Source organism: Callithrix jacchus, chromosome 1 (assembly GCF_049354715.1).
Source record: "Callithrix jacchus isolate 240 chromosome 1, calJac240_pri, whole genome shotgun sequence".
Classification (NCBI taxonomy): Eukaryota; Metazoa; Chordata; class Mammalia; order Primates; family Cebidae; genus Callithrix; species Callithrix jacchus.
Window position 1 is genome coordinate 29,321,543 of NC_133502.1, and position 258,169 is coordinate 29,579,711.

The 258,169-nt window shown below is 52.7% G+C and overlaps 4 protein-coding genes and 1 pseudogene across 18 annotated transcripts; 3 read left to right on the plus strand and 2 right to left on the minus strand.

The window, feature by feature from the left end:
* Positions 1-41,938: 41,938 nt before the first annotated feature.
* On the minus strand, positions 41,939-66,274 carry C1H13orf46 (chromosome 1 C13orf46 homolog). 6 transcript variants are annotated; one of them, XR_013522268.1, is made up of 10 exons: positions 66,022-66,274; positions 62,032-62,083; positions 60,490-60,652; positions 60,366-60,413; positions 59,245-59,292; positions 57,250-57,317; positions 50,815-50,894; positions 46,347-46,442; positions 44,133-45,981; positions 41,939-44,023 (listed from the first exon to the last, which is right to left on the minus strand). XR_013522268.1 is itself a non-coding variant. In XM_078337921.1 (8 exons), the coding sequence occupies exons 1-7, from the start codon at positions 66,209-66,211 to the stop codon at positions 50,828-50,830; spliced, it is 636 nt and encodes a 211-aa protein (XP_078194047.1). In that variant the 5' UTR covers positions 66,212-66,274; the 3' UTR covers positions 46,319-46,442; positions 50,815-50,827. The 6 variants fall into 6 exon arrangements, 5 of the variants coding, with proteins under 5 accessions (XP_078194047.1, XP_035150879.1, XP_035150865.1 ...); XM_078337921.1 differs by lacking the exons at positions 41,939-44,023; positions 44,133-45,981 and having other exon boundaries at positions 46,319-46,442; XM_035294988.3 differs by lacking the exons at positions 41,939-44,023; positions 44,133-45,981; positions 46,347-46,442 and adding an exon at positions 50,470-50,714 and having other exon boundaries at positions 60,535-60,652.
* LOC118152791 (uncharacterized) lies at positions 66,239-71,140 on the plus strand. The gene is made up of 6 exons (XM_078345058.1): positions 66,239-66,263; positions 66,331-66,398; positions 66,524-66,791; positions 67,111-67,268; positions 67,574-67,895; positions 68,933-71,140. Exons 1-6 carry the CDS (start codon positions 66,239-66,241, stop codon positions 69,115-69,117), a joined length of 1,026 nt encoding a protein of 341 aa, XP_078201184.1. The 3' UTR covers positions 69,118-71,140.
* On the minus strand, positions 69,553-188,414 carry RASA3 (RAS p21 protein activator 3). Of its 10 annotated transcripts, none has more exons than XM_078337683.1 (25): positions 188,250-188,414; positions 163,559-163,807; positions 155,367-155,484; positions 133,458-133,561; positions 122,588-122,682; positions 113,240-113,316; positions 111,715-111,795; positions 111,257-111,329; positions 108,966-109,042; positions 104,893-104,997; positions 103,136-103,292; positions 102,476-102,624; positions 101,628-101,742; positions 100,702-100,776; positions 99,344-99,467; positions 97,941-98,047; positions 96,170-96,247; positions 94,317-94,394; positions 93,360-93,433; positions 89,605-89,711; positions 88,534-88,616; positions 85,044-85,252; positions 81,351-81,454; positions 73,003-73,186; positions 69,553-71,140 (listed from the first exon to the last, which is right to left on the minus strand). In XM_078337683.1, the coding sequence occupies exons 3-25, from the start codon at positions 155,441-155,443 to the stop codon at positions 71,065-71,067; spliced, it is 2,409 nt and encodes an 802-aa protein (XP_078193809.1). In that variant the 5' UTR covers positions 155,444-155,484; positions 163,559-163,807; positions 188,250-188,414; the 3' UTR covers positions 69,553-71,064. The 10 variants fall into 10 exon arrangements, with proteins under 10 accessions (XP_078193809.1, XP_054108011.1, XP_035150824.1 ...); XM_054252036.2 differs by having other exon boundaries at positions 101,628-101,775; XM_035294933.3 differs by lacking the exon at positions 163,559-163,807.
* A 19,304-nt stretch (positions 188,415-207,718) lies between these two features.
* Positions 207,719-223,706, plus strand: LOC144578608 (ADP/ATP translocase 2-like; annotated as a pseudogene).
* Positions 223,707-224,382: 676 nt separating this feature from the next.
* CFAP97D2 (CFAP97 domain containing 2) lies at positions 224,383-246,892 on the plus strand. Its single transcript, XM_035295027.3, has 4 exons — positions 224,383-224,524; positions 233,593-233,673; positions 236,169-236,287; positions 245,970-246,892. Exons 1-4 carry the CDS (start codon positions 224,435-224,437, stop codon positions 246,058-246,060), a joined length of 381 nt encoding a protein of 126 aa, XP_035150918.1. The 5' UTR covers positions 224,383-224,434; the 3' UTR covers positions 246,061-246,892.
* Positions 246,893-258,169: the final 11,277 nt, after the last annotated feature.

Consider the following 258,169-nt stretch of genomic DNA (forward strand, 5'->3'; position numbering starts at 1 on the left):
CAAGCCCGGTTGCCACAGTGACTGCAGCCTAGAAGTGCGTGAAGAAGACAGTGAGGGAGCCGGGCAGCCTAGAGGGGTGGGTCCCAAAGTCTCACTGGCTGATGTCCCCACCCAAACCTCACCTTGAGCTGTAGCTCCCATAATCCCCACATGTTGTGGGAGGGACCCAGTGGGAGGTAAGTGAATTATAGGGGCAGGTTTCTCCTGTGTGTTCTCATGATAGTGAGTAAGTCTCACCAGATCCGATGGTTTTATAAAGATCAGTTCCCCTGCACGTGCTCTCTCGCCTGCCACCATGTAAGATGTGTCTTTTCTCCTCCCTCACCTTCTGCCATGATTGTGAGGCCTCCCCAGCCGTGTGAAGCTGTGAGTCCATTAAACCTGTTTTCCCTTATAAATTACCCAGTCTCAGGTGTGTCTTTATTAGCGGCGTGAGAATGGACTAACACACTGGCAAATACCGAGGACGACTGTGGCGGTTGTTTTAACAAGAAGGATGGCAGTCCCTGACTACTCAGCACACGGGGCTGGATGCTGCAGTGCACGTGGGCGCAGAGGCCTCACTCAGTCTCACAGAGACCCCACAAGGCCGGGGTCGCTGCCTCAAGCTACAAATAAGGAAGCCGAGGCTTGAGGAGAATCAGTGACCTGAGGAGATCATGTGATTAGTAAGCAATCAGGACTGGTTTGCAACCCAGACAGAACTTTCTAGCCCTCATCAGCAACACGGAAGTGAGTAACTCAAAGGTGAATTCCCAAAAGTTCCTGACTCACGTGCATCTTGGCATTGATTTCACATGCAGCAAGTCTTGCTCAAAGCAATGTTAAAAGGCTTCATCACCCCATCCCATCCCCAGGCACCTGCTTGTCAGGTTTTAAGGTGATACAGAACGAGGAAAGGACCGTGAAAATACTGAGAAATATGAGGGGATAGCTAACTATTTTGGAATCCATCCCTAGGCTTTTGGAATGAGGATACTTTGAGGGAAAGGTTACAGCAAGTCTGAGTCTGGCACCGACCTGCATCCCAGCCCCAGCAGCCCCATCAAAGGCCTGTGTCCTGTCTCCCCTTTAGGTCTGGCCAACACTTTCTCTTAAGCGGAACCCGCTGACCAGGTGCCCAGCAGCCTCCTTACCTTCCCCCTTCTGCTTGCTACATCTGACCCTTCAACAAGGCAGGAGTCCTGCATCTACAAGCTTCTCCCAGAGCAGTTTCTCTGTCAGACTGAGGAAACGGCAGCTGATTCCCCCGGAGAGTCCTGGAATCCTTGTTGAATCCTGGAAGCTCCAGGCAACAAAAAGACCCAGAATCTTTCCATCACAGTTTAAGCCGGAGGTAGGGTCCTTGCAGGGGGCACTCAACCTTTCAGGAATGCCCCACGTTCCACCCATGGGATGTTCTGGACCCTACTTCTGTTGTTGAGGTGAGGTTTTATTTTATTTAAAAATTGTAGCACTTAGAAAAAAGTCAATATAATTGTATCTAGGAAGTAAAGATCTGTTTAATAAGTTATTCAAAACTCCAGAGTGTCCTATTGCAATAATATCTAAAGCAACTAAGAGAAGGGACGGCAATACCTACCACAGGCAAGTTAAGACCGTCTTCTTAAGTAAATCAGAACTGCTGCCTTCACAGAAGCAACGAGAACACAAATGCCACCTGCTGCGTTTGTCATGTGCAGCCCAAGCGTGATTTCCTATCATAGTTTCCCAAATTTCAGCCTTCTGTGTGCAGATTTCAAAGTTCTGCCATATCCATGTGCTCTGAATTATTATCTACCTAGGGCAGCTTCAACAGACTCATTAAATACATTTAAATGTAAAATGTATTTGCATTTAAATACGTTTGGTGCTACCTGTGTGAGATTGCACGTCCACTGTGCTGTCTGTCTTTTTCTGCAGCATACTAAAATCAATTAGTAACTATTTAAAAAAAAAAATCCATCCAGGTGTCACCTAGAGCCCGGTCATAGCCCCTCCGATCATCTCCGCTGGCAGTGGGTGTGACAACTTACCCAGGGGAACAGGAAAGGGTCAGAGGAGAGCGGGGGTTGGAACAAGGCGGACAGTGCAGTGCCCAGCCCCACCCGGAAAGCAGCGTCCCAAAACGTCAGTACGCTGGCGTGTTATCCTATTCATTTTATCAGAAAACCCAAAATGTAAAAGCACAGGCAGGCCCCGCTTGTCAACGGGTGTGACTTCCTGTCTCGAGTCTGAAGGAGGCCTTCCTGTGGCGTGTCCTAGTGAGATGGGCGCCGTGGTTTGTCTTAACACTGAAACAGGTAAGGACAGCATAAAGATTTGAGGATTAACCAAGATGGCACTCTTCAAACTTCAAATAATGTTTTATAATTAATGATTTGCTAATTATAAAGGTAATCTGTGTAGATTACAGACCATTTGAAAAATGCAGGAAAACACAAAGAAGGACATAAAATTTATCTAGAGATAACCACTCCTATGAAGTGGCCACTCAGTTCCATTAGGAAAAATTCCTAGGGGAGGAATTAGGGAATCAAATATTGAGTTTTCCTGACAAGTGTGGTGCGGGCTGTCCTGGCCGGCCACATGTAACCCACATGCCAGGCCAGCCTGGGCCCCTCTGTCCCTCCACACACATCCAGAGCTGGGGATCTGGGTGGTCTCTCTCACAGCTAAGGCTCAGCAGAGCCGCGGTGGCTGCCAAGGCCACTAGTGCTCTGTGTCCGCATCGCTGCCTCTCAGGAATGGGCCAGGACTTCAGAGTGGGCAAGCGCTTCAGAGGACGTGGTGGAGACAAACTGGCAAAGTGTTGTTTAATGCTACAAAGCCAAATACATGCAAAAATGAAATTGGAGGAAAATGACATTCAAAGGATTCTGCCCTCAGATCACCATGACAGCATCTTGAATTCTTGCCTTAAAGAAAGTAAAATCATGACTGATGGATTTTAAGATTTTTAAAATTTCTTTTCTTTTTACCAGAAAAAAACAGAAATTCAAAGAACACACCTCACAGAGATGTTCTCACAAGAATCATATCAATTCAGACTCATGTATTTTAAGTTAAAATGAAGCATTTGAAATGTATATTTATCATTGTTGATTCCCTGCTTTATCTGATTTTTTCACTTATTTGACCAAATATTTCAACAAATAAAAGTGCTCCTAAGAGTCCAGCATCTAGTCACACCATTTTCACGTCCCTGAGTGGAGGTTCATGTTTCCGTTTGCTTGCAAATGTGTGCATGGTGGGTTTTAGACTTTGATGCTCTTAGACTCATCGGTCCTCCCATCTCTCATTTCTGCCCTCGGTATCATGCTGATATCTCTCAACTGACCCAGCTTTTTCCTGTAGTTCCTTACAAAATTTGCTGTTTCTTCAGTATAAATTTCGTGCACATTTCTTGCCCTAAGTATTTAAGGTGCTGGTCGCTATTTTGAACTGGCTCCCACTCACTCTTGCTTGCGAGGTGGTTACTGCTAGCATCTGAAATTCTGTATTGATTTTACTCACCGTCATTGTAATCTCCTCTCTTCATTTTACTAACTTTGAGTCCATTCTTTGGGGTGTTTGGGAAAGCTTTGTGGCTCGAAGTTCTGACTCTGGAATCAGCCAGACTTGCATTTGCATTCCAGGAGTAGTGTCTGCAAGACGTAAGCCTTGGACATGTCCCGCTGCTCTGAAGGGCTCTGCAGTGTGTGTGTAGAATGAGACAGAGAGGTTGAAAAATGTATACAGGGCTGGCACATAGAGACTCTTGGATGTGTTGTCTGCAGGTGGTAATCGTTTCTTTCTTTTTCTTTCAAATGCTGCACATTTTATTTGCTGATTGCTTTCGCTGCACTGGCGGAGCTTCTAGAGGGTCTCCGGCTGCAGCCCTGAGGCCATGGAGAAGCCCCCTGTTTTGCACTGAGAATGCAGGTGTTTCATGTTCAGGATCAGGAGGCTCCTCTAAATTCATGCATGGTGCAGATGTCCCTGTCATCTCCGTTGATAGATCTGGGGAGCCTGAGTTGCTTCTGTGGCTGAAGAAGTCCTCAAGTCCCAGTAGGAGGAAGCTAGGGAGCCTTTCAGTACTGCGTGGATTGGAGGTGCCATTTAATACCTCACAGGGTCTGCGCTTGGCCAAAGTCCAGGGTGGTTTCTGGGACAGCTGGGCTCAGGGTGGGGTCCTGTCGGGCTCCTGGGTGTCAGTGGCCCCTCCCCCTGAAGGTGCTGCTCTCTGAGCCTCCCCACCCCGACTTCTGCTCCCACTGGGAGGATCTGCCAGCCTGGGCCTGGTGAGGCCCAGGAATGCAAAAGAGTTTCCTCTTCCTCTCCACCTTTCTTATGTCTTGGTTATCTCTGAATCTAAAGGGATCTGGAAGTGTGCTGGGCAAAAACAGCTGGGAAGTTTCCGGGGAGGCAGCCTGTCTTCGGCAGGGAGATTTACGACTTTGGATGTACAGCCAGAAGCTGAATAAAAGCTGGAGTGTAAAACACATTCACTGCATTTCCCACTGGCTTTACAAAGCAAAAACGTATTAATAAAGTTTCCTTTTATTTCTGGTTATCAATAATTTTTTTTCAGGTAAGTTTGCTAAATTATATCATTGCAATAATGATGAAATCCAAAGAGTTTTCTCCTTTTGACTTACTTCCTTTTCTGATATTATGAATTAATGTTTTAAATTGTGTAATATATATACTAGTAGGACTATATTTTCTAATATTGAACCAATCTCGCAGTCTTAAGATAAATACAGATAGGTCTCATGTATTATTATTTTACTATGTGGCTAGACGTGATTTGCTAAAAATTTGATTAGAAATTTCTTTTTATGTCTTTAAGATCAACTTTACTGAAGTATAATTTATGTATAATAAACGCTTTGGAATGTCCAATTCAATGACCCACCACCAACCAAGATACAGAACGACCCACCCCTCCCCCCAGACGCTGCGGACCCTCTGCAGGTAGGACCTTTGGCCCCGCCCTTGGAGCCGCTGATAGGCTTTTTGTCACTGTGTGTTCCTTTGACTTTTTGCATTAAATATGCTGTGTTCTGATTATCCACCTTCTGTTTATGAGCATTGAGGTGGTTTCCAGGTTTTGGCTGTGTAACCATGTGTTTCTGTTTCTCCCGGGTCAACACCTAGGAGGGGAATGGCTGCGTCATATGATAGGTGGAAACTTTCAAACTGTTTTCCAAAATCATGCCACACGCTGGCTTTTCCGGTTGCTCCACATCCTCACTAATACCAGCTGTGTTCAGTCTTTTTCGTTTCAGCCTTTCTAGTGGATTTGTGGTGCTGTCTCTTTGCAATTTTAATTTGCATATTTCTGATATGCTTATTTAACACATATATCTTTTATGTCTGTCTAAATAATTTGCCCACGTTTTTGTCGGGTCATTTGCCATCTTCTCCTCAATGCATGAGAGTTATTTATCTTGGACACACGTTTGCAAATATTTTCTCTGTTCTACGGTTTGCCTTCTTGTTTCCTTAATGATATCTTTCCCAAAACAAAAGTTTTAAATTTACCAAGTTTTTCTTTAATGGTATATGGTCTTTTGTGTCAAAGCTAAGAAATATTTGCCTACTTCAAGATTTTTCTCCTAGAGATTCTATAGTTTTTGATTTTGCATTTAGGGCTATAATTCATTTTGAGTTAATTTTGGTGTATAATATCAATCAATGTTCATTTTCTCAGCCGGGTACGTGGCTCACACCTGTAATCCCAGCACTTTAGGTGGATCACTTGAGGTCAGGAATTCGAGAACAGCCTGGCCAACATGGTGAAACCCTGTCTCTACTAAAATTACAAAAATTACCTGGGCGTGGTGACAGGTGCCTATAATCCCAACTACTCCGGAAGCTGAGGCAGGAGAATCGAATGAACCTGGGAGACGAAGGTTGCAGTGAGCCAAGATCGTTCCACAGCACTCCAGTCTGGGCAACAGAGTGAAGACTCCATCTCAGAAAAAAGTAAGAAAAAATGTTCATTTTTCTTCATATGAATATCTAGTTTTCTCAGCACCATTTGCCGAAAGACTTTCCTTTCTTCTTTGAATTACGTAGACACATTTTTTTTGAAATATAAAAATGTAATTGATTTTTGTTTTTGCTTTTGTTTTATATATAGTACTTTAGGTTCTGGGGTACATGTGCAGATCATGCAGGATTGTTGCATAGGTAAATACATGGCAATGTGGTTGGCTGCCTCCATTCCCCGTCACCTGTATTTGGCATTTCTCCCTATGTTATCCCTCTCCAATCTCCCTACCCCGCACTGTCCTTCCCCTAGTCCCCCCTCCAGCAGACCCCAGTGTGTGATGCTCCCCTCCCTGTGTCCATGTGTTCTCATTGTTCAACACTTGCCTATGAGTGAGAACATGCAGTGTTTGATTTTCTGTTCTTGTGTCACTTTGCTGTGGATGATGGTTTCCAGATTCATCCATGTCCCTACAAAGAACACAAATTCATCATTTTTTATGGCTGCATAGTATTCCATGGTGTGTATGTGCCAAATTTTCCTTGTCCAGTCTATCATCGATGGGCATTTGGGTTGGCTCCAGGTCTTTGCTATTGTAAACAGTGCCACAGTGAACATATGGTGCATGTGTCTTTATAATAGAATGATTTATAATCCTTTAGATATATATCCAGTAATGGGATTGCTGGGTCAAATGGAATTTCTATTTCTAGGTCCTTGAGGAATCCCCACACTGTCTTCCACAATGGTTGAACTAATTTACTCCCACCAACAGTGTAAAAGTGTTGCTATTTCTCCACATCCTCTCCAGCATCTGTTGTCTCCAGATTTTTTAATGATCGCCATTCTGACTGGTGTGAGACGGTGTCTCAATGTGATTTTGATTTGCATCTCTCTAATGACCAGTGATGACGAGCATTTTTTCATATGTTTGTTGGCCTCATGTATATCTTCTTTTGAAAAGTATCTGTTCATGTCTTATGCCCACTTTTGAATGGGTTTGTTTGTTTTTTTTTCTTGTAAATCTGTTTTAGTTCTTTGTAGAATCTGGTTATTAGCTGTTTGTCAGATGGGTGGATTGCAAAAATTTTTTCCCATTCTGTTGGTTGCCGGTTCAGTCTAATGATTGTTTCTTTTGCTGTACAGAAGATCTGGAGTTTAATTAGATCCCATTTGTCTATTTTGGCTTTTGTTGCCAATGCATTTGGTGTTTTAGACATGAAGTCCTTGCCTATGTCTATGTCCTGAATGGTTTGGCCTAAGTTTTATTCTAGGGTTTTTATGGTGTTAGGTCTTATGTTTAAGTCTTTAATCCATCTGGATTTCATTTGAGTGTAAGGTGTCAGAAAGGGGTCCAGTTTCTGTTTTTTGCACATGGTTAGCCAGTTTCCCAAACACTGTTTTATTAAACAGGGAATCCTTTCCCCATTGCTTGTTTTTGTCAGGTTTGTCAAAGATCAGATGGTTGCAGATGTGTGGTGTTGCCTCCTAGGCCTCTGTTCTGTTCCATTAGTCTATATCTCTGTTTTGGTACCAGTACCATGCTGTTTTGATTACTGTAGGCTTGTAGTATAGCTTGAAGTCAGGTAGTGTGATGCCTCCAGCTTTGTTCTTTTGCTTAGAATTGTCTTGGCTATGAGGGCTCTCTTTTGGTTCCATATGAAGTTTAAGGTGGTTTTTTCCAGTTCTGTGAAGAGAGTCATAGGTAACTTAATGGGGATAGCACTGAATCTATAAATTACTTTGGGCAGTATGGCCATTTTCACAATATTGATTCTTCCTAACCATGAGTATGGAACGTTTGTCCATCTGTTTGTGTCCTCTCTTAAATGTGGGCATTTATTGCTATAAATTTCCCTGTAGACACTGCTTAAATGTGTCCCAGATATTCTGTTACATTGTGTATTCATTCTTGTTTGTTTCAAAGAACATCTTTATTTCTGCCTTCATTTCATTGTTTATACAGTCAACATTCAAAAGCCAGTTGTTCAGTTTCCATGAAGTTGTGCAGTTCTGAGTTAGTTTCTCAGTCTTGAGTTCTAATTTGATTGCACTGTGGTCTAAGAGACTGTTATGATTTCTGTTCTTTTGCATTTGCTGAGGAGTGATTTACTTCCAATTATGTGGTCAATTTTAGAGTAGGTGTGATGTGGTGCTGAGAAGAATGTATATTCTGTGGATTTGGGGTAGAGAGTTCTGTAGATGTCTGTTAGGTTTGCTTGGTCCAGATCTGAGTTCAAGTCCTGGATATCCTTGTTAATTTTAAGTCTCGTTGATCTGTCTAATATTGACAGTGGATTGTTAAAGTCTCCCACTATTATTATTTTTTTAATTTTTAATTTTTTTTTAGTTGGAGTTTCGCTCTTATTACCCAGGCTGGAGCGCAATGGCGTGATCTCGGCTCACCGCAACCTCCGCCTCCTGGGTTCAGGCAATTCTCCTGCGTCAGCCTCCTGAGTAGCTGGGATTACAGGCACACGCCACCATGCCAAGCTAATTTTTTGTATGTTCGGTAGAGACAGAGTTTCACCACGTTGACCAGGATGGTCTCAATCTCTTGACCTCGTGATCCACCCGCCTCGGCCTCCCAAAGTGCTGGGATTACAGGTGTGAGCCACCGCGCCAGGCCTCCCACTATTATTGTGTGGAAATCTAAGTCTCTTTGTAGGTCACTAAGAACTTGCTTTATGTATATGGGTGCTCCTGTATTGGGTGCATATATATTTAGGATTGTTAGCTCTTCTTGTTGCATTATTTTACCATTATGTAATGTCCTTCTTTGTCTCTTTTAATCTTTGTTGGTTTGAAGTCTATTTTATCAGAGATTAGGATTGCAACTCCTGTTTTTTTTTTTTTTTGCTCTCTTTGTGGGGGTGGGACCCACTGAGCCCGATCACCTGGCTCCCTGTTTCAGCCCCCTTTTTTCAGTTGAATGGGTGGCTCTGTCTCCCAGGTGTTCCAGGCACCAGTTGAAGTGGCTGCCCAGATTTGTGTGAGTTTTTGTTCAGAGACCTGTGGTGCTGGCTGAAACAGCCATGCTGGAAACTCATGGCACTTTTCAGCCCGGGAATCTCCTGGTCTGTGGGCAGTAAAAACTTGTTTGGAAATGCAGTGATCAGTCACCCTCTGCATTGTTCTCACTGGGAACTGCACTCCAGAGCTGTTCCTATTCAGCCAGCTTCTGTAATTGATTTCTGTATGTTAATCCTGTATCCAATAACAGTGCCAAATTCATTTATTACTTCTGGTATTTATCTTATGATAGAGTAAGAATTTTTGTAAGATTATTTTTTCTGCTTTAATGAATATGGCCATATGATTTTTCTTCTTTGGTCCATTAATGTTGTAGATTACATGAATTTATTTTCAAATATTGAAATAGTCATGCATTCCTGGAATAAGTTTCACTTGGTCATGGTATGTAATTCTTTTTATATATTGCTTAAATTCTATGTGGTCATATTTTGTTAAGAATTTTTACATTGATATTAATAAAGGATACTTGTCTATGGTTTTTTTTCTTTTCTTTTCTTTCTTTTTTTTTTGAGACAGAGTCTCACTCTGTCTCCATGCTAGAGTGCAGTGGCTCGATCTTTGATCACTGCAACCTCTGCTTCTCCAGTTCAAGCAGTTCTTCTGCTTCAGCTTCCCAAGTAGCTGGGACTGCAGGTGCACACCACCACGCCTGGCTAATTTTTGTATTATTAGTGGATATGGGGTTTCACCATACTGGCCAGGCTGGTCTTGAACTCCTGACCCTGTTACCCACCCACCTTAGACTCCCAAAGTGCTGGGATTATAGGCATGAGCCACTGTGCCTGGACAGTTTTCTTTTTTTGTTATTGTCTTTGCCTGGTTTTGGTTTTAAGGTAAAACTTAATTTCATAAAATGAGTTGGAAAGTATTCCCTCCTCTTCTATTTTCTGAAGGAGATTGGGTAGAATTATAAATTATTTAAAAATTTGGTAGAATTCTCCAATAAAACCATTTGGGCCTGGGGATTTCTTTTTTGGCAATATTTAAATTACAAATTCAATTTTCTAAAGAGTTGTAAAACTGTTCAAATGACCTATTTCATATTGGATTGTTGTGGTCATTTTTTTTTAATGAATTGGTCGATTTTGTCTAAGTGGTCATATTTACGTAGGATTGTTTGCAGTATTCTTTTAATATCCTTTGGTGTCTACGGGGTCTTTAGTGACAGCCCCTGTTTATTTCTAATATTAATAATTTATGCCTTCTCTCTTTTTGGTCAGTCTTGCTGCAGGTGTGTCTATTGTATTGACCTTTTTAAAGAAAAAAATTCTCTGCTTCCTTATTTTTCCCTTTTGTTTTTCTTTTCTTTTCTTTTCTTTTTTTTTTTAACTTTGTGGCTTTCTCCTCTTATCCCTATTATTTATTTCCTTCTGCTATTTTGGGTAAAATGTTATTTTGCTCTTCTTCTTCTAGGCACTGGAGGTGGGAGCTTAGATTATTCATTTGAAACTTTTCTCTTTGCTAACATAGGCATTTGGTCTTATAAATTTCCCTGTCAGTCCTGCTTTAGCTACATCACTGAAATTTTTATGTATATTTTTATTGGCATCAGTTTAGTGAACTGATTTTCTTTGACTGTCTCTGTCACCCATGCATTCTTTAGAAGTGTATTGTTTAGTTTTCAAGCATTTGGACTCTTATTGTTACCTTTCTGTTATTGATTATCTTCTGTTATCTTTCTCGTTTGCAGGCGGAGAACACATTCTCTACACTTTAAATTCTTTTTAAGTCTGTTGAGATTTATTATATGGCCCAGGATATGGTTTATCTTAGTGTATGTTCCGTTGGCATTTAGAAAGAGCCTATAGTCTGGTGTTGTTGAGTGGTTGTTCTGTTAGTGTTTATTCGATTCTATTTGTTGATGGTGTTTTGGATTCTATGGTCTTGCTGCTTTTCTGTCTAGTTACGTTATCAATTGTGGAGAAAAGCATGTTGAAGTCTCCAACTATAATTACAGGTTTGTCTATTTCTCCTTTATGTTCTGCTAATTTTTGCCTCACATACTTTGTATATCACTATTAGGGGCATCTACATCTAGAGTTCATTTCTATATCTTTCTGGTGAAGTGACCCTTTTGTCATTATACAATGTTCCCATCTGTCTCTGGTAATTTTCTCTGTCCTGTAGTCTATTTTATCTGATGTACTGTAATCATTTCTACTTTTTTTTTTTTTTTGGCTGAATGTTTACATGATAAATTTTATTCCATTCCTTAACTGTCAACTCATCTGTATTGTGATGTTTGAAGTAAGTTTCTTGTAACTAACATATAATTAGGTCACAGTTTTTAATCCATTCTGCAAATCTTTAATTAATGTATTTAGACCATTTACATTTAATATGATTATTGATATTTTAGGTCCTCAGTCTGACGTTTTATTTTTTGTTTTCTGTTGGTTCTTTCAGCATTTTTTTTCCCTTTCCTGTCTTCCCATGAGTTACTTGAACAATTTTTATAACTCCATTTTGAATTGTTTATAGTGTTTTAAAGTATATTTCTTTACACTGCACTTTACTGGTTGCTCTAGATATTACATTTATATAGATAGCTTATCACTTTGCATCATCATTGTACCAGTTTGAGTAAAGTGTAGAAACTTCACCTCCCTTTATATCTTTTTATGTCCCTATCTTTGACATAATTGTCATAAATATCTCCTCCAGATATATTAGTATTTAGAGCTACAGTGGTTTAATTTTTGCTTCATCAAATATAATTTAGAAAACTTGAGAGGAGAAAAAAGGTGTACTATATATACCCATACTTTTGCTGATGTTACAAGGTTTCTTCTTTGATCATTGTCTTTCTGTGTAGGGAAGCCCCTTTTAGACATTCTTTTTCAATAGATCTGCCGGTGACAAATGTTCTTAGTTTTCTTTTAGTTAAGAATGTCTCAATTTTCCCTTTCAATCCTGAAGATTATTTTTGCTGAATACAGACTTCTGTTGGCAGTTTTGTCTTTCAGCAATTAAAAAATGTTGTGTTACTTCCTTCTAGACTCCATGGTTTCTGATGAGAAATCTGTTGCCATTTGAATTGCTTTTCCCTATAGGTAAAATGTCATTTCCCTCCATGTCTTTACTTCTCAGAAGTTTGACTATGATGTGTTTTGATATGAATTTTTTTGAATATATCCTATCAGGAGATTTTTCAGCCTCTCATATTTATCAGTTTATGTCTTTTGTCAAATTTCTTAAGTTTTCTGTCATTTTATTTTTAGGATTTTTGCAGCTGCATCCTCTTTCTCCTCTCCTTCTGAGATTTTGATGACATGAATTCAGATCTTTTGTTATAACCTCCAAAGTCCCTGAGGTTCTGTTCACTTTTTTCCAGTCTATTTTCTCCCTGTTACTCAGATTGGGTAATTTTTATTGCACGTCTGTTTTACTGATTCTTTCTGCTGTTCCTTCAGTTTTGCTGTGGAGCCAACCATTGAGGTCTTTTATTTCAGTTATTGTATTTTTTAGTTATAAAATATCCACTTGGTTCTTTATACCTTCTATTTCTTGTCTTATTGCTGTTCTGCATGTGGCTTCCACTGACACCTGAGGAGGAGGGACGTGTGTAACCTCTTTACTGTTGTCTCTCCACTAGGCTTCCTCTGCTGCTGCTCTAGCAGGGTGGGAGAAAGACACCTCATTACTGCCAGATAGAGTGGAGGTCCAGGCTTCCCGCATGATCTCTACTGACACTGAAAAAAGATGGGCTTCTTTTTTTTTTTTTAAGACGGAGTTTCGCTCTTGTTACCCAGGCTGGAGTGCAATGCCTCAATCTCGGCTCACTGCAACCTCCACCTCCCGGGTTCAGGCAATTCTCCTGCCTCAGCCTCCTGAGTAGCTGGGACTACAGGCATGTGCCACCATGCCCAGCTAATTTTTTGTATTTTTAGTAGAGATGTGGTTTCACCAAGTTGACCAGGATGGTCTCGATCTCTTGACCTTGTGATCCACCCACTTCGGCCTCCCAAAGTGCTGGGATTACAGGCTTGAGCCACCACGCCTGGCCAAGATGGGCTTCTTTACCACCCAGTAGTGATGAGGTCCCAGTGCCCCTCTTAGCCTTTCCTGACCCCACCCTGATAGGAGTGTTGGAGGACCTCATTACAGTTTGGTGAGGATAGAAGTCTAGGCTCCCCAGTTGGTCCCTGCTGGCGTCATAGGGGTCAGGGCAGCAGCTCTTCTGCGGTCTTTGGCTGGAGTATAGTGGGCACAGTCTAAAAGTTAGGCTAAGCGATTCCTTTCCTGATCCTTTAGGTAGATTGAGAGCTTTTATTTCGGATTTTTCAAGTAGACCTATTGACATTTGCAGGTTGCTTCCTCAGCTTCAAGTCTAGGATATAAGAAAAGGAAAACAAGGCCCAAGGAACTCATGTCTGTATTCTTCTGTGGGTCCTGACGTCTCTAACCAGCCTGTCTTTTCTTCACCTTTGGAGTTTTCTTACGTTTGTTTTATATGTAATGTTTTTATTTGTACTTATGGAACAGAACATGGAGAAGGATGTGTATCGCGTCTGGAAGCAGAAGTCTAGGTTTTGCTTTCTTTCATCCTGATAATTTTTGACTTTTAACTGGTATGTTTACTCCAAAAATATTTAGTATGATTACTAATATTTTTGGATTTATATCTATATTTTCATTAGCGTTTTCTGATTGTGCCTCACATTTTTTGTTCCTCTAGTCCTTCTTTGATACTTTTCTTAAGATTATTAACATATTTTTAATGTTTTTATTTTAATTTATCTATTGACTTTTAAGCTGTTTCTCTTTGCATTCATTTTTTAGGGGTGGTGTTGAGGATTATAATATATATTCTCAATTTTTTGCAATCTACTTAGGGGTAAGACTTTACCACTTCACATATAATGTGGAAGTCTTGCACCTGTATGTTCCATTTATCCTCTCACTGTCCAGTATGTTTCAGTTGTCATATGTATTACAACATATATCCTCTAATTTTTAACTTAAACAGATGTGTGTTTTTAAAGAAATAAAAATACACACACACACACACACACACACACACACTGGTTTTTTGAGACAGAGTCTTGCTCTGTTGCCCAGGCTTGAGTGCGGTGTTTTGTGATCTTGGCTTAGTGCAACCTGTGCCTCCCAGGTTGAAGTGATTCTCCTGCCTCAGCTCCCGCGTAGCTGGGACTACAGGTGCGCACTACCATGCCTGGCTAAGTTTTGTATTTTTAGTAGAGATGGGGTTTCACCATGTTGGCCAGGATGGTCTTGAATTCCTAAGCTCAAGTGATCTACTTGCCTCAGCCTCTTAAAGAGCTGGGATTACAGGTGTGAGCCACCATGCCTGGACACTTCTATATGTACCCAGATATTTACCTTTTTATTCTGATTCTCTTCATTTCTGAAGATAGTAGTTTCCCTCTGGAATTATTTCTTCTGCCTGAATAACTTCTTTTAGCATTTTCTTTTGTAATGCAGGTCTGCTGCTGATGAATTATCTTAGTTTTCCTTAAAATAAACATATATTGTCTTTATTACTGAAGGAAATTTTCTCTGGATATAGAATTTTAGGCTGAGAGGTTTGTTTGGTTTTTCAGCATTGTAAATGCATCTACTAATCTCTATGAGTTCTGATGAGAAGTCCACAGTCGCTCGAGTAATTCTCCTCCTGTATGTAATGTGATGAGAAGTCCATGGTCACTTGAATCTCTCCTGAACAACGCTTCTTCCACCGTTGGCTCTCATGTGAATCTCTCCCGAGTGAAGCCAAGAGCCCTCTTGGATGGAGGATGTCTGCCTGCCTCGGTTTTGCTCCGCAGACCACTCGCCTAGGTTTAGAAGCTTCCACCTCCTCTCTGGGGAAACAGAATCCAGAGCCACTACACATAAAATTTATTTTTGGGGATAAAATAAAAAATTATTTGGCATATGAAGACCAAGAAAAATATTACCAATCTTCAAAAGAAATGGCAGTTTTTAGTTGCCAACATTGAGATGAAAAGACTGTTGGAGTTACCAGGCAAGTACCTTAAAACAGCTATTATAATGGTTCTCAGCAAAGTAAAGCAATATATGCTTATGATGAATGAAAATATAAAAAGTCTGAGCAGGGAAATATAAAATATTAAACAGAATCAAATGGAATTTTAAAATGAAAAAATACAATATTTGAACTAAAAAGTTAGGTTTAGTAGAGGAAAATAGTAGTCAATTAAAGAGATTGATAAAAGCCATAGAAGTTAAAGAAAGAGAAAAATTATTTAAAAAGTGAACAGAGATCTATGATAGTTGTCATCTCTTTAAAATGTGTACAAAATGTTTTCGTAACCCTCATAATAACCATAATGCAAAAACCTACAATAGATACACTAAAAATAAGATAAATGAATTAAAACATACTATCAGAGAAAATCATTTAACCACAAAGGATGGCAGTAACAAAGGAAGGAAGGCGGGAGGAGTTACAAGACAACCACAGACAAGCCACACCATGGCAGCAGTGAGTCCTTATTTACAAACGACACTGAATGCAAATGGACTCCATTCTCCAATTAGTTGAATATTTTGTGTTTCATTATAAAGTTGAGAAGTAGACAGTCTCAAATATGAGAAATTCCAGAATATGAAGAATGTCTGTCAGTTGTCATTAAAAAGAGGACAATAACATCCCTTCAACCAAAATATAAATGAAAATAAAAGTTATCTGAGGAAATGAAGGTTAAGAGCCTCAGAGGGCTGTGGGACAATTCCAGAAAGTCTAACAGATGGGTAAATGGAGCTCCCAGAAGGAGAGAAAGAGGAAAAAATGGGACAGAAGAAATATTTCAAAAAATAATGTGCACAGACTCCCAAATGTGGTTAGACATACATCTGCAGATTTTAAAAGCTCAGAAAACCCCAAACAGCATACATTAATAAGAGAAAGTCAGACCTTTACACATCAAACTGGTGAAAACCAAAGAAAAAGAAAAAAAAAAATCTTGAACATAGCCAGAGAAATGTACAGGAGAAAAACGACTCAAGTGATCATGGACTTCTCATCAGGAGAGATTCACATGTGAGCCAACAGTGGAAGAGGCATTGATCAGGAGAGATTCACATGTGAGCTGATGGTGTAGGAGGTGTTGATCAGGAGAGATTCACACATGAGCTGATGGTGGAGGAGGCATTGATCAGAGGAGATTCACATGTGAGCTGATGGAGGGTGTTGATCAGGAAAGATTCACACGTGAGCTGATGGTGGAGGAGGCATTGATCAGGGGAGAGTCACACGTGAGCTGATGGTGGAGGGGGCATTGATCAGGGGAGATTCACATGTGAGCTGATGGTGAAGGGGGTGTTGATCAGGGGAGATTCACACATGAGCTGATGGTGGAGGGGGCGTTGATGAGGGGAGATTCACACGTGAACTGATAGTGCAGGTGGCATTGATCAGGAGAGATTCACATGTGAGCTGATGGTGGAGGGGGCATTGATCAGGAGAGATTCACATGTGAGCTGATGGTGCAGGAGGCGTTGATCAGGAGAGATTCACATGTGAGCTGATGGTGCAGGAGGCGTTGATCAGGAGAGATTCACATGTGAGCTGATGGTGGAGGAGGCATTGATCAGGAGAGATTCATACCTGAGCCGACGGTGGAGTAAGAGGTAATTGGGGCAACAGGGCACAGCCAGTGGCTGCTGCACAGACAGAGCAGGGACGTACACAGGCAGATGGACCCCTCCTTGGATTTCTGGCTGGCTCTGCTTAGACCTTCACCTAATTACATGTAAATAAGGGGTGGGTTATTCAGGAAACTTCTGGAAAGCAGTGGGGAGGTCATGCAGTCCTGGTAACACAGGCTGCTTCCTTTTCAGTCACGGCGTTATTCGACACTGCCCCCAGCATCTCACAAGAACTGTCTTGTTCTGCTCAAGAGCCCTGTGCTGTCTCCTCTTCTTTGGATGGAAACTGAGGTACAGCAATGAAGCATCAATGGAGCCACCCAGCTCCTGGCCCAGCTGTGCTCTGCAGGAGCGTCCACTTGGGGGCAGAGGCCACACAGCCCCACACTTGGAAGCACAGCTCGGGAACAGCAGCTGAGTTGTGCTGTGAGGAGACTGCCAGGCGGCTGTTTATCCATCTGCTGTTTGGGCCAGGTTTATCCCTCCTTTCCTGCCCATGATTTGGGCTCTTGGCAGATCGAAGGTTTAAAGATATCAGTTCTTGGAACCACAAAGTAAACACAGCATATTTTCCTAATTCCTTTCACCACGTGGTGCACAGTTTTATGTGCTAATTGTGTTTACTGGAAACAAATCCTTACCGTGGAAAGAATGTCTCCCCTGCCGTCAGCGGCTGGTGCTGGTGGGACAGGAGTTAGTGTGGAGCACAGAGGCTGGAGCTGGGTCAGGCCGGGAGGCAGGCATGTAGGTGCACTGCTCCTGAGCTCAGCAGGCCCACAGCATCTGCTGCATGCAGGGGCTGACCATAAATCACTGCTTACTGTGGTTCCATTTAAGAGTCCTGGGCCAGGTGCGGTGGCTCACGCCTGTAATCCCAGCACTTTGGGAGGCCGAGGCAGGTGGATCACGAGGTCAAGAGATCGAGACCATCCTGGTCAACATGGTGAAACCCCGTCTCTACTAAAAATACAAAATTAGCTGGGCATGGTGGCGCGTGCCTGTAGTCCCAGCTACTCAGGAGGCTGAGGCAGGAGAATTGCCTGAACCCAGGAGGCGGAGGTTGTGGTGAGCCGAGATCGTTCCATTGTACTGCAGCCTGGGTAACAAGAGCGAAACTCCATCTCACAAAGAAAAAAAAAGAGTCCTCCCTGGCAGGATCAGTCCTCCCTGTAGCTCCACGGGACCAAGTGTTCCCCAGGTATGCCTCAGCGGGGAGGGTGAGCTCTGGGCCAAGACCCCCTCTCCTGGCACAGGACGCCTGAGTGCTAGTGACTCGGGATGACTGACAAAGGCCCTGGCCCAGTGTTCTTCCAAGGCTGTCCCAGTGGCTTCTGAATTTCTGGCCCATGTCTTGGGTGTAGAAACTACGAGAGAATTTTAGAGGACCAGTATGTTCTTGGCAAGCAAGTGAGACCATCCCACTGAGTTTCTGTGACTTCCCTCTTTGCAGTTATGGTTCCAAACCAGAGGTTCCCTGGGAAATAAACATGGAGGGTCTGGAAGGACTTAGGGCCATTGAGGGTGGATGGCCACATCCAGGGGTCTCTCCACTGGCACCAACTGTTCCCTGCACACTTGCACATCCACGCTGATATTACAAGGCTGTGTCATGGACTGGAACAGCTGCAGTGGCAACACACCTGTGGTGAACACAGGTCTGGCAGTGCCCTGGCCTCTGACAGGGCAAGTGCTCCTGGAATCTGGAAACTTCACAGCTAAGCCTACAGACATGCTCATGACTCTCAGAAGGGTTTCTGGTTAGGAAAAGCTCAGGCTAATTGAAGATTCAGTAACTCAACAGTGTATTTAGAAGAGTGATACTGGACTGTACGACGGAGCTCTGTGAGCTAAACAGTAGGGTGAGTTACACAGTGGGGTGAGTTATGCAGCAATGGGGTGAGTTACGCAGGGATGGGGTGAATTACACAGTGGGGTGAGTTACACATCGATGGGGTGAGTTATGCAGCAATGGGGTTACACAGTGGGGTGAGTTACACAGCAATGGGGTGAGTTACACAGTGGGGTGAGTTATGCAGCGATGGGGTGAGTTACAGAGCAATGGGGTGAGTTACAGAGCAATGGGGTGAGTTACAGAGTGATGGGGTGAGTTACACAGTGATGGGGTGAGTTAGGCAGCAATGGGGTGAGTTACACAGTCAGGTGTACATGGTGGGGTGAGTTACACAGTCGGGTGTACATGGTGGGGTGAGTTGCTCTGTCGGGTGTACATGGTGGAGTGAGTTGCTCTGTCGGGTGTACAGGGTGGGTGAGTTGCTCAGTCGGGTGTACAGGGTGGAGTAAGTTGCTCTGTCGGGTGTACAGGGTGGGGTGAGTTGCTGAGTCAGGTGTACATGGTGGGGTGAGTTGCTCTGTCGGGTGTACATGGTGGAGTGAGTTGCTCTGTCGGGTGTACAGGGTGGGTTGAGTTGCTCTGTCGGGTGTACATGGTGGGGTGAGTTGCTCAGTTGGGTGTACATGGTGGGGTGAGTTGCTCAGTCGGGTGTACAGGGTCGGGTGAGTTGCTCTGTCGGGTGTACAGGGTGGGGTGAGTTGCACAGTCGGGTGTACACGGTGGGGTGAGTTTGACAGTTGGGTGTACACGGTGGGGTGAGTTACTCAGTCGGGTGTACAGGGTGGGGTGAGTTACTCAGTCGGGTGTACATGGTGGGGTGAGTTAGACAGTCGGGTGTACAGGGTGGGGTGAGTTGCACAGTCGGGTGTATAGGGTGGGGTGAGTTGCTCAGTCGGGTGTACACGGTGGGGTGAGTTACTCAGTCGGGTGTACAGGGTGGGGTGAGTTACTCAGTCGGGTGTACATGGTGGGGTGAGTTGGACAGTCGGGTGTACAGGGTGGGGTGAGTTGCACAGTTAGAACTTCGGGCTCACTCCCTGTTGCTCTCCCCCTGCAGATCTAGTGTTAGGAAGTCATCTCAAGCAGCTTGTGAACATTCCCAGCAGCAGCTCAGGGTCTTGCTGCTTCTGAGAGGGGAGCTGGACAGGTTACTGCCTCTGACGTTGGGGAGGAGAGAAAACTTCTGAATTTGGTGCCCCCAGATAGATCGTGGATCAAGGCGTTGGTATTCCATCCTTCTTCCCCCTGTAAAACAAAGCGAGGCATCTAGCAGGAGCCTCGTTGCCAGTGAAGTCAACCCAGATGTGCAGGAATGAAAAAGAGAAGGACCAGAAATCTGTCCAGGAGCCCAGGGGTAGCCAGGAGACACAATCCTGTGTCGGGGTGCACCCAGCAAGCTAGCCTCACGTTGCCACCTGTGTGGAGGGTCCCCAGTGGGGCATGTGGGACACGCCCTGGGAGGCCTGTGGGCGGTCAGGCAGGAGGAAGCATCTCAGCCCAGTGGAGTGGCCATCCACACTCTCAGGTGAGCCCACCTTGCCGGCATTGGGAATTGAGAGACCCCGATGGCCCAAAGCTGGCTGTGTGGGATTCAGATGAAAAACAGAGGGTTCTGGAAACCACAGTGACCACAGACAGCCCTTGCATCTGCTGGCACGTCAGAGCTCAGAGCGTGCTGTCCAGCTTGCCAGTCATCACCGAGACCCCAGCAGAATGAGAGGACCCCGCACAGACAGACAGCAGGCGCAGAGACAGCAATCCTGCATACGCCTGGACCCAGCAGTCCTGCCACGGCCATGCCCATCTCCGCTGAGGGCAGCAAGGCCAGGAGAAGGTCCTCACCTGCTCAAGGATGCACAGCAGGTGACTGGCAGGATTCATGCTTGGGGCATTTGCTGCTTCTCCCTGGGCCCCTAGATGTCAGGTTTGGGTGACATTTTCACCAAGGTCCTGGCCGAGCGGATGCCTCAGGAGCTGTCATGTGGTTCCACCATGTCCCCATCCTCAGGGCCTCAGGGCCTCCCTTCAGCCTGGGTCCCGGAGCTGAGAGGCCGTGGAGCAGAGCCCCAGCTGACCGTCATGTGACTGTGGTGTGAGTGGGAGCGCACACTGTCACTGGAAGCCCAGGACGTGAGCGGCCATTTGTCCCTGTGGCACACCCTAGCTTGAGCTGCCTGATCCCAAGCAAGGCTCAAGCCTGCCTGCCCAGCCCCAGAGCCACTGCTTCTGCCCCACAGTCTGCCTCTCGGAGTGGCAGGGAAGGCAGTTCTTACGCATGGTAGACAGGACGCAGTGTGGTCGGTGCAGTAATAGCAGCTGATAAGAGGCAGCAGCTGAAGAGCCGCCTGCTGGGGAGCAGCTCTGTGGAATTCCACCCCAGGCACAGCGGGCACATGTGTCACTCCTGGCAGGTGTGGCCACTAATGAGACTTTGGGTGCAGCTGCCTGCTGGGGCCCAGACACTCCCTGATGCCAGGAGAGAATGGCAGGCCCCTCCCTTCGCTAGAGAGGGCCCCTCAGGGTGCCCAAAGTTCCCGGCTGGTGGCCACTGAATTTGCACTTTGACACATCCTCACTCAAAACATGGGGTCTCTGTGAGAGCGCAGATACCTTGAGAGTCCCAGCATATGGGTATGTGGCTGACCTCCCTTCCCTCCTGGCTGGAAACCCAGAACCCTGAGCACCTGTCACCCAAGATGGTGGCCCCAGAGCCACCTGGCCCGGCTTGACACTTTTTCCCTAGCCAGGCTTGCGTGGCTGGCCGGAGCCCAGGGACCCTCCAGCTCTGCCCTCCCAAGTCCTGCTGCCTCCAGCTGTTCCCCATGTCCAGCCCTGTGATGTGGAGGGCAGAGCGGGCTGAAGGGTGGGCAGGGAGCAGGTTCTGATCTCAACTCCTGCTTATGCTCCGGTGGGCAGGGCAGCTGCCTAAGCTCCTAAGAGCCCACCGTGGCCGTTCAGGACCGTTGAGGAGAATGCGTGGAAAATGCTCCTTGAGTTCCTGACCCATAGTAGTTACTTGGTGAAAGTTAAAGATTTCCCCAATATTTTTATTGCTGCCAAACTGAAGCATTTGGAAATGCATCATTTCACCTCCCCCTGGTGGTTGGACTTGGCCCAGAAGCTGGTGCCGAAAGTGGCTTCTCTTGTAGGACCAAGTGTGAGCCCAGCCGAGCCCACAGCTGCCCCACAGCCCGGAGCCCACTGGGTAATTAGGTAGAGGCCTCGGAGCTTCTGCTCGGAGTCCCCACCAACCTTGGAGTCAACCAGAGGCCCCAGGGCCCAACCCCCCACAGCCCCTGGGATCACAGCCCGAAGGGCGGGTTGAAGGGCCCGCAGGGGAAGCCCGGCCTGTGAGCACCTGTGCCCAAGCTTCTCCTTCAAATCGATCCCACACCAGGAGCAGACGTGACTGCTTCCTCGAACCAGGAAAACCCCGCTAACACTCCTTGTGTCACACAGGCCTTCCTCTTCTGCCCTCCATCATCCAGCAGGTGTGGGGCCCAGGCTGGAGGCCGCGTGCCAGGCTGGCAGAATTTGTCTACTGTGAAGCCCGACGCCCCCAGCAGGCCCTGTGCCACCCTCCCAGATTCCCCTTGTCCCGGGATACCCTCTGCACCCTCCGATTTCCCAGCCGCTGCTCTGAGGCCCGCACTTGGCACCAGGCACTCTGCACCCAGAGATCGGGGCCTCACCCTTTATTCAGTGCCATCAGTGCAAGGCAATCTCACCCCACCCTCCACAGGGAAAGGCAACTGCCACGCGCCTCTGAGCAGGGACTCAGAAAGCACTGACTCGGGGGTTCACCCCACAGACACTGATCTTGCTCAGTCCTGGAGGCAGAAAGGCCGGTGACCGTGCCAGCGTGGGGTGTCTGGCAAGGCTCTCTTCCTGGCTTGTGGACCGTTGCCACGGTATTGTGATAACAACAAAACTGGATTTGGTTTTCATCCCAGGTTCCCGACACCAGAGCTTCTAAGGGCCCTGAACCTCTTGAGTGATGAGAAGACAGGGCATGAGACCCTCGGGCAGCTTCAGGAAGGGGCTGGTCCCAGAAAGACCAAGGCAAGACTTGCAGGTCAGGACTTTCAGACCCACCTCAACCTCCAGAAGTGGGAGGAGAGAAGGGGCAGGAGTTGGAGATGGGACTGATTATCGATGGCCAAGACTTTAATCAATTATTCTGTTAATGAAAAAGACAAAGATCTTTATTCTGAGCCAATGCAGGTGACCACAGCTCGGGAAAATACAAATCCAAGAAGCCTAGAGCGAGTGTGGCTGCGGTGGCTGGGTTACAGTCTGGTTTTATGTGCTTCCGGGGGCCAACGTTACAGGCTCCAACACGCCGGATACCTGGAAGCGGGCCTTACAGGTGGGTTTGGAGGTTCTCCAGTTTGCAACTGGTTAAAGAGCACACTCCAAAATGAGGGCCCCACAGAGGGCCTTGGAAGGAAGATTTTCTCCGAGCGTCTCTCAGTACCAGTCTCACTCAAGGTGCCATAGAAATGGGAACTCTTCCCTCCTTCCCCACAGTGGGTCCTAGAAACCAGAACCACTTTCCCCAAAGCCAGCCATACAAACAGAAATCAGGGCTCCAAACTTCCCTCTGCCTCTCTGTATACAAACCGGCCCTAAAGAAATGGTCTGACCAGCCTGGCTTGACTGTAGCTCCTAAGACCCCCATTCTAGAGAGGGTCCCGCCACACCCAGGGAAGGGGCTGCGCAGAGAGGCCAAGAGGAATCCGGACAGACAGGCCTGGCTGGGTCTCCCTCAGTGCGTTAGCGTCGGATCCAGCGTCTGATCCTATTTCTACACGGCTGCGCATAGTTTGCTGAACCTGAGCATAAAAATGAACGATTTTCCTGCAGGCTCCCTTGTATACACATCAGATTAATTTGTGTGCCTTTTCTCCAGTTAATCTGCCTTTTGTGAGTTGACTTTTCAGCAAACCCTTGGAAGACTGAGGGGAAAGCGCTTCCTTGGCCCCACACCTATGTAATGGAACCTCCATCAACGTCCTAAATGATGGGCTTCCAAGAACTCCCAGGGTGGTGAACTCGTCCCCATGTCGGGAGGGAGGACGGGGCGCTGAGACCCAGGTGGTCAGTCTCAGAATTGAATCAAATTCCAGGACATCCAGTTGGTGTCCAAGGCGTTGGAAAATTGGGCAGTGTGGGAAATGAAAACCTGATAGGTTTGGTATAGTGAGTTCAGGTAGAGAAACAGATTCCCTTCAGCCCCTTCTCTGTTTATCTGAGGACTGTGAGTCCTTTCAAATTATCAGGCCCAAGGCGTTAAGATGAGGGAGCAGTCATATCCTCTGCCCCTTCCACCCACTCAAGGTGCACACTCATCTCTGGAAGCTGCTTGCTGTTGCCACAAGAGGCTATAAATGGATGGAACAATGCCATACTGGACACGAACCCACACCTTACAGCTTAACAATGTATAGCTCATCAGTAGCTTATACCTTCTAGACAGAGTCTCGCTCTGTCACCCAGGCTGGAGTGCAGTGGTGGTCTCAGCTCACTGCAACCTCTGCCTCCCAGGTTCAAGTGAGTCTCATGCCTCCGCCTCCCGTGTAGCTGGGATTACAGGCATGTGCCACCAAGCCCAGATAATTTTTGTATTTTTAGTAGAGATGGGGTTTTACCATGTTGGCCAAGCTGGTCTTAAACTCCTGATCTCAAATCCGCCTGCCTTGGCCTCCCAAACCGCTGAGATTGCCGGCGTGAGCCACAATGCCTGGCCTAGCTTACGTTATTTTAACGTAAATTCCTGGTAAACAACTCGGAACCTGCTCCCCTGAGTCCTTGCTAACCCTCTCTGCCCGTCTCCTGCCCACCCACTGCCCTAAAGGCTGCTTCCGCCCCCACTCAGACTGCAGAAGCTCCCAGGCTAACCCTCTTCTCTCCAGCCCTTTCTCATGGCAATCCCACTCCAACCGACAGCAATGGCCTTGTCACTGGTGTCACTCCTCCAGGCCTTCTCAGGGAATTCCAGATACACAGGCGCTCTCTCAACAAGCCATATTCTCACCTCTGCAAAGCACTTCCAAGCATCTCCACTCCCTCCCCATGAGCGACGTGGCCCAGCCACCCCAGCCCTTGTTGCCAGCCACCGGTGGGCATCGGCCTCCACTCCCGTCTTTCTCGTGCCCTCTGGTCCCACGCAGTCCAGCCCCTGGTGAGCTCCAGCCAAGCGCTGCCTGCTGGGCCTCTGGTCTTTACCTGCTCTGTTCCCTCTGCCTGGAGCTTTAAGTAGAAAAAGGTGAGAATATGGAGAAGTGGGAACCCTCAGACGTTGTTGGTGGGAATGTAAAATGATGTGTCTGCCGTGGAAAACATTTTGGTGGTTCCTGACAAAAGCGATGTGTAGTCTTGGCAGGGGACTCAGCATTCACCTCCTAAGCATGTGCCCAAAAGAAACAAAACCCGTCCCCTCAGAAACACGCACACAGATGTTCGCAGCTCCGTCCTTCCTAACAGCCGGAAAGTGGAGATGACCGGGTGTCCAGCAGGCGAAGGGATTCACAAACGGTGCCAGGTCCCTGGGAGGGGATATTACACATCTGTGAACAGAAGTGAGATGCTGAGACCCACCACCACTCGGATGAGCCTCGGAAATGTGACTTTCACTGAAAGAAGCGAGACACAAATGTTCACATGCTGCGTGATTCCTTTTACATGAAATATCCCAAACAGACACACCCACAGAGACAGAAAGCGGATCTCTGGTTTCCAGAGCTGGAGAAGGAGTGACGTGTGATTGCTTAATGGGTATGAGGCATTGTTCTGGAGGGACAAAAACCTTCTGAAACCAGAGAAGCAGAATCCAGCAATGCCCTCGAAGTATATGCTTTAAAAGGGCTGTTAAGCAAATTTTACCTCCATAAAAAGTGTTTTAGAAGAGATTATGCCTGTGCGTGAACCTGTGCACACAAGTGCAGTGCCACGTTACTGAGATGATGGTTTATAGCAAAGCCACCTGCCTCCCCCGCCTGCCTCGTTAGCCACCCACCTCCCGTCCTTTCCAGCTTTGTCTCCTTGTATCCAACGAGGCTTTTGAGGCCAGATCAGCCCAGAGGCCCAGGGTGCTGGGAGATCCCGCCTGGTACCCTCTCCTGAGAGCTTGTAGGGGCACCTGCCATCTCTAGCTGTGCCTTATCTGTGCCCTTCAGCTCTGGGGTCAGATTTTGGATCTGGGGCCACTACCAGCTGTTTCAGGCTCACAAAGTTCTGTCTGACAAAAGATGACTCTGCTTCCCTGTGGAGGAGAACATTGGCCCTGACAGGCCCTCTTCACAATGGGGACAGCAGTCCCTTGATTGGAGCCCTGGACTCTTGATGGAGCTCTGGCCAGTGAAACTCTTAGCAAGGGGCTAAGTGTGTGGGTACCTTCACGTGTGGGGCAGGCTGCTCACTGGGGATGCTGCTCCCGGCCCTGCACCTGGAGCACCCACCAGGCCTGTGGGGCAGTTCATGAAGCTCCACTTGCTACAGCTGAGGCTGCTCCGGATGGCCAATCCGGCAGCCCCACTCTCTCTCCACCTTCCTTTCCATCTCAGGCTTGGATTTCTTAGGTCTGGGATTTAAAGTGCAAGTCCTGGGCTTTCTCCTGTTCTGCTGAAGGCCGCGTGGATGCGTGGAAGGTAGGGTCGGCCCGGAGCCTGGCTCCACACACCCCACACACCCCACACACCCCATGACTGCTCTGACACAGGGATCCTTCCGAAAGTGAATCTTGCCCGCCCGCCGCATGGCAGTCGTTCCTGCTCCAGTGAGACCAAGAGTAATGACTAACTGTGACTAAGGCAGAAGGCTTGGAGCGTCTGAATTCACCGGCGTTTCCAGCTCCCGAGGCCAAGTGTGGTGTCACCTCACTCCTGGCCGGCAGGCTCCCTGGCAGCTCACTCTGTGGACCTTGGATTGGCCAAGCTGCTTTCCACATCCAACTTTGTCAAGATCCAGCAAGTCTCCTGGAAACATCCGCACGTAACCCCCTGGCGACGTTGTGCAACACTCAGGCCAGTTTCCCGAGAGGAATGCCGGCTCCTGCACAGTAACCCACAAAGCTCCACGGAGCTGCTTGGAAGGAAAAGCACCGCATCGTCCAGATGTTTTGAAACATTCAAGTATGTAAAAGGGAAATGAAATTTCTGTTTATGCTTTTAAGTGACGACCGCTCGTCGCATCTTCCTGGGCAGAACTCATTCAGCACCACTGCCAACCCGGCCGGGCCCCAGCAGCCCCCGCCCAGCACAGCCGAGGCCAAGAAGCTCCCATCGTGGAGGGAGCACATTCCGGACCTGTGAGGCCGTGGGTTCGTTTTTATGGCTCCTTAAAGGGATGAGCCAGAGAAGAACGTCTTCACGGAGCCTTTGCCCTAGGAGGGGCGGGGGCTGCGCAGGGCGCCTGTGAAGGCTGTGGCCTGGCAGGTGGGGAGGCTCCCAGGCAGGCAGAAGATTCCCTGGAAACTGACACCCTGGGGAGGGCCCTGCTCCCTGATGGTCAGAGGTGAAGAAACGCCAGGCCCAGAGGTCCTGTGAGAGAGAGGGGAGCAGGGCCCAGGGGTTGGTGCAGGTTCCCAGGGACTTCCAGGGGCGCCGCCACCCCACCCCATCCCGGGCCCCCTGAGTGTGGGGTCTCGGGACTTGCTGCACCACCAGCGAGCCCAGGGCAGGCTGTTGGCCCTCCCTCGGCCTCAGTTTCCTCATCAGTACAATGGAAACACTGCACGTGCACCTCACCGGTGATAACAGTCGTACGAGCTGACGTGGAGGGGACTGATGCACTCTCCCGAGCGCTGCCTCATCACGCTGTAAACCAGGAGGCCTGGCCCTCTGCCTCCTGGGAGGTCTGTTTCTAATCCTGCGCTGGGTCTGCACCCAGTGTGGCTCCGAGGCCTTGGAGGCTGACACCGAGTGCACTGTCCCTGGGTCACTGTGCCCCTCGGTTGGGTCCAGCAGGAGAAAGGGCTGCCTGCCAAGGAGAAGGCTGTGAGCTTGGCAGGGGAGAAGTTAGGCGCTGGCCTTTGGGAGGCTGGGATTCCGGCCGTGGCTGGGAAGCTAACTCCTGACTGCACTGGCCAGAGCCCTTGGCTCCAGCAGCGGATGCTCTGCCAAGTGAGGAGGTGAAACCATCACGACCCAGGAGAGAAGCTGGCACAGCTGTGGGTCCCTGCCCTGCAGTCCGGCCTCACAGGCCCCCAGGCTGCGTGCAGACACAGTGCAGCGGGGAAGCCGAGGCAGCCTTGGGGTGCGACCCTGGGCCTCGGTGATACACACCCACTGTCCCTGAGCTGGTGTCTGGAAGACAGTAAATGAGCCCCGGGCAGTGCTGCCCCTCCTTCCATCCGCCCCCTCCCAGGGCTGGCCCAGGCCCTGCAGAGCAGGTGATGGTGGCCGCTGGTGGTAAAGGCCGTCCGTCCATAGCCTCATTCTGTGTGAAACCCCCCCACCTCCGGCTCCTCACTCGGCAGCTTCAGGAGCCCGGCGGGGCACAGAGGAGATGGCAGATCACGACACGCATGTGCTCGGTGGAGCACGGAGGAGATGACACATCCCGACATGCATGCGCTCGGAGGGGCACGGAGGAGATGGCAGATCCCGACATGCAAGCGCTCGGCGGGGCACGGAGGAGATGACACATCCCGACATGCATGCTCTCGGAGGGGCACGGAGGAGATGACAGATCCCGACACGCATGCGCTCGGCTTTGCAGAGACCGCATCATTGCTGGCTGCTTCTCCTGGGCCTGGACTGGTCTGAGTGTGTTTGGGCACACAGTGCCTGCTTCCCAGGCACTCGGGCCAGGACTGGACAGGGAGGTGCCATGTGCAACAAAAGCCCAGCCTGTGCAGTGCTGGTGGCCGGGAGTGACATGGTGCTGTGAGGGACTGCCCATTCTCACTGACCACGCAGGGCCACCCTAGGTACCCACTGTGCCACAGCAACTGGTTCACATCCCAGCACCCCTCAGGAGCCCTGGGCAGCCCTGCCAGTGGGCCTTTCTCCCACAGTCCCTGGAGTCCCAGACCATCTGGCAAGGCCATCTGCCATACCTGTGAGTGCCACATGGGCCAGTGCCCCCCAATGGAAAAGCCACATTCCGTTCTGCCTGAGGGTCCCGGGCCTGCGACACTGCCCTCAGGCTGCCCCAGAGTGGGAGGCTGTGGGGTTGCAGTCTTGCCAAGCCTGGGAGCAGCGGCCAAGAAGTGGACTTACCTGGACAGAATGTTGGGCCCAGGAGGAGCCCTGGGCTCAGGGTGGATGTCTGTGGTGCGTTTATGCATTTCTGCAGGTTTGATGCCCAGCAGCCAGCATTGGGCTGTGGCCGTGGTGGCCTTGGGTCTGCACAAGGCTTGGAGGCCCTGGGAGCCTCCCAGGAATCTGGCTGTGCCTGTAGAGACATCTGCAAGGTGCAGTCCAGTAGCTTCTGTACCGTGAGCCCATTGTCAAACACACAGCGGCCCAGACTTATCAGGATTGGTCACAAGAAACGCAAAGGCGCATTCCGTCGAGCAAGGCCGTGGCAGAGGAGCACTGGGGCTAGGACACGGGAGCATTTGGGCGGGGGATGGAGGAGCACCGAGGCAGAAGCAGAGGCATGAAGGCAGGGGCGGAGGAGCTTGGGGGCAGGGTCAGAGGAGCATGGGGGAGTTCAGAGGAGCCCGGGGCACAGGAGCGAGGGGGTCAGAGGAGCATGGGGGTGCAGGAGCACAGGGGGTTCAGAGGAGCATGGGGGCACAGGAGCACAGGGGTCAGAGGAGCAAGGGAGTGCAGGAGCACGGGGGTCAGAGGAGCACGGGGGTCAGAGGAACATGGGGGTCAGAGGAGTATGGGGGTGCAGGAGCACAGGGGGTTTAGAGGAGCATGGGGGCACAGGAGCACAGGGGTCAGAGGAGCAACGGGGGTGCAGGAGCACGGGGTCAGAGGAGCACGGGGGTCAGAGGAGCATGGGGGCACAGGAGCACAGGGTTCAGAGGAGCATGAGGGTGCAGGAGCACGGGGTCAGAGGAGCACGGGGGGTCAGAGGAGCATGGGTGTTCAGAGGAGCACGGGGTTGCAGGAGCATGGGGGTTCAGAGGAGCACAGGGGTTCAGAGCAGTACGGGGGTGCAGAGGAGCATGGGGGCGGGGGCCCAGGAGCATGGAGGTTCAGAGGAGCACGGGGGTGCAGAGGAGCATGGGGGTGGGGGCCCAGGAGCACGGGGGTTCAGAGGAGCACGGGGGTTCAGAGGAGCACAGGGGTGCAGAGGAGCATGGGGGCGGGGGCCCAGGAGCCATCTCTCGTGATATCTCTTGAGCATCAGCTCAACGGCTGCAGAGCAAGGTACGTCCTGATGTGTCCTCACCTCCAAATCAGGGTTGCTCCACTTCCCAGGTCAGAGTTCCCTGGAGAGCCCATGGGGACCCTTAGCCCTCACCAGCATCCGATCCAGCAGGGCCAGAGGGGCCCAAGAACCTGCATTCCTCAGGGTTCCCATGATGCTTGTGGTCCAGGAGCCCCATCCAGACCATGCTCCCATTCATGCCCTCACAGCGGAACCTGGAGCCTTGGTTTCTTCACCTGTAAAGTGGGAGTATCAGCATCACCGGCATCAAAGGGCCCACGTTAGATATGGTGATGCCCGAGGACTAGCAGCCCTGACCCTCTCCAGACCCTCCAACGGAGCGGAGGCCTGGTGGCCCTGGTGGCCGCTCCCTCTCCAGGCCGAAGACAGGACGGTCTCTTGGGCCCACCTCCGGCTGGAAGGAGGCAGGACACAGCCTCCAGGGCCAGGCTGGGGCCACCACAGAAAGCCCATGTGTGGTGAGAGGGAAGCAGCTGCGGTGGCTGAAGGTCACTGGGTAAAGTGGGGGTAGATTAGGGAGGGCATGGCGTCCGCGTGTTCACATGTGCATCGCCCAGTGTTTCTGTGGACACAACATGTGCACAACTGACAGGCTTGGCAAGCCATCCCCACCACCCAGACCGAGATGTCGGATGTGACTGGCACCCCCAGGGTTCCCTCCTTGCCCCGAGGTAACCCCAGTGCTATTCACCACAGAGGGCTCATTCTGCCTGTTTTAGGGTTTTGGTAAATGAAACCCCACAGCTGCACCTTTTTGCCTGGCTTCCTTTTAGCCACGTGAGAGGCTTACTTTGTGGTTGCTTCTGTGGCTCCTGCGCAGTATCCCTTGGGAGGACGTGACTCAGTGAGACCACCCCTTCTTCCATGTGTAGACTTTCCAAATAGTCCAGGCAAGAGAGGTTCAGGTAGGGAGTTCAGGGAGGGGCAGTGCACGAGCAGAAGCCGCGAGGCAGGGAGCACGTCCCTCCCTTGGCGGGAGGCACCTGCGGGTGACTGACAGGGTGTGACGTTCTGCTGTTTCTCAGAAGAAACTCTTGAGCAGCACATGGGTTCCTGGTGTGTTTCACAGACTCTCACCAGATTTTAGGGTTCACTCCTTGTCCTACAGTTTAAATACACCCCAAAATGAGAAAATCATGAGATAGTATTTCCCTCAGAGACCCAAACCTGAATCCATCTTACATTGGATGTCATTTCTTGTGGTATTTTGTCCATTTTCAGCTTTTTTACATTTTTCTGACATGCAATAAAATGCCCATATTTAAGTTTGATGAGTTTGACAATTCTGCTCCAGCTGCAGAATCATTATACAGTCGAGACCATGACAGCCCTCCCCAGGCTGGCTCCCACCCCCATCCCCTCCCCAGGCCGGCCCCCCCAACCCCTCCCCAGGCCGGCCCCCACCCCATCCCCTTCCCAGGCCGGCCCCCACCCAACCCCCTCCCCAGGCCAGCCCCCACCCCATCCCCTCCCCAGGCCGGCCCCCACCCAACCCCCTCCCCAGGCCAGCCCCCACCCCATCGCCTCCCCAGGCCGGCCCCCACCCAACCCTCTCCCCAGGCCAGCCCCCATCCCATCCCCTCCTCAGGCCAGCCCCCACCCCACCTTCTCCCCAGGCCAGCCCCCACCCCATCCCCTCCCCAGGCCGGCCCCCACCCCATCCCCTTCCCAGGCCGGCCCCCACCCAACCCCCTCCCAACCCCCTCCCCAGGCCAGCCCCCACCCCATCCCCTCCCCAGGCCGGCCCCCACCCAACCCTCTCCCCAGGCCGGCCCCCACCCCATCCCCTCCCCAGGCCAGCCCCCACCCCATCTCCTTCCCAAGCTGGCCCCCACCCCATCCCCTCCCCAGGCCGGCCCCCACCCCACCTTCTCCCAAGGCCAGCCCCCACCCCATCCCCTCCCCAGGCCGGCCCCCACCCCACCTTCTCCCCAGGCCAGCCCCCACAACCCCTCCCCAGGCCGGCCCCCACCCCATCCCCTCCCCAGGTTGGCCCCCACCCCATCTCCTCCTCAAGCTGGCCCCCACCCCATCCTCTCCACAGGCTGGCCCCCACCCTGTCCCCCACCTTCCTGCCCCTCCAACCACACTGACCTTTCTGTCACTGTAGATCAATTCGGTGCTACCCCGGGTAACACAGCACGCATACTCTTATTGCCCGACATTTTTTCACAGTGTAATTATTTTGAGATTCATCCTTTTCAGGGCTGGATAGCACTGACTGCATGCGTATCCTAATCAGCTCATCACTGACCCGTGGAGGACGTTCAGGTTGTTTCAGATGTTGGTGATCACAGGCAAGGCTGCTGTGAACGTTTACAATGCAGTCTTTCTGTGGACATTCCCAGAACAGGCACATCTGGGTCCTATGCTGCCTCTGTGTACCTTCTGAAGAAACTGCTGCACCGGTCCCTGTGGCTCCTGTGTTACCATCCTGTCAGCAGGCTGCACCCTCACCAGTCCCTGGCAGGACCACTTCTGTCACAGGCGCCTCTCATAGTGGTCTTCATTTGCACTTCCCAGCCTGCCTCAGCCTCCCAAAGTGCTGGGATTACAGGTATGAGCCACTGCATCCGGCCTCAAGTTAACTTTTGTATGTGGTGTGAGGTAAGGGTTTGGAGAATTTGGACTTGTTTTGTTGCTTATGAGTGTCCAGATGACCCAGCATCCCTTGTGGAGAGGATTATTCTCTCCCTGTTGAATTCCTCGGCACATTATCAAAAGTCAGTTGGCCGCAAATGAGTAGGCCTGGGCTTTGCTCTGTCCCACTGACCCGTTCGTCTGTCATAATGTTTATACTGACTGTGTTCACTGAAACCAGGCCATGTCAGTTCCTCAACTTTGCCCGATTTAATGTTGCTTTGGTTACTCTAAGTCCTGTGCATTTCCGTACAAACCTCAGAATTAGCTTGCTAATTTTTACAAAACTCCTGCTGGGATTTTGATTGGGATTGTGTTGATTCTAGAGGTGAGTTTGGGGAGAGTTGGCATCTTCCATGAACTTGCTATGGCCACATTTATTTAGGCCTTTTTTCATTCCTCTTAAGGATCCTTCAGGTCTCAGTATACAGGGCTTGTATATCTTTTGTCAGGTTTATTTCTAAGTCCTCAGTATTTTTACCTCTGCGTTTTGAGCTAATTACAGCTTCACAAAAAGTTGCAGAATAGTCCACAAAGGTCCCACATTCCATCCCTCAGCTTCCTACGATGCAGCGCCTTGCAGAGCTACCGTGAATTCTTAAAAGCAGGAAACGGATACAAGTGCCACAGCAGTCACTGGACGCGCAGGCATTTGGACATCCTGGGTTTCTGTGTGCTCATTTTATTCCGGGTGCGACTCCGTGTGGAGACTGTGATGTGTGACACGTGTAGATTCCTGTAACCACAGCCACATTCGAGATGCGTGACCATCTGTCCCCACGGGGTGAGGTGTGTACCACGCTGCCCTTCTCCGACCAGGGCACCCGCCGGCACGTCTGCCGTCTCCATCACTCCTCCTTTCAAGAGGGTTATGTAAATGGAGTGCGGAATGCGGCCATTGAGGTGGGGTTTTCTCTCCGTCTTTGCCGAGCGTGCTGTGTGGTGTGGAGGCACCGTGCGTTTAACACTCACCTGTTGACAGATGCTGGGGCTGTTCCCAGGTTTTCACTGTTACAGATGAAGCTGGTACCATCATCTGTGTGACCAAACATTTTAATTTCTCTGGGCTAGAAGGCATGCAATCGCTGGGTCACATGGCAGGTATGCGTTTCACTTTTTATGAAACTACCAGACACCAGGATGGATGGAGATGAGTCAGACAGGGGAGAGGGTGTGGGGCCAAAATCAGAAGAAGGGGCCTTGAAATTTTCCTTTTGAAAATCACTTCGAAATAAAGGAAATGCACCCACACATACGTGGTAAATTACTTTTCAACCAAGGTGCCAAGACAACTCAATGGGAAAAGAAAGACTGTGCGCTGTGAGCTCGAACTGCAGGGGACTCCAGCGCGTGCCCAGGGCATGCCTTTCAGGGGTGGCCCACTGCGCCATGTGGGCCCCCGCTGGGCTCCACGCACACACACTGGAAATCCAGACCCAAGTGTGTCACTGCAGAGATGTTCTGTCAGCCGCCCTGACGGGGTCATATGAGAACTCAGCCAGCACCTCTAACGGGCCCCTCTTGGTGGGTTCCCCAGTTACGGTCTCCAGAATCCAGCCAGGAAGGAGCGTGGTCTGAAGAGAGCTGAGTTTTAAATGGGCTCTAAGAAGGGGCTGTCCTTGTGCCCAGAGTGAAGATGAGGTATTGGCCCCTGGGGAGCTGACCGGCTGTGGGGAACTATTTTTGAGGAAATCCTGGCTTTCTTCCCTTTCCTTCCCACTGGCTGGAAGGAGCCAAGGCCTTCCTCCCTCCCCTGGGCAAGCCCTCCACTTTGTTTTGACATTACAAGGCACTCACGACCCTTCCTCCCAGCACAGCCCGAGAGGAGAAACAGTTTCCTGGCCAGAGGCGAGAGGGCCTGGGCTGGCCGCCTTCCTTGGGCTTCAGCCTCGCTGGGATGGGACTTGGTCCCTGTGGCTTCTGCAGTGCCTCAGCCCCCTGCGCCCTTCAGCTGCTCAGGGAGAGGTGGGAAACAGCTCTGGAAAGCCATGGCAGGAGGCACAGAGGCGCAGAGGCCCCTGGCCCGGACCCCTGCAGCAAGCCTGGTGGCAGCCAGTACAAACAGTGCCCCGGGTAGCTGCCTCGGGGCTGAGCTTGGCTGGGCTGAGCCAAGTCCTGATTCCAACAACCCTGGCTTTTGTGGGATTTCAAATTGTCCTCTTGAATGTCTCCCAGAAAGGCAAAATTCCTCCTCTCTAATGAGGAAAGGGATTGGCAGAAGGGGTCTCCTGACACCTCCCTGGAAGAGCCGAGCTGGTAGCCACTGGCAACACCAGCCGGGTTACTGTGGCAACCACTGTTTTGGGGTAAACTGTATACTGCCCACAGGCCCTTAGGGTGTGAGGTTTTTAGCCGGAATGCCTTTTCCTTTTCTCTGCTCCCAGCCCACCAGCCACTGGCAAAAAATCCCCTACCAGATCAGGGTGCTTTGAAAGAGAAGTAAACAGCCCTGTGCCCCCAGGGGCCACGCTTGGGCCAAGTGTCTGTGAATTGTGATCATAGGCAAGCCTTGTGCCACGTGAAATGGGCACAGTCACGTTGGATAGCATCTTAAAACCTAGAGCTGTTTAGAGCCGAGCTGATGAAAAGACTGCCGGATTCCATTAAGTTCAAAGTTCTCTAGCACTGGACAGAAAAGACATTTACACATAACAGACTTTCATCAAGTTCAGAGGCTCAAAGTCGAGGTAGGAGAGACAGACCCACTGAGAGGTGCTCTGAGGTCTCCCTGGCTCCTTGATGCCTTCGAGAAGGGCACAGGGCCCCAGCACCCCCCCACCACCCACACTGGAGGCAAGGTGGGAGCAAGGTGGGAGCAGCCAGCTCCCCTCACACATGCCGAGGGTGGCCGGCGGCCGAGGCTTTCTGAGGTGCACTCAGTGGATACTGAGCCCTGCCCTCAGGGAGTGCTCACCCCTCAGCAGTCCCACTGAGGCACTGCTCCGCTTCTGCAAACGGCTGGGCAGAGGGAGAGCTCTGGCTGAGTCAGACGGCAGCGTTGGCTCCTGTCAACAGAGAGTCAACGTGTAAAATGTGGAAAGAGATTTATTCTGAGCCAAAGATGAGTGGCCATGGCTAGTGACACAGTCCTCAGGAGGGCCTGGGGACACCCCAGGATGTCGGAGGCAGTTTTTTATGTATTTTAGGGAGAAAGAGACTTCAGCCAATACATTTAAGAAATGCTTTGGTTGGGTTCAGAAAGGCAGGATGACACAGCAGTCAGGAGAGTGGAACTCTCAGGTGGCAGGAAGATTTAAAAACTTTCTGGTGGACAATTGGTTAAGTTGATCTAAAGACCTAGGATCAACAGGAAGGAATGCCTGGTTTTAGATAAGGGATCCCGAGACCCAGGCTCTTGTTTGCAGAGGCCTTCAGGGAGCAGCTTCAGAGGGTTGTAAAATATTTCCTATCCGACTTCAGTCTATGTCGGGAAAGGGGGAATGAGGCATGCCCGACCCCGCTTCCTGTTATGGCCTAAAACCGTCTCTCAGGGTGTATTTTAAGAGGGCCCTGGCCGAGGAGGAAGTCCATTCAGATGGCCGGGTGCCGTGGCGTTTTATTTTTGGCTTACGCTCTGTTGGTGGGTGATGACCGGTGTCAGGCACGAGTGGAGGCAGCAGGCCCTGTGCCCAGGGCTGGCGGGGCCCTGACGGACACTCATGGAAACACTTGGTGGAGGAGGCACTCGGCAAATGCCCGCAGTCCCTGCACCCGGCTGGCAATGCGTCTCCTCCGCGCACTCGTCAGGGTGGGTTCAGGCATCGCCAACTCACTGCTCCACCTCTGCCTCTCCTCCACCTTGGGGCCTTCCGAATCCCGACAGGGAGGGGTGCAGGGTGAGTACACGCCGCCACCTCACAGGCCCCGGTCCCCCTGGGATGGATCCCACCCCTGTTCATGTCCATGACCTCGCTCCCCTTCTACTGGAAACCATGTCCAGACACAAGCCTCTCGGCGGCTCACCTTGTCCCGGAGGCTGCCTTCCCCTTCCCCGATGCCCCAGACCCCTCCAGGTTGCATGGAGATAGAAGCAGAGAAGCTTCCCAGCTCCCTACGTCCAGGGCTCCCTATGTCCAGGGCCACCTCACCGCCAGGACCCCCTCCAGTGGGCTCACACTCCCACACCCTATTCTGATCCCAGCTCTGGGGAGGCCGTCCTGCTGCCTGCCAGGACCAGGCACCAGGGTGGGTTGCTGTTGAATGGGCTTCCTGGCTGGGTTACCTGCTCCCACAGGGAGAAAGGTCCTCTGTACACTGCACTCACAATGGCTTTGGAAACCTTCCCCTTTCGGCCCTGTGGGTGCATGATGGGCCCTCCATGTGTGATGGGTCCTCCAGGTGTGTGACAGGTCCTCCATGTGTGATGGGTCCTCCAGGTGGGTGACAGGTCTTCCAGGTGTGTGACGGGTCCTCCAGGTGTGTGACGGATCCTCCAGGTGTGTGACGGGTCCTCCAGGTGTGTGATGGGTCCTCCAGGTGTGATGGGTCCTCCAGGTGGGTGACAGGTCTTCCAGGTGTGTGATGGGTCCTCCAGGTGTGATGGGTCCTTCAGGTGGGTGACAGGTCCTCCAGGTGTGTGATGTGTCCTTCAGTTGTGTGATGCATCCTCCAGGTGTGTGTGGACCCTCCAGGTGTGACGAGTCCTCCAGGTGTGGGATGGGTCCTCCAGGTATGTGGACCCTTCAGTTGTGACGAGTCCTCCAGGTGTGGGATGGGTACTCCAGGTGTGTGATGGGTCCTCCAGGTATGTGGACCCTTCAGTTGTGACAGAGTCCTCCAGGTGTGGTGGATCCACCAGGTATGTGATTGGCCCTTCAGCCCTGTGACAGGCTCTCCAGCTGTGTGATGGGACCCTGTAGGTGTGTGGCTTTGCAAGAGTGTGAAGGACCTTCTCAGTGTATGTTTGGCTCTCCAGTTGTATGTGGGCTGTTCCAGGTTTCATGGGCCCTCCAGGTGTGTGATGGGGCCCTCCTGGGGACAGCAGGCAGGTTACTTTGTGCCCTCTCGCAGGCCACACCACATGGCTTGTGGTCCACTGAAACCATCAGGTCTTCATCTGAGCTACCCCCAAGTCAAGGCCCTTAGTACCGTATTCCAAAGTAAAGGAAAATGTAGCTCATTTGTCTGATGTTTGATTGCAGGTGTCTTATGTCCGTCCCTTGGGAGATGTCAAATCGTCAGTCTGTTTCTCTACATATTGACCTTCTTGTTCAGACTGTCACAAGGCCTGAGCATCGCCAGTCTCATCCTTATGACAGGAGGGACCACCCACCTTGAGGCCAGTGCGTGTTTGGAGTCCAGTTCACTGCAATGTGGTCTGGCGTGCAGGGCAGTAAACCCACTGCTGCCCGTTCGTCACGAGTACGTGCAGAGTTTCAGATGCCAACTGGATTTGGAGTTCAGTGTTGACACATTTTTACCGTTATTTTATGAGGTATCAGCGCACAGTGGGTCTGGACCGGTGGCGGCTTTATTTGCACCTCACTGTGCCAAACTCCCCAGCAGAGACTCTCACCTAGCACTGTACTCCCCACCAGCCACGCAGACCGAAGTCTTGTGGAGGGAGAACTCTATAAAAACTCATCGTGAGTGTGGGTCACCCCTCATATAGGCACCGAGGAAGGAGGGCTAAGCAGAATCCTGGCACAATTGAGGCCTGAAGCATATCTCAGTTACTACTCAGTTATTTTCCTTTATGTAATCCTCTCTATATAGTCATATATCAGTTCATAGAATGAGTGCCTGAAGAATATCTTATCACTCAGTCATTTCCATATATGTATATCTTAGTTCATAATCGGAGGAGTGCCTAGAGTGCACACAGTGCAGAGCATGAAATAAGGAATAAGCAGCTTATAGTCAGAGGAACGTCTGGAGCAGACACAGTGCAGAGCGTGATTTAAGGGAAAACAGTTATGCCAGGACAAGGATCCATGGCGCAGGATCGTAGATACCCGCTGTACAGCAGGCTTGGGGCGAGAGCCTCTCCTCCGGATAAAGGAGTTGTAGGACCTTGCTTCAGTTCTTGCGGAAGGCTGCCCTCAGACCAGCAATCCCTCAAGCATCCGAGGGCTCAAAACCCCTCCGGATAATCGTACTTTGGTGACTGTGAACTTCATCAGCTCTTGTTACGGTGCTACTTGAAAACCAGCCTCCTATAGAGCTCGTTGGAAGCTGCCAGCAGGTGGCAGTAGCCCCTGACAGCCCTGTCACTGCTGTGTGACTCAAAGCATCCTCCCATAAATCTTCTTAGAAGTAGCTTGCCCACAGATGACCTAATGGGAATGACCTAATGGGGGTGGACCCCTTACTGCACACCGCCCTTGCCTCGATGACCTAATGGGAACGGGCCCCTTGCTGTGCACTGTCCATGTCCTGGCCTAGGTGACCTAATGGGGGTGGGCCCCTTGTTTTATTGCTCAGGGCCCTATCACTATCCTTAAAGATGACTTCACTCACTGCCCTGCCCCCTAACCTATACGCAATAAATACTCATGCTTCTGGACATTCGGGGCCTGGCCTGATTCCACTTATAGGTGGCGTGGCCCCCTGAGCCCAGCTGTATTTTCCTTGTACTTCTGTGTCCTATCTCTTTATTTCTCAGATCCTGCACCTCAGCACAGCATAAGGGTCACCCCACGACCCTGTGGGGCCCTCAGCCCTACACTGAGAAACTCACACATCCCTCTAATGCATGTAACAGGGAGAGATTCATGTGGACCCATGTGTGGTTAGAACAGGGTTTCCCAGGACCCTCAGGGTGAAACGGTCACCCTCTGTGGTGGGCACCCTGGGAACTGAAGGACATCCTGCAGGCTCTGCACACAGCATACAGGAGTGCTGGCCACACACACCTGACACACAACACTGGTGCAGGAGGACCCGGGCCAGGACGCTGTGGGGGTCAGTCAGCTGGGTGAGGTGGTCAGGTGGGTCAGGTCATCAGCCGGGTGAGGTGGTCAGATGGGTCAGGTAGTAGCTGGGTCAGCATAAATATTCCAGTGTGCTGTGGGTGGCAGCTGTGAGTCCAGGGAGGACCCCAGGGTGGCAGGAGGGCACTGGGAGGGAGCAGGACGGGGCCACAGAGGATGGAGAGCCCATCCCAGTGCCTGGTGCCCTGTGGCGTCTGTCAGGCCGCACAGGTTATTGGCATCCAGGCCCTGTTGGGTCCCCTGGCACCTCCCCCCACCCTGGAACAGTAGAGGGGTCCAAAGCCTGGTCTGACTGCTCATTGTTGGGGGAAAGAAACCTGTGCCCTGCAGCTCTCTGGGGGTCTCAGAGTTGGGGAAGCGCAATCAGAGCTGGAGCCCCACAGAGGCAGCAGGGAAGGAAAGCCTGGCACCCCCACGGCTGACCCACAGGTGCAGCGGCGGGAGAGGAAGGCCTGGTGCCCCCTGGACCGACCAGCAGGTGCAGTGGAGGGAGAGGAATGCCCAGTGCTCTCAGGACTGACCAGAAGGTGCAGCTGAGGGAGAGGAAGGCCTGATGTCTTCGGGGCTGACCAGCAGGAGAGTGGGCCCAAGGGGCCCGTGGTTACTGCTGGGGCTGTTCCTTCCCCCTCTCTGGTTGTGGCTGGCAGGGCAAGATGCTCTGGGAGAGAGGGGCCAGCCGCAGACCCGGGGGCTAAAGTGGGCCTAGTAGCACTGCAGAAGGTGAGGTGGGCCAGGAAGTGCTGCTCCTGCAGGGAGGGGCCTTTAGCCCTAGAAAAGACGCATCGGAGCTCGGTGCTTGGAGGAGATGCTGTATATAAAATTTGGTCCCTCAATGCTGCTAGAATATTCCACTCCATGGCTCCAAGGCAAGTATGGGGGCAGGGTTACTACTGGGGAAGGGGGTTGGGGGAGCTGGAACACCGAGTGGGAGTAAAATAGGGGCTGCTGCCAGGGCAGGAAGGTGGCACCAGCCTCAACGGGCCTGAAAGACTCAAAACCTCTCCAGATGGGCAGGGCAGCCAGGAGTAGGTCGCTGCTGCCGTCTGCTGTCAGAAGCAGGAATTTCATCCTGTCCAGGCAGACCCTTGAAAAGCCAGGCCCATGTCCTGCCACAGGGACTTAGGGGACTTCACCTCTAATTCCCAAGAGATCATGTGGCATTCTCAAAACCCTGCACACATTTATATCTGGCATTTTTTTTTTTTGAGGCAGAATTTCACTCTTGTTGTCCAGGCTAGAGTGCAATGGCGCAATCTCAGCTCACTGCAACCTCCGCATCCTGAGTGGCTGGGATTACAGGCACGCGCCTCCATGCCCAGCTAATTTTGTATTTTTAGTAGAGATGGGGTTTCTCCATGTTGCTCAGGTGATGCATGTGCCTCAGCCTCCCAAAGTGCTGGGATTACAGGTGTGAGCCACCATGCCCAGCATATCTGGCAACTTTTAAAAAACAGTACTGAGGAGTCACATAGGCACGACTCGGCATGAGAGAAATCAGCCCCAGCAGAGCCCACAGCACAGGTTCAGGACCAGGTGAAAATGGCAGGAGAAACTGACGCCCACCTGGCACCTGCTTTCTGGGATGGAAGCCCAGTGACTGTGAAGGCACAACGAGGAACCTTCTATGTGATGTTCTTGACGTCAAAAATTACTCACGAGCAGCTTTGGCCAAAAAAAGTGGTAGACATATACTTGGAAAGCTACATTAAAAAGTTAATCGGGAGGCCCTGGGCTGAGCCAGCTCCAGTACCTGGGACTCTGTATGGGCAAACTGAAGTCCACAGGGAACCAGTCCACAAAGCTGACACTACCCAGAAACTGCCATACCAGCCTCTCACCAGGGACTTCCCACTTTAACCAGATGCCTTGTCCTTGTCCTGCTTCTGCAGACACTCAGAAAAGTGCTCCCACCTCAACCTTGGTGGAGCACCGAACCTCATGCGTTCCAGTGCTGCCCAGTTCATGAATCGCTGCCTTCGAATCTCAGTGTGCATGAGCTTATCATCTAGTACAACAGAACGCTATTGAGAGAAAGCAAAGGATATCTAAATACATTGAGGGATTTGCACTCTGGCATAATAAACAATCTACCAGGTCTTTGCCTCTGTTCCAGGGGCAGAACTCCTGCAGTCTTTGGGATTTCCTGATAGGGGTGTCTGATTTTACAAAGACTCCTTTTCACCACATTTGTTTACCCTAATGTGGTGACTCTTGGGGGACCCCAAGGTAGCTTTAGGGTGGGGGCTGGTCACCAGAGGCACCAACCACATGCTTAGAGGGAAATTCCAGCCCCTGCACTCCCCACCTCCTGGGAGGGGCCGGAGGCTGAGTTTGTGTTCAATTACCAATGGCCAATGACTCAATCAATCAATCGTACCTGTGTAATGAAGCCTAGATAAAACCTTTGGGCATCAGTGTTGGGGAGCACCCAGGCTGGGGAGCCCCTGTGGTGAGCAGCACCCACCTCCCCTGCTCTCTCACTGGGCTGTTAATGGGTTTCCTTTGTAATAAGCGGAGCAAGCAAGCAAGGAAGCGACACAGGCTGATTGTATGTAAAGCACTTTCCTGAGTCCTGGGAGTCATTCTAGTGAATTTGAGGGGGATGTAAGGATCCCCAAATCTGCGGTTCTCAGGAGCAGTGCGGGTTGCCTAGGGAGCCCGTGTGCAGCTGTCAACAGAAGACCCACAAACCTTCAGGGTCTGTGATCCTCCAGGCAGTCAGTGTGAGAAGAGTGTGTGACTCCCCAAAAGGGCTTTTGAGATGAAGACGATTAAGAAGAAATGGGCCCAGGAGTGCCCTCTGGCTTCCTCTCTTTACCTAAAGCAGGCACAGATTTACAAAGACAAAGGGCGTTCTACCCTCCTGCAGGGAGAACAAAGGCTGGGCCCTGAAGACAGCGTGAGGCCCTCACACCCGCAGCTGGCTCTCCAGGCTGTGCTCCCTGCAGCTGGTTCAATGGACAGGCTGTGCTCCCCACAGATGGCTCAATGGATGGGCTGTGCTCCCCCCAGATGGCTCCATGGGCTGTACTCCCCAGCCTCTGCCAGTCCTGCGCCCCAACTGGCCCACAGAGACCGAAGTCTTCTCTGCCGTCTTGGCACTTCCTAAAAACGTGCTGTTCTCTGTTGAAGATGCTGTGTCTCTGGAATTCAAAGCTGGCTCTGTGAGAGCTGTGTTCTTGGGTGTCTGTGCATCTGTGAAACATGCGTGTTAATGACCTGTTTTTCTGCTGTCAGCCTGTCTTTTGTAACAGGGTCTCTTCCAACTACAAACCTATGGGGATTATTGCCCCCCTACAATTGCACTGAATTGCAGGATGCCCTGGTCAGGGAACCGAAGCTGTAATGAGGTAACTGCCTTGGCGTGGCCATCACCAGACTGACCAGGTGCGGCTGAGGATGAGGTGCTGCAGCCAGAGGGGTGGAGGCCAGCAGGCAGCCATTTCCACCTCCCGGAGCCCAAAGGAGCCGCCCTTCGAGAAAGGATAGTCGTGTGCAGAGGGCTGAGCTGGGAGGCACCTCCTCCCCTCAGACCTTAGGATTAAGCCACCCCTTGTCCCTGGAAGGGCCCGAGCTGGGTGGGCGGATGTGTGTCCTCACACATGCCTGCCGCATGCTGCCTCCTATGCTGGGGCGGGGGCAGCAGACTTTGGGCCTGAACAATGAACAATGGAGAGGCCATTGTTCATAGTGAGTCCCCCCGCAGCCACCCATTCAGATGACACCAAGAGAGACCTCAGAGTGTCTGTGGGCATCAGACCGATGCCTGGTTCCCACTGTCTGCCCGCCTCATCCTCAGGAGGGCTGGAAGGGAGGAGGATATGGGCTGCTGACTGCCTCAGCTTCAGGCCTTTCCAGCGGCACCTGGGCAGGGGCAGCCGGTGAAACCACCTTTGCCAAAATTATGACAGTGAGAGAAATCTGACGTAACCAACCTCATCCTGCTCTGAGCCGCGAAGGTGCCCTCGTCATTCCTGGGCAGGGCTGAGCTAACCCCAGGGGAATTTATAGTTTAGCAACGAAACTAAGATGACAAAAAACCCTCTTCTAGCTTTTGTAAAACTAACACATTAGCCACAGGATTTGAAACTAAGGCTCAGGGGCCACGCAGCCAGAAGCCACAGATCCGGACCTCCCCATGAGGCACCTATGAGTGCATCACTGCCGTGTGTTCTAGGTGGTTTTCAAACCTGCAGTCTGATGGACCAGCTGGAGCCACCCAGACCAGTAAACGAGGTCTGCAATCCCACCCCGGGCTGAAGACAGCAAGAAGGACCCGCTTCCACCCACCAGGACTTCATCCCTGGCCCGACCAGTCAGCCTGCTCCATTCCCCAGCCCCCGCCACAAAACTGCCCTTGAAAAACCCTCATCTCCGAGCCTTCCAGGAGGCTGGTCTGAGTAGCGACTCCGTCCCCTGCGTGGCCAGCCTTGTTCCTTACACGCCTTCCATCCCGCAGCCCCTGGGTCTCGGCGAACGTGCCTTTTCCCTGCAGCCCTCAGGGAGAAGCTGCGGGCCACAGCACCCACAGCAGAGAGTCCAGGAGTCACTGCCACATTCGTGCGTCTGAGCATTTGACAAACACTGGCAGCTGAAGAGATCCTTCTACTTCACAGCAACCTGTGAGCAGCCAGAAGCCAGGAAATCACATTTTCCCAGTTATTTATTTAGAAAAACTATGACAGGTTCATGCCAAACAGACTCACACCCAGACCGTTACAGAACTTACACCCGAGCTGGGGAGGCCGTGCCCCTCAGCCAGTCGCAGGGATGTCCCAGGAAGACAGGTCTCCATGGAGCAGGAGCTCCACTCTCGGCACTGAGGGTCTCTTGGGAAAGTCAGGTCCCTGCTCCGCTTCCTGGAATCTGTGTTCCTGTGGTCACCTCTAGAAGGGAACACAGGACACGTTGCCCAGCCAGGCAGTTCTCAGAGGCCCAGGAGGGGCAGGCTATTCCCACTGGCTCACGGGGCTCACAGCTGGCTGGGGACGCAGCGCCTCCCTCGCAAGGGATCAGGGGTCAGCTTACATAAGTCAGGGGTCAATGGTCACCACAGGTGGGACAGGGGCCACTTTGGGATCAGGGATCAACTTTGATGGGGCAGAGGTCACCTTAGTTGCAGGTGGGAGGGGAGGAGAAGGGCTTTGGGGGCACCTGAAACAGTGAAGGAGGCAGGTGTCCTGGGATGGAGCCGTGGCTTCAGCAGAGGGGCTTTGGGGTTTGCCCCGAGGGAAAATGAAAACACCTCGTATTGTGGACCCCCCTGTGGGGCCAGCAGGGGCTTGGGGCAGGTAAGAGGGGCATCAAAGAACAGCCAGGGCCCCTCTCCCAAAAGCTGGGGAAGGCATGGCCTCCCAGGAACAGCTCAGCTGAGAAGAAAGAGAAGTGAGTGCGGACATCGCCCCTGCCTCAGGGACCTCGGTGCTCCCATCTGTGGAGTGTGGTCATCGCCCCGGCCTTGGGGACCTCGGGGCTCCCATCTGTGGAATGTGGTCATTGCCCCGGCCTCAGGGACCTCGGTGCTCCCATCTGTGGAGTGGGGTTCCATCCCCTTGCCTCCCCCTCTAGGTGTTCAGGGCCAGGAGGGCTGAGTCCTGCCTCTCCACAAGGCGGCTTGTCTCTGTCCCCAGGAGTCTGCTTCCACACTGCCCTTTTCAGAACTGGACACAGAGTTGTACCTTGGAGCCCTGAGCCTTGTGGCTGGCCCTGGACCCCACCCCCTGTGACCAGGAAGGGGCCAAACCATGCGTCGTGTCCCAAAGAACCACGGGTGATGGAAGGAGAGACCCAGAGACTCTCAGGGGTTACCAGTTAGGGTTCCTCCAAGGGATCCTCGATCACCCTTCTCGTTGCCTGTGGGCTCCAACCCAGCACAGCCCAGGTGCCTCTGCCCCTGTGTGAACCAGGGCTGCCCCCGACTCTCCTGCAGGGCTCTGGGCAGCTTTCTCCCACAGCTGGGTGTGGGGTTTAGCATGAGCAGCGCCAGATGGAGACTTGGGAGAGAACCCCTCCCTCTCCAGGGCACGGGGGCCCTGCTGTCTCTGGTGAACTCTGCACCCCCCAAGGCTTTCGGAACCAGAGTCAGAGAGAAGACCCTGTGTCCCAGCAGGGCCTCCCTCCCCCCGGGGTCCTTGGGCCCCATGACATCCTTGGCGCCGAGGAGGCTTGGGAAGGCCAGGCATTCAGAGGATCCCAGGATGTCCACAGCTGGGGGGGTTTGCTCTTTTCGGATTTTGTGGGGTCACGTGGGAAGGACACGGGGGTGATTTCCACACCATTTGCAGCCCAGGGGCTGCCTGTGCTTGTGTTTTCCCACGGGGCTGTCTAGGCTGAGGCCTCTGGGGTGGGGGTGTCTGCATCCTTGCAGGCACAGGGTCCTGGTGTGGGAAGGTCCAGCCCCACGTGACCCCAACCACCTGCCCCGACAGCGACCGGCCTGTTGTGCACCTGTGGGTGATCCCTCCAGGGAACACTGATCAGGGGAGGGTGTGGCAACCCCATCCTCCTGGCTTGGATCTCCGTGGCTGTGGTTCCCAGCATGGAAATGGCTTGAGTACCGTGGCTCCCATGAGGTGGTGCTGTTGGCCAGGGAGGAAAGAAGGGCAAGGGGGTGCCTGGGGGCCAGGGTGGAGCCAGGCAGGCCTTTGCTTGTGGAGGACAGGTAGCCGACAGTGCTGCCTCCTCGAGGGAGAGACTGGCTGGGTGTCCAGACCTCAAGACCGAAAGGTAAAGAGCTGCCCAGCCTGGTCCAGGCCCCAGTGCCAGCCCGCAAGGCTGCACTCACCACCCCCAGAGCCTCCTCCAGGCCCCAGCGCCAGCCCCCGAGGCTGCGCTCACCACCCCCAGGGCCTCCTCCAGGCCCCAGCGCCCGCCCCTAGGGCTGCACTCACCACCCCCAGAGTCTCCTCCAGGCCCCAGCGCCTGCCCCTAGGGCTGCACTCACTCCCCACTGATCCTGTGCCTCTTCCAGGCCCCACCGTAACCACTTTCAGGCATCACCAGGCCATGTGCTACAGTCCTCCAGTTGTGTTTCCAGTGCCTGGAAAGAGTGGTGCCTATTTGAAACTCCGTGGAGAGAGGTGCTGAACTTAACAGTCTATGCCACCTGGGGACTGCCAGCACCTGCTGCTCTGTTCAGCACTCGGGACAGGGCCTGGCACGGGGCCAGCGGACAGCTTGAAGGCCGCTCGGGATAGAATGAAGCTAATGAAAAGCTGCAGGCAACGCGACCCCACTCTGGAAAGCCAATCTACATCCGTCTCTGTAAACGGCACCGTCTGTATGCATGGGACAAATGCCTGTTCCCACGTGGAGGCATCTAAACCCAGAGAAAAGCCTGGAAGGAACGTGATCTTTCCAGCAGCCCCCAGGGAACCAGGATGCAGAACTGCGACTAGCCCTTTCCCACCTCACCAGCAGGGAAAACGCACAGAACCCTTGGCAGGGTTGGGGGTGGCACTGCATAGAAGAGGCTACGGTGTTTGGGGCCAGGCAGGGACACAGCCAAGGTGTGGCCTGTGTGGCTGCTGCTCTGCCTGCACAGGGCTGGGCTGCAAGGGGGCCACCATGGAGGCACAGGTGCCACGTGGAGCTGGGTGGTCTCCCCCCAGCCCAGGAGGGCTCTGATGGCCTCGCTCACTTACTGGAGTCTGCACAGGTCTGGGGCCAGTGGGGACTGAGGATGAACTTGAGTCGGGCTGGGCCTGGGGCAACAGGGGCCGCCCCCCGGGACTACTGGCCAGCCCTAGGAAGCCAAGGCGGCAACCACACCCTGTGGAACTGAGGGCCAAGGGCAGCCTCCTTCCAGGGGAAGTCTGGGTTCCCACCCCTCCTGGATATCGTCACCAGCTGATTTGCTGAGCTCAGGGCTGCGTGTCTACAGAGGTGTCCTGCCCTGGGCCCCTGCCTGGTTCATTCCAGTGACCCCAGCACTGCTGTTTGAGCCTCCCAGCCCAGCAGGCTGGGCAGCAGCAGGAACGCGCTCATCCGTGCTGGGCGTGATGGCCAGGCAGGGGCAGCCCCAGGCCTCAGCATCAGCCACATGGCAGGAGATGCTCTCTGGCTCTGCGGTGTGTAGACCCGTTTCCTGAGGGATGTCTCCTGCTCCCCAAGTCTCCAAGGCCCTGCCTTATACCCTCTCCCCAGCTAAGATGGGGCTTGGCCTCACTGCTCACCATTCTGGACACTGACTGCTGCTGCCAAGACCCTCTGAGCTCAGTTCCCACTGAGCCCCTCCCCAGACCTCCGGCCTGGCATGAGGGCAGCCCCATTCCTTGGGTGTGTGCCTGCTGAGTGAACAGCTTGCTCTGGACCTACCCACTTCTCTGATAGGAGTTGGGGGCTAAGCCAGGCAGCCACTCACATCCCACAGGGCATGTGCCTACTCTGTGGGAATCTCCCTGTGGGTAGGAAGGTGTGAGCTGGGCCTGGCAGCCCTGGAGAATCAAGGCTAGGAGGAGCAGCACGTGGAATTTTTCCCCTTGTGGTAACAATACCCACTCCGGAGTCCCGGGAGTCAGCCCTTCCCACCCCAGCACTAGCCCCAGTTAGCTCTTCCTTAGATATTGTGACATGCCCCCCGCAACCCCGCCAGAGGGTGGAGGAGGAACAGAATTACCCTGGGTTTGAGTAAATAATAGGTTCAGAGCTCAGCAGAAGTCAAAGGTGTGTCTGACTCTGAAAGGCTCCTAGTCTAATGCCTAAGCCACCACCAAGCTTCCGCGTCTACAGAGCCGTGCTCCCTGTCCTAGAGGCCGCTGCACCTGGAACCAGGCCAGCCACACAAACTCACACTGATGCTTGCTCTGTGGGGAGGGTGCTGGGAACCACCCGGCAGAGCTGTCGCCTCCTGCCCCACCACGGGGACAAACCAGCCCTCTTTCTGGAAGCTTCTCTGGGGGCCTTTCTTGTTGGCACAATCAGAGGCCGAAGCTGAGTCACACCCAACTGCCTGGCAGCCAGGATGGGACACGTGGCACCTTTGCCTCACGGTGGGACATATGGCCCCGCCTGGCTTCCCCAGCCCCTCTGTGTGGCCACGTGGAGGCTTTGCTTCATGGTTGGGGGAGTAGGGGAGGGGGGCCTCAGGGCCACACCCACCCAGTGTCTGGGGAACGGTGACTCTGGGGCTGCCAGACACCTATTATTTGTGGTGTCTTTCAGTCAATGGTGGGTACTGGCTTCGGGGAGCTCCCCTTTCTCTTCAGCCTGGAAAGCGCCCCACTTTGGTCAGAGAAATCTACCCAGGCAGCAAGCTCTGTGTGGCGTGCAGCTCCCTGAAAAGGGCTCCTCCCTTGCTGGCTGATGGGCAGAGCTCACACTCTGTGAGCCTCTGTATTCTCATCTGCACCACAGGGATGGCCCCCACAGGTCCCCACAGGAATTGGCACCTGTGGCCTCTGACCTCTGGGGGGCTCAGAGACACCTGGATCAGAGATGGTGCAGGTCACCTTCCTGTGCCCTCCTGTGCATGCGTGTGGTGTGAGCATGTGTGCACATATGTGCTGCATACATGTGACTATGCATGTATGTGTGATGCATACATGACTATGCACATGTGTGCAGGTGTGCTGTGTACGTGCAAATATGCATGTGTGTGAACCTGTGTGCTGCATGCACATGACTACATGCATATTTAGGTACTACAGCACACACACATGTATATGAGGGTGCATACATATGAATATACATGTGCGTGCACGTGTGATGTGTACATATGACCATGTGTGGGTGTGTTGTGTACATATGAATATACGTGTGTTCAGAAGTGTGTGATGTGTACATGACTATGCATGTGTGCACGTGTGCTGTGTACATGACTGCACACGTGTGTGCTGTGTACATGACTGTGTGCACGTGTGCTGCATACAAATGAATATGCATGTGTGTGTACATGTGCTATATACATATGAACGCGTGTGGATGTGTGCTGTGTACATATGAATATGCATGCGTGTGCATGTGTGCTACATGCATATGACCGTGCACGTGTGTGGCGTGTGTATATAAATATGCATGTGTGTGCACATGTGTTGTGTACATATAACTGCATATGTGTGCACGTGTGGCGTACATGACTGCACGTGTGTGCTGTGTAAATATGACTGTACATATTTACATGACTGTACAAATTTACATATTTACATCACATGCTTGTGCACAAGCGTGTGATGTGTACATGACTATGCATGTGTGTGTGCTGTGTACCTATGACTATGCATGTGTGTGCATGTGTGTTGTGTACATATGACTGCATGTGTGTGCATGTGTGCTCTGTACATATGAATATGCATGTGTGTGTGCTGTGTACATGGCTGTGTGTGTGTGCTGTGTACATATAAATATCCATGTGTGTGCACGTGTGTGCTGTGTACCTATGAATATCCATGTGTGTGCATGTGTGTGTGTGCTGTGTACCTATGAATATCCGTGTGTGTGTTGTGTACATGGCTGTGTGTGCATGTGTGCTGTGTACATGGCTTGTGTGCATGTGTGTGCTGTGTACATATGAATATGCTTGTGTGTGCATGTGTGCTATGTAAATGTGAATATGCATGTGTGTGCTGTGTGCATGACTGCACACGTGTGTGCTGTGTACATATGACTATGCATGCATGTGTGTCTGAGCGAGAGAGCTCTGGGTGGGTTCTGGTGAAACTCATCTTACAGGCATGTCCTGGAGCCCCCACACTCCCAGGAGGACTCCCTCTCCTGTGAGTGGGGAGCATGTGGCTCCCTCCAGGGACAAATCCTTGTGCCAGCATGGTGGTCTCTGTTGCTCTCGTGGTCATGGCTGAGGCCGTGTCCACTGTGCTCCTGGCTCCTGCAGGAGCGCCAGCGACACAGCAGATGCTCCGTCCATCCTTCCTGGTGGAGTACGGGATGCAGCACACCCAACTGGTCTGCGCCCTGCACCTCCCATCCCGACTGGTGGGGTGCTTCCAGGAGCTGCAATTCACACGAGGCCCACAAAGGGCTGAGCCTCCCTGTGTTCGAGGGGCCTCTGCCCCTGCCCAGCAAGCCACAGAGCAAGAGGCCAGAGCAGGAAGGGGCCAGAAACCCTCCCGCTGGTGGAGAGGAAGAGCCGCATCTTCCCCTGCTCATTTATTGCTTTTTAAGATCACATCATCATTCTCCCAATGGGTAGTGGGTTTCAGGCATGGCTCACACCTGGCGTGGTCATTGGCACCTGCTGTTGCTCGGGGCTGGTGTGATCTTTAACCCAAAGGCACTGTCTGTGCGCTCACTCCTCCCAGGCAGGGCCAGTTCCACAAGAAGAAAACAGGAACCTCAGTGCGTGTCGGAGAAGGCTCTTGGGTGGCAAGTGGGCAGCCTGGTCACCCTCTGTCCCACCTCCTGCCCCCCAGCCCATCCACACACCACCTCCCTCCTCTTCACCAAGCTCTGAGCACCTTCTCCTGGGCGCTAGGCACTCTCCTTTGCCCTCTTCCTGGTGGAGTACAGGATGCAGCACATCCAGCTGGTCTGTGTCCTGTAGGCCAAGAGGAGGGCAGGTGGGTGAGAAAAGGTCCTGACCTGGCACTGGGCCACAGGCACCCGAGAGCAGCACCCCCAACCCCCAGCATGCTGGCCGATCTCCCCTGCACCTCGGTAGGGGCCTCATTTCATCATGCCCTGGAGGGCTGTGGTGAGTGGCAATTGAGAAGCCTGGTTTGCTGGTTTCTGCTTGAGACCTGAGGATGCACGGGTCTCCAGAATGATGTGTGAAGACAAAACAGTACAGAGCACATGGGCCCCTGTCCCCATCTGGAGCCACGTTGTTTAGATCAGTGACGTGGGTCTATGCCTTTTCCTGCACACGATGTCTGCTGTGATTTGTGATTACGCCTCTGTCATCTACAGCCAGACAAGCTCTCGCACCCAAACCTTGATGTGATCCTGCCCATGCCAAGCCCCCGACGCCTGTCTGGAAACCGTGAATGGAAACGGTGTGGGCAACGGACAGACAGCTCCCGGGCGACACCTCAGTGCACAGTCCTCGTGAGACTGCCATGTAAAATGAACTTTTGCAAAGCTTGATTCTTCTTCCTCAATTGGCAATCATGGTGCCCATGGAGGGACTCCGAGCAGACTGCCCAGGGCTGCCTGGGACACCACAGGGACCCGGCACCTTGGCCCCAGCACAGGCCCTTGGGGCCTCCCTGGCCCCTGCACAGCTGCAAGTGGTGGGGTCTCTCCTGGGTCCTCTGGGGTCTCTCCTGGGTCTCTGCAAGGTCCTCCTGGGTCTCCTTAAAGCATGCCAAGCTTTCTACGGCTGTTGCTAGCCCATTCTTTTGCTTATTTTAAACCAATGAGGAAATTATATCAAGGAAAATTGGGAGCTCAAATGGCAACCTGCTGGGATGGAGGCAGCGTGTGGATTTGTCCGAGGTCTCCGTCTCTCTTTATGCTGAGGGAAAATGACTGGCAATTTTAAAAAGAAGTGTAGGAAAGGCAGGAAGTACAAGGTCCTCAGAATGGTCTGTAAAACTGTGATCAAGTTTATGGAAAGAATTGTGTGTGTGTTTAAGTCAGCGGTGATGAAAAGGTAATTATTTATATGTCTTTCTAAAGACTGAGGTTAGATATTAAATATACATTAATACAAAACTAAAGATTGGTCCCTATGTCACCAGTTTCCTTGGAGTACTGCTTTGCTCTTAAGGAAACTGCAGGAGGTTCTGGTTTTTAACTCTGAAGTCGTCTCTTTCTGAAACTGCTCAGACCCACATCTCAGAAGCTCAGCTTCCACTGTTCCCTGCGACGTGCGCTTTGCAGGAGAAATGCGGCCTCAGCTCTTTCTCCCCTTGAGAACTTTCTCCTTCAAATGTTTGGCCAAGTAGCCTTTTCCTGCGGTTTTAACTCTGCTGTTGTAACTTGAAGCTAAACGTGTGTCCTGAGGGCTGGGAAAAGCAGCGTTTTCCTCAAGGGCAGCTCAAATCTCTACACCTGGCTTTTCTCACTATGTCTGGTTGTTCAGCATAATCAGGAAACTTCTCATGCTGTTACCAAGAGTGACGTATTCCCCGGCTCAAGGCCCCCGTTTCCCTGTTTACTGTCGTCTGTAGTCATGTGCGCACCCACAGCCCTGGACACACTCGAGGTTCCACTCGTCGGGTCTGACTCCAGGTTCTCCGCATGGGCTTCCCTCAAAGAGGCACAACCGCACTGCACATTTTTCTGTGCCTTTTAGTAACGGTCTTAAAAACAAAGATTTTACATTTTATCAAGATAATTTCTGTATCATCTTTATCATGTTTTGATGACTTAAGACAACTGAGCATTAAAAGGGTTTTGGTTTCGACAGCGATGACTTTCCTGAATTGCCTGTGAGGCCTTTTGATAATTACTCTGGTTAAATGAATATTGTTTTAAAATGACCTGTGATTCTGTTGGATTGTTTTGAACCTTTTGACATCTGCAGATTTCCACAGAATCAAAATCCTACATAAAGTCTTTTTGGGTTAAACACTTGGATTTGGTACAATTGTCTGGGTAGCATCATCACATGATAAATGATTCTAAATCTTCTGTCAGGTATATTGACGAGCATATTGATATAAATGTTCTAGAGTTAAATACATTCACTAAAATGTAATACATTACCCTTTATAATTTTGATAATCTTCAATCTGACATGTATATGGGCATGTTATCAGTGTGAATATTCTAAAGAGTACATAAAATTTATAGGTGCCTGACAGCCCTGATGTGACACAGTCAGTCATAATTCTGGTTGTTTTCTTATAATGTTATGTGTAATAGAAATAACTATTTTCTTGTTGGTTACAAGCTTTAAGTTTTAACTGAGGCTGGTCTAAAGTTTTAAATCTGTAGTCATTGTTCTGAATTATTCTCTGTAAACATTTATGATCAGTTCTAGTCCAAAATTGCTTTTTATGGAAAGGACCCCAAAAAAGATGGGTATAAAAAGGTGGGAAAAATTGAAAGTAAAATTAATGAAAGAATATTCAAAAGTGGTTCCAATTTTATTGATTAGTTATCAGGTCTTTTCAAATCTGTAGTAACTGTGATGCTGTGAAGTGTGCAGAGCTCTGTGTGTGTCGTGTGTCTCCTCTGATTGTGAAGTGTGCAGAGCTCTGTGTGTGTCGTGTGTCTCCTCTGATTGTGAAGTGTGCAGAGCTGTGTGTGTCGTGTCTCCTCTGATTGTGAAGTGTGCAGAGCTCTGTGTGTCATGTGTCTCCTCTGATTGTGAAGTGTGCAGAGCTCTGTGTGTGTTGTGTCTCCTCAGATTGTGAAGTGTGCAGAGCTCTGTGTGTCGTGTGTCTCCTCTGATTGTGAAGTGTGCAGAGCTCTGTGTGTGTCGTGTGTCTCCTCTGATTGTGAAGTGTGCAGAGCTCTGTGTGTCGTGTGTCTCCTCTGATTGTGAAGTGTGCAGAGCTCTGTGTGTGTTGTGTGTCTCCTCTGATTGTGAAGTGTGCAGAGCTCTGTGTGTGTCGTGTGTCTCCTCTGATTGTGAAGTGTGCAGAGCTCTGTGTGTGACGTGTCTCCTCTGATTGTGAAGTGTGCAGAACTCTGTGTGTGACGTGTCTCCTCTGATTGTGAAGTGTGCAGAACTCTGTGTGTGACGTGTCTCCTCTGAGTGTGAAGTGTGCAGAGCTCTGTGTGTGTTGTGTGTCTCCTCTGATTGTGAAGTGTGCAGAGCTCTGTGTGTGACGTGTGTCTCCTCTGATTCTGTGAAGTGTGAAGAGCTCTGTGTGACGTGTGACTCCTCTGATGCTGTGAAGTGTGCAGAGCTCTGTGTGTCCTGTGCCTCCTCTGATTGTGAAGTGTGCAGAGCTCTGTGTGTGTCCTGTGTCTCCTCTGATTCTGTGAAGTGTGAAGTGCTCTGTGTGTGTTGTGTGTCTCCTCTGATTGTGAAGTGTGCAGAGCTCTGTGTGTGACGTGTGTCTCCTCTGATTCTGTGAAGTGTGAAGAGCTCTGTGTGACGTGTGACTCCTCTGATGCTGTGAAGTGTGCAGAGCTCTGTGTGTCCTGTGCCTCCTCTGATTCTGTGAAGTGTGCAGAGCTCTGTGTGTGTCCTGTGCCTCCTCTGATTCTGTGAAGTGTGCAGAGCTGTGTGTGTCGTGTGACTCCTCTGATGCTGTGAAGTGTGCAGAGCTCTGTGTGTGATGTGTGACTCCTCTGATGCTGTGAAGTGTGCAGAGCTCTGTGTGTGACGTGTGACTCCTCTGATGCTGTGAAGTGTGCAGAGCTCTGTGTGTGACGTGTGACTCCTCTGATGCTGTGAAGTGTGCAGAGCTCTGTGTGTGACGTGTGTCTCCTCTGATTCTGTGAAGTGTGAAGTGCTCTGTGTGTGTTGTGTGTCTCCTCTGATTCTGTGAAGTGTGCAGAGCTCTGTGTGTCGTGTGTCTCCTCTGATTCTGTGAAGTGTGCAGAGCTGTGTGTGTCGTGTGTCTCCTCTGATTCTGTGAAGTGTGCAGAGCTCTGTGTGTCGTGTGTCTCCTCTGATGCTGTGAAGTGTGCAGAGCTCTGTGTGTCCTGTGCCTCCTCTGATTCTGTGAAGTGTGCAGAGCTGTGTGTGTCCTGTGCCTCCTCTGATTCTGTGAAGTGTGCAGAGCTGTGTGTGTCCTGTGCCTCCTCTGATTCTGTGAAGTGTGCAGAGCTGTGTGTGTCGTGTGACTCCTCTGATGCTGTGAAGTGTGCAGAGCTCTGTGTGTGACGTGTGTCTCCTCTGATGCTGTGAAGTGTGCAGAGCTCTGTGTGTGACGTGTGTCTCCTCTGATTCTGTGAAGTGTGAAGTGCTCTGTGTGTGTTGTGTGTCTCCTCTGATTCTGTGAAGTGTGCAGAGCTGTGTGTGTCGTGTGTCTCCTCTGATTCTGTGAATTGTGCAGAGCTCTGTGTGTCGTGTGTCTCCTCTGATGCTGTGAAGTGTGCAGAGCTCTGTGTGTCCTGTGCCTCCTCTGATTCTGTGAAGTGTGCAGAGCTCTGTGTGTGTCCTGTGCCTCCTCTGATTCTGTGAAGTGTGCAGAGCTCTGTGTGTGTCCTGTGCCTCCTCTGATTCTGTGAAGTGTGCAGAGCTGTGTGTGTGTCGTGTGTCTCCTCTGATGCTGTGAAGTGTGCAGAGCTCTGTGTGTGACGTGTGTCTCCTCTGATGCTGTGAAGTGTGCAGAGCTCTGTGTGTGACGTGTGTCTCCTCTGATGCTGTGAAGTGTGCAGAGCTCTGTGTGACGTGTGTCTCCTCTGATTCTGTGAAGTGTGAAGTGCTCTGTGTGTGTTGTGTGTTTCCTCTGATTCTGTGAAGTGTGCAGAGCTGTGTGTGTCGTGTGTCTCCTCTGATTCTGTGAAGTGTGCAGAGCTCTGTGTGTCCTGTGCCTCCTCTGATTCTGTGAAGTGTGCAGAGCTCTGTGTGTGTCCTGTGCCTCCTCTGATTCTGTGAAGTGTGCAGAGCTGTGTGTGTCGTGTGACTCCTCTGATGCTGTGAAGTGTGCAGAGCTCTGTGTGTGACGTGTGACTCCTCTGATTCTGTGAAGTGTGCAGTGCTCTGTGTGATCTATAGTTTCTCTGTACCAGTCCTGGGGACATGTCATGTTGGGGTCAGGAAAAGGCAGCACTAGGAAAAAGAAAATCCCGATCATTCCAATTGAAAAGGAGATGCAGCCTGTGAAAGCATTTTCCAGTGAACATCGAGTGTGCCCCCCGTCCTCAGCAGTGGCCCCCCGTCCTCAACCATGGCCCCTGTCCTCAGCGTCTAAATTCAAATGCTTCCATGTGTCTTCTTTTTTTAGATGGAGTCTCATTCTGTGTGACCAGGCTGGAGTGCAGTGGCGCGATCTCAGCTCACTGCAACTTTCACCTCCCGGGTTCAAGCAATTCTCCTGTCTCAGCCTCCTGAGTAGCTGGGATTACAGGCATGTGCCACCACCCGGCTAATTATTTCTGTACTTTTAGTAGAGACGGGGTTTCACCGTGTTCGCCTCGATCTCCTGACCTTGTGATCTGCCCACCTTGGCCTCCCACAGTGCTGCGGTGATTTTTAAACATTTCTGTCTGTTGTGCTATACATCATTATTTCAATTATTTTAAATGAATGGTTAAAATGTTAACTGAAAAAGGTTTAGTATCACATGTCTGTTTTACAAAGCAAACAAAGCAATTCATCCTTTAAAAAAATCTGTAACGTATCAAAATACTGATAAACTGTTAATTCTGAGTGGTCGGCATTTGAACAGTGTTTCTTTTGCATTTTCTGTGTTGTTTAAAATAGAACACTATAGGTCCGTGAGCCCCTTCAGTGGTCCAGGCGCACGTGTCTTTCCCTCCCCACACCCATCCTCATGGCTGAGGGTCTCAGGGCCTTGGGAAGTCTGGGAGCTTCCCTGGCCCTACACAGCATCCACCCTGGGGATACAGGTTGTCACCTCCAAGGCTGCCTGACCCCAGCTACAGGGCCTGAGCCATGTCGAGAGAGGGGTCTGCTTGGCTGTGACACCAGCCATGTGTGCAGCTCCCCCTACACCCCACCTGCAGGACCCAAGTCGGCAGCCCAAAGCCTACACAGGAGAAGCCAGTACCATGCACTTGTCCCCTCTCCACTCCCCTTTCCTCTCATCAGGCCGTTTTCCTGGCTGGTGGGTAGCAGGTGGCCTGGTTGTGGAGTGAGGTGGGCATCGTGAAGTTTGTCCTGGAGCCCTTGGCAGGTCTGACGCCCTGTCGCCTGCCTTCAGCCCCTCAGGCTCGGTAGGTGCTGAGCCTTGGCAGCACCCAAGGAGAGGAAGGAGGGCACCTGGGCTTGTCTCTGCCCACCACAGGCAAGGCACGGTGGGCGTGCCAGAAACCGCAGTGGAGGGAAAGTCCTCCTGTCCCCCCAGTGTGAGCCCACTCACTCATCTTCTGAGGGATCTCCCACATCCATCTGGGATGGCTTCTCTTCTTTCTTGGCATCGGTGACCACCTGTGGGGAGTGGAGATGTCTAAGGGCTGGGAGTGTCAGCCACAGGCACCGAGGTGCTGCAGCCTGTGGACCTGCTGGAGGGTCAGGCCAGGGCAGAGGCTGCCCAGTCAGATGACCTCCCATCAGGCAGAGCTCTCTGTTGACCACACATTTCCAGTTACGGGCACCTGACCAAGGAACTGAACCCTTGATGTGGGCCTGGCTCCTGGACTATAGACCAGGCCTGGCCTGTCAGCCCGTGTGTGCCACTGGCTGGCCCCCCTTGAGTTCTTAGAACTTAAGTGCACCATGAATGGCCTTGTTGGGGGTTAATAATGGGCGCCCTCTGCCTTGTGGCGTGCTCTGAGGGAAAAAGGGAGAGAAGGTACAGTCTGGAAAACAAATGACCCCCAGGAAGAAGCTTAAACTTGCCAAGAAAGAACTTCAAGAAACTTCCAAAATGATGACTGCTCACTACAGCAAAGAAATGGAGGAACACAGCCCAGATATCTGTGTTGGAAGGGTCCAGACAGGCCATTAAGTCAGCCTCCTCTTTTTACAGATAAGGATGAGGATGATGGTGGGGATGATGCTGATGCTGATGGGGATGACAGCAATGATGACGACGATGATAGTAATTATAATGGTGGTGAGAGTGATGGCAATAATGACGATGATGTGGTAACGATGGTGACAACGGTGATTATGATGGTGACGGTGATGATGGTGATGGTGGTGATGATGCTGATGCTGATGGGGATGACATCAATGATGATGACGATGATAGTAATTATAATGGTGGTGAAAGTGATGGCAATAATGACGGTGATGTGATAACGATGGTGACAACGGTGATTATAATGATGGTGGTGGTGATGGTGGTGGTGGTGATGGTGGTGATGATGGTGGTGGTGATGACGGTGGTGATGATGGTGGTGGTGATGACGGTGGTGATGGGATGATGATGGTGGTGGTGATAATTATGGTGATGATGATTATAATGGTGATGATGGTGATGGCGGTTATGGTGGTGATGATGGTGGTGGTGATGATGGATGATGATGATGGTGATGGTGGTTGTGATGATGATGGTGGTTATGGTGGTGATGATGATGGTGATGGTGGTGATGACAGTGGTGATGATGATGGTGATGGTGCTGGTGATGATGATGGTGATGATGATTATAATGGTGGTGATGATGGTGATGATGGTAATGATGATGGTGGTGATGGTGATGGTGATGGGGATGATGGTGGTGGTGATGGTGATGTGATGATGGTGGTGGTGATGATGATAGTGACAATGATGTTTATAGGGATGATGTTGATGGTGGTGATAATGATGGTGATGACTGCGACATGATAATGACATTTTGGTGGTGATGATAGTTGTGGTGGTCATGGTGATCATATCCTCCACTAAAGCTTCCCTGGGTATGAGGCACTGCTCTGAGAGCTTTCCCAAACAACCCTGGGAGGTGGATAGTAATATGATTCTTATTTTATAGAGGAGACAAGTGAGGCACAGGGAAGTATGATGAGCTGTTTGAGCATTCACTGACAGAGCCACACATCTACCAAGGCCCAGTTTCTGAACTTCCAGACCTGGGCCCTTTTCCCCACCCCAACATGATTCCACAAGAGGTTCTGAGGACCCTCAGGAACCCTGCAGGTTAACCCAGGGCCCAGAGTCTCTGATAGTGCTGAAGTGTGAGTGAGTTGAAGTGTGGGAGGGTAAGGAAGAGGCAAGGGTGTCCTCAAGCCACTCAAGACCAATTCTCAGCGTCATGGAGCTCTCCTGGAGCTGCTGGCCCAGGTCTCTGCCTCCCCCTCCAACACACACCCATGTGGGGCAAGCTCCCAGAGAAGCCTCCAAGGCCCTGCCAGGCAGCACGGGCCCTTTCCTCGTGACTTTGGCCCTGCTTGTCTAGGGGGTTTTCATCTTTACCTCCTCTGCATGGTCTCCCAGATCAATCTCCACAAACACAGACGATTTCTGCAAATGGAAACCAGAGAGGTATGGATGGCAGGCTTGGGTGAGCTGGGAGGAATGTCGATTTCCTGGGAGAAGCAGTGACTCCTGGCCCTTGGGGCAGCCAGGGCGGACCCTGGTGATGACCATCAGGACCCCAGAACCTGGCAATGCTGAACAGGGGCTCCTGGGATGCTGGGCAGAGCTGATGGCAGTGTGGACTGTGAGGTGCCCACAGCTAGCTCTGGCAGTAGAGCTGGAGGAGGGATATGGCTTTCCCACCCCTCCCCACCTAACCTCCATGAGGGCCCTGTGACCCCAGAGGGTCTCCTCCACCCTCACCCTCTGAGAACTGGGGCCTCCAGGAGATGGGGCAGTTCCCAGAGCTAGGGGTCCTGGCCACTCCCACTGCAGTCCTGCTCAACAGGGCAGCACTCCTGGCCCACAGCCTGCCTGTGGGCCCCACTCTGCATGGAGGACCTGGAGACCACCCACCCAGGATGTGAACAGCTTCAGTGATCCAGACTTTTGCTGCCCAAGGCCTCCGATGGGGCACCTGGGCCAGCCCAGAATGTGTTTCCAATGGGAGCACTTGAGTCAACTCTGAGGACAGTGTCTGGGGAGGGGGAGGGACTTCCCAAGAGCCTGGAGTGAAACCCAGGCCCGCCTGGCAAGCAGCATGTCCAGCTGTGTCCCCGTTCCCACCACACGGCTGAGAGGGAGAACAGACGCCACCTTCCTTCACGGAGTGCCACGTGAGAACCCCCATGTGATGCGTCTCTGGCCAACACATCGAACCTGGGGCTCTGGGGTTTTTCTGGGCCAGGGTCCAGCTGAGGGCACCTTCTCTCAGGGCCTTGCACACCTTTAGCGACTGCACATTTGGCAAGCTGGGGTCAGGCTCCCTGGGGTGGGGCAAAGAAGCTCAGGGCTTGGCCCCAAGCCTCTCTGGGGTAGCGGGGCCCCGCCCAGCTTCACAGCCTGGCGCTACCGAGACCACCCCCAGGCCACCATCCCGGGCAGGTCCAGGCTCCAGCAGGACTCCCACCTGACAGTCCTCCCACCTTACTTTTGTTACTAAAGGGAAAAGCTCTTGCCTCTTTTTCCTGGAGGTCATTTAGATTTATGGACTCTGCCTCCTGTTCCTGTAAAGACCAAAGAGGTAGTGAAGGCCGGGTTCCCGGGCGGGAGGACAGACATGCACCACTCCTGGGGCCTGACCTCGGCCTCCTGCCAGCCTCCATCCTCGTGTGTGCCTTCCTGCACCTCCTGCGTGCTGGCCTCCAAGCCGCTCTTCTCCGGGTCCCACTTTCCACGCTCATGACCCAGCTTCCCCAGGGTGCCGGAGGAGCTTTCCTTCTTGTCTTGTGCTAGGTCTGCCCAACTGCAGGAGGTGGAGGGACAGTGGCAGACAGCTGCAGACGCTCCGGGTCTCCTCTGGGCCTGTCTCCCTGGGCTTGAGGCTGATGCCCCGGGGGCTGCGGGCACCTGTGAGGGGCCCTGACCTGGCTCGGAGGTCTGGCTCGGAAGGGCCCCCCAACCTGGCCCTCCTGGCTCCCTCTGCTGACCCATCTTGGCTGGAAAACTTAACCCTGCACCACCGGGGTCTGGACTGGCAACGAGTTTACCTACAGCCAACCTGGGCTTATTTCAGAAAGCAGGGTCTAACCTTGCTCAAAGAACCAAAATCTGGTGAGTAGATGCAGCCCCCCTGCAGTGGGTCCACAGCTCACTCCCTGTGGAAGCCAAATGGGCCATGGCAGCCAGCAGGCTGGGGGTCCGTGGGTGGCCCTGCTGTTATTCACACCCACCTGGTGAACCCTTCTGCGGTCCACTGTGGTGTGTGGCCCGGGGCAAGAGGAAAGTAGCAGGCAGTGAGGACAGGGGCTCCTCCACCATCTGCAACGGTGACTTGGCCAAGGGTGTTGACCGGCTTGGCCAATGTGAGCAGACACTTTGAGCTGTGCCACCTGAAGGAATGTGGTCTTCCCAGCCCAAGTGCCCTCACCAAGGCCGTCGGCTTCCCTGAGCCCCCCAGGTGGGAGGTTCCCACGCCTTGAATGTCCTCTCTGATGCATGAGCCCCTCACTCTCACCAACTGATTGCACCTTTGGCCACTCTGGCGGCCAGACACCATCCTTGGTCTCCACTCAACGGGAGCCATTTGCAAAGAAGGGGCACTTGGCCCGTGCCTTGTCCATGGTGCTCACAGATCAACTGTTAGATCAGACACAGATTCTTGAGGAATGTAATGACTTTTAAGTCCCCTTTGATGGCAGGAGGGTGAGTGGGTGGGGGGACCCGAGCTGGGGTGGAATGTCCAGCTGAGATGCAGGGAGGCAAGAGCTCCCAGTGCAAGGTGTGGACACGCCGTCCAGGGCCCGTGCCCTTCTCCCTAAAGGGTTGTTTATCTCTAGGGTGGGCCCAGCGGTCTACTAGTGAGATGACACCTCCTTCCCCACAGGACCACGGGGTGTCTACTGAGAGGCGTTCAGCTGTGACTCTCAGGCCAGGGCCCCACAAGTTCTGAGGATCCCCTCTCCTGGCCCTGTTCCCACATGGAATTGCTCTCCAAATAAAGAGGATCTTCCACCCTCCCATCCAGGTCCTGGGTGGGGTCTTCTCAGGACCCAGGGCTCCCTTGGGCCCCTTGTAAGTGTCCACCTGATGCCCGGGTGCCCCCCCCCACGTCCACTCTCCTGTGTCTGCCTCACTTTTCCCAGCTCTAGCTTCACCCAGGCTAGCGCCACACCGGCTGCTTACCAGCTGGCATCTTCTGCGTTACTGCTTGGGTCTTTCCCCTGATCTTCAGACTCTGGGGAGGAAGGACAGAGCCTGTCAGCACCATCAGCACAGTCGCACCGCAGCTCCAGAGCCCGGGGTCCGCCCTGAGCTGCCCACAGCAGAGCTCAGCCCTCAGCCATGGCTACAGCTAACCTGAGTTCCTCCACCACCCGTCCCATGCCCAGCCCCTCCTGTATTGGCCATCGGCACTTTCCACAGCCTGGTGCCGGGTCTTGAACCTGGCTCAGCCCCAGCACACAGCCCATCCCCAGCCTCCAGCTTCTCCCTCCAGGACTCAGGTGAGGTACGGCCAGCTGATCACAGTAAATGCCTGAGGCTCCGGGACGTCTTGAAATTCCTCTGTCCCAGCACAGGTGGCTGGAGGTAGCTGAGCAGGAGGATGGGAGAAGCCCCCAAGCCCTGCCCCTGCTGGTTACCACCCCTACCAGGCTTCCTCTCATGGACAGATGGGACTTGAAACCCCACTTGGCTTGTCCAGGAAAATCCACCAATCCTCAATGCCTCTTGGCTGCCCCAAGGCACGTCGCCAGGATGTCTGTAGCAGGCTTTCTTCGTGACTCTCGTGACCCAGCTTCCCAAGAGCGCCAAAGGAATTTTCCTTCTCTTGTGCTAGACTTTCTATCTTGTGAGGATCTTGGCGTGAGAAACGATGGGGGCCCGGAACATCAACTCAGGTGAGCGGCATCCCAGTGCTCCCGGCAGGAACCAGGCCCGGCTGTTGGCCGCTGGCCTGCACCCAGCACCCACTGCTCCCTGGAGTGCTCCGCTCCAGGGAATCACTGCATTCTCTGCTCCCAGGAGCTTGCGAACCGGCACAGCCTTGTGAGGAAGCCACGTGCCAGGGGATTCTCCAAACCCTGGGTCCTCAGAGAGCCTCAGAGCGAGCAGATTCCAGACCCATGGGGCCTCTGCCATGTTGGAGCCAGGAATGGTGGTGGAGACTCCAGCTTCCTGCAGGTACTCTGACCTCCCACAACACCCATTCGGCCAGGTATTCAAACGCCACAGGGACATTCCAAAGCTTTAAATGAGGCTTGTGATGGAAGAAACCAGGCTAGGAGCTTCGAAGCAGCCTTGCCAGGAAGAATTTCCTCCCAGAGCTCGGTTAAGTCAGACAGGCCGCTCCAGGCCGGTCACTCAGCTGAGCCCACAGGCCCAAGGGGTGGCTGGGGAGTGAGGCTCTTCCCAGGAAGTGAGGCCAGCTGCCGACCACGAGGGGCTACCCTGACAGAGAAGCAATGAGTGAGGTCCAGAGGCGGAAGGTGGAGCCTTCGCGGGATCAGCAGGTGTCCAGGGAGCGTGTGGGCTCAAGGTGGCACCACAGCGGGGCTGGAACCCAGCGGATTCTCGCTCTGCTCTCGTCATCCTCTCCAATGTCCTCCGAGAGCACTGGTCTGCTATGCTCCACGGGGCCCAGGCCCAGACAAACCCTCTGCCCCCTACCCCAGTCCCCTCATGAAGTCAGACACCCCACCTTTCCTGAATCCCTGAGGCCTCCCTCTGATGCGGACATGGTGTCTCACCCATGCAGGCATCTGTGGGTGCATGTGGCACCAGCCACGTCACTGAGCTCACCGAGTCTGTGAGGGGTGAGAAGCCGAGTCCCTGCAGAAGTCAGTCCTGGGCAAGGCCATGTCTGACTCTACCAGCAATGCCTGGCCATTTCCTTGGGTCACAGGGCTGGAAATGCCTCCTGCTCTTCTCAAGCAGAATCTCAGCTGCTGAGGGGCAGCCACCAAGTTCCCGGGAGGATGCGCTCCTGGACTTGGGTCTTGGACCCTGAGGGTGCTGGTGCCTGTGGGAGGTCGTGGTCTCGGACCCTGAGGGTGCTGGTGCCTGCGGGAGGCTGTGGTCTCAGACCTTGAGGGTGCTGGTGCCTGGGGGAGGCCGTGGTCTCGGACCCTGAGGGTGCTGGTGCCTGCGGGAGGCTGTGGTCTCAGACCTTGAGGGTGCTGGTGCCTGGGGGAGGCCGTGGTCTCGGACCCTGAAGGTGCTGGTGCCTGTGGGAGGCTGGGCAGGGTCGTTTGGGAGTCTTTGCTGATGGACAGGACAAGCAGCCATGCAGAAGCCGGACCTCCCTGCCAACAATGCGGCTCCTTCCATCGTTGGGCAAATCCAGCAGGTGTTGGGGGAAGGGTCAGCAAGGACGGGGCTCGGTCCCTCCCTCCATCTGACCCTGGCCTCTAAGTCCATGCCATAGTGGCACCGGGTAGGATTCTTCGAGACCTGCTCCTGTCCCTACTTAAATTCCCGCTTAGCAGCCCTGGCGTAACTTCTTTTGAGAAGTTTGCTTGCCTTGAGGGAACCCCGCGGGGAGGAGATGGGGTGCAGCGTAACTGCTCACGCCCCCAAAGCAGCACATCTTTGGATTTTTAAACTCAGAGAAGAACATGTATTTTTACATCATTACCTCTGAAAACTGTCCGTAGGGCTTGAGCAGACAAACCCCAAGCCCCACTGGGCTGTTTCACTTCCCAGGCCTCGCGGACACCCTTGCCTAGGGGAGGCAGAGTTGCCAAGGCCGCAGGAGGTGAGGGGCACGCCAGCTCGCACCTGGGGGCCAGCCCCTCAGCCCCATGCTCTGGGCCAGTGTTCGAGGTGTGAGGGGCGACTCTAGCATCCTCCCCAGGCCCACGTCCCTGCCAAACACTGGCCATGCAGGTTCCTCGCTGGTGCGGGAGGCCGGAGGCTCCCTGCAGGGACCCAGGCCCTCACCAGGGCCTCCTTGCAAATGGGGGCCTGGCCACAGTCCTCTCTCCAGGCGTCGGCCAGCTCCAGAGGCCCCTGAGAGTCCCGGACCCGCCCTCCTCTTACCCCTCCCACCCTTGGCTGTACCTGGCTGCAGCCCCCACAGCTCGCCCCGGGCCAGCAGCGCAAGGCCATCCCTGCAGCCCTGGGTGGGTTACAGGTGTGGAGCTGGAATGGCTCCCACTTCCAGCCTTAGTGCTCTGAGCACAGGGCAGTGGGAGGCAGGAGGCCTGGCCTGGTCCCTGAATCTCAGGCCCCAAATCACTGACCAAGGGGAAGTCAGGCTGGGAACTGTGCCAGGCAAACCTGCCTCCCATCCTCATCCTAAATCAGAGCTGCCGAGATAAATGGCCACAGGCCTCCCTCAGCATTCGCCCAGGAGGAAATTCCCTGTGGACTTCAAGAGCTCTACCCTAAAGCAGTTCTGTGGAATTTCACGCTGGCAACACAAACGGACTGCTGACCTTCACAGGTGCAGGACCAGGCCAGAGTGCAGTGTGCTGCCTCTGCTCACCTGAGACCACTGTTGGCGGCTTCCTCCGGCTGTTTACGTAAAAATGCAGCCACTGAGCCAGACTAGGGCACAGGTGACTCCTTAGCCCCCTCACGTGTAAGCTGTTTGTTCAGTGAAGGGCTGATCAGAGACCCAAAAGCATGTAGCATGTGTCTCCTCTCTACCTGGGACCTGAAAAGCCCTCCTGCTTCAGGCTGTCCCCTTTCCTGACGGAACCAATGGATCCCTCATAGGGGCTGAGGCCTCACGTCTCCCTACAATGTGTGACACCAGGCTGTGCACTGCCCGGACACATGCTGTCCCCCTAAAATGTATGACACTAGGCTGTGCCCCCACCTAGACACATGTCCCCCTAAAATGTGTAACACCAGGCTGTGCCCCCACCTAGACACATGTCCCCCTACAATGTGTGACACCAGGCTGTGCACTGCCTGGACACACTGTCCCTCTAAAATGTATGACACCAGGCTGTGCCCCCACCTAGACACACACCATCCCCCTAAAATGTATGTCACCAGGCCGTGCCCCACTCAGGCACGTGTGGCCAGGAGCTCCTGAGGCTGTCCTGGTGTGGCCCTAATCTTGGGAAGTGGACTTTCTAGGTAGGCTGGGCCCTGATGCAGGCACTTTGGGTTCAGTGCCTGCTGGAGCAGCCATGCTATCCACCCGCTCCCCACGGCCCCTACCTGGCTCTTTGTGCAGCTTCCTAGGGCGGCTGGGAGGGTCTCCCTTCAGCTGCAGGACCCCCAGACTCCTGCTCCGCTGAGGTTCAGTAGCCTCGCTGGCTGACTTGAGGTGCCCAAGGGCCACTCCCAAGGGCAAGGCCCCGGGGCCAGGCCGGGGTCTCCTGTGTGTGGCTCCTGAGTCCTTCTCCATCCTCCAGCCCAGCCTCAGCCCCAGCGCATGGCTGCCAACCCCACCCCTTGCTGTAACAGGAGTGGTCAGGAGGTGCTGGGTGCACTGTCGCCACGGAGCTGCTGTGACATCACTGCAAGGTCAGAGGCCAAAGGTTGGCTCATCCCTGCGCAGCACAGCACGGCCTTCCCTGCAGACCAGGGTTGGGGTGGGTTGTGTGTTTCCCTTCTTTCCTGCAGGCCGGGGTTGGGGTGGGTTGTGTGTTTCCCTTCTTTCCTGCGGGCCGGGGTTGGGGCAGGTTCTGCATTTTCACTTCTCTGGTCTCTCCACCAGGGAGGGCAGGGAACTGGCACCAGGCCTCATCATGGCTCCCTCAGCAGATGCTGGTCTCCTTCTGTGACAGGATATTTGAGTCTTTCTCTCCCTATCAAGGACAAAGGGGACAGACATGAACTCAGAAAGACAAAGGCAGCCCCGGCAGGCACTAGTGGGGTGCAAACGCTGCCTGTCCAGCCACCCCCAACCCACGCAGCACCAGGACGAAACCCTGCTGTGGCCAGGGCTCTGGGCCTTTCCAGGCAGGGGGGTGTGAACTGCCCTGGTGGGTGGGGGTTTGTTGGAACTCCCAGGCAGGGGGGATGTGAACTGCCCCGGCGGGTGGGGGTTTGCTGGAACTCCCCGGTAGGCGGTGTAAACAGCAGGAGCTCTTCCCTCTGGTGCTGGAGCTACAAGCCCAGGGTCAACGTGTCTCTCGGGGCTGGCTCTCTGAGGCCTCTCTCCTTGGTGCAAAGATGGCATCTTCCCTGCATCTTTGTGGTTGTCCTGTGTGCTGTGTCCTCATCTCCTTTCTAATAAGGACGCCGGTCACACTGGGTCAGGGCCACTCTGATGGCTTCACTTTACCTTGGTGATCTCTACAGCGCTACGCCCAAGTGCAGCCACATCCTGGGGTCCTGAGGGTCACAGGGTCGCAGCTTCAACATGGGGACTTGTGGGGACAGTTTGGCCAGTACTGATTGAAAGAGAAAATCCCGAGACGCTGCCCCAGCACACCGTCTCCTCCAGCCTCCAGACTACGGTGGGTGGGGAGGCAACATTTTACCTCCTGGGGTTTTCTGGTTGGGCCCAAGAATTAAAACTGGCAGACAAGCGGGGGGAAGGCACACCAGTCTGTGTGGCTGGGAGCCCTGGGTTTCCTTCCCAAAATGGGAGGTAACACCCCACAGGAAAGATGCTCTCCGGAGCCACAAGAAAGCCACATTCTTATCTTTATGGACGGAAGAAAAAGGGAAGCGGGGAGGTGCTTCTGCAACTTCTGTTTCAGCTCAAAACAACCCTTAGGTCAGTGTGGCTTATTTGGCAACCCCTTCTGGCCCTTCACAGGCATATTGCAAGCCTGCGCCCTGCCCTGCCGCCTGCAGCTGGCACTCCTCAGCATCATGGGGAAGCAGGTGTGACCCCCCAGGCTGCAGGCTCCCCTGCTTCCAGTCTTTCCTTCGAAGGAGCCCACAGCCTCTCAGCGCCCAGGAGGCCTCAGCTCTTCGGGCACGTGGCCGGTGCAGGGTGGGAGCCCTGGCCTCCTGGAACAGCTCCTCACAGGCGCCTGCTCTGGATGCTCTCATGTCGGGAGCCCCCCAGATGGTGCCAGGAGGGAAGCAGAAGCTGCTGTCTCTCTTCAAGTGCTGGGTCATCTGGAGCAAGAAGAGTAAGTGGCCATCACTGGGGTCTCCACAAAGCCACCCTGCTGTTCCACGGTGGGTGTATTAGTCCGGTTCACGCTGCTGATAAAGACACACCCAAGACTGGGAAATTTATAAAGAAAAAGATACTAATGGACTTACAGTTCCACATGGCTGGGGAGGCCTCACAGTCCTGGGGGAAGGTGAAAGGGAATCGAGTGAGAGGTGTCCCCTTCTAAAACCATCACATCTCATGAGACCTACTCGCTACCAAGAGAATAGTACGAAGAAACTGCCCCAGTGATTCAATCACCTCCCACTGGGTCCCTCCCCCACACACAATTATGGGAGCTGCCATTCAAGATGAGATTTGGGTGGGGACACAGCCAAACCATATCAGTGGGAGACTTAGAGGGGCTTCCAGCCCCCACAGACCCCCACCTCCCACAGCCCTGCGGTACCCTCCTGGTTGCTCTGAGAGGGGCTTCAGCTCTCCACGTTCCCCGGGGCCTCATCCTCCTAGCCCTTCTACTTCCTCTTGGAGGCGCTGACCTTGGCCCTCCCGGGCTGAACCCAGCACAGTGTGCCCAGAGTGAGAACTGAGCCCCCAGCTCCTGGCACTGCCTGAATCCCTGCCGGGGAAGTGCACCTCCAGGAAGACTGGCCGGCCTCCCAGGCAGGGTGCCCCCACCTGTAGGGGTCCATCCACCACTCACAGCCACACCCAGACTGGCAGACAGGGCAGCGCTGTCCCTGCCTGACCCTCACCTCCACAGACAGAGGAGGCCGGCCAGGCAGCACCAAGCCTCCCCCTTCCCTGGGAGAAAGGCCTGGCTCCGTGTCCCCAAAGCCACACCTCTGAATTTTTCTCATGCCAGAACTTGTGACTCACAATAGAATTACCAAAAAAGAGAAATCCAAATGGAAAAAGAAAAGGAATAAAGAAATGAGGAAATGCATCCCTAGCCATGGGGTCTTTACCCAGAGGCCCCCTTCACCTTCTCCTGCCCCAGGAGGGACAGTGGCCACCTGCCTGGAGGGGTGGTCTGTTCTCTACTCCCAGGGACTCCAGGTTGCCTCGCCCTCCATGTTCCTGGAGAAGGCAGCATGTGGGTGGAGTATGTCTTCCCAACACTGCCTGAGTGGACGCCATCTCCAGCCGGACTCCTCCGGCCCTTGGCAGTGTGGACCCACACGTTTCCTGAGGGCATCATGGGGCCAGACTGTCACCTGAGGCACCACAGTTGAGTAGCACTGTCAGAGCAGCACCGCCCGTCACCAGAGATGTCACCTGTCACCAGGGCAGTGCCACCTGTCAGAGCAGTGCCACCCATCACCAGAGGCGTCACCTGTCACCAGAGGCATTACCTGTCATTATGGTGATAACACCTGCCAGAGCAGTGCACCCATAACCAGCCATGTCACCTGTCACCAGAGCAGTGCCACCCATCATGAGATGTCACCTGTCACCAGCCATGTCACCTGTCATCAGGGTGGTGCCACCTGCCAGAGCAGTGCCACCCGTCACCAGAGATGTCATCTGTCAACAGCGATGCCACTTGGCATCAGCAATGTCATTCTGCTCCCCAGACACCACCCTCCTCCCTGTATCCCCCAACACCCCCAATACCCACATGTGCAATTCCCAGTAGGCACTACTGGAAAACCAAGCCAGTCCTCAGAAAGAATAAAACATCTGTTTTAATTGTCCAGTAAAATACATTTCAAATCATTAGTATTTTATAAACAGAAACATTAAGTTATAAATCCATGTTAAAAATTGCAGCTCAGTGCAGCCCCAACAGCTGTGTGTCCAAAGTCTATTTTTTTTAACATTTTCCTCCACTATTTTTGTGACAACAAATAAAGTCTCTATTCACCATCTAGATTAAGAGTCTGAACTACAGTATTTTCACAGAAGAACAGGGAGAAGGTACAAGGACACACGGTGCTGTGTATGTAAACGTGCCTCCCACACACCTGCCATCTGCATTCCAGGAAGACGCCTTTCGGAAAGGCCTCCTCGGCAGTGTGAGGTCTGGAGGGGTCTGCCTGGGCCCTGTTTTTAGGAGGCTCCCCTCCCAATAAAAAAGCAGCCCCAGTACCTGCCCCGCACAGCATCTGGGGGTTTGTAACACAGGTGCAACACTGGCCGTGGGCCCTGGAGGAACATCTGCACCCCCGTAGCCCCTGTACCTGAAACTGAATTTCTTCCCTTCTCTGATTTTCTGGAGAACCTGCAGCTGCCCTTCCTGAGACAGGCTCCATTCCCTTGCCTTTGTGCTCTGCAGCTTCTCTTTAGTGGGGATAGGTTTTGACGTTCTGAGTTACTTTGTATCAAAGAGCTAATTAAAAATGGTCCTTTAAAAACATTAAGAAAAACAGCTCAAAAAATGCACACTTCTAGTTTAAAAATCTTCCCCAAACTTCCACAGGGGGTGGCAAATGTTAATTCTAACTTTAAACCTCATTCAACAGCAAAATAACTTGTGCTTCCACATGGGCTCAGCAGACACCCGGAAACGCTGGAGCCCACACTGTTCCCTCCAAGGGTCTCTGCAGACAGAACCTGGATCCTCCAAGCACCAAGGGCATCCTCAGATTGGGATTTCTGTGTAGTTCTGCACATCCCAGCCACAAAACTGACCCTTCAACCAGGAATAAAACCAACCTCAAAAGTAGAACAGGGAGGCCACCTCCCATGGCTGCCTAAATGGCGGGCACAGCGGGAGAGTGATGCTCTGAATGTCCCAACGTGATGAAGCCAAAAGCCAAGGTGGGGTTGGGAGGCCACAAGGGCGCAGAGCCACAGAGCCCAGTGCCACGCGCACCGTGCACACGGCCTAAGGTGCATGTTGCAGCCGACTGGATGAGCCGTGGCTCCCTGAGGCCAGCTGTGGTGTGGCCAGGGCACAGTCCACGCTTCCTGATCCTTCAGCTGATCCCTGGATCCCCACAAACAAGGAGCAAAGAGCACAAAACCAAAGGACCACATGGTCCACAAGGCCGGGCGGGCTTTCTGCAGAGGGTGCGGCAGCGGTGGCGGTTCTGGGAGAGGGAAACCTTGGCCACTTGTCCGTGGCCAGGGTGGCATGGATTGCTCTGGTGACTCTGCACTCTTCCTTCTCTTCTCCCTCCCAAAGGCTGCAGCTTTGCGTGGGCAGCTCACAGGCACCACTGGGGGTGTCCTGCACTTTAAATGGAATGAGTGGAGGTCTCGGACTGCTGCCGGATGTAGCTCTGGAAGCTCTTGTCTCCGATGGGGTGCTCCCTGAAAAGGGGGATAGCGGAGGGAATGAGGCACAGCCCCCACTGCCTGGCACTCACCCGCGCACTGTGGGATCTCTTCCTATTCCTAAATGTGACACACTTACACTGGAATCCACACAAAAAATACAGAGGAGCCAGAGGAAACATAGTGCCCCTGGAAGCACCCACGGGGAATCTGGTCTGTGTGCACAGGCAGGTGACACGTGCCAGTATGTGCACGTGTGTGCTCGCTGCAGTTTGTGTGAGGTGCACATACAGACTTGGAACATGGAGACGGTATGCTCAGGTGTGTAGAACATGCACTGCAGAGAGGAGGTCCTCACATGTGGGGAGCATAAGCTCTGTCCATCTGTGTGCTGGGACACTCAGCAGGCGTGGGCACTTCCTCCCCACATGCACACCTCCCTTGGACCCCGTGTGTGTACCTCCTAACCATGTGTCTGCCTCCTCCCATATGTGTGTCTACCTCCCACATGTACATCTCCTCCCATGTGTGTGCACCTCCTCCCACGTGTACCTCCTAACCATGTGTCCGCCTCCTGTGTGCACCTGCCATGTGTCTGCCTCCTCCCATGTGTGTGTACTACCATGTGTGTCCACCTCCTCCCTGTCCACCTCCCACGTGTACCTCCTCCCATGTGTCCGCCTCCTGTGTGAACCTCCCATGTGTCTGTCTCCTCCTGTGTGCACTTCCTCCCATGTGTCCACCTCCTCCCACGTGTACACCTCCTACGTGCCCACCTCCTCCCACGTGTGTGCACTTCCTCCCACGTTTTGTCACCTCCTATTATGTGTGCCACGTTTACACCTTCTATTACAACAAACTGCATCATGCTTCACATGTTTTCAACCCACTGGCTTTTGGCCATGAGGTCGATAGGCCTGAAGCAACATATTTGGAAGGCAAATGGGGCTCTCTCCCTAGAGTGGTGTCAAGAGGGATCTGAGGCGATGAGGTCAGAGGTGAAGTCACAGTTCTCGGGATGCTGCAGGCTCAGTCCCCTGAGCAACTCAGTCCATATCAGGGCCACAAGGACCTGTCACTCTCCCAGAGCCTCACCACTGCCCTTCCCAGACCAGACCCACAGGGTGGAAGGAAGGAAAGAAGGCTTAAGAAGGAAGAAAGGGAGGGAGGGAAGGAGGGAGGGAGAAGGGGGGAAGAAAAGGAGAGAGGAGGTAGATGGAAGTGAGGAGGAGGATGCACAGCTACACGGGGCTCTCTGGCTCATCCACCCCTGAACGAGCCTGACTGATCCTGGGTACCCACTGGCTGGAGAAGAGTGACACAGACACACCTGGTCACTCCAGGATGGGAGCCAGTCTAGCACTTTACATAGGTTACCTCAATCTTCCAGCAACTCATGAGGGCCTCACAATCCTCTGTCCCATGGAGTGAGGGGGAGTGGAGCTTAGCTAAGTGGCCACCCAGCCTGCAGCTGGTGACTGCACTGAATGGACTCTGCACCCTGCACCTGCCTTATGAGACAAGACTGGGTTTCGTCCAGAGCTGGCCCTGCTCCTGGACACCATGGGTGGCCTGGGGAGATGGCAGAGGGTGTGCAATTCAAGGCAGAGCAAAGCCTGGGCCTAGAGAGACTGCCAGAGCATGTTGAGACCAGCACAGCAGAGAGGCTGGGAGGCAGCCCAGAGAGCAAAGGCGGCACCGGCTCCGAAGGAAGGAATGGCAGAGCCGGGCCACACCCACTGACCACTGCCGGGGTAAGTCCACTGACCACTGCTGGTCACATCCACTGACCGCCGCCAGGTGCCAGCCAGGCCCAGAGTTCCCTGCAGTCCACCCCCACAGCAACGTCCTGCCCCCCAACACTGGCCATCCAGGGTGGGCACGGGAGCTACACTCACTGGCTTCCGTATCTCGTCTTCTTGAACTTGTCCCTCTTATACTGGGCATGCTCCTGCTCCAAAGCCCCGACCCCAGCGATGACCTGCTTCAGCGTCTTGTAGGTCTCCTGGGGGTCGTCAATGACAAATGTTGAGTACTCCTCCTGCTCTGGGCCGTCGTACACAGATTTGCTCCCACAGGCCTCTGTGGAGGGCGGAGGGGTCAGTGCAGGGCAGGAACCCAGGGCCTAGCGGCCACTGGCCCCATCACACAGCTGTGTCGCGGCAGGTAGGTCCCACCACAGCACAGGTTTTCCCAACGCAAGCTCCTCCAGAAAGGGCTGGCCGCTCACTCGGAAATGCAGATGGACAAGAAACCACCCCTGCAGGCGGGTGAGTTGTGCCCACATGGAGCCCTGGAAAAGCCCACTAGGAGCTGGAAGCTGAGCAACCTCGCCCACCTCTGAGGGTCTGCTGCACCTGCTCCCAGCCTTGTCTCCAACCAGCCATTCTCATGCGGGATGTGCACATCCCTGCAGCCCCACTGGCCCACCCAGCCAGAACCAGGAGGGAGTCCACTTGCACCTGGATGCTGGCCTGGGTGGCTCAAGGGTCCTGGGGCAGCCCTGAAGTTAGCCTCGGGGGTGAGCATAATGGACTTTGCCTTACAAAGGGCCAGAATATTGATTAAAAAATAAAACCGGAATAGCTAGAAAACATCACAAGAAGGAATCCATAATTCCTCTTTTGACTCTTGCTTTAAAATGGAGGGTTCAGGGAAATGTCACGGTGGCATGTGAGTGCGTGGATGCCAGCACAGCACCTGCTGCACTTTTATGAAATGGCCTCATGATCAAGACGCAAAGTTGTGGAGCACAGAATGGATCAGCTGATGGGTTTCTACTGACTGAGCATCCATGGTCCCCAAGGACAGATCCATGTGCTTGTCCAAGCATGAGCCAGGAGACATGGCATCCCTACAGCTGGGACACCAGGTCAAGGGGAGGACGGCCTAAGGCACAACCACCAGAGCAGTCGCCACTGCTGCATGTAGCCCCAGGCCCCTGAGACACAGGCCCCCAGCACTGAGCCGCATTCTGAAGTTAACTATGAGGCCGTGGCCTGTGAAGACTGGTCCTTTAGCTGACCAAAGCATAACAAGGTGACAGTGAAGGTGACAGTGAAAAGATAGCATTTACATAGCGGCTGCGCATGAGCCCGTGACGAGGCTCTGTGTAAGCCACTCCGATCTTCCCCAAAACTCTACCGAAGGGGATATGCCCTGTTCTGTACAGCAAGTAGTTTGTCCAGGACACACCTTGACCACAGCGACCTGCCGGCCCCCATGGCAAAGCAGCTCTTTTCCCTCCTGCCACCAACTTCCAGGCCATCTGCACAATCACAATGGCATGACCCAAGGCCAAGCCAGCCCTCCGTGTGGGACACCACCATGCCCTGCCATGAAGCCTTACCTGCAGGACTGGGTGCCACTCTATAACCAACTTCAGTATATGTCAAAGAACCAGAGTGGGCCCAAGGGAGGTTGGCAAGGGGAGAGGCCACACCACGTGTGGGATGGGGAGCGGACAGTGACCACCTGTGTCCCACACAGGCACAATGGCACAGCACGCCTCAGCCCCACAGAAAGGACCTGCTACACTGGACGGCAATAATCCCATGGGCCAAGTGTCAAAGTCATAAGAACTCTCCAACAACAAAACCATCTGCCTTGAGGATGTGCTGAGATTCCAGCAGAGGCCTGAACACCACAGAGGAGGGACTCAGTGCCCGGAGAGGTAAGGACCCTCGACTGAGCTTTCCAAACATGCTGATGTGCTGTAAACCCTTGTGGAGAGTATGTGGGATGTGTTTATAGTCCATCCACCCATCACTCACCCACCTATCCATCCACCATCACTCACCCATCCATCCATCCACCCATCACTCACCCATCTGTCCATCCACCCATCACTCACCCACCTATCCATCCACCATCACTCACCCATCCATCCATCCATGCATCACTCACCCATCCATCCATCCACCCATCACTCACCCACCTATCCATCCACCATCACTCACCCATCCATCCATCCACCATCACTCACCCACCTGTCCATCCACCATCACTCACCCATCCATCCATCCATGCATCACTCACCCATCCATCCATCCACCATCACTCACCCATCCATCCATCCACCATCACTCACCCATCCATCCATCCACCATCACTCACCCATCCATCCATCCACCATGACTCACCCATCCATCCATCCACCATGACTCACCCACCTGTCCATCCACCATGACTCACCCACCTGTCCATCCACCATCACTCACCCATCCATCCATCCACCCATCACTCACCCATCCATCCATCCACGCATCACTCACCCACCTGTCCATCCACCATCACTCACCCACCCGTCCATCCACCCATCACTCACCCACCTATCCATCCACCATCACTCACCCACCTGTCCATCCACCATCACTCACCCATCCGTCCATCCATGCATCACTCACCCATCCATCCACCATCACTCACCCATCCATCCATCCACCATCACTCACCCACCTGTCCATCCACCATCACTCACCCATCCATCCATCCACCCATCACTCACCCATCCATCCATCCACACATCACTCACCCACCTGTCCATCCACCATCACTCACCCATCCGTCCATCCACCCATCACTCACCCACCTGCCCATCCACCATCACTCAGCCATCCGTCCATCCATGCATCACTTACCCACCCGTCCATCCACCATCACTCACCCACCCGTCCATCCACCCATCACTCACCCACCTATCCATCCACCATCACTCACCCATCCGTCCATCCACTATCACTCACCCATCCGTCCATCCACCATCACTCACCCACCTGTCCATCCACCATCACTCACCCACCTGTCCATCCACCATCACTCACCCACCTGTCCATCCACCCATCACTCAGCCATCCATCCATCCACCCATCACTCACCCACCTATCCATCCACCATCACTCACCCATCCATCCATCCATGCATCACTCACCCATCCATCCATCCACCATCACTCACCCATCCATCCATCCACCCATCACTCACCCACCTGTCCACCCACCATCACTCAGCCATCCATCCATCCATGCATCACTCACCCACCTCTCCATCCACCATCACTCACCCACCCATCCATCCACCATCACTCACCCATCCATCCATCCACCCATCACTCACCCATCCATCCATCCACCCATCACTCACCCATCCATCCATTCACCCATCACTCACCCACCTGTCCATCCACCATCACTCACCCATCCGTCCATCCACCCATCACTCACCCACCTGCCCATCCACCATCACTCAGCCATCCGTCCATCCATGCATCACTTACCCACCCGTCCATCCACCATCACTCACCCACCCGTCCATCCACCATCACTTACCCACCCGTCCATCCACCATCACTCACCCACCCGTCCATCCACTATCACTCACCCATCCGTCCATCCACCCATCACTCACCCACCTGCCCATCCACCATCACTCAGCCATCCGTCCATCCACCCATCACTCACCCACCCATCCATCCACCATCACTCACCCACCCGTCCATCCACCCATCACTCACTCACCTATCCATCCACCATCACTCACCCATCCATCCATCCACCATCACTCACCCATCCATCCATCCACCCATCACTCACCCACCCGTCCATCCACCATCACTCACCCATCCATCCATCCACCCATCACTCACCCACCCGTCCATCCACCCATCACTCAGCCATCCATCCATCCACCCATCACTCACCCACCTATCCATCCACCATCACTCACCTACCCGTCCATCCACCCATCACTCACCCACCTATCCATCCACCATCACTCACCCACCTATCCATCCACCATCACTCACCCATCCATCCATCCATGCATCACTCACCCATCCATCCATCCACCATCACTCACCCATCCATCCATCCACCATCACTCACCCACCTATCCATCCACCATCACTCACCCATCCATCCATCCATGCATCACTCACCCATCCATCCATCCACCATCACTCACCCATCCATCCATCCACCATCACTCACCCATCCATCCATCCACCATCACTCACCCACCTGTCCATCCACCATCACTCACCCACCTGTCCATCCACCATCACTCACCCATCCATCCATCCACCCATCACTCACCCATCCATCCATCCACACATCACTCACCCACCTGCCCATCCACCATCACTCAGCCATCCGTCCATCCATGCATCACTTACCCACCCGTCCATCCACCATCACTCACCCACCCGTCCATCCACCCATCACTCACCCACCTATCCATCCACCATCACTCACCCATCCGTCCATCCACTATCACTCACCCATCCGTCCATCCACCATCACTCACCCACCTGTCCATCCACCATCACTCACCCACCTGTCCATCCACCATCACTCACCCACCTGTCCATCCACCATCACTCACCCACCTGTCCATCCACCCATCACTCACCCATCCATCCATCCACCCATCACTCACCCATCCATACATCCACCCATCACTCACCCATCCATCCATCCACTATCACTCACCCACCTGTCCATCCACCATCACTCACCCATCCATCCATCCACCCATCACTCACCCACCTATCCATCCACCATCACTCACCCACCCGTCCATCCACCATCACTCACCCACCTGTCCATCCACCATCACTCACCCATCCATCCATCCACCCATCACTCACCCACCTGTCCACCCACCATCACTCAGCCATCCATCCATCCACCCATCACTCACCCACCTCTCCATCCACCATCACTCACCCACCCATCCATCCACCATCACTCACCCATCCATCCATCCACCCATCACTCACCCATCCATCCATCCACCCATCACTCACCCACCCATCCATCCACCATCACTCACCCACCCGTCCATCCACCATCACTCACCCATCCATCCATCCACCATCACTCACCCATCCATCCATCCACCCATCACTCACCCACCTATCCATCCACCATCACTCACCCATCCATCCATCCCCCCATCACTCACCCACCCGTCCATCCACCATCACTCACCCATCCATCCAACCACCCATCACTCACCCACCCATCCATCCACCCATCACTCACCCACCCGTCCATCCACCCATCACTCACCCACCCGTCCATCCACCATCACTCACCCATCCATCCAACCACCCATCACTCACCCATCCATCCATCCACCCATCACTCACCCACCCGTCCATCCACCCATCACTCACCCACCTGTCCATCCACCATCACTCACCCATCCATCCATCCACCCATCACTCACCCATCGGTCCATCCACCAATCTACCTGCCCACTCAGCTACCTACCCGGCCATCTGTCCAGCACACTCGTCCAGGTGCTGGGCAACTGCTCTGTGCCAGGCCTGGGAAGGTCACTGCGGTTTGAATTTGTGTCCCCACTCAAATCTCAGGTCAAACTGTAATCCCTTGTGCTGCAGGAGGGGCCTGGAGGGAGGTGATGGGGTCATAGGGGTGGGCTTTCACCTTGTTGTTCTCACGATGGGGGTTCTCATGAGCTCTGCTTGTTTCAGGAGGGGCCTGGAGGGAGGTGATGAGGTCATAGGGGTGGGCTTTCACCTTGCTGTTCTCACAATGGGGGTTCTCATGAGCTCTGCTTGTTTCAGGAGGGGCCTGGAGGGAGGTGATGAGGTCATAGGGGTGGGCTTTCACCTTGCTGTTCTCACAATGGGGGTTCTCATGAGGTCTGCTTGTTTCAGGAGGGGCCTGGAGGGAGGTGATGGGGTCACAGGGGCAGACTTTCACCTTGCTGTTCTCCTGATGGGGTTTCTCAAGAGCTCTGCTTGTTTGAAATTGTGTGGTGCCTCCCCCATCACTCTCTCCTGCATGTAGGACATGTCTTCTTCCTCTTCACCTTCCACTGTGATTGAAAGTTTCCCAAGGCCTCCCCAACCATGCTTCCTGTACAGCCTGCAGAACTGTGAGTCAATAAACCTCTTTTTTTTTAATAAATTACCCTGCCTCAGGCAGCTCTTTATAGCAGCATGAGAACTAATACACCAGGCTCTGGGGATGGGGAGGCTGGCAAGTGCCTAGGGGAAGACACTTCCAAGGTAAACAGAGTCTTCTAGACTGAGATGCAGGGTATTCCTGGCAGAGGAAGGGCCTGAGCTGTTACATGGGGTGCACAGCCTGGAAGAGGCTGAGCAAGGCTGGAGGGCGGCACACGGCACAGCTGGTCAGGGAGGTCCTGGTCGGCATCTTTCAGAACCTGGGTCTTGTGTATGATGACCTCAACCCCTGAGGCTCCTTGACTCTGGCCTCCACGATGCTGGCCCCTGCTATGAGAGTGCTGGAGAGGCTGGCCCAGGCAGTCTTGGCCACCTGGAGGCCTTGTGTCATCTGCATAGCATCTGGTGACCTCAGACCCAGGGACAGCACCCAGCACACTTGCTGGGGGAGAAGATGCTGTGGTGGGTGATAGCCCATGAGCGCCTGCATGTGTGTGCATGCCTGCATGTGGGCCTGCATCTGTGAGTGAGCGTGTCCTGTGAGTGCCTGCATGTGTGGTTGTTTGTGCATGTGTGTGCATGCCTGCATGTGGGCCTGCATCTGTGAGCAAGCATGGCCCATGAGTGCCTGCATGTGTGATCGTCTGCATGTGTGTGCATGCCTGCATGTGGGCCGGCATCTGTGAGCGAGCATGGCCCATGAGCGCCTGCATGTGTGGTTGTCTGTGCATGTGTGTGCATGTGGGCCTGTGTCCGTGAGCAAGCATGGCCCATGAGTGCATGTGTGGTTGTCTGCATGTGTGTGCATGCCTGTGTGCAGGAAGTGCTACCTTGCTCGTCTGCACGTACATGTGCCTGTGTGTTCATTTCACGCATGTATGGCTGGGCACATGTGTGCATATATGTGTATGTGCCTGTGTTTGTGTATGCCTGGAACCCATGCACACCCAGGGTGTGTGGTGCTGGAGAATGGGTGTGGCTGAGCTCACAGCTGGGCAGCGGCATGGACACTCAGGCAGGACTCGTGTTTCCAGGCCAAGGCATCCTCCACACTTCTGGGTTAAATAAGCAGAATGAAAAGAAGAAAATCTAACAGGCGTAATTCCAGGCACATTCTGCTCTATTTCCATTCTGAGTGGGACTCAAGGGCCTCATACAATCTCTAAGAGCAGATCTGAGCTGTACCAGACCTCAGCATAGAAACAACACAGCTGCTTCACCCCACCCCGTGGCTCTTCTTGTCCCTGCCTCTCCTCAATTACAGACCTCAAACCACTGCCCCCATGTTGTCTCATTGAGCTTACCCGGATTGCTGTTTCAATTCTGCAAAGCAATTAAATGTCAGAGTTAATAATATGGCATAAAGATTTGAAAAACATAGTGTGCCTGGTGCTGTTTCAAAAATATATACGGTATCATTATCCGTAACACTAAATTGCTTGGCAGAATTAAATAGCATGTCTGCACAGACATACATGCATGCTCACATGGGCCCACAGACATGCATGCATACTCACACATGTGCACACACATTCCCATGCATGCACAAATACATATGCACTCACATGTCCACACATTCACTCTCATATATGTCCACTCATGCACACACACATTTACAGATTCACATACACATGTGTCCACACATCTCACATGTGCCCACACATTCCCACACATGCACAATGCATGGTCACATGTGTCCACATGTCCACACATGCTCTCACACACACACTCACACTTGTACACATGCACATACATGCCCACACATTCACACATGTTCACACATCCACACATCTCATACATGTGCTCACACATTCCCATGCATGAACAAACGCATGGTCACACCTGTGTCCACATGTCCACACATGCTCTCACATGTCCACTCACACATGCACACACATGTCAACACTCACATGCATGTCCACACATGTGCACACATGTGTCCACACATTCACACAAGCTCACGTGCCTACACACATGCACACATCTCATGTCCACATACATGCATGCACACACACGTCCATACACAGGCAATTGTCCCTCTGGAAAACACAAAAGAATGACAAAAATAGTGTCCTTTAAAGAATTTGGCGGTACAAAGTTAAATTCCATCTAAAAGTTATCTACAGAACCTATTATCGAGGTAATTTTCTGCCAAATAGCTGGCTAGCCTGCAGAAAGCTTTTCCCATCCATCCATGCTACAGACATGTAGCCCACAGTACACCAGAGGCTCAGACCACAGGTGTTCATCTGCAGCTGGGCCTTGCCAGGCGTCCCCTTGCTGCACGGCTCTGTGTGCCGGCGGACTCACCCTGCATCTTCTCCAGCTTGCTCATGTATGAGTTGAAGAGGGAGTAGATACGCTCTGTCTCACGGTCCCCATCAATATCCAGCTGGATGTTGGCTGGGAGGCCGCTGTCCAGACAGCGAGAACAGAAAGATAAAAACACGTATTTAAACAATGCTTTTAATAATGATATTAATTTTTAAAATGTCACTGAAGGAAGGCGACAACTGTGTTGGAAGTGAAACTGGAGACAGGACCCATGTTCCCTCCATCCGTACACAGCAGCCAGCACATGTGTTGGCTTGGTGAGCAAGTCGAATGATGTGCACAGTGGCACTGACACCAGCACTGACACCAGGCCGCAAGCCGGACCTAACTAGCAACCTCTGCTTCGGGTATGATCAACGTATTTGGAGACTTTGCAGAAGATCCTTGCTGTTCAGTGTTTAAAATGGGCTTATCATTTGTACTAACTGACCTTTCCTGAAATCATGCATTACTGAGTTATGTCTTGTTTAAACCTATTCTTACTCCAGAATCTTATCAATATATAAGAAATTTAGGAAGGTTAGGTGCCAAAATACCCAGCATCATACTTGTACATTTGTAGTATCATACAGAACTGAATTCCCAGGAACTATGAGTGCTCCAGACCTCGTGGCTTTTCCCTTCAATCACTGAGGGATGCTGTGTGGTCACTGCCCTGCTCACTTATGTTCTTCTCCTACTTCCACACCAGCACACAGCAGGTTTCCTTAAGCAGTGATTCTTAAAATTTTTTCACCAAGTCTTACCAAGATTTTTCTGTTTTTAATTTTTTTGAGACAGAGTCTCACTCCCCCAGCCAGGATGGAGTGCAGTGGTGTGATCTCAGCTCACTGAAACCTCCACTTCCTGGATTTAAGCGACTGTCCTGCTTCAGGTTCCTGAGTAGCTGGGATTATAGAAGCCTGCCACCACACCTGGCTAATTTTTGTATTTTTAGTAGAGATGGGGTTTTGTCATGTTGGCCAGGCTGGTCTCAAACTCCTGATCTCAGGTTATCCACCCATTTCAGCCTCCCAAAGTGCTGGGATTACAGGCATGAGACACGGAGCCCGGCCTCTTATCTTTTCTTTTTATAAATCTTATTTTGTGCTACTATTTTATAGTAGCATATAGTAGCACAAATAAAGAGTTTATTAGTAGCACAAACAAAGGTAGCACAAAATAAGATTTATAAAATCTTTATTTGTGCTACTATTCACAGTACTTATTTTGTACTGTGAAAAATCTCCAAAGTTGGGCGTGGTGGCTCATGCCTGTCTCTACTAAAAATACAAAAATTAGCTGAGCATGGTGGCACATGCCTGTAATCTCAGCTACTCGGGAGGTTAAGGCAGGAGGATCTCTTGAACCTGGGAGGCAGAGGTGGCAGTGAGCTGAGATCGTGCCACTGCACTCCAGCCTGGGCGACAGAGTATCCATAAAAAAAAAAAAAAAAAGGAAAAAGCCTCCATTTTGAAAATGTAGGCCCAGCGCCGTGGCTCATGGCTGTAATCTCAGTACTTTGGGAGGCCAAGATGAGTGGATCACCTGAGGTCAGGAGTTCGAGACCACCCAGGCCAATACGGTGAAACCCTGTCTCTACTAAAAATACAAAAATTAGCCGAGTGTGGTGGTGCATGCCTGTAATCCCAGCTACTCGGGAGGCTGAGGCAGGAGAATCGCTTGAATCTGGGAGGTGAAGGTTCCAGTGAGACAAGACTGCACCAACTCACTCCAGCCCAGGTAGCAGAGCGAGACTCCATTAAAAAAAAAGAAAATCTACATTGTACAGAAGCACGTCTTTTATGGCCTCCAACAAAGCAGACTTAGGTAATTTAACGTTTGCACTCAGGTGCAACCTAACAGGGAGGGTCCAAAAGGGACGTGTTTGGCTGCTCATTATTTTTAGCAAACTGCTACCTTGTGTAAAATGTGTGAAATATACTCTTTAATTTAGTAAATACTTTTTTAAAGGCAGAAATGATCGTTATTGTAGCTAAAATAATTCTTAAATAATAAAGTTTCTGAAATTTTTATAATTTTTTCCATACTGATTAAAAATTGTTTACCAACTTATTTTTGTTTGAAGTGTGACAGTTTTTCCCTTTTCTTCCCAACCTCTCTTGCAAAAACGAAGTGGGTTTCAGCTAATGAATTGAACAGAGCAAGACCAGCCTGGGTAATGCAAGGAGAGCCTCATAGTGAGACCTGGACAACATAGTGAGACCCCGTTTCTACAAAAAAAATTTTTTTCAATGAGCTGTGCATGGTGGCACCAGCCTGTAGTTCCAGCTACTTGGGAGGGTGAAGTAGGAGGACTGCTTGAGCCCAGAAGTTTCAGACCAGTTTGGGCAACATGGTCAACCCTGTTTCTATAAAAAAGTTTAAAACAATTAGCCTGGCATGGTGGTGCACACCTATAGTCCCAGGTACTTGGGAGGCTGAGGTGGGAGGATGGCTTGAGCCTGGGAGGTTGAGGCTACAGTGAGCTGAGATTGAACCATTGCACTCCAGCCTGGACCACAAAATGAGACCCTGTCTCAGAAGCATGAAATTAAAAAAGCTTTGCTGAGATGGGAGAGCGGAGGCTGGCTGTGGGTGGTGTGGGATATGGGAGGCTCTGGAACTGTCCTTTGTTCTTGTGGGGAGAAACGGCCTGGAATGAAACCCTCCTGGGGGTGCATCCCCTGCAGGCTCAGCCGCCAGGTGGGGACGTGCCAGGTTTCCTTTCCTCCTGAGACAGCAATGGTTCCTGCTCCAGCCCAGGGTTTGAGGATAGAGGAGGGTGCTGGCTTTCTAGGGCAGGGGTTGGGGGTCCTGGGGTGTTGGGCCCACATGCCTGGGTGGCAGCCAGGCCCTCCTCCTGAGCTTCAGCCTCCGAGTCCATGAAGCAGGATCTAAGGTCTCCCCCCGAGGCTGTGGGAGGATTAAATGGTGGCCCAGTGTGGAGCACAGCTCATCCCTGCAGGGCCCTTGTGAGTGATGCCCTGCAGAGGCATCACATGGCCACAGCCACAATATCATCCCCATGGCAATGTCATCTCATGGAGCAGAATTGGGGGACCGCCGGGCTCACGGGCCTCCTTCCTCAGACTGGCAGAGGCGACCCAAGCCTGTGTGGAACTGGAGGCCCAGCTGACAAGGGGCTGGAAAGACCAGGCTGCCTGCGTCCCTGATTGGATAAATCAACATAGGCGTCCTGGGCTGGATGAAGCTTTCAGGAAGAGGCTTGCTCCCAAGCTCCTCCTAGAGAAGCAGGAGGCCCCGGCCCTGGGGAGCCCCCTTCACCCTAACCTCCCACTCCCCCGGGGCAGGGTATCAAGAGGACCCTGGAAGGCCTACGGCTCCCCAGAGCCTTCGAGAGGCTGGGTCCCAGATGCTCCCTTGGGTGGGAGGCCCCTCAGGTGGGAAGCTCTGGGGACAAGGCGAGCACAGTCCCGTTTCCACCCAGCTTACGGGCAGGCAGGTGCTGTCCATGGCCCCTTCCTACCCTACCCCTGACCACGCTTCCTGAACGTGCCAGGCACCAAGGCACGGATCCATGTGGGACCCTCCCTACCCGGCTGCCGGGCACGCTTCCCGCACATGCACAAGCGGGGTGCTGAGGCACGGACCCCGCAGGTCCCTACTACCTGGCCCTCACCACACTTCCTGCATGCACACACACCGGGCAGCAAGGCACGGACCTACCTGGTGCAGGGCGAGCATCCTGGGGCTGAGTCTGAGGATGCCCTGCAGCACAGCCAGTGGCCACCCAGGTAGGCAGACGGGTGGTAGACGGTGAGGCGCTTCTGGTTGCACTGGCTTACTTTGGTGAGAATGTCGATCCAGTCCTTGGCCTCCACGCAGTTGTTGGCCTGGATGTAGAGTGCACGCTCTGGCTGGATGACCTGGAACATCTGAGGATGCAGGCGGGCTCAGGATGGCACACACGAGGTCCTGTGGCCAGTGTATGCCAGGGTCTGGCAGGCACCTGGCTGTCCTTGCTAGAGCCTCAAGAGGGGACACACTGAGGGTGCACAGGGCCAGGGGCCCAGGAGCTGTAAACATTAGGAGCAGCCAAGGCCAGGGGTACACAGAGCTCTCTGCCAACCTGAAACCTGACAATCAGGGCCGTGGGGAACGGAGGTAAGAATGGGTGTGGCTAGAGACATGGCTGGGCGGCGAGGTATAGCTTGGCCAAGGCCCTTTATGTGCCAGAGCCTCAGAGTCTCCGTTCAAAGGCAGAAAAGAAGCCCTGTGGTCTCCCCATGAGGTCCCCTGTAGCCAAAGACAGGAGTCCCGTCCATGAGGGGTTTCTGCTGTATCAGCTGGGGTGGACTGGCCCACTCAGCTCCTCCCCCACCTCACCAGCCCAGGCGCTTCCTCCTTCCTCCCTTCCTCCCAGCCGGGGTTGGGGGGCTGCTCAGGGCAGCAAGAACCTTCACCATTTATTGCTCAGTCAACAAACATGACCAAGCACCAGCACTCTCCCAGGTCCTGGAGACAAAGCCTGGCCTAGAATTTCTGCTGAACCTGCAGCTACCAAGAAAGACTAAGCACAGGTGGCAGCTGGGGAGGACGCATGGCAGATGCCAGCAGGGGCTGGAAGTGAGTAGTCCTGGTGCTGTGGCCAGAAGGCTGACTCAAAGTTAGCTCAGCAGGGAGCTGACATGGTAGAAGAAATGGGAGGCACAAAGGTCCTGGGACAGGAGGTGGAGGGTCCCAGGGCAGGGCGGACAGGGGTTCTGTGATTGGAGGGATGGGAGTCCAGGGGCAGGGCGGACAGAAGCTCTAGGATTAGAGGGATGGGGGTCCCAGGACAGGAGGTGGGTGTGTCCTGGGGCAGGGAGGACAGGGGTCCTGTGATTGGAGGAACAGGAGTCCTGGGGCAGGGAGAACAGGGGTCTTAGTATTGGAGGTTGGAAGTTCCCAGAAGGAGCTGGCTCTGGGGCACACAAAGACAGAGGTTTTCTGAGTAGAAGGCTACCTGGAGGCTGGAGGGCTTTTATAAGGACTTGCCCTTAAGTCAGGAATCAGGAGAACAGTGGCCTTCTCCAGCAGATGGGCACTTCCTTCCACTGATCTGGGGAGGATTTAGGCTCCAGGTTTCTGGTGAACAGCTGGGGTCTTATTTACAGAGGCCAGGAGCCACCGGCCTCACATCCAGCACCTGTGTGCAGGTCTCTCCCTGCACACCCCTGAGCATGGCTGTCATTCCCCATGGAGGGCGTCCTGTCCATCATCCCAGGCTCAGCCCTGCCACCAGGAACAGCCTCCAGAAAGGTCGCCCCAGCTGAGAGCCTGGCCCAGCAGCAGCCCCGGGGGAAGTGGGCCCTGAGGAAGTCAGCGGGACATAAACAGCAGAAACAGGCGCGGCTGAAACTACTCAATTATTGGAAACCTATGGAAAGGGCTCGAAGTGATTCCAGGACATTTCCACACTGCTTCCTTCCAGGGATGGTCTCAGGGCAGGTCCCAGCCTCCCCTCAGTCAGCAGGCATTGAGCTCACGACTCTATGGGTGCTGAGACTGGGTCCCAGTGTCCCCTCAGTCAGTGGGCATTGAGCTCACAGCTCTATGGGTGCTGAGACTGGGTCCCTGTGTCCCCTCAGTCAGTGGGCATTGAGCTCACTACTCTATGGGTGCTGAGACTGGGTCCCAGTGTCCCCTTCAGTTAGCAGGTGTTGAGCCCACGCCCTCCTCTTCAAATACTCTTCAAAGTTATGCTTATTGTGGATCTGTCTGGACCGCCCGTGAATAACATCCTAGTGAAATTCCACCAACAGTAAGGAACGTGTGTTGACTTTGGCACAGGGCCCAGGGACTGCACCTTCCCTACAGCTGCTCTATGACCCTCATTCTGCAGTCAGAAGGCCTGTCCCAGCCAGAATGTGGCAGGGCACAGGGTCAGCCTCAGACTGGCAAGGATGGCTGGGTCGCTGACCGAAGGAGCACTAAGTCACCAGGGAGAACACAGCCAGCGGCCAACCCACCCTGGGAGGCCACCAGACGATGGCAATGCCATGGACACCTCTAGGGAATTCCTGCCAAAAATGCATCATCAAAACCTCCCACTTTGGCACATCCAACAAACCCACAGTGAGGGACATCCACAAAACTGCAGGGCTGCACGTCTCAGAAATGCCAAGGCCACCATGCACAAAGAAAGGCTGGGAGTGTCCAGTCGGCCAGACCGAGGGGACAGCAGAGCACAGCGTGGACTGGATCTTGAGGGGGAGAGACCATAGGAGTGTGCAGTTGGTGGCAAATTCAAACATGGCTGCACTGGCACCACACGACGGGTGGCTGCTCTAGTTTTGGGGACTGTACTGTGGGAAACACACTCGGAAGCGTAAAGCTGTTCAGAAAAGCACAGGCATGACGTGAAGAGAGAAGGAACAAATATGATGGGGAACAAGGCCACACGTGGGTCTGGGTGTGACACGCGAAGAGAGAATGATGGATATGATGATGAGGAACGTGGGTCTGTGACGCATGGAGAGAGAAAGAATAAATACGATGAGGAATGAGGCCATGCATGGGTCTGTGACACGTGGAGAGAGAAGGAATAAATACGATGTGGAGGCCACACGTGGGTTTGGGTATGATGTGGAGAGAGAAGGAATGAACATGATGGGGAACGAGGCCATGCGTGGGTCTGGGTGTGGCACGTGTAGAGAGAAGGAATAAACACAATGGGGAACGAGGCCATGCGTGGGTCTGGGTATGACACATGGAAAGAGAAGGATGAATACAATGATGAAGAATGAGGCCACGTGTGGGTCTTGGTCAAGTGTGTGTGGAAAGTACTTATTCTACTCTTGCAACTTCTATAAATTCAAAATTATATCAAAATTTAAAAGGTTCAAAAAATTCCACACAGTCCCAAGCCTATTTCTGGGGTGTCCTTTGACAGAGGGCCCCTTGACCTTGGGGACCCTGCGGGGGAAGCCACCTGAACAGCTCAGGCCCTGCCTTCCAGCAGGCTCTACCGCAGCCCGAGACCCCAGGTACGAAGAGCCTGGCTGCCTTGGTACACGATTTGACACAAAATCACCAACCCAAGTCACATGGAGCCTCTGAGAAGCCTGGAGTGCAGTAGGTGGGGAAGGGGTGAGCCCAGGGCCAGGAACCAGAAGAGCAGACAAAACCCGGCTGGGCCTCAACCCGAAATGAGGCTTGGGGACACCGCACTCACATTCTTCATTTTGAAAGATTCCTCCTCCAGCTTCTCCACTGCCAGGATGTTCTCGATGGAAATGCTGTAGAGAGGCTGGTCCCCTGCAGCAGAGAGGCGCAGTCAGCGGATGCGGTCCCTGCTGGTGTCCAGCTGGGGCCGAGGGGGTCTCTGCCGAGGGGGGTCTGTGTCGGGGGTTCCCTGCTGGGGGGTTCCCTGCTGAGGGGCTCTCTGTCGAGGCAGTCTCTGCTAAGGGTTCTCTGCTGAGGAGCTCTCTGCAGAGGAAAGGCATCTCTGCCAAGGGGTCTCTGTGGAGGGGTCTCTGCCAAGGGGGCATCTCTACTGAGGAAGTCTCTGCTGGGGGGGGGTCCCTGTCAGGTGGGTCTCTGCCAAAGGTGTCTCTGCTGGGGGTCTCAGTCAGGGGGTTTCAGCCTTTTTTGCGGGGGGAGTCTTAGCCGGTGGTGGGGTCTCTGCCGGGATACCCTGGGCAGGGGGAGGCGCCCTGCACTCCTCAGGCGTGGCGGCTGAGTCACTGACAGCCTGTAGGTGTGGGGGCTGAGGAGGCCTGGGACCCCCGGCCCTGCCACATGCACAGGCTGGAACCAATTCCTGCATCCCCACGTTGCCGTGGCCTCAGGCTCTGTCCCCAGGACATGCCCCTGTTCTCATGGGGAGAAACCATTCTATTTCCTAATCTAGATTTGAGCCAGCAGATCTGACAGAGAGAGGCAGGAAGCCGTGGGAAGCTCCGTCTACCTCGGGGGAGCGGCCCGTGGCCGTGACAGAGACCAGAGGAAGAAGGGACGGTGGATGGGAAAGGGCCTCGCTGATGCAGGCTCTGCGTTTCCTGGTTCTCTGGGAAAGCTGGTTTCCCACAGGCTGGGTTTCTTTGCCTTTCTGACAGCAGGTCTGAAAGACCCTCCAGAGATCTTTGAAGGGACAGCCGGAAGCAGAGGGCTCTGGGTCACGAGGGCCCAGGCTCTGCCTGCAGCACCCAATCCTTCCTCCCCTTGGCTCCCCCGACCCTGAGAAGCAGATGTCAGTCCCAGGGCATGCTCCGGCGGGAGCCAGGGAAAGCCGCCTTGCTCCTACCTTTGCTTTTGTGGTAGGTAAAGTCATGGTTGGTCAAGCGAAACCATCTCTTCTTAAAATTCTTCATCCCAAAGCGCTTCCGTCCTTGTGCCCTCTTGATCATGAACCTGTGTGAAGAGCACGGGTCGGGGGTGTCTGGCCTCAGCCTCCTCCCTGCATAGGCGCAAACCACACTCAGCACTTTCTGCGTTCCTAGACCTGAGGCAGATGGTGAATTTTCAATATCTTATCCTTTTACTCCTAGTGATGAGATTAAAAAATTGGAAGGCAATGCCTCTCCTTGGAAAAGTTCAGCACAGACTGAGTTACTTTGAATCACCAAGTGGTGATGGCGCCAGGTTTTGGGAGGTCTCTAGCCTCTCACCTCACACTGAACTTTCAACAGTGGTCCTGCCACCAGAAATACCAACTCGATGCTCCCACAGCGGATGTGCGGCCGGCTCAAGCAGTGGACGATACTTGCAACAAAACCCACGCCCGTGGTACAGCAGGAGTCACGCACGACGGCTACGCCAGACCAAACTCGCCTCCCTCAGGGCCAGCCTCAGTGTGGGAAGGCACCGCTGGGCTGCGTCCTCAGGAAATGTGGGAAGCAGGAGACAGGATGGCTACTGAAGACGCAAGGCCTCAGCGAGGAGGACCCTAGGTCTGGCCCCAGGCAGGGACCTCGAACGTCCTCCTGGCAGCCCAGGACCCTCTGAGGATCAGCTTTCATCGCTGGGTGGGGGTCCCTGACCAGAACCGGCGGCTGAGCTGGAGAAGAAAGCAGCCAGGGTGACTGGAGGCCAGAGGTGGAGGTGGAGGACGAGTCCCCAAGCTGAGTGACGGAAGGGAGATGGGGGGAGATGCCAACTCCCCTTAAAAGAGCACACACGGAGACAGCGGGGAGGCGCAACTCCAGTTAAAAGGACACGTAGAGAGACGGTGGGTAGGGGTGGGAAACCCCTTAAAAGAGCACGCCCAGCGACATGCTCTTGGAAGTGGGATGAGGGGCTTTGAGCAACGACGAGGCCAGAGAGCTATGGACGCCCACAGGAAGACGTAGAAGCCCCAGGAGACGCCAGACAGTGCCGTTCACAACCAGTGGATGTAGAAGGCTGCCCGGGAGGCTGCTGAGGACCAGCGGGATGGGCAGGGCGGGGCCGCACGGATGGATAGGGGTGGGGTGGGACCAGGAGCTCCACGGGGAGCTTGCACCTCGAGGGCAGGAGGACGCCCCTGAGAATACTCTGGACCACACAGCAGTTGGATTTGAGGAGTAGTCTTGTTATAAATGTGTTTGGCTTTAGGATTTTTTTTAGAGCCCCAGCTTTCTGAGGGCCTTCGGTGGATGAGGCTGCATGTGAATTTCATGTATGAAGCAAGTTTTTCTAGGTCATGGCAGCGCTGAGCAGAGAGAAGGCGGTGGCTCCTCACTGCACGGGTCTGGTCAGGGTACCTGGCTCTCAAGGAGTCGGTTTTCTAACCGGGACCATCACGTGTGGGGGCGGGAGCCACGGCTGAGCCAGAAGCCTCCGGCTGAAAGCAGCTCAGCCCAAGCAGGCACAGCTGACTCAACTCAGCAAACACACCCTGCACTGCGGAGGCCCTGGTCCTGTGTCCCAGTGGGTGAGGGCACACAGAACTGAGAGACAGTAGAGTCTGGGAGTGTCTGAGCATGGAGGGAGCCCTCAGGAAACACGGTCTTCACCACCTCCACACGTGGAGGAACATGCAAGACATGCTTGCCACCACCAGCTGAGACAGCAGAACCAAGGCACCAGGGTGGCCCTGCACGGGCACACTAAGGGTGGCTCTGGGTCTGGGGATGTGACAGAGCCGAGGTACTGGAGGAGAGGCTGATTTGGGGGCGGGAAAATCAGGGTCCTGGTGAATCAAAACCTTGGCAATAGATGGCATGTGGCACAGCTGCTGGAAGGAGCTGGTGGAGTCTCAGCTGCATCTGGGGCCTCCGGGAGGCACCTGTCCTTGAGCCTCTGGCATCTATAACAGCTTCTTAGCGTCAGGCACCCAAGCCCTGGTGTCCTGCATTGCTTTAGGGATTACAGGATGAATATTTGTTGCTTTGAATGTTGTGAACTTATGTAATGTGTGTATTACTAATGTTATTGGTTAATATATGACTAAGTTAAAAGAAAAACAGCAACGTGGGTATGGACCACACATTAGAGTGTGGTCCAGCAGTGACCCACGGATGGTCCAGGTTTGAACAGAGACAGCTCTAATGGAGTATCCACAAAAATAGACAGATGGGACTTAATTAAACTAAACAGCTTCTGCACAGCAAAAGAACCAGCAGAGCAAACAGACAACCCACAGAAAGGGAGGATATTTGCAAACGGATCCTACAAGGGACTAATAGCCACAATTTAGAAGGAACTCAAAGAACTTAAAAAAGTTAAAAAATAACCCATTTAAAAGTGGCCAAAGGACAGGAATAGACATTTTTCAAAAGAAAACAAATGTCCAACAAGCACACAACATAAAGCCCAGCCTGGCTCATCACCCAAGGAATGAGAACCAGAGCCGCCTGCGACCCCAGCTCACGCCAGGCAGAATGGAGCTGCCTGTAACCTCGGCTCACACCAGGCCCAACAGAGCTGCCTGTGACCCCAGCTCACACCAGGCAGAACAGCTGCGATTAAATAAACGTGGAAGAATAACAGATGCTGTCAGGGATTTGGAGGATACTGGTGGGGAATGGAAATCAGCACAGTGCTCAAGGAACACGCACGGAGATTTCTCAAGGAGCTAAAAGCAGAGCTGCCATTCCAACCAGCAATCCCTCACAGGGCCCCACCCAAAGGAAGAGCAATTGTACCAAAAAGACACCTGCATGCATACGTTTACCACTGAACTACTCACAATAGCAAAGACTCGGAATCCACGTACGCGTCCAGCAATGGACGACTGCATAAAGAAGCGTGGCATAAATATACCACGACATACTCCGTCAAGAGGAGTGAAACCTTAGTTTTCCTGCAACATGGATGGAGGTGGAGGTTGTTACCTCAAGGGAGACAACTCAGAAATGAAAAGCCAAACGCCCTGGGATTTAGCTTCTCACTGGCATGTGGGAGCTAAACACGGGGTTGGGGGTCTCTGGACATGGAGTGTTTGGAATCAGAGATGCTGAAGCCTTGGAAAGGTGGGAGGCAGCAGCAGAAGAGGGATGAGAAATCACCGTCAGCACAAAGTGGCCCCTAAGGTGGCAACCACACTGGCAGCCCCGGCTTTGGCAACACACACCATGCACTGAAGCTGCATCTTTGCCTGTGCAACACACACATGCAGTGAAGCTGCATCTTTGCCCCTGACGTTTACACAAACACATGACAAGCAGGAACATGGACTGTGCCCAGCAGAGTGGAGCCCCAGCTGGGAGAGGAAGCTGGGCCACAGGATGGGGTTGGTGGAATCGGGCAGATGTGTCGGTATTTACACAAGGAAGGGTGGTGGGCTCCACTGGGTGGAGGCCGAGGGAGGACGGGCCTGTGCCGTGGATGCTGTGTCGCTACCCTCCACCGACCCGCTGGGCACAGGCAGAGGCCAGGTCCCGGGTACCTCCCGGTGAGTCCCAGCAGACACACAGGAGGCCGTGCTGCTGCCAGGGGCCAAAGCCCCAGCCCCAGGCTGCCTGCCAGCGAGGGAGAAGGCTGCCCAACCCCCGGAATCTTCCAGAATGTGCTCAGTGCTTTGGGGAATGAGGGCCCCTATCTATCTCTCCCCTCCTGCCCTGCCGGACGCCACCTTACCCTTCTTTAAGCAGGATGGGCTGCTCAACACTCTTGGGGTCTCTTCTCCCCGAGGACGAAATCAGATCCAAGAACTAGAGTGGGAAGAAATGGGGTCACTGTGGGGAGCCACACGCCAGATGTGTGCGGCTCTCCTGGAACAACGGAATCAGCGGCCAGGGCCTCCTTTCCGATACAGGCGGAGACAGAATGTGGGGAAGTGAGTCCTTCTCTGAGGGCAGTGGGGCCTCTCCTCCTCACTGTGCCGCCCTAGCCCCGGCTCTGCCAGGGAGGTCTCAGGTGAGAGGTAGTAGGTGGTGAGGCTGACTCAGGCAAAATGCCTGGAGAGCAACCTGCATCTGCAGAGGCCACCCAGGGGTGACGCTCACGGGGAATCCAGGGCTTGAGCAGCCAGGAGGCTCTGGCCCACCCGGATCCCAGCAGCTTCCTGGGGGACGCCTCCCCTCTGGCCACCGTCCTGGCCTCCCTGGCAGGGGCCTGCACTCCACACAGCTCTGCTGTCCCATGACTTCTTTGGACCCTGTCTGTCCCTGACAGCTCTGAGCTCATGGTGTCCCTTCGATGCCGTTTTCATTGAGAGACGCTGAAATTGCTTCTGGACATCGGGAGGAGCAGAGCCCTTTGGTCTGGGTGTTCTCCCGTGTACGGCGTTTCTGACAGTGGGTGTGGGCCCCAGGGCTCCAGGACTGCAGCTGGGAGTGAGCCCGGCCATCACACACCCCAAGGTGGGACATGCCCTCAGCTGGCGGCTCAGACACAGAGCGGGACAGGTGAGGGCCCCACGGTGGCCACAGAGTTTATCGACTGTGAGAGAAGGCAGCGCTGAATGGATCGAATGCCCTGACAGTTTAAACCATCAAAGGCCAAGTCTGTGTCACGTGGGGTTTATCTAAATTGTAAAAGAGCAGCTCTGTCTCCCGGGCACAGCATGGGTTGCCGGAGGGAGTCAATACTTACATTTTTCACCGCATCAGCGTATTTCTGCTCATTGAAGAATTCATAAAACGTAGCCATGTAGGACTCCTTAAAACTCGCCTAAAATGAAACGGAGATCACTTGAAGACAGCCTCAAGCACCTCGGCTCACGGCCCAGATCCGAAAAATCTAGAGGCAAGAATTATTCAAGCCTAAATGAGGATATCAACACTCGAAGACCCAGCGTGTGCAGGGCCTGGACGATGAACAGCAGAAACTGCTCAGGCGCGAACCGAGACCCTCAGACCCATGCATGCCCATGTCGCCTCCAGAGCCCTTTGGCATCAGTGACTTCATCCCAGCCCCAGTGTCCCTCATACCTGCGTCCCAGGCTCAGAAAGAGCTATGCCGGGGCAGAAGAGGTTGCCTGGGAAGCTGCAGCCACAGGCCAGGGTCCCAGAGCCACCACACCCATCTCTCATCAAGGCACAAGGGCCACTCCGAAGTGGGAAGAGGGGGCAGGGAGCTCTGTCATGTGGGGAAGGGAGGCACCCAGGGATTCTGGGGGGCGCCTTCATAGCCACCATTCTTGAGGCTCGACCCCTAGTTCCTGTCGCTTCCACGCTGAGGCCACTACACAGTTCCCTGGCTGTGAAATGAGGTGGGTTTGGGGCAGACCTCGGAGGAGGCACAGGTGCCTGTTATGGAGTTTCCAGCCCCCAACTCGGGGCCTGGATGGTGGAGAAGAGCGGTCAGCGCACCTCAGCCTGCCTGTGGGCATGGCACGTCTTCACTCAATGGGACTCAGAGAAACCCAACGTCTTCCCAAGGGGGCTGCTCCTTCAGCGGGGGCCCTGCTCCCCAAAGCCCTCACTTCTACCCAGGCCCCACCAAGAACAGGGAACCAGGAGTCCAGGGATGTCTGTGCACCATGGCCCAGCCCTCTCCAGCCGGAGCCCTCATCCTGCCCTGGCTGGGCTCCCGCAGAGACAGCCTCAGCCCCGACCATGAGCACTGCCCCCAGGACCTGCAACTGTCAGCCTTTGATCTCCCCACACCGAGAGTCACACACAGGTGTTCTTAGGGGAAAACAGGGCAGATGCTTGAGGGACCCCGGCCCAGCGGCACCGAATCTGGTCTGAGGGGACGAGGGTGGCAGACAGCAGTTCATATCCACAGGGCGAGAGGGGCTAGGGAGGAGGTACTGCATGGGGAGGAGCGCTGAGTGGGTAGGAGAGTGCTGTGTGGGGAGGAGGGGGCCGAATGGGGAAGGGATACTGGGTGGGGAGGGGTCACTGTGTGAGGAAGCAGGTGTGCATGAGGAGGAGGGGGCCGAATGTTAAGGGGGCACTGCGTGAGGAAGAGGGTGTGCATGGGGAGATGGCTGTGTAGGGAGGAGGGGGCCTCGTGGGTAGGAGAGTGCTGAGTGGGGAGGAGAGACTGAGTGGGGAGGAGGGGCTGCATGGGGAGGAGGGTATGCATGGGGAGGAGGGGGCAGGGCGGGGGGGGAGGAGGCGGCCATGTTGGGAGGAAGAGGCTGCTGCATTGGGAAGAGGTGACTGCATGTGGAAGATGCACAGGAGGCCCTAGGTCAGGCCACCTGCCCGGCCCGCTCGGCTGCTCCCACACCTGACGTGTCAGATGCGCCGGCTGCCCCTGCCACAGGACCAGCAATAAGCCACAGGTTCCCGGAAAAGACAAGAGGTTCACTTCATAAGGGGAGAGGTGGCTGGGACCAGGGCGCTCGGGTCCTGGGCGTCAGCAGGGGATATGGTGCCGGCTTTTACTGTTGATTTTTACCTTAAACTCTCTCTAATGTGGGAGGTTTTTCATTCCTGTCTTCTAAAAAAAGAAAAGAATCAGTTATCCTTAGAAACTGAAGGAGAGAGACTCACAGACTTGGACTTGGATAGGCTGCCGAGGGTCTGCACGGTCTTGGAGATGAGCGTCAGTGTCCTGGACGTCTGGGGGTCCTGGGGAGGCGGGAAGGAGAAAGGTCTATGCCAGCTGCACAGAAACGCTGCGACTGCCCCAGACCCACTGAGGATGAGATGCAGGCATCACCTCAGAGCCGCTGTGGCTGGTGAGTGAGCTATGAAGCAAGAGTGGCAGTGACACAGACACAGGACAGGAGGAGTGGTACCCCACAGTCCCAGGAGCCGCTGAGAACATCCCACAGGCAACGTCGGAGGTCACTACGGGGATCCACCCTCACGGCCCAGCGTGCAGGGTGCATCTCAGAGCAGAAGGCATCAGGGGTCACCGCTCTGGGGCGCTGAGTCTCTTGGCCCTGCCTGGGGCTCATCTCAGCCTTCATGGGGTTTAAAGGCCAACATAGAAGTGTCGGGGCCAGGTGCAGTGGCTCATGCCTGTAACTCCAGCACTTCAGGAGGCCGAGGCGGGTGGATCACCTGAGGTCAGGAGTTCGAGATCAGCATGGCCAACATAGTGAAACCCCATCTCTACTAAAAATATAAAAAATTAGCCAGGCATGCTAGCACACACCTGTAATCTCAGCTACTCAGGAGGCTGAGGCAGAAGAATTGCTTGAACCCAGGAAGTGGAGATTGTAGCGAGCCGAGATCACACCACTCCAGCCTGGGTGACAGTGAGACTCCGTCTCAAGAAAAAAAAAAAGTGCCAGGTAATGAGCCATCCCTCACCCTGGCCAGCTCCTTCCAGCTCTGCCACACCTGCTCATGCAACATGATCACCCCAGATCCCGCACCCTGAGAGCCACAGCCCCAGAAACCACGTAGGGGCCTGGCGCAAGCTGGTGCTGAACAGGGATCTATTGATTCAATACGTGGGTGACACGTCAAACCAGGCCATCATCAATACTCCACATGTGACAGGCAGTGGAAGGAGAGCACAGCTGTGACCAGCAGCAAAAACCCTGGCCCAACCATCCACTGCTTTGTGAAGGTGTCTCCACTCCCCTGGAACGTACAACAGCTGAAACAGAAAGGTCAGTGAACGACCTGCAACGAGGAAGTGCCGGGACCTGGAGCGTCCACACACGCTCTACACCCCACACGCACCCCACACTCCACACCCACTCCACATGCACCCCATAGTCCATGCCCACTCCACACGCACCCCACACTCCACACCCACTCCACACGCACCCCACACTCCACACCCCACACTCCTCACGCATCCCACACTCACCCCACACTCCACACCCCACATGCACCCCACACTCCACACACACCCCACTCTGCACCCCACACTCCACACACACCCTACACTCCACACTCTGTACACACCCCACACTCCACACGCAGCCCACTCCACATGCACCCCACACTCCGCACTCCTCACGCACCCCACACTCCACACGCACCCCATTCCACATGCACCCCACACTCCACATGCACCGCACACTCCACACATACCCCACACTCCACACGCACCCCACTCCACATGCACCCCACTCCACATGCACCCCACACTCCACACGCACCCTACACTCTACACGTACCCACTCCATGCACACCCCACACTCCACATGCACCCCACTCCACACGTACCCCACACTCCACATGCATTCCACACCTGCTCCCCACACACTCCACACAGCCCCCCGCAGCCACACACATGCACTGACCCAGGCCAGTGTCCCAGGACAGCTCAGGAGGCTGCGATTCCTGGCTGGTCACTCACCGTATGGTGTGGCGTGAGCTGGAAGAGGTTGGGGGAGAGAATGGCCGGTGCAAAGAACCTCAGGAAGATGAAGCTGCTCACTGCAGTGTACCTGACGTCTGGGTCATCTGCGGGAGACAGAGGAGGGGTGGCCCTTTCCCTGGGGCACAGTGGCCTTGTGGGGACATCTCGCCCCAGCCCCCTGAGGGTCCACAGGGAAGTCCAGCCCATCCTGCATCTCTCTTCACCCGTGTCTGTCTCTCTCCGTCTTTCTCTCTCTGTCTCTCCATCTGTCTCTCTCTGTCTCTCTCTCTCTCTCTCTCTCTCTCTCTCTCTCTCTCTGTTTCTATCTCTCTCCACCTCTCATCACTACAACATTGTGCAGCCCCTTTGGTGCCTGGCCTGTCACAGACTCATTCTGCAGTGGTCTCTGCTCATCTGAGCGAGAGGATGTGTTTATCTCTTCATTTCCTCCTTGTTCAAAGTGGGCCTGGGGCTGGGATGTGCTTGGAAACGGCCTCCTGGGACCCCTGTGCCCCCATCATGTGCTGCCTGACGTCCTGGGAACCAGCAGTGGGGACAGCGTTTGTCTGAGGGGATGCAGAAGCGTGGATGGCTTTGCAGGGCCATGGCCACCTGTGGTGACTGCAGCTGTCGTGAGGTCAAAGGACACACCAGGACCCAGGCTCGGGCTCCATGAGGGAGGGAGGAGCTGGCTCCATGAGGGAGGGAGGAGCCTCTCAGCAGCGCCAGGGCCCAGGTCGCGGCAGGGTCGCGGTACCTCCTGAGCATTGTGGGAGACGGGGCTGCAGACACCCAGCTCCTCCCCATGGGTCAGCAAGGTTGGGAAGTGGGGTTTGGGTGCCTGATGCCCAGGTCCCTGGGGAATCCCTGGCTTGGGGGTTCCAGGAAGCAGCAGCTCCCCCAGGGTCCTGTCTCCTCAAAGACGTGGGCGGGCAGAGGCTTCGACAGCACTGTGGGCCCTGCCACAGTCAGTCACAGAAATAAACCACTGGGAAAACCCGGAGCGGGAGGCATACCAGGAAAAATCACCTCCTACCTGACCAGGGCCAGCCAGAAAAATAAACCACTGGGAAAACCAGTTGGGAGGGACCATACCAGGAAAATTTACCTCCCACCCCAACTAAGCCCAGCCAGCCCTGCCTGAGACCACTGTGAACTCCAGGGCTGGGAGCCCTAGAGACCCCTGCAGTCGTGAACTGGGGAACACTGGCCCAGACACAAAATTCCAGGAAAATCCAGTGTCTGATTTGGGATTCACGATCCTGCAGCTCTAGTCCGGTGGGGGTTCAGCCTGCACAAGCCATTTCTCAGCAGTGGCCAGGGGGGTTCAGCCTGGGTGGGAGTCAGCCTACACGGGCCGCGGCCATTTCTCAGTGGCATGAGCATTTTGGGGGCCTCACCCTGGAAGCGTTTGGCCGCCGCCTCCCGGAGCGAGAAGAAGATGTCACACATGACGGTCGGGCAGCTCACCCCAGACTCGGTGATGGCGTGGAAGACACGGTCCACGTACTGCCGTAGGTTCTCCTGCGACAGGACGTGGCACTGGGACCCAATCCTGAGGCTGCTCGTGGGCACGTTTGGTACCAGGGCACACCCAGGGAGGGGCGAGTGGGGAGGGGCTGAGGGTGGGTGCAGGGTAGCCACGGCAACGAGACACGTGAATAGCCACCCCTTGAAATACGTGCTGGGAGCTGCGGCAATTCATGTGTGAAAGTCACCATACCCTGTTCAGGGCCCCACACCAGCTCCCCTCTCTGCCCTGACTTTGAGCGGGGAATGGAAGGAACTCATTAGAATGTGCCTTCCCAAGCAAGAACTCTGTCCTTCCATTTACATAAGAGATGCCCCAGCACCACGCTCTGCATGACGTGTCATGTGAAGAGACTCAAATGCTGGGAAAGTTCAACATCAGGGAGTTTTGCTGTTTTAAAATGCAGGACACAGCTGCGGGGACAGCCTGGGAAGGCCCTCCTGTCCCAGGAAAAGGGAGGGGCAGAAGCCACCACCCCAGGGGAGGCAGAGCTGGCAAGACCCCCCAGGGGAAGCAGAGCTGGTTGGTACCCCTCAGAGGAGGCAGAGCTGGGCAGAAGCCAGATCCCCAGGGGAGGCAGAGCTGGCCGGGACCCCCAGGGGAGGCAGAGCTGGCCAGGACCCCCGGGGAGGCAGAGCTGGCTGGGACCCCCAGGGGAGGCAGAGCTGGCCGGGACCCCCCAAGGGAAGCAGAGCTGGCTGGGACCCCACAGGGGATGCAGAGCTGGCCGGGACCACCCAGGGGATGAAGAGCTAGCCGGGACCCCCAGGGGAGGCGGAGCTCGCCGGGACCCCCAGGGGAGGCAGAGCTGGCCGGGACCCCCCAGGGGAGGCAGAGCTGGCCGGGACCCCCCAAGGGAAGCAGAGCTGGCTGGGACTCCCCAGGGGATGCAGAGCTGGCCGGGACCCCCAGGGGAGGTGGAGCTGGCCGGGACCCCCCAGGGTATGCAGAGCTGGCCGGGACCCCCCCAGGGGAGGCAGAGACCCGTGCGCAGGCTGGACCCCACGGGAAGCAGAGCCAGGGGTGAAGGCTGGGCTGAAGGTGGTGGCCAAGGCCTCCCAGCAGTGCAGCTAGTGTACTGCAGTGGGTGAAACAGGTATCCCCACGTCCCGTCCTGCTCCCACCCCACTGGGGTCACCAGGTGATATGGAGTTTCCTGGCAGCCCCTGGCTGAAAACCCCCAGCAGGTGACTGGCTTGGTTGCGTTTGTTCATGAACGAAACCTACCATGTTGTTTTCGAGGTTTTCTCCATCTTTCAACTTCACAGGGTCAATTTCACAGGATTTGTGGCTCTGGCATATCTGGGAAAAGGTTTAAGACGGGGCTCTGTGAGTTGGTTTTGGGGGCACAGGCAGGGAGGAAGGAGGGGGTCTCAGCACGGTTGAGATGCAGACTCTGAGCCTCGTTCAGAAAGTGCCGCGACAGCTCCCTGAGCCCAGCCACAGGCACAGAGGGGCATGGTTAGGCTGGCCAGACTGCAGGGCCACAGTGGGGTGGTGTCAGCCCCGAGCCTCGGCTGCAAGGGGGCCACCATGGGCATGTGTCAGGGTATGTGTCACTGGCTGCCGAGGAGTGAGCAAAAGGTCAGGCACAAGTGCCAGGCACGGGGCGGATCCACGCCGTGATCAGAAGCGCCAGGCTTTCTCAGAAAGGTACGTGAACCCCGGGCTTTGATCATATTTTTACTTCAAAATGCTGCCACGATTTCACCGACAGAGCAAACCAGGATACTATGTTAAATTTTCTCACATTTGCAAAGAGCCTGTTTACAAAGCCCTTCATGAACAAGGGGCACAGCCCGGCAGACATCAGAGGGTCGGATGAGGGCTGGGTGCTCAGCTCAAACATGCCATGTGGCCAGGGCCCGGACACAGGGGACCCCAGGTCATGTGGAGAAAGAGGGTCTTCCTGGGAAGAGCCAGGTTTTTCTTGCATGTAGGTGGTTTTAATTTGGGTGAATCTGGAAGGTTCTTGAGCATACAGGGAACATCCTCTTGTTAAAGTGAATGAAACAGCATCTCTGCAGCGAGCCCGGGGGGGGCAGACACTCAAGCCTGACTGCTGCCCGGCTGGATCCCTGCATGCTGCTCTCCGTTTGGGGGACATCCTCCCCACACCCCACGATGCTGAGGACTCTGGGCCCTGCGCTCACCTCCTCAATGGCAGGCTTCAGGGTGACGTGCAGGTAATGCATCCCCGCCAGCTTCATGGTCTCATCAATGCACTTGGACGCCAGTGAGTTTCCTCGGAAGATGGTGTTGGGGTCCCTGGGAAATGGTGGTGGAGACAGCTTTTGTTTCCTGGGATGCAGAAGTACGGTCGGAACAGAGCCTTCCCCCAACACCCGCCTGCACACGCCCATCAGTCAGCTTCCTGACGTTTTACCGGGAGCACGGCCGGGCCAGGTGCTCAAGACCTGCCCACAGAACAGTCCTGTGTCAACAGGGCCAGAGGGAACTGTCTGGCTGTGCGCGTGACTACCAGTTGAGAGGGAGCCAGCCAGCCTTTGCCCTCCCGCCTTCTGCAGTCTGTGCCTGCACAGAGAATTTCGCACTGGACCTTGGCAGCATCTGAGGCCAGCGGAGAAGCAAACCCCCCTGCTAGCTACAGTGGCCACAGGTGCAGCCAGAAGTTTCTAGAACAGGGCGTCAGGAAGCAGCGCTCAGCAGGTCCTGAGAGAAGGGGTGCCCTATTTTCGTGGGCTCCCAAAGTGCCCCCCGGAGGGGACCTGAGCTGTCCTGGAGCCCTGGGAGCTGTCTCCCTTCCCCACCCACACACTCTCCCAGGGATTTCCAAGGCAAATGGGGCTTAAAAAAAATCATTAACGGGGTATGTGAAAGCAAGCCTGAATCAACAGGGTTTCTGGGGCAGCCTGGGGCCCTCAAATTTCCTCAAGCCCTAGGCCAGGATGCTGTTCTGGGCAACAACCTCACCATCCCCCCCCAGCAGGTCCCAGCGGCTCTCCCGGGGCAGGGCGGGATGGGCGGAGCAGACACTCACTGTGTCCGCGTCACCTCCGCGCTGGCGATGGCACTGATGAAGGGCACTACCCTGCCGTAGTGCAGGAAGAGTCGCACCAGCGGGACCGCTGCCTCCTGCTTCTCCCGGCAAACCTCACCCAGGATGTGGGCCGCGGACGCTGACACAGGCTGCAGGGAGGAGCAGGGTCAGTGCTGTGGCCCGGGGTGTGGGACCCCAGAGGCCTGTCCTCACCCTGGCTGGGGTCTCACTTCCAGCCACATTAGACATGCCTCTTTCTGACACGGAAACACGCATTTCACAAAAGCATCAGAACTTCCCATTTGCCGCTGCTTGGCCAGGCCCGGGCCCTTGGAGGGATGTCTGCACCTCCTTCCAGCAATCCCCAAATGCAGCTGGCTCTAGGGCCCCTGCGGCAACAGAGACCCTGATGGCAGGGTCCCCTCAGATGACGCAGGGAGTCCTCAGCCCCACCAGGCTCCTACAGCTCTAGCTACAGAGGGACTGGTGCCCCCAGCAAAGGGGTCCAGGCATCCAGGTGGGAAACAGGCCGGATTGGGAGGTGTGGGAAAGGCCCCCTTGCGAGGAGGTGCCCTCAGGGGTGGGGCCCGGGTATGGGGCGGGGCCCCAGGCAGGTGGTACCTCCCACTCACACCCACAGGCCATGGTGTGGACAAGTACCTCCACGTCTGCAGACTTCAACAGCAGGTCCCGTAGAGGCCTGTAATAGTCAGAAGAAAACACGTGGTCTTCCGTGTAGACCACGTTCAGCCGCAGGGAGCCTAGGTCGTCCGGCTTTAGGCTCTTGCTGCCGTTGTCCCGGGGCTGGAGGAAGTACCTGGGCGGGAGGGACACACGATGTGAGGCTGCAGTCACCAAGGAGCAGCTCTCGGGGCAGCCCAGCTGCCTGCTCCAAGCTGCCCGGACAGGAGGGTGACCCTGCAGGACTCCAGAGTGCAGCCCCCGGAGAAGTCCCCACAGAAGACCCCCAGAAGGGCTGGTCACCAGGTATCCCCAGGAGGCCAATGTTGGAGCCAAAGACCCAGGAGTCAAGTGCGGGAAACGGGGATGGGGGCAGGGTGGGGGGTGCGACGCGGAGGGAATGGGCATCCGGGAACCACTGCAGGAGTGTCAGTAATCACTGTGAACACGCACACCAACAGTGGCAGCAGTGCATAGACATGGAAATTATTTCAACCAAAGCATGCAGTGGCTTCTGGTGTCATGAGGTGGGGCCCAGCAGGCCAGCTGGGCACGTGGTCACTGTGAGGACTTTCCTCCCGGCCACACTCTGTCTTTGGCTCTAGCCATGTGTTCACCCAGGAGCCCTATCTGCTCTGACCCAGGGGCCGGGCAGTCTAAGCTCTCAGGTGGGCAGAGCCTGTGTCTAAGGCATTAGCCCCTGGCTCTCTGGGGTCTTTGGTGGCTGCCTTGGCTACCAGGGCCAGGGGTCTGCTCAGCGAAGGAAAAAGCCTAACTCGGCTTCGGCTTTCACAGAGTGAAGATGGATGGTAAGCTGGCCTTACATGCAGGGCAGAGAAGAGAGACACATGAGGCGTGAAGCCCCAGCACATGGTCACGCCTGGGAGTGCATGCCTCCCGTGACTCCAGGCCTCCCAGGTGCTGCGTGTCACTAAGGGACACACGTGAACTGGAGGCAAAATGAAACAATGGCCTGATCCTTCCCACAAAACACCAAGCACCTGGAGAAAACAGGAAAGAAAGGCAGGAGGCAGCAGCACACGTCGTGCCCTGGGGTGAGTTCCGAGGCCGAGCTAACCCCTGAGGTCTAGAGGTGCAGAGCAGAGTGAAAAACCCTGCAAAGCACCCTCAGGAGGAGGTGCTGCTGGGAGCCACAGTAAGACTGGGAGTGCAGCCGCAAGGCAGGACCTGCCGTGAGTGTGTCCTGGGCCCCTGCACCGGCGGCTGAGGCCCTCCCAGGGTTAGACCCCACGAGCTGCTCATGGCTTAGGGTCCCACTTTCCCCCGGGGTCAGACCCCATGAGCTGCTCATGGGTTAGGGCCCCACTTTCACCTAGAATCAGACCCCATGAGCTGCTGGTGGCTTAGGGCCCCATTTTCATCTGGGATCAGATCCCACAAGCTGCTGGTGGCTTAGGGCCCCACTTTCACCCGGGTCAGACCCTATGAGCTGCTGGCGGCTCAGGGCTGCTTCCACCCATGTTTCCCATCTTGTTCTGAGGTGCCAGCATCGTGAGTCTCTTCTCAGTGTGACCCCTGCAGCCTCTCCTCGCCTGCAGTTTCTCCCCTGCTGTGGGGCAAACTCATCAAGCTAGAGCTTGTCAGAGCTACATGCAAAGTAAGAGCAGGTGGGTGCCGGGCACAGTCGAGGACCAGCATGTGTGGCCTCTCCGCTCAGAAAGGTGTTTCTGTGGCTCTCAGAGACACGGCAGTCTCCAGGTACAACGTCACTTTACCATGCCTCATAGGAGCTGGACTGCCTCAGGACTTTCAGCGGGATCCTTAGTTCTCCCAGGAATTCATCTCCAAACTTCAGGTTACTGGCGTTCCAGAGGTCAACTCTAAAAAACAGCATTGGTATAGCTCTAGCCGATGATGGGCAGCCCGGGTGGAGCAGAGATTACCAGCCATGCTCTGTCCCCCAAGGAGCAGGGTGGAGCCAACAACACCTCTCCAGAGTCTGTATCGAGGCTCAGCCCACGGAGCACGTTTAAAACACATCCGCACACAGAGCACATTTAAAACACGTCAGTCCATGGAGCACATCTAAAAAATATCAGCCCACAGAGCACGTTTAGAACACATCAGCCCACGGAACATGTCTAAAACACACCAGCCCATGGAGCACGTTTAAAACATGCCAGCTAGACCAGGTGTGGTGGCTCACACCTGTAATCCAACACTTTGGGAGGCCAAGGCGGGCAGATCACAAGTTCAGGGGATCGAGACCATCTTGGCTAACACAGTGAAACCCCATCTCTACTAGAAATACAAAAAAAATTAGCTGGGCATGGTGGCACATGCCTGCAATCCCAGCTACTTGGGACACTGAGGCAGGAGAATCGCTTGAGCCCAGGAGGCGGAGGTTGCAGTGAGCCGAGATTATACCACTGCACTCCAGCCTGGGTGACAGAGTGAGACTCCATCTCAAAAACAAAACAAACAAAAAACAGAAAAAAGCACACCATCCCACAGAGCATTTAAAACACACCAGCCCATGGAGCACGTTTAAAACACGCCAGACCAGCCTGTGGCTTTGGAATAAAGATGATCGTCTCCCAGGGGTGAATGGGCAGGCAGAGGAAGGCGGAAGGCTATAGGCCTGAATGCAGACCCAGGCTGTTAGATCAGAGGAAGCTACATGACCCCAGGATCTATGCCAGGAGGGAGCTGGGCGTCCCCGCATCACCCAGGAACTACATGGCTGCTGCCGCTCTTGGCTCTGGCTCCATCTGTTCCCTTTGCCCACAACAGACCCAGCACCAGCAGCCTATGCATGGCAGGCAAGCAAAACCGCCAGAGCCCTGTGGCGTGTGCCTCTAGTGCCACCCCAGCATGTGGCCTGGCAGCCTCCATCTGCAGGGCTCGGCACAGGGGATGATGGAGAAATTGGGTGGAGAGAGGGGGGTGCCTGTGGCGGACGGGCTGCCTGACTCCACAGCCAGGGGCTCTCTGCTTTCAACATGAAAACATGCCTTGAAACAAAACCCAGTGGTTGTGAAGCCCTTGGCCCTGAATGTAGAATCCTGTCTCTACTGACTGCTCATGACCTGGGACAGGAAGTGGATTCAGGGGCTGTGCACGCCACAGCAGGGAGAACTGTGGCTGGGCCACCCGTGGCCATGGACCACAGCACAGTCCCCAAATCTCCAGGACTGTGGAGCCTCTGCTAAAGTCTAACAGGACGGCAGCTCCCACTAACTCTGTCCCAGTGCAGGATGGTGCATGTCCCCTCAGACCTGGGGCCATGAAATTCTATCTGACAGAGACACACACAGCATCCCCAGCTGTAACAAGTCTACAGGGCTGACATCCCAGTCCCTCACTGCCAGGACTCACCCAAGAACCTGAAACCCCACAGTCACGTGTGGCCGGCCCCACCCACATGACTGAAACCCCACAGTCATGCACAGTTAGCCCCACCCATGGGGCTGAAACCCCACAGGCCTAACTGCACTGTGGCCATCGGGGCATCCCCTGGGGGGAGAAGATTCCAGAGTGGTCATTCTGTTTCCCTTGCAAACTCTGCAGGGCAACAGCACCACAGAGGCCCTGCCCGTCCGACAGGAGCAGTCTCAACTGGGGCCGGGGAAGGCTGGCAGGTCACACAGGAACCCACAGTGTGTTACTCTCAGAAGGAACACGAGGGCACCCCCGATCTGCCCACGGACACTTTAGAAACGTGCCGAGTGGCGAGGCAGGTGCATTTGCCTTTAATAAGAGAAACATTTAAAATATGTTTTGGATGCTTTTAAAAAATGTAATGACTAGGACTTCGCTCCTGAATTCAAAGCTTGATGTGAATAGAAAACAACGACGGCGCTTCTTTCTTTTCTGTGAGTCCCTGGGGAGGCAGGTCCAGCAGGGCTCCCTCAGACGCCAGGCTCAGGGTCTTGGGGCCCCTGGCTCAGTACCGTGAAGCACCAGAAACTAAGGTTTAGGCCGAAACATTAAAAAATGGAGCTCAAACTCTGAGAATCAGTGGAGAGGACCCTCCCTTAGGACTTAAAGTGAGGAGGGAGAGAAGCAGAGCTGGGGGCACACGGGACCTCAGAGCATCGAAGACTTAATGCGGGGCTGGGACACCAGGGTAGCTGCCAAATTCCCAATGGACGCTCTCACTCCACAGGACCCTGACCCACGGTAGGCAGATCTGACCCACCACGCCGGGGACATTCCTACAGTTCAGGACCTGACCCACGGGAGGTGGATCTGACCCACCACGCTGGGGACATTCCTACAGTTCAGGACCTGACCCATGGGAGGCAGATCTGACCCGCCACCTTGGGGACATTCCTACAGTTCAGGACCTGACCCACCACCTTGTGGACATTCCTACAGTTCAGGACCTGAACCATGGGAGGTGGATCTGACCCACCACCTCGGGGAAGTTCCTACAGTTCAGGACCTGACTCACAGGTGGCGGATCTGACCCACAATCTCGGGGACATTCCTACAGTTCAGGACCTGACCCACGCGAGGCAGATCTGACCCACCACACCAGGGACATTCCAACCCTGTCCCATGGGAGAACCTACAGTTCTCAACCACAGCATCAGGCCTCCCTACAGCCACAGGGCCTGAGCCACACACTGGCTCCAAGTGTCCGACTACCCTGAGCTTCTGGAGTCAGGGTCCCCTGGGGGCGGTGCCAGCCCCTGGGAGGGAGTGTGACTAGGAATTGATGCCTAGCACATTCTCCGAAATGACCTAAAGAAAGCAGGTGCATCGCAGGCTCAGGGGCATTGTAGGCTCAGGGACAACCCAGGCTTGGGAATATCCCAGGCTCGGTGACATCCCAGGCTCGGTGACATCCCAGGCTCGGGGGCATCTCAGGCTCAGTGACATCCCAGGATTGGGGACATCCCAGGCTCGGGGACATCCCAGGTTCGAGGTCTCAGGGTCAGCTGGGGAGGGTCAGGAGGGAGCCATTTCCTTCCTTCTCTGTCTAACACGTAAAGATTTGGGGGCTTCAGGGGAGGTTCATCTGCCTCTTCATAGGGGCTGGGGGCATTCGTTGATATGGAGGGAACAGAAGCTGCATTCAAAAAGAAACAGGAGTCCAGCTTGTTTTTACTGGGAGGTGGGAACCCAGCAGGGTTCAGGAAGGGCACATTCTGGGGCCCGCCCTCCCCAGGACTCTGAATCAGCCATATTGTGGAGCTCTCTAAATCCTGGGCCTGAGATCACGTCCTGACCTGCATGAACTCACAGGTGAGTCCCCCGTTTCCCGTGGGAGGCACTGAGGAGCCAGGAAAGGGAAGCAGAGTGGGGGGCTCCATAGGCAAAGGCTGAAGACACAGGTTCTATGACCACACGCAGGAAACGTGAACCCAGGACCCCAGCGTTTCACTTGGTGCAGGGTCTTTGCAGAGGCCGCCCAGCCAAGAACCTCAGCAGTGGGTCCCACTGTGTCAGGGCTTGGTGCTGTGCCAACGTGCCAGGCCCTGCGATCTCCGAGTGAGCACTGCACCCACAGAGGGCAGAGAGCTTAGAACGAGACCCTAAGAACGGCTCCGGCCCCCGCCAGTCCAGGTGGACGAAGCCTTGTGGGCCTGTGGGATGTGGACCTTTGGCTTCGCCTCTTAGCGGGTATTGCAAGCTGAGTCCTAACTTCAGGTTTGCCCACCTGGTATCTGCCTGCTCTTGTTTCAGCCAAAACTTCTAACATCCTGTTGTGAAAATTACCAAGAAAACGGGAATTCATTTCTGTCTATGCCCCTATATTTAGAAACAAAAGACAAAAGAGCTGAGGAGCTTGGGTGAAACCCACTAAGAGGGGAATGCAGAGCCAGTTTTTCTCACTCACCTGATTTCAAGCTTGTCCACATCTTCCTCCTCAAAGTCAAAGTGGGACTTCTTGCTGTAGCTACAGGGTCGGGTCACCTGGAGCCAGAGAGAAAGTGGTGAGACCACGCTTCACCAGGCAGGGGGATCTCCATGAGGACCCAGGCCCCCAGCCGCCTAACCTCTGCGCTCACCCACGCGCCACTCAAGGTGCACAACTGGAAGGCACCAGGTGTGATTTGGGATTCAGGCCTGGCTTCCTGAGTGCCAGCATCTCCCACTCACAGTGCCCCTAGGGAGGACCTGCCCCAAGCTGTTCACAGCCATGGCCGGACCCTCCGAGCAGCTGCTGATGAGTGCCAGGCTCTGGGGACCTAAAAGCCCCTTGCTAGCGCCTGCTCTGGGCTCTCCACCCTCCGCCATGGAGACAAAGCCAGAGCTGCCCTTCCACGGCCCCACCTCCAGGTTCCATTTTCCAACAGGAAGTGAAAAGTGTGAGGCCCCAGTGCCTGAACCCAACAGACTCCAGCACTCCGGAAAGGTGAAGATGCTGCTGCCTTCCTCCTGGCGCCTCAGCACCATGGGTTCCTTAGAACAGAAAGGGAGTGGAGGCATGAAGGGTCAAGGCTCAGAGACACCTCGTCAGCCAGCAGGGCCCGTGTAGCCGAGCAAGAGGCCTCCTCACAGGCTGGCTACCACCTCGAGTTCCGATTTAAACACCATCAGCCATGCACCAGGCCACCCGTGTTTACGAGGAGGGCTCTCTCCTGCCTGGCCTCCCTCCCTACTCCGCCTTCTCCAGGGCTCAGTGGGGTGTGGGCTCAGGAGCTCTCAGCTCAAAGTTCTGATGCAGGGTTTCACAGCAAAATCATGTTGCCAAGACTGCCTAAGCTCTGAGCTTGCACTTCCTGATTGGTGATCTGAGGTGAAGACCATGGAGAGGCAGTGCTCTGCTTTGGTTGAGGGCTCCAGACACCTCCTCCTTCCTGGCCTATACACTTCTGTCCTCAAATTTGCTTTCCCCCAACTTCCCGATCTCATAAAGGTGGAGGTGATGCCTCCTCCCCAAGGGGGAGCTGCCGCCTGGAACTGGGTCTGTGCTGCAGGCCTCCTGCCCCTCCAACAGGCCCACCCTGCCTCCCTTGCTCCAGCAAAACCATCTTCTCCGCCTATCAGTGAGGGCTTCCGTCTGACAGAAAACAGATCCCACCTCCAAAGCCCTCCTCACGACATCCCCCGAAAGCCTGGCCCCAGCTTCGGACACCAAGTTCCCACCTCTGACTGTGGGGCCCGTTGGAGCCCCTTTCTCCTATGGTCCCCCCAGAGCTGCATGCTTGTGAGCCCCACTCAGCCTTCATGGCTCTGGGGAGCCCGCCCAACCCTGCAGGCCTGACTGGCCACATTCCTGCCACAGAGGCCTCATCCATCCTCAACGTCTCCAAGGCCCGTACACAGGATCATTTGCGGATGAGAAGAGCATCCGCCTAAAGGCCCTGCACACAGCAGCCCCCAAACCACATGGCCACACGCAGGTCCCTACTCCACAAGGAACAGCCCTGCACACAGCCATCCCAAAACCATGCCGGCCCCACAGCAGGTCCCCCCTCCATGTGACATTCAGCTGTCTGGAAACCACATTGGCAACGTGCAGGTCCCCACTCCATGAGGTGTGGCCATCCCCAAACCACACCTGCACCAGACACATGGCAGGTCCCCACTCCACGAGATACGGCCATCCCTAAACCATGCCAGCCACACGCAGGTCCCCACTCCATGAGGTGGGGCCATCCCAAAACCACGCTGGCCACACACAGGTCCCCACTCCACAAGGTGGGGCCATCCTAAAACTGCATGGTGGGTCCTGCTCCACCAGGGGCAGCTCTTGCACCCTCCTTTTCACAGATTTTGGTGCTTCACGTTCTGAGAGGATCTCTGCGTCCAAATCCTTTGCCCTCTTTGCTTTGAAAACTTGCCTATTTCCACTGGAACAAGCTTTCTGCCCACTCAGGGATGCTTGGGCAGAGCAGGCAAAAACACAACAAAAAACCCCAAAGTCCTGGTAATTTGGAAAGCATTAATTTGTCATCTTTTAACTCAAATCTGGGACAGTTTGGGAGACAAGGAAAGGCTTTTCTCTCTTGGGAAGGGAGGGAAGGTCCTGGGGGCCATGGGTCCAATCCCCAGGGCCGGCTGACTGGGGATTGGAAGGAACTTCCAGAGGGAAGAGACTGAGATGGTTCTGATCCAGACTTTCTGCCAATGTGTCTCAGGCGCAGAGTATCCACTTGACATTCATCCCCCTAAGACACCAACCTCAAAATAAAACACTTCATCAAACTGGGGGTTGTTGGTCTTCCTCTTCACTTTTGTCTTCTTTGCTTCCGATCTGTGATCGAGAGAGAAAGGACTGGGATGAAAGCAACGCTGCTGATTCCAAATCGCTTGTCTGTAAAACTGAGCTCTCAAATGCACAAGTCACTTATTGCCTTTATTTATTTTATAAATATTTCTGTTTGTCTCCAGCTCCAGATGGTATGCAAATGAGGAACACCAAGTGAGTCAAAATACCTAGCGTGATGAGCACGCCGGGTTCTTTTCTACAAAGCAACTTTAGAGCAATAAAGAAGACAAAGGAAGTAAAAATTACATCTTCTACCTCAAAGTGCATCCTCCTGCCTCCTCCCAAATGCGGCAGCAGCCTCGTGATGTCAGAGCCAGAGCCCAGCTCCCCCAGGACCAGGACAGAACCCCTAAGGTGTGAGGCAACTTGCCTGAAGGGCCCCGCCAGTGTCACAGTGGCGTAAGGGTCACACTGCCCGTTCACGATGGGGAGGCCCTGGCACTCGACGATGCTGTGGAAAGAAGCAGAGGCAGGTCAGGAGGGGCATGGATGCCCCGGGGAAATGGTGAGACAGCTCCGCGTCAGGCAAGAGGCTGAGTTCAAGCCATGAGATGTGGTTTCCTCACTGGAAGGTAGGGAGGGCCACACCAGCCACACTGCCTTGGTGTGACACTGAATGACGCTAACCATTTCCAAAACCCCAAAACACTACTTCTAAGGTGACCACGTGCTTTAGCGAGGACTCCGAGAGTGTGTGACAGGAGCTCTAAAACAGCGTCATCCTGGGGGCCAGGACCTCTAAAATAGCGTCACCCTGGGTACCAAGACATCTAAAACAGCATCACCCTGGGGGCCAGGACCTCCAAAACAGCATCACCCTGGGGGGCCAGGACCTCTAAAACAGCGTCACCCTGGGGGGCCAGGACCTCCAAAACAGCGTCACCCTGGGGGGCCAGGACATCTGAAATAGCATCATCCTGGGAGCCAGGACCTCCAAAACAGCGTCACCCTGGGGGGCCCGGACCTCTAAAACAGCATCACCCTGGGGGGCCAGGACCTCCAAAACAGCATCACCCTGAGGGGCCAGGACATCTAAAACAGCATCATCCTGTGGGCCAGGACCTCCAAAACAGCGTCACCCTGGGGGGCCAGGACCTCTAAAACAGTGTCACCCTGGGGGGCCAGGACCTCCAAAACAGCGTCACCCTGGGGGGCCAGGACCTCTAAAACAGCATCACCCTGGGGTGCCAGGACCTCCAAAACAGCGTCACCCTGGGGGGCCAGGACCTCTAAAACAGCGTCATCCTGGGGGCCAGGACCTCCAAAACAGCGTCACCCTGGGGGGCCAGGACATCTAAAACAGCATCATCCTGGGGGCCAGGACCTCCAAAACAGCGTCACCCTGGGGGGCCCGGACCTCTAAAACAGCGTCACCCTGGGGTGCCAGGACCTCCAAAACAGCGTCACCCTGGGGGGCCAGGACCTCTAAAACAGCGTCATCCTGGGGGCCAGGACCTCTAAAACAGTGTCATCCTGGGGGGCCAGGACCTCTAAAGCAGCGTCATCCTGGGGGCCAGGACCTCTAAAACAGCGTCATCCTGGGGGCCAGGACCTCCAAAACAGCATCATCCTGGGGGGCCAGGACCTCCAAAACAGCGTCACCCTGGGGGACCAGGACATCTAAAACAGCGTCATCCTGGGGGGCCAGGACCTCTAAAACAGCGTCATCCTGGGGGGCCAGGACCTCTAGAGCAGCGTCATACTGGGGGCCAGGACCTCTAAAACAGCGTCATCCTGGGGGACCAGGACATCTAAAACAGCATCATCCTGGGGGGCCACCAGCCCTGGAAATTTTCATGCATTTGTTTGAAGATCCTGTGTGCTCCTTGCTACGCTTGTTCCCTGGTCAGACATGCCACTTGCTACGCTTGTTCCCTGGTCAGGACGTGTCTTACCGTGTGGCGAGCTTGTGGCAGACGACCCCAGTGTCTGTGATGACCTCACTCAGCCGCAGCTCCAGGTGGACTTTGCCCTGCAAGGCACAGGATGGGGTGTCAGGGGCTGTGTAGTCCAGGGAACGCCCAGAAGGCCAAGGTAGCAGGTGGCTCTGCCCTGCCCCCACTGAGGGCACATCAGCCCCTCTGCTCCACCCTCCAGGATGCAGTCTCCAGGCTGTGGCCTTCTTCCAGGAGAGCTGACTGCCTGACCATTCGGCCCTGTGTGGCTGCCCAGGCTCCCAGTTCTAGGCTGAAAGCAGGCCACTGCCTCAGAACTGAGGGGTCCAACTGTGTGAGAGATGGTCATTCAGTGAAGCTGCCCAGACGCATTGGCACTGCAGGCTGCTTCTGCGTGTCTGTCGGGGCAAGGCAGAGGGAAGCACAGCCCTCTCCCGAGCAGGGGCCACCACCTGCCTTTACATTCCCTCTGCAAGGCCAATGAAGGCCCGCAGCAACCTCAGAGCTCACGCAGAGAGCAAGGCTCACGGGGGCTCCCAGCAGAGCAGCCAGCAAGGCCACCCTGCGGGTCCACCTGTCTCTCTACAGATCCGTCTGTCTCTGTGTGCCACTGTGTGTGCGGTTGTGTGTGCCACTGTCTGTGCCCATCTATCTGTGTGTGCTGCTGTGTGTGCCTGTCTGTATGTGCAGCTGTGTGTGTCGCTTTGTCTGTGCATGCCACTGTGTGTATATGTCTGTCTGTGTACCTGTCTGTACATGCTGCTGTGTGTGCCTGTCTGTGTGCGCTGCTGTGTACATGCCTGTCTGTATGCCTGTCTGTGCGTCCCACTGTGTGTGCCTGTCTATACATGCTGCTGTGTGTGTCGCTGTGTACACGCCTGTGTGCCTGTCTGTGTGTGCCAGTCTGTGCATGCCAGTGTGTACATATCTGTCTGTGTGCCGCTGTGTGTGCATGTCTGCGTGTGCCACTGTGTGTGCCTATTTGTACATGTCTGTGTGTGCCACTATGTGTGCCTGTGTATGCCTGTCTGTGCGTACTGCTATGTGTGCATGTCTGTCTGTGTACAGGTCTGTGCATCCCACTGTGTATGCATGTCTGTGTATGCTGCTGTGTGTGCCGATCTGTGTGTGCCTGTCTGTGCCTGTGTGTGCCACTGTGTGTGCTCGTCTGTGCATGCGGATGTGTGTGCTTGTCTGTACATGCCACTGTGTGTGCCTGTCTGTGTGGCTGTGTACCTGTCTGTGAGTGCCGTTGTGTGTGCAGCTCTGTGCACCTGTCTATGTGGCTGTGTGTACCTGTCTATGCGTGCCACTGTACCTGTCTGAGTGTGTGGCTGTGTGTGCCTGCAGTTGTGTGTACCTGTGTGTGCTGCTGTGTGTGCCTGTCTGTGCAGCTGTGTGTACCTGTCTGTGCATGCCGCTGTGTGTACCTGAGTGTGGCTGTATGTGCCTGTCTGTATGTGCAGCAGCTGTACCTGTCTGTGTGTGCTGCTGTGTGTGCCTGTGTGTACCTGTCTGAGTGTGTGGCTGTGTGCATTTGTCTGTGTGCGCCGCTGTGTCTGCATTTGCTCCAGTCTGAGTGGCACTGAATGGATGGGATTAACACAGACCCATCTACGCATCAGGAGCTCTGCCAGGCTCCACCCTGAGCTTCTGCTCCTGAGGCTCCAGCAAGGACAGGGCCTGTCCCTCCCACAGCCCCCATACCAGCATTTCACTCTGCTGCACAGTGCACGAGCCCAAGGCATGAGGGGATCTGCAAAGTGTCCTGAGCATCCGGGGGATGGATGGCCCCAGTGTCTGCATGTGTGCCGCTCGCTGTGGCCCTGCTGGGCTCCCGCTCTGCCTGCCCACCCGAAGCCACTGGTCAGGGAGTGGACATAATGCGCTCCGCACCTCCAGCCCTCACTGGACATGCACCAGTGCAGCCCCACAGTACCCCACACTTGACCCAGTGATCACAGGGAGTATGGAACAGGGTCTGTGGAGCCTCGGCTGCCGTCCTGAGACTCTAGGGCCCAGAGGTTGGGTGTGGCCTTCCTGCCCTGTGGCTCCAACCTCAGAGCAGGTCCTGAGGGCCACAAGGATGTTGGGCCGGGAAGGTGGCCACCAATCCCACGCCAGCACTGTGGGCAGGAAAAGCTGGTACCTAAAATGACAGCAAAGGTTCCACCAAGACCACAGCTCCTTTTCCTGCGGCGACCAGAGCTCAGAGCTGAGCAAAGTGTCGCATGTGGTCCTCACACCTGCCAGAGGACCCTGCTCTCCATGGGCCACAGGAGTGCCCTTGACACCAAAGACAGGAGAAAGTGTCTGATACAAGAATAACCAAGAATCCTACTGCTTCGTTCCCGTTCTCAAAGTGACACCAGGCGCCAACCCCTCCAGGCAGAAGTGTTCAGATTTGCCCTGTTCATGTTTGGGAGCTTCAGAATAAGTGAGGACCGCATGGGGGCTGTGGCCCCCAGCAGCAGGCCGCAACCCCCACCACCCCTCCGCTCTGTGCTCTCCCAGCTCCCGGCCAGGTCCTGAGGCCACTCCTGTTCCTGCAGCGGGAATCCCTCCCAACCAGGCAACTGTGCTGCTTCCATCTTCTGCTGACTCGGGAGTGGGAACAAACAAATCCACCCCTGGAAGGCCCTTTCTCCTGCCAGAAAAGCCAGTGCATAAATCTGCAGGTGCCAGCGCAGGCGGGCTGGAGAATACCAGAACATTCAGAGGTTAAACAACACAATTCTAAATCACACGCAGATCAGAGAACACAAGACAAATTTTAAACCATTCTGGAATAAACAGAAATGGAAGTGTTACTCATCTAAATTTGTGGGATGCAGTAAGAGCCGTGCTCAGGGTGGGGAGAAGCTGGAGTGCCAGCCGCATAGACTAGAGCAGAAGAGAAATCCAAACACTGACCTGAGCTTAGGGCTGGGAGACTGAGAAAAACGAGTAAACTAAACATAGAGCTGAAGAACAGAAAGCAGCAGTCAGATCAGAAATCAACAGAAAAAAATCAAAGCCAAAGGCGAGCTCCTTGAGAAATCAGTAAAATCAATAAGCCTCTAACCAGGCTACCAAGAGCAAAAGAGAAAAGGCACAAATTCCCATGGGAAACGAACAAGAGGACCTGGCTGCCGACCCAGCACTGGCCTGGACACTGCACCCAGGTACCGACTCCAGCCAATCCACGGACATGGCAAAGGGCCCAGCATCCACTGAGGCTGGGTTCCCAAAAATGCTCCTAAGAACCCACAGATGTGGCTAGCGTCCACCATGGCTGAGCTCCCGATAATGCTCCTGTGATCCCACAGATGTGGCAAAGGGCCCCAGTGTCCACTGTGGCTGAGCTCCCGACAGTGCTCCAGTCAACACAGATGTGGCAAAGGGCCCCAGCGTCCACTGTGGCTGAACTCCCGACAATGCTCCTGAGAACTCACAGATGTGGCAAAGGGCCCCAGTGTCTACCGTGGTTGAGCTCCTGACAACACTCCTGCCAACCCACAGATGTGGCAAAGGGCCCCAGTGTCCACTGTGGCTGAGGTCTTGACAACACTCCAGCCAACCCATAGATGGGGCAAAAGGCCCCAGTGTTCACCATGGCTGAGGTCCAGCCAACCCACAGACATGGCAAAGGGCCCCAGTGTCCACTGCGGCTGAGCTCCTGACAATGCTCCTGAGCACCCACAGACATGGCAAAGGGCCCCAGTGTCCACTGTGGCTGAGCTCCTGACAATGCTCCTGAGCACCCACAGACATGGTAAGGGGTCCCAGCATCCACCGTGGCTGAGCTCCCGACAACGCTCCTGAGAACCCACAGACGTGGCAAAGGGCCCAGAGTCCACATGGTTGAGCTCCCAACACTCCTGAGAACCCACAGATGTGGCAAAGGGCCCAGCGTCCACCGTGGCTAAACTCCTGACAATGTTCCTGAGCACCCACAGACATGGTAAAGGGTCGCAGCATCCACTGTGGCTGAGCTCCCGACAACGCTCCTGAGAACCCACAGACATGGCAAAGGGCCCAGCGTCCACCATGGCTGAGCTACCAACAATGCTCCTACCAACCCACAGATGTGGCAAAGGGCCCCAGCATCCACTGTGGCTGAGCTCCTGACAACGCTCCTGTGATCCCACAGATGTGGTAAAGGGCCCCAGAGCCCACTGTGGCTGAGCTCACAACAATGCTCCTGTGAACCCACAGATGTAGCAAATGGCCCCAGTGTCCACCGTGGCTGAGTTCCTGACAATGCATGGCTGCAACATCAACAGGTGTCAGCCCTGGGGCCTGGGTGGGGGCTGTTGAGGGGTGTATGGAAACTCAGTACTATGCTCAATTTTCCTGTGAACATAGAACTGCCCCCAAAAGAGTTTATTAATTTTTAAAAAGCAGCCAGTAGTCCCCGTCCATCTTTCTCAGGAAGGCTTTCCCTAGGGAGAGAGTGGCACATGGTACCAGGTCAGGGTCCCGACCCCACCCACCAGCTGCTGTGTCCCCAGCTGAGCCGGCAGCGCCCAGAAAGCAGCCAGGACAGAGATGCCTCGGAGGCAGGGGCTGCTCCACGCCGGCTGCAGAGAGGAGACAAAGTCAGCGGGCAGATGAGAGGCGGGTGCAGAGGCCATGGGGAAGGAAGCCCAGTCTCAGCCCTCTCCTCCTGCAACCCTGGAAAGATGTCAAAGCTGGGCCCTTGGCTACAGACGGTGGCTTTGTTTGCTCAGAAAATCCTTCCAAGAAGATTGTCTGCTATACAAACATAAAATTCCCAGAGACTGAGAGGGAGGCTGGAATTTCTACCCCAGTTGTTTATTTTGTGGTGCAACTGATGGCTCCAAGGAGGAAACATGCAGGTGTCTCTCAGGAGGAAACAGGCAGGTGTCCCTTGGGCAGACAGGATGGTGGGCCTGGGGTTTCCCGTGATCTCAGATGGGATGGTGGACCCGGGGTTTCCTGTGATCTCTGGCAGATGGTGGGCCTGGGATTTGCTGTGATCTCCAATGGGATGGTGGGCCCAGGGTTTGCTGTGATCTCCGATGGGATGGTGGGCCCGGGGTTTCCTGTGATCTCAGATGGGATGGTGGGCCTGGGGTTTGCTGTGATCTTGGAAGGGATGGTGGGCCCGGGGTTTGCTGTGATCTCAGATGGGATGGTGGGCCCAGGGTTTGCTGTGATCTCAGATGGGATGGTGGGTCCGGGGTTTCCTGTGATCTCAGATGGGATGGTGGGCCCAGGGTTTCCTGTGATCTCAGATGGGATGGTGGGCCTGGGGTTTGCTGTGATCTTGGAAGGGATGGTGGGCCAGGGGTTTGCTGCGATCTCGGATGGGATGGTGGGCCCGGGGTCTGCTGTGATCTCAGATGGGATGGTGGGCCCGGGATTTGCTGTGATCTCTGATGGGATGGTGGGTCCGGGGTTTCCTGTGATCTCAGATGGGATGGTGGGCCCGGGGTTTGCTGTGATCTCCGATGGGATGGTGGGCCCGGGGTTTGCTGTGATCTCAGATGGGATGGTGGGCCCGGGGTTTGCTGTGATCTCAGATGGGATGGTGGGCTCGGGGTTTCCTGTGATCTCCGATGGGATGGTGGGCTCGGGGGTTGCTGTGATCTTGGACAGGATGTTGGGCTTGGGGGCTGCTGTGATCTCCAGCAGATGGTGGGCTCAGGGTTTGGTGTGATCTCTTGCAGGGCTGTGCTATTTTCTGGATACATCACAGATGTACTTTGATACCCGGTTTATGAACAGAGCTTGGTGACCTCCAGGTGCCCGGATCACCATGGGTCCCTTGCTGCACAGGTGGTACCCCTGCCAGCATCTCACGCTGACATCTTCCTGCTTGAGGAAGGGTCAGAGAGCATAACTCTGCATAATAAAGTGATTTAACAGACTTTCCAACTGCATCACTTCCAGAAGGAAGCAAGAAAGGTTTAATTGTGTTTTCCCCATTTCTGTGACTCGCTGGTCTTGCCTATGGGCCGGTTTTGAGTCACTTCCTGTTTGACAAAGGACTTTTCCTGGGAATCATAGAGCAGAAAGACTCAAAGAGCCACATGGCCACTCCCTGCCTTCCTGAAAACAGTCACTCTGACATCTCATGATGAAACGGCAGCTTCTGAGATTGGAGTTGCGGTTTTGTCACTGCTGTTGTTGTTTTGAGATGGAGTTTCGCTCTTGCTGCCCAGGCTGGAGTGAAATGGTGTGATCTTGGCTCACCACAACTTCTGCCTTCCAGGTTCAAGCGATTCTCCTGCCTCAGCCTCCAGAGTAGCTGGGATTACAGGCACACACCACCATGCCTGGCTAATTTTGTATTTTTATGGGGTTTGTCCATGTTGGCTAGGCTGGTCTCAAACTCCCAATCTCAGGCAATCATCTGCCCACCTTGGCCTCCCAAAGTGTTGGGATTATAGGCACGAGCCACCGCACCCAGTCTGGAGTTGCAGTTTTAAAGGCTGGGTGGAGGCTGGTGGGGCTGCTGCTCCCTGTCCAGCCATGTTTTGGGCAGCGTTGGGGCTGACTCCATCAGTGAAATGCTCAGGCAGGCAGCACCTGCCCGGGACCAACGGGCATCAGAGAGCACTGACTCTGCCTCCTCCCAACTCCACCTCCTCCTGACTCCGCCTCCTTCCCTTTAAATTCCCGGGAAATGACACCACTGGGTTCAGGATCCTCATGTTCCGGATAGTGAGAGGCAAGCTTCAAGGATGCCAGGCTTGGCCACGGGCATGTGAGCTGTCTTGGGCATTAATTATGAGATTCCATCAGCTGTGAGATCAACCTTCCGTGTTCTTATTTACAGCATTGTGGAGATTAAACGTCTGAATCCTGATCATGATGGCGGTTACACAATCTACCCTGTGATGAAGTTGCAACGACTATCACGGTAGCCAAAGGCAGAAGCCCCTCGTGTCCATGGACAGGTGGCTGGATCAACAGCACGTGCTATGCACCACGGGTCATTCCTCAGCCTCGAAGGAAGGAGGTTCCGAGACCACACGGGCAACCTGGAAGACGTCATCCAGCCTCAGAAAGACCGGCAGGGCAGAGCTCATTCCAATCAGCACAAGGAGTGGCCAGCGTCCAAGACAGAGTGCGATGGGGCTGCCAGGCTGGGAGGGGGGGACGGGAGCATGTGAATAAATCTCTAGCGGGGGGACAGAGGGAACAGAGGATCAGGTTTGCAAGATGAAAGGAGTTCTGGAGGTGGGTGGTGGTGGTGGTTGCACAATATTATCAAATACTTAATACTATGCTGCTGAATTGGACATTAAATGGTTAAAATGGTAAATTTCATGATGTCTATATTTTAGCCCATAAAAAAACTGGAAAAAATAGCATAGGCTATACACACAGAGACACACACAGAGGAACATGTGCCTGTGAGCAGATGACATCTGAATAACGTCTGTGGACTGCACACACATCCATGTCCTGGCTGATGCTGTGCTGGCTATGTATAGTGGTGCCGGGAGGCGGAGAAAGGAACACAGCCTTCGTTTTCAGTGCAGTGAGGGGGTCTGCCCCTCGCCACTCCTGTGTACTGCTTTGCACCTTCCTATAAATCTATAACCATTTCAAAATTAAATCAGTAAAAAAAAAAAAGCAAGAAAGAGGAAAAGCTACAGCCCATAAAAACAAACTCACAAAACCAAACTTGAATCCGAGGAAAAGGACAAGGCCGCACTCTGCCTGCTGCTCAGAGGCCTCGTGACGGAGACCCCAGAATAGAAGTGGCAGGGACCTCACTGAAGTGCAAGCAGGAGCGGCCCAGTCACCAAGCCCTGTCTCCTGGGCAGCCTGTGGGAACCCGCCTTTCTGCTGGGATGCTGAGGTCCAGTGAGCAGGGCACTGGGGCCCTTGTGCTCTGGGGCTGCAAGCACAGTCACTAGTTCTACCAGTAATCACAGTCCTTCGCTTTCCACAGCACGTGTCGCTCCCCAGCCAGCGCTCTCCTGGGAAGCATAGTTAATTAACTGTGGAGCACAATTAGGACACAGTCCCTTGGGGCAGAGCCATCCCTGGGGCCTCTCAGCTCCACTCCCTCATTTCCATGAAGGGCCTCACCCCGTCCCCTGGCTGGGCTCACAGTCAACCTTATGAATGAACCCTTTGCTGGCCATGGGAGCGAGCACAGTCTGTGACCTCAGCGGACGATAACCTTAACCCACTGAAGCACAGAGGACGAGGGTTCCCAGAGGACACCAGGCTATCCAGACCTCCGGCCCAAATCTGCCCTGGACCTGCAGGCATGGAGCCTCCCTCCAACCCACAGTTTCCTCTGATGAAGTCTCAGGCAAAGTTCTCACAAGGAACCTATTTTGGGATTTGTCTAGGACGCCAGCCTCCAGGTGTGAAAATGACAGTCACCACCACTGCTCCACAATGCGCCAGGCACCATCGAGTAGCACACGTGTCATTTCAGCATGCTGCACAAAACCCACTTCACAGATGGGGAAACTGAGGCCTGCAGAGGACGTCGGCAGCAAACAGATGAGGGAGCTGGCTCCAAGCCTGCTGCCTGTGTTGGGACCCTACACTTAGACACTCACTACGGTCCCAGCTGAGGACCCACCCAGGAAACCCTCCACATCCCAGGTCAGGCCGCCATGCTGCTTGCTTGTGGCCTTTGCAGCTGCTCTGTGTCATGGACCAGGGCTCAGGGTGACCCCACAGGAGCTGGTGCAGGCTTGGGCTCAGAAGGACTGACCCCCACTGCTCTCTCCTACAGGCGAGCCTGGAGCTGCCACAGCTGGGCAGAGTGCATCTCCGAGCAGCCACAAACACAAGGGTCTGGGACACCAGCTCCCACACCAGAGTCCCCAGTCTTGTGTGGGGAGGTGGGGCGAGCTCCTCCCACTGGACGGGGCAGGGCCAACTCCAGTGGGCACATGTCCCCGGAAGGCCAGGGTGAGCCCCGGATGCTTCCAACAATGGACACTTGGGAAACCAGCGCATTCTTTCAGCTCAGGCCCCTCTTGGTGCCAAGTGCTGGGGAGCAGCCCACCCAGCCAGCTGTGGGGAAGTGAGGGTCCCAGTGGGCTGACGTTGGCTTGGCCCTTCCTTACCTGTGTTTTCTCTTCGCCCTCAGTTATGCATTCCTGTCCTTTCCCACTATGTGTGGAAAGGCATGTGTATGCACCGGTATGAGCTACAGCTTGGAACACACATGTACCTACATTTTATGGCTGCCTCAACTGTGCACGACAAAGGGTGGCAGCAGTCAAAGGGAAATCAGCGAGCCGAGCCCGTGCTTACTCTGAACACACAGTTTTCTCAGCGTTATTGCCTGTTAAGGCCACAGCCCTTATCCATGTCTGTTACCACAGCTGGGGCCGACCCGGGCCGCACTGAGGGTCTCACCTGCACTTCCGAGTCGGCGTCCACGTGCTGCAACTGGAACCAGGTGTCCCTGTTGTGGTACTTCTGCAAGTCCTCCTTCTGAATGGCCACCTTCCCTGAAACACAAGCAGCCATAGCCTTCACTGCGGGAACAGGCCCCAGGACCAGGGCGCCTGCGAGCAGAGGCCAGTCCGTCATCACTGCAGCTTATTTCCCACAGTTTAATTCAGAATGGGGCGCCACCCTGGTGCGGGGCTCATGCCTGTAATCCCCACACTCCAGGGGCCCAGGCAGGAGGGTCGCTCAAGACCAGCCTGGGCAATATGGCAAAACCTCATCTCTACAAAAAATTTAAAAACAAAGAATTAGCCGGGCACGGTGGCACTGTGTCTCTAAAACTTAATATTAAAAAATCAAAACTAAAACATCAAAACAACCAGGTGAAGGGATAAGTCTATGCTATTTTCCTTCAAGTAAGGCATTCAGGAGGCTTCGCAGTGAAGGCATGAACGTCACGCTCCATCGGCAATGCGCACCTCACTTCCACCGTGGTCCATGGCCAGTTCTCATGGTGAGAGGCACATCAGAGCTGGCTAAGTGCGGAAGAGCCCCATTCTCACAAATGAACAGCTCATGTCTCACGCCGTCAAGGCAGTGGTATCGCATCACGAGAGAGACTATGAGCGACAGCCTGGAGCACATGTGTACCTACATTTTGCTAACAGTGTATGTGGACAGGCATATGTGTGCAGCTGTACGAGCTACAGCTTGGAACACACGTGTGTCTATGTTTAGCTTACAGTGTGTGTGGACAGGCATATGCGTGTGCAGCTGTACGAGCTACAGCTTGAAACACACGTGTGTCTATGTTTAGCTTACAGTGGGTGTGGACAGGCATGTGTGTGCAGCTGTACGAGCTACAGCTTGGAACACACATGTGTCTGTTTAGCTTACAGTGTGTGTGGACAGGCATGTGTGTGCAGCTGTATGAGCTATAGCTTGGAACACACGTGTGTCTATGTTTAGCTTACAGTGTGTGTGGACAGGCATGTGTGTGCACCCGTATGAACTGAATCAGGCCTCTAAAGTGTGATCCATGAGCTGTCCACTGGGACCCCTGGAAAGCCTGGAAGTGCAAATTCCTGGCAGTCCCCAGACAGAGGAGGACAGGTGCCCTGGTGTGGGCCAGAATTGGCACCATCACAGGCCCAAGGGCACATGTGGGGCCCCAAAGTCTGGGGATGTCCACTCTAAACAGTTTCCAGTACCTTAAACAGGCTTGGTACTTTAGGATAGACTTTCAATGAAAATACATATCAGGATATATTTGTATGATATCATTTACCTAGCATGGATTTATATGTGTAAATACACATCTGTAACCATCATTACCTGCTTATACGTTCACCTCATTACAGAGCCATACTCATGGTGGGGCAAATGTGTCCCCTTCCCATCCCAGGCAGGACAGGGCTTGTCAGGCACTGGCCACTCAGCCATCTTCCATCCAGCATCCCCTTGAGGCCCCACCACTCCACCCCTCCCAGTGGCCTCTGTGCACTGTGGACCACGCCACCCACACGGTGAACACCCACACAACACGGGAACCTCTGCTGACAGATGCATACAAACTCCCTGGGAGTCACGAGCGCAGGATGTCCGAGCTCCTACGGAGCACGTGCGAGGGCAGAGTGAGGACGGAAACGTTGGTGACTCCTTACGTCTTTGTTCTGCACCCCAGAGACACAATGCCCTGCTTATAAGGATCCTGGACCAGCCACCAAAGCGAGAAGCTCTGGGTCCCGTCAGACCCCGGTTCCAATGTAGCATACACTGCTGCAGGGTCTGAACACGCCAAGCATGGTTGGAGCTCCCGGGAGCGGCCTGGGCCTCTGGCCCAGCCACCCTGCCTCACACCAGGACAGTGCAGCCCAGCCCAGCCCCAGTTCTCTCCTCCAAGGAAGATCATTTTATATTTTCATGTCTCAGAAAACCTCCACAGGCTCCCCTCTGAACAACCCAGTCTGGCATCTGGCAGCCTCATACTTCGGCCTGTCCTTCTGTCCAGCCGCAGTAAATTTTGGAACACTCCACTGCCAGCTTCTCACAGGCTCTATCTCAGTTGGTCCAGTGGTGACCCTGGAGGTGCAGGTCCGACTCTGCACAACCCACAGACGAGCCGGCCGGGGCTGCAGGGAGAGGAGGCTCCATCCCCACTGTCCTCCCAGCGCTCCTTCTTCCGTGAGGCCCCACCCTGTGAGGCCCCACCCTGTGAGGCCCCTGGGATGCATTCTCCCTCAGGAGCTCCTCTGCCCCGTGGGCTCACACACACGTGAGACCTTCTAGCCCAACCTGTCTGTTCCCTGACGGGTCTCAGAGCCTGTAAGCCTTGGCCGCCAGACCCCTCCCTTGTTTGCAGACGTGGTGGGCCTGACACGCGCCCAGCTCAGCACCAGCTCCAGACCCTGTGAGACAGTACAGGGTTGGCCACATGATGGGAGCACATGAAGCCACAGGACATGGGAATGCAGAAGGTGGATGTAGGCATGAAGATGCTTTCCAAGTACCCAAAGGACAGACGCAGAATCAGGACAACTTGCCTCTAGTGCTGCAGGCGCCTGCCAGCACCTTCATCTCATGCTCTCAGGGTAACGGCTGCACCTCACACGGCCCACCCTGAAAAGAGGCCCTGGGGACAACCCCAGAAGAAGCCCCTTCCTAACCACTCACTGGCCCTGTTCCAGGACCCCACTCACAGGGCCAGTCCTTCCCAGCCAACAACAGCTCCGGGACCCCACACACAGTCAGGGCCAGACCCCCTTCCCAACCAATAACAGCTCCAGGACCCCACTCACAGTCAGGGCGGGAGCCCCTTTCCAGCCAACAACAGCTCCGGGACCCCCACTCACAGGGCGGGAGCCCCTCTCCAGTCAACCACAGCTCCAGGACCCCCACTCACAGTCACGGCAGGAGCCTCTTCCCAGCCAACAACAGCTCTGGACTCCCAGCTCACAGCCAGGACTGGAGCCCCTTCCCAGCCAACAACAGCTCCGGGACCCCCACTCACAGGGCGGGAGCCCCTCTCCAGCCAACAACAGCTCCAGGACCCCCACTCACAGTCACAGCAGGAGCCTCTTCCCAGCCAACAACAGCTCTGGACTCCCAGCTCACAGCCAGGACTGGAGCCCCTTCCCAGCCAACAACAGCTCCGGGACCCCCACTCACAGGGCGGGAGCCCCTCTCCAGCCAACAACAGCTCCAGGACCCCCACTCACAGTCACAGCAGGAGCCTCTTCCCAGCCAACAACAGCTCTGGACTCCCAGCTCACAGCCAGGACTAGAGCCCCTTCCCAGCCAACAACAGCTCCAGGACCCCCACTCACAGCCAGGGCCAGCTGGTTCCACAACCACCTGGATGTGGACACAGCACACAGGTGCTCACGGGTTTACAGGATTGGCTGGTGACCTTGTTGGCACAGCTCTTGCCATGCAGACATGCACAGACCATCTAGAGCTTCACAGGACGCTGAAACTACTGAGGGCAGGCGACAGCCAAGGCAAGAACAGTGTGGGGGTGGGGGTGGGGGTGAGTGCAGAAAACAGGCCTTGGCACATGCTGGAGAAGAGCACCAGGGAAGCTCAGAGAGACCCAATGACACAGCACATGGATTCCCTCCAGTGGCACAGACCACAAGGATGGACGCCAGCCAGGACTCAGCTCTGCCCTAACACCTGGCCCCCTGAGCCCCCCACCTTCCCACCACTGGCCCTGGGAGGACGCCTATGACTTCTTTACCCCCTGCCTGGCCCAATGCACCCCCTGCCCTCCCAGCACCAGCCCTGGGCAGGTGCCTTGACTTCTCTGCCCCCTCCTCACTCGCTGTGCCCCTCGCCCTCCCATCAGTAGGCCTGGGCGGGTGGCCTTGACTTCCAGGGTCCTGAGTGGGGTTCTGTTCCTCTTCTGACAACGGCTGCATGGCTCTTGTGAAACCTCCCCTTTCCCCTACAACATGAATATGTTTTCAGTCTCATGGGAAAAAAAGCCACATGAAAGCAGAAACTTCTTAAAATAGAGTTAGGCAACATATTTCAGTGAAAGGGATAAAGAAACCTTCAGACCCAAGCGTCTTCTGCTGGACAATTTGAAGTTTTAAATACTTGCAATGTCATTGTGTCTTCACATTTTTATGAGCTGCAACTGGGACAGAAAGAAGTCACATATTTAATGTTGGTAAGAATCTTATAACTTACATCATTACAAGGCTTTATTTTTAGAAGTAGTTCACTTAATTTTTTAATAGGTAACACAGAAGGAGAACAAAAGGACTTAAAATCCCTTCGAGAAGGAATCCCTGCCCCTGCCACCTCCCTCCTGACATGGGGTCACCACCGTCACCAGCCCCCAACCTCTCCTTCTAGAGTTGGTCACATTCAACAATGAGGTCACATGGATATTTTAAGCATGTCTGTGTCTCTGGACACTGCCCTGAGAGAAGGCTGGATCTAGAAGCCACACCATCTATTTAAATGTCTTTGATGTACCTAATCCACAAGGTTGTCCTGATCTATTTGAGTCACACCAAAAAGTTTGCTGAACACTCTGGGCCTCCCCTCTCACTTGGGCAAAGGCTGTGGTCTTCTCACCATGAGAGGCTGGAGGGTCACTTTCTTCTGCTGCATCTGTGCTGGCCAGGCCCGTTCAGAAAGGAGGAGCCAGTGGTCTGGAGGGCACGAGATGGGGGACCAGCTGCAGAGAGACCAGATAAAAAGCAGCCACAGGACACAACTGTGCAAGAGCCAAGACGCACACACCATGCTCTGACCCCACCTGTGTCCCAGCCAGGGCCACGAGGCAAAAAACAAAGGCCATACACATTCCAAAAAAAGAAATAAAAACCTTTATTCATAGACTATACAAAAAAAACCCCTACAAGCAAAGTTAATACACCTAATTGGTGTGTTTAGCAAGAACAGAGAATACAAAGTCAATACATAGATATTAACTGTGTTTGTACATACAAGCAATGTTCTTGAAGATTAAACAGAATGAGCACCACTCACAAAATCACACTTTCATGGCTGGTGCTTTTGGTGGACCACCTAAGAAATCTTTGACTACTCCACTAAACACAAAACATAGAGAAATAAATGTTTTTAAATGTGAAAATGTGTAGGCTGAAAAACACATCACAAAACACTGATGAGAGAAATGTAAAAGACCTAAGCACACAGAAAGATACACCATGTCCATTGATTTGAAGACTCAATTTTGTTAAGATATTAATTCTCCTCAAATTAATCTATGGATCAATGTAATCTCAATCAAAATTCCTGTGGGACTATTTTGGAAATGGAGAAGCTCATTCAAAAATGTATATGGCGATTCAAAGGATCTAGAATAGCAAAACAAGTTTAAATAAAAATAAATTTGATGATCTCACACTACAACGTAAGACCTGCTATGAAGCTACAGTGATCAAGACTATGTGGTATTGACACAAGGACATGTAGGACACTATGATGCAGGGCAGGCGAGCTCCAAACTGGGACTTAGACTCAGAGGGTCTGTAGCTTCACCAGGAAAGAATTCAAGAACGAGCTGGTGGTGGAAGAAAATGGTTTTATGGAAGTGGCAGTGTGACAGCTTGGAAACCACTCCTGCAGAGCAGAGTTGAGGTGAGTTGAGAGTGACAGCTCCAAGCAGTCCTGCAGTCATATCCATGCCCACTTTTAACTATATGTCAATTAAGGGACAGATTATGAAGAAACTTCTGGAGAAACGGTGGTAACTTCTGAGTCACTGGGTTGTTCCTACGGAAATGGGTGGTAACCTCCGGGCATTGCCATGGCAATGGTAACCTGACATGGCACACTGGTGGGCATGTCTGATGGAAAGCTGTTTCCACCAATCCCTGTCTTGGCTAGTCCTCAATTTGGTCCAGTATCAGAGCCCCGCCTTCTACTACACACAGAACAGAATACTAAAGCCAGAAACAGCACACACAGTGCAGCCAACTAAGTTGTAAATTCGCCAAAGTCACCAAGAGGAAGGGTCGTCTTTCAACCAAGGGTGCTGGAATGAACAGACATCTACATGGAAAAAACTGAACCCCAATCCTTTTTTTGTGCCGTAAGTGAAAATTGGCTTGAAATAGGTTATGGAACTAAATGTAAAAGCTAAAAGCACATGCTTTCCAGGAGAAAACTGCCACAACCGTGGGACAGGCAAGACTTTCTTAGATATGACACACAGGTACAAATCATATAAGAAAAAATATGATAAACTGGACCATCAAAATTAAAAACTTCTGCTCTTCAAAGAATGGTAAGAAAATAAAATACAAGCCACAGACCGGAATAAAATATTTGCAAAACACACTTGTGATGTACTTGTATCAAGAATATATAGAGAACTTTACAAACTCAGTAACAAGACAACCCAATTAAAAGGGCAGAAGATTTGAACAATTTACCAAAGAAGGGATAGAGCAGTCAATGAGCCCATGAAAAGGTTCTCAATGTCACTCTTCACAGACATGCAGTAAAACCACAGGGAGACAGTGCACACCTACGGGAATGGAAACATCAACCGGAGAATAAAAACTCGCATACCTAAGGGCTGGGCAGGATGTGAAACACCTTGTGCTGAGAATGCGGAGTGGGGCAGCCACCTGGGGACACGGTTAGGTAGTTTCCAGTCAGAGTAAACACACCGTACAGTGGGCCCAGCGACCTCACTCCCAGGTATTTATCCCAGAGTAAGAAGCAGAAACAGGTGTCCGCACAAAGACCTATCCGAGAATGTTTGGAGGGCCGCGACCCCTCCAAGGATTGACTCATGTGGCCTCCTGGAAAAGGCAAAACTGCAAACAGGTTCCAGAGCTGTGGCTGCCAGGCGCTGTGGGTCAGGGTAGAAATCCACCCCCAAGGGGCCCAAAGGAGCATCCTGGGCTGTGGGAATGCACCTTAGCTGTGGTGCTGTCTACACAGCTGTGTACACTGGTGAGGCTATACCTAAACAGGTGAATTTACCATATGTCAACTGTAGACCACCTGATTTATACACAACGAATGGAGGTCTCACTGCACCCCACCCCACTGGAAAACCTCAGAGAGTTTCTGGGTGCTAGAGGGGCAAACGGAGGAGGATGTAGTGTTACCAGAGCTGGGTCTCAGAGGCAGGTGGAGGCCCAGCTCAGAGGAAGAGGAGGGAGGCACCAGAATGGGGGTAGGAGACCCTCGCGCTCCTCACTGACAGGACCGAGCCGGCCCTGGCTTCCTTCCCCGTTTCACGCACCAGAGCTGCTAGGAGCCAGAGTTTCTGGTCCCCACTCCGTGGATGCAGCTCCAGCCAGTGGGAAGAAACCACGCAGGAGCAGAGTCCAGGCAGAGGCCACCTCCCTGCACCTGGAAACCTGAAGGCGCCTGCGCCCTGCGTGTCCTGCAGGCCACGGTGCTGCAGCAGGAGCCCAGCTTCACTGACAGCTCCCTCTGGCAGCAGCACTCTGTGGGCCACAGGACCCGGGGACAGAGGAGGCCAATGGTCACGCCGCCCGACGCCTGCCTACACTGGACACGTCTTCCTTCCAGTCCTGCTGCGCCCTGGGAGGTTTCTGACCCACAGTGGTGGAGACGTGACCACAGACAGTGTTGGCTGGGGAGGGCTGAGGTCAGGGCTTTGTTTCCCCAAGTCTCACTCCGGGACGCTAAATCCCGGCACGGCTTCAGCTGGCTTTCTCGGTTTCAGTCACTGCCCACCCTTCCCTCCAGGCTGCAGACATGCTCCCGACCCCAACCCACAGCCCAACCCCATAGGAATGCACCGCTACCTCCTTCTGGCACCTGTCAGTGCTCCCCTCACTCCTGCACCTGAGCTTGTAACTGAGCACAGCTGCGACTGCCCCGAGGAAAACTCACTAGCAGGTGGGGTTTCCTCAGGGCATGGGTGGCTGCTGAGAACAAGAGAACCAGCAGAACCACGCAGCCAGGAAGCCAGTGGCCACTGTGCACGTTCACCCAGAAACTCATTCCCCAGAGCCTGGTGTTTCATGCCTGGTAATAACGTAATTACCAGTCATAACGATAAGTCATTACTGAAGAGCCAGACAGCCCCCCATTTCCATGGCTATAAAAGCCACAGTGAAACATTTAAGTCTAGGCGCCATCATTGGAAAGCCTCCAGGAACCACCAGCAAACACCAACGGAATGATTAATAAACATCTTATTTGGTTACAGTTTCTCTTATTAAAATGTGCAAAAAATCTTAAATTTCTTTTTCCTTAGGGTTGCCACTCAAAAAACGTCTCATTCTTATATTCCTTTGAGAATGAATCAAGTCCCTATTGATTCTCATGTATAAACAGAGCCAGTGATGAGGGCTGACACGGCACATTCACACCCTGTTTCACCTTGATTCCCGTGTGGCACCCAGCACAGGCTGAGCCCCGTCAGATACACCATTAGTATCTGCTGAAGGGTCTGGGTTCCACACCACCTTCCTTCTGGGAATACCTGGCGAATGCTGAGAACTCAGGAGTGAGACAGAGGCCTGCTCTGCAGGACCATGGGCTCCAGGACGCTCTGTCCAGTGGACACAGTACCACAGGCAAAAGAACCACGACCAGCGAGCAGGGGAGGGGAGGTAGGCCAGAGGGCAGCCTAGCCACACTGTGGGGTCTGAGGCCACAGAGAGCAGCCCAGCCACGCCACAGGGTCTGAGGCCATCTCCTGCAATGAGTCCTGAGGTGGGCGTGGCAGGATGTGCGGATGGAGAAGGTGCCTGAGGAGGGGGTGCAGAGCAGCTGCGCGCAAAGGCAGGAGGGAAAGCTGCCAGCCACCAGCCCTGGAGTCAACACCCCGGGCAGAGAAAGATGAAGAAGGAGCCCTTCCCCAGCACCCAAAGAGCTCAAATACAACGCAAAGCTACAGGCTTAAGGGCCTCCCAGGCAGATGCGGAGCAGCAGAGTGGGGGTCACGTTGGACCCTCAAGACCATCTCACCAACGAGGCTGCACGAGGCCCAGCCCAGCAAGACCCTGAACGGGGCCGGGTGCTCACTGTACTCAGGAGTGCACACCTCCTGCAACTGCATTTCAGGGCCAGGGTGTCTGCTGCAGAAGCACCGGCATGGTGCTTCTACTCAAAATGAAGTGGAGTGTGAATTATCTGAGATCCATGTGGCCCATTCCATGTATCTTCTAAACAAACTCTGGAGACTTCTGTGAAAGGCACAGTGGTTTCTATGAATCATCATCTGGGCACAGTGAATACCTGCAAAAAATGTCCAGGTCCCGATCCCTGCAACAGTGAGGGGCATAGCACTCCATGGCCCTTATTGATGCCACATGAGGGCCTGCCCAGCCCCAAGGGCCTCCGGGTCCACAGCCACCACCCAGCCAAGCCGTCTCAACGCCAGGCACTGGGCAAGACCGGTCAGGCTGGTGTCTCTCTCCTTGCCTCTGTTGGGGGACTGTGGTCGAGCCCAGGACACAGTGCAGACTGGCATCAGCTCCTTACCTGCTAGGCAGTGTCACTCACACTCTCTCTCTCTCTCTCTCACAACATTCTGCTGGCACACACCAGCTGCCAGCCGCCCAGTGGGGACAGGGTAGAGACAGGACATGTGGGCTCCCCTTGGAGAAACTTTTGGCTGTGCCTCTCACGCTTCTGTGTGCCGAGCACTGGGGACCAGATCACAGATCCTGGTCCATAGCTCACAAACAGTGGGCCACAGACGATGAAGAAACCCCATAGCTGACAGACACAGATGGGCACTGAGAAAGGGGGCAGCCAGTGTGGGGCGGAGAGGCCGTGACACGGCGTGAGGAGCCAGTATGAGCAGCGAGCATCAGATGGGTGGCCCCTGGCCCTGCACAGTACCCGCGTCACCTCGCTGGCCTCCTGCACCCCTGGGCCCTCAGGCTGCTGAGGGCTGAGCTGGGGTCCGCTGGGGGACTCCTCCTGCTCTGTCCCACTCAGCATTCTGGCAGCCACGGAGACAAGGAGCCTGCACCACCTAGGTCTGGGTTCAGGCCGTGGCAACCAGTGCACACTGGTTCCCGGGCCACCCATCCTGGGCATGAGCAGGAACCCTCCTCCCCTTCCCGGCTCTCCCGGGATCACAGTGAGAATTCGTGTGATGCCCCAGCCACCCACACCTGCTGCATGAGCTCCACTCCTGGCAGGTCCTCCGGCTGCATTTAGGAATCAGGGACTCCCCAAGTGACCTAAAGTCCACTCTGCCAAGAGGCCCCACAACTTACAGAATGCCACCTCCTTGTGACCCCATGAGGTCAGGAAGCTTCCCATGAGCTTGCCCCAAGAGTAGCCCACCCCTGCTCCAAACACACCATTTCCTGAAAGTAACGGTATTGCCCTGAAAACCGGGAAACTGAGGCCACATGCCCCTACTCGCCCTTCCTATGGCCACACTATGGGGACTAAAGTTGGAACAGGGACAGCGGGATGTGGTGAGGACAGAGGGCCCCACGTCCATGCAAAGGTCCCCTTACAGATGCCCTGGGGAAAAGCCCTGAGAAGTCTTCTGGGGAGCATCAGGGATGTTGTGCCCTTGTCTTTAGGAGCCACAGACGCCTTGCCTGGCACATCCCGTGCTCACTGATCTGAGCCTGGTGTGATGCTCCAGCAGAGACCACAGCTCCCGGACAGATCCTGAGAGCAGATCAGAAGGGACACCCAGGGCTGATGCGAACCCAGGGCTGACATGACCCCAGAGCGGCCGGGACCTTAGGGCTGCCAGGACGCCAGGGCTGCCGTGAGGGCTGCAGCAACCTTTCAGCACCATCCAGGCAGGATCTGGACTGAAATGCTAATACTCCCCCGGCACAGAACAGGGCTGGAAAAGGGAAGTAAACGCCCATTCATTACCTACCTATGATGGAATCCCTCCGGAAAACATCTCTATCGAAAATGTAGAAGGACAGGTGGCGAAAACTCCGAGGAATTTCACAGTAAAAGTCTTCTCCATAAAAGGGACTAGAGAGACAAAGAAAAGTGCCAGTTAGAACACAGGCCACGCTTGTGCCTCACCCTCGGGGGCGCACATGTGGCACGTGTGGTCTTAAAGTTTTAAACACACCATGACAATGCCCTGCACGGCGTGGCAGGCATGAGACATGAACCTACAGCTCCCTGTGGGATGAAGGGCCTCATGGCTGCTCCCCAGCCTCCACCTCGAGCCTCCATACTGCACAGACGACCTTCTGTAACTGGGCTGCCTGGCAGTGCAGGAAACTCAGAGACCTCCACAGAGACCATGGCCATGACCAGAACGACGTCCTTGGTATGTGCTCAAATTCAGGCCCCCTCAGGGCCACTGTGATGTTTTTAAGGTACCTGGTGTGGAGCAGCTGGTGGCTCACTTTATGCACTAAACGTAGAACACAGCACTCCAGTGCCTCACACCGCTTCCTTTCTCCAGGGATCCAGTACGAAGTCCTGACTGCACTGCTGTCCTCGCTCCTGAGCCGGGGGAGGGCCCCACTGCTGACCATGCTCAGAGAGCGCACGGCTGCGGCTGCCCATGCATGAGCCACCCGGAGATGCAGCCCCCCACAGATGGAGACTTAAACTGCAGCCCCAACTAAGAGGCAGAGGCCAGTGGGCTTTGCCATCCAACAAACCTCCGTTGTCCTGGGCCGGCACAAGTGGGCTTGGGCTCCTCACCACACTGGACCTGTGGACAATTACCACAGCGCATGCATGGCTACCATCAGCTCAGAACCTAACACAAGGCCACTTTCACACACATTTATGCTAAGGTCCGAAGTAGGAAAGTTGTAAATTATTCAAGGAAAACCATTCTGATAGAAAGCGAAGGAAGGTCAATGGTGCTGGGCCAGGTGGGCGTCCACCCCAACCACATGCAGGAATGAGCTCAGACCCCATGACCATGTATATGTAAGGGCTACAGCTAACAGCTTCTGCGAAGAAAACAGGGATGAACCTCCACCCTAGAGTCAGCTAAAGATGTCTTAGATCTGTCACCAAAAGCACAAGTGTCAAAAGAAAAATAAATGGAAAATCGGACTTCATCAAAATTAAAAACATTCGAAACCTTTTTGTATTAAAAGCATTATTTAAAAAGTCAAGGGCCAGTGGTGTGGCTCAAGCCTGCAATCCCAGAACTCTGGGAGCCTGAGATGGGTAGATCACCTAAGGTCAGGAGTTTGAAACCAGCCTGGCCAACATGGCAAAACCTTGTCTCTACTAACAATAAAAACATCAGCCAGGCATGGTGGTGAGCACTTGTAATCCCAGCTACTCTCCTGAGACAGGAGAATCACTTGAACCTGGGAGGCGGACGTTGCAGTGAGTCAAGTCCACGCCACTGCACTCCAGCCTGGGTGACAAGAGCAGAACTCAGTGTCAAGAAATAATTAAAATTTTTAAAAATTAAAAAAAAAAAAGTGAAAAGCCAACTAGGGAAAAATATTGGCAAGTCAGTTATCTGATAAAGGACTTGTATCCAGAATATACAAAGAACTCTTATGACTCAATAAATGATGACAGATAATTCGGTTTAAAAATGGGCAAAAGATTTGAATGCACACATCACCAAAGAAGACCGAGGGCCAACAACGTATTAAAAATGCTCCACGTCATTAGCCCTCGAGGAAATTCAAATTAAAGCAGGAGATAGAGCACAGGCGTCAGCTGGAAGGTGGGGCCTGCAAGTCCAGGAGTCCAGGCCCCACCCTCCCTCTGTAGCAGCCTCGATGACAGGCATTTCACTTGGATTTCACCGACTTCATGATCTTTACAAGTGGGTCAGAGACTGGGTAAAGTTTACTCAGAAAACCATTTTTTTGTCATGAAAACACAAACTTCCAAGGGATGCCTAAAATGCCTACGTTGTTTTGAACATTTTGGAAACAGAAGTATCCATTTAAACACAAAAGAAACATCACTTGATCTTTCCATGAAAGCAGAATGCCACGGACTTCCACCGACTTCCACCGTGACAGAATCCTGGTTCACGGAGACCTGGTGGAAAGCCATGTTTCCTTCACACACATTCATGTGCTGGCCACTGATGCAGGGGAGCCATCCTCTGATTTTTCCTACATCCGTAGGGTCCGCATTAGGCACCGTTGAGATCTCATGTCAGGGACCCCCAGGGAGAAATGCCCTGTGCTAAGCCCAGCTTCGCAGCCCATTCCTTGTGTGGGACGCATCCTCTCACCACTCCTGATTGTTCTTGCCGTCACCGAGAACCTTGAAAACACTGGGACCACCAACGCAGAATCTTCAGAAAAACCCTCTGAAACTTCAGAGGAAAGAAACTCCAGAGGGTCAGAAAGTGGGAGTGTGTGCCTGTGCCCATGTGTGTGCACAGGTGTGGGCATGTGTGTGCTCGTGTGTGAGCCCACAGGCATTTTGTGTGCATGTGTGTCGTGTGTGCCCACAGGCATGTTTGTGGATGGGTTCATGTGTGTGCCTATGGATGGGTGTGCCCCCCAGGCACGTGTGTGTGCGTGTGCCCACAGGCATGTGTTCATGTGTCCATGGGTTTGTGTCCCGAGGAACGTGTGTGGGTATGTGCATGTGTGCCCATGGGTGTGTGTGCCCCCAGGCACATGTGTGGGTGTGTGCATGTGTGTGCCCATGGGTGTGTGCTCACAGGCATGTGTGTTTGTGTGTCTGCGTGCATGTGTGCCCATGGGTGTGTGCATGCCCCGGCACATGTGTGGGTGTGTGCGCATGTGTGTACCCATGGGTGTGTGTGCCCCCAGACGTCTTTGTGGCTGTGTGCATGTGTGGATGTCTGTCCATAGGCACATGTGCATGGATGTGTGTGCATGTCTGCCCGTGGGTGTGTTCATGTGTGCCTGTGGGTGTGTGCTCACAGGCACGTTTGTGGATGTATGCATGTGTGTACCCATGGATGTGTGCCCACAGGCACGTGTGCATGTTCGTGTGTGCACGTGTGCCCATGGTGTGTGCTCACAGGCATGTTTGTGGGTGTGTGCACGTGTGTGTATGCCCACAAGCATGCATGCATGTTTGTGTGTGCCCCAAGGCACTAGGGTACATACGTACACAAAGGCACGAAGGATGTGCCCCACACAGAGCACTGCTTTGTAACAAGGAGCAGGGCTTGTGCTCCTGCCTCCACCCTGTGTAAAGTCACAGCTGTGGGATCTTGGCTGGGCGCACACTCCCCAGGCAGTGCCCAGTGGCCTCCAAGGAGTAGCCTGGTGCTCTGCAGACAGCACCCACACCGGCAGGAAAAACCGCCACCAACCTCGAAGCCCAGAAAGGGACATCAGATGCACATATTAGAATTCACAAGGCCTCAGGTGACAAGCTACTTCATAGGACATGTTAACAATAGTAACCCACAAAACATTTGGGGTTTTTACGATGACCAAACAGTCTCTTCTCTACATTCCAGAACAACTTTAGAGCCACTGAGGCCAAAGCGATGAGCACCATCAGAAACCTCACGGGACCCTCCTAGGTGCCCAGAAACTCCTAGGTGCCTAGCCAGTAGCCTCTGCCCTGGGTTCCCCACTAAGCCCCCTACTGCCAAGCAGAGTCACAGTAAGAGAAGCCACTTGAGCAGAGCCTTTGGGAGAGCAACTGAACATTCCCGAGCCAGCAGCCCCCAGGGACACCACGGTCAGCCCGCTGCCCAAGCCCTGCTGAGCCAGCCCTGGAGAGCAAGATGCTGCTCTTCCAGCCTCTGCCCAGGAATTCCTCCAGCAATGACTTTAGAAGCCTTGTTCCTGAATCGCAGAAGGCAGGGGCAGGGCACTGGGCCCCTCTGTCAGGCTGCCACCTGCTAACAGGAGCTGTGGTCCTCGGGAACCATGGGTCCCCCCTCCTGAAGAAGAGGAACATCACAATCACATTTTATGGAATTCGTATGTTTTCTTGCAGCTGCTTCTTTCTGCTATTTTTATCTTTTTATTGAACGGATTTCTGGCTTATTTATGAATTTTAAGCAACTCGATTTCCATGGACGCTGTCAGCACCACCAGAAACCTCTCGGGACTGTCCCAGGTGCCCAGTCTGGAAAGAGAAATCACATTTCCATTTTCCACATTTGCAGCTGAGATCCCTGGAGCCAGACCCGGCTCGAATGCAGGACAGATAAGCGTTTGGGCCTGCATCTCTGGTGTTGTTTTATCTGGTGGTTCCAACGTCCTGTTTTAATGTTTTTCTCCTCACTTCATATAACTTTTTAAATTTAAAGTAACCAAGTTATTACTTTGTTTCCTGCGAGTCACCTCAGGTCTTTCAGGAAACCAAGCAGGACATCCGGCCGGACTTATCTACGGAGCCCTGAGCCACCACCATGACCCAGCTTTATTCCTGCAAGCCATGGGCACAAGAGGGGAGTGGCTGAACGCTGGATGCCAAGTCCACATGGAGAGGAGCAGGGGGCAGGGCTGCCTGTGCAGTGAGATTTAGACCAGGAGGCCACCAGGGAGGCTGCTCAGAGGTGGTGGCGTCCCAGGGCAGTGAGGCCTGGAGAGGCCGCAGTGCTACAGGTCTTGCGCTCATTGTAATGAAGGTGCTGCAGGATTTTAGGGAAAGATAGAGTCTGTCTTTGTGCTGGAATAGAGGGTCCCTTCAGCTTTTTAGACTGATTTATTTAAGGAATAGAAAGGCGATTCCAGGGACAGTGGAGGCCCTTACAGGAAGGAAACCTCTCTCCGCAATGACTGTGCACAGAGCCAGCCTGAAGCCCAAAGCCATGATGCCATCGCCAGGGAGCCCTAAAGAAACTCCTGGACAAATGTAAAACCCCCAGAAGGCTCGAGGAGGAGAGTGGAAGCATGTCCCCACATTTTGGGGGCAATTAACCACCTCTGAGAATGAACACACGTGCTAAAACCCCTAAAACTCCCACCACCCACCCCAGACCTGGAAGGGGCACCTCTGGCCAGGGCATCAGCATGAGGGACCCAGCACAATGGCTTCCCTGGGGTGCAGGCTCAGCCCGTCAGCTGAAGAGCTACCATCCTAGCACATGCTGCATAGATGCAGGTGTTCCCAACATGCTGAAGAGGGCAGGGCCTGGCTGAGGCCCTGGGAGGCCGGAGTCCTGGAGGTCAGTGGAGGCGGGAATCCCCAGGTCACTTCCCCGGGTGTGTGTTTTCTTCATTTTCCTGTCTTGTTCATTCATTTTAGCACAGAGGTCAGAACCAGCCCAGTGAAGCCCCTGCCTGTGCACTTAGGTGGTGTGAGGACAGGAGCGAGGGCTGGGAGCATCAGTCAGCTCCTAGAACTGTGGGTTTGTACCTGCAAATGGGGCAGCAGAATGACATCCCCAAAGGCCCTAGGCTTGCCTTGAGCCCCATGGAGACAGCACAACTGGCCGGGGCCAGGCCATCACACCATCCACATATCCATGCACAGCAGATTCCTTGGGCGAGAAGCTCACAGTTCACATCATCTGCACACCTGCCCAACAACCTCTCCCGAGCCTGGATTCCCACCACAGAATTCAGTTCCTCGGGTGCTCAACAGCCCATGACCTGTGGCCTCCAGAGTGGACAGAACACACAGAGACCATCTCCTGACTTGTGGCCACCAGACTGGATGGAACACACAGAGACCATCTCCTGTTGGCAGAAAATCCTGGTGGGCCATGCCAGACCTTGAGCCAAAACACAGGGTCCACTTGAGGGTCCAGACCCAATGCCACCCTCACCCGGATGCACCTCGTTCCTTCCCTCCCAGACAATGCCACTGATACCCAGACCAGCACCCACGCCCATCCTCCCTGCCTGACAATGCCCCTCCCAGGCCCTGCTGCTCAGGCGACTGGTCACAGGCAGCATGGGCTACACTGACCGCAGTCCCCAGGAACCAGGACCTGCTGCTGTGGACACAGGTGGTCCCGCCCCTTGCAAGGGAGCCACTATCCTCCTGAGCCCAGGGGTGCTCTGGAACATACATCCCAGTGAGAACTAAAATCAGGAGTTGAAGTGGGAGGGAAAGGCCTGAGCCTTTTTCTAGTAACTACCCTAAGCTCTTTTAAAAACCTGTATCCAGGCCAGATGCAGTGGCTCATACCTGTAATACTAGCACTGTGGAAGTCCATTCCGGGAGGGTCACTGGAGCCCAGGAGTTAGAGATCAGCCTGGGCAACACAGCAAGACCCCATCTCTACAGAAAAGTTAAAAATTAGACGGGTTTAGTGGCACACATCTGTAGTCCCAGATACCTGGGAGGCTGAAGATCTCTTGAGCTGTGGAGTTTCAAGCTGCGGTGAGTTGTGATTGCACCTCTGCACTCCAGCCTGGGTGACAGAGTGAGACCCCATCTCAAAAACCCCTGCACCTCCTGCATCTTCATAGCACAGTCCTACCTGGTGGAGCCTCCCGGGCTCCAATGCAGTCCCGCCGGGTGGAGCATCCCCGGCTCCTGGGCAGTCCTGCCTGGTGGAGCATCCCAGGCTCCTGTGCAGCTGCTCCTCCCCGCCGATTCAGGCCCTGGTGAGATCCACAAGGCTGAGGGGATGTCAGCCTCCACCAGGAAGACTCTACGGCATAACTAAACGTAAGAATCTGTGACAGATGTCACTGAAGCCTATCAGAGGAGGGGTGCAAGTACCCACATGGGCCTCAATGGGAAAGCATGGCTGTGAAGATGGAGTCTTCTGGGGATGTTCACATTTCAATGCTGCCTTGCCAGAGGCCAGTATCCTCATCTCTCAGCCTCAGGACACCCACTGGCTCGCAGGCAGAGGGAGTGCTCGGCCAGGGAAGGGCAGTGTCTCTGCCCCCAAAGCTGTTTCCCCAGGACATGCCACTGCCTGAGGGGCTGGCTCTGAGGCTTCCTCCTCTGCCCTGCACCATGAGACAGGCACATGGCGGGGCCTCCCGCACACCAGGACTAAACGACTGGGAGCCCCTTTCATGTTTTTAAACAGCCCCCACCAGGCATGGCTCGCTGGACCAGAAACCACAGCGCTTTCTACCCAGGACTGTTTCAGCTGCCCACGCCATTCCAGACTCTGGCAACAGCAGCCAATGAAGCAAAGTCCTGGCCCTGTGGAGACAGACAAAGAGCACACAGAACCATGAACATCAGATGCGCACAAGGTGGGAGGGGCACTGTGGCCTTGCACGGGGGCGGGGGGCGGTTAAGTGAGCACTTGAACAGGGCTGTGGACGTCACGGAGACCTGCAGGAGGGGTCCAGGCAGAGGCACGGCAGGTGCAAAGACCTCAGGGCAGCAGGGCTTGTGTGTGGTGAAGACAAAGGAATGAGGAGGAGGCTGGCGTGGCCTGGGTAGCACAGGACAGGAGGGTGCTGGGAGCTGAGGTCAGGGTGTAGCTGAAGCCATGTGGTGCAGAGCAGACATTTCACTACAGCAGTCAGGAATATGCAGGGCCCCCAGCGATGCAATGGATGGATGGACGCACAGACAGGACAGTGGGCGTATAGGGAGGAATCATTCGCCTGTCTCCTCAGGTCAGCAGCCGGAGCTGCCCAGGCCCGGGCACAGCAGACCAGGCGGGGAACGTCACCTGAGCCTGAACAGGTGGGGCTTTCTGCAGGCGCAGCGCCGCGGCCCAGCCAGAGAGGCCACACATAGGGAACCAGGGCGTTCAGTTCTGGCAGGGCCAAGTTGGAGCCTGGGGGCTCCTGCAGGAGGTGAGGAGCCTGCAGGGTGACTGGATACGAAGGACCAGGATCGGACCCGCCCCGCTCCACTCTGTTTACAGTGAGGCAAGAAGCAGGAGGGACACAGCTGGAGTACCACGCCCAGAGCTCAGGGCCAGCCTGTTCCCCCAAAGCTTGCCTCACCAGCGGTGGAGCTGGTGTGGTCAGTGGTCAGTTCAAGTCCAGCAGCTTGAAAGGGAGGCAGAGGCCCCATCTTTTCTGAGGCTCCCTGTGAAGAGCAGGAGGCTGCGCCCTCAGGGAGACCCCAGCCAGGCTCTGCCACCTCCACAGTGGGCAGACAGAGCCTGGGCACTTCACACAGACACTTTTTGTCTTCCAAAGCCCTCACACAGAAATTACTAACCTAAAAGTCCTTGGAGTTTTTTCCCTTTTCCCGTGGTACACCTATCTAGGGACTGCCACAAAAGCAGCCACATCAAAGACCAACTAGGCTCTTGCTCCTCCGCCCGCCACCCAGGCCGGGGACGCTGCTTCAATGCGTGGCACTTTGGTTGCTTAGGTCTCTGTGTGTTTTTCCTCTTAGACCTGCAAACTACGGTTGCCTGGAAAAGTTTCTAAAAACCCCAGGTGCCCAGGCCCACCTGAGAGAATGGCTCTTTAAGGGTGCTGGGTTATGAAACAGGAGCTTGAAATCTATACTGGCCACGGAGTTCAACATGATCCTTAAGCGAACTCCTTGTCACAAAGCGAGGCACCTGCCTTCTCTCCAGAGGGTTCTGGTGCTTTGCTCATGGCAGTGGCGCCGGGATTCAGTAGTCACCGGAGGCACCTGTGCTTGTAGTGGTACCTCCATCTCAGTCTGTGATCAGAGAGACAGTAACAAGGGTTTGGAGGTGGAGACACGAATCCAAACACACAACCTGTGGGAAGGTAGAGTGGCCACAGCCGCCATGGAAAACAGCCTGGTGGTTGCTCCATGTTCAACACCAAGTCGCCACAGGTGTGCACACAAGAGAGACATCCCAGCACACGTCCACGAGACGTGGACACATGTGCTCACAGCCTCAGTCATGACGCCCACAATGGGAAAACGAGGCAGGTAGCTTTGGCTGAGGACGGAGCAGGGAAACGTGGCCTCTGCAAAGCAGAACGGTGCTCAGCCCTGGAGAGAAAGGACATGCTGACCATGAGCTCCACAACATGGAGCCAACCGATAGGCCACACACAGATGCCATGGGCCAGGCGCTTCCACTGAGCAACATGCCCAGGAGAGGCGCAGCCAGCGACAGAACATGGAACGGCGGCTTCTGCACCAGGAGAGGCTGCAGGCAGGAAACAGAAAGATTACAGGGTGCGGGTGCCCTTTTAGGGAGATGAAAATGTTCTAAAATGGACTGTGGTGATGATTGCAGAACTCTGTAAATCTACTAAAAACCACGGAATTGCACATTTTAAAATGGGTGAACTGTATGGTATTTGAATTATACCTCAATAAAGCTATTTTTAAAGAAACAAAATGTTAAATACATAAAAAACTAGGAAAGTGAAATTTGAAATTAATGTTCTAGGAAACATCCTCCTGGAGTTTTTTTTTCTAAAGATATAAAATGGAATAAAATATATAAAATGTCATAGACTTAAAGTATAAATAATATAAATGTAAGTATATCCATCTTACGAAGCATTACACTACAAATCCATTTAAAATAGTAAATATATATGTTATAGAGAAGATATGAAATGGAAATACAGTACATTTTAAAAATAAAAGTGAGGTTATGTTCCCTGTGACACAATCCACTTTTCACATCAGGCCATGGCCACTTTCCAAAGAGCGGATAAGACGTGGGGGTCAGATGACAGGCGTGTGTGTGGACAGCAGCCCCGGGTCCCCTCACAGTCCCCACGCTGTGCGGTGGGAGCTGCACGGGTGGGTGCATTGAGAGTGGAGATCTGCAAAGCCGGCAGACCATCCCCATGGAATCAACTCCTCCTAAGGCCTTCAGAACATAAAACCAAGGAACCCTCCAGAAGCCTGGATCAACGTCCACCCCCAGCGTACTCCATCTTGTAAATATGTTTAAAGTTCGCTAAAATGGTGGCAAAAATCTGCTTAAATTTGAAATGTTTGACTCATTGGTGAGGTGGAACGTCCATCTTCTCCTGAAATGCCCTGGGCTGTTTTCTATGAGAATGCTCATCTTCTCATGCTCAGGGTTTAACCCACTGGGGACTTCTGAACGTGTGCTGCAGCTTAAAACACATATTATTTCACAACATTTAAGGGTATCTCTTCTGAACTAAAAACAAACACTTGCTAACTATCACCAGTGGGTGAGTATGAACACGTGACTGACCAACTCTGAAATGAGCTCCAGCAGATGGACACACATCCCAGGACCTGCGGGAACAGAGGCTATGAGGCCAGCCACATCCACCTCAACCATGTCACCTTGTGGGCAGAATGGCCCACGCCCCATGTCCTCCCAGCCCCACCCAGAACCCACAGTGAGAGCCCAGCAGGAAGTGGCCACAGCATATAACTGGAGGCCACGTGGAGTCTGAGGATGGCAGCTTTTCCCCCATGGTGTTTCAGGGACCCCATGCTCAGCCTGAGGACGGCAGCTTTCCCCCCATGTTATCATGGGGACCCTGTGCTCAGCTTTCCCATGTTATCACAGGGACCCCGTGCTCAGACTGAGGACGGCAGCTTTCCCCCCATGTTATCATGGGGACCCTGTGCTCAGCTTTCCCATGTTATCACAGGGACCCCGTGCTCAGACTGAGGATGGTGGCTTTCCCCCGTGTTATCATGGGGACCCCGTGCTCAGCTTTCCCACGTTATCATGGGGACCCCGTGCTCAGACTGAGGACGGCAGCTTTTGCCCTGTTATCACGGGGACCCCATGCTCAGCCCAAGGACGGCAGCTTTTCCCCTATGGTGTCTCGGGGACTCCATGCTCAGCCCAAGGACAAAGTTGGAGACAGAGGGTTGGTTCCCTCCAAGCAGCACCAACACTCCCAGGAGCACAATCAAGGCCCACAGCCCCCAGTGGGCAGCAGAGTTTAATGCATATTCCAAAAGAAAAATGAAACTGGCTGAATGCTGGGGCATCCCCCATCCCCATCCTGCTCCGTGGCCTGTGCTGGACAATCTCTTCTTTCTGATGGACTCAAAGGGGCCACAGTCACCAGGCACCCCCCTTGCCACTGGCAGCTTAACCTCGGGGTATCTCTCTGACAGGCTGGCTTTGTTTCCGGCCAAGGTCAGCAGCAGCCAGATGCAGGATGAATGCCCGGCCCAGGCGGCCCCCACTAGCTGCTGGAGGGCTCCGGAACCCTCCTTTCAAGTCAAGAAAAAGTGTGGCCTGGGAGAACCGGACTTGCCTGAAATCCTGCCATGCGGCCTGAGGAAATTAAGGCTCACGGTAGCCTCTCCCTCTGCGGCAAAGACCCTGGCAGCAGGGTCCTTCTCCTCAGTCATTTCTGGATCACAGAATCAAGTGAACTTTTATGGGGAAAAAAGAAAAATCCTCCTGCAGAAAAAAGAGTTGACCTTTCAGTAGCAGCCCTGACAAGGGGAAACCAACTGAACTGAATTCCTCCTCCTCCTAGAGCCAGGAGGGCTCAGCCGGACCACAGAGAAAGCCCCGCCTTCTCCCTGAGTCACTTCCCAGCAACTGCATAAGGCTGGCGCTGCCCCATCCTGCCTGTAGCTGCTTCCACCGCATGATCATGAGAAAATAAACCTGGTTTCCCAACTCTGTGCTCTGCTGCAAGCTCAGGGTCCATTTCCCAAAACCTGGGGGCAGCTGGGAGCTGCCAGGGCTGCCCCGGCCTAGAGGCAGAGGGTGGAGACTGCTGCGTGAGGAGGAACAAAAAACCCCACACTGGGTCTGCAAAGCAGCCCTGGGGCTCCCACACCAGCCTCTGGGCTGAGCTCTGCAGCTCCTGAGTCACTGCCTGACTCATCCTCAGAGGTGCCCCACAGAGAAGGGGCAACTCCGCCAGGGAATATGTTCCATCTCCACAAAGGGCAGGAAAAAAAGCACACCCATTGGAAGCACTCGGTCACTGCAGGGCCACACAGCCCAGGCTCCCAGAGGTCAGAGGCTGGAGGGTGGGGTCCATGGTCAGCTCACAGCCCACGCACCGCCCAGCACTGCAGGACCACACAGCCCAGGCTCCCAGAGGTCAGAGGCTGAAGAGGGGGGGGTCCATGGTCAGCTCACAGCCAAAGTGCCACCCAGCACTGCAAGACCACATAGCCCAGGCTCCCAGAGGTCAGAGGCTGGAGGGTGGGGTCCATGGTCAGCTCACAGCCAAAGTGCCACCCAGCACTGCAGGACAACACAGCCCTGGCTCCCAGAGGTCAGAGGCTGGAGGGTAGGGTCCATGGTCAGCTCACAGCCAAAGTGCCACCCAGCACTGCAGGACCACACAGCCCAGGCTCCCAGAGGTCAGAGGCTGGAGGGTGGGGTCCATGGTCAGCTCACAGCCAAAGTGCCACCCAGCACTGCAGATCTCAGCGGAAGCCCCATACACTCTGGGTTGCAGGGCCTCCTGTGGTTCAAGATGGGTGGAGTTGTTTATTTTGAAATGCTAAAGATGGGTGGGGTTGTTTATTTTGAAATGTTGGCAAATAGAGCTGTGAGTCTTCAAACTGAACCCAAAGACTCAGTGAGGAAAGCAGGGGGCTAGGGTGAGACTCACAGCTGCAGTGGCTGTGGTGAGCTACCTCACCTCCCGAGCCTCAGTCTCCCCATCTGTTCCGGCTCCCAGGAGCTGGGCCTGGGCTCACTGGCTCTGTAGCCGGCAAGCACAGTACACGCCACACGCCACTACATACGGCACTGGAATGCTGGGGCCTTGGCTCCGCCTCTCCTGAACATAAAGCTCTTTCCTCTCTCCCACCCCATAGCCCCCCAAAAAGAACAATCCTTACAAATGAAAATCAGCTGGTTCTGAAGAAGTGACTCTCAGGAAAAGGCGCACACAGATACTGGGTCGCCTGCAGCAACTGAGACTCTCAAACCCCAAACCTCAGTGAAGCCTGGCAGGAAAAGGGGCTCACCAGGGAGGAGTCAGGGCAGGAGAAAGAGGCAGCAGCTGAGGAGTGGGAGGCCACCGGGTGGGAGGAGAAGAGAGGAGGGAGGAGGGGGTCCTGGCCTTTGCTTCTCATGGGACCCTTAGTGCAGTCCCCGAGTCTCCTTGCAGTGGTCCAGCCATACCTCAGGGCCAGGAGGCTCCTCCAGGCACAGGCGGCAGATGAGCCCCTGCCTAGCCTGGGCCATGTGCAGTAGGGACTCAGCACTCACAGAGTAACGGCAAGCTCACACTCTCCGCCAGCTGAGTTCCTGTGAAGCTGAGAGAACCCCCTGCATTCTGACACAGGCGTGCTCCTATGAGTCAGCATGACACGGAAGGACACAGACGCGTGGGCAGAGGTGGAGACGTGGGGCCAGGCTTGTGGGTCACACAGACAGGACCAAGGGCTCTGACCTGCTGGCACATTTGGGACCAGCATTCCAGGACTGAGAAAACAGATCCCCCGCCTGGGATGCCCTGGGCCGAGGATGCGTTCCCTACTCCAGCAGCTCTGGGATGTTCTGGGCTTCACGGAGTCTCCAGAGGCGTCAAGCAAGTTTTTTCATTTTTTTGTTTTTTGAGATGGAGTCTTGCTCTGATTCCAGGCTGGAATGCAATGGTGTGATCTTGGCTCACTGCAACCTCCCTTCCTGGGTTCAAGTGATTCTCCTGCCTCAGCCTCCCGAATAGCGGGGAATATATACACACCACCACACCCGGATAACTTTTGTATTTTTAGTCGAGATGGGTTTCACCATGTTGGCCAGGCTGGTCTTGATCTCTTGACCTCATGAAGAGTTGGCCTCCCAAAGTGCTGGGATTACAGGCGTGAACCTCCATGCCTGACCCAAGTAGGGTTTTTTTTTTTTTTGAGACGGAGTTTCACTGTTGTTACCCAGGCTGGAGTGCAATGGCATGATCTCAGTTCACCGCAACCTCTGCTTCCTGGGTTCAAGCAATTCTCCTGCCTCAGCCTCCCGAGTAGCTGGGACTATAGGCGCACACCACCATGCCCAGCTAATTTTTATATTTTTAGTAGAGACAGGGTTTCACCTTGTTGACCAGGATGGTCTCGATCTCTTGACCTCGTGATCCACCTGCCTCAGCCTCCCAAAGTGCTGGGATTATAGGCATGAGCCACCACTCCCGGCCCCCAAGTAGGGTTTTTTTAAGCTCTAACTTGAGACAGAGCGAAAATAAATGTTCCCAGGGAAATGTGACTCCTCTAAATCTCTTAGTATCAAGGTCGGCGTTTCCTAATCAACAACTTGGTTTTTATTAAAAGCATCTGAGAGAATGAACCGTTTTCTCCCAAATCACCACATTCCTCCTGCCCTTTCAGTTTCTAACCCCAAAGAACTTCTCCCCTCTTAAAAAACTTTGGAGCTGTGGAGATATTTCTTGGTTTAGTCATTTCTACTACACAAACGTACTATTTTGGGGGTGATTTACATCTTGCAGTATGAACAGAAAGAAACCTTCCTGTCTTTGACAAACACTAGCTGCGTGCACAGGGGACGAGACAAGCTTCCACCTGAAAGAGCCCCGAAGGACTGCCAAGGGAGGGTCCCTGGTGATGGCCGAGTCTGCCCAGGAGACCCAGCTCTCCTCGCTCAGCTCTACAAGACCCGTCTGTTCCTTGACTTGTAACTTCTAATTGTAAAAAACGCAAATGAGCAGAAACCCTCCCATAATTCCACTTTCCAGAGATAACCATCACATTGACATTTCTGTCTACATATTCCAGCCACTCATGATTTCTTGAACAAAAGAACTTTTCCTACAGACACAGCTTTGTAACCTAATGCATACATAACCAGCTCTTCAGAGCAGGAGCTCAGGCTGTGGCACCTCTGGGTGGAGGCAGCAGCACAGAAACAGGCCACGCCCGCAGTTTCTTCCTGTTGGGGTCATGGCCCCTTCCCCCCCAAGATGGGCATGCAAATGAACCCTGCAAAAGAATGTGGGGGCCAGGGCTCCACGTGGCCAGGGGGTTCTGCCCAACCTCAACCACAGCAGCAGGGGCTAGGGTAAGACCCAGAACCCTGAGGCAGCACCTCCCGGAGCTAGGACTGTGTGGACAGGGGCTTTGGGGAGAGGTCAGCCACACAGGTGCAGAGTGCTGCAGACTGAGACAGATGACATTCCACCTCCTTACATGGACGGAGGGAACAATGCTTACAGAATATTCTTGCAAACGACTGGACTAACCCAGCAGGCAGCAATTTTAGGTTCTGTGCGAGTGATGCTGATTACTCCTTCCTGCTGTTGTGTGATGCCAACTGCTCCTTCCTACTGTTGTGTGACACTGACTGCTCCTTCCTGCTGTTGTGTGACACTGACTGCTCCTTCCTGCTGTTGTGTGACACTGACTGCTCCTTCCTGCTGTTGTGATGCCGACTGCTCCTTCCTGTTGTTTGTGATACCGACTGCTCCTTCCTGTTGTTTGTGATACCGACTGCTCCTTCCTGCTGTTTGTTGTGTGACGCCGACTGCTCCTTCCTGCTGTTTGTTGTGTGTGACGCTGACTGCTCCTTCCTGCTGTGTGTGTGACACCGACTGCTCCTTCCTGCTGTGTGTGTGACGCTGACCGCTCCTTCCTGCTGTGTGTGTGACACCGAGTGCTCCTTCCTGCTGTTGTGTGACGCTGACCGCTCCTTCCTGCTGTTGTGTGATGCCAACTGCTCCTTTCTGCTGTGTGTGATGCCGACTGCTCCTTCCTGCTGTTGTGTGTGACGCTGCGTGCTCCTTCCTGCTGTTGTGTGATGCTGACTGCTCCTTCCTGCTGTTGTGTGATGCCGACTGCTCCTTTCTGCTGTGTGTGATGCCGACTGCTCCTTCCTGTTGTTGTGTGTGACGCCGAGTGCTCCTTCCTGCTGTTGTGTGTGACGCCGACTGCTCCTTCCTGCTGTGTGTGATGCCAACTGCTCCTTCCTGCTGTTGTGTGTGATGCTGAGTGCTCCTTCCTGCTGTTGTGTGACGCTGACTGCTCCTTTCTGTTGTTGTGTGTGACACCGAGTGCTCCTTCCTGCTGTTGTGTGACGCCGACTGCTCCTTCCTGCTGTTGTGTGACGCCGACTGCTCCTTCCTGCTGTGTGTGTGATGCCGACTGCTCCTTCCTGCTATGTGTGTGATGCCGACTGCTCCTTCCTGGTATCGTGTGTGACACTGGCTATTTCCTGCTGGATGACCCAGTGATTTCCAACACAGCACCGCCGTGGGAAGGAGGGTCCATCTGTTTTAGGGTTGGGGCGACGGCCCATGGGAGGTCCCAGGGTGGGAAGCTATTTCCCCAGCCCTAGCCCTGCCAATCCCATTTCAGGGATACTTTTGGTTTAAGTAAGTAAGGAAACAAATAGTGGGCTGCCCTTTAAATGATTAAAAATGATTGCTCTAAAGGTATGGAATGTGAACAAAGTTCACTCTCAACATCAGGAAAATATTTTTCTAGTGGGACAAACTGCCAAAATCACTTTCTCGGAGAAGGGCCAAGGCCAGAGAGAAAGGGCTCATTCCCCGAAATGAGTCCACTTGGATGCGTTCTGCAGTTAAACCTGTGACTGGCACTGTCCCTCGACCTCCACGGGCCCACCTTGAAAAACACAGGAAAACAGAGGAGGATGCTTTTCCAGATGTCGGCTCAGTACTCGATAAACAGGCCCCACAGACCCCAGTGCCTCAGACGTGTTGCTAGGGGTGGGCCACATGCTGGGGGAGGCTTGAGGGACCCAGGCCTGTGGTGGAGCTGGGGCAGTAACCTCCGTTAGTGGGAAAGAGGGAAGAAGAGAAGCTGAGTTCTGCCTTTCCTTCCTCACACATTCCATCTGCAGCTTCCTGCTGAGTAAGACGTGATATTGGGCAACAGCAAATCAAACTTGACCCAAATGCTTCTCCTCAGGGGATATGAGAAGGGGCCCCTGCCGGCCTGCAGACCCACTGGCCAGAGAGCACCCTGGGGTCCTTCTGAGCTCAGAGATACAGATGTGGGCCTTTTTATTTTCCAGTGACTTTGCAAATGAAAGATCAGACCTTAAAGGTGACACTGACACTGAAGGAAGTACACTGGGGGCCAGGAGACTCAGGGGAGCTGGGTGACTCTGGGGGAGGGGGGGCGGGAGCCTCAGGGGGCAGGGAGACTTGGGGATTGGGAGACTTGGAGGGTTGGGGAGACTTAAAGCCAGGGAAACTCAGGGGGCAGGAGACTCAGGGGGCTGGAAGACTCGGGGATGGGATAGTCAAATGGCCAGGAGACTCGGGGGCTGAGAGACTCAGGGGTTGGGAGACTCGGGGCTGAGAGATTCAGGGGCTGGGAGACTTGGGGCTGGGAGACTCAGGGGGCAGGAGACTCAGGGGGCCAGCCCCAGAGTAGGTGCCACCATAGAGCGAGGAGAGGGCAGTGGCCAGGGCTAAACTTCCTGGCATGCAGGGTGGCCCTGCCTGATAGCTGCTTCTCAGGTGATGCTGACCACTGACTAATGCAAGACTACATTCATGCATATGCACAGATTGAGGACTTTTGACCACAGATGTAGTGCAGGTTCCAGTTGCCAATTTAAGAGAGAGCCAGCTTTTGGTTTCAAGTACTTTTCCTGCCAACTTCTCATATGTGTTGGTTTGGTTCACATTTTGCCCTCACACTACAGGGGCGTGCCAGCCTGCACAGCCATCCAAGTGGACAGGGTTATCAGGATCCACACTAAATGGTGCTATCATTTTACACTCTTGGAACTGTTTCACATGGTTTCTCTTTCTTGGCTATCAGTTTTTTGTTGTGTGTGTTTTTGGTTCTTTTTGTGTGTTTTTTTTCCCGAGACAAAGTCTTGCTCTGTCTCCCAGGCTGGAGTGCAGTGGCGCAATCACGGCTCACAGCAGCCTCAATCGCCTGGTCTCAAGCAGTCCTCCCACCTGAGCCTCCCTAAGTGCTGGGATTACGGATGTAGCCACCACACCAGGCCAGAACCCATGATTTCTATTTCCAAATTTTTCTGAAATATCTGAAAGACAATGGGCCCCTATTTCTCAAGCTCAACTAAAAGAGAGGTTCCCAAACAAATTCTCCTCCCATGGTTCCGATTCAGTGGGTCTGGGAGTATCCCAGTCTGACAAAGACTGCTCACAATTCTCCTGGCCTTCAATCCACAGGCCTCTAACATCAGATCATGTAAATACAAGATGGACTTTTATCCAGGGAAGCTCCAAAGTCGTTTCTGAAGGGCATGGTGACGTCTCTTCCTGTTTCCTTCAGAAGAACGGCCATGCCCAGTCATCGCCACAGCAATCCCTAAGACACTCTTGCAAAGCCAGACTGGATGCCTGATGTTCCTCAGCCTATAGTTCTTTTTGACAAGTTATTTCAAAGAACCCAGAGTGTGCATTAACATAATGCAAAGACTCTCCCTCCTCAGCCTCAACGGCAGCTGCGGCAAAGCCTTTTAGAAGCACCATCAGTGAGATGTGTGCTGGTCTCTCCTGGGCAGGAGATCCCTCACTGTTTTCTGGGAAGTGGATTCACTAAGGCATCAGAACAGGTTGTTCATTCCCACTTGGAAGTAGCCAGATGCAAGGATATAATTCTTTAGCTAAACATGTTCTCAAAATCAAAATAGCTGTTTGGATGAAAGCACACAACCCATGATTCTGAACTGAATGGTGGAGTTGCCACTGCATGGTCTTCTCTGATCCCCAAGCCGCTCCACAGAAACCCAGCACCCCACGCTTCCCGAAGGCCCAGCCCTGAGGCCCTGCCCAGTATACTCTCCCTGGCTTCTCTCTTCCTGCCCACAACATAAATTGCCATGGCTTCCTGTCCCTGCATGTCCTGCTGTGCGCCATGTCCTGGCTTTTGACTGCAGTGGTCCTCTGAGTATGATGGGGCCGCCTTGCTGGAGCTTTTCAGGAACACGAGTTCTGGCCCTGCCCTGGACAGCCTGGTGGTGGTACCTACATCTTCACACTCTGAAGTTGAGGAGCAAACTTGTCAATTTTAAGAGTCTGTTTTTCTTGGCTCACTCCTCTCTTCCTCAAATTTTACCAACAAACACCTTCTAGGTCTCTTACCACAGTTAACAACCATCTTTTGTATGGCTATTTCAGAGAATTGTACAGGAAGAAAAACCTTTCTCAGTATTTCCCCCTCTCGAAATCCTTAATTTGTACTCTTTCGTGGAATACAAGCTTCCCAGTTCATCTCTAATTAAAAAGCACTCCTGTGAGTCCAGGCGAGAGCCATCACCTTTGTGCTCTTCGTGGACAGAGGAAGCATTTAGCCAATACCAGTTAAAATCCATATACCACCAAAGACAGAAATCCAGAGCCTCAGGGAGCACTTCCTCCTCCTTAACACCAGAGCCACAGGAGCACTTCCTCCTCCTCAACACCAGAGCCCCGGGAGCACTGCCTCCTCAACATCAGAGCCCCAGGAACACTTCCTCCTCCTCAACCCACAGCCCTGGGAGCACTTCCTCAACACCAGAGCCTGGGGGAGCACTTCCTCCTTAACACCAGAGCCCAGGGAGCATTTCCTCCTCAACACCAGAGCCCAGGAGAGCACTTCCCCCGCATCAACACCAGAGCCCTGGGAGCACTTCCCCCTCCTACTCCTCAAACTAAAAGCAGAAAGAAAAGTGGCAAGGCGAGGTACACACTCAAGACATTCTCTACACGCAGGCAAATGGGAAGGCGAGGTACACGCTGAGGACGTTCTCTACACGCAGGCAAATGGGAAGGCGAGGTACACACTCAAGACATTCTCTACACGCAGGCAAATGGGAAGGCGAGGTACACGCTGAGGACGTTCTCTACACGCAGGCAAATGGGAAGGCGAGGTACACGCTCAGGACATTCTCTACACGCAGGCAAATGGGAAGGCGAGGTACACGCTCAGGACATTCTCTACACGCAGGAAAATGGGAAGGCGAGGTACACGCTGAGGACATTCTCTACACGCAGGAAAATGGGAAGGCGAGGTACACGCTGAGGACATTCTCTACACGCAGGCAAATGGGAAGGCGAGGTACACGCTGAGGACATTCTCTACACGCAGGCAAATGGGAAGGCGAGGTACACGCTGAGGACGTTCTCTACACGCAGGCAAATGGGAAGGCGAGGTACACGCTGAGGACGTTCTCTACACGCAGGCAAATGGGAAGGCGAGGTACACGCTGAGGACGTTCTCTACACGCAGGCAAATGGGAAGGCGAGGTACACGCTGAGGACATTCTCTACACGCAGGAAAATGGGAAGGCGAGGTACACGCTGAGGACATTCTCTACACGCAGGAAAATGGGAAGGCGAGGTACACGCTGAGGACATTCTCTACACGCAGGAAAATGGGAAGGCGAGGTACACGCTGAGGACATTCTCTACATGTGGAAAAATGGGAATATTCTCTACACGTGGGAAAACAGGAAGGTGTTGTATACACTCAAGACATTCTCTACACATGGGAAAATGGGAAGTTGATGTACACGCTCAGGACATTCTCTACACGCAAGAAAATGGGAATATTCTCTACACATGGGAAAAGAGGAAGGTGAAGTACACACTCAGGACATTTTCTACACACGAGAAAATGGGAAGGTAATGTACACGCTCAGGACATTCTCTACATGCGGGAAAATGGGAAGGTGAGTTACACTAAGAACATTCTCTGCACCTGGATAATGTGAAGGCGAGATAGACTTCGGACATTCTCTACATGCAGGACAATCGGAAGGTGATGGGCACGCTCACGACATTGTCTACAGGTGGGAAAATGGGAAGGTGATGTACACACTCAGGACATTCTCTACACACGGGAAATGGTAAGGTGACACATACGCTCAGGACATTCTCTACACGTGGGAAAATGGGAAGGTGTTGTACACACTCAGGACATTCTCTACACGTGGGAAAATGAAACAGTGACGTAAACACTCAGGACATTCTCTACACGTGGGAAAACGGAAAGGTGACGTACACACTCAGGACATTCTCTACACGTGGGAAAACGGAAAGGTGACGTACACACTCAGGACATTCTCTACACGTGGGAAAATGGGAAGGTGTTGTACACACTCAGGACATTCTCTACACGTGGGAAAATGAAACAGTGACGTAAACACTCAGGACATTCTCTACACGTGGGAAAACGGAAAGGTGACGTACACACTCAGGACATTCTCTACACGTGGGAAAACGGAAAGGTGACGTACACACTCAGGACATTCTCTACACGTGGGAAAATGGGAAGGTGTTGTACACACTCAGGACATTCTCTACACGTGGGAAAATGAGACGGTGACGTACACACTCAGGACATTCTCTACACGTGGGAAAATGAGACGGTGACGTACACACTCAGGACATTCTCTACACGTGGGAAAACGGAAAGGTGACGTACACACTCAGGACATTCTCTACACGTGGGAAAACGGGAAGGTGACGTACACACTCAGGACATTCTCTACACGTGGGAAAACGGGAAGGTGACGTAAACACTCAGGACATTCTCTACACGTGGGAAAATGGGAAGGTGACGTACACACTCAGGTCATTCTCTACACGTGGGAAAACGGGAAGGTGACGTACACACTCAGGACATTCTCTACACGTGGGAAAATGAGACGGTGACGTACACACTCAGGACATTCTCTACACGTGGGAAAATGAGACGGTGACGTACACACTCAGGACATTCTCTACACGTGGGAAAACAGGAAGGTGACGTACACACTCAGGACATTCTCTACACGTGGGAAAATGAGACGGTGACGTACACACTCAGGACATTCTCTACACGTGGGAAAATGAGACGGTGACGTACACACTCAGGACATTCTCTACACGTGGGAAAATGGAAAGGTGATGTACACATTCAGGACATTCTCTACATGTGGGAAAATGGGAAGGTGTTGTACACACTCAGGACATTCTCTACACGTGGGAAAATGGAAAGGTGACGTACACACTCAGGACATTCTCTACACGTGGGAAAATGGAAAGGTGATGTACACATTCAGGACATTCTCTACATGTGGGAAAATGAGATGGTGATGTACACACTCAGGTCATTGGCTACACCGAAGAAAACACATCAGTGTCAAGTAAAGCAACAGAAAAGACTTTACCAGAGTGACTTTTCCACAATTTTGGTCCTGAAAACCTCCTCCTGGTCCAGGTTCACTGTGCAGTAGCAATCCCTCATCTTACTTGGCCCCGGGTAAGAGGGAAGGTTTTTGGCTTCACCTAAAAAATAAAAGTGACATATATCACCAACAACATTGACGTGTTTGGTCCCCTGCTAACTGCAGACATTTCCAAAAAACAGATTTAGTTCACAGCAACGCGCTGGCCTCTGCTTGCGTGCATTCACTAGATCTCTACAGTCTTGGATTTTTGCCATAAGTCAAAATGTTGATGCACACACCACATGTACTGCTGAAAGGCAGTGACACGTATGCCACCCTCAAAAGCAAGTGGCGCAAGCAGAGGCCCCCAGCCTAGGACTAACGATTGCCATGTCTTGTTTTGTTTTACCCACTTTAGTCCCTTTATTTATTTATTTATTTTTTTTTTAACTGTGGTAAAACCGACATAAAATTTTCCATGTCCCCTGTTTAAGTGTACAATGTAGTGGCATTAACCATGTTCACCAAGTTGGGAGCCCTCACCATCATCCTCTCCAGAACTCTCTCATCTCCCAGACGGCGACTCAGTCCCCATTAAACACTCACTCCCATCCCTCCCCTGCTGTCTCCCAGCGTTAAACACTCGCTCCCCCTGCCCCTACCCCAAGTCCTGCTGTCTGCCAGCAGCCCTCACCCCATTCTGTCTCTGTGGATCTGACTGCTCTAGAGCCTTATGTCAGTGGGATTCACAGGACGCATCCTTTCAGCCAAGCTCATTTCACTCAGTAAACGTCCTCCAGGTGCTCTCTGCTGTGACCTCCAACCAGATTCCCTTCTCTTTTAAGGCTGAATAATATTCCATTGTGCAGAGGAATCTCGTTTTGCTTACTAATTTATCCATTGAGTCCTCTCGTCCAGGGAGGCCCCAGCAGTGCACCCAGGGTGACTACCCCTCGTCCAGGGAAGGCCCAGCACTGCCGCGCAGGGTGTCTGCTCCTCATCCAGGACTAGATGTTAAACCCACCCAAATAACAGCCATGTTCAATGTAATTTAAACGTCAACCACGGGGAGGGTGAGTCTCTGGTGACAAGTTAGTGGGAGGGGTCCTAGCAGGCATCCGAGGTGCTTACTGGTGGCCTGGCCCTGACAACAGCTGAAACGGGACTGACCAGGGGCTGCTTCCCCAGGGCACATTTTGTTGTCACCATGAGGGGTGCTGCTGGCATCCGGTGGGCACAGTGCAGGGTGCTGTTCAGTGTCCCGCTGCACACTTCCCCAGGGCAAAGGACAGTCCGCCCAAAACCCAACAGCGCTCCTCAGGAGAGAGCCGTTCCCCCAAAACCCAACAGTGTCTCACGGCACAGGGCCGTCCACCTAAAACCCAACAGTGCCCCAGTTACACGCTCCTGGCGCAAATGACCCTCTTGTCATGCTTGGTGCAGAGGCTGTTAGCAACGCCCCACGGAGGAGATGCTGCCACATCATGTCAGAGACTCACCCGTCCCGAGACCCAAGTGATCCCCAAACATCCAGGGAGACCTGGCCTCGGAGCCAGCTCAGCCAGAAGCTGGTCCAGGCCCGGCCTCCCCGCAGCTGCCCAACCTTCCGACGCAGAGTGACCTTCGAGGCCGGGCCAAGTCACCCAGCACTCCGGCCACAGCACGCACACTCGCGGTTCTGACTCCTGTGAATCCAGCGGGGCTACAATGAGCCGCTGGGGAAACGCTTCCACTCCGAGGTGAACGGAGCGGAGTGCCGCCTCCGGAATACCCTGAGACACTGAGTCGGACGGAACCCTGCAAGCGGGTTCTGACTGTGCTCACTCGTGATAGAAACACGTAAGAAACCACGGGAAAGACGCGCCTGCATAACGCAGACCCTCTTCATTACAGAGGCGTGTCCCACCGGTTCAAACTCGAAATTTTACTGGCGGCTGAGAACACTCAGGGAATGAGGAAAGAGGGAAAGTAAAGGGAGGCTGAAACGATGCCACCCTTCCAAGTGCACAAAGGAGCAGAGACAGACCAGCGCCGCAAGGAAACCCTCAGCACCCTTTCCCCGCGCAGCAGGGCCGGAAACCCTCAGCCGCCAGCGTTCCCGGCGCAGCAGGGCCGGAAACCCTTAGCCCCCGCGTTCCCGCGCAACAGAGTGGGAAACCCTCAGCCCCCAGCGTTCCCGCGCAAGAGTCGGAAACTCTCAGCCACCGCGTTCCCCACGCAGCAGAGGCGGAAATAGTCCCCGCGTTCACCGGGCAGCAGATCCTAGAACCCTCAGCCCATGTTCCCCGCGTAGCAGAACCTGGAACCCTCAGCCCCCAAAGTTCCCGTGCAACAGAGTCGGCAACCCTCAGGCCCGCGTTCCCCCGCGCAGCAGGGCCGGAAACCCTTAGCCCCCGCGTTCCCGCGCAACAGAGTGGGAAACCCTCAGCCCCCAGCGTTCAGGCGCAAGAGTCGGAAACCCTCAGCCCCCGCGTTCCCCGCCACAGCCGGGCCGGGGACCCTCAGCCCCCCACGTTTCCCGCGCAGCAGGGCCGGAAACCCTCAGGCCCCGCGTTCCCCACGCAACAGGGCCGGAAACCCTGGGCCCCCCGCGTTTCCCGCGCAGCAGGGTGGGAAACCCTCAGGCCCCAGCGTTCCTGCGCGGCACAGCCCGCTTGGCATCCCAGCGTCAGCCCCCGAGGCTGCAGCTACCCTTCTTCGAGTTCTCACACCGGACTCGCACCCGCACTGGCGGGCCGCGGCTGCACACACACAGCTTCTCGCAGGACCAACGTCTGGACCCCCACCCAGAGATTCCCATCCCTTGATGGGAGGGGCCCCAGGAAGTAAGAACAGACATGCGTCTTGATTAGAAAGCTGGCGGGTGGCTGTGGATACAGCGGGGGCGAGACGCTGCTGTCCGCGGAGAACTAACAGGCTGAAGATGCCCTCTCCCCCCACTGACCAGCTGACCAGGAAGCTGGGAGTCTCAGGGGCACGCGGAGGCACGAGTCGCCGGCCTCTGAAATGAAGGACGTCAGCACAACGGCAGATTTGGAGCCGAGAGTCTGCAGGTGCCCTGGTTTCCCTCGGGCAGGACCAATTCGGGACTGGGCGCCCAGTGATGCCTGCACACGTATCTGCTGCACCTGGGGGCAGGGCCTGGGCCTGGGGAACCCCAGTCTGTTATAACGGGCAATGGCCGCAACGCTGACATCTGCTTCAGAAAGGGACGCTGTCTTCATGATCACGGACAGTGGTGAACCTCCCTGTGCTTGGAGGCCACAAGGCTGCTCCTCCCCAGGTGGACACACCCTTGAGTGAAGAGTGAGGAGCAAAGGGAACCCGCGGGTCTCACTCCCGCGACGTGCAGCACTGAGCGAAAACCATGGAGAACGACTCCGATCCCAACAGCGTCCTGTCTCGGGGAGCAGGGAAAACAACTTTTCTTAACCCAAGTGACTTTTAGTTCACACCGAGCCTCCACTCGAAAGGGAAATGGCCAGGGCTGGGGCTGCACCCCTCGGTAGGTGGTGCCAACAGAGGTTTAACCATCCCTGACTCTTCAGGGGAAAGAATGCCTACCTGAGCTGAACTAGGTTAACTAAGTCACATATCACACTAGGAAAAGATGTGTCGCACATAATTCACAAAAAGCAATGAGATACACACTACTCTTTTTCACATTCACAGAGCTGATTGATTCTCACAGCAAACTCTTGTCTGTAAGCCAATCCCGGCTGCACTGAACCGTGATTTGACAAGCAGAGGCACGCGAACCCCCATCTACTAGCTCAGTCTGAAAAAGTGCATAATTATTGAGTGTGATACACATTTCTCCCACTCATACAAATAGTATGAATTAGGCTGCCATGTCTTCCAGCTTCCACACAGAACCTTGGAACTTCACTCATTCATCAATGTCACAAGCAACTTCGTTGAATCAGATAACATTTTAAATACCAGAAAAATTTTCTCTTAATTTTTTGTCCTATTACAGTGTAAGAGCTTCAGACAAGATTATTTAATTCACGTTCACGAAAGCCTAGACGTTCAATAAAACCTTTGTTCAAACATGAGCTCAATGTGTGGCACTTCCTGATTTCTGTGGTGTGAACATTCCTGGCCAGTCAAGCCATCAGTGTGGCCCCAAAGCCAGACTGAGGCAAGCAGGCCCTGTCCAAAGGCACCCACAGCCTCTGATGCACCAGCCAGACACCCTGGAACCTGGTGGCAGCAGCATGCAGTGAAATCACAAGGAAGTAGTGAGTCTGGAGTATCTATTCCCTTCATCCTAAGTGTATGTGATGGCACTCTGAATGGAGACTGTTTATCTGGGCATGAAACTCCTGAAGATGGGCAGCAAGAGTCCACACAGACAGAGACCACCTGAAGACCACTGTTCTACACAGGCTTTTGGAACAAGCAAGGTTCCAGAGCAGGCAGGATTGTGGGGGGTGCCTGGGAAGGCAGAGCTGCCTGCACCGGCTCCACAGCCCTGGCCTGCACATCTGGAGGGAGGGCCCGGGGATGAACAAGCCAGCCTCAGAGCCCCGAGGCTCCGCTCCACCAGGGCCCTGCACAGCTGCCCAGTAAGCCCAGGCCAAAGACCAAGCAAAAGGTGCCGTCCGCCCAGCAATACCCATGGGAACCTCCGGCTAGGAACACCTTCAGCCCCTGGTACCAGCTGCAGAGGAGTTGCCCTGTGACCTGGAAGCAGGAGAGAAAGGATAGGCCTGGGCCAGCCCCTCACAGACACCAGCCCCACAGACACCAGCCCCACACAACGCCAGCCCTGCAGCCACCTGGAACAGATACCAGCCCCACAGGGACACCAGACAGGCATGGACGACACCAGTTCCACATGCACACCAGCCCCACACAACACCCCAATACAGACACCAGCCCCACGTGGATGCCAGCCCCACATGGATGCCCCAAAGCCTGCACACAGGTGCCGACAGTGCCTGCGTGAGCCTCTTGATTGACACCAGTCCTTCCCCTTCTGTGCCTGGCATCTTCCACTGAACACCCTGTTCTCAAGGTCCGCCTGGCTATAGCCTGTCTGGGCTCTGCTCATCCTCCTGGCTGGAAGCTACTCCATGTAATGCATGCAATGCACTGTGTTTACTCGTTCATCACTGATGGACGTCTGGCTTTTGGCTATTGTGAATGATGCCGTGTGAGCAGTGTGCAAGCGTTCTTGGGTGAACACAGTCTGGGGTTCTCCTAGTTATTTACCAACGGGTGGGGCCACATGGCAGGGGGTTTAATTATCCAAGGAGCCACACATCTGCCCGCCTGGGGCTGCATCTTCATACCTCCTGCAGTGCACAAGCCCTGTGATGTCTCAACACCCTTGCCAGCGCGTGTTGCTTTTTTAAATTATGTATTTGCTTTGAGTCAGAGAAATATCTTTTTTTTTTTTGGTTTATGATGGCAAAATTGGGGGTGGGGAATGATTGTGGCAAGTTATGAGATAATTAGTATCTTTGATGAAAGACCAGACAGATGAAGGAATTGTCTCTGAAGAGAAAGGACCGAGACTCCTCCCTGCATGGCAGCGAAAGAACCACGATGCATCACTTTGGGGCTCCTGTCCCAGGAAATTCCTCTTCCGGCCAGGCAGGCTTGTCCCCCCATGCTCATCCCAGGAGATTCCACTTCCAACCAGGCAGGCTTGTCCCCCCATGCATATCCCAGGAGATTCCGCTTCCAATCAGGCAGGCTTGCCCTGAGCACTCATCCCAGCATGAGTGAATCTGGGTTCACACTGCCCACGTTGGAGCACGGGCTGTGAGACTACAAAGAGAAAAACACCTCACAGCAGAGAGCTCAGGTGACAAGCAAGCACGCCTGATGGGCACCGGCATCTCTGCGGCAAGCGCTGGCGGTGAACATGTAAAAGTGCAACCTTTGCTTCCTTTAAATTCACAGGGCTGGCCGTGAGTCATGGGTAACAAAAGGAAAGTCAGTTTCCTTTGCCTGGGGAAAATTCAAGAGGTTCCAGGGCCTTAATCTACAACTCCAGTTCAGAGCCTCAAGTAGAAGGTGGAGACAGGTGGGAACATTCTATTTTTAAATGTTTCCATAAAATATATTATATACATATATGGTTTTTTTTTTTTTGGTGGTGTTACTGTTCAGTAGTACCCGAAATGCATGGTAGAAAGCTTTCAACTGTAGGAGTCCCGATTAAAAATTGAGAGTATCCCTAAAGCCCCACACCCAGCTGTAGACCCACTCTTTAGAAATAACCGCAGTTACTAATTCGTTTCTTAGTTTTTCAAGCTAGCATTCCAACTTTAAATAACAGTCCCACTGCTATTTCGTAGATCATCAACTTCAGGTCAGCTGCAGGCTCCCTGCTGTGAAAGATGAAGAGTCTGAAGCTGTGTGGTTCCCTCTCCACTGTCGTGTCCTCGGTCTCAGCGAAAAGTCTTCTGAGCTTTCCCCACTCAGTATGAGGTTAGCTGTAGATTTGTTGTTGACAGGCTCTATCATTGTGAAGTATGTTCCTCTACACCCAATCTTTTGAGTTTTTGTCATGAGGGATGCTGAATTCTATCAAATGCTTTTTAAGCATTGCCTGAAATAATCATGGTTTTTGCTCCAGATTATATTCATGTGATGGATCACATTTGTTGATGAGCAGGTATTAAACCATCCCTGCATTCCTGGATGAGTCCCATCGGTCATGCTGAATAGTTTTTCTAATGTGCTGCTGGCATCCACTTGCTGGTGTCTTGCTGAGGACTTTTGAGTCTGTGTTCATCGGGTAATTGGCCTGTAGTTTTATTTTTGTGTTGTGTCCTTGTCTGGTTTGGGTATCAGGTAACACTAACCTCATTGCTTGAGTTTGGAAGTATCCCCTTCTCTCCAATTGTCTGGATTGAGTAGAACTGGTATTAGTTCTTTAAATGTTTGATCAAATTCAGCAGTGAATAAATCAGGGCCTGGGCTTTTCTTTGCTGGGAGACTTTTTCTTATGATTTCCACTTCATTATTTATTGGTCTGTTCAGGTTCCATTTCTTTATGGCTCCACATTGGTAGATTGTATGTGTCCAGGAGTGTAGCTTTGGGCTACACTCTAACTTTGATGTAGCAGCACAAGAAAAATGGCTGCACAGAGTGTCCCTTCAGGCAAGAAGGGAGCAACACCCACTGAGGCCAGACCCACAGCAGGCAAGGCCTGGCCCCCCGATCCCCCAGACCACCCTTCTTTTCCTCAAGGACAGAACTGAGGCACAAGGTCAGAGCGAGAAGCCGCAGACGCTGCTGAGCCAGAGGCAGGTGCTGAGGCCAAGGGCACAGCTCCTCTAGCTTCTCCCCAGACATGGGCACACAGGGCCTCCTCCACCCCAGGTGGTCTGTGGGTGGGTGCTGGGTCAGGGAGGAAGGGGACTGCTTCTCCCTTTCCAGGCACATGTGGATTCCCTGTAGTGCATGAAAATGACTCAGGCCTCTGGTCGGTGCGTCTCAGGCCTGCGTTCACACAGCACATCTCCCTCCTTTCCCCTCCCTACCTGGGACGTAAGTAAGGTTCTGTTTAAAACTGGCCCTGATGCAGGGTCAGCGCTTGAAATGCAGCCCCCACACACCCCCTGTAGCCTCTGTGGTACCCCACAACCCCCCCGTAGCCCCTACAGCCCCACAGTGGTCCCCCACAGACCCCCTCTAGCCCCGACTGTCCCCCTGCAGCCCCCCGGCAGTCGCCCCTCAGCCTCTCCTGAAGTCTCCACAGCGGCCCCGCCACAACCACCTGTAGCCTCACAGCTTCCCTGCAGCGCCCCCAGCAGTCCCCCCAGCCCCCATGTGCTCCCCTCGATGCTCACACACAGGCAGTCAGAGTTTTAGCTTCTTAACTCTAATGCTGTTTAAAAACTATTGTCCTAATTAAGCAAGAAAAACTGCAGGTTTTCAAAGCACCTGCCCTGGAAGAATGGCAGGTCAGGTTAGAGACCTCCCTGCCACACCTGAACACAGCAAGCCTTTCCAACCTGTGCAGTGGGAACAAACTGAATGGCATGGTGAACGGAGAAGCTGCCCCGACCCCCAGAGCCCAGGGCGCACCAAGGTGATGCCTCTATGCCTGCCGCCCCTGGGCCCCAACCCTCCCTGAGTCCTGAGGCGCCCTCAGAGTTTCAGCCTTGGGGTGCACAGCAGCCTCTGTGCATTCTGAAAGCAGTTTAGACATTTGTGCTCAACACACCTGCAAAGCACTTGTGGCCTGGAGAGGGAGGAACATCTGGCGGCAGGACTCCAACGGCGGACGAGGGGGTGCTCAAAGCAGCCAGGGACTCCCATCCAGGCCCAATCGCCCAGTGCTGCGCCCCACCACTGGCTGCAAGTTTGTTCTAAAGATCTCCTCCAAGACAAGTGCAGCAGCCAGCCCTGGCACTTGGGAAGAAGGTGGCCGACGTGGCTTCCGTGGAAAATGCCAGAAAGCATACCGGGACACCTGGGGAAACAGCCTCGAATCAGAAAACCCCAGGCTGTTTAGGTCCCCTGCTGCCCTGACCTGCTTAGACATTCAGCTGTTTGGGAGCTGTCTACCTTTCAAGAAACGCTTCAAGGCCCCAGGGCCACCACACAGCAGGACCTGTGCTGGGCGTTGGGGGAGAGCAAGAGCAAAGGAGGGAGAGAGACAGAGACAGAGACAGCAAGCGGGAGTGTGACAGAAAGACAGAGGCAGGAAGGGAGGGAGTGAGAGGGAGGGAGAGGCCAAAACTCAGGCCCACAGGAGAGACCAAAGTCAGGTCCCACCCTCCCCCAGTGGCAGCTGTGTGGGAGGGGCAGGAGGTATGAGGGCCCCCATCTCTGACATTTTGTGCCAGCACTGCCCTCTACACACAAACTCAGGAACCATCGAGATCCATTTTGCAGGAGACAATGCTAGGCCCATGGCCAGTGGCAGGGGCAGAAGTGGGGCTGCAGCTCACCAGGGGGTATCATGGCCAAGGCCGTGGCCTCACCACCATCCTCCCTGACTGGTCCTCACCACCTGCCCCCAGGTGACACTTCCACGGACGACCTCTGCCCTGTGGACTCCAGGGCTTCCTGACCCCTGGGGAGAGTGGCAAAGCCTGTGGAAGCCAGAGTGCTATGGGCTGGGAGACACCAGGGAGACCAAGTCATCTGTATCATCACTGTGGATGCAGCTGGGCAGTGCTGCCCCCCCAGCCACAAGACACCACAGGGCCTGAGACCAGCCCCGGGCAGGTGGGCTCCCAGAGATGGGGTCCCTGGTCCAAACCACCCCAGCTACTCCCTCACCAGGCCAGCAAGGTGGCTGGGGTCTAGGGACTAGCTCATCCCTAAGAGTGAGGCTGCGGTGATGTGGGCAGCTCTGGCGCCACCTGTCCCAGGGGGAGAAACACAGCTGTGGCTGTCGGGGAGGCGGCTGTGGCCACCAGCCATGACTGCTGCTGTTTGGCAGAGAAGCCAGGTGTCCCGGCTCTGCTTTAAGGAGACCCAGTCCATCGGGGATGTCTGTACATCTGCCCGACCCCACTGTGCACCTGGTCCAGGTTAGGAGAGATGCCCACGAGACCACGGCTGGCCTCAGCACAGTGAAGGCTGCCCTGGCCCTTTGGGGTGTCTTGGACGAGCCTGGCATTCTCTTTTGGGTAGCTCTCACTCTCTCAAAGCACGAAAACACTAAGAACATGCCAAACACGTGCTGTATCCAAAGGGAAGGCATGGTAGCTCTTGGGGTGGGGGTACGGGGGACACAGAACCAAGCCCCTGAAGAACGCCTGACACCCAAGCCGGAGTTGCAGCTCACAGCCTCCAGCCCCATTCATCCATGCTGCCTGCCCCTGGCCACGGACACCCACAGGCCCTGAGGCCTGAGATGCCACCACCCCCTAGTCAGAGGCTCAGCTCACAGCCTGCACCCCACGACCTGTACCAACAAAATGTGCAGGTAGCAGGAACCAGCCTCTTTCCCTGACCCTGTCATCAGGGATGCAGCAGGGAGGGAGCTCCAGGGACAGGCACACCCAGCACAATGACAGGGTGAGCATCTCATGCCCTCCTAGTGGGCCAGCCACAGAGACACCCTCTCATCAGCTGCCCTATAGAGAACCACAGCCAAAAGCCTGCACTGCCCGGTGACTTCATGATTCAATGGCTACTTCAGGATAGAAGAAAATAGCAAATCAAAACTTCAGTTTTTCCTTCCTTATTTACAACTCAGGACAAGACTGCCTGTGAGAGCATCAGACTCAACCTGATACAGGCTGCAGAGTGGTGACTGTTCTGGAGAGCCCACCCCTCTCCAGCCCACACACGCTCACCTGGCCCCCACCAGCCCACACAAGCTCACATGAGTCCCCCCTCCACAGCCACACACACTCACCTGAGCCTCCCCCCAGCCCACACAGGCTAACCTGGGCCACTCCTTCTAGCCCACACACACTCACCTGAGGATCACCAACACTAGTGTCAGCAGCCCCCAGGCCCTCACCTGCCTGAGCCCAGCCTCCACCTCGGGACATAAACACCCTCTGGTCCTGACACGCCTGACACGCCCTGCTCCAAAAGTCTCCAAACTTCCCAAGCCCCAGAATTCCTCAGAGGTGGAGAGCATGCCTGGCCCCCCATCCAGGGCAGGTAGTTCCCAGGGCCAAGCCGTCACCTGAGAAGGGGAGGATGGGGACAGGGACCACCAGGAGTCACAGCTCCTCCCCAGCCTCCTGCCCAACAAGGCCACAGGCACATCCAAGGCCAGCATTGACGAAACAGATGTTCCCTCTTCAACCAGCCTGAGGCAGGTCGGGAGGCACCAGCATCTGCACCAGATCCATCCGGGGTTCAGGAAATGACATAACCCAGGCCAGGCTCTGAGCCGCCCATCCGTCCTCCTCTCACACCTGACCATGCCGGCATATTTACGATGTCTTCTCAATCTTTGAAAAATATTTCTAAGATGACATGAGAGCAAATTGATATTCTAGTGGACTAAGGAAGTCAGCTAGCTGCAAAACGGATACAGTAAGATGCCAAGTAGGAGAAATCAGCATGGGGAAGGAAACGGCATTCCACAGTGGGAGACTGACACTCACAGCGCCCTGCGCCCGCCCTGGGCTGAGCAGTCTGCAGTCCTGGCCCTGCAAAGCTGCCATTCCAGCAGGGCCACGAGGGAAGGGGCAGCTACTAAGTGGGTGGAAGAGGAGGCAGGTGCTGGCATCACAGAGCACCACATGGCCACCCCCAGCGCCTGTTCTGATGAACTTTCAATAATGCATAGAAACGTACGGTGCAATGTTTCCTGTGAGTTTACAGATGTGTATTTAATATTGATATATGTGCACACCATGCATCTCCATGGTGCAAAATAAGAATACAGAGAAACTGATCAAAAGAAAGACGCCAATGTGGTCAGCTCTCAGTGGAAATGAGTTCTCATTCTTGAAAACTTAAAATTAGCTTTTCCAAGACATCTACAAAGCAACAGAAATGCCTAAAAACTTAACAGCATCTGAGTTTATTACAAATAAAAACGTTAGGTCTAATTTCTGTTTTCCCAACAATTTCTTCGCTCATACTAAACACTGACAGAGGCAACTCATTACGTGTAATAATGGCAACTTTTCCTAATTAAGTTTAAATGTAAAAGAGCTTTGTGACTAAATGTCCACTTTTCTTATTGTAGCTGTAGACACTCACACACGAGTCCCACCAAGACCACGATTCCTACTCCACAGCATAAGGCCTGGCGCTGGGAGGGGCTCAGGTTCTGTCTGCTGAGCTGATCACCACCATTATCTTATTGTTTTTGGTTTAACCCTGAAACAGATGGGTGCAAACTGTGACACACAGTACAAAACCACCTGTCCATCCTCCAGGCACATGGAAGGCTTGGCCCACAGAGACCAAACTATACGCTGCATCCCTTTTAGAAAGCTCTGCCTATGCTTAAAATGAAAAGACTTACAAGGAAACTATTTTTCTGTGTTTTAAAATGTTCTTAATTATAAAGAAATAGATATTCATTCTAGCCAGTTAAGTCTCCAGGTAGAACGTTAATGGTTACCTCCCTCAGTCAGCCCCACCCAGAGCCACAGCCGGCGAGGACGGCTGGTGTGCATGGCTACACCTTCTTTCTCTTCCACCACATGGCCACACCTGGATCAGATGCGCCAGCATTTCAACGTGGTGGTCTCCTTCCAGCCACAGTCTGTGGATGGCGTTCAGCCCCCAGCTTTGACCCTGGGCACCCTGACCCTTGAGGGGGACAGGCCCGTGTGTCCCGCCTTGGTGTCCTGGTCCTCAGGGGGGCATGTGTCACAGGGGACAGGCTTGTCCCGCCTTCATGTCCTGACCCTCGAGGGGGATGGGTCTGTGTGTCCCTCCTTTGTGACCTGATCCTCAAGGGGGACATGGCCCATGTGTCCAGCCTTCGTGTCCTGACCCTGGTGGAGGACGTGGCCTGTGTGTCCCGCCTTTGTGCAGCCTGGCACCATGGTTCTGATTTTCCCACAATGGAGGTCTGCTTCTGAAGGGCTGCACCTGCTCCCACAGGGGAGGCTGTCTGCTCACCCAGGTGCTTGCCCTGTCTGAGGCCTGGGCTTTTCCCACCCAGGGCTGGGGGCCGGCCCATCCCTCATGACCCAGGCAAGTGGCCAGGCCTCCCTGGAACTACGGGCTGCTGTGGGTGTCTGCTCTGCTCCGGGTGAGGCTCTAGAAGGTTCCCGTGGAAGCGACTGCATCTGGGAAACCCGTTCCCCTGTTTCAAGGATGACCCTACCATGGCTACCCACATGCCCAGTCCTCTCAGGAAGTTCCAGGCCACCAGGAGAGCAGAAGCAGAAGCCACTGTCCTTCAGCAGGGCCCTGAAAAGCAGGATGAATCAGCGGGACCATTCAGAACAAGGCTCAAATTACTGCTGCACTTTTCAGAATGGAGCCAGGCTCAGCATTTCAAAACCAGAGGCTGACGTGGACCAGCTTGCACTTGGCTGGGACCTGAGCCAGCCCCTGAGTGCCACGCCCCACAGTCGCATCATCCCACGCCCCTCATCCTGCGCCGGTCACCCAGCTTCCGTCACCCCACCCCCGTCACCCTGTGGCCCTCACCCTGCATCCCTCACCCTGCCTCTGTCACCCCGCCCTCCATCACCCCACCGTCCATCAAAACATGCCCATCACCCTGCCCTCCATCAGCCCACACCCATCACCCCACACTTGTTACCCTGCCCATAAAAATGTGCCCATCACCCTGAGCCCTTCACTCTGCGCCCATCATCCCACCCCCATCACCCCACCGTCCATGAAAACATGCCCACCACCCTGCTCTCCATCACCCCACCCCCATCACCCTGCCCATCACCCCGCACCCGTCACCCCACACCTGTCACCCTGCCCGTCAAAACATGCCCATCGCCCTGAGCCCTTCACCCTGTGCCCATCATCCTGCACCTGTCACCTGTACCAGTCACCCCCCACCCATCACCCTGCCCCCCCGTCATCCCTCCACCGTCAAAATGCACCCGTCTCCCTGCACCGCTCACCCTACCCTCATCACCCCAAGGCCCTCACCCCACCTCCCATCACTGAGGTGCTGTTTTCTTGGCGCCAGACCAGGTGGGATTCACACCTCGTGTGCACAGCTTCTGAGTGACCGTCAGTCACACTTGGCGGCTGCACGTGGCCTCACTTGGGAGCGGGACTGCAGAGCGCGTGGCAATGACACAGCCCTCCACTTGTTCTCCGGGAGTTCTGATACCTGGAGGACATTCAGACCCAGTGTCTGGGTCCCGGCCCTTCCATAACAACATGGCTCCTCTTCAGTCACAAGGAAGATCCAACTTCGCACGGAGAGGTTTTCCGGAGCAGCAGAACCGGCAGCAGCAACGCCGGCGCCTCAGTTCAGTCTCGGCACGCAGAGCTCCGGTGGCGAGCCAGGAGGGTGGCAGCAGGGCCCCCAGGTCTCTGTCACAGCAAGGCTCTCCACTTGGCCACCTCCACCTGTTTACAACCTCAAGCCAGCCAAAATCCCAGGGGAACCCAGAGGGAGCGTTTCTCCCCAGCTGTATTCCCTAGGCTGGAGGGCAGGAGCAGAGCCCTGGCCTGACAACCACACGGCTACATTCTTAGGGCCCCGGCTTCATGACAGTCACAGACATTCAGTTTGCTTGGTTTTCAGCCCACGTCTCTGGCACCAGGGCCTTGCTTGGCACCTACGTGGGCAGCGACCACATGAAGCCCGTCTCGGGAAAAGTGTTGTGTAAGTAGCAGGGACTCTTTAAAGGCACTGAGTCCTTTTCTTCATCTCTTTTTATCTCTAACTCAGCCACCTTGCTCGGCGTGGTCCCCCAGTCCAAACCCTTGGCCCTGTTCACAGCCTGCTCTTGCTCGAGCATCTCAGAGCTACACTCCAACCCACACCCCCTGCCTTTTACCAAATCCCAAGCCAGTGCAGCTGCAGAATAAAGTGGGAAAAGCACCGCCGTGTACTCAGCACCTGCCGTGGGCTGCACACGCTCACACAGGGCCCTCTCTAATCTGCTTCCACACACATCAGCCATGAGGGTGGCCGAGCGGAGAAAAACGTAGCCGAGCTGTTTTCTCTCAAAGGAACGTACACGTCAAAGCAGAACTGGAGCCCAGCACTGTCTATCTGACAAACTCAACCTCCTTCTGCTCCACCACGACTGTGCACACCCGGAGACCAGGCCCTTAGGCCTCCAAATGCTGCAGTAGCCTCCCACGGCTTCCAGAGGGACGCTGCCAGAGGCAGGGCTGGCGCAGGGCCCAGAGGCAGGGGACTGGGTAGGTCTCTTTGACCAGGGGTGGTGTCGCAGCAGCATGAGGCTTGGCATCGTGGCGGTCTATCTCTGAGACCCGGGCAGCCCACAGTGCTCCCTGGGGTACGACTGCTCAGTGAACGTCCCGTCTCCGAAGCCACCCACAGGTGCTGCTGCAACCACAGCCAGAGGCCAGGCCCCTCCCCCTCACAGAAACCTGACCAGTCACACGTGGCTACAGCCTGCATGGTTAAGAGAAAAATTACTCCTTCTATAACCAGAAAAAAAATAGTGAATCAACAGAAACAGAAATGCTCAGAATGAAACACAAAAAATCAAAGTCAGTGGGACAGAATTCAGCAGTGTCCAGGAGGGCCTGGAACCTGGATCCCTGCACTGGGTCCACAGGCCCGGCCAGCCAGGACCAGGGAGAGACAGACGTCGGCCCCTGACCAAACCCTGTGCTGCAATGCCTGTAAGGTAGATTTTACATAATTTTACAGTTGCTAAGAGCAGAACGTTTCATTCATGTGAACACTATGTACAACTCAAATCTCAGTGTCTGAGTTGAGGTGAAATGGACACAGTCTCTCAGCACTGTGCCTGTGGCCGCTCCCCTGCTCAGGGCACAGCTGCGTGACCCCCTGGCCCTACGCAGACAGGTTCTGTGCACTCGCCCTCTACCTTCCTCGAAGGACTCCTCAGGAAAGCAGCAGGCAGCTGTGGCCCAGCAAGAGCCTGGCAAAGCACTTCCCTCCCAGAGCCCCGTTTCCTCATCCACAAGATAAACACAACAAGCCTCCCTCCCCCGGCTGCTATGAGGACCGACAGCCCCTCCTGGCACCTGCACCGTGGGCGTGACACGAATCGCATGTCACAGCCGCCTTCTCCGGCTCAGCCTCCCACATCCCCAGGGGGCCGGGACCAGAGCCTCACAGCACCAGGACACACCCATCCGGACACCGGCAAGCTCCCACCACAGATGGTGCTGGTTTGGGGAATGAGAATCCTCCTGAGAGAGCCGAAGTGTCCCAGGTGTTGGGCAGTTGAGGGAGGGTCTGGGCCTGGGCCCCCTTCGGGAGCTGAGCCATGCTCGGGCCATGAAGGACATTGCTGGAGGCCTGTTATAATCCAGGGCTGCTAGAGGTAAAAAAAACTAAAACCGCAACGTGGAACGCACACCGCCGGCCACATGCAAGCTGCAGGCTGAGTTCTAACGGGCTGCGGTTTCTAGGAGGGAGGGAAGCCTCACTTCCCGCACCACACAGCCCAGCCTCCCCACGTCCGCTGACCGCCTTGGCATTTCACAAGTATGTCCATGGCCATCGCTTTTTCTCCAAAGCAGCCTCCAGCTACACAAGCTGTTCAGAAAACCTCACGTGTAAGAGCAGAGTATGTAAAACCTCCATCTGTGCTCGGGAATTAGGACACCCCTGGCTGCAATCTGACCATCAAATCCTGTGTCTCGGTTGGGGTTGGGGCCATCAACTTAAAATAGCTTCTGTTTATACTGGTGAAGGAGGCACAGATGTTGCCCTAATTCCGAGGAACAGGTGAGGGCGGGAGCTGTAGCAAAGAGGCAAAAGCAAAGGTAGATTCGCCCCTTTGTGCAGCCCCGTAAGTGACCTCGTCCCTCCTCTCCCTGGAAACAGCGGCTCCCAGGCACCCGCTCTAGCACCCAGGACCAGGGCTCACCAGGCTGTTTTAATCAGATGGATTTAGTGATAGCAAATGAAGAGAAGGAGAACACCACCCTCGGCCAGGCTATTGTGAGTTGGTGTTACCAAAAAATGGCATTGGCAGGGCACCGGGCTTGGCCAGCTCCAGGCAGCCCTGTGTCTTCTCATCAATCCCCGGAGTCTTCCAGGACACCCAGGGCAGCTGGAACCCGGCCAGGCGGGAGGATTTCCACCATGAGAAAGTCAGGGCCCTCCCGGAGGAGCAGAAGCTCTGCAGGTGACTGTTTGGGAAGCCGGTCTGGTCCTGATACTCCACAGGAAGAGAACTGCACTCCTTAGACCAGGGTTTCCCAGGTGTCAGCTGGACGGGTACCCTCTGCAGGGCCCATGGAAACAGAGATGGCCAGCCCCACCCAAGATTTACTAGCTCCATAGGTGTAGGGGAGAGCCTGCTGGATGCACTCCACATACATTCCCAGGGGACGCAGATGCTGCAGGTGTGGGGACCCCACCTGGAGAGCCCGGGTTAAGGCTTGGGAACTGGAGGATGGGCTGGGGACGCCAGCTCCCCCTGCTTGCTCTGGCCACACATACTCAGGCCTCTGTGGCCAGCCTGCTCCTCCTCTCCCATGGCCAAGGTGCCCCGACTGCCAGCATCCACTCCCCATGGGGCAACAGGGAACACCAACATCCCAGGCAGAGGCACCCACTGTGGGTTCACCTCTCAGTTCAAAGGGTTTCCAAGAGAATTCTCAGCAAAAAGCAACATTCCCCCTTCAGAGAGTGGATCAGAGCCCAGCAGGAGACTGGGAAGGTGCTTAGCTCAGGAGGGCTGGAGGGTGGGGCTGAGAGGCACTAAGGCCCCTGGGCCTCAGAGGGAGGCCCAGCCCATCCCAGCAGAGGCAGAGCAGGAGTGGAGCAGAGCCCTGCCATGCTCAGGAAGGGGCAGGAGCTGGAGGGTGGGGATGACCCTAAGGGGACACACACCGGCTGCAGAGCCCAGCGGCTGCTGCCCTCCAGGGCCGCTTCCACGGTGAGGCTTTTCTGAATGTAAGTTTGTCTGCTCAGCCACATCAGCCTCCTCCTGGCATGTCGTCTCTCACAGAGCACCTCCTTCCGTCGAGACCCGGGGCCTCCAGACAGCTCCTCCTGACAGGGCCTAGCCCTCGGGCAGACGCACCTATGGCTTGAGCTCAGCACAGCAGCACAGTGGCTGGCAGGGAACAAAAGGAAAACTGGAGAAATGCATCTAAAATGTCGAGCAGACTGCTCCGTTGCTTTGGAAGAACCACATTGCTTTTGACTAACTTCTTAAAAAGAGAAAAAGATGCCAGTGAGAAAACCAGAGGGGACAAATGCTACCCAGGACTGTAAAACAGCTGCCATCAGAGATCAGTGGCTCACACCAGGCCCTTCAGTCCACCCCACTGTGGCGAGCACCTGCGATGTCCACGCAGAGGACGGAGACCAGCCCTGTCCTCAGCACGGCCACGGGCCATGTTAGAAAGGCAACTTCAATTCCACTATGGAGCGCAAAGCGCATTTCCTCCTGTTACACGCTAACTTTCTGCTCTGGGCTTCCTAGGGTTTCCTTCATTAGACTTGAGTCCAGAATCCTCTGGAAAGATCTCTGGGATATCTTGGCCTTGCAGGCGAGGGGTGAAGGAACGGGGATACGGTCAGACGGAGGGAGATGAATTAATCTGCAAATGCTCCTTGCACATGTCCTAGCTCTGTCCGTCACAGTGAGGTCCGGCCACAACAGCTGCCCGTTCACTCGCTAAATGGTGCAAAATGGGCCCAGACCCTCATTTTACCTTTAAATAAATAACAGCATATTCTTGTCTGCTTTTTAAACCACACAGGCCAAAAGGAGTTGAGCACGATCATGTATTTAATTGACTTCTAAAAGCAGCTTGTTTTCCTTCATCCTTCGCCGACCTTGGTTTATGGGTATCCCTTAATAAAATGTGGGCAGGGTTTCAGCATGAACCCGTGGGCAGGTTAAACACTCCCTCCAAAACAGCCTGTTCTCATGTGCAGGGACAGGGCAGAGTCGTGACTGACAAGGGAAAGACCTATAACTCCCAACTCTGGAAACGAGGGGTGTGCTAAGCTGGGAAATTCTCCAGCATGACCCCCAGCTGTGGGCAAAAGCACCCCCAATCCCAGCCCCAGCCCCAGTTGTGGGCAGCTGCAGGTCCCAGCAGGAGGAGATTCCCACAGAGAGGCAGCTGAAAGAGGCACAGGGCCAGGTCCGGCCATGTAAAAATACTTCGAACACACGGAGGCTTTGCTTGTGGTGTCAGCGGCGGCTTCCATTTACGTCCAGCAGCGACGCATTTAGGACCTCGTGCCACCGTGCGGGAGCTGTTTTCCCCCAGCATCTCCCGGCTGGGGTGGTTGGTGAGCACGTGAGTTCAGCAAGTGAACACAACACCGTGGTGACGGGGAGGCAGGACGGTCACGCCCGCAGCCTGGGAGAGACCACACAGCCACGAAACACAAAGCTTGTGTAAGTGCCGGGCACATGGGGAGGCGCCTGCCTGCCTGAAGGCTGGTCACAGGACGGCTTCCCACATTACGAAATGATTAACTGATTCATTAATACCACTTCCTGTCACAAGAGACTGAGCCCTAGAGATAAAGCCATCAGAACAACAGCACAGACCTCGAAACAGCTGGGTCATTTCCACTGCCCTCTGCAGTCCACGGGACACCCAGGGCATCTGGGTCATTTCCACTGTCCTACAGTTGCACATGTGTGGGTGAGCACGTGTGTGCACGTGTGTGGGTGTGCACGTGCGTGGTGAGATGTGTGGGGTGCACTGTGAGTATGCATATGTTTAAGGGGTGCGTGCACACGCACCTGTCTGCATATGTGGATACTGCTGTGCGCACACGTGCACACCCAAGTGTCTGTCCGTGAGCACGCAGGAACAGCCGGTTAGAAGTGCCTCACTCTTCCTGAGCACAATGGTAGCTCCCCTGTCCAAGGAGCCTACATATTCTTATTGTTATTCTCATGAATACATGACCGTGCTGATGGCTCTGTCTTATTTATCCCTTAGTCTATAATAACTTGGAATGCACACCTAGTAAGTCCCTTATATCCTGTGAGTCCTGGTTCATGGCTTCTGATGGCTGCGGCTGGCTCCCAGGAGCTCTAGGGTGACAAACTCAGGTCCACCCCCACCTATGTGATTCAGACCCCCCAGCCAAGTCCCTGTGGGAGGATTTTCAGTGGGTGGCGAAGCTTCTGAAAAATAACTTGACTCTAACTAATATTTGTAATTAACACATCAAGTAAAACTAAAAGTTCTTGCCATTGCCTTTTGGTGGGTGCCCTTAAAAAGTCATCTATCTCACACTGACTCTATCACATCCCAACTCCAGCCCCAAATCCTAACAAATACACCAGTTAAGAATGCACAGCACATTTTTACAAGCCTCACAATTCTCTGATTAGATGCACACAGACATTCCCTAAATAATTCTGAAATATTTCTTTTGAAAACCAACGTCATCACCACTTTCAAACCACGAGCATTCTACAATCTAGACCAGCTCCTATACAGTGGCAGCTTTAGAGCACTCTCAGTGTGACCATCCACAAATCTGTGATCAATTATTAACCAGCCCAGGCTAGCCCGCTGCCCGGCCTGCTCTGCGGAACATCAGCAGCGACATCCTGCCTGAAATACACCAACATCCTTACGTTCACAAAACCTGCTGGTTCCAGTGCAGCTACCAAGGGAAGCCACGGGGGTGAGCAGCGGCAGGGGTGTGGGTGCCACCGTGGGGTCCCCCAGAAGGAAACCAGGGGAGCACAGAACTAAACGGTCACCCATTACAATGACTTGTGATCTGGAAAGAAATCAAGTGTTTTTCTGTGGGGCTGAGATCGGCCGCCTGCCCCTCCACCCTCCGATTTGCTCCCAACCCACGCACCCCAGCTCTCTGGACTAAACAGTTTTCCGGGGCCTGGGAAGGGGACACGGGAGGGGGAAAGGCCTTTTCTGAAGAAAACACAGAAATATACTTTACAAAACAAAATAAACTTAAAAATAAAGGCACTAGGCAAAACTGTAGTGAAAAGTGATTTTTTCTTTCCACAGTCTTTTCTTTTTCACTCAGGATTTGCATAAACACATTCTTGGTTCCAAACACCAAGAAACTACTTCTCTAAATACTCAGGAGTGCTGAGTGGAACAGGAAATGATGAACAGAGAAAGGAATGCCGCAGATTCCAGATGGATGGGACCAGCTGGGGAATTCAGGAAACCATACTGAGGTCCTGCAGACATCCTCGCTCATGCCTCTGGGGGCGACCGCCTGGGATCACCCAGCAGCAGCAAGAGAACCACCAGTGCCACAGCGGCCTCCCTCCTCCCCCAGCCATGCATCCACCACCAGTGCCACAGCAGCCTCCCTCCTCCCCCAGCCATGCATCCACCACCAGTGCCACAGCAGCAGGCCCCCCTCCTCCCCCAGACACGTGTCCACCACCAGTGCCACAGCAGCAGGGCCCCATCCTCCCCCAGCCACAAGTCCACCACCAGTGCCACAGCAGCAGGCCCCCCTCCTCCCCCAGCCATGCATCCACCACCAGTGCCACAGCAGCAGGCCCCCCTCCTCCCCCAGCCACGCGTCCACCACCAGTGCTACAGCAGCAGGCCCCCCTCCTCCCCCAGCCACGCGTCCACCACCAGTGCCACAGCAGCAGGCCCCCCTCCTCCCCCAGCCATGCATCCACCACCAGTGCCACAGCAGCAGGCCCCCCTCCTCCCCCAGCCATGCATCCACCACCAGTGCCACAGCAGCAGGCCCCCCTCCTCCCCCAGCCACGTGTCGATGCCTTCTGAGGGGTCTGGACCAACAAGCCCTGGTGCGGAACAAGCCCCACAGAGAAACTCCGTGTGACTGTGCCCCACAGATAACAAGGGAGGGGATGTTTCACCATCAAAAGCTAGTGACGTATAAAGGATCAAACACTGTCTTCTGACTTCCTATCACCAGGCCAGGGTGAGCAGGAGCCCCAATAATTTCTTACTAATTATAGCTCACGCACCATGGTCTACTTTTTACACAGATCTTAGAGGATCAAGTGTATTCCCAGGAAACATATCCCTCTTGTTTGAATTCCTCTGTGCCTTCCTGTGTGGCATGGCCAGGCCAGCCTTGGGCTCTGGAACAATCCAAAGATTGGGACCCCCCCCCCCCACCAACACGAAGCCACCTAAGAGAACAGGTCAGTGACAAATGGGGAAAAAGCTGTTAGGAAAAAAGAGCAAGTTGTGGTCCTAAAGACAAAACATTTCTTATATAAAAACGAAATATCAGAAAATCGAAAAGCAGTTGCCCGATAAGAGCTCAAGTCATGGAAAGCAGGAAGGCAGGTGCATCCCAGCACTGCGGCCGGCAGGAGGCCATCACGGGTCACTCAGACCCGGGTCCCCTGAACACAACCCGCCGAGCCTCCTGGGACGAGGTCCCTGGGAGCCACAGGGCTGTCTGGAGAGTGTCCCCAGCCTCAGCTGTGTCAGGTAGAATGAAGATGAAGAACTGCTTGAGAAGTTGGAACCATGTTTAAACTTCGTGCATCCTACTCAGCCCAGACTGGCCCGTTTCTTCTGCCGTGGATCTCGGCTAAAGGGAAAGCCGGCAGAAGCCTAGTGGGGCCTCCCTTACTTCCACCCGATACTATGCCATGGAGCCACGCAACCCTGCCCCAGGCTGTCCCAGGGTTGTGGGTGTGCGTATGTGAGCATGCACGTGTGTGTAGTGTGTGTGTGTGCAAGTGTGCAAGCGTGTCACAACACGAGGAGACCTCCTAGGATCACAAGGATACCTGATTCCCTCCCTCAGCCTGAACCTCTGCCTCTTGGGCACAGCTGGGCCTTCCCAATTCCCCAGGGAAAGAGCCAACACTTCACTCCTCTGCCGCCCTGGGGATGCGGCGTCCAGACCGGTCCCTGGCTGCGGCACCATGGCAGTGTGAGTTTAATGCCCATCACACTAGCGCCGCACAGCGAATGAGACACTAGCTTTTCACAGCTGTGCACCTGCACAGCACCTGGCATGCTTGGGAAGTCCAGGCAGGCCCGAAGTGGGACTTCTCAGAATCTCTCTTCTGCCTGGCTCCGTGCAGCGGCCGGCAGAGCCAGGTCTGAGGACTGAGTGAAGGAGCCTGCTCCCACCATCCCTGCAGGTGACTGGCTGAGGACACATGGCGCTCAGGCCTCTTCTCTCTGGCCACCGCCCCTGAACTAATTATGATCCCAGCCCATGGGGATGACCACAAATCCCAGAATCTCAGCAGTTGAAGTCTTAGAGATCAGTTGTCGGGGAGGGAGAGGACTGGGGAGGGCAGGCGTCCCTTCCAGGCTGCTCCAGCCTCCAGGCCCTCTCCATGGTCAGCTCCAGCCCAGGCCAGCAAGGTTTCCTGAGAAGGCTGAGCTTGGCATCTGCAGCCCCGGGGACATCTGGAATTCCCCCAAAAAGCCCTCATCCCAACGGCCATGGGAAAAACAGCCCTATGGGAGCACCCTACCCCCAACCTCTGGAGGAGAGTCCAGCACAGCCAGTCCCCCAGGCTCTGCACGCAGATGGTTTTCCCAGAACCGGTTCCTCTTCCTGAATCTCTGCTAATGGCAGTGTCCAGCAGTCTGACCCCAGCCTTAGAAACCCCCATGCAGCCTGGGCCAGAGTGAAGTAGGTGCCCAGAGGCTCGGGATGCTTGGGGCCAAACCACCCCCAGCTCCACCGCCTCCTCCCTGCACCAAGCTGTGCCCTTCCCCGCCTGGGCTGGCTTCCTCCGCACCTGGGCCTGAGGGTGCAGGCAGGTTCGCCCCTGCCCATTGGAGGGAAATGTTCTGACATGGAAGTAGAGGGCACACATTCAGAAAGAACGAGTGAGGCTTCCACACAGGGCGGACAGGGTGCTGTGACCCAGGTCTGCCAGTGGAGATAGCCCTGAGCGAGATGCAGCTAGGAAGGGGGTCTCCGGCAGGTCAGTCCTGAGTGAGGGTCACAGCTAGGAAGGGGTCTCCGGCAGGTCAGTCCTGAGTGAGATGCAGCTAGGAAGGGGGTCTCCGGCAGGTCAGTCCTGAGCGAGATGCAGCTAGGAAGGGGGTCTCCAGCAGGTCAGTTCTGAGTGAGGGTCACAGCTAGGAAAGGGGTCTCCAGCAGGTCAGTCCTGAGCGAGATGCAGCTAGGAAGGGGGTCTCCAGCAGGTCAGTTCTGAGTGAGGGTCACAGCTAGGAAAGGGGTCTCCGGCAGGTCAGTCCTGAGCAAGATGCAGCTAGGAAGGGGGTCTCCAGCAGGTCAGTCCTGAGCGAGATGCAGCTAGGAAGGGGGTCTCTGGCAGGTCAGTCCTGAGTGAGGGTCGCAGCTAGGAAAGGGGTCTCCGGCAGGTCAGTCCTGAGCGAGATGCAGCTAGAAAGGGGGTCTCTGGCAGGTCGGTCCTGAGTGAGGGTCGCAGCTAGGAAGGGGGTCTCGGGCAGGTTAGTCCTGAGTGAGGGTCGCAGCTAGGAAGGGGTCTCTGGCAGGTCAGCCCCAGCCCTGACTCCAGGCCTCTGCATCTTTCTGCTGCCCAGAGCCAGAACCACCGGCTGCCGTGATGGCTGCCACACTTCTGAGCTAGCCCAGCCAACGCTGCATGAAAAGGGGCTTGAGGAAGGAAAAGGCCTGGCAGCACCCAGCCTTGTCCTGTCTGAGGAACTGATTCCACGAGCCATGAAAGCACCTGGGCTGTGTCTGTTAGAGTTCGACACGGGGTCGCCCCCCACCGGGTCTCCTCAGAGCTCCCCACGGGACCGCCCCCCCCCGGGTCTCCTCAGAGCTCCCCATGGGACCGCCCCCCGGGTCTCCTCAGAGCTCCCCATGGGACCGCCCCCCAGGTCTCCTCAGAGCTCCCCACGGGGCCGCCCCCCCCTCCCCGGGCCTGTGCGCCCTGGACGCAGTTCACGTGCATACCCAGCGTGGAGACGCTTGTGCTGCAGGCCGGGCTCTGGGAACAGCACTTTGCTCCTGGAGCCTCAGAGGAGTGGGTAGGAGGCATGTGTCCCGCGCAGTCACCACGGGACGCCGAGGTGGCCACCCCGGTGGGAGCCGCGAGCTGAGGAGGGTCCCTGGGCTCCGGGAGCAATGGCTGCTCCCGGGAAGAGAAAAGACGGAGCGGGTGACGGGAGCAAAGCAGGTGGCTGCTCCAGCACCTCGAGGAGTGGGCTGAGAACCAAATATGGAAGCTCCAGACCTGGAAAGTAGTGGCCCCTTTTCCTTCAGAAGGAACAAAGCAGAACACAGCTAAAGAGAAGACCTGGGGGTGCTCGCAAGGGCCCTCAGCGACGTGAGGGGCTGGCCTGTGTGGGGGTCGCTCTCTGCAGCCCCTCAACGCAGGGAAAAGGCCGGTCACCGGGCCTCAGGCAGAAACGGGAACCGGCTCGAACCCCACACGCAGCACGGGCCAGGTCGGTCACACCCAGCTCAGACCTGGGCTGAAGTCCAGAAGGAGACACAGGACAATCACCCCAGCTTTGTCAGGCATCTCAAAGACAATCACGCCAGCTTTGTCAGGCATCTCAGAGAGCCCTGGCCCACCCGGGCACACCATGAGCACCAGGTATGCCATGAGCACCGGGCAGGGAGGCGGCGCTCAGCACGGGGCTGATGGGCATGCCATGAGCACTGGGCAGGGGGCTGAGGACTCGGGCCCACCCTGGGGCAAGGGGGGCACCCACGGGATGGGCCTGCATGCTGATCCCAAAGGAAAAGGATCCTCACGGTGTCTGGGAATGACTTAGACCCCTCACTGACCTCTGAAATTTTCTATGCAGAGTCAGGGCCAAGAGAGGCAATTCTTTACAGGTTGGAAATTACTCAGATAACGTAAAGGAAACCACGTGCAGAGGAAAGAACCGGTGCCAGAGTCGTTCCTCAACCCATTCCCGGTCAAGGCTCTGTTTCTGTCCGAGCATGGCTTCCATCTCCCGGCTCAGCGCCCACGGTGTCTCTCGGGACCTGTGACATGCAGGTTAGACCTGCCGCTGCTACCAGCTATGTTCTGATGCCACCAGGACCCGACTGTCCCTGGAAGGAACACACTGAGCCTTAGATTGGGGTGATTGTTCTGAGTGTGGGATTCAGGCTTCTCTGAAACGAACATTAATAATGCCAAATTTCAGGGCGGCTAGAGCCACCGCCTGGGGAATCCAGCCCTGCACACAGAAGCACGCCTCATATTTTCAGACACTAACAGAACCACTCTTTTTAATAAAACACCCACAAAAATACAAAGCCTCCCAGACACTCTTATGCCGTTTGACCAATAACCTTTGGGGAAACCGTCTTCCCGGGCTCCAGGCTAAGGAGGGGCTTCCTGGGCATCCACAGCAAAGCCTGAATGTTTGCAACTGTTCACTTTGGACTCTGCCTCACCACCAGAGAAACCCTGAGCCTTCTGTCACAGCTGATGTAACCCTGTTCCCCTTCCCCTGTGCCAGAGCCTCTCAGACACAAAGGCTGGAGCCCCAAAACCCCGTCGGCCTGCCTGGGGCCAGCCTCAGCTTCACTCGCTGTCCCGGCCAGACACCCGGAGCCACAGCCCCACCTGTAACACGCATTTCCACGCAGAGCACAGGTTATTCTCCGCCTGGGCGTCCTCCACAGCCAACGTGGTTCCTGCAATGTGTGACGCGGAGATTTCTAAGCTCCGCCTTTGTCCCTAGTCATGTACCCACCCATGTACACGGCTGCACACTGATGCAAACAGACGTACTTGCTGCTACGAAAGACCTCGTGTACCTGCCTCTCCCTCTTCCCACCTCAGCTCCCGCAGTCGCTTGGGTGATCCAGTTAGCAGGCCTGTGGGTCTCACCTCTGATCTGCGTGCACTCAGCTGGCCTGTGTTTATCATTCTTTTGGGGGTGGTGGTAGACAAGGGCTCTCATTTCGCCTCCTTCTCATCCTATCCCGAGGAACTGCCTGCATGCAAGTCCACGGGTCTGGCCTGGGCTTAGGAGGTTCCTTGAAAGCCGGAGCTGCCCACGTGTGGACGCATGTGACATAACTACCCTTTCAGCTGCCATCACTCATCAGGCTGTTCCTGTATTGCCATAGAGGAACACCCGGGACCAGGTGATTTATAAAACACAAGGTTTATTGGTCACGGTTGTGCAGGCCGTACAGGAAGCATGGAGGCACCTCTTCTGGGGAGGCCTCGAGAAGCTTCCAGTCAAGGTGGAAGGTGAAGGGGGAGCAGACATCTCCCACGGCGAGAGTGGGAGAAAGGGCATGAGGTGGGAGGGGACGGATCTCGCGAGAACTCACCTCGCAAGAACAGCACCAGGAGGATGGCACTGAGCCGTTCACAAACCCAGCCCCCCGATCCAGTGACTTCCCACCAGGACCCCCTTGCACCAGTGGGGATGACGGTTGGACAGGAGATTGGTGGGGCCGCCCAGACGACCCCAACTCTGCTTCTACTTCTACTGTTTGCTACTCGCTGGCTCAGCCACCAGCCACAGGTGCTGCTGCAATAGACATGTCTGTTCATCACCTTTACCTGCAGGTGAAAGCTGGAAGCTCCGGTTACGCTGCCAGCTCCTCCTTCCCTGCACGGCACAGACCCCTGCTCTGACCTGCGGCTGCGCAGGACTAGAGGTGCTCAGTGAGCTGCCCACCCCACCCCCACCACAGTCTACAGCCGCTGTCCAGCCTCACACCCACCAGAGGTGCCAGCACCTGCCGGGCGTGACACCACATCCCCACAGGACCCAGTGTGCTCCACTCCGTCCACCCAGAGGCCAGAGGCCCATCCACACATCCCACTGGCCCCTCCAGCCAAATTATCTGAGCCCCTCAAAGGCCAGGCTGTGCACATCATGACACCAGCCCAACCCAAAATGATGCCCTCCCTTTCTGAGGCCTCACTGTCTCCCAGGGGGGCAAGTTCAAAGATACCCCTCCCAGACACCTTCCCAGACAGCCAAAACCAAAAACCAAAGCCACCTCTCCAGAGTGAGCTCTCCCACATCTCAACACCCTCCTACTTATTAAATGTAGCTCTTTTTCAATTTACATATGTGCTTACATAGAAGTCTGATTCATTACAGACTAACAGATGCTTCAGATTCTACTAGAATAATAAATACCTCCTATCTACGCAGATCTGAGCAGGGGAAGTGCCTTTGCTCATCTAGTCTCGTTAACTGCTCCAAAAAAGGTACTGGCCTCCATTTTCCCAAAGAAACCAAGGCAGAGGGAGGTGAGAGGTCATCTAAAATCAAAGAATTCTCAAGAAGTGTGGGCAGCACCCAGTCTCGGGTGTCTGATTCCAAGTGGGTTTGGACGTCCGCCTCTCCTCTGATGGCCCCAGGAGCTCTCCCCACCAAGGCAGCAGAGCCCGCACGCCTCACTCCAACACTCAGCTGCCTTCACTTTCAAAACCGCAGCACCGGCTGCCTCACTTGTGGCTGTTGCAGCCAAATGTCGTCTCCTTTCCAAGCACATACACGTCCATGTCTAAAGCACGATGTGCCCCAGAAAGCACAGTGCCACTGTCCATCTGCTCTGTGCTCATGAGCTCCAAATGCCTTATTCGCTTCCATTAGCTTCAAAGAGGCAAATCAGTGTTTCCCACCAACGCCAGACTCCCTTCCAGGGAGGATGCCCCAGGGCTGCCTCCAGGGCCCACGCTCTGCCCGCCAGTGCAGCACCCCAGCTGGCCCACCGGCCAGGCACCTTTCGCTAACAGGTCTGGGAGCTGGATGGGTGGCTGTGGCCCTGCTCGAAGGATTGTCTCTGCATCTCGGGACTCCCAGGCCACTGTCCGCCCCCACAGACCCGCAGCCCCTTCCTTCCACGCCTGAACACTGACTGCCTCCAGTCCGTAAAGTCACCGAGTCTCGCTGTTCTCCAACCCTCCATGAACTCCCCCACCGCAATTCAAGTCCAAGATCCTAGAGAAGAAACAGCTCTCTAGACTGACAGACAGGCTGCTGTGCTGAGCACCTGTGTCCCAGACACTTAGGAAGCTGAAGCAGGAGGATCCCTTGAGCCTGGAGTTGGAGACCAGCCTGGGCAACATAGCAACGTCCAGTCTCAAAGAAAAGAAAATGAATGGACAGTACTAAGCAGCGAGGAGAAGAAGAACTCAGATCCCAGAGCACGTGGAGCTGGGCCGCCTGGGTCCAGCTAAGCCCATGGGTCTCCCTTTCTCCACCTCCAAGTCGTGGAGTTTCAAAAATTGAGATAAAATGAGCCGATACACGGAAACCACCCTCCCGCATTCACATCCCACCTGCACACCCACACATGCACGGAGGCCCACTCCCCTCCCAGGCAAAGCCGGGGCCCAGGCTGGACCCCTGCTGTTTCCCAGGTGTAGCGAGCCCTGTGCCTTCGTCCTCAGTGGTTAAAAATAGCACAGGCAGCTTAGCTGAGCTCGGTTAATAAAATACCCAAGTTAATTTTAGCAATAGGGGAACCTAAGATCTGGGATGCTGAGGCCCCTTACACTGTTAAGCCACAGCCCTCCCCACGTCACAAAGAGCTTCTCTCACCCGAGTGAGCCTCAGCCCTGCGGAGACGTTGTCATGGCCGTGAGCCTCAGCCCTGCGGAGAAACTGTCAGTACTTTCCCTTACTAAGCAGGCCGGCACCTAATTCGATGCCTGCAATAGCCCTGTGACCAGCAGCCTCCAGCTCCTGTGGGGGAGTCATCAGGCTGGGTGTCAGCTGCCACTTCCTGCTGGCCTGGAGCCCTGACCTCTGATTTTCTAGCCCACGAGCTGGGGCTGGGGAGCCACAGCATAGGGGGCTCCCCAGGCACCCCACTTGTGGTTCTCCCTGTTCTCACCCACTGCCACCTCCTCCTGCTTTGGTGGAATTCTGTTTGTGATCAGGAGAGGAATGGCTGGGCTGAAGGGCAGCACCCCCACCCCAGCCCACGTGCCCCGCAGGCCTGCAGCACCAGCGGTTCTGACGCTTCCGTGTTGGGCCACATGGCCGTGAGCCTTCTTCGTGGGCACGCTCCAGCCTCACAGGAAGGGACTGAGAGCCCCGTGGGGCCAGGGGTGCTGAGTCCGAAGGAGAAAGAAAGGAGCCCCACGGAGGAGCACGCAGCGGGCCAGGCCCCCAACGGGCAGCATTCCAGGGACGTGGCTCCCTCCAGCTCCATGGCATGGTCGCAGCGGTGCAAGGGCCTTTCCCGTCCTGGGTCGCAGGGTGGCTTTTTTCTAATAGATTGAGAGAAACTCCTTGTGTGTTGCTCTTTATTGAGCACATGCATCACGATGAGGTGCCACGTTTAAAAACAAGCAGTAAGTGCTGTGGAAACGGAAAACATCGCTGGGAGGGGAGGAAGCGCTGCGCGCCTCGGGGGCGGGGCCCCAAACAACCCGGGGTCGTGGCGGAAGTGCCCTCCCTGTGGGTCCCTGACTCATGGAAATCAGAAGCACTGGCTTCCTCAAAGCCGACTGCATAGGAAGTGCGGCTCAGTCATGCATGTCGCACAGACTGCTGTCACAGGTGATGACTGCTCCCAGACACAGTGTTCAAGACGGGCGGGCACACGGGAGGACAGATCACAACAATGCTACACAACTGAAGCGCAGAAAGATTCTTCCAGAGACTCCAAACTCTTCCCATAAAAACACCTCGCTTCTACGTGCTGCTCCCTCTTTTTACCTCACTTGCAAAAGGTGGAGGGACAAAGAAAGAGGAAGAGGAGAGAAGGATTTTCCCAATTTCGGCGTCTGAATGAGACCACAGACCACCACACGCTTCAAAGCTGTTAGGGAATTTAAAAGGCCAATGTCCCTATACCTTAAAAAAGCTCCCAATCCCCGCAAAGATGTTCTGCCTTCTCTTCTTGGTACAGTACTACTAGAATTGCTTATGGTATAACTTGAGGGCAGGATGCTAACTGAAGCCCGGATGGCATTGCCTTGTAAGTGCTCACCGGATACAGCAGACAATAATTGCCTGCCTTTTGCAAATGGAAAATGAGGTTATGAAGGGGAAGACACTGGCCCTGGGTCACACAGAGTCACTGGCGAAAATTCAGCATGCCTGGGGACGAGGCTTGGAGGTGAATGACCATGAGGGGCCCTCAGATCAACCACAGGGGCACTGACTTGTCTGCATCTTCAACACCAGGGACTCAGGCAGGGCAAGCCAGAGCCAAGGTTGGCCATGAATTCAGATTAAACAAAGAAACTGAGGAGCTGAGTGGCCCCCAGCACTGTACCACTCAGGGTCACCCTGATCCCCAGGGTGTCAGGCCGGCAGCACAGTTACAAGAGACTAACCCAAACCAGTGCACCCACAAGTCACCCTTAGGGTATCTAGCCAGACTGCATCTCAGGAGGTGTCCTGCCTCCCAGCATGCCCCTAGCTACTTGGGGCACAGACACCCCCCCTCAACAGGCAGCCGGCCCTGCAGGTGGCCTCTGGATGGGAGAGGAAATGTGGCTTCTCCTCACTGGAAAGACATCCAAGGAGTCGGGCGGCTGGCACTCCGGCCTCTCTACCCATTCTCACTGCTGCTGCCCCCGGGGGGGGGGGTCAAAGGTTCAAATAATATCCAGGCCCCACGTGGTATTAGCAGCCTAAGCCTCAGCTGAGCCAGGGTTTCACAGGCTTGTTTAAGTGGAGCTCAGAGCCTCCAGAACTCCTCCTCCCGGAGGGATCCACTGGGTGCCTGATGTTGCCTGCCCGCAGGCTGATGAAGCTGCCTTCTGGAACACTACTCAGGGTCTGAGCATCTGGTATGAGACTCTGGTCTTCCCTCATCCTCCTGTTTGACTTCCCATGCCTTCTGTAAAGTCCTGGCGTGGACTGAAGCACCAGAACCCTTCCTGGAGTAAACAGTGGCCAGGGTCCCCCAGCCCTGAGCCACAAAGCCCAGGCCACTTCTGCCTGCTGCCGTGGCACTGCCCCACAGGGGGCACCCACCTCCAGCCCTCCTGCCCCCCGGGGGTGAGGAAGCCCGGGGCTTCTCACACCTCTCTGGACTGGCTCGCTGAGCCAAGCAGCCTTGGCTGGAGGAAAGGGCAGCAAACTGATCCCCACAGGCCGAGACCTTTCCCCGCCCACAGCACGGGGACCTCAGATACCAGGGAGCGCCAGCCCTGGCTTTCTTGTATGAAAGTGACAGCGGATTTAAACCACATTGGCAAAAGAAATCCCTCCCCTCTGGCCTGCTCAAGGCGGAAGAGCTGCCGCATTCTAGCTGCAGCCTTCTGTGCCAAATATCAACACAGTGTCTCAGCGATGTTCCGCAAACCAAAATAAAGCCGCCCGGAAATGGCCCGCTGATGCAGGGGAGCCAGAATTTCTCCGGCAGCATCAGATGTCATCAACAACTGACACTCAGCCTGTCCCCAGGCCTGTTCACACGGGAAGAGGCCGGCTGCCGAGTGCGGCTCGGTGGGGGAAGGACCATGAGGACCCGGCACCGGGCCCTGGAAGCCTCTCCGGCCTGAACCACCCCGCGGTCCAGCACATTCATGGCGTGAAAATGGAGCCGTCACTGCAGGAAACGTCTTGCTCTGGGGGCGGGGGAGGACTTCCACATCAGTCTCCCGAGATAAAACCACCAGGGAAAAGCAGATCCCTCCAGATAAAACAGAAGTCCAGGCACAGCCTCCTCTCCGGAAACGCCTCCCAGAGCCCACTTCAGAAGCTGCTGAATCCCAGAGAAAAACCGCAGCCTCGGAGGCCCTGGCGGCCACCAACTCGCCCGACAGTTCTCAGTGGAAGGGGACTCGGTGCGGGTGGGTCCGGTGTCTCCCAGCCCCGCGGGACCCCTCAGCCAGGACGCCCCACCAGCACACAGGTGCGCACACATGCAGACAAGCACACCCACAAACACATGCACACACACAAACACATGCACACACACATGCACGCACACACGTGCACACACACGCACCCACAAACACACGCGCGCACAGACACAGTCGCGCGCGCACAGCAGCAGCAGCAGCGCACCCGAGCCTCCCGCCCCTGGGGAGGGGCGTGAAGGAGCCTCCACATTCCCCAAAGGAAGTTTCTGGGCGCAGCGGGAAAGGCAGATGCAAAGCCCAGACGCCAGCGGAGCTGACACCTGAAGTGCCGGCGCCCGACAGTCCCAGGCGCGCGCACTCCCGCAAACACGCGGGTCACACGCGGACGGACGCCCCCTCCGCAGGGACCCCACCTCCTCCGCCGCTGCCAGGGAGGGACGCGAGCCGCTCCGAGCGCAGAGGAGGCGCAGGGAGCCGCGTCCCCCGGGGCCGCTCGACCCAGCCCGAGCCCGGGGGAAGCGGGGAGCCCGGGAGGGGCCGCGGCGCGGGACCAGCGGTTCTGCGGGGAGCGCGCCGCGCCTGGAGGGCGTCTCCGCCGGGGTCCCCGGGAAGGATCTGGGGAGGGGAGGCGGGGGCGGGAGGGGACGGGGGCGGGGGACGGCGCTGCCGGCTGACACTCACCGATCTTGATCTTCACGCTCTGGAAGACCCGGAGCCCCTCGTCCTCCACCGCCATGCTGCGCGCCGCGCCCGCCGAGCCTCGCCCCGAAGCGCGCGCCGAGCCGGGCAGCGCGGGCCGAGCAGCAGGAGACGCGGCGAACCCGTAGCGCGGCCGAGGGTCTGCCCGCCCGCACGACCGCCCGTTGGCCGAGGGCGAGGGCGGGGACCAGGAGGCTCCGCCCGCGGCCCGGCCCCAACTCCCCACTAGTCCGGGCCCTGCCGGGCGGGGTTGGCGGGGGAGGCGCGGGCGGGCGGCTGAGTGGACCGGAGGGCGCAGGGATCGGCTTCCCAGAGGCCTAGGCTCCGCGGATTGGCCGCTGAGCGGAGGGGACCCCCGCGGGCTCCTGGCGGAAGAGAAGAAGGGAGGTCCCCGGCCCTGCGCGGGCCCGCTGACCGAGGCTGGGCGATTCACTCGCAGAAGAACTTTGCAAAGAAAAGTTCACGCACAACGACCTGGCAGGAGAGGAGTCCCCCGCCCAGCCCCAACTCCCGAGACGCGACCCGAAGGCACCTGCTGCAGGCCCACGGTGGGGGGGCGGGGAAACACACACAGCCCACCCCTGCAGAAGCCGGCATGGGCAGGTGCCCCCCCAATCCCCCTGCAGACCCGAGTATGGACTGCGGCTCGGTGGGGAAAGACTCCCAATCCCCCTGCGGACCCCAGCATGGGCAGGTCTCCCCCAGCCCCCCTTCGGACCCCAGATGGGCAGGTCCCCCCCAGCCCCCCTGCAGACCCCAGCATGGGCAGGTTCCCCCCAGCCCCCCTGCGGACCCCAGCATGGGCACATGCTGCCCTCCCCTCCTTTTCTTCTGTCTAGATGTCTCCCCCCCACCTCTCTGAGGAATGTGTTTGTATATGTGTGTTCACGTAGGTGTGTGTACGGACTGAGACTCTGCACTCCCTCCTCTACCTTACAAAACTTCATTGCACCCAGTGCCACACATATGCCCTACACATATACACACACATACACACACACACACATACATACACTACTCATACACACACATACACACTACACATACATTCATATACACACATACACACTACACATACATTCATATACACACATACATATGCCACACCCACACATACATCCACCACATATACACTACATATACACATACATATGCATATACTTAAACACACATACACACACTACACACACACATACATACATACATCCACCACACAACACACACACATACATACATCACACATACATATGTACATACACATGCACACACACCACACAGACATACCACACACATACTATACAAACATGCATACACACATTTACCCATACACACATACCTACACCTACATGAATACATGTACACGAACACACACACACATACTGCATAGAGAGGAACAGGAGCTTCATGAAGACAGAGGCCTAGTTTTTTCCACTGCTTTCTCTTCACTTTCTAAAAAGTGGTTCCATGTGCTGAAATAATTAATGGCCTTTCTTCCCCTGACTGCTGGGAGCCTGCAACCACACAGGCCTCTCGTGTCCTCAGCCCTGCATGCTTGGTGCTCACCAGCGCCGAACAGGAGGTTAAGGGGACACCCCTTGTTCCAACCCTGAGCCTTCACGTCTAGCACTGGCCCTGGGTGGCGTCTGCAGTGGGTGCTGTGGGTGCCATCCACACCCCTGCTTTACGACAGAGACCATGCTTTCCCTTGGGGCCACTCTGGAAGCCCCCTGGCTCCTGTGTTATACAGAGGACAGGAGAGTCCTCTGTGGCAGCCCAGCCACAGAGCCGCTTCTCTGTCACCCCTCCACCCTCAGGCCTTCGGATAAGCTCAACACACATCTCCGCTTTGCCGGCAGTGAATCTCCAGGCTGCAGCGGTGGCAGCTGGGACGGGAGCCCCTTGGAAGGAAATGCAGTGGCAGATCTCGAGTACTGGAGAGTTCAGAAAGTCACAGACCCATGGACTATGGAATCAGGTGGCTCCTGCTGAGGGCAAGATAATGAGAAGATCACCACCTAAAACAAAAGGGTGGCACATTAACCAGCCTCGTCGGTGGCACGTAAGACACTCATCTCCTGTGGCCAGAGGAGAACCCAAAAACTGGATCAGAGCCAGGACTTAACCAAAGGCAGAGCTTCGGAGAATGCCAGGTGCTCAGCCTCAAAAGGTGCTGTTTCAGAGCCGCATGCTCAGTTTCGGAAGGTGCTATTGCAGGGCCGGGTGCTCTGCCTCGGAAGGCGCTGTTCTAGGGCCTGGTGCTCAACCTGGGAAGGTGCTGTTCCAAGGTCTGGACCCTGGCTAGGAAGAAGGGAGGCCCTGAGGCTTGGGATGGGGTCATCTGAATGAACTCACTCAAAAATCTTGAATCCCAGATTCCTGTAAATCTGCTAGGCGGAAGCGGTGTCACATTTCTCCCTCTTAAGGGAAAATGCTGTTTGTGTGCTTGAAGATGCTGCAGAGACCTCTGCAACATGGCACAAACATCCCTGCCACCACCTCCAGCTCAGCTCTCCCAGGTCAGCATCACCAAGCTGGAGAAGTGCTGTGGCTGAAAATGGAGGAAGAGACACTCAGCCAAGGAGCTTCAGAACCAATAGGTACGCACCAGCATGAGCCAGGGGTAAATGTAGAACTACATCCAAAGAACGCTGGATTCAGGGGAGGCAGAATGTAGAGTTCAGTGCTGTTATTTCATTGACATGGGCGCGTTTGACCATGACACAGAGTTTAGCACATGGGAGGTGCTCTGTGCTGCAAGGATGGCCTTTTGAACTTGTGAAATAAAGCAATGTCCCACATTAAGCAGCGATTGGAAATGGAGCATCATGGTCTCATTCTCGTCTTCTTGAAATGCACAGAGAGGAAAGAAGCAGCCTAGACCACCAAGTCACCAAGCAGATGGCTGACGTCCTGGAGGGCAGCCGGGTCTGCAAGTGTCACAGACGAGAGCCGTCCTGGAGGGCGGCTGGGTCTGCAGGTGTCACAGACGTCACGGTTGGCAGCCATCCTCGAGGGCAGCTGGGTCTGCCAGTGTCTTTGTGTAAGTGATATATAAACTTCTGCTATGTAAAGCCGATAAAGTTTGGCAATCATTGACATAGCCCAAGCCTAGCTATCCTCACTAATACCAAACCTTAATTGAGTTTATATGGGATATTATTTGATTAATTACGATGTCAATCTGAGCTAATAGTAAAATAGAACCCCACGTATTTAAATGCACTCACCTGTTGAGTGGATTTGTGTAATGCCTCGATGCTAATTATTAAATTCATTCTATGAAAACGACCGTCTTTTGTCATAATAAAGTTAACTGATCTTTTACCCTAATTTGCCAAACATTCATTTGCTTTTAGAGGACACCCTGACGTAAGTGGTTAACTCGGCTTCAAATCTTTGCCCGAGTTTGAAAGGAGAGGATGCCTGGTCAGCATGATTTGGGATGGGAATTTACTGTCAAGGCCCTATTCTGACACTGCAGCTCCCACAGCAGAGCCTCCAAGGGAGCACAGACGGCCTGGAGCTGCGGTGCGTCCTGCATCTGACCCAAGGAGACCCAGCAGAGAATGCAGCAAAAGCCTCATGCTGCTCTTGATGGCAGGGATTCCATCAACAGCCACTAAGAGCTGCCCCTTTTGTGAAACAGTAGATTGAGAGACCCTACATAATAAAAAAACATTAAAAAGGCAAACCTGTGCCCTCATGTCCCCCCGCTGCGACCCCAGTATTATTTTTCCTTCAAGGTTTAATCCATATTCGCGCACAGTTTTATGCAGTGGTCGTGCGGTCGTGCATTTATCAGAATATTTGCTCTGTCGAGCGCTCATTACTTAACAAAGTTCACTGAGCACCTGGGCCATGTCCATCTGCCAGGACCTCTGGGATAACAGAGAAAGACAACGCAGCCCTGAGCTCGGGCACTCACACCCTCCGCCCGCTGGAGAGCGTCTTTCTGCAGCCTTCCCCTGCCCAGGGCTGGTTCAGGGTGGAAAGGTGAGGCAAGAAAGAGCCACAGAAGGAGCCCTCGATGCGGGTAGCAGTGGGTGTAGACGCAGTGGCAGCACTGCGAGGAGCACTGAAACCCTCCTGTCTGGCTGTGACGGCTGAGGAGAGCTGCCCACCTCTCCAAGTGGCCCATCCTAGGTACCCCAGAGCCTCACAAGCTCAGTCACCAATGTCCCAGCTTCAGGGAGGAGTGGGGCAGAGGGTGGGGCAGGAAATTCACCACCACATTGTTCAGGGCGGAGGTAGGAGGGCAGAGGGAGCCACTCAGGGCCCCCCTGCAGAAGCCATGGATGGATGCCGTGAATGCCACTCGGCCCACAAATCCCTGGTGCCTTGACTGTGACAGTGACCATGGCTTCCTTTATTATACTTAGGAGTGTGAGCCGCTGAGTAAATTGCCTTTCATTTCTTCAAATAGTTTCCTATGAACCTAACTCACCTCCCCAGATTGTCTCTGAATTTCACCATGTGTAAACTGCGGCTGGCAGCAGTGCCCGCCTGCAGGGCTGTGCCGGCGCTGAGTTGCCTGTGGTGGGTGTCCTGTGGCTGGCAGATAAGAAACAGTCCGCTGGAGGTAGCTGTTCTCAAAATGATTTTTCCCGAGAGTACAGGCAGGCATTTTTCCTCTCTGCCATCCTCCGCCACTGCACACTGTGTCGAGCCCCTGGTAGATTTGCAGATCTAACTCTTGTGCCGACACAAACCACAGCGGGGCACCGTCCCTGGGGTCCCTGGGCCAAGAATCTGTGGGAGAGCCATCCCCAGGGAGCCCCCAAAGAAGACTCAGCCTCCTCCCACCCACAAGGAAGGCTGTGGATTAGGACCATCCCGGCTCCCTCTCCTCCCTGTCCTGTGCCCCGCAGGCCTGAAGGGAGCTCGGTCCAGGGGCGGAGAGTCAGCCTGGGACCTCCTGCCCTTCACAGGCACGTTCATGCTGGGGGCCGCCTCCCTCTGCAGGAGGAAAATACCTTCAAAATGCCCGATGCATGAAAACACAAACGCTCACTGCAGATGCATTTGTGAGAGCAAAACACTGGAGGCAACCTTCAGCCGGTCCTCCAGCAGGTGAAGGCCGCGTGGAAAGCAGCAAGTGAGCAGGTGCAGCGTTGCAGGCGAGCCTCAGGGGACCTGGGCTGAGTGACAGGAGACAACCTCAAGATGACAAAGGCACAGAAACAGAAAACAGATCAGTGGTTGTCAGCGATTGGGGGTCGGGGTCGGGGAGGTGGCAGGAGGGGGCTGCGGCTGGAAAAGGAGCAGGAGAGATGCTCGTGGGATGGAAATGTCCAGCCTCTGCACAGGGATCTGCACAGGGGACACGACTGCCCAGTCCTAGACACACACTCACGTGCACACACACATAAGCATACCCACTTGCACACTCCCTCACACACACATGAAAGCACACACATGCACACACACACTCCCTCACACACATGTGCACACGCAAGCACACATGTGCACACATGTACACATACACACCCTCACACACATGCAAGCACACACTCCCTCACACATGCAAGCACACACACATGCACATGCACACACACACCCACAAGCACACACACATGCACACACACTCCCTCACATGTATTCACACACATGCACACATACACATCCTCTCACACACAAGCACATGCACATGCACACATACACTAATACACACACACGAGTGCAGGCGCAGCTGGTGCCATCCCCCCAGAGCACTGGATTCCATTGGTGACCGCTCCCTGCTTTGCCAGATGCTGCTGTCAGGGGACTGGGTGAAGGGCCCAGGCTCTCTGCATTATTCCTTACGACTGTGTGTGAGGAAGTGAACTTAGCTTCTAAATGAGTGTCAGACCCCTCAACCAGGCAGTGTGAGCAGCAGCAGTGCTGGAAGTGCTAGCTCTTGAGGACCAATCGTTATGAGTTCAGGAATTTTGCAATCATCTCAAAAGCCAACTGTTTAAAGCAAGAGGACGATGTGGTAGTGGACACCAGCACCCTGGCCCCGTCCTGCTCTCACCACAGCCCCCACCTGCCCAAGGCCTCCACTGTGGGAACTCGAACCTCCCTCACAGGAAGGGCGTGACCTCGTGTTTACCAGCCCTGCCCTGAGTGGAAATGGGTGCCTTGTTGTCATGAGAGGAAGGTTGAGGCTGGGGGAAACCTCAAGGTCTTGTGGGCACGGTGTTGTCCCCGCGGTTTGATTGCAGGAAGCCTCACAGCGGCTCCGAGATGGGTGGAGGGCAGCTGCTCGGTGCCGTGACCCTGGCTCCTGCTGCAGGCTTTCCTCTGGGCCCCTGTTCCAGAACCTTCTCCCTCTCAGGGCACTGTGTCTGCCCCTCAGGAAGCAAGCAGGCTTTTTGCAGACAGGCTCTCTCCACCCTCTGGGAGGCATGGCTGTCAGGCAGCCGGTTGGCGCCCCACTGTTCTCCAAGCCAACCAGCCCCGGAGTAAAAGGAGCCAAATGTGTCCAACCTATTGAAAGACCCACAAAAGCAAAGACACCTCAGCCCAGGGCCCAATACACACATGCAAAAATTTCATGAAACAATGTTTATCCCAACTAGACAGGCTGCATCCTGGTATTTTACATTCTGTTCTAGCTTCTTAGACTAACCTAGTGAACTTGGCTTCTGAATGAGTGTCAGACCCCCACCAGGCAGTGTGAGCAGCAGCTGTGCTGGGAAGTGCTAGCTCGTGAGGACCAATCGTTATGTGTTCAAGAATTTTGCAAGCTGGTTGTTAAACAGAGCCATGACTAAAAATTCAATTCCATAGGTTTATAGAGTTTATGAAATTACACAAACCCATGCTCTGGAATCACTGACATCTGTCACGCGGTAGACACATGTCGCACAGCACATCACAAAGCTTTGGTCAGCCAGGGGGTCCCACAGGATTGGAGCACCATGTTCTCACTGCCCCTCTCCTGTGCTAGCTGTGTTTAGATGCACACATATGCTTATATACACACATACACCACACACTACATACACACTCTGTGTTGCAGTCACCTTTGGCGTTCGGTATGGGAGCCTGCATGCAGGTCTGTGGCGTGGGAGCACTGGCTGCACCACGCAGCCTCACTGTGAGGAGGCCCGGCCACCCGGGTGTGTGCACGTCACTGTGGGCCCGCACAGTGAAATCACCTCAACAAGCCCTTCTCGGCGTGTATCCCTGTTGCAAAGTGACATGCAGGGAGTGCTGCTCTGCACCTCCTCCCATTGGGAGTGTCTCACTGAGCTCCCCCACCCCGTCTTTTCCAGTCATTCGTTAAACCTTGGCCCCCAGTTGTGACTGGCAGTTTGAGATGCCCCGTTCAAGTCAACTCCCCTCCCTGGCCCAGCCCATCTTCGTGCTTCCTGTGAAGAGGCTGAAGGGAGGCCCTGGTGGCCCCACATGTGGCTGGTGGGTACTCAAGCTGGGAGAGGTACATGCTTTAGTTCAGGGTCCAGAGCTGCCACCCCACAAGCTGCTACCTCTCGACTCTCACGCCCACCCCACAGGTAAGGACTGTCTGCGCACAGCTGGGCTTCAAGGCTTTGCAGCTGGAAACAGACACCCCGCCCGGAATGGTCCCTGAGATGTGCTCCATGAAGGGCTGGGGCAGGTTCCGGCTCCAGGCACCTGGACTCACCCACCCAGGTCCAGGACCTGAGGCACAGAGGCTGGGCTGATTCCCGGAGGCCTCGCTGTTCCCTCCCTGAGCAGCCCCCAGGGAATTTGTGGGATGTGGGGTCTTTGAGGGGCCATGTCCTTCAAAGCTTCCTATTTGCCCCTTTCAGATTGATTGAAGAAAGCTTGGGGGTCAGGAGAGAGAGGAGAATAAGGATGAGTGAGAACGTGAACCACTCTTCAAGGCTGCCTCTGAGGACAGCCTCTGATACGGGAGGCTCCTGTGTGACTGTGAGGTCACTGGGCCGACTGAGCTTCTGCCCTTAGAGCAGGGTTAACTACAATACTTCAACCCCAGCCCCAGTGGCTGTGAAAGCAGCCTCAGGGACCTGGAACGAAGTCACTCCTAGTCCCGCCTCTGCTACATCCTAGCTGCGTCTGTTCCTGTGTTCCTTTCCCGCAATCTTCTTCCCCAGCATCCTGTTTTCATGTGGTTCTCAGGCGCTAGAGGCTCCAGCCACACACCGTGCTCGCAGAAGCTGTGATTCATCCCCTCCACAGAAGAAGAAAAAGCAGTCAGGTCTCCACCAGGCACTCTTCTCTGAAAGTTGAAAATCGGGCTTTTTATTTGTTTGTTTTGTTTTTAACCTCATACAGTATCGTTTCTAAACCACAGGGAGTGAATCCAAATCTGAAGACAGAATAGACTGAACTTCGGGGTTGCTCGGGCTGCCGGTTCTCATTTCTCCCATGCCCACCCCCTCCGATTTACCATCCGTGAAAGAATTCTCAGTGTCAGCCACAGCCAGGGGCAGCCCCAGCAGCCCCTGCCTTCTGCTTTCTGTGAGGAAGGCCCTTGAGGGCAGCAGTGAAGAAACGCTCTGAATCCTCAGAACGGCTCCAGGGACCGGTGGCAGGCCTTCTGTTCGTGTGTTGGCCTGACTTCCCCTGGCCTGACCTCACACGCACATGCACAGATTACCCACATGTCCATTCAAACAAGCAACTTAATAACAAGGAACTTAAAAAAAGAAGGATGATTAGACTCAAATGAGAATCACAAGGTAGACCCCAGTGAGAGCAGTCTGAAGCTTCACAATCACTGCTGTGTCTGAGAACGGGACTTTCCAATTTGGCAGCTGATCTAAACCGATGCCCAGGACCTATTTTAAGCAGTGAATCAAAGATCACAGAAGTTACAGTTTGGCAAGATTTCAATGTCAAGGGAATGGAAAGCCTAAAAACAGTCTCTGAGCCACGAAATTAGAGGGAACAGCCTTGCTGGTGAATTTTCCAGAATTCCACAAACAATTAAGAAGGCCCAGGGTAGGAAGCACATACAATTTTCTCTGTTTTCTTTGACTGTTAAGCTGGTCTAAGGCACAGAGTTGAGAAGACAGGTAGGAAGAAGCAACTGTTCAAGCCCCAAGGAGAATCCAGAATTGACCCAGCCTCCAAGGAGAACCCAGAATCCACCCAGCCCCCAAGGAGAATCCAGAATCCACCCAGCCCCCAAGGAGAATCCAGAATCCACCCAGCCCCCCAGGAGAACACAGAATCCACCCAGCCCCCAAGGAGAACCCAGAACCCACCCAGCCCCCAAGGAGAACCCAGAATCCACCCATCCCCCAAGGAGAATCCAGAATCCACCCAGCCCCCAAGGAGAATCCGGAATCCACCCATCCCCCAGAGAGAATCCAGAATCCACCCAGCCCCCGAGGAGAATCCAGAATCTACCCAGCCCCCAAGCAGCATTCAACCCAGCTTCCTCCACCTGCTAGGCATGTATCAACATCATCTGCAGCCACTTTCCCCATGTCAGAATCAGAAATTTTAAAATGGTCGGATACTATTTGGTGATTTTTTGATAGGATGGCTTTTGTCTCTTCTTTACTTCATATTTTCTTTTTCCTCTAAACTAAATGCCAGCATTTAAACTGTATATCGAGATGCACAATTGTGTAAATATTAGCTTGAGATTCTCTTAAGACAGACTGATATCCAAAGGCTTTGCACTCACAGAATTTTTTAAAACTCCAAGCACATTCACACTGCCCTTTGGAATCTGCCTTGTCTACAGAGCTAACAGGCAAGGCCCAGCTCACCCAGAGGGCTTGGGGATCCCCAGCCCTGCATGACTTGGCAACACCAGCTAGGATGCCTGGTTCCCAGTTAAGTTACTAGGATGAGTTTCAGCACTATTTATTCAAAACTCTGAGAGGCCCGTGTTACTGCTAATTCCAATTTTAACTTTTCTTCCAGAACGGCAGGAAGTGAGGAGGGCAGCCAAGGTTTTGAGAGCTCATGCGTAGCAGGCACCATGGCTAGTGTGTCAGGTGAAGTTATGTCGCTTTTCTCAACTGTAAGGTGGCTGCTGTGGTCGATGCAGCATCCTTTGCTGGCAGGACTGGGTGTATTCTTCTGGCTGCAGCTCATTACCATGTTGGGAACGGCTCATAAGCATTCACTGGGGACTGGTTTTTCCCTGAGACCACAGCAGCTGCACCTGGAAATCATCAGAGTGACTTCTCCGATAGCAGAAAGTGACAAATGACACTTGGTTCTCCCTGCACAGCAACTGGGAAATAACAGGGGTGACACACAAATTTATGGGGCCGTTATCTTGGTCTCAAATATTGTCCTTAAGAAATTCTTTAAAAGGCCGGGAGCGGTGGCTCAAGCCTGTAATCCCAGCACTTTGGGAGGCCGAGGCGGGTGGATCACGAGGTCAAGAGATCGAGACCATCCTGTTCAACATGGTGAAACCCCGTCTCTACCAAAAATACAAAAAATTAGCTGGGCATGGTGGTGCGTGCCTGTAATCCCAGGTACTCGGGAGGCTGAGGCAGGAGAATTGCCTGAACCCAGGAGGCGGAGCTTGCAGTGAGCCGAGATCGAGCCATTGCACTCCAGCCTGGGTAACAAGGGCGAAGCTTTGTCTCAAAAAAAAAAAAAAAAAAGAAATTCTTTAAAAAGAGAGAGATGGCGCTCTTGGCCACATGCATGTATGTCACTAATGATCACGTTTCTTCTCTGTTCAGGTGGAGGCAGTTCATATTTTCCACCAGGACCAGACAGCCCTGGCATATCACCTCTGAAGCTCAGTAAATGTTAAAATGTGGTTAAATAAACAGGTGTTGAATCTCAGAATGCTGACTTTATTTTTTTCCACAAAAGACATCTGCTTACCAATCTGTGTTACTGGGGCTGAAGGCTCTGCTCTTTCCAATGGTGGGACTATGCTTAAGTGCTAATTTATTACAATTGTCAGTTTCCCTTCACCACTGCTGATGGCGTAAAGTGCTTTGCAAATACATCACACCTGGTCTTCCAGGGCCCACCTTAACCATTGGTTTGACTCAGAATTTTCCAACAGGGACGATTCACATGTGCTACGTGCCTGGAAAGCCGTCCCCTGGAGCCACCAGGCTCCCTGCTCCTGAGTCTGGTGGAGGCAGCACTGTCGAGATCCCTCCCTTCAGCAGAGAGTGGCAGTCAGCTGCAGGTCTGCCCACTGTCTGATGGGATTCCAGCTCTGCCCCCGTGCTTGGCACCAGAAGCAGATTCTGTCAAACTCAGTCCCTCCCAGGCCTTCCCCAGATTAAACCTGGACCCGGGAGCCCACCCTTAGCTGCACCATCACTGCCCAGCTGACCTGACCCTCACCCTAACCCCCAGAGATCCTGCTCAGCAGGTCTGTGGTGGGGCCCAGAATAGGGTGACAGCCCTGCAGTCTGCCAGGGGCGAAGGAGGGTTGATCTGGAACTTTCCAGCGTTGAAGCTGGAGCAGCCGTTGGGCAAAGCGGGAAGATCAGCTCACCTGAGGACCACACTCAGAACCACTCACCTGTAGTATCTGTTACTCCTGCAGGGGAGGAAAACTGCTGACACCAACTGTGCAGAACTTTGTATTTTTATTGCAGACTTTCCTTTGAGATGTATGTGCCCAAGAGAAGATGACAAATGGGTCCCCGACACCTAACCTGGAATTTTTATAATAAATTTTCCCTCTCTTAGAAATTTTCAAAGAGGTAGTCATTCAAAAACAAAAACAAATAAATAAACAAACAAAACAGTACTGTGTTCTTTTCTACCTTCAACATACAGAACCTCTTTCCCTTCTGAATTTTATGCACTGAAGAACTTTAGCTTTATTTCTTAACTTAAAAAAAAAAAAAAATCTCTCAACTGGTTAGATAGCAAACCACCACCAGCCTGATGGCGTAAAGGAAGCAGCATCATTTCCCGAAATGTGGAGGGTTGGCTGGAAGGCTCTCTGGGTATAGGAGGGCCTCCCTCACATGTGCAAGGCCTTGGCAGAGATGTGGCCTCCGGGCCACCTGAGGTCTCCGCCATTCACTCCCTCATTCTTGAGAGGCCAACTCAGCCTGTCCACACAGCAGGCAGCAGAAGGTTCCCACCGCAAGAGCGGGGACGCCTATACCTTTCCAAGCACTTCCCAATTCTCTGCTGGTGTCAGGGCTGCTTTTGTCCCCTTGGTCAAGCTGCACCTTGTGGCCAGGCCCGGAGGTCACGGGGAAAAGGACAAGCAGACTCAGTGCATGGAGGGAATGCCATTTTGGAGTTCATCACAACCTCACTGTTCCCTTAACAAAAATCCCACTGTTTCTGAACTACCTTTAAAAGAAATAAGAAGAGCTGCTTACAGAGCACTCACAGTGCCCCGTGCACATGGATCACCTAATTCTAGGGGCAGCTGCACCGTTTGCCCCGCCCGTCACACCACTGTCCAAGGAAGCCCCTCGGTTCCTAGGCAAAGCCACAGAACAGATCCCTGTGAGGTGTGAAGTGCTGTCTTCCCCACGTGACAGCCGAGGGGGTCACAGAGGGGAGATTGCAGGCGGTTGTCCGGGACGCTCCTGCGCGTAGGCAGCAGGCCCGAGTGCATGAGCCCAGGCACTGCCCGGTGCCCCCGCAGCAGCTGGGACACTTTGACTTCTCGGTCAGTGTCACTGCACATCTGAATCACTCACTTCATGTAAAATACTTGATTCCAAATTACTTTGGTCTGTATTGTAAAACAAAATTCAAATTTACCTTTAAAGACAAAGATTTGCCATATTTAAGGATATTTCAAAGAAGATGTTACTGGCTCTGAAGAAGAGGCATGACACCCACTGTGTGTGCTGAAGCATGCAGCGCCCATCTGCGGGGTTTTCATTTCATTTTGTGAAGACCCCACATGCATAGAAATAACACTTTTTCTCCTGTTAATCTACTTTTGCCAGTTCAACTTGCAGGACTCCTGTCACTAAAAACCAAAAGTGAGTAAAGGAAAAGGTTTTTGTTGGAAAGCAAGTGACTGCCCAGCCAGTGTTCTTTTGGTCGAGACATGGCAGGGAAATGGTGCTCCTGCCAGGCCCCTCAGGGTGGGCCTAATTGGAGCAGAATCGGAGGGGCCTGGGCTTCTCACTGCCAGTGCAAACCTCCAGACAGCTACCAGACGGGAAGCCAAACTGGCAGAGGTGATGCCGGCAAGAGATGCTTGTGGCAGGAGTGTGGCTAAGGGCAGCCTCCCTTACTCAAACAAGACAGGACCACTGGAGGCCGGCCACTCAGAGAACTAAAGGCTATGTGAGGGGGATGGTGTCAATGCTCCACGGACCTTCCTGCCAAAAGCAACATTAAAAGCAGCACAACATGTACATTTGGTTAAAAATGCCAAGGGCTTGTGCTGGGAGGTGGCAGTGCTGGCCTCAGCCATCTCCCCATCCACCCATGTGGCAACCACTTTGACTATTTCCTCCGGCCAGGCATTTCCAATCTCCTCCTATTCTTACACCACTTTCTACTCACTAATCTTAGATAGGGTCTGCCCCAGACTTCCGACTATGATAGTCAGAATTCAGCCAACTTGCTCTGAAGAAACCATACAGGGGCTAAATTTTCTGAGTCCATAGTAGACTATAAACACCTCCATTCTTCCCTCACACTTAATTTAGGGTCTAGCATAAAAGCAGATTTCTGAGAGCCTCGAGGCATCACCCATCATCTCCACCACTCTTTCATCTCTGTCACTCCATCATCTCCATCGTCTACATCACTCCATCATCTCCATCAACTCCATCACTCAATCAATCATCTCCATCACCTCCATCATCTCCATAACTCCGTCATCTCCATCACTCTATCATCTTTATCACTCCGTCACTCCATCATCTCCATCACTCTATCACTCTATCATCTTTATCACTCCATCATCTCCATCACTCTATCATCTTTATCACTCCATCATCTCCATCACTCTATCATCTTTATCACTCCATCATCTCCATCACTCCATCACTCCATCTCCATCATCTCCATCACTCCATCACTCTATCATCTTTATCACTCCATCATCTCCATCACTCCATCACTCCATCATCTCCATCACTCCATCACTCCATCATCTCCATCACTCTATCACTCTATCATCTTTATTACTCCATCATCTCCATCACTTCATCATCTCCATCACTCTATCATCTCCATCACTCCCTCACTCCATCATCTCCATCACTCCATCACTCCATCATCTCCATCACTCTATCATCTTTATCACTCCATCATCTCCATCACTCCATCATCTCCATCATCTCCATCACTCCATCATCTCCATCATCTCCATCACTCCATCATCTCATCATCTCCATCATCTCCATCACTCCATCATCTCCATCACTTCATCATCTCCACCATCTCCATCATCTCCATCACTCCATCATCTCCATCATTCCATCACTCCATCATATGGCAGTTCCTCAGCTCATCATACAGGACTGGAATCTCTCCTTGAGAATTCTCCATCTTTCTTTCTCAGGTGTATTCTGGAAACCTCCCTGGACCCTAACATTCATCTCTTTTGTGGGATTTTCAGTTCAGCAATCATATTTTAAATGTCTTTCCTGCTCTCTGCCTGTTCTTAAATACTATTCCGTTCTTATGTTACCAACATGCATATTTTCTTGAATATTCTGAGGACAATAATTAGATCTTTAACTTAATTTTCTTTAGCTGTTTCCTCCGAGGTCAGCTGTCACCTTTATGAATCCTCCTCACTGTCACTGGTTTTTTCAGGACGTCTTGAGATGTGTGGGTGTTCACTCGTGTCTAAGCACCAGTGGCTCATTCGGATGGGATGCTGTGGGTTTTCCGTGGGGTCCTCCAGGTGGAAAGGTGAGCTGGGAGGGGATCCACAAAGCAGGTGTGGCTGTGCTTGATTTAGGACAGATGGATGAGAAGCAGGCAGCAGGTTAGCATCCCTCCGTTCCCCGAAACACTGCAATCAATGCTAGAGTAAGATTTTACCCTGGGGCCCCAGACCCATGCTAAAAGCTGTGGCCACACCCAGGCTGCTGACTGCAGGGCCTTGAATGAGAATCCTCTGACACTGCCTGGGAACCTGCTGGCTTCTCCACAGGGAAACCTGCCAGACACGGGTTGCAGAGGTGGCTGCTGCCAGGCACTTGTTGATGGACAGCTGGAATCATCAGCCCTCCACCCATTTTCAGCCCCACATCTATCTCCCTTCAACTTCCTGGCTCAGCAATGCTCTGAGGACCCTCAGCAAGATGACACTGGCCTCCACCATTGATCTCTGAGCATCTCTGGATGTGCCCCTTCACCCTGCCCCACCTCCCACATCCTGTATCCCCTCCACCTTCAGAAATCACTGGCCATTGGCATCTGCTAGCACCTCTATTCCCATCCTCTTTGGAGCTACAGGTTTCTCCTCAGGCTTTGTTCCAATCTAATGGGGCCTGAAGAGGAGGGAGGCCCTGCATTCAGCATGCCCAGCAGCCCCTGCCCCACACTCAGCTGAAGATCAGGACAGGACAGAGTGCTCAGACATCTGGGGGCATTCCAGCACTTCCAGAGACCCTCTGTGTGGTGTTAGTATCTGTAAAACGTGGAGATGAACATTAGACTATTACTCTCTTATGAGCTTGAGTCACACTGAGCACAGGGGGGTAAATTCATCCTTGGTCTCATTCTTGTGAAAGCCATTCTGTAACAGGTCATCTTTTTTTCCCTTTAATTTAATTTAATTTAATTGTAAGTTCCAGGATAAATGTGCAGGATGTGCAGGTTTGTTACATGGGTAAACATGTGCCATGATGATTTGCTGCACAGATCAACCCATCACCTAGGTATTAAGCCCCAAATTCATTAGCTATTTTTCCTGATGCTCTCCCTTCCCCTGGCTCCCATGACAGGCCACAGTGTATTGTTCCCCTCCCTGTGTCCATGTGTTCCCATTCTTCACCTCTCACTTATAAGTGAGAACATGTGGTGTTTGGTTTTGTGTTAGCTGAGGATAACGGCCTCCAGCTGTATATGCACCACATTGTCTTTGTCCAGTCTATCATCAATGGGCATCTGCGTTCATTCCATGTCTTTACTATGGTGAATAGTCCTACAATGAACATAGGTGTCCATGTGTCTTTATAATAGAATTTCTATTCCTTTGGGTATATACCCAGTAATGAGATTGCTGGGTCAAAGGGTATTTCTGATTCTAGATCTCTGAGGAATCACCACACTGTCTTCCACAATGGTTGAACTAATTGACATTCCCAACAACAGTGAAAAAGCATTTCTATTTCTCTACAGCCTCATCAGCATCTGTTTCTTGACTTTTTAATAGTCTCCATTCTGGCTGGTATGAGATGGTATCTCATTGTGGTTTTGATTTGCATTTCTCTAATGATCAGTGATGTTGAGTGATGATCAGTGATGTTGGCCACATGTATGTCTTCTTTTAAGAGGTGTCTGTTCACGTCCTTTGCCCACTTTTTAATGGGGTTATTTGGGTTTTTTTATATATAAATTTGATTAAGTTCCTTGTAGATTCTGGATATTAGACCTTTGTCAGATGGATAGATTGCAAAAATTTTCTCCCATTGTGTAGGTTGCCAGTTCACTCTGATGATAGTTTCTTTTGCTGTGCAGATACTCTTTTGTTTAATTAGATCCCATTTGTCAATTTTTGCTTTTGTGGCAATTGCTTTTGGTGATGTCATCATGAAATCTTTGCCCGAGCCTATGTCCTGAATGGTACTGCCTATATTTTATTCTAGGATTTTTGTAGTTTGGAGTTTTACACTTAAGTCTTTAATCCATCTTGAATGAATTTTGGTATGAGATGTAAGGAAGGGGTCCAATTTCAATTTTCTGCATATGGCTAACCAGTCTTCCCAGCACCATTTATTAGATAGAAAATCCTTTCTCTTATTGCTTGTTTTAGTGAAGTTTGTCAAAGATCAGATGGTTGTAGATGTGTGGTCTTATTTCTGAGTTCTTTATTCTGTTCCATTGGTCTATGTGTTTTTGTACCAGTGCCATGCTGTTTTGGCTACTGTAGCCTTGTTTGAAGTCAGCGTGAAGCCTCTAGCTTTGTTCTTTTTCCTTAGGATTGTCATGGCTATACAGGCTCTTTTTTGGTCCAATATGAATTTTAAAGTAGTTTTTTTTTCTAATTCTGTGAAGAACATCAATGGTAGTTTAATGGGAATGGCATTGAATCTATAAATTACTTTGGGCAGTATGGCCATTTTCATGATACTGATTCTTCCTATTCATGAGCATGGAATGTTTTTCCATTCGTTTGTGTTTTCTCTGATTTCCTTGAGCGGTGGTTTGTAGTTCTTGAAGATGTCCTTCATTTCCCTTGTCAGCTGTATTCCTAGGTATTTTATTGTTTTTGTGGCAGTTGTGAATAAAAATTCATCCATGATTTGGCTCTCTGCTTGTGTGTTATTGGTGTATAGGAAAGCTTGTGGCTTTTGCACATTGATTTTGTATCCTGAGACTTTGATGTAGTTGCTTATCAGCTTAAAAAGCTCTTGGGCTGAGATGATGGGGTTTTCTAGATACAGGATCACGTCTTCTGCGGAGAGAGTCTGACTTGCTCCCTTCCTTAAAGTGAATGCACTTCATTCTTTTCCCTTGCCTGATTGCTCTGGCCGGAACCTCTAGTACCATGTCGAATAGGAGTGGTGAGAGAGGGCATCCTTGTTTGTGCCTGTTTTCAAAGGGAATGCTTCCAGCTTTTGCCCATTCACCATAATATGGCTGTGGGTTTGTCATAAATGGCTCTTATTCTTCTGAGGTATGTTCCATCAATACCTAGTTGATTGAGAGTTTTTAACATGAAGGGATGTTGAGTTTTACCGAAGGTCTTTTCATAGCAGGTCTTTACAAACGTTATATCCACTCCTGTCTCATTTTCAAAGCAGGACTCACGGTGACCCCATGTTCCCGCAGTTGTTCTGCTGCCTGGTCGTTAGCGCCCAGCTAGGCCCTCTGTGCCCTCCTGGTCGTCAGCCTCTGGCTGAGTCACTTCCCTGAGCAAGGATCGGCCTCCACTGAGACCAAGCGCAGGTGGCCTGGACCGATACCGTTTGTCCTCGCGGAGCTGCGTGTAACGCGCGCGGCTCCCCCTCCCTCACCCTCCGTCTCCAATTAGAAGAACGCCTCCCGGTGTGAACGAAACTCCGACAGCGTCACCGTTACCGACACGCCCGACCTCTCGGCTCAGAGCGTCCCACTCGCGCGCGGCTTCCCCGCGGCCGCGCTCACCGTTAACCAGTTCACCTGCTCATTTTCGGTGGGCCGCCGCGCGCGCCGCGCTCGCCGCGCTCCTCCGCGCCCACGGGGCATCCAGGCCCAGCCGCGGCTGCTTCGAACCGACGAGTCTCACGACGTCGTCTTCACACAGACAAGTGGGACACGAGCGCGTGACGCTAGCAGAAGCGCTGCTCCGGGTGAGGCTGCAGGACACACAGACCCACGGCCTCCGGGACGGCCCGGCGGGACCACACCCCGCCTGGGGCTCCTGGGGAATCCGCTTCCCCCAGAGGGGCCCCTGGTGCAGAAGCAGGTTGGGGGTGTGCAGAGCTGGAAGAAGCACAGAGGGTGTGGGTGTGGCTGGGAGGGAGCGGGGACCCTTGGACTCGGCAGAGAACAGGTACGTTTTCGGAAATCGTAACCAGCGAGGTCTCCACAAAGACACCAGCAGGAGCTCCACGGAAGGCGGCCGGAGGCAGCTGTCGGGAAGCTCTCAAGGGCAGCCAACAGCTCCTGGCACCCGCATGGGAGGAGGACGTCCAGAACCCCGCTGCGCGCTGCCAGCCTGGCTCCTCCGGGCCCCCCAGCCTCCTGTGCCCCTCGCAGGAGAAAAGCCCTTCGCCTGTGCCCGCAACCCCCGCCCGTCCTCGACTAACGGCCTAGCCAGACCTTTGGCATCGATGTCCTTGACCACGGTGTCTGCCGTGCTGTCTATAGAAGGAGCAACGTGATTCCCATTTAAATACCTCGGGGTTGTCAAGAGAGCGCAAACACGAGGGTTTGGGGAGAGGGGGAGACACTGGATCGGGAACCAGAACTGTTCCTGCAGTGTCTCTGCCCCTGGACTCCGTGCCAGGCGGGAGTGGCTGGGTCTGCTATGTACATATTGGGCCTGAGGGCCATTTTGACAACGATCCCCTCTACTTTAAAAATGAAGCAGGCCAAGGGAGCCTGTGGTCCAGGGATGAGGTCACTACAGAGTGCTTTTCCGACACCTAATCTCTGCTTTGTCCTGGGAGAAACAGGCACCAGGACCTTGTCGGCTCGGTCGGCTGGCTGTGGTGAAGTGACGGCCACCTGCATCCCAACGACTCCACTTTCTAAAGAAATCATTTCCACGACCCACTCAGCCAGGCCAGGCCGAGGGTAGGGGCAGGGGTGGTCATGTGCTAAGAAAGGGCAGATTGGGTGGGTCCTGGGGGCTGGGCAGAGCTGGAAGCTGGGGGCAGGTGGCTTGGTGTGCGGTGTGATCGCCCTGGTTCCTAACGGGAATGAAGCTGAAAGACAGCGGAGATGAGCTTTTCCCTCCCGGAGTTTGGAAGCTGGTACCCTCGGCAACCTTCACTAGTGAGGAGGGGGCTGTGCTTGTCAGGAGATGCCGCAGGCTCCCCAGAGACAGTTTCTTTACTGAAACACGAGCCTGGGCTAGGACTGGGTGGTTCTTCTCAACCAGTTTTTTTTGCTTGTTCCTACACTATTCACAGGATGACCCCTTCCACTGGTAGAAATGCTCCTTCCATACAGCGCAGGGGACTGGGGGGCCGGGGTGGAACCCAGCAGTCTGCTGGGGCCAAGGGAACTCATCAGCCCCTTAGGCAGGGTGGGGGTGTGCACTGCTGAGCACCCCCACCAGACTCCAGTCTGCATCCAGGAAGGACCCCTCCTCCCTGCCTCTGAGCCCCGCTGTGAATTTTGGTTCCAAGCAATGCTTCCCTGGCCACACAGGAAGAGTTCTAGGGGCTGAGAAGGCTGGACCTAAGGAGGGACAGGTGGGAGAAGGATGTGTGCTCAGCTCACCCTTCAAGTACTGAGGGGCCTGTGTGTACAGAAAGGCGTCCATTCCTTCAGTGTGACTGCAATGGGCAGAATTAGAATTAAAAGGTAAAAGTTACTATGAAAAGACAAATCTCAGCTCATCTCAGCAACTTTCTCTAGGTTTGAGTTGCCCCTGATTCGAAGGTGCTGCTTCTGGAAGGCACAGTGTGTGTCCCTGTTCTGTTTATGGTGGAACCTGATTCAACGAGGGTGGAAACAAGGCCACACTTTTCATCAGTGGTCTTGTTTGAAACTCTGCCCCTGAGGTGACAGGCAGCTCCCACCTAGGACCGGTTAAGATGGGAGAACGGGGAAGCTTGGCTTTCATCACTCTTCCATCTGGAATACCTACTGGAGTCACTCTCTCAAGGTTAGTGGACATCGTCGTAAGCAATTCTGGGGGAAGGAAGAGGAGGAGAAGGGGGAGCAGGTCTTGGTGCAGCAGGAGGCATTTCAGATGGGACAGACTGAGGAGCCACAGTTGCTGGTTTGAACCAAGCCGCCAGGCTGGACCAGAAATGAAGCCTCCCACCACACCTCCTCCTGGTCACAGCGACAGTTACTACCAGGACATCTGCTCCTCTAAAGGCCAAGGCACTTTATTAATCAGACGGATACTAACTTTCTTCTCAATTTCATTTCCTTCTCAGGTGGAGGAGAGGGTGCAGTTTGTATTTCATGAATTTTCTCCTTTTCTTGAAGGGGAGGATATGCTGTCAACAATGCTCATGAACTGCTTCCTTGTTTTCGTGTTGGAGAAAATGGTTCACTTATTTTACAATTGCATCTGCATTAAGATGGCAACCAGGGGCAGTGGGCTGAGCGCATGGGGCCCTGTCCCCTCCCGGGGCCTGGAGAGCTTCCTGGGCTCTCTTGCAGGTCTCCTGGACACAGCCCCCAGGGCTGAGAAGCACACACACATCCCGTGTAGTTTGTGGGCCCCCTGCAGAACCCAAGCACCAGGGGCTGCTGAGATGGTCAGCATACGCCAGTCTGAGCGGCAAAGGTGCCTCACGTCACCCCCACCCTGCCTGCAGCCTCAGCTGCCCTCTGCCTGCCTGGCAGGCAGTATCCACGGGTTCCCCTTCAGGGCCTGGCTGCTTTCCAGCCTGCACCCCAGCCCTGGAGGGACCATCCCCTGCAGACGACATGAGCATTGCCTGAGGCCAGACTTGAGGACCAGTAACTAGGGACAAAAAATTAGCTGCTCCAAATACCCAAACGCTGCTGTTGTTCAGTTTGGAAAGTCTTACTGCATTCTATGGCCAGATAAAAAAGGAATGGAGGCAGAAACCCAGGCAGGACATGGTGCTTCTGCAGACAGAAAGGGAGCCAGGCAGCCTCCAGCTCCGCGGTGCACTCTGCTGGCACGGGTCTGCAGCCCCTGCCTCCTCTGCTCACCATGGACTGCGAACTCTTGGCATGACTGCCCCGGCTTCGGGGTTGTCCAGGTTTCCCAGCAAAAGCCAACTGAGCATTCAGATCACCTCCCCACTCAGCTGACTTGGAGCAGGGGGTAGGAATGGTGCTCAGCCTCCTTCCCAGGCAGCCTTCCCGGGAGGCCTCCAGGGCCCTGGACATTGCCTTCTTGTCTGTGGTCTCCTCTCTGTGATGCCCTCAGACAGCTAAAGCCTGAAACAAGGTGGGGCTGAGGAAGCCAGGACGCGTTTGCCAGCCAGGCGGTCAGACGCCGAGGTCCCAGGGAGGGGCTATTCAGACACGGATGGCCTCGGGCTCTTGTTTGCTTTGTGGGAGAATCTGTCTTGTGAACAGCGTGGGCTTGGAAGCAGATTCCCCTTTTTCGGTTAGGTTCTCACTTAGATAAGAGTGTCACCAAAACTTAGGGTGTTAGCGCTACTCTCAGTAGCCTGATTGTGGGTTTCTGGTCTCAGCGCTTCCCTCATAGTTTACGGTGTCCTCATGGCCACACGTTTCTTTCAGCACTGGTCATTCCAGTTGAAAAGAGACCATTTGGCTTTCTAAAGATGGCTGCATGCAAACATTTCAAACCTTTGAGAGAACACAGTGCACTGGGGAGACTATTGCTATGACTACTGGGAGGATAAAACCAAGAGGTTGGAGTATGCTCCTTACTCAAGGTCCCAGTAAACCAACCACCTAAATGCAAACAGGTCGAAGAATGAGCTGGATAAGGAGTCTGCTCACTGACTAAGCGGCTCTCTCCATCAATGCCCTTCAGCTGAATCTCTGTAATACCCAATGTTTCATTCATAGGCCAGTGACTGCACACATACTTCTCTATTTAGTCACTTTTTAGCATAACTTTTATAAGAGAATTTCAAGTTTGTTGTGTAACCATAGCTTTTCTTGTAGAATCTGCTTTAGACCCTATCATGAGGGATTTATTTCTAATTATTGCCTCTTTTATTCCAAACCATGGAAAAAATACCTAACAAATGATCCCTTCCAGAAGAGTGAAGGCCTCCTGGCAGTGTTCTCTCTAATTCACGATGTGGGATAAGAGTTAATCAATGTTCTGTATCTGATTTTGTTTTTTTTTTTTTTGAGATGGAGCTTCGCTGTTGTTATCTAGGCTGGAGGGCAATGGTGTGATTTCGGCTCTCTGCAACCTCCACCTCCTGGGTTCAAGCAATTCTCCTGCCTCAGCCTCCTGAGTAGCTGGGATTACAGGCACGTGCCGCCATGCCCAGCTAATTTTTTTTGTATTTTTAGTAGAGATGGGGTTTCACCTTGTTGACCAGGATGGTCTCGATCTCTTGACCTCGTGATCCACCCGCCTCGGCCTCCCAAAGTGCTGGGATTACAGGCGTGAGCCGCCGCGCCCGGCCTTGTATCTGATTACGAGGCAACACATGTACCATTAAAGTTTCTCACCCACATCAGGCCTTCATCTTTTACCTACCAAAGTATAAGATTATCCATGTATAAGGCTGGCTGAAAAGTCCTTCGCAGATAAAAGTATACCTTGTAAGTGCACACGGCAGACCCCCTTTCCATTTCTGTTGTTCACAGAGGCATAAGCAAGGAGAAATATTCCAAAATAAGAGTCTCATGATAGCAAAATTCTTGATCTGTGATCTTGAGAAAAGCTGTTCGCATCAGGGATGCCATCTACTTCGTGGGAGAAACTTCCTGGTTAGCTTTACCTGAACGGTTCCGATGGGTGTCCAGTTCCAAGAGTGTGGAGAGACACTTCTCAGTCGTGAGATGATGAACTCAAGGCTCAAGATTCCAAAGTTGTTTTTTTTTTTCTTATCCTCTCCTTCTTGAAATTAGTTTCCAAAGTTTGCCTGCAGTGTGGATGGAAAGGGCGGTCTTTCTCTGATATTCTCCGAAGATCCCATCTTTGAGTTCCAGATGGTAAACGGGTTGATTGCCCTCAGTGAACCATAAAGAAGCTTTCTTTGCTTGATAAAAATACACTGGGGCACAATTACTTAGTGTTAGAACATCAGCCCTTTTGCATGGGAAAGTTTTTATATAACCAGAAAACATGCATCAAAAATGACAATGAAATGGAATTTTTTGATAAATGTTTAAATGGCCCATCAGATTGCCAAATGTACCTGAAGCTTTGTCTTTCCAGGAATGTGAAACCAAACTCTTGTTATAAACTATTTTTGCAATTTATAAGTCACCACATCAATATGTTTAATTTGGATGATTTTACCTCTTCCATGACGAGGTATGGAATGCAGAGCTTTTACTAATACAAGCTTTAAGGACTCAGGAAGGACAAGGAGGCCATCCTGGTGCTCTGTGAGTCCATGCTTAACATTGGACTTATGTCCTCTTGAATATCACCTAATTTCTCCAAATTAGGTGCATAGCACGGGTAACTCATAGGTTATCACAGGTAACTTGACTTAGACCTTAGATTTCATTCAAATTGTATATCTCAACAATTTCAGTATTGGCTGATTTAGCATGAAAATCTGGCAAACTATTTCTTGGCGTTCAATAAATTTTTGTTCTACTTGAGTTAGCAGTTTTGGAACCCAGTCAGTCTTTCTATTAAAGTTCCAGGAATTCTTATGCAGTTCAGATGATATGATTCTAAAGTTGTTAGAAACTTGTATTTAAGAGTGATATTCAGGATCGTCTCCATGCTTTCATGAACCTCCTAAAAGACACCATGCTTTTGAAGCGTTCAGAAACTGCATCAGCGTTAAGCAATTCACGTGGAAATGGCTTTAAATAGTTATAATTAAAACCATAATCCCAGCACTTTGGGAGGCCAGGTCAGTTGGATCACCTGAGGTCAGCCGTTCCAGAGCAGCCTGGCCAATATGGCAAAACCCTATCTCTGCAGGCGTGGTGGGCACCTATAATCCCAGCTACTTGGCGGGTTGAGACAGAATCACTTAAATCTGGGAGGCAGAAATTGCAGTGAGCTGAGATCACCCCACTGCACTCCAGCCTGGGCATCAGAGCCAGACTCCACCTCAAGAAAAAAAAATAATAGTTATAGTTTAAAACACTATAAGTAGGAACCTTTAACACCTTAACTAGGAAATTTGGTTATTTCTGTGGTCTACAAGAACATAATAACCGTAATTATGCTTGACAGCATATACTCATACATATTAAAATCACACATATTAGAATTTTAGAAATCCCATCAATTTTAGAACATATATTAACATAATTCACTGAAGTATAACCTGATGATTAAACAATATTTTTAGTTTAACAATGCTTCCTTTGTAACTTAACATGTCAGATAATCCTGTTGACCTCTCTTTTGGATGTTTCAAGGACCCTCTGTCACATCCCAAAGTTAGAGATCAGAAAAGACCATTTTGAAGCTGATATTTGCTTTTGAGAGGCCTATCAAATATGTTAAAGGTTTAAAACACTTGATATTATGAAATAGAATTACAGATTACCGTAAATCATTCATTTAGCCAAAATGATGACTCAGAAAACTTTTTAAAGGCAAAAATCTTTGCTCATTGATACGGGGAATATTTAGCTTTCTAAACAATCTGTCTCTTGTCTTTCCTTTCTTTTTTGGTAGTTGATACAAAAGGCAAACAAAAATCTTTCATTGTCTTTTAATATTACAAGAAAATCTTGTTCAAGAGAGAAAGCCAAATTTCACTCTTGCATTAGTCTGCTGTTAATGTCACCCCAAAGTTTGATAACCCTTACAGACAAATCTATTCAATCTTAATCAGTTTGGCCGTAAGGTGAGATTCTCATAAGCCTTTTTTAGCCCTTTAAAATCTTTGTTAAAGAATAGATTCGCACTTTAAGAAAACCCTGTTATACTTTTATTTCAATGTTCAATTTATGGAAAAACTGAATCATACCCCCTTAAATTTAGCCAGTATATTCGCACACAGAATTTCTTTTACAAGATTAATTTTTTATAGCCCTTGATTAAACGTTTAGCTTTATCTTATCTAATTTAAAACAATCCTTTAACCCTTTAAACTAGGCAAACATTTACATTCCTATGCTTATAATCTTTTATCAAAAACACATTTCACTCTCATCACATACCTTGCATGTAAATCTATTTTTTTCAGTAGTTTCAATTACATGTTGTAATGGTAATTCTTAGCAACTTTCACTTTTGGTGCCTAAATTTCCTTTCATGAGTCCTTTCTCACCTTACATAGACCATATACGACATGGTTGGGTTTCTGACCCATCTTAAACATTCCTCTTTTGTGTTTTGTTTTTGTTTTTGTTTTGAGACGGAGTTTCGCTCTTGTTACCCAGGCTGGAGTGCAATGGCGTGATCTCGGCTCACCGCAGTCTCCGCCTCCTGGGTTCAGGCAATTCTCCTGCCTCAGCCTCCCGAGTAGCTGGGATTACAGGCACGTACCACCATGCCCAGCTAATTTTTTGTATTTTTTTAGTAGAGACGGGGTTTCACCATGTTGAACAGGATGGTCTCGATCTCTTGACCTCGTGATCCACCCGCCTCGGCCTCCCAAAGTGCTGGGATTACAGGCTTGAGCCACTGCGCCCGGCCCAACTTTCCTCTTCTTAAGTAACAAGTCATTTAATTTAGGACAAGAATTTGCCATACAAGATCCTTTCTTTTATTGAATCTCTTTTCTCCATAACCTTATTTGCATAGCTGGGGATATGGCTAATTCCACATGTCCCCAGGCCTTAAAATTCAAAGCAGTTTATCACCTTAAGGCATTTAGCAAACCTAGTATTTGACCTGCATAATTCAGACCAAATGTCTTCATTTTCCAATAATCTTTAAAACTTTTTATTTCCCAAAGATTATTGAAATCATGTGAACCAAAAGGTATTAGTTTTTATTTTTCTTTAAAAATCTTTTATCTAAGTGCTTATTTTTCTTTAAGCCAATTACTTAGAGCTATTTTATATAAACATGGCACACACAACACATATATAATTACACAGACAGACAGAAAAAGATTATTACAGTAGCTGTATTTTCATTCACCAGTTGGTAAGTTTCTTAATTGGATTACTGGTTTAGGGTTGAGTCTTTGGAAGAATGGAGCCAGGAAAGGGTCTCTGGTGCCTCTGTTTTTCTCAAGGAGTCCCAGGCTCTTAGAGCTTAAATATCCACTTTTAATTAAGCAGACTATTAACCATAGCACTGTTTAATAAAAGTTATTTTAAATTTCTTATTATCCAAATTTAGCCAGGCCAAACAGCCACTATTTTTGTGCTTACAGAAAGGAAAATTCAAGACTGTTCATGGAGGGTAAGAGACTTAAAAAATGGCGAAGGTCACCCAAATATCAATCAGAAAGTACTCATTCCCAAGGCTGGGAACTGAACCATGAATTCAGCAGCCATTGTGATGGCAGAGACTAGAAAGTATTGCCACATGGTCACAAGCTCAAGCCCCCAGGGACATATAAGACAACATGGAGACCTCATCTATTTTTTTTCTTTTTCTTCCTTTAGGGACTTCAAACAAGGTTTATAACTGATCAGTTTGCATCTTGAACAGTGGGCTTATAGGGTACTCCTCTTTATGACAGAACAATGCAGAAAGACACACAAAGCACACCAGATTCACTACAGTTTAAGACCAGCATTGGAATTCTTTTTCATATTAACTAAAACTTTACAGAGGAGATAAACAGTGATTTTTACTATTCATTTAACCAGTTTGCACAGGGAAAAAGAGGCCGGAAATCTGACTCATGAGAAATTCTTACACTTTTGTCAGCATGCCAGGCTCTGGGTTCCCTTTCCCTGAGGGACCCTAGTGATCCAGCTTCCTGCACCAGCCACTGCAGCCAAGCCGCAGCACAACGGAAAGTTATCTTTTTCTGTTCTGGCCAGAGCAAAATACGTGTGACAAAATGTAGACATTAGCCACTCTGCTCAGCCCCCAGTATCAAACTGGCAAGGTTCAAACTTGCTTCCAGATTGGCCCTGTCATCTCTAAATCTTTTTTTTTTTTTAATGGAGTCTCACTTTGTTGCCAGACTGCAGTGCAGTGGCACAATCTCGGCTCACTGCAACATCCCCCTCCCGGGTTCTCCTGCCTCAGCCTCCCAAGTAGCTGGGACTACAGGCATCTGCCACCACACCTGACTAATTTTTTGTGTTTTGGTAGAGATGGGGTTTCACTGTGTTAGTCAGAATGGTCTCAATCTCCTGACCTCATAGTCTGCCTGCCTCAGCCTCCCTAAGTGCGGGGATTACAGGCATGAGCCACCGTGCCCAGCCCATCTCTAAATATTTTTAAAAGCTTCTGCATACTAATAAACATCCCCAGATGAGACTAATTTGTGAACCCTCATTTTTTTCTTTTTGAGATGGAGTTTTGCTCTTATTACCCAGGCTGGAGTGCAATGGGGTGATCTCAGCTCACCGCAACCTCTGCCTCCTGGGTTCAGGCAATTCTCCTGCCTCAGCCTCCTGAGTAGCTGGAATTACAGGCACCCGCCACCATGTCCAGCTAATTTTTTGTATTTTTAGTAGAGACGGGGTTTCACCATGTTGACCAGGATGGTCTCAATCTCTTGACCTCAGGATCCACCCGCCTCGGCCTCCCAAAGTGCTGGGATTACAGGCTTGAGCCACTGCGCCTGGCCCGAACCCTCATTTTTAAATGTGCTTTTGTACATTGTTCATTTGGAACATTCCACTGTAAGTTACCTTTAGTAAGATTTTGCCATTTCTGTAAGACTTCATTGCTTCCCAGGCCTAATGTATAAACCAGAAGGAACGCAGTATTCTGGAAATTAAAGATCCTACTTTTACCTAAAATATTGGCTTTACTCTCTGGTTCCCTTTATTAACTTAGCCAATTGATATGCTTTGGCTGTGTCCCCACCCAAATCTCAACTTGAATTGTATCTCCCAGAATCCCCATGTGTTGCTGGGCATTTCACTCTAAGGTACTCCTCTTTATGACAGAACAATTACCCACGGGGAGGTAATTGAATCATGGGGGCCTGTCTTTCCCATGCTATTCTCGTAATGGTGAATAAGTCTCAAAAGATCTGATGGGTTCATCAATGGTTTCCGCTTTTGCTTCCTCATTTTTCTCTTGCTGCTGCCATGTAAGAAACACCTTTCACCTCCCACCATGATTCTGAGGCTTCCCCAGCCATATGGAACTATAAGTCTAATTAACCTCTTTTTGTTCCAAGTTTCAGGTATATCTTTATCAGCAGCATAAAAACAGACAAATACACCAATGATTTTTTTCTGCCTAAGCACACAAGAAAAATGAAATAAAGGGGTAGTACACAAAAATCCCTATGAATTTCCAAAAGCCACATATTATAACCCCTACAATATTAAATCCCACTTCTGACACCATCTGTTAAAAGGAAAACTTAAGCCAAATTGAAGCTAATGGAGTTTAATCAAGCAATGAAGGATTCTCGAATTGGGCAGCCCCCAGAATCACAGCAGATTCAAAGAGACTCCAGCACAGCCATGTGGTAGAAGATTGATAGACAAAGAAAGGGAAATGGCTTACAGAAATGGGAAAGGTACAGAACAGTTGGATTGGTTACAGCTCAGGGTTCGCCTTATTTGAACACAATCTGAGCACTCAGTGGTGTGAGTGGTTGAAGCATGGCCACTGGAGTTGGCCAAGACTCAGCTACTGTTAGAGGCACAGACTCCCAAGTTAGGTTCTCAGTGTTGTCCACCTATGAAGTTAGGTTGCAGTTCATCCACAAGGACTCATAAATACAGAAGTAGGGAGCCCTTCTTGGGCCATAGTTTTCTTCAACACACCTACAACAAATTAACTTTCCCAAGGCACCTTCCAGTCTCGGCTTCTCATGTACTAGTGAGAGGAAGTTTTCCAAGGTGGCTTCTGGGCTCAGCTTCCTGTGTACGGTAAGAGGAGCAGTTCTGAGCCTGCCTTGCTGGGTTGGTCTTTCCAGTTGTCACAAGAGCGGCTGTACCACACCCCATCGCATTCTGTGTGGAGTGAGCCAGCTCCAGCTCTGTGCAGCAGTAAACCAGTGACACTGGAATTCGTGTGTTTATGCACTTAGCTTTCCCATGCTTCTGGATCATTTTTTTTTTTTTTGAGATGGAGTTTCGCTCTTTTTACCAAGGCTGGAGGGCAATGGCACAATCTCAGCTCACCGCAACCTCCACCTCCTGGGTTCAGGCAATTCTCCTGCCTCAGCCTCCTGAGTAGCTGGGATTACAGGCACGTACCACCATGCCCAGCTAATTTTTTGTATTTTTAGTAGAGACGGGGCTTCACCATGTTGACTAGGATGGTCTTGATCTCTTGACCTCGTGATCCACCCGCCTCGGCCTCCCAAAGTGCTGGGATTACAGGCTTGAGTCACCGCGCCCGGCCCTGGATCAATTTTTTAAGACTATTTCCAGAGTGGGCTGGAGACCAAAGTGTATCTTCTCAGGAATAGGGTTCTTGAGATGTGGTAGCTTCATAAGGCTGCAGTTGGCATCACTATTAATGACCAATAAGTTGAATTCCTTCTGTTCTGTGAAACTTACTAGCACCAAAACAGGTTCACTTATATCAAACCCCAACAAATGGGGTGGGGAGGTCATGACAGGGCACCCTCACACACAAACACCTGTGACGAGCCTCATCTCAAGACACCCCCGCACAGGCCACACGTTCACCCCATCAGGATGCGTAGCATGTTGGTATGACAAATAAGTGGCAGCACAAGGAGCTCACGCCAGCCCTGGGACAACCTCTGCTAACCAGAGATTTCTGTTACAAAGCAGCTTACGTGGAGTTCTCTCTGTCTTTAAAAATCTCCCCTCTGCCCCGGCCCCTGCAGTGTACCTGTGATCCATCAGAGCATACAATTCCCTGCTATTCCCACTTAAACGTACTTGTTCTGGAGAGCCTGTTTCTCTGAATTTCCTTTTAGATGGACTGTTCAAGGCCCCTAACACTTTAATCCACTTAATCCAAAGAGCACCTCTTGTATCAGGGAAGTCCACAGGGACAGCCCCGTCTTGTTCCTGACCTTGCAGTTGCACTGCTGAGTTTCCAAACATGGGATTTCCTCGTTATCTTTTGTTATAAATTCCTGGCTCTCTGCCACTGTGAGCACTATCTGTATGATTTCTGTCCTTTCAAAAGGACGCTTTTTCATGGCCCAGCGTATGGTCAAATTTTGCAAATGTTGTAAGCATCCTTCTGTGTTGAAAAGTTTTATGGTTTCCTGTCCTGTGCAGCTATTTCCGATTTTGTCTTTTGTGCCTTGAAGATGTGTAAGTGTGGCCATCCTGTCATCTGTGTCTGAGCATCTGCCCTGAGGTTCCTGCGGGGCTGGCCATGACTTCTCTGCAGGATTGATTCACTTTGCAAGATGTTCGGTGTCACTGAGACACTGGAAAGCTGGCAGCATCTTGAGACATGATCAGTCCAGGGCTACATTAAACGAATTTCATGACTTGAGGGTTTTCAGGCGATGTTAAGCTAATTTCTGAACTCAGGGAGTTTTCGGGCACTGTGACGTTAAGCTAATTTCGTGACTCGAGGGTTTTCAGGCACTGTGACGTTAAGCTAATTTCACAACTCAGGGAACTTTCAGGCACTTTGATTTAAGCTAATTTCACAATGTGACATTAAGCTAATTTCACGACTCCAGGGTTTTTAGGCACTGTGACTTTAAGCTAATTTTGGAACTGTTTTAACCTAGGCTGCAGGATTCTTCCCTGTCTTGTCCCCTGATCTGCTATAACCTAGCAGTTGTTGGAGGATGGGTTATTTCTGATCCATCTTTTCCTGAGGGTGAAGACTTCAGCTCCTATTAAGACTGCCCACCTGCCCTGTCCCCTACAGAGACCTCACTGCTGAGACCCTGAGTGCCTTCAGGAGAAGCCCTCTGAGTACGGGTATGGGGAGTCTGGCAGATTTCTTTGACCGTAGCCTCAAAATTCCTGACTCCTGGGTGGGCTCTTCAGTACACGGGCGTTGGCCTCCAGGACGCTGGCTCCAGGACTCTGGTGAAGCAGGTCACATTGCTGTTCCTGGTGGTAGTGACTCCCAGCGTTTTTAGTTCAGTTCTCAACTGATTTGCACTACACAGAAGATACTGGAGACACAGTTATCTTTTCTGGAAATCAATGTTCGTGAGCACATTTGCCCCCCAAAGGTAGAGTACACTTGAAGTGGTTGGAGATTTGTTTGTAAACCACACTCTTCTGCAGAATGAGAACAAAGTTGCTCTTGGTTTTGAAGACACTGCCTTTTGTGGGAGGGTAGAAGAACAGAAAAATCAAAGCTTGGATTTAGAGTTAAGGACACAGGAAAATAATTATGAATATTAAGACTGAGTTAATATGTACCACACAACAAACACTTTGCATATTGCATGTCACATAAGAAGCTATTCTATGGAACAGGCTTCACATTTCAGGACGTCACTTGGTAACATTTCAAAGCATTTCTAATAAATACGAAGTTAAAGTTAATATTGGGCCAAAATTTGATTAAGGCGGGAGCTGAACACCCAGGTATTGTCTGGATAATCAAAGCCAAAACTAGGCTTTGGTATTTATTTGCTGTAGAATATAAGTAGAAACTATATAATATCAAACATCCAAACCTAGCCCAATATAAAACACAATTCTCCACTTAATATAAAATTCACAGAGTACAGTGTGGTGCCACGGCTTGGATCCTGCAGCAGAGGTTCAGGGTGGATGTCAGCCCCGGCTCTCAGCTCCAGACTCCAGGCTGTGCAGCCCCCACTCCCATACATAGTTCTTCCCTGTGTACAAACTTGTCAGGGTTTCCCTTTAGTCCTCAGGACAGATGCCAGGGAGCTGCTGCTTAACTGCTTGTCTGGTCTGATCTTAAGAAGCAGAACTTGATTTGAGCCCTGTGGTGCACTGAGACCTAGAACATGTCGTTGGGGGGGATCTTCCTGGGTCTTTAGCAACATGGCTGATGTTTGCAGATCCTGTGCCATGGGCCCTGCCGTCAGTCCAGACCAAGAGCAAACATGAGTCGAATGGTCAGTGGGTTGCAGGTAACCATAGGCCAGCTGTGGTGGCAGCCATGGGTGACAGCCATGGGTAGACAGCTGGGACTCCTTCCCTGTGGGTGGCAGCCATGGGTGGCACCTGTGGGTGGCAGCTGTGGGTAGAAAGCTGTGGGTGGCAGCCATGGGTGGCAGCTCTGGGTGGCAGCCATGGGTGGGCAGTTGTGGGTGGCAGCATGGGTGGCAGCCGTGGGTGGCAGCTATGGGTAGCAGCTGGGACTCCTTCCCTGAGCTCACTTTATTCAACCAGCAGCATCAAAAACAGTGTGTGTATCCAAACCACTGTGAATCCTCACACTGTGAAAACAAAAACTTTAAGCATCACCTATTTTGTCCCCTTTGCCCTCAATGCTTTATCCATGCGAGAGTGAGATGTGGAGCACAGCCCACTCCCCCATCCACCGACCGATGGCAGCATTGAGCACAGTCAGGATGAAAGAATAAGAGAGACGGGGCCACGCAGGGTCAGCCTCACCAACTGCCCAAAAACTCCCGGAGTCCCAGCTGAGGAGCCAGCCAGTAGCACTGACACCATTACTTCCCATGAGCATGACTAGCAGGTATTTGCTGAGAACCTACTGTATATGAGGCTTTTTCTAGTTATTTTTGACCAATGACAGTATCAGTAAAGGAAATTGATTATTTTAATAGAATTCCTTCAAATGTAACCTTTAGATTGTACAGGCTAAGAAATCTTAACTAAGCCTTATGTCTTAAAGTGCTGGCTGTATTTCTAGGTAGGAATTCTTACATCTATATTCTACATTATATGCAAGTTTTCTAAAAATTAATTATGGATTAAAATAAATTTTTCTTTTCAAACACCCAGGCAACTTTTAAGTTTTCAGTAAGTCAACAGTTTTAACAGTCTATAAAGGCTTCTGCCAAACTTTGAAGATCATTAGAGCTAGCTGAGTACAGAGCACCTCAGCCACCTCAAGTGTGGCAGGGGAGGAAATAAATAAAACTCATCTTTTGGTTTCACTCACATGTTATTACTTCCAGATCTGATTCTTTCTCTCAGACTGGCAGCCATTAAATCGTGCTAATAGTCAGAGCAGATTTCACATGAAATGCCCTGTATCTGTTCCTCACATACGCATAGCTGGACAGTGAGTTCCCGTCATGGGTTCTGCACTGCAGTCTCAGGTGATGAGAGGTGTCACGGAAGGAAGGCCAGAGTTCTGATATGAAAATGACACCGCTGTAACCCTCTGATGGCGTCACCTCCAACACTGTGCATATGGCTTCCACAGAGATGAAATGACCAACAGCTGTCACTTCATCAGTCTCAGGAAAAACCCATCCCAACCAGATTAAAGCAATGAGAGAGGATGGCTTGAAATAGCTAAACCTTTGCATAACTAATCCTCAAGTCAACCGAAAAAGATTGTGAAGATCTGCCGCCCAACCTTCCAACAAACATTTCGGAGTCGTCCGAACTATACAAATCATTGAGCACCGCAGCCCCAGAGTCTAAGCCGGTTCCTGGCTCCGCCCCGCCCCACGGCGGCCTGGCTCCGCCCCATCCCACAGCAGCCTGCCTCCTCTTTCCCCTGGACGGGACAGGTGCTGCCATGTCCTTTGCCGAGGACTTCCTGGCAGGTGCAGTGGCCACAGCCATCTCCGTCGAGTGGGTCAAGCTGCTGCTGTGGGTGCAGCATGCCAGCAAGCAAGCAGGTCACCGCAGATCAGCAATCGAGGGCGTTATAGACAGTGTGGTCCATATTCCCAAGGAGCAGGGAGTCCTGTCCTGGCGCGGTAACCTGGCCAATGTCATCAGATACTTCCCCACCCAGGCTCTTAACTTCGCCTTCAGATACAAACACAAGCACATCTTCCCGGGTGCTGTAAACAAGAGGACCCAGATTTGCGCTACTTTGCAGGGAGTCTGGCATCAGGTGGTGCCACTGGGGCCACATCCTTGTGTTTTGTGACCCTCTTGATTTTGTCCCTACCCATCTAGCAGCTGACGTGTGTAAAGCTGGAGCTGAAAGGGAATTCCCAGGCCTCAGAGACTGCCTGTTTAAGAGCTACAAATCTGGTGGGAGAAAGGGTATGTGCCAAGGCTCTGCTCTGTCTGTGCAGGGCATCATCATCTACCGGGCTGCCTACTTGGGTATCTGTGACACTGCAAAGGGAACACTTCTGGATCCCCAGAACACTCCATTGTCATCTCATGTGACCGCATCATCACTGCCGTTACTGGGTTGACTCCTATGCATCTGAGACCATTCACTGCCACATCGTGATGCAGTCAGGGTGCAAAGGAACTGACATCATGTACACGGGCACGAGTGACTGCTGGAGGACTCTGACATGTACATGGGCACGAGTGACTGCTGGAGGAGGACTCTGACATGTACACAGGCATGCGTGACTGCTGGAGGAGGACTCTGACATGTACACGGGCACGAGTGACTGCTGGAGGAGGACTCTGACATCATGTACACAGGCACGAGTGACTGCTGGAGGAAGACTCTGACATCATGTACACAGCCATGAGTGACTGCTGGAGGAAGACTGACATCATGTACAGGGGCATGAGTGACTGCTGGAGGAAGACTCTGACATCATGTACACGGACACACGTGACTGCTGGGGGAGGACTCTGACATCATGTACAGGGGCACGCATGACTGCTGGAGGAGGACCCTGACGTCATGTACACAGGCACACTTAACTGCTGGAGGAGGACCCTGACGTCATGTACATGGACACGCGTGACTGCTGGAGGAGGACTCTGACATCATGTACACGGGCACACTTGACTGCTGGAGGAGGACCCTGACGTCATGTACATGGACACGCGTGACTGCTGGAGGAGGACTCTGACATCATGTACACGGGCACACTTAACTGCTGGAGGAGGACTGCTTGTGACGAGGAGGAAAGTTTTTTCAAGGGTGCATGGTCCAGTGTTCTCAGAGGCATGGGTGGTGCTTTTGTGCTTGTCTTGTACGATGAGATCAAGAAGTACACATGGGTTATTTCCTAGGACTCTTCCCCCTGTGAAGCATGTTGTATTATATAACATTTTGAGCATTTTTAACAGACCTCTGGGTGTCAGTTTATCAGTGGCGACTATTTACTGATGGAAAATGGGAAGCAGTAATATTCATCTGACCAGTTATCTTTAAAGCCATTTCCATGATGGTGGCGATGATGATGCGACTCAGTTTTATTTGATTTCAGTCACTCCTGATAAATAACAAATTTGGAGAAATAAAAATATCTTTAAAAATATTCAAAGATAGAGAGAAAGGAGATAAGGAAGGCAGAAAGAAAGGCAGTAATTAAGAAAGGAAAGAACTGGACGGGGGAGAGGTTGGCGAAAGCGGAGGAGAAGAGAGAGGTCGGGGAGAGGAAGACAGCAGGGAGCAAAGAAAGGGAGGGCGGGGGAGTTCGCTGGAGAATTCTCGGACCTTAGGCGTGATTATCTCCTGCCTCTGTAGCTGCGGAGTGGGCATCAAAATGGCAACACTAAACCATCCAAGATCTCCGGAGAAAAACTCCCCAGTGGAGCAGAAGGTCCCATTCTTCGCTGTTATCAAACGTGTTGTTTGAGAACGCCCCAGGCTGCCTTCTAACGCCCTTTCTTCCCCCGCTCCCCCCTTACGTGGACGCCATGACAACTGTCACGTGGGCCTGCAAACAAGCCGTCTCCAGGCTGCACAGGCCCCAGCTACTCCTCTCTGGAAGGAGCAAGAGGGTTTTGTTGCTGAGATGCACAGAGCCCCCCAGCTGACCTTTCCCTGTGCCAGTGAGTACTCGTGGCGTGCATGGGAGAAGGCCTACGAGGACCACAGGAGGAAGGTAGGAAAGTCCCCAGTCCAGCCCTGACAGCTCAGCGGGCTGGCACCAGGCAGTGCCCACAAAATGCCCATGCTTTCCTTGAAGACCTGAAGGTGATTTTCTTTTTGGAGACAGAATGGCTGAAATGGCATTCCCAACAAGATTCATCATCTACGTTGCCATACAATTAAAGTCTCATTAAATAGATGAAGGCTTTCATGTACCACATTTTAGGGCCATCCTGTTTCTAATCACAGCACATATTTATCAAGTACTTAATTTTTCCCAAGTTACTTGAAAGGGTCTTAAGACAAAAACACCAGAGGCATCCTTTTCTTTTCTTTCTTTCTTTCCCTTTTTTTTTTTAGAGGAAGTCTCCCTCTGCCACCCAGGCTGGAGTGCAGTGGCACAATCTCAGCTCACTGCAACCTCTTCCTCCCAGGTTCAAGTGATTCTCCTGCCTCAGTCTCCTCAGTAGCTGGAATTACAGGCACATGCCACCATGCCCTGCTAATTTTTGTATTTTTAGTGGAGACGGGGTTTTCCCATGTTGGTCAGGCTAGTCTTGAACTCCTTACCTCAGGTGATCTGCCCACCTCAGCCTCCCAAAGCGCTGGGATTTCAGGCCTGAGCCAACGCACCCGCCTGGCATCCTTTTCTCTATCAAAACAGTGGACTCCAGGGGGGACTAAAAGCCAATCTTTGCCCCATTAGGAAATATGTTATTGTTTCCATTTATTTGGTGCAAATGCAGACGATTGTTGAGGACATCCGTGCGGATCCTAGGTGCTGCCCAATCTTCTGCCTGCACCACAGTGGAGGCATCAGACTGAACAATGTTCTATGTATCACGTCTCCATGCGTGTGTGGATCAGGCTGGAAATACTCTTAAGAAGGAGAAGTCTGGATTTCTGTTTCTGGGAACGGGACACTGCCCCGTAATGATCTTAAGTCACAACCCCAAGGAGTGATCTGCAGGTCAAGCATTTCTCTTCCTCCTGGGGTTGGAAGTGAACTTGTGTGTCCTGGGCCACAGGTCGCATGCACTGCAAGCCACCATGGCAGCCGCCCCTGGTGACAGGCCTCTGCACCTGCTGTCTCCGTGAGGTCCCCACGGCACTTTTCCTGGCTCTTTCCCAACTCAACCTCACTTCCTGGGACTCCGGGTCCAACACCACCTCCTGGAGTCTCCTCTGTCCCCTCCACTGAGAAGCACATCCTGTCGCTTTCTGGTTCTGTGGCCTGCTACCTCGTGTCGCCACGTGACTGACAGGAGGGTTCATGTTTTGTGTTGTTTGTTTTCCCCACTCAGTGAGGGTGCTGGCCATGTCCTGCCCGCCATGTTGTTCTCAGCACGTAGAGCGTGCAGTAAGTACTTAGTAAACCGTCATCAGCGGGGAAAGATGGGAAGGACTGGGTATGGGAATAGCACACATGAATCAGTCACGTTACTTCTTCAGATTGAACTGATACTGCAGGGTAGAAACCCCACGGGTGTTCTCCTGTTCACTTTTGTATCCTGGGGACTAGAATCGCTCCTGCGTGAGGTAGCTGGTCAGCAGTCTGGCAGCTTAAGTGAGTAACCAGGCTCCGTGCCTGAGATCCTGTAAGGTAAAGAAGGTTGAGATCGTCATGGTGGGAAATGCAGAGATGATTGTTGAACAGTGAAGTTTGGTAGGTTGACTGGAGCCATGAGGCCCCAGGGGGCAAGAGCTAGCTCAGCAGTTCTGTGGCATCAGAAACCTATGGGTACTGGGTCCGAGGATGGAGTCACCAGAACACCCCAGTGGGGCCCCTGACTAGCAGCAGGGGCGTGGGCTGGGAACCCAATTCTGGCATGAAGTTGTACTGGGCGTCTGACCTTGAGGACCAAGTGAAGACAGAGAACCAGTCCAGAAAGAGAGAACCTGGAAGTCACAGATGGTCAAGGAACTGGCGTTGGGCAGAGCTGAGCAAGGAAGATGAACAGAAGGAGGGTGTAGTGAAGAACAGGGCAATGAAAGCACTGCTTCCTGGGGACGCAGGCACAGCTGCTGCTGACGCCCGGGTGTCCTGGCAGGAGTGTGCTGAGGGCGCAAGGGCAGTGCATGAGGCCTGGGAAAGGAGGTCCAGGCAGCTGGCAGGGCTGTCCCACAGCGGTGGGGCTCATTTAGCTCATTAGCCCTGGTGCTACAGGCCCCACTGAGTGACCAGAAGGGTACAGAGCAGCAGGGGCTGGAAGCAGCCCCATGGCAGGGCCCCTCTGACACCCCACAGGTCTCCAACGGGCACTAAAACTTGCATGAAAACAAAGCTTCTCCCAAATAAGAGTAGAGAGTCTGCGCTTTGAATAACTTAGTTTCTTATTGCTTGGCTGAGAATCTCTGAAACTATAAAGGACCTTGATAGAATAAAAGGAGAAAAAAGATCTGTGGGAGAGCAATGCACCCCAGTCCCCTGATGACTGCCCTCCTGGAACAGGGGTCTCGTCCTCAGCCCAGCCTTCACCCTCAGGGTCTGAGTGGCTCCTGCCCACCACTCCACAGTGCACCTGCCCCTACAGCCAGGCTGGCCGTGCCCACAAAGTCACCTCCAGTCTTGCACTGGCTGCCACCTCCTGAAACACCTTTTTCCCCTTCCCTGTGCCACCTGGACTTCTCCTTGGATGAGCTTGTTAGTAGACAGGCACTGCTGAGGAAAAAATCCTGAGTTTCAGGATATATCAATTAAAACATCTGTCTTAGTCCATTTCTGCTACTAAAACAAGATAACACAGATTGTCATTTATAAACAGCAGAATTCACTTCTTACAATTCAGAAGGCTGGGAAACCCAGGGCTGAGGCACCAGCAGGTTTGGTCTGATGAAGTCACTCTCTGCTTCCAAGATGGCGCCTTGCTGCTGCATCTTCACCTGGCGAAAGGGGCAAAAGGAATGAATGGCTGTGTACTGTCACAGCCCGTGCCCTGGGTGTGCCCACACTTAGGGCAGAACTGACATGCCAGCCCCTTGCCACCTTGGCCCCTCCAGACTCTGGGCACTGGCAAGTGCAGGAGGGAGGCTGAGGGGCACAGAGGACAGCATGGTGCTGGCCTGCAGTGCCTCTTGGGTGCCATGAACAGCAACAGGAGGCAGATGGGCTCCTGTGAAGAAGGGGCAGGTCCCTAGTGAAGCCTGACCTTCAATCTGGAAAGGGCCTGAAGCCTGGGGGCCCAGCTGCCAGTCCTGCAATCCAGAGGGGCAACTTGTGGTGCTTTTCCCTGGGCCTGCCTATAGCCACCCATGGACCAATCAGCATGCACTTCCTCTGCCCTGAGGCCCATAAAAACCCTGGACTCAGCCAGATTCCAGCAGAGGATGGAGATATGATGGGGAGAATATGGGCCATCCAACTGCAGTTTAAGATGCATATTTTTACCAACTCTCCATTCATGATTTATTATGTATTTCTTGGGAAGATACAAGCTTTCTCCCAAGTTCTTCTCTTTTTCTGAACCCTCACTAGAGTCACCTTAGCATTCATGTTTCTCATATGCGCCTCAAAACTTTTCCTTGTCTACCCATTGCCCAGTTCCAAAGCTGCTTCCACATGTTTCGGTATTTGTTACAGCAGTGCCCACTTCTTGGTTCCAAAATCCATCTTAGTCTGCCTAGGCTTCTATAACCAACATGAGCCTCAGTGGCTTAAACAATGGAAATTCATGTTATCACAGCTCTGGAGGCTGTGAAATCCACAGTGGGCTCTGGCAGGACGAGGTTCCTGGTGAGGCTCCCTTCCTTACTCGAAGGTGGCTGCCCTTTCTGTGTCCACAGTGGCAGAAAGGTAGTGCTCTCCCTCCTCTCCTATAAGGCCACAGTCCTGCGGGATTAGAGCTCCTTCCGTAGGACTTCGTTTAACCTAATTACCTCCTGACAACCCTGTCTGCAGATACAGTCACATTGGGGTTAGAGCTTGAACATGAGCTTTGACAGAACAAAATTCAGTCTGTACAACACACACTCTATAGAAAGATACATTTTTTATAATCAAATTTTCAATTCATTTAACTCCACACATACTAGAAGAAAAGGTAGGCAAATTATTCTATAACTTGGGGTTAGGGGAAATTTTACTAGCCATAATTCAAAACCCACAAGTAACAAGGGGAATTTTTTGATAAATGTGACTAAATTAAGAAGACATATTGCATGGCCCAGAAAACAGGCTGAGTGGAAACAAAAACAAACAAACATGTATACATATATTTAACATACATATACATACAGAAGTGCATATATGGATGTATGTACTTCATATATATATGGATTTCTGAAAGTAAGGGTTATATGTAAATGTGTGTCATAAAGGGTTCTTATCCTTATATATAAGGAACTTCTAAAAGTAGGAAGAAAAATGCAAACCATCCCACGTAAAAATGGGCACGTGGTATCAACAAAAGTTCACAGAGAAAAAATTGTAAATAGCTCTTTAAAAAAATAAAGACAAAATCCTGGGCTCAAGCAATCATCCTGCCTCAGCCTCCCAAAGTGCTGGGGTTACAGGCATGAACCACTGCACCCAGCCAACAAATAGATCTTAACTTATAAAAAGATTATCAGCTTCCGTATTATAGAGAAATTCAAATCAAACTCACTCTAATACCAGTTCTCAAATATTAGATTGGCAAAAATACAAAATGTTCGTGGCCGGGTTCTGTGGGAAGAGGCATGGCCATACGATGCTGATGGTGGGCAAAGCCCAGACCTACGGGAGAAGTGAGCACAATCTCATACAGTCACACGGGCATCTATCCTTTCACGCTCAGTCCCAATTTCAAAGATACACTGGCAAAGATACAAAACAGTGTTGTAAAATATTTTAATTGCAGCATTTTTTGTAATAGCAAAATGGGAACCAACCCATATGTCCATCAGGGAGCTGGGTAAATAAATTAAGGTGCTTTTAACACAATAAAGTATGATGCTTTAAAAAGGAATGAGAAACATGTCTCTCTACTACTCTAACGTTATTTCTAGGATGTTCTGTTTAATGGAAAAAGCGAGGTGGAGAAAAATGTGTAAAATATACAATGTTTATCTAAAAAAGGGGATGAAATGTATATATATATATATATATACAAGCACATGTGTAATAAATACATGTGCACATACACACATACAAAAGCACATATATGTAATAAATACACGTGCACATAAACACGTACACAATCACATATATGTAATAAATATATGTACACACAAACACATACAGGATCACATATGTGTAATAAATATATGTACACATAAACACATACACAAGCACATATATGTAATAAATACATGTGCACATAAACACATACACAAGCACATATATGTAATAAATACATGTGCACATAAACACACAAGCACATATATGTAATAAATACATGTGCACATAAACACATATACAAGCATATATATGTAATAAATACATGTGCACATAAACACATATACAAGCACATATATGTAATAAATATATGTACACATAAACACATACGCACACATATGTGTAATAAATATGTGTGCACATAAACACATATTCTATGTTCTTATATTTTGAGGAATGTAAAGAGTAACTCTAAAACCAGAAGAATCGTCAACAGAACAGGGTGAAGATGAGCGTATAGAACTTAGACGTCTTGGAAGAAGTTGTTTGGCACACTTGGCTCTGGTGCCACGTAACGTTTTACATACTACAAAACAAAATTAAATTTAAAAAGCGTTTCTAAATACTGGAAATAAAATGAGCCTAAGTGCGGATGTAATGGGTGCCACAGCCGTACCTGAGAGGAGCTAACTCTTCCAGCTGCCGTTGAAACTGAGTCGTGGATATTCATCGTGAGATCCTCTAATGACAAAACAATGTCAGAAAATCAAGCTATTTTCAGTAATCACAGTAGTGGTGGCATGTCAGTATTATTTCTAATCTTTTTTTTTGAGCTAAGGTCTCACTCCGTGGCCCCGGCTGGAGTGACCATGGCTCACTGCAGCCTCCATCTCCAAGGCTCAATCAATCCTCCCACCTCAGCTTCCCAAGTCGTTGGAACCACAGGCATATGCCGCCATGACTGGTTAATTTTTTTTTAAATTTTTTGCAGAGACTGAAGTCTCACTGTTTTCCCCAGGCTGGTCTCCAACTCCTGGGCTGAAGCGATCCTCCTGACTCAGCCTCCCTATGTGCAAAGATTACAGGCTGAGCACCATGCCCAGCCCAGATTGCTGTGTTCACACTGGGAGAAAACAAATGAGTAATTCTGTTGGTGTCATGAAGAATTGGGAATTTGCACTTGGGAAGAATGAAATGCAGAAGTAAGATCAATGAGGCAAAGAGGAATGCAGGCCGGAACTGGAATCAGAAGGACCATGGGCTCTCTCCACTGCAAAGGGCTGGAAACGGCAGCAGCCCCCTAATTACAGTGACTAATACTCAAAGGCCATTTCTCACCACGAGAGCCAGAGCACAGTGGTAGAAATGGCTGATCCCAAGTTGAGGTAGGATATATGCAAAATAAGCCTGCATTACCTTGTCACTCTAGAAGCCAAGGAGCCTGTTGAGTCTACTAGGTTGTGTGGAAAACTCCCAGGAGCCACTGGAGGAGGTTCTCACTGGACAAAGATGGACAAGTTGAGCACCAATAAGGAAGTTATTTATTTATTCTTGAGACAGAGTCTCACTCTGTTGCCCAGGCTGGAGTGCAATGGTGTGATCTCACCTCCGGGGTTTGAGTGATTCTCCCACGTTAGCCTCCCAAGTAGATGGTATTACAGTCATCTGCCATCATGCCCAGCTAATTTATTTTTGTAGAGATGAAGTTTCACCATGTTGGCCAGGCTGGTCTTGAACTCCTGACCTCAGGTTGATCCACCTGCCTTGGCCCCCCAAAGTGCTGGGATTACAGATGTGAGCCACGGTGCCTTGCCAAAGTCAATGCAATAGATTGAAACATGTCAAATATGTTTTAACATTATACTTCCTAATGTCTTTAAAATAAAAAACCTCACTAGTCATCTTCGGAAGGTAATAAGAACCAACTTACTGTTTTGAAAATTGGCAAACAGAGAAACCCTAGTAATTTTCCTGCCAATGCAAAGCTTTTCATTATAGAAGTATTTCAGCATATAAATGTAGATCGAATGATGGAATTAGAACATTTTCATTTTTCAAACCGTAATCAAGCAATGAATGAAGGATCATTCACTGCTGCTAACGTCACAAGGTAGAGACAAGCAGAAATTTGTACCTGCCAGTAAAATGTCACTGTATCACCAATGGTTTAAAAAGGGAAAAAAACGAACCTGAATTTCTAACTGCCGATACGCAGAAAATGTCAGGCGTGGGATCAGCAAAATCCAAACTCTGAAACTCTACAGGACCAATTACCTGGATTTCTCATAGCAAATTGTAGGGCGATAAACACGGAAATTATACAGTAGACATAAGAGACTTACCGAACAGTGACAATATGGGCCTTTTTACGTGAGTCCCAGTCAAACGAGGAAGGGAGGCTGGGTCTCTGTTTTTTATACTAGTAAGCACTGTGCTGGGGGCACTCATCCCCCCTAAGAGCAAACGTTCACTGATGATTTTGCCGAAACCACTCTCTGCAATGATGATTCCAAAATGGTGATTTTTCGACCACACCACTGCCTCTACATTTACCAACTGACACTTTGCTGAAAGGAAGCCCTCCCTTCCCCCTTGTACTTAACGTTTAAATTAAACAAGAAGCAACATCAGATAACATCGAGGGGTTCCAAAAGCTTTGGTCAACAAGTTCTGCCATCAGGCAAACTAGTGTGGCGTTTTTAATAACAGTCATGGACCTCAAATCTTTATCTGGAGCTTGAAGGAACTTGCTTCTAGAAAGCTCTGTGTAGGCATCTCAGATTAAACATGTTTAACTCAGAATTCACTGTACATACCCCAAACCCGCTCACCACGAACACACTGTTAGTGTCACCACACATGAAAGCTGGAAGCGGACGGCATTCTTCATTCCTTTCTCTCCCTTCACGCCCCCCACACATGCACACCACACCTGGGCATGGCTCCTGCCAGGTCCCCCACCCAGTGGCCCCACAGCCCTGAGCATGCTGCAGGCCCGGGCCTCTTCCCTGGATGACCACAGGAGCCTTGGCACTGGCCTCCCCACCTTCTTTCAGGCTTCTCTGCGTTCACACATAGTGACAGAGGAGGCTGTAAAAAGTGACCATGTGACCACATCACTCCTCTGCCTCTGTTCTCAATGCTTCCCTTTTCTTTGGGGGCCAAGTTGCAGTTCCTAAGTGTGCTCTGTTGCTCTGTGCACACCTCACCATCCAGCCCTTTCTCCACCTCCTGACGTCTCTTTGCATCTTCTCCATCCTCTATGCTGTCACTACCCTGCCCATGGGTTCCGTCCCCAGGCCGGCCATCCCGTGGGTTCTGTCCCCAGGCCGCCATCCCGTGGGTTCCGTCCCCAGGCCGGCCATCCTTCTCCACGTGCTCGGGTGGAGTTTCCCAATGGGAGTTTCCCAATGCTGTCGCCTTCAGGTTATCCATGAGCAGGTTCCGTGGTTATCAATCTGTAAAGAAACATTCCAGAATGTGCAGGAATTCCTTTTTATTGCAGGCAGTGATGCATAGAGGTCTCACACATTTAACCTGTTGCATTTTAAAATATAAATGTTTCCCTTATTTGTAAATTTCCCACTTGGAAACTTTAGAGATTGCTGTACACAAACTTATGCGTAAGGTGCTCATCCTGAAGTACTGGTGGAGAGCCTGGTTGCAGGGACATAACTCACTGTATAAAAGGCCTCTTGGCAAAGAGTGCAGGCTAGAAATGTCATCAGGTGGTTGGCATTTAATGAATTCCCACCCTGCGCCCACTTAATTATCTCTTTTAAAAGGAAATGGAGGCTCACTTCTGAGGGTGCCTGGCTCCCTCCAGGAGATACCCAGATTCCGAATCTAAGCACAAGCCTCTTTCAGAACTTCATGCCATGGGCTGATGTGGAATCTCTGGTGCCATGAAAGGCCCCAGAGCTGCACGGTCTGAGCTCACTCTCTGCAACACTGCGCACAGGTAACGCTGCCTCCTCATGCCACAGGTCCAGAGCGCCCAGCCGCTGGTGGATACCTGCGCCCCGCTGACGTTCCGCCACCTTCAGCTGAAACTCAAGAGGCTGAAGGTACACTTTCATTTCTACCTTTCTTAACATAATAGCTGACTAGAAAATGCCGCTTAAAAGCCCAGGAAAACAGAAAAGGCAGGTTTCGTTAGGAATAAACTCACTAAAGGTAAAATGCAGTGTAGGTGATGAAGTAGCCCCAGCTGTCCCTGAGGAGGCTATTTGGAAATTACAGCAGAAATCTTCCCCCGTCGCCATGCTGATGGAACACCAAGAAGTATGTGACACAGGGCTTGATCAATTTGGACAGTCACCAACTCTACGGACATGCCCGTGGCACGTCCCCAGGAAGTCCTTGAGAACATGCTATCAGGGTGTTCAAGATACAGCTCGGTTTTGTGCATTTCAGAGACTTGACACATCCATCAATACGTGTAAGGTGTGCATTGGTTTGGTCCAGAAAGGCAGGACAGCTTGGAGTGGGGGCAGGGGTACTTCCAGGTCATAGGTGGATTCAAAGATCTCCTGACTGCCAGTTGGTTGAAAGAATTTAAAGACCCTGAATCAATAGAAGGGAGTGTCTGGGTTAAGACAGGGGGTTGCAGAGATCGAGGTTCTTATCCTGCAGACAAAGCCTCCGGGTAGCAGGCTTCAGGGGAAATAAATTGTAAATGTTTCTCGTCAGACTTTAGAAGGTGCCAGACTCTTAGTAAATTCCCTCCTGGATCATGAAGACCTGGAAAGGGAAGGAGATTCTCTACAGAATGTAGATTTTTCACAAGAGACAGCTTTGCAGGGCCATTTCAAAACAAGTCAAAAAATATTTGGGGGGATAAAATACTTATAATGCTTTTAAGGCCTGCTACCTATCACGTTGGTATCTTAGTGCTGCAGAGAGTCTCGTCAGTCTTAAGGTCTCGCTTTAACCGTAATGCTGGTCACCTGTGCCTGAATTCCATCGGAAGGAGGGCGTAATGAGGCATGTCCAACCCCACTTCCCGTCACGGCCCGAACAGTTTGTCGGGGTAACTTAGGAATGCCCTTGGCCAAGGGGAGGGGTCCGTTTAGCTGGCTGGGGGTTGTGGAGGCGTTTAGAATTTTATTTGTGGTTTATGTAACACATCATGTCTTAGGGGGAAGGGGAGTGGATTCACGGTAACAACTATTCAGTGCTGTTCCAGATAACGTCATTTCTTCACAGTAAACCATTTCTTAACCACCTCAGAATGCTGGATGTCTTGTTTGTTTTTGAGACAGAATCTCACTCTGTCGCCCAGGCTAGAGTGCAATGACACAATCTCAGCTCACTGCAGCCTCAGCTCCCAGGTTCAAGTGATTCTCCTGCCTCGGCCTCCGAGTAGCTGGAATTCCAGGCGCGCTCAACACTACGCCTGGCTAGTTTTTGTATTTTTAGTAGAGACAGAGTTTCGCCACATTTGTCAGGCTGGTTTCGAACTCCTGACCTCAGGAGATCTGCCTGCCTCTCCCTCCTAAAGTGCTGGGATTACAGGCATTGTTTCTCTCTTGCAGTTTAGGTCATTTGATGAGTGAGAACTGCGTGGTTATCTCAAAGTAATGCCTCCAGGACAAAATGCTGTGGGCTTTCTATGTGCCTGTTAAGCAACAGTGTTGTAAATGAGCTGAACAGAAGCCCAGTAACCAGTCTTGAGCTTATCTGCAGATCGACCCCTTAGATGCCTAAACCAAGAGGCAGATTCTTTTCCTCTGGGCTCAAATATTCTCTTCTTATAATGGAATAAAATAGCTCTATCTTTATTAAGTGTGTCCCTGTGTGTACGGTCCCTGCTGAGGTGTGACAGTATGTCCCTGTGTGTACGGTCCCTGCTGAGGTGTGACAGTATGTCCCTGTGTGTATGGTCCCTGCTGAGGTGTGACAGTATGTCCGTACGGTCCCCGCTGAGGTGTCACAGCGTGTCCTGTGTGTACGGTCCCTGCTGAGGTGTCACAGTGTGTCCCTGTGTGTATGGTCCCCGCTGAGGTATGACAGCGTGTCCTGTGTGTACGGTCCCCGCTGAGGTGTCACAGTGTGTCCCTGTGTGTATGGTCCCCGCTGAGGTATGACAGTGTGTCCTGTGTGTACGGTCCCCGCTGAGGTGTCACAGTGTGTCCCTGTGTGTACGGTCCCCGCTGAGGTGTGACAGTGTGTCCTGTGTGTACGGTCCCCACTGAGGTGTGACAGTGTGTCCTGTGTGTACGGTCCCCGCTGAGGTGTGACAGTATGTCCCTGTGTGTACGGTCCCCGCTGAGGTGTCACAGTGTGTCCTGTGTGTACGGTCCCCGCTGAGGTGTCACAGTATGTCCCTGTGTGTACGGTCCCTGCTGAGGTGTCACAGCGTGTCCCTGTGTGTATGGTCCCCGCTGAAGTTTGACAGTGTGTCCTGGTGGGCACCGTCCCCGCTGAGACACAACAGCACACTCGCCGATATGAGACGAGGCAGCATAAGACTTCCAGGGTACTCAAGTCACAGGAATGTGGCATGAGGAGGGGCCTCGCCATCAGTGTAGATGCTCGCCAGCCCCCTCTCTGTCTGCAGCTGGAGGAGGAACGGCTCTCCATCATCCAGAGGGACAACCTCCTGCTTCTGGAGAAGGTGGCCTCTGTCATGAGGACCAGGAGACAGGCTGGCAGCAAAAACAACTCCACACACAGGAGGTAAGGGAGGGGCTCCTGCCATCCCACGGGCTCCACACTGCAGTGCCAGGAGGGGGTTGGGGAGGAGCAGAAGAGCTGCCCGTGGGTCGGAGTTGAGGCGTTTCTGTCCTCTCCTGAAAAGAGCCACACCTCCGAGGAATGCCCTTTTCCTCGGCGGTTTGCGATGCTACGTTTTACTTGAGACTCCTAGACTGCTTCTGCAACCTGCAACTAAAGGGGGACCCAAAATTATAGCTAGCAGCCGTGAGCTGCCATGTGCCAGGCACTCCTCTGAACCTGCTAACACACCTGACTCCACACCCTCACACGGCCCTGTGTGGCAGTCTCTTGCGTCTCTCACAGGAGAGGGGGAAACAGAGGCACTGGGAGGCAACCACTTGGCCGAGGCTGCCGCTCGGTGGCAGGGAATGCAGGCTGTGCCCGAGCCCTGATCACGCAGTTCTCAAAGGTGTCGGTTTTCAAAAGCAACAAAGGTTTTGGTTTTCTGTCAGCAGACCAGTATGTCCAGCATCTTTCTGGAAAACACACTGAAGGTCATGTAGCCATGTGGGTCCAGCCTGGGATGCTGGTACTGCTTTCACGGCCTCACTTTTTACCCAGAGGTGGAGTTCTGCCCTTATAAAGATGAAGACCAGCAGGATTTCATACCCTTAAAACCACCTTATAATTGCTCGACTGCGAGTCCTAAAAGCCCCTCTGGTCTAAGGTCAGTAACCTCTGTCCTGCATTTTACGCATCCTAGAATCACCTCAGAGTTACACCATGGCCCTTTCCCTGTAAGTGCAAGATTTTGATCATGATTGTGATACTTCATTCTAATGAAGGGATTTTTTGCTCCAGAAGTGCTTGAGCCTTTTAAGATCTTTGGCCTGTACCTGTCCCCAAGAAGCTTATAGTGGCTTCAGACTTTATAATAAATTAAAATATAATGGATCCTCAGGTACCTTGAGGGGTGTGATATAGGAAGGCTGCAGGCCCCACAAGGTGCACCACTGGGAAGGCGCTGCTCCGAGCTCAGGCAGGCCCTGCGTGGTCCTGCATGCTGGGTTCCTTCAAAGGCCCAACCAGAGCAAAGCTGCCTCAGAGATGGTTCACCGAAGGCTCCTAGGGCTTCAGCGGAAGCCAAAGGAAAGTCAATCGTTTTTGTCAAGAATGCATCAGTTTGGTGCTTGATAAGTGGCTGTTTCGTGTCTCAGTTGACTCCATTCTTTAACAAAGGACACTTGCCAAGTTAATGCACAATGCTGGAGAGAAACAGTCCATTTTCAGGGGAGCCTCGGCTGCTTCTGGAGCACTGCAGACCAGTTGATTGAATGGAATAAATATGTCTAGCTAGCTGGCCAGCCAGTAGCAAAAGTCAACATGATGAGACAAACTATAGAGCCCACACGGGACTTTCACTCCTGGTTTCAGTTTTCATGTCTGTATTGAGATGTGGTTGGCATACAGTAGACACGTATTCACAGTGCGTGTAATAGGTTTGTCATACGATACATCCATGACACCAGCACCCCATCACTCCCCTCCTCAGGTTTCCCTGTCAGTCCTCCAGCTCCCACCCTCCGCCTGTCAAAGGTTCCCTGTGAGCGCCATTGCACTTTCTGGATTTGATGTGCATAGGTTCATCAAGTGTCTGCATTTTGTCTGCCTTTCCCTTAGCACAATGTCACTGAGTCATGATCTATCACAACGTTTTTATCCATTCACTATTGACGAGCATTTGGGTGGCTCCAGTTTGGGGCTATCACAAGTAAGGCTGCAATGAGAGTCTCCGTGAAATGAAAAATTGGAGCTAAATTCCTCTGCCCGAGACTGAAAGCTCAACGACAAAGGATTTCCAAAGGAAGCCAGGTGAGAGACCCCCAGAATGACCGCACGAGGAGCTCCCTCAACCCACTTTCCAGCGAAACTTTTGTAAAGGATTAAAAACCAATCCTTTAAAATCTCTGCTATATGTTCCTAAGAAGAGACATTTATTCAAGAAAAGCTACTTTGTAATTTGGCAAGAACAGCAAATGTCCCTGGTATTTGAGCTAAAACCTGCTCTCTCCCCACTGCTCCCAGCTCAGCAATGCAGATACACTCCAGAAGCTGCAGCCAAGCACACAAGTTCCGCTCCCCACAGCTCCTAGTCAAAGGGCCTTCTTCCTGGAAGGGGCAGGGCCTTGCTTGTCTTACCTTGTCTGCAGCTGCCTGTTGCTGAGACTAAATCCCAGGTGAGTGTGGCCCCAAGCTGGAGATGCTCTTGTTCTGCTCAGCCCCTGTTTGTGGAATGGATACTCAGCCTGCAGCCTTGGGAATGGTGCTCCTAAGAACCCAGGACCCCCGATCCCCTGGGTCTGGTTCACAGGCATTGATTCCATGCTGGGAGAAGCAAGCTAAGACCTGTGTGTCCCTCCAACACACACACAGTGGCGCACAGAGCCTCGGGTGTCACTCAGAGAGAAGACTGCCACTGTCCCCATACGAGCTCCAGGGCTCTGAGACTTTGCCCAGAGGAAGAAGCAGACCCTCATAACAGCTCCCATTCTCTTCCCCGAGGGATGGTTTCATTTGCAACAGAATTTAGAAAAGTGCAAGGCTCAATGGACGTGAAAATGAGAATCCAAATTGGGAAGGAAGAAGCAAGGTGTTTCTAGTCACAGATGACATGATCTTGCATATAGAAAATCTTAAGGAATTCACTAAAAAGCTCTAGAATCAATCCACAAGTTCAACACGGTTGCAGAATACAAGGTCAATACACAAAAATCAATTGTATGTTTACATACTTGCTGTGAACAATCTGAAGATGAAACCCAAGAAAATTCCATTCGCAAAAGCATCCAAAGAATGGGTACTTAGGAATAACAGAGGAAGTACAAAATTTGTACTCCCAAAACACAAAACGTCATCCGAAACAAGTGAAGAGCTAAATACATGGAAAAATATCCCGGGTTTGTGGATTCAGAAGCCTTGCTGTCAAGACGGCAATATACAAACTATTGTAGAATTTTGCTTCTTAGTTCACCTAAAACTGGGTTCTCGTCATATGACCAGGAAAATCTAGGCACGTGAACACACTGAAGGGTGAGTAGAGCAGGACGTTGTTGGGCAACAAAGGAAAAAAAAAAAAAAACTCAACAAAGCAAGATGGAGTCCTGCCAACAAGCTCCCACCTCACAAGTCAAATCCCAAGCCACCATACAGAAACCGAAGAGGTCAGGTTCCTCCCCTGCCTGGGGCTCCACCCCATTTCCCCAGAGCGCATGTGGCTCAGACAAGGTTCCGTGCGGGCTCCCTCATCTGCACAAAAGCATCTGGTGTAAACACTTGTGGGACGGGGCAGAGATTCTGGGCATTTGACTGTCACAAACCCAATCTACAAATTCAATACAATCCCAATTAGAACCGCAGCCAACTTCTACGTAGAAGCCGGCACAAATTAGACAAAACAATCCTGAAACAGAAGATCAAAGTAGTAGGACTCACATGTCCCTGTGGCCACTGGAGAGCAATGGCTGTCTCAGCCAGCAGCATGGGGGTAATGAACTTTCCAAGACAGTTGTAGGTAAAGAAAGGCAGGTTTATGAGAGAAAGAAGGAAAATACGTTTCGAGGAGGCAACAGGCAGTCCTGAGCAGAGAGGCTGGCTGTGCGAAGGCCAAGGCTTGCCAGAGATTTTACAGGTGGCATTTATCAGAAGAGGGTTTGTGTGGCACCATAACGCCGAGGCTGCCGTGAGCTAACTGTGGTGCCTGGTGATGGCTCTGCACAGGAACTTGTGAGCTGTTTGCTGGGAGGGCTGTGTGTCCTAGACTTGAGGAAAGGCCGACTTGTCACTTACCTGCTTTATCTCTGCTTTCCCCTGGTCCCACCAGCCTGACTCCCCTTTCCTAATTAGGACTCCACACCTATTTCAAACTTACTACAGAGCTGTAGTAATCGAGATAGTCTTACACTCGCATAAAGATAGACATGGAAGTCAACGGGGGTCCAGAAATAAGTCCGTGTGTCTATAATCAATGTATTTTCAACAAAGGGGCCAAGACCACTCAATGAGGAAAGAACAGTCTTTCCATAAATGCTGCTGAGACAACTCTCTCTTCTCATGCAAAAGAATGAAGTTGGACTCTCACCTCACGCCATACACAAGAATGAATCAAAACTGGGTGAGAGGCCTAAATGTAAGAACTAAAACCATAAACTCTCAGAAGAAACCAGTGGAGGATCATTGCGACTTCAGATGTGGATTCTTAGATGTGGCACCGAAAGCAGGAATGACAAGAAAATACATCAACTAGACTTAACAAAAATCCACAGCTGTTGTGCATCACAGGACACTGTCAAGACAGTTAAAAACCCACAGAATGGGAGAAAATACTTGCAAATCAGATACAATAAGGGACTTACACCTAGAATATGTGAAAAGCTCTTACAGCTCAATGATAAAAAGACAATTACCCATTAAAAGATAGGCAACAAGATCTGAACAGACACTTCTCCAAGGAAGACATACAGATGATTAGTAAGTACATGAAAAAACACTTAGCGTCATTAATCATCAAGGAAACCCAAATCAAAACCACGGCATGATAGCCCTTCACACGGATCAGATTGACTGGAATCAAAAAGACAGATCATACGGAGTGTTGGTGACGATGTGGGGAGCTCGGAACCCTCCAGGGCTGGGAGGAATGTAATATGGGGCAGCCACTTTGGAAAACAGTCTAGCAGTTCCTCAAATGATTAAACATATTTACCATATAACCCAACGATTTCACTTCCGAGTATATAACCAAGATAAATGAAAACATGTCTACACAAAAACATATACAATTTATTTTCGTGTATTGATCTTGTATTAGGCAACCTTTGTAAACTTGTGGATTAGTTCTAGAGCTTTTTAGTGAATTCCTTAAGATTTTCTAAATGCAAGATCATATCATCTGTGCATAGAACTAGTTTGCGTCCTCTTTCCCAATTTGGATGTCTTTATTTTCATGTTCAGAGAGGCTTGAACTTCTCTAAATTCTGTTGCAAATGAAACAGTCCCTTTGGGAAGAGCTGGGAGTGGAGACAATGGCAATCCTCTCCCTGAGTGACACCCCAGGCTCTTTGCTTCATTGTGTGTGTATTGGGGGGACACACAGGTCTTCTTGGCTTGCCTCTCCCATCATGGATTCAATGACTATGAACCAGAACAAGGGGGTCTGGGCTCCTGTGTTCTTAGGAGCACCGTTCCCAGGGCTCCAGGCCCATCCACCATTCCATAAACAGGGGCCGGGCAGAACAAGGGCACCTCCAGCTCAGGGCCACACTCACCTGGGACTTAGTCTCGGCAACATGCACCTGAGGACAAGATGAGAAAAGCTGAGGCCCTGCCTCTGGCGGGAAGAAGGCCCTTTAACTAGAAGCTGTAGGGAGTGGAGCCTGTGCACTTGGCTGCAGCCTCTGTAGTGCAGCCCACATTGCTGAGCTAGGAGCAGCAGAGAATGAGCAGGTTTCAATTCAAATGCCAAATTACAATGGCTTTTCTTTCTTTCTTTTTTTTTTTTTTTTGAGACAAAGTCTCACTTTGTTGCCCAGGCTGGAGTGCATGGATGGTGCGATTTAGACACACTGCAACCTCCACCTCCCGGGTTCAAGTGATTCTCCTGCCTCAGCCTCCTGAGTAGCTGGGGTTACAGGTGCATGCCACCACACCCAGCTAATTTTTGTATTTTCAGTAGGGCCGGGGTTTTGTCACGTTGGCCAGGCAGGTCTCGAACTCCTGACCTCAGGTAACCTGTCCACCTTGGCCTCCCAAAGTTCTGGGATTACAGACATGAGCCATCGCACCTGGCCAGTAGCTTTTTTTGAATAAATGTTTCTTCTCAGAACCATACAGCAGAGACTTTAAACCCAAACCCTAGCCATATGATGGAATATTGCCCAGCTATGGAATGGAATAAAGTATTGACTTTATACAGCATGGATGAACCTCAGAAACATGCTAAGTGAAAGAAGACAGTCACAAAAGACCACATATTAGATGATTCCATTTATATGAAATGTTCAGAGCAAATCTATAGAGAAAGGAAGTAGATCAGTGGTTGCATAAGGCGACGGTGTGAGGGGCAGGTAGCAAAGTGATAATTAAAGGGCCCAGGGCTCCTGAAGGAAGAGACGAAAACCTTCTCAACTGACTGTGCTGATGACTGTGGGCGTCTACCCACTGAGCTGCACATGGTAAATGAGTGACTTGTGTGGTATACAGTGACCTGTATCTCCAGGAAGAGTCTCACTGCTTCTGGGACCTTCTAAGGCCCACAGCCCATTCACCAAACCTAATGCAAATGGCAAGGGACGAGGGTCACTGGATTCTGGCCTTCTCTGGTCAGCAGGATGTGTGTGGATGCTCGTGTGTGGGATCAGGGAGGAGTTCTTGCCTTAAAGGGACGGGCATTCAAATGCCAGCACAAAGGGAACCGTCCCAGACCCAGTGCGATCCCCAAGGGGATAAAAGATAAAGAGAAGGTATGGCCCTGGCATCCACTGCCAAGTGCCACTGCAGTGTGGCAGCAGTGTCTCCGGTCTGCCCGGCATGGGCAAGGCATGAGCTTAGCCTGAGCCCCAGCTGCCCCCTCTGCTGGTGAAGGGCAGCGCCACGTTGGGTACACGGGGGTCCTCCGGGTTCATAAACCAGTAAGTGTCTAGACAGGTCTCAAGCAGCCTAGAGGTTTATTTTGCCACCACTGAGGACGCTACTGGGATACAGAGACACAAGTCACAGTAAGATCTGTGCTTTTTCAAAAGAGGGTTTTGAGGATTTTTGTATTTGAAGGGGAAAGGCCAGGCAGCAGAAGGAGGAAAAATAAACAAGAGACGAGTGGACAGCGGGGGAGGGCCCATTCTCCTGAGGCTTGACTAGCGCTTACCTGATCCACATTTAAGTGGGAAAGGAGCGGGTGGAAGAACAGTCAGTTACCCACTCCTCGTGCTCCGTGAAGCTGTGTGTAAAGCAAGATAAAGAAGTCAAATATGAATTTCCCTTGGGTGGGTGGAGGGACGGTGCCCATCCTGTCTTTCTCCCCTGCCTGTGAAGGTAAGCTGGCAATTCACATTGTTAGACTGAGATTCACCAGAACTCTGTTTTGTGGTAGTTTATTGGGGAGAGGGGCTGTATCCTGAATGTCCTGAACAGTTTGCGAGGGAGGCACCTGCAGAGATCGTGGCTTTCTGTCTCTGCCGCTGCCTGGTCATGAACAAAAGGAAGGCAGTTTGTGGCACGGGACTCCATTCCTGAGCCCACCTTTCCCTTTGGTATAGTGAGTTTGGGGTCCCCAGATTTTATTTTCCTTTCACAGACTTAAGGGTTATGGATGGCTGGGGTGCCTGTGGGAATAACAGAGCTAGTTTCATTCTGCTTGGTAGTGCTGATTGCCATTTATACGTGGTACCTGAATTAAGAACTTTTCCCTCTACACCTTGTAGTGGCAGCCCCCAACATTTTTGCCACCAGGGACCAGTTTTGTGGAAGACAGTTTTCCACAGACAGGGTCAGCCAGGGAGGCAGATGGTTTGGGGATTATTCACGTGTTATGTTTATGGCACACTTTGTTTCTATTGTGATTATGTTGTAATAGAGAATGAGGTGACTACAACTCAGCATCATGCAGAGTCAGTGGGAGCCCTGAGTTTGTCTTCCTGCAACTAGATGGTCCCATCTAGGGATGGCGGAGACGGTGACAGACCATCAGGCATCAGATCCTCACAAGCGTGCAGCCTCGATCTCTCAAACGTGAGGGTCACAGCAGGGCTCGCGCTCCTATGAGAATCTAATGTGCTGCTCATCTGACGGGAGGCAGAGCTCAGGCCGTAACGCCAGCCATGGCGGGTGGCTGCGAACAGAGATGAAGCTTCCTCCCTGGCCCGCTCATCTCCTGCTGTGTGGCCTGCTTCCTAACAGGCCACAGACTGGTGTGGGTCTGTGGCCTGGGGATTGGGGACCTCTGCCTTATAGGGAAAACTGATTAGTCCATCGTTCTGTGCTTGGAAATGTTCTTCTGTAGCTAACTAGACTTTGTCACCACCACCATTTTTTCCCTCGAGAGGCTATGTGGTGGCTTTTCACCCCATTTTGGCACTGCAGCTCAGGTCCAGAATAATGTCCCACACTATTCCTCTGGGAGAGGACTCAGCCAGAAAGCAAGGAGAAGCTGAATCGGAAAATAAAAAGTCTGCAACAAATGCATCTCCTTGGGTCGCTGGGCAGCTCAGCATTTCACAGAGCTGGTAAGATGTGTGAGCCAGGTGGGACCCCGGCTCACTCCGCAGTCTCTCCCAGCTTTAGACTTCCAGCTGTGTGACCTTGGACAAATTGCCAGGTTCTCTGCTCCTTGGTTCCCACGTATGAAATAGGAACTCTTGTGCCCTTCTTGTAGGCTTGTCCTGAGAATGAAATGAGCTAAGACAGGCAAAGGCTTCGCGCTCAGAACTCAGTTAAGGTCAGCAATAGTGTTGTTGCTATTGGTGTCTTTGTATTTCAAATATGGATGTTTTCTATCGAGCTCCACGACCTGCCTGGGAAGAATGATGACGTCATACACTCCTGAAAGCAGTGTGTTTAAATGAGTAGAATAAAATCCACACAGTTTCACAGGCAATCAATTATAGTGAAGCACATTATCTTTTCTTTTTTTTTTTTTTTTTGAGGTAGAGTTTCACTCCTATTGCCTAGGTTGGAGTGCAGTGGTGCTTTTTCGGCTCACTGCAACCACTGCCTCCTGGGCCCAAGCAGTTCTCCTGCCTCAGCCTCCCGAGCAGCTGGGATTAAGGCACCCACCACGCCCGCCTAATTTTTGTATTTTTAGTGGAGACGGGGTTTCACCATATTGGTCAGGCTGGTCTTGAACTCCTCACCTCTGGTGATCTGCCCACCTCGGCCTCCCAAAGTGCTGGGATTACAGGTGTGACCCACCGCGCCCAGCCTGAAGCACATTATCAAAGTAATTTTTTAACTATAACAAAATAATCCAAGTGCTTATTTATTACCACGTTAAATAACAAGACCTTGCAGCAGGCCCGACAGCCACCAAAATTTACCCAAGCGATAAGCGTGAATAATGTCTGAAAAAATAAACAGCAGCTGTAACGTCCATGTCCGAAGTTTCTCTTGGTGATAGAGTCACAGGTGAGCGTGTTTGTTGCCTCCAAGTATAATGAAGGAAATGCGGAATTACGGCCAAAACTGATGAAAATATGACACTGTTACTTTCCTATCCGGGTTCATGGCTGCCTGAATTCTGCCCACGGTTTTCCAGACTGTGTGTCGTGTCTCTGGGATTTGGTTCTGGCTGGGACGACTCTGGGAGCCTTGCCATGTGTCCAGTTTTCTATACAGACGCCTGGACAAGAACCCCCCCCTTTGGGAGGCCAGAAGCCACAAGAAGCGCGTTCCCCCTGCCACCTCCAGTGTGAATAAGCAGGTCCACAACCAAGGGCAGCCTCATCCTTCAGGGAAATAAATAGGACCCATTTGGTTTTCTTGATATAGAAGATTTTTTAAAGCCTGGAGGTAGAATTTGGGTCAATGAAAATTCAGGGAGGAAGGAAGACAAATGAGGCCAGCTGCCAATTAGTCATGGAAACAAAAGAGAAGGAAGCAAGCAGGGGTAATTCCCGAATAATGGATAATACAGAAACACTTCCTTTGTCCTCAGGAGGAGCTGCAGGGAAACAGGAGCAGCCGGCCGGTGCCACTGGGCACCTTCCCTCTGTCCGCATCCAACCCGTGCTGACTCGCTCCTGTGAAACTCGCTCCTGTGAAACTCGCTCCTGTGAAACCTCACGTAGCCGAAATCATCAGTTAGACACAGAAAAAGAAAGAGAAGAGTGAACCGGATGACACTGATTCGCACAGTAATCCGAGTAGCTGGTCTCATAGAAGATCAGATAATAAAGTCAACAGCTCTGCCTGGAATCACAGCAAAGCTGTCAGTTAAGATGAGGCCTCGAGCACAACACCTTTCTCCTCCATGTCTCAGGGGCCCTTCCTGGTGTGTGAGAAGGAATCTAGAATGTTCCCATAGGCCTAGCTCGTATTCAGATTTCAGCCTCAACCTAAATGTCACGTCTAGAGGAAGGCCCGATGCCCTCCGGTGTGGCGCCGCCCCACTCCTTCTGGCTCCACTGCTGTCTCCCGTTTAGCTCGGACACCGCAGCTGTCATCCGCCGTCACTTACGTGTGTGTTGACCTGTTTACTGTGTGTCTCCCACTGAAACGCAAGCCTCATGACTCCAGGGACTTTGTCCCTTTTGTCCACCAGACCGGTGCTGGGCACGCAGTAGGTACCCAGTCAATATTTGTCGAATGACTGAACAATCAAATGAGGCCACCAGTGACTTCCCAGTTGCTCAATTTATTGAATTGTTTCCTTCTAAAGTTTAAAAAGTAATGTTTTTATTATTATTGATCGTAACATAATACATATTTATGGATACAGAGAAGAAATGTAAGTTGCCTGTAATTTCATCACCCAGAGAGAATACTTTTTGTATATTCTCTGCGTTCCCTTGTAGTGATATTTTGTGCACATAGATATGTATTAAGCATAATTAAAATTGTACTTGGTATATAATCTCATATCCTGGCTTAAGACATTTTGCATCTCACTGAAACTTCTGAGCATCACTTCAGTGGGTTCATCACTTTCCTAATCACTTATTAAAAACTCATTCAGAATTTTCACTATTATCAGTGATGCTGAAGGGAACATTTTTATGCACTGATTTCACAGGGACTCCTCCGTCCTCCTCTTTTTATGTTGAGTGACTTTGCTGGTTTTCCACTGTATTTGGCCCTCATAAAATGTCAGTTTACTTTGATCCGGCCTAACCCTTCACTTTTCTGCAGCTTTTAACCTAAGCGTCCATGCCCCTCCTGGTCGTAATTCACTCCTGACTTTCTCTTGCACTTCCTGCCTCCCTCAAGTGTTTCCTTCTGCCCTGTGTTCCTCTGCTCCTGTGGCTCAGCCTTTGGCTGCCTCCCTGCCTGTCTGTCCTTCCTGGACAACGTTGCCCCAGCGCCACTTCCATGCAGCAGAAAGGATCTCAGATCCAAGTCTTCAGCCCTGTTGTCACTCCTGAACACCAGCCTCACTCCTGAGTTCCACCCAAACGTTCCAGCCCAGCCCAGCCCAGCCCAGCTCCAGCCCCGCCACTTGGATGGCTTCAGTCTCCATCAAGCCGCCAACAGTGCCCCCCTCTCAGATCACTCCATTTCACTGAGACACACACTCTTTAATGGCTCTGAGTTGGAGACGCATCTCACAGCACGTGAGGGGCTACGGTTTTCCAAAACGATAGATGAAATCTGTCACCAACAAAACCAAATATACACAGGATAGGGCCTGTCACAGAGGAAGTGCACAAGGTCTGGAGGGTGATGGTGAGGCCATCCAGGAGGAAGCCACCGGTCGTCCACCATTATTCTCTGCTTCCACGTATCTCCCCAGTTCAGCAGACTCAGCCCTAACACTGGCAGGTTCTTGACTTCCTGCTCCTCTGTGCTCCACAGCCAGGGACACCCCCCTGCCCTAGGCACTTCCGCAGCTCCCACAGCTCCCTCTCCATCACGCAGCCTCCTGAACAGGTCTTCATGCTCCTATCTCACCACTGCAGTGGGCTTGCCTCGATGCCCCTCCCTTCCACCTGATGCCCCCCAGTCCCACCCCAGCCTGTCCGCAGGGTCTTTCTCAAGGGCCTGCAGAGCCTGGTGTGAAGCATTTAGAGGCTCCCCGATGTCTTGCACATGCACAGGACTCCGTGCACTGATAGGACCCTCCAAAATCCAGCCCCTGCCAAACTCCCTCATAGCTCCCACGGGCTCCCAGGTGCTTGTCCTCCCCGTCAAGGGACCCCGTTCTCTCCCACTCATCTCACCCAGCATCTGCTCCACTGACCATGATCAGGAAGTACCCAGAGCCCTCCCCGCTGTGCCCCATTGTCCTCACCTGGAACCAACCCTCCTGCAGGGCTGAGTGTGCCCCTCACCCCTCTCCTCTCCAAACCAGCAGCGCCCACTCCGGCACCTGGAGGAGAAATGGTTTGTTAAATGCTGGCTCAGTGGGAAGCAGGAGCAACCCTGCACTCAGAATCCCCTTCCCACCCTGGAGCCTGCTGGCAGTGTCCAGGGAATGGCAACCACACACGCCTTAATTAAGTACAGATTTCAAAACATGTGTTTGCTCTTTCCTGGAGTCTACACAGGGGGAAGAGAGAACAGGAACTTCGTAGAGTGCAGAAGAAAACAGGGCCGTTCGGGAAGGAATCACACACTGAGAACCGTGGTGTGGAGCTCAAAGGTGGTGGGAAGACTGGGGCAGAGCTGAGAGGTTTGGGGCGCTGGTGCGGAATCTCCCCGGAGGCAGATGCACCAAGCAAAAGGTACCTGCACCTTCCTTTTCGCCTAAAATCCACAGCTATTTGAAATTTCCCATTTTACTTCATCAGATTCATCAAAATTATGTATTCTCTGATTCTTTGCTGTATTTGAGCATTTTGTTCAGTTGTCAGCAAGGATCTGTCCAGTGGTCACACCCTCTAACAGGAGATGCAGAACAGCCACCCAGCCGACGAACTACCCGCCACGCATTTGCCCACAAAACTAAGGCAATTAAAATAAGGTCAGCTGATTGACTGCAGATTGTGAGAGAAAGATCCGGTGAAAATAACTTTGCCACATAATATGAATAAAACATCATTAAAATCATGTTGACCAGGCACAGTGGCTCATGCCTATAACCCCAGGACTTCGGGAGGCCGAGATAGGAAGATCACTTGAGCTGAGTTTGCGACCAGCCTGGGAAACAGTGAGCCACTGTCTCTATTAAAAAAAGAAAAAGAGGCCAGGCGCGGTGGCTCACTCCTGTAATCCCAGCACTTTGGGAGGCCGAGGCGGGTGGATCACGAGGCCAGGAGTTCGAGACCAGCCTGGCCAAGATGGTGAAGCCCCGTTTCTACTAAAAACACAAAAAAAATTAGTCAAGCGTGGCACACGCCTGTAATGCCAGCTACTTGGGAGGCTGAGGCAGGAGAATTGCTTGAACCTGGGAGGCAGAGGTTGCAGTGAGCTGAGATCACACCACTACACTCCAGCCTGGGTGACAGAGAGAGACTCTGTCTCAAAAAAATAAGTAATTAATTAATTAATTATTTAATTTTAATTTTAATTTAGAAAAGAGAAAAAGGAAAAAAAAAATCATGTCATGATCTTGAATTAAATTGCTGTCCCACAGTCCAGAATGGAAAGAATTAAAAATCTGAGTTTGTCCCACAATTTAAACTCTAAACTCTTTTCATTTTATTCACATTGGCAGAATTATAATTGCAAAGGCAGAACCATGAGATTTAAATTTTGTCATTAATTATACTGCTTATAAATAACCCCAATAAATCAAATTAATTAAAGAGTTATAAAAATCTTCCATTACTCTTTACCTGGACATGTAACCATTATAATGTGGAACATTGTAGTGTGGAAGATTGCTTTACTTAAACTCCAGTCCATCATAAGGAAAATACATAGACATCAAACATTAAATAAATGCTCCAGGACCACGGACCCCAACCCTATGGAAGCTCTGGGACCAGACACCCCACCCTAGGACAACCTCCAAGACCACACACCTTATCCTGCATAAACTCCAGGACCACGGACCCCACCCCTGCACAAACTCTGAGACCACGAACCCCACCCCTGCACAAACTCCGAGACCACAAACCCCACCCCTGCACAAACTGAAGGACCATGAATCCCACCCCTACACAAACTCCAGGACCACAAACCCCACTCCTGCACAAATTCTAAGACCACAAACCCCACCCCTGCACAAACTCTGAGACCATGAACCCCACCCGTGCACAAACTCCAGGACCACAGACCCCACCCCTGCATAAACTCCAACACCACTGACCCAACCCCTGCACAAACTAAGACCACTGACCCCACCCCTGCACAAACTCTAAGACCACAAACCCTACCGCTGCACAAACTCCAGGACCACAGACCCCACCCCTGCACAGTCTCCAGGACCACAGACCTCACCCCTGCACAAAGTTGAGGACTATGAACCCCACCCCTGCACAAGCTTCAGGACCAAACCCCTGTATAAACCCCAGGACCACAGACCCCACCCCTGCACAAACTCCAAGACCATAGACCCCACCCCTGCATAAACTGTAGGACCACGGACCTCACCTCTGTACAAACTCCAGGACCACAGACCCTACCCCAACATAAACTCCAAGACCATAGACCCCACCCCTGCACAAACTCTAGGACCGTGGAACTCGCCCCTGCCCAAACTGTAGGACCATGGACCTCACCCCTGCACAAGCTCCAGGACCACAGACCCCACTCCTGCACAAGCTCCAGGAGCACGGATCTCACCCATGCATAAACTCCAAGACCATGGACCTCACCCCTGTGGAAGTTCCAGGACCGCAGAACCCATGCCTGCACAAGCTCCTAACCCTAACCCTGCACAAGCTGCAGAACCACAGGCCCCAGTCCTGGACAAGCTTCAGGATTGCACACTCCACCCCCACACAGCTACTTGAAGTACCACCTCATTGTCTAGGCCCGTGCAGTTCCCACAGGTATCTGTGCTGGTGTCAGCTTTGCAGTGCTTCCTTCCCTGCCTGGGAGGACATTGTAAGCCCAGCTCTGCTGCTTGCTGGGCACCGCTTGTCGAATCCTGATGAGTGAAGAGAACAAGTGTCCGTGCAAAGACACATGACAGTTAGGCAATTACTAACTCCTAAGGCGTTCAGAAATCCGGTTTACTTTGCAATTTACATTGACAATTTGAACATTTCATGTCCAATCAATTTTCTCAAATCTTTTAAATACAAAGCTAATACTTGCTTTTTGTAAACCACAAAATGTCCAACAGTGTAGAGGGTGTAAGGAACATGGGCGTCCTCCCTGGGATGGCAGCCGCTGCAAGTGATCACTGTTAGCAACTTGCATGTGAACCTGATTTTTAGTTGTCAAGTACATATATTTGTGTTTTTTTGGTGTTTGTTTGTTTTTGGAGGCAGAGTCTCACTCTGTCACCCAGGCTGGAGTGCAATGGCGTGATCTCGGCTCACTGCAACGTCTGCTGCCCGAGTTAAGTGATTCTCCTGCTTCGGCCTCCTCAGCAGCTGGGATTACAGGTGTGAGCCACTGTGCCCGGCTATATTGTTTGTTTTCACAAAAATGGGGCCCTACTCTATGTAGTTTTCTGTAAATTGCTAATTCCACTCAATAATGTATCCAACAAATAGTTCCATTCTGTACATGAAGGGCTTCTTCATTTCTTTTTTTAGCAGTTACAAAATATTTTGTACAGATTTGCCTTAATTTACTTAATCAGTCCCCTAATTATTGAAATCAGGTTGTTTTCAGTTTTTCAATATTCCAAGTAAAACTATGATGATCATCTTAACCTGTATATATCTTTACACAAAATTATGCTGTATTCCTAGAAGTAAAATTATTAAATAAAAAGGCAAGCGCATTTAGATTTTCAATGGACACCACCAAATTGCCCCCCACCAACGGTCTAGCAATTTGCACCTCTGCTTAAAGTGGTCTCAAAAATGTCCGTTTCCTCATACTTTTGGGTAGTAAATATATTTTTAAATTTTGGACCATTTAATTTCTTCTCACATGAATTGTCTGTTCATAGCCTTTGACCAAATTCTTATCATATGTTCATTTTAGTTATTAATCTGTAGTAACTAGATGTTATCAATATGTACCTTTTTTCTATTATCAATGTCATAAGCACTCTCTTCCACATTATTACTTATCATTTCACCTAAGTTTGTTTTGAGATAGTCAAATCCATCAGCAGTTTCCCTGTGGCATCTGGTCCCTGTGCCGTAACCAGAAAGGGTTCTCGAGCTAAGATCGTGCAAGTATTCGCCTGTATTTTCTCCTATTACTATAAGTTTTCTTGATGACCTTTAAGTCTTTCATAAATATGGAATTCAATAAGTACGGACTTTTGGTGTATTGTGCAAGTTACAGATCAATGTTATTTTCTCAGTTTATAATAAGTTATTTAAAATTGGTTTATAATGTCAAAAACCCTATTCTTTACACTTCTTAGAAACGTTTGCAGTGGTGCTTTCCCACATCCTTACCAACATGAAGGGTGGCATGTGGGGGCACTTGGCTCATTTCACTGCCAAAAGCAGTGCCCTCTTTCACTCCAGGTGAGGTGCTTTCTCCCTCACAATGACAAATCACTGTGGCAATATGTCACAATTCCATCTGTGGGCTGGACTCAGGCAGGAGAGTCAAATTACTCAGGTGGTTGGCAGAGGCCTACGCAGAGTCAAATCTGCAGGAAGATTTGGGGATGAGATTTAACAATCCTGCACGTGTCTTGTTTCTAGGTATGAGAGCCAACGCCTCCTATACGCTGGGTCGAAGCACACAAGTCAAAATCTCATTAATGGACTGAATTCCTGCATGAGCCTCCCAGAGCCTTCCACCTCTTCCGCCGGCTTTGCCCTTGTGAAGTCACAGCCCCACAGCTGTGCTTTTCCCCGGCCGCCTGTGTCTGGGACGCTCCTTCTCCAGGAACCTGTGTTTTCTCCACATTGTCACCTCCACTGCCCTCCTCCCAGCTTGTTTTTGTACATCATTTTTTTTTGAGATGGAGTCTTGCTCTGTCACTCAGGCTGGAGTGCGGTGCTGCGATCTTGTTCACTGCAACCTCCACCTCCCGGGTTCAAGCGATTCTCTTGCCTCAGCCTCCCGAGTAGCTGGGACTACAGGCGTGCACCACCATGTCCAGCTAATTTCTTTTATTTTTAGTAGAGATGGGGTTTCACCATGTTGGCCAGGATGGCCTCGATCTCTTGACCTCATGATCCTATTTTTAAAATATTTGGGTCATTTTATTTTAGGTTGTCTCATAAACAGAATAGCATGATTTGCATTTTAACCGAGTCCCGGCGGCTCATCTACTTTCTCTGACTCTCCTGCTCTTCCTGCTTCACTTCACAGGAAATAGGTCAGCCGACCACAGGGTCAGTGTGAAGATAAAGTCAAACAAAAAAGGGGAAAACAGAAGCCCTGGAAAGAGTTTCCTGCAGCCGCAGCCAGACGCTGCATTTACTTGAAGTCCCAGCTTCGGGAACATGGTTCAAGTGTCAGCTCCAGGACAGAGCTGGGGAGGGCAGGCTCTGGCCAGACAGTGGCGCCGAGGCATCCCTCCCCCTGCCCTGAACCTGGACAAAAACGGGAAACATGGGAAATGACTCATTGTCTCTGAACCTCAAGCTGGAACTGTGGTCTGTGTGTCCCAGGAAGATGGCTTTCTCAGCAGCGTCTTTAACTCCGAGGGCTCTTGGCTCCTGTGTGTGAGGGAGGAAGCAGGCGGTGGGCCCAGGGCCTGTCTTCAATCCCTGCCTGCCATGGGGTCTGCAGCTTTGAACTACTGGAACGCCGACGTGTCTCTTGGTGGTGATTCCCTGCCTTGGAAACGGACCAGCTAAGCACCACGCTGGGAGGAGCCAGCACAGCACAATTTCCGACAGGTCTTCTCCTTTTAGAAAGAAAAGCAAAGTTAAGTTATATGAAAACTGAAAGTTTAGGAAAGAAAAATGCTAGTTTTATGAGACGAGAAACCTGAAACACAGCCTTCAGGAGATTCTCCTGGGCCTGGCGGCTGCCTTGACCGCTGTTGGACCACCTTCCTGAGATCCGGCCAGCTGCGGACCTTTCGGATACGGGGTCTTTGCTCTGGGATCTTTGCTGGCTTTGCATGGATAGGACACACCAGTTTACCTTTACAGTCCCAGAAGTTCTTGACACTGGTAGAGAAGCCCTGCCCTGCCCTCCAGAGCCCAGGCCCCGAAGCTTCTCCCAACGAAGTCTCCATTGCCAGTCTCCTGGGTATCTCAGTCTGGTTTAAACACTAACTTGCAAAATTTCTCAAACACTTTAAGAGAAGGACTCCAATTTTCCATCCTTCTTATGCCTTCAAGTCATCCCTTATTTATCCCTTACTCCAAAATGAGAAGATACTGATTTTGTATCTGTTTCTACTGAAGGAATTCTCTAAGATTATCCAACAAAACCCACCAGCCATCCTGGCACTTCCAGGAGCCCCCAGCTAATTGGAAATATGCATTGCTCTAACTTGGTGCCCCAACCCCAATAACCCCTGCACATGAGAAAGAAACAAAAACGAAACAAACACGAATGATCTTGAGGAGCAAAATTAACTGTTTAAATAATCAGCTGGTTCAGTGCAGGTTGGCACAGGGCGCACAGTGGGTGTGTGTTGGCTCTGAGCTGCTTGGCCTCCACTATCATCATGGACAAAAGCTCAGCCTCAGGGAGCCCCATTTCTCTCTTGTGAAGTGGGAAGGAACCACCTCCTAGACCTCACGTCAGGGTTTAGTGAATAACATTTGCAGAAATGACTGTGAGAGTAACTCATACGTAGCAAAAGTAGATTTGAGGTTCTATCCTTTTTCCTCCTGAAGGCCCTGTACCATCCAGCAACAAACCAACATGGCTCGTTTTACTGATTCCAGGTAAAAGTACTTGGCTGCATTTCAGAAAGATATTTAACAACAAAACTGACAAAAGATCATCTGATCATTTGAACAGACATTTCTCTCAACGAGATATACACATGGCCAATAAGCACAGGTGACGATGGTCAGTGTTATCAGGAAATGCACATTAAGACCACGTCACTTCGTAGCCACTAACTCGACTGCAACAAAAGGCAGATTGTAATAAGGACGTGGAGAAATTGGAACCCTTGTACGCTGTGGTAAGGATAAAGAGTGGTGCAGCCACTTTGGAAAGCATTTGGTAATTCATCAGAAAGTGAAAACAGCTACCAAATCACCCAGATACTCCACTCTCAGGTCTATACGAGAGACTGGAAAACATACATCCATGCAAAACCCATACCCTGAGGTTCACAGCAGCATAATTAACAACGGCTAAGAGGTGTGAATAACCCAAATGTCTATCAGCTGATGAGCAGATAAACATGTGGGATGGCCATACAATGGCATTTAACCCACCATAAAAACGAATGAATTCCGACACTGGTACACAATGGATAACCCTTAAAGACATTATAATGCTCAGTGAAAAAGCCAGATACTAAATGCCACATGTTGTCTGATTCCTTTTATATGAAACGTCCAGAATAGGCACCTTCAAAGAGGGGAGCCGCAGTTGCTCCAGCCAGTTGTCCTGGCGCTCGGGGAGGCGAGGCTATGAGTTCGAGGCCAACCTGAGCAACATAACAAGCTCTCATTGATTCGAAGAGACAGAAAGCAATCAGCGGTTGTCATGACATTTGCAGAAATGACTGTGAAAGTAACTCATACTTAATTAGCAAAAGTAAATTTGAGTTTGTTTCCTTTTTCCTCCTGTGGGAAGGGAAACTGGGGAGTGGTGGCTAAGGAGTTTGATTTTTGTTGGGGGAGGTGATGAGAATGTTCTGAAGTTACACTGTGACAACAGTTGCACAACTCTGAATATACCAAAAGCCACTAAAATACACACTATAAAGGGGTGTAGAGTTCTATCTAAATAAAGCTGTTATTTTTTAAATTCTGTTTAATTCTAAGTAAGGAATTGTCAATGAGTTGAAATACTCCCTTTCCCAAGTGAGTTGATAGTTTCTTGTTCTTGCCTAAGGAAGTGTTAGTTTCACGTATGTTTTTTTGATCCAGCAGGAACTGAAACTGGAATTTCAAGTGCATAGCCAAGCCTAAACCCTAAAAGAGAAGTGAGAAAGGGTGAGGATTCAGAACACAAATCCAGAAACAAGACAAGTGTGATGAGGGGGTGACAAGAAGCCCCCAAGGCTGCCCATGAGCACCCCTAGGCTAATATGGCCACCAGTCGAGGGGCAGTGTGAGGCATCACCCGTGAGCCCTGTGACCTGAGGTGGGGGCCAGGGCAGCCCGGCTCTCTTCCTCTCTTCACCATTATCACAGCCAGAGCAGCTGTGAAGTGCCCATGAGGCAGCTCCTAAAGCAGTTTTCTAACAATGCGCCTGACCAGATGATGCAGCAAAACTGTTTTCCGTGCTTTTTGGACTGATAACTGAAAACAAATTATGCAGAGTAATCTTAGGAGCTGAGGGTTTTGAAGCTCTGAAGACTTATTCTGTTACCATATTTTGAGCTGTGGTGGATTTGTCTATAATTCTAGGTGGATTTGTGTACTTAAAAGCTCTGTGATTGTTACTTTAACAAATATGTAAATCAATCAAACTAAAAATTTTCAACGTGATGAAACTACAGCCTGACTCCAGAATACATAACCTGAGATATAAAAAGAGCCCCGAGAGTCTCGGGTGGAGACAGTAAGGGCGTGTCTGAGAACCCTTGGGGCCTGCCATGTTCTCCCTCAGCCCCAGGTAAGATCCATTTTAAACTGTTCCACAGCAATGAACATCTAGCCCATAGGCAATGCCCTTTAAAAATGAGTTAAAATGCTCCCACTTTCATTCATTCAACAAAACTCTGCATATGCCTGAGACTCAAAGATGAGGGAGATCTATGGGGGCTCAGCCTCCCGGAGCTGATAGCTGACCCTTCAGAAATGTGACGGTCCCGGACTACTCTTTGCTCTTTTTAACCCATACCATAGATTTATATTTTTGTTTTGTTTTAAGGAAAATAAGAAGATAATTTCAGGCTGGGCATGGTGCCGCACACCTACAATCCAGCAGTTTGGGAAGCCAAGGTGGGAGAGTTGCGTGAGCTTGGGAATTCAAGACCAACCTGAGACTGCAACTCTACCAAAAAAAAAAAAGGGAAAATGAAGAAGAAGCTCATTTCCTTCCTCATTTCATTTCTTTATGCACAAGCCCCTTTAAAATGCACTTGACATGAGGCGCAAGCCTTGCCCCTGGCTCCTCCACACGGAATCTGGCAATCCCAGGTTCCTCACCACTCCTCAGAGTGGACCTTCCATCCGCAGTGTTTAAAATCACAGACTGTGAAGTCAGCCAGGCCTGGGCGTGGATTCTGGCTCTCCTGCTGATCCTGAGTGACCTCCCAAAGCCTCTCCTGTGCAGCAGGTGGTGCTGGAGCCTGCCTGAGATGCCTGCATCAGGCCGGGAGGGCTCAGCCTCTGCTCACTGCAGCCACAGCCTCTCCAGGTGGCCCACGCCCCTCTCTGTCGTGAAGCCCAGCTGCGCACAGGACCTCCACCAACAGTCCGCGTCGTGCTAAACTTAATGGAAAAACGGCCTCTCCATAGCGACTGTGTCCTTGGTTTGCAAGCCTCGAATTGCACCTCCTTTTCGAGGTGGTAGTTGACTTTGGCAGCGTCTTCTGAATGTACCTGCCTGTGTGTCCCCACCTTGTTCCATCCCACTAGGACTGTGCTGTAGCAGCCCTGGTCCTCTGCCAGCCTCCCTGATAGGTCCTAATGCGATGCACTTTAAAGGATCTATCATAAAACTAGAAAGGCTGCCTTTTGCTCCTGAGAACATTGTTCTCTTTTCAACCTGCTGCTTTCCAGAGAGCAGACCATTTATGAAGACTGACAAATTGCCACACACAGTCAAGAAGTAGGATAAAATCTTCCCATTACACGGAAGAGCCATCACGTCAGCTCTTTTCCCTTCTGAACTTTGCTCAGAGAGTCAGTGGACAAATGAGCATCCTGTCGGCAGCCCTGAGGGTAAAAACTGGCCGCCCAAGAGCTCTGATGACCTGGAAAGGGCAAGTATCAGCTGCATTTTCAGATCTAGAGATGTGTCTGATGTGTCTGTCCCATGTCACACTGGGTATAAAATTCGTTTAAACCTACAGAACTTTGAAATGCTTTAAACCATGATAAATATAATGGATCGAGTGGTGAGGACAG

Coding starts and splice junctions, on each gene's coding strand:
- C1H13orf46 (XM_078337921.1), bottom strand. CDS start 66,211: ATGGAGAAGGACTCAGGAGCCACACACAGGAGACCCCGGCCTGGCCCC. Junction 62,084..66,021: donor GAAGCTGCACAAAGAGCCAG/GTAGGGGCCGTG, acceptor CTTCCTCCCCAG/AGTCTGAAGATCAGGGGAAA. Junction 59,293..60,365: donor ATGACCTCCAGGAAAAAGAG/GCAAGAGCTTTT, acceptor TTCCATTTGCAG/AAATCGTCTGTGTTTGTGGA.
- LOC118152791 (XM_078345058.1), top strand. CDS start 66,239: ATGGCTGCCAACCCCACCCCTTGCT. Junction 66,264..66,330: donor TGCCAACCCCACCCCTTGCT/GTAACAGGAGTG, acceptor CATCACTGCAAG/GTCAGAGGCCAAAGGTTGGC. Junction 67,896..68,932: donor GGTCATCTGGAGCAAGAAGA/GTAAGTGGCCAT, acceptor CTCTACTCCCAG/GGACTCCAGGTTGCCTCGCC.
- RASA3 (XM_054252030.2), bottom strand. CDS start 188,304: ATGGCGGTGGAGGACGAGGGGCTCCGGGTCTTCCAGAGCGTGAAGATC. Junction 104,998..108,965: donor GTGGACAAGCTTGAAATCAG/GTGAGTGAGAAA, acceptor GCTGTTTTTTAG/AGTTGACCTCTGGAACGCCA. Junction 103,293..104,892: donor TCCAGCTCCTATGAGGCATG/GTAAAGTGACGT, acceptor CCTCCCGCCCAG/GTACTTCCTCCAGCCCCGGG.
- CFAP97D2 (XM_035295027.3), top strand. CDS start 224,435: ATGCACAGAGCCCCCCAGCTGACCTTTCCCTGTGCCAGTGAGTACTCG. Junction 233,674..236,168: donor TGAAACTCAAGAGGCTGAAG/GTACACTTTCAT, acceptor CTCTGTCTGCAG/CTGGAGGAGGAACGGCTCTC. Junction 236,288..245,969: donor AACAACTCCACACACAGGAG/GTAAGGGAGGGG, acceptor CTTTGTCCTCAG/GAGGAGCTGCAGGGAAACAG.